Consider the following 288,358-nt stretch of genomic DNA (forward strand, 5'->3'; position numbering starts at 1 on the left):
CCCTCCTTGGGAATAACACCGTATTCCTCCCTCCTGGGGAATAACACTGTTTACCTCCCTCCTGGGGAAAAACACTGTATACCTCCCTCCTAGGGCATAACACTGTATCCCTCCCTCCCGGGGAATAACACTGTATCCGTCTCTCCTAGGGAATAACACTGTATCCCTCCCTCCTGGAGAATAACACCTTATCCCTCCCTCCTGGGGAATAACACTGTTTACCTCCCTCTTGAGGAATAACACTGTATCCCTCCCTCCTGGGGAATAACACTGTATTCCTCCCTCCTGGGGAATAACACTGTATCCCTCCCTCCTGGGGAATAACACTGTATCCCTCCCTCCCGGGGAATAACACTGTATCCCTCCCTCCCAGGGAATAACACTGTATCCCTCCCTCCTGGGGAATAACACCGTATACCTCGCTCCTGGGGAATAACACCATATCCCTCCCTCCTGGGGAATAACACCGTATACCTCCATCCTGGGGAATAACACTGTATCCCTCCCTCCTGGGGAATAACACTGTATCCCTCCCTCCTGGGGAATAACACCGTTTACCTCCCTCATGGGGAATAACACTGTATACCTCCTCCTAGGGAATAACACTGTATCCCTCCCTCCTGGGGAATAACACTGTATCCCTCCATCCCAGGGAATAACACTGTATCCCTCCCTCCTGGGGAATAACACCGAATACCTCCCTCCTGGGGAATAACACTGTATCCCTCCCTCCTGGGGAATAACACCGTATACCACCCTCCTGGGGAATAACACTGTATCCCTCCCTCCTGGGGAATAACACCGTTTACCTCCCTCCTGGGGAATAACACTGTATACCTCCTCCTAGGGAATAAGACTGTATCCCTCCCTCCTGGGGAATAACACGGTATCCCTCCCTCCCAGGGAATAACACTGTATCCCACCCTCCTGGGGAATAACACCGTATACGTCCCTCCTGGGGAATAACACCATATACCTCCCTCCTGGGGAATAACACCGTTTACCTCCCTCCTGGGGAATAACACCGTTTACCTACCTCCTGGGGAATAACACCGTATACCTCCCTCCTGGGGAATAACACCGTTTACCTCCCTCCTGGGGAATAACACCGTATCCCTCCCTCCTGGGGAATAACACCGTATACCTCCCTCCTGGGGAATAACACCATATCCCTCCCTCCTGGGGAATAACACCGTATACCTCCCTCCTGGGGAATAACACTGTATCCCTCCCTCCTGGGGAATAACACTGTATCCCTCCCTCCTGGGGAATAACACTGTATCCCTCCCTCCTGGGGAATAACACCGTTTACCTCTCTGCTGGGGAATAACACTGTATACCTCCTCCTAGGGAATAACACTGTATCCCTCCCTCCTGGGGAATAACACTGTATCCCTCCCTCCCAGGGAATAACACTGTATCCCTCCCTCCTGGGGAATAACACCGTATACCTCCCTCCTGGGGAATTACACCGTTTACCTCCCTCCTGGGGAATAACACTGTATCCCTCCCTCCTGGGGAATAACACTGTTTACCTCCCTCCTGGGGAATTACACTGTTTACCTCCCACCTGGGGAATAACACTGTGTACCTCCCTCCTGGGGAATAACACTGTTTACCTCCCTCCTGGGGAATAACACTGTTTACCTTCCACCTGGGGAATAACACTGTTTACCTCCCTCCTGGGGAATAACACTGTTTACCTCCCTCCTGGGGAATAACACTGTTTACCTCCCTCCTGGGGAATAACACTGTTTACCTCCCTCCTGGGGAATAACACTGTTTACCTCCCTCCTGGGGAATAACACTGTTTACCTCCCTCCTGGGGAATAACACTGTATCCCTCCCTCCTGGGGAATAACACCATATTCCTCCCTCCTGGGGAATAACACTGTTTACCTCCCTCCTGGGGAATAACACTGTATCCCTCCCTCCTGGGGAATAACACCGTATTCCTCCCTCCTGGGGAATAACACTGTTTACCTCCCTCCTGGGGAAAAACACTGTATACCTCCCTCCTAGGGCATAACACTGTATCCCTCCCACCCGGGGAATAACACTGTATCCGTCTCTCCTAGGGAATAACACTGTATCCCTCCCTCCTGGAGAATAACACCTTATCCCTCCCTCCTGGGGAATAACACTGTTTACCTCCCTCTTGAGGAATAACACTGTATCCCTCCCTCCTGGGGAATAACACTGTATTCGACCCTCCTGGGGAATGACACTGTATCCCTCCCTCCTGGGGAATAACATTGTATCCCTCCCTCCAGGGGAATAACACCGTATACCTCGCTCCTGGGGAATAACACCATATCCCTCCCTCCTGGGGAATAACACCGTACACCTTCCTCCTGGGGAATAACACTGTATCCCTCCCTCCTGGGGAATAACACTGTATCCCTCCCTCCTGGGGAATAACACCGTTTACCTCCCTCCTGGGGAATAACACTGTATACCTCCTCCTAGGGAATAAGACTGTATCCCTCCCTCCTGGGGAATAACACGGTATCCCTCCCTCCAAGGGAATAACACTGTATCCCTCCCTCCTGGGGAATAACACCGTATACGTCCCTCCTGGGTAATAACACCGTATACCTCCCTCCTGGGGAATAACACCGTTTACCTCCCTCCTGGGGAATAACACCGTTTACCTCCCTGCTGGGGAATAACACCGTATACCTCCCTCCTGGGGAATAACACCGTTTACCTCCCTCCTGGGGAATAACACGGAATCCCTCCCTCCTGGGGAATAACACCGTATACCTCCCTCCTGGGGAATAACACAATATCCCACCCTCCTGGGGAATAACACCGTATACCTCCCTCCTGGGGAATAACACTATATCCCTCCCTCCTGGGGAATAACACTGTATCCCTCCCTCCTCGGGAATAACACTGTATCCCTCCCTCCTGGGGAATAACACCGTTTACCTCCCTCCTGGGGAATAACACTGTATACCTCCTCCTAGGGAATAACACTGTATCCCTCCCTCCTGGGGAATAACACTGTATCCCTCCCTCCCAGGGAATAACACAGTATCCCTCCCTCCTGGGGAATAAAACCGTATACCTCCCTCCTTGGGAATAACACTGTATCCCTCCCTCCTGGGGAATAACACCATATACCTCCCTCCTGGGGAATAACACTGTATCCCTCCCTCCTGGGGAATAACACCGTTTACATCCCTCCTGGGGAATAACACTGTATACCTCCTCCTAGGGAATAACACTGTATCCCTCCCTCCTGGGGAATAACACTGTATCCCTCCCTCCCAGGGAATAACACTGTATCCCTCCCTCCTGGGGAATAACACCGTATACCTCCCTCCTGGTGAATAACACGGTATCCCTCCCTCCTGGGGAATAACACCGTATACCTTCCCCCTGGGGAATAACACTGTATCCCTCCCTCCTGGGGAATAGCACTGTATCCCTCCCTCCTGGGGAATAACACTGTATCCCTCCCTCTTGGGGAATAACACTGTATCCTCCCTCCTGGGGAATAACACTGTATCCCTCCCTCCTGGGGAATAACACCGTATACCTCCCTCCTGGGGAATAACACTGTATCACTCCCTCCTGGAGAATAACACTGTTTACCTCCCTCCTGGGGAATTACACCGTTTGCCTCCCTCCTGGGGAATAACACTGTATCCCTCCCTCCTGGGGAATAACACTGTTTACCTCCCTCCTGGGGAATTACACCGTTTACCTCCCTCCTGGGGAATAACACCGTATACATCCCACCTTGGGAATAACACTGTTTACCTCCCACCTGGGGAATAACACTGTTTACCTCCCACCTGGGGAATAACACTGTTTACCTCCCACCTGGGGAATAACACTGTTTACCTCCCTCCTGGGGAATAACACTGTTTACCTTCCAGCTGGGGAATAACACTGTTTACCTCCCTCCTGGGGAATAACACTGTTTACCTCCCTCCTGGGGAATAACACTGTATACCTCCCTCCTGGGGAATAACACTGTTTACCTCCCTCCTGGGGAATAACACTATTTACCTCCCTCCTGGGGAATAACACTGTTTACCTCCCTCCTGGGGAATAACACTGTATACCTACCTCCTGGGGAATAACACTGCTTACCTCCCTCTTGGGGAATAACCCTGTTTACCTCCCTCCTGGGGAATAACACTGTATCCCTCCCTCCTGGGGAATAACACTGTTTACCTCCCTCCTGGGGAATAACACTGTTTACCTCCCTCCTGGGGAATAACACTGTATCCCTCCCTCCTGGGGAATAACACTGTTTACCTCCCTCCTGGGGAATAACACTGTTTATCTCCCTCCTGGGGAATAACACTGTTTACCTCCCTCCTGGGGAATAACACTGTTCACCTCCTTCCTGGGGAATAACACTGTATCCCTCCCTCCTGGGGAATAACACCATATTCCTCCCTCCTGGGGAATAACACTGTTTACCTCCCTCCTGGGGAATAACACTGTATCCCTCCCTCCTGGGGAATAACACCGTATTCCTCCCTCCTGGGGAATAACACTGTTTACCTCCCTCCTGGGGAAAAACACTGTATACCTCCCTCCTAGGGAATAACACTGTATCCCTCCCTCCTGGAGAATACCACCTTATCCCTCCCTCCTGGGGAATAACACTGTTTACCTCCCTCTTGAGGAATAACACTGTATCCCTCCCTCCTGGGGAATAACACTGTATTCCTCCCTCCTGGGGAATGACACTGTATCCCTCCCTCCTGGGGAATAACACTGTATCCCTCCCTCGCAGGGAATAACACTGTATCCCTCCCTCCCAGGGAATAACACTGTATCCCTCCCTCCTGGGGAATAACACCGTATACCTCGCTCCTGGGGAATAATACCATATCCCTCCCTCCTGGGGAATAACACCGTATACCTCCCTCCTGGGGAATAACACTGTATCCCTCCCTCCTGGGGAATAACACTGTATCCCTCCCTCCTGGGGAATAACATCGTTTACCTCCCTCCTGGGGAATAACACTGTATACCTCCTCCTAGGGAATAACACTGTATCCCTCCCTCCTGGGGAATAACACTGTATCCCTCCCTCCCAGGGAATAACACTGTATCCCTCCCTCCTGGGGAATAACACCGTATACCTCCCTCCTGGGGAATAACACTGTATCCCTCCCTCCTGGGGAATAACACCGTATACCTCCCTCCTGGGGAATAACACTGTTTACCTCCCTCCTGGGGAATAACACTGTATCCCTCCCTCCTGGGGAATAACACCGTATTCCTCCCTCCTGGGGAATAACACTGTTTACCTCCGTCCTGGGGAAAAACACTGTATACCTCCCTCCTAGGGCATAACACTGTATCCCTCCCTCCCGGGGAATAACACTGTAGCCGTCTCTCCTAGGGAATAACACTGTATCCCTCCCTCCTGGAGAATAACACCTTATCCCTCCCTCCTGGGGAATAACACTGTTTACCTCCCTCTTGAGGAATAACACTGTATCCCTCCCTCCTGGGGAATAACACTGTATTCCTCTCTCCTGGGGAATGACACTGTATACCTCCCTCCTGGGGAATAACACTGTATCCCTCCATCCCGGGGAATAACACTGTATCCCTCCCTCCCAGGGAATAACACTGTATCCCTCCCTCCTGGGGTATAACACCGTATACCTCGCTCCTGGGGAATAACACCATATCCCTCCCTCCTGGGGAATAACACCGTATACCACCCTCCTGGGGAATAACACTGTATCCCTCCCTCCTGGGGAATAACACTGTATCCCTCCCTCCTGGGGAATCACACCGTTTACCTCCCTCCTGGGGAATAACACTGTATACCTCCGCCTAGGGAATAACACTGTATCCCTCCCTCCTGGGGAATAACACTGTATCCCTCCCTCCCAGGGAATAACACTGTATCCCTCCCTCCTCGGGAATAACACCGTATACCTCCCTCCTGGGGAATAACACTGTATCCCTCCCTCCTGGGGAATAACACCGTATACCTCCCTCCTGGGGAATAACACTGTATCCCTCCCTCCTGGGGAATAACACCGTTTACCTCCCTCCTGGAGAATAACACTGTATACCTCCTCCTAGGGAATAACAATGTATCCCTCCCTCCTGGGGAATAACACTGTATCCCTCCCTCCTGGGGAATAACAGTGTATCCCTCCCTCCCGGGGAATAACACTGTATCCCTCCCTCCCAGGGAATAACACGGTATCCCTCCCTCCTGGGGAATAACACCGTATACCTCGCTCCTGGGGAATAACACCATATCCCTCCCTCCTGGGGAATAACACCGTATACCTCCCTCCTGGGGAATAACACTGTATCCCTCCCTCCTGGGGAATAACACTGTATCCCTCCCTCCTGGGGAATAACACCGTTTACCTCCCTCCTGGGGAATAACACTGTATACCTCCTCCTAGGGAATAACACTGTATCCCTCCCTCCTGGGGAATAACACTGTATCCCTCCCTCCCAGGGAATAACACTGTATCCCTCCCTCCTGGGGAATAACACCGTATACCTCCCTCCTGGGGAATAACACTGTATCCCTCCCTCCTGGGGAATAACACCGTATACCTCCCTCCTGGGGAATAACACTGTATCCCTCTCTCCTGGGGAATAACACCGTTTACCTCCCTCCTGGGGAATAACACTGTATACCTCCTCCTAGGGAATAACACTGTATCCCTCCCTCCTGGGGAATAACACGGTATCCCTCCCTCCCAGGGAATAACACTGTATCCCTCCCTCCTGAGGAATAAGACCGTATACGTGCCTCCTGGGGAATAAAACCGTATACCTCCCTCCTGGGGAATAACACCGTTTACCTCCCTCCTGGGGAATAACACCGTTTACCTCCCTCCTGGGGAATAACACCGAATACCTCCCTCCTGGGGAATAACACCGTTTACCTCCCTCCTGGGGAATAACACCGTATCCCTCCCTCCTGGGGAATAACACCGTATACCTCCCTCCTGGGGAATAACACCATATCCCTCCCTCCTGGGGAATAACACTGTATACCTCCTCCTAGGGAATAACACTGTATCCCTCCCTCCTGGGGAATAACACTGTATCCCTCCCTCCCAGGGAATAACACTGTATCCCTCCCTCCTGGGGAATAACACCGTATACCTCCCTCCTGGGGAATAACACTGTATCCCTCCCTCCTGGGGAATAACACGGTATACCTCCCTCCTGGGGAATAACACTGTATCCCTCCCTCCTGTGGAATAACACCGTTTACATCCCTCCTGGGGAATAACACTGTATACCTCCTCCTAGGGAATAACACTGTATCCCTCCCTCCTGGGGAATAACACTGTATCCCTCCCTCCCAGGGAATAACACTGTATCCCTCCCTCCTGGGGAATAACACCGTATACCTCCCTCCTGGGGAATGACACGGTATCCCTCCCTCCTGGGGAATAAAACCGTATACCTCCCTCCTGGGGAATAACACTGCATACCTCCCTCCTGGGGAATAACACTGTATCCCTCCCTCCTGGGGAATAACACTGTATCCCTCCCTCCTGGGGAATAACACTGTATCCCTCCCTCCTGGGGAATAACACTGTATCCCTCCCTCCTGGGGAATAACACTGTATCCCTCCCACCTGGGGAATAACACTGTATCCCTCCCTCCTGGGGAATAACACTGTTTACCTCCCTCCTGGGGAATTACACCGTTTACCTCCCTCCTGGGGAATAACACTGTATCCCTCCCTCCTGGGGAATAACACCGTTTACCTCCCTCCTGGGGAATTACACCGTTTACCTCCCTCCTGGGGAATAACACCGTATACATCCCACCTTGGGAATAACACTGTTTACCTCCCACCTGGGGAATAACACTGTTTACCTCCCACCTGGGGAATAACACTGTTTACGTCCCACCTGGGGAATAACACTGTATCCCTCCCTCCTGGGGAATAACACTGTTTACCTCCCTCCTGGGGAATAACACTGTTTACCTCCCACCTGGGGAATAACACTGTTTACCTCCCTCCTGGGGAATAACACTGTTTACCTCCCTCCTGGGGAATAACACTGTTTACCTTCCACCTGGGGAATAACACTGTTTACCTCCCTCCTGGGGAATAACACTGTTTACCTCCCTCCTGGGGAATAACACTGTATCCCTCCCTCCTGGGGAATAACACTGTTTACCTCCCGCCTGGGGAATAACACTGTTTACCTCCCTCCTGGGGAATAACACTGTTTACCTCCCTCCTGGGGAATAACACTGTTTACCTCCCTCCTGGGGAATAACACTGTATCCCTCTCTCCTGGGGAATAACACCATATTCCTCCCTCCTGGGGAATAACACTGTTTACCTCCCTCCTGGGGAATAACACTGTAACCCTCCCTCCTGGGGAATAACACCGTATTCCTCCCTCCTGGGGAATAACACTGTTTACCTCCCTCCTGGGGAATAACACTGTATACCTCCCTCCTAGGGCATAACACTGTATCCATCCCTCCCGGGGAATAACACTGTATCCGTCTCTCCTAGGGAATAACACTGTATCCCTCCCTCCTGGAGAATAACACCTTATCCCTCCCTCCTGGGGAATAACACTGTTTACCTCCCTCTTGAGGAATAACACTGTATCCCTCCCTCCTGGGAAATAACACTGTATTCCTCCCTCCTGAGGAATGACACTGTATCCCTCCCTCCTGGGGAATAACACTGTATCCCTCCCTCCCGGGGAATAACACTGTATCCCTCCCTCCCAGGGAATAACACTGTATCCCTCCCTCCTGGGGAATAACACCGTATACCTCGCTCCTGGGGAATAACACCATATCCCTCCCTCCTGGGGAATAACACCGTGTACCTCCCTCCTGGGGAATAACACTGTATCCCTCCCTCCTGGGGAATACCACTGTATCCCTCCCTCCTGGGGAATATCACCGTTTACCTCCCTCCTGGGGAATAACACTGTATACCTCCTCCTAGGGAATAACACTGTATCCCTCCCTCCTGGGGAATAACACTGTATCCCTCCCTCCCAGGGAATAACACTGTATCCCTCCCTCCTGGGGAACAACACCGTATACCTCCCTCCTGGGGAATAACACTGTATCCCTCCCTCCTGGGGAATAACACCGTATACCTCCCTCCTGGGGAATAACACTGTATCCCTCCCTCCTGGGGAATAACACCGTTTACCTCCCTCCTGGGGAATAACACTGTATACCTCCTCCTAGGGAATAACACTGTATCCCTCCCTCCTGGGGAATAACACGGTATCCCTCCCTCCCCGGGAATAACACTGTATCCCTCCCTCCTGGGGAAAACCACCGTATACGTCCCTCCTGGGGAATAACACCGTATACCTCCCTCCTGGGGAATAACACCGTTTACCTCCCTCCTGGGGAATAACACCGTTTACCTCCCTCCTGGGGAATAACACCGTATACCTCCCTCCTGGGGAATAACACCATTTACCTCCCTCCTGGGGAATAGCACGGTATCCCTCCCTCCTGGGGAATAACACCGTATACCTCCCTCCTGGGGAATAACACCATATCCCTCCCTCCTGAGGAATAACACCGTATACCTCCCTCCTGGGGAATAACACTGTATCCCTCCCTCCTGGGGAATAACACTGTATCCCTCCCTCCTGGGGAATAACACTGTATCCCTCCCTCCTGGGGAATAACACCGTTTACCTCCCTCCTGGGGATTAACACTGTATACCTCCTCCTAGGGAATAACACTGTATCCCTCCCTCCTGGGGAATAACACTGTATCCCTCCCTCTCAGGGAATAACACTGTATCCCTCCCTCCTGGGGAATAACACCGTATACCTCCCTCCTGGGGAATAACACTGTATTCCTCCCTCCTGGGGAATAACACCGTATACCTCCCTCCTGGGGAATAACACTGTATCCCTCCCTCCTGGGGAATAACACCGTTTACCTCCCTCCTGGGGAATAACACTGTATACCTCCTCCTAGGGAATAACACTGTATCCCTCCCTCCTGGTGAATAACACTGTATCCCTCCCTCCCAGGGAATAACACTGTATCCCTCCCTCCTGGGGAATAACACTGTATACCTCCCTCCTGGGGAATAACACGGTATCCCTCCCTCCTGGGGAATAACACCGTATACCTCCCTCCTGGGGAATAACACCGTATACCTCCCTCCTGGGGAATAACACCGTATCCCTCCCTCCTGGGGAATAACACCGTATACCTCCCTCCTGGGGAATAACACCGTATACCTCCCTCCTGGGGAATAACACTGTATCCCTCCCTCCTGGGGAATAACACTGTATCCCTCCCTCCTGGGGAATAACACCGTATACCTCCCTCCCGGGGAATAACACTGTATCCCTCCCTCCTGGGGAATAACACTGTATCCCTCCCTCCTGGGGAATAACACTGTATTCCTCCCTCTTGGGGAGTAACACTGTATCCCTCCCTCCTGGGGAATAACACCGTTTACCTCCCTCCTGGGGAATAACACTGTATACCTCCTCCTAGGGAATAACACTGTATCCCTCCCTCCTGGGGAATAACACTGTATCCCTCCCTCCCAGGGAATAACACTGTATCCCTCCCTCCTGGGGAATAACACCGTATACCTCCCTCCTGGGGAATAACACTGTATCCCTCCCTCCTGGGGAATAACACCGTATACCTCCCTCCTGGGGAATAACACTGTATCCCTCCCTCCTGGGGAATAACACCGTTTACCTCCCTCCTGGGGAATAACACTGTATACCTCCTCCTAGGGAATAACACTGTACCCCTCCCTCCTGGGCAATAACACTGTATCCCTCCCTCCCAGGGAATAACACTGTATCCCTCCCTCCTGGGTAATAACACTGTTTACCTCCCTCCTGGGGAATAACACCGTATACCTCCCTCCTGGGGAATAACACTGTTTACCTCCCTCCTGGGGAATAACACTGTATCCCTCCCTCCTGGGGAATAACACCGTATACCTCCCTCCTGGGGAATAACACTGTATCCCTCCCTCCTGGGGAATAACACCGTATCCCTCCCTCCTGGGGAATAACACTGTTTACCTCCCTCCTGGGGAATAACACTGTATCCCTCCCTCCTGGGGAATAACACTGTATCCCTCCCTCCTGGGGAATAACACTGTATTCCTCCCTCCTGGGGAGTAACACTGTATCCCTCCCTCCTGGGGAATAACACCGTTTACCTCCCTCCTGGGGAATAACACTGTATACCTCCTCGTAGGGAATAACACTGTATCCCTCCCTCCTGGGGAATAACACTGTATCCCTCCCTCCCAGGGAATAACACTGTATCCCTCCCTCCTGGGGAATAACACCGTATACCTCCCTCCTGGGGAATAACACTGTATCCCTCCCTCCTGAGGAATAACACCGTATACCTCCCTCCTGGGGAATAACACTGTATCCCTCCCTCCTGGGGAATAACACCGTTTACCTCCCTCCTGGGGAATAACACTGTATACCTCCTCCTAGGGAATAACACTGTACCCCTCCCTCCTGGGCAATAACACTGTATCCCTCCCTCCCAGGGAATAACACTGTATCCCTCCCTCCTGGGGAATAACACTGTTTACCTCCCTCCTGGGGAATAACACCGTATACCTCCCTCCTGGGGAATAACACTGTTTACCTCCCTCCTGGGGAATAACACTGTATCCCTCCCTCCTGGGGAATAACACCGTATACCTCCCTCCTAGGGAATAACACTGTATCCCTCCCTCCTGGGGAATAACACTGTATCCCTCCCTCCTGGGGAATAACACTCTATCCCTCCCTCCTGGGGAGTAACACTGTATCCCTCCCTCCTGGGGAATAACACCGTTTACCTCCCTCCTGGGGAATAACATTGTATACCTCCTCCTAGGGAATAACACTGTATCCCTCCCTCCTGGGGAATAGCACTGTATACCTCCCTCCTGGGGAATAACACTGTTTACGTCCTTCCTGGGATATAACACTGTTTACCTCCCTCCTGGGGAATAACACTGTTTACCTCCCTCCTGGGGAATAACACCGTATACCTCCCTCCTGGGGAATAACACTGTATACCTCCTCCTAGGGAATAACACTGTATCCCTCCCTCCTGGGGAATAACACTGTTTACCTCCCTCCTGGGGAATAACACCGTATACCTCCCTCCTGGGGAATATCACCGTATACCTCCCTCCTGGGGAATAACACTGTATCCCTCCCTTCTGGGGAATAATACTGTATCCCTCCCTCCTGTGGAATAACAATGTATCCCTCCCTCCTGGGGAATAACACTGTATTCCTCCCTCCTGTGGAATAACACTGTGTACTTTCCTCCAGTCTGAAAAATAATTATTCGCCACTCCCATATCATTGGAAGCTAGAATCCACTCCCATCGGAGTTACTCATGGCGTCTTTTCTCAGGGTGACAGAATCTCTGCACTTTGCCACCCTCTCAACCAATATCTGCCATAGTTACCAAAAACCAGCTGAAACAGACTGCCCGGCAGCAGTCACGACGTGTATTAGAGACATTCGTTTGTCCAACATCAGCCACAAACATATCAGAATAATCAGTCCCTATGTCCTCCTCAGACATGCCACTAACCCAATTGCCATTGGAACTCTGATTAATGTCTAAAGCATTCAGTCTTGATGTTTCCAGCTTAGTGAGAGTATAAAAGGCATGCCTTAGGAAGGACTGACTGAATGTTCCATTTATCTATCTGTGAAATCACTGTTTAACAACACCTTTATTGTCCACTGTCTTACTAACTAGATATTTTTAATTTACAATATTCTCTGCAATAACTGTTGTTGTTGTGGTCCATGGAACTTGCACAAGTGACTATCTTTCGCTTGACAGCTTTGTACCGAATGTCAGTATAAGACACCATGTTATTGAATCATGGGCCAAAATATTACGCTTGTCAGGCGGACATGTGCCTGACCCGGACAAGCGTAAAATGACAGGCGATGGCGTCGAGCGAGGTGAGATTTCGATCCGTCACTAAAAAAAAGTGAAAAAATTTCATACTAATTTCTAACATGTCCCTGCTCATGTGACACGCTCCCTGTGCCTCAGGGAGCTTTCCTGCGTGCACCTGCGCGCATGGGCAAAGTTCCATGCTCGCCCTCCTCCACCCCCTACACACACAGGCAGTGCGTGTCTCACACTGGGCGTGCCTTAATTGGCCCGCCAGTGTGAAATCGCGGTCGCAGACTGATTGTGGGTGGTGGTTGGCTTCCTGACCCCTCCCGTGTGCACCTGCTGAGCCTGCCCAACGAGGGCAAAATCCTGGCCATGGTGTCTGGTTGGCACCTGAAATTCACTCATACTCTCTCACTCACACTCACACAAACCCACCCCACACTTTCTCTCACTCACACAGACCCACCCCACACTCTCTCACTCACACTCACACAGACCCACTCCACACTCTCTCTTTCACACACACACACACAAACACACACCACTATCTCTCACACACACACCCTCCGCTATCTCTCACACACACACATACCCCACTATCTCTCTCTCACACACACACACACACACCCCACTATCTCTCACACACACACATACCCCACTATCTCTCTCACACAGACACACACACACACACACACACCCCACTATCTCTCACACACACACATACCCCACTATCTCTCTCTCACACACACACACACACACCCCACTATCTCTCTCACACACACACACACCACTATCTCTCTCTCACACACACACACACACACCCCACTATCTCTCACACACACACCCTCCGCTATCTCTCACACACACACATACCCCACTCTCACACACACACCCTCCGCTATCTCTCACACACACACACACACCCCACTATCTCTCACACACACACACATACCCCACTATCTCTCTCACACACACACACACCCCACTATCTCTCACACACACACACATACCCCACTATCTCTCTCACACACACACACACACACACACACCCCACTATCTCTCACACACACACACACCACTATCTCTCTCTCACACACACACACCCCACTATCTCTCTCACACACACACAGACACATACTCACTGATACACATTCACACACAAACACACACACACACACACCGACCCCACTCTCTCCCACGCATACACACACACACACCCCACTCTCTCTCTCACACACACGCTCATACTCACACACACACACACACACACGTATCCACCCCACTCTCTCTCTCTCACACACACACAGACCCACCCCACTCTCTCACACACACACACACACACACACAGACCCACCCCACTCTCACACACACACACACACACACACAGACCCACCCCACTCTCTCACACACACACACACACACACAGACCCACCCCACTCTCTCTCAGTCACACACACACACACACACGCGTGCGCGCACACGCACGCGCACACACACACCCCACTCTCTCTCACACACATATAACCTTAGCATAAAACTTTCTCTTCGAAGTCACTGGACAGTTATTAGGTGGGGAATCCAGGATGACCTTTCCCCTCCCTGGCCCAGACATGCTTCATTCTCAATTTCTAGCAATAATTTGTGAAAATGCAGTTTCAATTTGTAGACAACACTTGGCTCTTCGTGTTTACTTGATATGAGCAAATTGGAGATAAGAAGAAACTAGTTCTAGTGGCAGAAAGTTCAGGAACCAGAGGTCAGGGATTTAAGGTGATTAGTTAAAAAAACCAGAGCAGAACTGAGATTCTTTTTACACAGCGAGTTGGTGTGATCTGGAATGCGCTGCCTGAAAGGGCGGTGGAAGCAGATCCAATGGTAACTTTCAAAAAGGAATTGGATAAATACTTGAAAAAGTATGATTTGCAGGGCTATAGGGAAAGAGCTGAGGAATGGAACTTATTGGGTGACTCTTTCAAAGAGCCGGCACAGCTTCTTTGAAATGGCTGTGCTGTAAGATTCTATAATTTTACTGGTGATCTTCTCAGGGATGAGTCTCATTCTAATAAGTTAGTTAGGAACCAATGGACACGGCGCGTCCATTGATACCTGATGATGAGGGGTCAAGTCAGCAACCCTTAAAGAGACCAAATGTGAGTCAATCCAAAATGGGTATGTGGTGATTATTTAAAGAAAAATCTTTTAAGTCATTGCAAGCTATCCTCAAGGATTGATTCACCCCTCCTCCCACCAACCCCCCACCTCCATCCCTCACCCCAAACACCCACAAGGAGAATAGTGCCAACTCAATTCCATGCCTGCCCCTTGCCAACCCTGGGAGTAATGCTTCCCTTTCCCTACCCCCAGCACATGCTCTCCAACAGTTAAAATCTCACAGATTCAGAACATTCCAGGATTACTGGAAGTTTGTTCACAAAAACTCCACACACCACAAAGGCCATGTAGCTGCCAAAAGATTTGCTGGATGTGAAATGAGATCAAATAAATGGTAGATTTAAACAGGCTGACCAATATAAACCAGGGTTTCTGACTTGATGCCAGGGCCTTTGGCATTCAGGCCCAGCTGCAAAACAGGTGCCAGGGGAATTCATAAACATCCCTTTCCAAGAGCCAGAAGGATTGGAAAGATGGGAAGGTCTTGGGGTAGGCAAAGTAACCCAGAACAGGGCATTTCTGAGGGTAATGTGGGGTAAGGATGGGGTTGCAGGGGGTGGGGAGGGGTGGTTGCGGTGGGGTGGAGCGTGTAAGTATCCAAGGAATCGCTTGAACCATGATAGGGACATGGAAATATTTCCCTAAAATGCCAGACACCAGCCTCCCTGTCAGGGCTCAAAGAAGAGCGGGTTTTCACCTGCTGTGTGCAATGTCTTGCATATTGGTATATACAGGAAACAAGGATGTGTGTGAAGGTATTTAACCTGATTTAAATAAAAAGTACACATTATTCTTTCTGGTTGGGCTACTTTCCAAAATGTCTGGATCTAGATAGTTGGCAGCACAGGAACTGAATGCATCATCTGGTGATCTTGAGAAAGCAGGTCACACAGGTAGAAGAGAACAGGTTCTGAAGGGGTAACCAGGGGGACTGACACTGTGTGGTGGGGAACAATGATGGTCTCTCTCAGCGATAACCAGTAAAACTTGTAAACAAAATACAATGTGCAATCTTTTTCCTCTCCAAAAACACCTCAGTCCCAGAACAGTACCCTGGCACAGTCCCCAAAGGAGATTAGGACAAATGCTTGTCTGTAAATGTAAGGAAGTGAGAGGTCAAGGTCCCAACTTGCTAAAATAATAGTTGACCAACTGAACCCAAGGAGCTGATACTGAGCAAGCCTAGCTCGGTAAACAATGAGACAAATGGGGGAGAATCTATCCTTGAGTTGAACTCGTGGGGTGTGGAACTGAATGCGAAACCTCAAGCTGCTGGCTGTGCTTTCTTTAAATATCCATAACACCCAGGGTCTCAGAACTGTGAGCGAGGACCCTGTCCAGGCAAAGCTGACTGCCTTTAATACAGTACCAATGTGAGATTTTTTCTTTTATTACTCGTTCATGGGATGTGGGCGTCACTGGCTGGGCCAGCACTTATTGCCCATCCCTAATTACCCTTGAAAACGTGGTGGTGAGCTGCCTTCTTGAACTGCTGCAGTCCCTGTGGTGTAGGTACACCCACAGTGCTGTTAGGGAGGGCATTCCAGGATTTTGACCCAGCAACATTGAAGGAACGGCGATATATTTCCAAGTCAGGATGGTGAGTGGCTTGGAGAAGAACTTCCAGGTGGCGGTGTTCCCATCTATCTGCTGCCCTTGTCCTTCAAGGTGGTAGAGGTCGTGGGTTTGGAAGGTGCTGCCTAAGGAACCTTGGTGAGTTTCTGCAGCGCACCTTGCAGATGGTACACACTGATGCCACTGTGCGTCGGTGGTGGAGGGGTCAATGTTTGTGGATGGGGTGCCAATCAAGTGGGTTGCTTTGTCCAGGATGATGCCAAGCTTCTTGGGTGTTGTTGGAGCTGCACTCATTCAGGCAAGTGGAGAGTGTTCCATTACACTCCTGGCTTGTGCTTTGTAGATGGTGGACAGGCTTTGGGGAGTCGGGAGGTGAATTACTCGCCACAGTATTTGCAGCCTCTAAGCCTGCTCTTGTAGCCACAGTATTTATATGACTAGTCCAGTTCAGTTGTTGGTCAATAGTAACCTCCAGGGTGTTGATAGTGGGTGATTCAGTGATGGTAATGCCATTGAATGTCAAGGGGAGATGGTTGGATTCTCTCTTGCTGGAGATGGTCATTGCCTGAAACTTGTGTGGCGTGAATGTTACTTGCCACTTATCAGCCCAAACCTGGATATTGTCCAGGTCTTGCTGCACTTGGACAAGGACTGCTTCAGTATCTGGAAAACCATGTTTGAACCAAGTCTGTAATGAGATCAGGAGCTGAGTGACCCTGGCAGTACCCAAGCTGGGAATCCGTGAGACTCCAGCTCATCTGGAGTAGATAAAGTGAATTTAATAACTTCAGATGCTTACACTATCCAGCAATTAGAACACAACCTGAGTGAGCTGGCTGCCATCGAGGTTCAGATCAACTAACATGAACAAAAGAGCTGAACTCCCGAGGTGAGGTGAGAGTGACTGCCCTTGACATCAAGGCCGCATTTGACCGAGCGTGGCATCAGGGAGCCCTAGCAAAACTGGAGTCAATGGGAATCAGGAGCAAAACTCTCCGCTGGCCGGAGTCATGCCTAACACAAAGGAAGATGGTTGTGGTTGTTGGAGGTCAGTCAACTCAGCTCGAGGACATCACTGCAGGAGTTCCTCAGGGTAGTGTCCTAGGCCCAACCATCTTCAGCTGCTTCACTCAATGACCTCCCTTCCATCATAAGGTCAGAAATGGGGATGTTCACTGATGATTGCACAATGTTAAGCACCATTACGACTCCTCGGATACTGAACCAGTCCATGTCCAAATGCAGGAAGACCTGGATAATATGCAGGCTTGGGCTAACAAGTGACAAGTAACATTCATGCAACACAAGTGTCAGGCAATGACCATCTCCAACAAAAGAGAATCTAACCATCACCCCTTGATGTTCAATGGCATTACCTTTGCTGAATCCCCCATTATCAACATCCTGAGGATTACCATTGACCAGAAACTGAACTGGGCCAACCATATAAATACTGTGGCTACAAAAGCAGGTCAGAGGCTGAGAATTCTGTGGAGAGTAAGTCACCTCCTGGCTCCCCAAAGCCTGTCCACCATCTACAAGGCACAAGTCAGGAGTGTGATGGAATGAACCTCAAATGCCCTCAACTGAGTAACTCAGATTCACAGCAGCAATGAAATGATGGAAAGAAACATCTTGAGTTTCTATTGTGATCTTCAGAGCCTCAGAATGTTCCAAAGCACTTTATAGCCAATTAAGTACTTTTTGAAGTGCAGTTATTGTTAAGACATGGGAAACAGGGAATCTAATTTGTACATAGCAAACACCCATAAACAGCAATGAAATACATGATTGGAGCATCTATTTTAGTACTCTTGTTTGAGGGGTACATAGTGGCCAGGACACTGAGGAGAATGGTTCTTCTTCAAAATAGTGCCATGGGACCTTTTACATACACCTGAGAGGGCAGATAGGGTCTTGATTCAACATTTTATCTAAAAGACTGCACTGCTGACAGTGCAGTATTCCCTCAGTACTGCACTGGAGTGACAGTCTGGATCATATTCTGAATGCTGGAATTTTGCGCAGGGCAGGTCCCATCTCCATTGTAAAATCAGAGGGCAAGCCCATCTCCATGTTGTTGGCTCATCCTGCAGCCGTTTAATCAAATGCCGTTAGCCTTAGCCCCTGCCGGGACTGCAGCCCGTCCCCTAGCAAGAGAAGCCAGTAGCCTGGACTTACAGGTGAATCTGGGGGTTGGCGGGGGGACCTCTGGGTCAGCCAGGCTGGGGAGTGGGGGCCGGGGGGGTGGGGGGGGGGGGGGGGGTGTTTACAGGAACAAGAGCCCCCACCAGCCCTGCAACAAGGCCTCCAGGAACCTGGACACTTGGCATCAGGCTCTCCCACCATGGGTAAAACCTCAGCACTGGCAGGGGAAGACCCTTAAGTGACCATTAATTGGCCACTAAGGGCATCAATTGACCCAAAGGTAGGTAGGTCACCCTACACTTCCTCTGCTACAGGTTGGCTATAGGAACAGTGCCATTTCCATCATGCCCAATTTTATGTTCCTCCCACTTGCCAGAGTAAGACTTGAACCCACAACCTTTCGACTGACAGGCCCACCAATTGAGCCACAACTGACACCCACAAGTCTGGGTCCTTTTGTTGGTTATTAGCAGTACCACATGTGTTACACCATGAGAACAGAGGGGGTTTAAAAAACAAGTCTAAATGGTCTGCTCCTGTTTCTCTATTCATACCTCACAAGTGCCAGGCAATGCCCATCTCCAACTAGAGAGAATCTAACCATCGCCCCTTGACATTCAATGGCATTATCATTGCTGAATCCCCCACTATCAATGTCCTAGGAGTTATTATTGACCAGAAACTGAACTGGACTAACCATATAAATACTGTGGCTACAAGAGCAGCTCAGAGGCTGGGAATTCTGTGCCTTCTAATACACCACCTGATTCACCAAAGCCTGTCCACCATCTACAAGGCACAAGTCAGGAGTGTGATGGAATGCTTTCCACTCACCTGGATGAGTGCAGCTCCAACAACACTCGAGAAGCTTGACAGCATCCAGGACAATGCAGCCCAATTGATAGACATCCCATCCACAAACATTCACTCCCTCCACCACCGATGCACAGTAGCAGCAGTGTGTACCATCTACAAGATGCATTGCAGCAACTCACAAAGGCTCCTCAGGCAGCACCTTCCAAATCTGCGACCTCTACCACCTAGAAGGACAAGGGCAGCAGACACATGGGAACACCACCACCTGGAAGTTCCTTTCCAGCCATTCATCATCCTGACTTGGAAATATATTGCTGTTCCTTCACTGTTGCTGGGTCAAAATCCTAGAACTCCCTTCCTAACAGCACCATGGGTGTACCTACACCACAGGGACTGCAGCGGTTCAAGAAGGCAGCTCACCACCATGTTTTCAAGGGGCAACTAGGGATGGGCAATAAATGCTAGCTCAGCCAGCAACGCCCACATCCTGTAAAAGAATTCAAAAAATCGTTGCAATGATCCTGATAGTTTAATCAAGCAGATGTGCTGATGGCTGTTTGCTTGGCACAAGGAATGAACTGATATACAGGCCAACGATGAGCTGTGACCACCCAAGAAAGGTGAGTGGGGGCAAGGGGTGCTGAAATGGGACACAAGTAAGGAATACAATCACTTCCTTGCTTCATGACATATGTTTGTAGGATTTTCAACATATTCCAGGACAGTCCTGGAGTTTCCAGGAATTAAAGATTAATCCCCGGGACATGGCTTTGAGTGACACAGGAGAAAATTGTTTGGAGGAATGAAGCAAAATGATGTTCTGATGAAAGCACACAGGCCTGCATCTTTAGCTTATGCTGCTACTGGCAACGAGGTGGGCAGAGGTGAAATGTCAACTTCCTGTTAGCAGGATGAAAATTGAGAATTAAGGTTGTGATGGTTGAAAGCAGATGGAGCTTCCCAATGGCAAGTGGCAGGTACCTATTTTTAATGAATTAGCATGTCATACATAAATATTAAAGCACCATTTTGTTAGATTAAATGGTACCTTAGCAATTAACTCTGCTTGCCTTCAGATTCATGGCTGGTGAAAGGTGGCAGCAGCAGGTGATGTAGTCTTCCTGGTGAATTTGAGCTAAGGTAGGAGCTGCTTTTCTCTCATGGGGAGCTTTGTTGGACCAGGGCAGAGGAGGCATTGATGTATTAAGATTGGGTACTTGCTGTGTAAGGGGATTGGGACATGGCTGACCAAGGGAGAGAGGGTGGATTGTGGCAGACCCATGACGACTCATGGGGGTCAGAGGGAGGAAGTTGGACCACATAGGGAAGGTCAATGCCTACAGACGGGTGGTGAAGCATGATTGTAGGGAGATCCAGGGTTACAGACTGAAGGTCAATAGTGAGGTCCTGAGAGTAGAGGGTAACAGAGGTCAGGTCAAGGGTGATGGAGTGAGGGTCAAGGCTGATGGAAGGAAGGTGATTGTGGGGAAGGTGCAGGGTGATGGTTTTGTGCTCCAGGGTCAATGTGGGAGTGTCCAGGGACATAGATGTGACAACACGAAGAGGTCTCCAGTGTACAGATCGAGGATTGGGATTGTCCATGGTGGGGTGGGTGGAGGCCAGAGTGTGCTGGTGTAAAGTATAGGGATCCCCATGGGTCAAAAGTTCTCAGGTCAGGAGGGAGGGTCTCTTCTGCCATCACTGGGAAACAGGGCCTCCCTCCATTCCCAGACAGACTGGAGCAGAACCAACAGTGGGGCAGCTTGTTGTCTGCTCTGAGACATCACTCCAGAATAGCAGGTGGTAGCACCAGTTGCAATTATCGGGTGGGGTGTGTGGAGGGGGAAGATCAGAACATTCTAGAAGCAGCTATAGTCTTAAGGCATCCACTCATAGCCAGATGATGCTGCTGGATTGCAAAGAATATATGCCTGTCTGGGTGCCCTTTAAGCATGGCGCCCAGATCTTTGACCCCATGAAGTAACAGTAGAGTCATAAACTTCTTGCTCTCCCACAGCACGATTGGCTGGGCACGTCGTCCATGAATATCTAATTGGCTGGCCGTTGCACAATGGCAAATGGCCAGCTGTCCCGCCTACGAGTGGAAGTCCTGCGCACTTCCGGTCTTGCTGTCAGGAGATTCAATGCTACAAGACTCCTGCCTCTCTTCCTCTCTCTGCAGATACTGCCAAACCTGCTGAGTATTTCCAACATTTTCTGTCTAAAATCAAAATGCTGTGTTTTCTATCTCACTTTCTTTGAAGCCTTTTGTTTGCTTGTTTTAAAAGTATTTGGAGATTGGAGAAAAAAGTGCAGCCCAACTGGGAAAGTTAGAAGTGAGAGGGCATTGACAAAATTTCCAGGAACACATTCAACCATAGTTGGTAAAACAGATATTTCCAGGCATCTTCCCCTGTATACACATTAATGGGCAATAGCGCTGTGCCTGCAAACTTCAAATGTATTGCTAACAAAGGTGGCTTTATTTTGAACAATGTTTTAGGATCTTTGAGGTTACTCAGCGGCCACCCATTTCTAAACATTGTCTCGGCATTGTGCAGAGGCAGGTGAGGGTAATCCCCAAATTGGGCTTTGGGCCTTTGGATCAAGTCCTTGGCATCCCCACAGGCAGCTTGGCCCACAAGAGAAATGAATCTTGTGTGCCCAGCACTGATCCTCAGGTATGTTCCAGGAGCAGGTTTGAATCTGGCAGGCAATGGGGGGAATGGGTAGACGTATAAATGTTAGGACTGTGCAGTCAGTAAGATAATAAGATCTCGAGCCTGCCCTGCCATTCAATAAGATCATAACTGATCTGAATGTGACTTTAATTCCACTTTCCTGTCGGGCCCCCATAACCCTCGACCCACTTGTAGATCAAAATTTGAGACCCCCTTTTCCAAACAGTGTCCTTTAGTTCTAGGTTCACGAGAGGGGAAACATCCTCTCAGCAAAGACCCTGTCAACAGCTCCCTTCTCACCCTGAATCCACAGGCAGGCTTTATTTTCCTCCCGGAAAAAATTTAGAAGCTTACCTGAATGGGGTGGGGAGGCGGGCAGTGAGGTGATGGGCAGGCAACTATCAGTGATTCATGTTATTCAGAGTCTAAAGCCTGCTTTAGCCATCCAACCTGAGGTGCCTAAAAAACAGTTCCCATGATTAAAACATGGGAACAGGCTGACTTTCTGCTCAATTGCAATACCTTGCACCATTTCACGCCCATAAAATGTGCGGAGCACAGACCAACTTCTACTCCATACACATTGCTGGCAGTTGCTTGTTCTCAAAATGGCAATCCTCAGATGAAGAATCAAGGCCCAGCTGAGCTCAAGTGTATACAGAAGGAGGGAAGATCGAGGGAAAAGCTAAAGCGATGGTTGGATGATGCCTTTGGGTTTCTAAGGCCTGCAAATGGTTGGAGGAATGGAAGTATTGAAAGAGGTGAGGATTCCCACAGTATTCATTTCCTGGGAAAGAAGTGTGAAAAAGTGTTTCATGACATCACCCCTGAACAACCTAGCTCTAATTTGAAGGTTCTGCCCCATTGTTCTGGACTCCGAACCTGAGGAAATAGTTTATCTCTATCTACCTGATCTACTCCTTTAATCCTCTTAAGCTCCTCATTTAGATCACCCTATAATGTTTTATACTCAATTAGATCACCCTCGAATATTCTATACTCAAGAGAATACAAGCCTAAACTTTGCAACTTTCCATCATAATTTAACCTGTTTGGTCCCAACATCTTTCTGATATTCAAGTAGTGTCCAATGGATTCAGCTGTCATGTACTTGGTCTGAATTAAGAACATAAGAACATAACTGATGGGAACAGGAGAAGACCATCTGGTCCATTGAGCTTGCTCCACCATTCAATATAATCATGGCTGATCTTTGGCTTCAACTCCACTTTTCCACTCACTCCCATATCCCTTGATTCTCTAAGAGATCTATCCCTGCCTTAAATATATTCAATAATGGCACATCCACAACCCTCTAGGATTGTGAATTCCAAAGACTCACAACCATCTGAGTGAAGAAAATTTCCCTCATCTCTGTCACAGAGACATAGTTGAGAAAGGGGCAGGATTGGCAGCTCAATATTCCAGGATATAGGGTCTTCAGGCGAGATAGGGAAGGAGGTAAAAGAGGAGGGGGTATCGCAATATTGATCGATTACAGCAGTAAGGAGGAATGACATCTTAGAAGGCTCCTCAAATGAAGCCATATGGGTAGAACTGAAAAACAAAAAAGGAACAATCATATTGCTGGGAGTGCACTATAGGCTCCCAAACAGTCAGAGAGAAATAGAGGAGCAGATATGTAGGAAAATTTCAGAGAAGTTTAAAAATAATACGGTAGTAATAGTGGGGGATTTCAATTTCCCCAACATTAACTGGGTTAGTCATAGTGTAATAAATTTAGAGGGAGCAGAATTCTTAAAATGCATCCAGGAGAGCATTTTAAGCCTGTGCGTAGAAGGTCCTACAAGAGAGGGGGCGGTTCTGGACTTAATTTTAGGGAATGAAGCCGGGCAAGTGGTAGAGGTATCAGTGGGGGAGCATTTTGCAGATAGTGACCATAACTCCATTAGATTCAAGGTTGTTATGGAAAAGGACAAGGATGGGCCAGAAATCAGAGTTCTAAATGGGGGGAAGGCCGACTTTAATAAGATCTGATATGATTTGGCCAGAGTGGACTGGCAGCAGCTACTTTTAAGTAAATCTGCATCAGAGCAGTGGGACTCATTCAAGAACGAAATAGGGAGAGTACATGGCCAACATATTCCAGTAAAGACAAAGGGTGAGACCAACAAATCCAGGGAACCCTGGATGTCGAGGGATATACAGGATTGGATAAAGAGAAAAAGGGAGGTTTATGGCAGATACCGAGGGCTCAAAACAGCGGAAGCCCTGGAGGAATATAAAATGTGTAGGGGGGAACTTAAAAAGGAAATTAGGAGAGCAAAAAGGGGGCATGAAAAAACATTGTCAGGTAAAATAAAGGAAAATCCAAAGTTATTTTACAAGTACAGTAAGAGTAAGAAGATAACTAGGGAAAGAGTAGGGCCCATTAAGGACCATGGTGGTAATTTGTTTGTGAAGCCAGAAGACGTAGGTAGGGTTCTAAATGAATACTTTGTGTCAGTGTTCACAATTGAGAGGGATGACATGGGTATGGAAGTCAGGCAGAAGGGCTGTGATATAATTAAAGAAATTAGCATAGAAAGGGAGGAGGTTCTAAGTAGTCTGGCAGGCTTAGAAGTAGATAAATCTCCAGGCCTGAATGAAATGTATCCCAGGCTGTTGAGCGAGGCAAGGGAGGAGAAAGAAAGGGTGCTGGCAATAATTTTCAATACCTCTCTGGCCACAGGAGAGGTGTCAGAGGACTGGGGAACAGCCAATGTGGTACCGTTATTCAAGAAGGGAGGAAGGGATAAACCAGGGAACTACAGGCCAGTCAGTCTAACCTCAGTGGTAGGGAAACTATTGGAAGTGATTCTGAGGGACAGAATTAATCTACAATTGGAGAGGCAGGGATTAATCAAGGACAGTCAGCATGGTTTTATTAAGGGGAGGTCATGACTGACCAATTTGATTGAATTTTTCGAAGAGGTGGCCAGGTGTGTAGATGGGGGCAATGCATTTGACGTAGTCTACTTGGACTTCCTCAAGGCTTTTGATAAGGTCCTGCATAGGGAGGCTGATAACAAAGGTAAGAGCTCATGGGATCCAAGGCAATTTGGCAAGTTAGATCCAGAATTGGCTGAGTGGCAGGAAGCAGAGGGTGATGGTAGAGGGATGTTTTTGTGATTGGATGCCTGTCTCCATTGGGGTTCCACAGGGATTGGTGCTTTGGCCCCTTGCTGTTTGTGGTATATATAAATGATTTAAACTTGAATGTGGGAGGGTTGATCAGTAAGTTCATGGAAGCCACGAAAATTAGTGGGGTGGTAAATAGTGAGGAGGATAGCCTGAGATTACAGGAGGATATAGATGGGCTGGTCAGATGGGCTGATCAGTGGCAAATGAAGTTTAATCCGGATAAGTGTGAGGTGATGCATTTGGACAGGACAAACAAGGCACGAGAATACACGATGAATGGTAGGACCCTGGGAAGTACCGAGGATTAGAGGGACCTTGGTGGACATTTCTACTGGTCCCTTAAGGTAGCGGGACAGGTAGATAAGGTGATCAAGAAGGCATATGGGCTACTTGCCTTTATTAGCCGAGGCATAGAATATAAAAGCAGGGAGGTTACGCTGGAGCTGTATAAAATGGTGGTTAGGCCACAGCTAGAGTATTGCATGCAGTTCTGGAATCCGCATTATAGGAAGGATGTGATTGCACTAGAGAGAATGCAGAGGAGATTTACCAGGATGCTGCCTGGGCTTGAGAGTTTTAGTTATGAGGAGAGATTGGATAGACTGGGGTTATTTTCACTAGAGCAGAGGAGATTGAGGGGGGACATGATTGAGGTGTATAAAATTATGAGGGGCATAGATAAGGTAGACAGGAAGGAACTTTTCCCCTTGGTGGAGGGATCAATAACCAGGGGGCATAGATTTAAGGTAAGGGGCAGGAGGTTTAGAGGGGATGTGAGGAAGAATTTTTTCATCCAGAGGGTGGTGGGAATCTGGAACTCACAGCCTGAAAGGGTGGTAGAGGCAGAAACCCTCATAACATTTAAGAAGCACTTGCGATGCCATGGCATACAAGGCTATGGGCCTTGTGCTGGAAAATGGGATTAGAATAGTTAGGTACTTGTTTGACTGACGCAGACTCAATGGGCCGAAGGGCCTTTTTCTGTGCTGTAGACCTCTATGACTATGACTCCATGACTCTATCTCAGTCCTAAATGATCAGCTCAATATCCTGAGACTATGCCCCATTGTTCTTGATTCCTCAGCCAGGGAAACAACTTCCCAGTGTCTACCTTTCAAGCCCCTTCAGAACCTTGTACATTTCAATGAAATCTCCTCTCATTCTTCTAAATGCCAGAGAATATAGGCCCAATTTACTCAGCCTCTCATCATACGACAACCCCCCCATCCCAATTACTAATCTAGTGAACCTTCGCTGTACTGCCTCCAATGCAAGTACAATCTTTCTTATATGTGGTGACCAAAACTGCACACAGTAGTGCAGCTGTGGTATCAGAAAAGCCTGGTACAATTGTAGCAAAACTTCTTTATTCTTACTCCAATCCCCTTGCAAGAAAGGTCAACATGCCATTTGCCTTCCTAATTGCTTGCTGTATCTGCATGCTAACTTTCTGCGTTCCTTCTACAAGCACATCAAAGACTCCCTGTACATCAACGTTTACAAGTTTCACACCTTTCAGAAAATATCCTGCTTTTGTATTCTTGTGATCAAAATGAATAACCTTACGCTTTACCCACATCTTGTTGCCCACACGCTTAACCTGTCTATATCTCTTTGCAGCCTCTCTGTGACCTCCTCACAGCTTACATTTACACCCAGCTTTGTGTCTTCAGCTAATTTAGATGTATTACTCACTGTCTCTTCATCTAAGTCATTAACATAGATTATAAATAGCTGAGGTTCCGGCACTGATTCTTGTGGCACTCCATTAGTCACAGCCTGCCAATTTGAAAATGCCCCATTTATGCCTCTTCTTTGCTTCCAGTCCATTAACCAATCCTCCATCCATGCTAATGTATTATCTCAACTCCATGAGCCCTTATCTTGCATATTAACATTTTGTGTGGCATCTTATTACATTTCTTTTTGGATATTGCTCCATGCTGCTTCGTATCTTCCATTCCCCCATCCATGCTACCTCAAATCTTCCAGGCTGCCCCCCAACCATGTCCCATATGCCCTTCCATCCCTCCCATGCATCCCCCATGCCCACTCACTCAGTATCCATGATGAACAGAACTCATGAGCCATATAATAACTGGAAAATCTTTGAAATGTTCAGGAAATAAAAAAAAAACAATCATCCATTCAAACTGCTCTTGAAAAAAAATGTCCTCTTAGAAGATCATAAAACTGTTGATTGACCACATAGCCATTTAAACCTCTCCTGAAAAAAATATCACTCCCTTATCTAAAGCGTTCATTAATCTGCTAGGTTGCAGAACTGGAGGCTTCAACAAACCCATAGGCCCATTTCCTGAATTTTGGTTTAGGTAGAGATCTGAAGAATCATCAATTCCTGAATTCGTGAGTTGCCACGATTACCACCATTATCACCAGGGTATTGAAGAAAGAAAAGATTACAGGGATGGATGAAGAGAAACACTTGTAAGGACTAATGAATCTAACCGCTCAAACATGGATCCCATCAGGCAAGGCTCGGTCTGCTCTCAAGTAGACGTAAAAATCCCACAGACACTATTTGAAGAAGAGCAGTGAAGTTTCCCCCAATGTCCTAGCTAATTTTTATCACTCAGCCAACATCAAATTTGCTTCCTTTTCCTTTACTACAATGGTGACAATGGCCTGGATTTTCATCCTTGAGGCAGATAGCGGGAGTCAGGAAAATTCCTACCACAACCCTCCCACCTTGGGAGAAAGTACCTGCAAAGAAGGGATCTTCATTGCCAGGGGGTGGGTGCTGGCTGCAGCCAGGCCAGTTGACCTGGGAAAGAGGTTGGAGGCAGCCACAAGCTGCCGTGTGTGGAGATGGGCTGTTTAAAAGGCTAGTCTCAATGCTATGGGACGTTGTCTCAGTTATGGTGGAAAAAGTAAGGCACTCTAGTCCTCACTCCCACACCTCCTCAACACCACACACTCCCCATGTCCCATCTATGCCACCTCATGCCTCTCTACACACACCCCATGGCCCCTGAAGCCTCCTATGCCGAGCTGTGACACTTCCATGCCTCTTACATATTCTTGGCTTAGAGCCCAGACATCCATTAGAGTACTAAAACATCTAATCACCAGAGAAAACATTGCTTTATTGACAGCTCTGGCTTTCTGATCTCTGCTGTCAATTACACAATATTTATTTCCAAAGGTTAAGAGGTTTCAATTGCTTGCCTTTTCAGCTACTGATACTTTAAAGGGTCTGGATGATTAACACTTTTATTGCCCTGTAGTAAAATGATGTTATCTAACCTAGTGGAAAGTTATGAATTAATTACATTTTAAAGCTTTTTGTAAAAAGGCGGAGCTTTCCCAGATTTGCACCAAGTACGGTAGTGGGCAGGTAAAACAATGTGTTACCCCATGGCTATGATAGCGAGTTTTCATGCTGTATTGTCCCAATCCTGCCATATTATATACGCACTCCCAGGAAACACGCCGTTATCATGACGAACAGGCTCTCATTCACCCGCCCGCCATCACCTCACCGCTGCACCATGCCATATTTAAAGTCCAGCCGCAAGCACACCTCTCAATGCTTCCAGGCCATGACTGCTGCAAAGAAGACATGACACTGAAAGGCAAAAAGACTGCAGCCCCCTGAATCAGCGACGTGTCATTGCGACGCTTTTTGGATGCTGTGGAGTCCCGCCAGGATGTCCTCTACCCCCGCTCTGGCCATAGGATGGGCAACAACATCATTAATCTGGCTTGAGAGGCGGTGGCAGTGGTGGTCAGTGCCAACGCCCTTCAAAAGAGGACAGCCACCCACTGCAGGGAAAGTCACTCTTCTCATCACTCTCAATTCTCACACTCACAAACCCATCACACATCCACAGGGCCCTCACTCACTGCCAGTTCAAGGGACATCACCATTCACTCTCCCACACACACCTTCATTTTCCTCATCCTGTCCATGGGACCACTCACCACCTACACATGCCAGGCGTACTTATCATCTGGCCTGGCAGGCGTCCTGCTTACACTCTCCCCATCTCTATCCATGCAGGACAAGCTGGCACAAAACAAGAGGGAGAAATCACAGATTGGTGGAAGAATTCCTGAAATCAAGGTCCTCACGGACTTTGAAAACAGGGCCATCCAGCTGGCCGGCGATGATCTGGACTGTTCCTCTGCTTACGGTGAGGTCGGTGGTGCTCTACCAAGTGAGGGTCCAGCACTGCAACATCCATCAGACAACCATGTGAGTGATGTGTCCTCTTTCACAATAATTCTCTCTTTGCTTTCGCAGGCACATCTGCCAAACAGCTGACAGAGTCCATGACCCAGGGCCTCCAATCAAGTCCCGAAGAAACCTCTGAAAAGGAATCTGAAGGCACCCTCCTTGAAGTCCCATCACAGCGCTCACCCACACCCTCCACTAGCGCAGGGACACACACCTTGGTGGGACCTAGCTTTAGAATAGGCTCGAGATCACAATCTGGTGAGCACATCGCAATGTCTGATCCACAGCAGGCAGAGGCAGGGACTTCCCAGGTATCCAGCACTCAGAGGGCTGATGGAGGCCAGAACATTGCTGAGTTTGAGTCAGTTTATGAGCCTCTGCTCTTGGTCATGTCGCAGTTGCTGGAGCTGCAAAGGCAAGCTCGGGAACATCAGGAAGGGATGTCCGCTGCACTGCTCAGATTGCAAGGCACAATGGAAGAGTCCGTCTGCCTTCAGGCTGAGGTGATAGTGCCGGCATACCAATGCACCGAGGTCAACACTGGTTAGAATGGTGGCTGCCATGGAGACCTTGATCCAGGACGTCACTGCTGTGTGGGCTCAACTCCATCGCTGACTCCATAGTTGGCCCCCAACAATGTCAATGCGAGAGGGGTGCTGGGCAGCTCGATCTCACTCCAGCTACCCCTTCTCCTCAAGGAGTCAGCCTGGGGCCCCCAGGCACCCATAGGGTGGAGGATCAGCAGGTGCACACTCCGGGCCCATCCACCCAGATGATTCCGAGAGTGTCCGGCCCATCCGCATCCCCTCTTCCTGTGACCTCAGCAGCTCCAGCTCCACAGGGCAAGGAGGGGGACACTGCCACACAGCAGGACCCCGAAAGCAGGCCGAGGCCCTCCAAGGCATGGCCCTCCAGAGGACGCCCGCCAAAGTCATCACAGACAGGGCGTCACAGTCAGCAGGCTGCCTCCACCTCCACTGTGGGTGTCCAGGGAGCACCAAGGCATAGCAGCAGGATTAGGAAAGTTAAGAAGAATTAGTTGCACAGCCTGGGCACGGGTGTTAATCACTTGTACAAACTGTTCACTATTGTCAATAAACTCCCAAGAATGTCTCCCTGCCTATGGCTCCTTGTTCTGATGAGCAGTGTTCGTGTCACTCAGATGTGAAACCTTTCTGCACAAGATAAAGGCAGGTGTCTCAGTCCAGGGCCTCTTACCCGTGCTCTGTGTAACCTTCAGACCACAGTGATGGTCCAGCCTCACACTTCCTGGAAACATTACTAATGCCTGCACCTCGGCGGTGCTGGTCTTTGCTGCCAGAATGTAGTGGGCAGGCGCCACAGAGTTCTTTCATTCTCTCTGTGTGCTCTCAGCACCTTTAAGGTGGGTCTGGCCCCCATCTCATCAGCATCCGTGACCAGTGGTGCTGTGCTCCTGAATGGCTCAGGTGCTGAAGGCTGACAAAGGATCAGATGCACTTAAAGTTTCATGGCTGCGTCGCTATGATATGACCCTGATCCCAGAGCGCAAGTGAGCTGCCCTCAGCCAGACAGGAGTCAGACATTCTCAGAGGCTATGTGAAGATCTATGGAGTGTCCTCACTGCATGTCGTCATCATCCTCCTGCAATCGAGCGACTATTAGGGCCTCCACTGCATCTCCATGACAGGACCATTCTCTCAGAGGGCATGTGCACTGCCATAAGCCAGACTGGAGTCAAACGTTCACAGATGCAATGTGAGGGTCTATGGAGTCACCTCACTGCATGTCGTCATCATCCTCCACAAATCTAGCAGCTATGAGGCTTCCTGAACGCGCCTGCCTCGTCTGGCCAGTGTGAGGGCCTCATTGCCATCATCCTCACCTTCAAGGACCTCCTCACCCTCAGTCCCATTGGTACCCTCCTCATTGGAGGAGATCTCCAGCTCCTCCATCTCCTCCTCAGCCAGCTCCTCTCCCCGTTGCAGTGCCAGGTTGTAAAGGGTACAGCAGACAATGACAATGCGTGACACCCTCTGCGGGCTGTATTGCAGGGCTCCACCAGACCGCTCCAGGCACAGTAACCTCATCTTCAGCATCCTGATGTTTTGCCCCATCAAGTTGCGAGCTGCAGCATGAGCCTCATTATACCTTCGCTCTGCTGCAGTCTGAGGCCGCCGCACGGGTGTCATCAGCCACGTTCTCTGAGAGTAGCCCTTGTCCCCGAGGAGCCATCCCTGCAGCTTCTGTGGACCCTGGAAGACCCCAGGATCTGTGACCGACTGAGAATGTTGGAGTCATGCACATTCCCTGGAAACTGTGCGCAGACTTGCAGGGTGCGTTTCTGGTGGTCGCACATCAGTTGCACATTCAGTGAATGAAATCCCTGCTGTTAATGTAGTTCACCATGTGTTGCAATGGAGATCTGTGCACCACATGAGTGCACTCGATCGCACCCTGAACCTGTGGGAAACCCAAGATCTGGGCAAATCCAATCGCTCTTGCATCCTGGCTCTACTGGTCCCGGGCGAAATGTACAAAGTTGTGTGCCCTCAAGAAGATGGCATTCGTGACCTCATGGATGCATTTGTGGGTGGAGGCTTGTGATATCCCACAGAGGTCACCTGTGAAGCCCTGAAAGGAGCCACTGGCATAGAAATTAAGCACTGCGATTACTTTCATGGCCACTGGCAGTGAATACACTCCATGTCCATGTGGCACCAAATCCTGCAGTAGCTGGCAGATGCAACCGACCAGTTCCCTAGACATGCACAGTCTCCGGCGACACTGGTTCTCAGTCATCTGCGGGAATGACAGGTGGTATCTAGCGATGTCTCACTGTGGCTCTTCACCAGCGTGTGCAGGAGCCCCAGCTGCACCTTCTTCCTGAGGTTGCTGCTCCTGCCTCTGTGCAGCCAGGAGCCTCAGTCGCTCTCTCCTGCATTGTCTTCGCTCTCTATAGGCCACCAGGCATACAGCTAATTCACCAGGCTCCATGATCCTGATGTACTCCTCCTGCAGGATGAAAGAGACAGACACGTGGTTAGCATGGGTGTACTAGGAACCTGGCCTGGTTAAGTGTGAAGGCCCCTTAATGCTTCCCAGGGGGTGCTGGTCACCACTTGAATGGCCAGAGTTTAGCGCACTGCATGGCTGCCCGAAACCCCACCCACCTCTGCCCCACTCCACCTAACTGATTGGTGGCAGCTTTGCCCATTGGACTGCATGCTGTGCTCTCAGCTCAGGTGCAGGCATTCTCCTAACTCACACTGCAAGGCTGCACTGTTAGCTTGAACCATGGAGGGGACTGGTCCAAACCGGGATGATGACATTGCAAGGGGCTGTGAGCACCTCCAGCAGTGACAACTCCATGGCCAGCTTTAGCAAGGAGATTGTACAACGTGTGCAGTCGTCCAACTGTTCTACGGTCCACTAAAACGCTCATGACTTTGCAGTCTGTGCTAGGGTGGGTGGGGTTTTGGTGTGGGAGTGCGGGGTGTGAAAAGCTCTGGAGCACTTGGTGGCACTTTGATGCCTCTGTATTGCTTGAGTGGGCAGATATGTTAGAGGCCACATCATATCAATGCGGTTGCACTTGAATTGTCTCAGTTGCAGAGGAACAGTCACTTTCTACAGGCTTCTCTCATGCGTGTCCACTTCCCTCGCCCATCCAAACCCCCCCACATCAAATGCTGTGCACTATATTCAATGGCAGGGCTTCCCGTGCAACCCACCCCCCCCCACAGGTCACCTCAATGACTAGGCTGCCCTTAACATCGCCCCCCCAATAGGTCACCTCAACAACTGGGCTGCCCTTAACCCCCACCCCCCATCACCCCTCAAGCTTCAAATCCAACAGGCATCTCCAGTGACCCCTGCGCAACGTTACTGCGCACTCACCTCCAAGTGCCCCTCAAAATGCAGCCCGCCAAGTGCATGGCTTTTATGTGCTGTTGTGAAACACAATCCAGTGGAGTGGGACGATTCCAGCGGGCTGGCCTGATAATGATACGCTGATGTATTATAATGAAGTTCCGGATGTCCAATGGCAGGAAACGCGGCCCGCCATCAGCAGGCTGAGCGGACAATCACGAACTGGTTTCATGCTGTCGTGAAACCGATCATATCATATTGTCTGCTCATGATACTGATCACGCCCAACGCCAGCGGGCATGGAAAATTCTGCCTACAGTCTATACGGTTTATTTGTTCTATACAGTGTGTCGTGTGTCAATAGACATGGAAGTGCCATGGGTTGGCATGGAGGCAGGAGGGGCCATGGGTGGATGGGTGGAGGGGAATAGCTTGCCATAGGGGGCATGAGGGGCCATAGGCCTAGGTGGTGGAGCATAGCCTGGGATAGGGTCGATGAGGAGGACTTTTTTAAATTACCTTTCAAAAGGTTCCAATACACAGACTATATTTCACAATATCTGAGGTGCCATGAACCATGACTCTTTTGAAAACTGGCCCAAGTCCATGGAAATTGCAGAGGACTGGAAGATGCCTATCTCCTCAATGAGGCTGGCCAGGTCGGGAATGCCGGGTGCAGGCTTTTAGCCCAAAACAGCCCGTACCCTTAAAAGGCCCTGGTGAAAATCAGAAAGCCCAGGAATATGCTCAGAAATCTTGGTAACAGGTTCGATGAAATTTGATGAAAATCCAGGCCTGTATGTGTAAATCATTATGGGATGTTCTGAGATTGTTCAAGGTGTTATATAAACATAAGTTCTTTCTTTCTTTAAGCATTGAGACACCATCAATGCCCCAGAGAAACACATATCCCTCCTGATTTTCATGGGTTCCCCTAATGTTCAGGTCACGGTAGCGATAGGGTTATGATATATGGGCTGGTAATCCAAAGACCTCGATTAATACTCCAGAGAATGAGTATGAATCCCATCATGGCAGTTTGAGAATTTGAATTCAGTTTGAAAATTCTAGAAAAAAGCATGTCAATAAAAATGATCATGACCTGTTGAATTATCAGTAAAAACCCAAAAAGGTCACTCATGACTTTTAGGGAAGGAAATCTCCTGTCCTACCTGATCTGGTCTATTTGGGAATCCAATCCTACACCAATGTGGTTAACTCCCTCTGAAGTGGCCTAGCCAGCTATTCAGTTGCATCAAACTGCTACCAGTGGTTCAAGGAGAGGACCCACCACCGCCTCCTTATGAAAACTAGTGACGGACAAGAATGCTGGCCTTGCCAATGGCACCCACATCCTGAGAGTGAATATTAAGAAAAATACTGTATTACTACACCGCAATATAAGAACAATCTTGGGCTTAAGGCAGCATCCCAAGTTTGCTTTCAACAAAACTTACATTTATATAGCACCTTTAATGTAATAAGATATTCCAAGACATTCCACAAGAGAATTATAAAACAAAACATGACACCGAGCCAAATAAGGAGCTATTAGGTCAGATGTCCTAAAGCATGGTCAAAGGGTTTGGTTTTAAGAAGTGTCTTAATGGATGAAAATGAGGTAGAGAGATGGAGAGGAGTAGGGAGCAAATTCTAGAGCTTAGGACCAAGTTAACTGAAGGCACAGCCACTAATGGTGCAGCAATTACAACTGGGAATGCACAAGAAGCCGGAATTATAGGAGCACAGGTATCTCAAAGGGACAAAGCCTGGAATATGGGGCATGAGGGGTAGCTGGAGGGTTTTAGCTTGGCAAGGTGAGGTCATTGGGAGGGTAAGGTCATGGAGGTATATGTAAAGGATGAGACTTTTAAAATCAAGATGTTGCTTGACCGGGAACCAATGTAGGTCAGCGAGCACAGGGGTGGTAGGGGAATGGGACTTGCTGTGAGTTAAGATACAGGTAGCAGAGTTTTGGATGGCCTCAAGCCTACAGAAGAATAATATGGGAGAGCAGCCAGGGGTGCATTGGAATAGTCGAGTCTAGAGGTAATGAAGGCATGGATGAGAGTTCCAGTAGCAGATGAGATGAGGCAGGGGCAAAGTCAGGCCATGTTACAGAGGCGGAAATAGACAGTCTTGGTGATGGCACAGATATGTAGTCAGAAGTTCATCTTGGGGCCAAATGTGACACCAAGATCGCAAACAGACTGGTCTAGGAGCAGATGGTGGTGGTGGTAATGTTACTAAACTAATAATCCACAGCTCAAGGCAAATGTTCTGCGTGGGTTCAAACCCCACTATGGAATTTAAATTCAATTTTTTTTTTAAAAATCTGGAATTAAGAGCTAGCCTCAGTAGTAGTGACCATGAAGTTATCATCAATTGTTGGAAAAACCCATCTGGCCCCCTTTAAGGAAAGATATCTGCCATCCTTACCCGTTCTGGCCTACATGTGACTCCAGATCCACAGCAGGGTTGACTCTTAAATTCCCTCCAAAATGGCCTAGTAAACCACTCAGTTTAAAGGCAATTAGGGATGGGCAACAAATGCTGGCCTTGTCAGTGATGCCCACATCTCATCAAAAGAAATCTCAGACTGTTGCCAGGGATAGGAATGGCATCAGTAATAAGGGAATGGAGTTCAGAGCAGGGAACAAAAACAATCAGTTCTACCAATATTAGATTGGAGAAAATTTATGTTCAGCTGGTACTGGATGTCAGGTGAGCAGTCTGATAATTCAGCAAGTGTAGGATTCGAGAGAGATGGTGATGCGGTAGAACCGGGTGCAGTCCATATGAGAACTAAAGTTGAGGGGCAGCATGTAGGGCTAGTTTACTTTTGTCAGTCACATAGGATGCTTTGATCAGGATGGTGTATAACTTGGAACAGAACTTGGAGGTGATAGTGTTCCTACGTGTCTGCTGCCCTTGTCCTTCAAGGTGATGGAGGTCATGGGCAGAATTTTCTGCCCACCGAGCGGGCCGCCCCGACCCAATCTCCAGCGGGCGGGGAGCCGATCCCTGCTGGAGGGCCCCGCTGCCATTTTAAGTGGGCGGGCCAATTAAGGCCCGCCCAGCGTGATGCCTGGCGGGAAGCGCTATGCGCTTCCTGTGCGGGCGGGGCGGATTCCCCAAATGTGAGAGTGCGCTCTTTCGCGCATGTGCACGGAAGAGCGCATATCTCCCTGAGGCTAAGTGTTGCCTCAGGGAGATCGCTGACAGCTGTATAAACTTTAAAAATAGAAAAAGAAAAAAATCCTTAACATGTCCCCCTCATGTGACAATGTCACACGAGATGAGACATGTTAATAAATTTCACTGAAACTTTAATAAACTTTTTTAAACCCTACATGAAACCTCATCCCGCTAGTGGATGAGGTTTCATGTTTTTTCAGAAGCCCACCAGGGCTCCTGGCCTGCCCACCAACCTTAAGGTTGGACAGGCAGGTCCTTTAATTGTTTTAATTATCCCGTCAATGGCTTCAATTGGTCATTGACAGGTCGGTGGACAGACAGCTGATTTCACTCTGCCCCCGCCTTCCTGAAGATTTAAATGGGGCGGGATGACATCGGGGGTCCCCCCTGACGTCATCCCGTGTCATTTTGCACGTTGGCCACCTGCTCGCCAATGGCAACATTCAGCCCCATGGGTTTGAGACGTGTTGTTGAAGAAGCCTTAGTAAGTTGTTACAGTATAGTTTGTAGTTGGTAAACACTGCTGCCACTACGCGCTGGTGATGGAGGGAATGGATATTTAAGGCGATGGATGGACAGCTGATCAAGTCGGCTACTTTGTCAATGGCTGTGTTTACTGGCCTGCCATAAGATCTTCTCACAGTTTCACTGAGATTATTCTTCTCTATGCAATATTTGATTCATTTATTGCTAATTTAAGTTTATAACTTCTGGTCCTAGTTTTATAATTTAAAGTTTAGATTTTAATTTATAGTTTTATTTCAGTGAGGCTCCTTGGTTCTGGAATGTATAATTTGAACTCTTTTAGTCATACCTTATAGTGTTCTCATTGGCCTATTAATGCGAGTATAGTTCAGATACAATTCTCTTAATTCATTTCCTTAGACTTTTCTGACTCACAACATTGTGCACTCAAGCACCACTCTAGGAACTTTGAGCACATAATCTAGGCTGACACTGTAGTGCAGTATTGTCAAAGTGCTGCACTGTTAGAGGTGCTGCCTTTCAGATGAGGGGTTTAACTGAGGACCTGTCTGCCCTCTGAGGTGGATGTAAAAAGTCCCATGGCACTATTATGAAGAATGGGGGTGTTCTCCCCAGCATTCTGACCAATATTTATCTCAGCCAACATCTAAAAAGAGTACCTGGTTATTGCCATATTGCTGTTTGTGGGAGCTTGCTGTGCACAAACTGGATGCTGCGTTTCCTACATTACAACAGTGAATACAATTCAAAAAGTATTTCACTGGCTGTACAGCAATTTGGAATGACCCGAGGTTATTTAAGGCGCTATTGAAATGCAAGTTTATTCTGACTTGAGACAGATCCCACTGTTACCAAAGTCCAATTATAGACCTGAAACCACAAATTCTCCACTCTGATATTATACAACTCCAAATAGTCAGAATTTTAAAATTGGTGGAAGGTCATTTAAGAGTGAAAACTGGAAGCGCTTTTTCACACAAAGGATATTGGAACTCTGGAACTGTCTCTGATGGCAGCATTTTCAGGGGATAAGAGGAAAACACCAAAGAAACCTTTTGAGATCTGCATAGTCCCACTGACTCTCAGTGCCATGAAACTGGGATGTTAAGGTTTAAAGTGCTGATGTGCTCGATTTTAACCTGATAAGCTACTTAAAGTAGAAAGGTGAGGAAAACATGAGGCATTTAAACAGCGCCTTTCACAACCTCAGGATGTTCTAAAGAGCTTCAATGAAGAACTTGTGAATGACAGTCACTATTGTAATGTAGGGAAATGCTGGATAACCTGTTTAACCGATTTCGGCTGAGGGACAAATGCTGGCCAGGATACTGGGCAGCACCCTGAAACAACAACAAACCAAGAGTCTGAAGAATATCTTACAGTTCAAGAGGGCACAGCAAGAAAATTTCATCAGCCCACCATTTACTGAAATCCAAGAGACAACTCTGAGCCCCCATCACCCATCGCAGTTCACATTAAAGATAAAACAAAGCAGAATATTTGCAAGACTCTGGGCAATGTTTTAAATATGCTCTCGCATTTAATCACTGAGGCAGTATAGTTTGCTTCAAGGGATCTGTATTATACATAGAGATGAAATAAATATTTGCTCATAACACAGCTTTAACTGAAAAAGAATGTCTCTCTTTGATGTGTAGCAGCAATCTGTAGCATTGTCCAGAACAGAGGACAAGATACAGTCATATTTTGGAAAAAACAATAGTTTAGTTGCCTTGAGAAGCGCTTGAGATCCAAGAAGGGTTTCCATTCATTGTATTTCCATACTGCAGAAGACCAATAGGCAACACCCCAGCTCCAGACAAGTCAGGCTTGTATATCCGTCAACTTTCTCGAGATATTTTTCTTTTCCCATCAGAAAACTACCAATCTGTAAAAAGGGGCTGCCAGTTCCATTAGTTATATATTTTTATTTCTCTCTTCTCTCTAGTTTTTTTTGTTCCAATTGTTTAAATTGACAGCTTTCCTTTAAATAAGACAGGTTGATTACATTAAAAGGGTTGGAACAAATAGGTACAACTCTTCCCTTTCCCAGCACCCCCAACCTGTCATACAATATACAAAAATAGATCTTCCTTCTGTTTCTTATTTTATTAATAATAATGATGCAAAAATAATGCTCTGGGACAGTTCATGGTCTGTGAGTTCCTCTAACTGGAATTCAAAGGTCGTATTCGTTTAGTTCTCTTATTAACTGTGGTGAATTTAAATGGTGCCTGCGTCTCTCCCTGGACCTTAGGGTATCTTTTCATGAAATGTACTTCTTGTTGGTTTTGTTGAGTTTTAGGCCCTTTCCTTGGCCTCCCCTTTTTGGTGAAACCTACGTACCAGCCCATATATTTCGCAGACATCAGGGCAGTGTAGTTGTTTTCCAGAACTATCTCTATGAAGACACACTCCTTGCTTCTGTCACTGAGCTGCATGAAATGGAAAAATAAAAGGAAAATGTTAGCAGTTTTCTGCAACAGGAATTGTTTCACCCTTTCCCCTCACCCCCTTCCCTATCCCTCACTCTCTGCTGCATGGTGCTCAGACCTGGTTCAGAATGCTCAGCAAGAGGTAAGAATAGAGCCAACCGAGCCTGTGTAGTTTTTCAGTGAGTGTTTGCAGCGGTATCCAGCAATAAAAAAATAAAAGAGTTAATTGACAGCAACCTGAGCCTATATCCCTCCACTCTATCTTCCTACAGCTCATGGTTTTGAACGAGGCAAAGGCAACCTATTGTCACTCTTCATCTGTCTTTGTAGTGCCTTGATTCTCCCACTGATTATGACTCTTTCTTTGTGAACTTCTAGTCTATGGTAGCTTCTTGATGCTGTGTAGGAGGCAATCATGCAGAGACGGAGTGGGGAGGCACTTACTTTTGGTATATCACTCCATAACAATTAGTTTGGGACACCACTGCATTAAGCTGGTGTACTCTCTGTTCAGCTTTCTACTGATGCAGTATTTGCTCTACCTTCTTTAGAAATTTGAGGGAGTGTGCAAAAAAGAGATGAGAACAGAGTAAAAACATTTCGAAGAGAGAGACCGTAGATGTGACAGCAACATATATAAAGGGTTAAAGAGAAAACCAAAATGAATAGCCACTAACAGCCATTTAGATGCCTCCTCATTGGATAAACTGTGTTCCACATTTCAGCATCTTCAGCATCTTGTCTCCTCCTCCTTCTCTTTCTTCTTCCTTTCCTTCTCATAGAAACAGAAGCATAGAAAATAGGAGCAGGAGTAGGTCATTAGGCCCTTCGAGCCTGCTCCACCATTCAATATGATCATGGCTGATCCTCTGTCTCAATGCCATACTCCCACTCTCTCCCCATACCCCTTGACTCCCATCAGTGTCTAGAAAACTATCTATTTCCTTCTTAAATATATTCAGCGGCTTGATCTCCACATCCTTCTGTGTTAGAGAATTTCACAGGTTCACCACCCTCTGAGTGAAGAAATTTCCCCTCATCTCAGTCCTGAATGGTCTGCCCTGTATCCTGAGATTGTGACCCCTTGTTCTAGACCTCCTAGCCAGAGGAAACATTATTCCTGCATCCAGTCTGTCCAGCCCTGACAGAATTTTATATGTTTCAATGAGATCTCCTCTCATTCTTCTAAACTCCAGTGAATGCAGGCCTAGTCGGCCTAATCTCTCTTATACAACAAACCTGCCTCCCAGGAATCAGTCTGGTGAACCTTCACTGCACTCCCTCTATGGAAAGTATATCCTTTCTTAGGTAAGGAGACCAAAGCTGCACACAGAACTCCAGATGTGGTCTCACCAAGGCCCTGAACAGCTGCAGTAAGACATCCTTGCTTCTGTACTCAAGTGCTTTTGCAATGAAGGCCAACAAATCATTTGCCTTCCTAACTGCTTGCTGCACCTGCATGTTTGCTTTCAGTGACTGGTGTACAAGGACACCCAGGTTCCTTTGTGCATCAACATTTCCTAATTTATCACCATTTAAATAATGCCCTGTCATTCTGTTTTTCCTACCAAAGTGGATAACTTCGCACTTATCCACGTTATACTGCATCTGCCATGTATTTGCCCCTTCACTCAACTTGTCTAAATCACCTTGAAGCCTCTTCACATCCTCCTCATCACTCACATTCCCACCTAGTTTTGTGTCACCAGCAAACTTGGAAATATTACATTTAGTTCCCTCATCCAAATCATTGATATATATTGCGAATATATATATATTTTCCTGCTCGCCTTCCTTTCCATGCCAAGTGGCACATGAGGTAACCCATTCCTTACATTAGATAAAAGCAAAAAACTGCAGATGCTGGAAATCCAAAACAAAAACAGAAACGGAAATACCTGGAAAAATTCAGCAGGTCTGGCAGCATCGGAGGAGGAGAGCACAGTGACTCGAAACGTCACCTGTGCTCTCCATTCCTTACATTGTTTTCTACATCGAGCAGATCATGTTTTGGGTTGTTTCTGCAATGCATACCCTTTTTACGTAGATGCACCAATATTTACTGACTCACAAAGATCTACCAGGAGGTGTAGAAAGCGAAGGGCAGGGGGGTCATCAGTCCACTCCCATTAGACACAAGTTCCACATGTGATGTTAACCCAGGACTCTGAGACCGGTGTTCACCTGGACAAGGCATTATATGTATTTTTTTGTTAATTTGTTCACAGCATGTGGGCATCGCTGGCGAAGCCAGCAATGATTGCCCATCCCTAATTGCCCTTGAGAAGGTAGTGATGAGCTGCCTTCTTGAACCGTTTCAGTCCATGTGGTGTAGGTACAGCTATAGGGCTGTTAGGGAGGGAGTTCCAGGATTTTGTCTCAGCAACAGTGAAGGAACAGCGATATAGTTTAAAGTTACGATGGGGTGTGGCTTGGAGGGGAATGTGCAGGTGGTGGTGTTCTCGTGTATCTGTTGCCCTTGTCCTTCGAGGTGATAGACGTCGTGGGTTTAGAAGGTGCTATCGAAGGACCTTTGATGAGTTGCTGCAGTGTATCTTGTAGATGGGACGCACTGCTGTCACTGTGTGTTGGCGGTGGAGGGAGTGAATGTTTAAGGTAGTGGATGGGGTGCCAATCAAGTGAGCTACTTTGTCCTGGATGGTGTTGAGCTTCTAGAGTGTCATCCAAGCAAGTGGGGAGTTTTCCATCACACTCCTGACTTGTGCCTTGTAGATGGCGGACAGGCTTTGGGGAGTCAGGAGGTGGGTTACTCACCATGGGATTCCTAGCCTCTGACCTGCTCTTGTAGCCACAGTATTTTTATGGCTAGTCCAGTTCAGTTTCTGGTCAATGGTAACCCCCCAGGGGGTTGATAATGAGGAATTCAGTGATGGTAATGCCTGAATGTCAAGGGGAGATGATTAGATTCTCTCTTGTTGGTGATGGTCTTTGCCTGGCACCTGTATGGCACAAATATTACTTGCCACTTATCGGCCCAAGCCTGAATGTTGGCATGACTTCCTGCATATGGACATGGACTGCTTCAGTACCTAAGGAGTCACGAATGGCGCTGAACATTGTGTAATCATCAACGAACATCCCCGCGTCTGACCTTATGATAGAGGAACATCAAAGGTTATTGCGAAAAATAAAAGCTCATGGTGTAGGTAGGGGGTAACATATTGGCATGGGTAGAAGATTGGCTGGTTGAGTCTGGTTACTGTAGCCCCAGTTCAGTTTACTCTAAATTCAGGGTTCTTTAGTGCAGCCTTGGTAAACGGAATGCGGCCGACAACTGAGTGAAGACTTGGGGTTTGGTGAGAGTGGAGAGTTTAAGTGTTAATTTTGTTCTTAAATTTTGCTCTTAAAACCTAGTCTGTAATTAGCAGTAACTGGAAAGTACTGTGTTATCAGGCTAAGTTTTTTTCTTTCTTGTAGGTTAGACAGGATAAACTCACTCTCAGCTGTAGGAGCTGAGTAGTTAATTAGCTAAATGGTTGAATCTGGTTATTGTAGCTCCAGTTCAGTCAGCTGTGGCTCAGTCCATAGCACCCTCGCCTTTGAATCAGAGGGTTGTGGGTTCATGTCCCACTCCCAGAAACCAAGAACTGTGATTGTACTCGAAAGAGTTGCAATCTGTGACTGCTGATAACTTGAAAGAGTTATTATAAATTCAGGGTGCGGTGAAGGGTAGGGGAGTGTGGGGTATAGTACAGGTTTGTTTCCTTTTTCTATCTTTCTCACCCCATAGAAATTGGTTCTTGTTCTACTACAGGGAAAGGTGCTAACTGTTTGGTGAATATCTGGTAAGTGGTTAAGTTCAATACTATCCCTAAGATTTAAAATAGTACACAAATTGGTGGTAAAGTTAATAAAATACATAAGAAAACAACATAAATAAGTGATTAATATAATTAAGTAATTATTTAAAACACATTAAGGATGGCTGGACAGGTGATGTGTCAAGGCTGCAGCATGTGGGAGCTCCTGGATAACATTGTGATCCAGGGCAAACACGTCTGCAGAAAGTATTTGAGGCTTGAGGAACTTCGACTCAGAGTCATTGAGCTGGAGGCTGAGCTGAGGGGGAAACTTACCTGGATGCTTTATACCAGGAGTCAGTCACACCACTTAGGATAGGGTCTTCTGATTTGGTCAGTGGCCAGGGGCAGGAAGGTGCGACTGTGAGTGAGGCAGATAAGGTTAGAGAAATAAATGCATGGCTCAAAGACTGTGAGAGAAATGGGTTCCAGTTCATGGGGCACTGGCACCAGTATTGGGGAAAGTGGGATCTGCACCGTTGGGATGGTCTACACCTGAACCATGCAGGGGCTGCTGTCCTTGCAAGCCACATGACTAGGCAAGTAGAGAGGATTTAAAACTAAATAGTGGGGGCAAGGGATCAAATCTGGGAAGATGTGGTAAACCATAGAGTAGAGACAAGGCAAGAGAGTGTTAGGAAATAGTTTAAGGAAGGTATATTTGTATTTGTGGGTGTCAGGAATGAATTTTAGCTTTAAAGTTTAAGTTTGATTTGTATTTCTGTATCTGTGTGTTAAGAAAAGGTCAAATTGAGTTTTAGTTTTGCTTTAAAAGGTACCTGCAATGCTAATAAGAGTCTTAAGACTGTTGCAGCTAAGTTAAACAAACAAGAGTAGAGAAACTGGGCTGTTGCCTAGCAACAGGATTCCAGAGAGGCAGGTTATCTCCCACAGACACACAAACACAAGAAACTAGAAACAGCAGTTTAATTTGGAAGGAGCTTATCTTCAGTTGGTTTTGAAAGTGTCTGCCAGGAGAGACTGGAGCAAAGGGGACAGATAGCCAGTCCCAAGCTAAAGAAAAGACCCCAAAATCCAGGGGAATGGAACAGGAAGTCCCAAGAAGACCTTTTAGTCAAAGGGAAGGACAGATACCTGGAAAAGGTCCTGTTAAGTGAAGCTAGGAGTGAGGGGCAGAGAGGAAGGCTCCAAGTTCAGATTTAAAGAGAAAAAAGCTGCAGAAAGCAGATTTAAAGCAAGAACAGCTTGCAAGAAGCAAGAAGGTTCAAAGAGATGGCTGAAGGTCTGTAACTCTTTGCTATGGGCATGTAAAGCAGTGGTGTTCTGTTGATGGCTGAGTCGGTGAGGGAGAGTGCGTGGAAGACAGGGAAGAAGAACATAAGGAAAATTTGAAACCCTGGAGGTGAACCCTCATGGAAGGCATCTGAGAAAGCGTCGGTTTGGGAGAAGTTTCCAAAGTGAGTTCTTGGAGAGTGGAGATTGGAAACCCTTGTGTGACTGATGGAGTGCAGTGAGACCGGTTAGCTCATGGTGGGACAAGCATCTGGGGAGAGTTGATGAGTTCCATAACATCTGGATGAGGTAGCATCTGTAATTTGGTTTCAAAGTGTGGTGTATCTGACCACGGGTCACCTTATCTACGATGTACTTACTGTGAACATTAGAGGATAAGATAGTTTTTGTAACTTGTGTTATCCTTGCAAATCTGTATATATCTGTAAAAGGTACAGTTGTGTGTGAAGGAGCATTGTAATATAGTTCAGCTTTTCTTGTTAAATAAACGTTTTATTCTTTTGTTAAAAGTTCATTAGCTGACTCTGGTGACTCTGTTCAGTAGCCACTCTCTACATATCTGAACAAACAAATAAAAGTTATGACCTATCAAGCTGGGTTCCATCCTGGGATCAGGCTTGTCCAGTGGTAACTTCAGCTGGGGATCATAACAAGAGGAAGATACTAATATTGGAAATGATAAACAGACTGTGACAAGAAAGGAAAGAGAGTACAATTCTAGGGTAAGTCAGCAAATAAGATTAGACGCTACAAAAATAATAAAAGGACAAAACTAAAGGCTCTGTATCTAAATGCACGTAGCATTTCAAACAAAACAGATGAACTAATAGTGCAAATAGAAATGAATAAGTACGATCTGATAGCCATTACAGAGACATGGCTACAGGATGATATAGATTGGGACCTGAATATTGAAGGATACATGACATTTAGGAAGGACAGGAAGATAGGAAAAGGCAGAGGGGTGGCTCTGTTAATTAATGATGGTATTAGCACATTAGAGAGGGATGACCTAAGTTCAGGAAACCAGAATGTAGAAGCATTTTGGGTTGGAATGAGGAATGATAAAGGCAAGAAGTCACTTGTGGGAGTGGTGTACAGGCTCCCTAATTGTAATTACACATTGGGAAAGAGTGTAAAAGAAAAGATAATGGGAGCTTGCCAGAAAGATATACAGCAATAATCATGGGGGATTTTAATCCACATATAGACTGAAAAAATCAGATGGGCAAAGGTAGCGTAGGTGAGGAGTTCATAGAATGTTTTTGGGATAGTTTCTTAGAACAGCACATTCTGGAGCCAACCAGAAAGCAGGCTATACTAGGCCTGGTATTGAGCTACGATATAGGATTAATTGATAACCTCCTAGTGAAGGCACCCCTAGGTAGCAGCGATCATGATATGATTGAATTTTACATTCAGTTTGAGGGGGAAATGAGTGCATCCAAAACTAGCATTTTAAACTTAAATAAGGGCAATTATTGCCCTTACATGAAAGCAGAGTTAGCTAAAGTGAACTAGCAAATAAGATTAAGGAATAGGTCAATAGAGGTTCAGTGGTGGGTATTTAAAGGAATATTTCAGAATACACAGAATAGATGCACTCCGATGAGAAAGAAAAATTCCAAAGGGAGGGCCCACCATCCATGGTTAATTGAAAAAGTTAAAGACAGAAAAAGCACATAATTACCCAAAGACGGGTGGCAGGTCAGAAAGTGGAAAGAATATAAGGAACAGCAAAGAATGACAAAGGATTAATAAGGAGGGAAAAATTCGAGTATGAGAGAAAGTTAGCTAGTAACATAAAGACAGATAGTAAGAGTTTCTAAAGATATTTAAACAAGAAACAAGTTAACAAATGAGCGTTGGTCCTATAGAAAGTGTGTCTGGGGAATTGATAATAGAAAGTAGGGAGATGGCGGATGAATTAAACAGGTATTTTCCTTCAGTCTTCACTATAGAGGACACAAGTAACATCCTGGAAATAGCTGTATATCAGGAAATGGAAGGGAGGGAGAAACTCAGGAAAATTACAGTCTCCAGGGAAGTGATATTGAACAAATTGTTGGGGCTGCGGGCTGACAAATCCCCAGGTCCAGACGGACTTCACGCTAAGGTCTTGAAAGAAGAGGCTAGTGAAATAGTTGATGCATTGGTTTTAATTTTCCAAAATTCCCTAGATTTGGGGAAGGTTCCATTAGTTTGGAGAATAGCAAATGTAACTCCTTTATTCGTAAAGGGATGGAGACAGAAAGCAGGAAACTACAGGCCAGTTAGCCAAACATTTGTCACAGGGAAAATGTTAGAAGCTATTATTAAAGATGTTATAGCAGGGCACTTAGTAAAATTCAAGGCAATCAGGCAGAATCAACATGGTTTTGTAAAAGGGAAATCATGTTTAACCAATTCATTGGAGCTCTTTGAAGGAGTCACATGCGCTGTGGATTAAGGGGAACCGAGTCACATGCGCTGTGGATTAAGGGGAACCGGTGGATGTACTGTACTTACATTTCCAGAAGGCATTTGATAAAGTGCCACGTCAAAGGTTATTACAAAAAATAAAAGTTCATGGTATAGGGGGTAACATTAGCATGTATGGAAGATTGGCTAGCTAACAGGAAGTAGAGAATTGGCATAAATGAGTCTTTTTCTGGTCAGCAGGATGTGACAAGTGGTATGCCACAGAGATCAGTGCTGGGGCCTCAACCTTCTACAATTTTTATAAATGAGTTGGATGCAGGGAACGAAAGAATAGTTGCTAAATTTGCTGATGACACAAAAATAGGTTGGAAAATAAATTGTGAAGAGGATGTAAGAAAGCTACGAAGTGAAATAGATAGGTTAATTGAGTGGGCAAAGATCTGGCAAATGGAGTATAATGTGGGCAAATATGAAATCGTTCATGATGGCAGGAAGAATAAAAAAAAAGCTTATTATCTAAATGGTGAGAGATTGCTGAGCTCTGAGATTCAGAGGGATCTGGGTGTCCTAGCACATGAATCACAAAGGGTTAGTATGCAGGTACAGCAGGTAATTAGGAAAGCTAATAGAATGTTATAATTTATTGTGAGAGGAGTTCATTACAAAAGTTGGGAGGTTATGCCTCAGTTATACAGGGCATTGGTGAAACCACATCTGAAGTGCTGTGTACAGTACTGGTCTCCTTAATTAAAGGAAGATGTATTAGAAGCAGTTCAGGGAAGGTTTACTAGACTAATACCAGGAATGGGTGGGTTATCTTATGAGGAAAGGCTGGGCAGGTTAAGCTTGTATCCACTAGAACTTTGAATACTAAGAATTGAAATTGAAACCTTTAAGGTCCTGAGGGGTCTTGACAGGGTGGATATGCAGAGGATGTTTCCTCTTGTCGGAGACTCTAGAACTAGGGATCACTGTTTAAAAATAAGGGGTCGCTCAGACAGAAATGAGGAAAAATTTTTCTCTCAGAGGGTCATGAGTCTTTGGAACTTTCTTCCTCAAAAGACAGTGGAAGCCTTTGAATATTTATAAGGCAGACGTAGATAGACTTTTGATTAGCAAGGGAGTGAAAGGATATTGGGAAAGGCGGGAATGTGGAGTTGAAGTTACAATCAGATCAGCCATGATCTTACTGAATGGCTGAGCAGGCTCGAAAGACCGAGTGGCCAAATCCTGCTCTAATTCATATGTTCATAGGAAAGGCCGTTGATGAAGCAGCTCAAGATGGTTGGGCCTAGGACACTACTGTGAGGAACTCCTGCAGCAATGTCCTGGGATGCAGATGATTGACCTCCAACGACCACAATCATCTCCCTTTGTGCTAGGTATGACTCCAACCAGCGGAGAGTTTTCCCCCTGATTCCCATTGACTCCAGTTTTGCTAGGGCTCCTTGATGCCACACTTGGTCAAATGCTGACTTGATGACAAGTTGCTCTCACCTCACCCCTGGAGTTCAGCTCTTTTGTCAATGCTTGGACCAAGGCTGTAATGAGGTTAGGAGCTGAGTGACCCTGAGTAACCCAAACTGAGCATCAGTGAGCAGGTTATTGCTAAGTAATTACCGCTTCAAAGTACTGCCGCGACCCACTTCCATCACTTAACTGATGATCGAGAGTAGACTGATGGGGCGGTAATTGGCCAGGTTGCATTTGTCCTGCTTTTTGTGTACAGGGCATACCTGGGCAATTTTCCACATTGCCGGGTAAATGCCAGTGTTGTAGCTGTACTGGAACAGCTTGGCTAGAGGCGTGGCAAGTTCTGGAGCACAAGGCCTCAGTACTATTCTCAGAAATTTATCAAGGCCCATTGCCTTTGCAGTATCCAGTGCCTTTAGCTGTTTCTTGATATCATGTGGAGTGAATCAAATTGGCTGAAGACTGGCATCTGTGATGCTGGGGACCTCCGGGGGAGGCCAAGTTGGATCATCCACTGGACAGTTCTGGCTGAAGATGGTTGCAAATACTTCAGGCTTCTCTTTTGCACTGGTGTATTGAGCTCCCCTCTCATTGAGGATGGGGAATTTTGTGGAGCTTCCACCTCCTATTAATTGTTTAATTGTCCATTCACGACTGGGTGTGGCAGGACTGCAGAGCTTAGATCTGATCCATTGGTTGTGGAATCGCTTAGCTTTGTCCATCTCTTGCTGCTTATGCTGTTTGGCATTTGTGTTATAGCTTCACCAGGTTGATGCTTCATTTTTTTGGGATGTCTGGTACTAATTCTGGCATGCCCTCCTGCACTCTTCATTGAACTCAGATTGATCCCCTGGCTTGGTAGTAATGGTAGATTGGAGTATATGCCGGGTCATGACATTACAGATTGTGGTTGTAAACAATTCTGCTGATGCTGATGGCCCACAGCACATCATGGATGCCCAGTCTTGAATTGCTAGACCTGTTCAAAATTTATCTCATTTAGCATGGTGGTAGTGCCACACAACATGATGGAGGGTATCCTCAGTGTGAAGATGGGATTTCATCTCCACAACAACTGTGCGGGTGGCATTCCTACCAATACTGTCATGGACAGATGCATCTGTGACCAGTAGATTGGTGAGATGAGGTCAAGTAGGTTTTTCCCTGTTGTTGGTTCCCTCGCCACCTGCCAGAGACCCAGTTTAGCAGCTATGACCCAGTCTAGAACTTGGCCAGTTCAGTCTGCAGTGGTGCTACTGAGCCACTGTTGGTGATGGAAATTGAAGTCCCTCACTCAGGGTACATTCTGTGTCTTTTCTACCCTCAGTGCTTCTTCCAAACAGTATTCAACATGGAGGAGCACTGATTCATTAGCTGACTGGGGTCGTACTTTGTACTTAGCAGGAGGTTTCCTTGCCCATGTTTCACTTGACGATTTGGGACCTCATGTGGTCTGGAGTCAATGTTGAGAGCTCCCAGGGCAACTCCCTCCCACCTGTTACCTCTGTGCAGCCACCTCTGATGGGTCTGTCCTGCCGGTGGGACAGGACATACCCAGGGATGGTGATAGTGGTGTCTGGGACATTGTCTGTAAGGTATGATTTAGTGAGTATAACCAGATCAGGCTGTTGCTAGAATGATCTTTGGGACAGCTCTCCCAATTTTGGCACAAGCCCCCAGGTGTTTGTAAGGAGGATTTGCAGGGCAGAGAGCGCTGGGTTTGCTGTAGTAATTTCCGGTGCCTAGGTTGATGCCAGGTAACCCATCTGGTTTCATTCCTTTTAGATTTTGTAGCAGTTTGGTAAACTGAGTGGCTTGCTCGGCCACTTCAGAGGGCATTTAAGTGGGTCCGGAGTCACATGTAGGCCAGACCAGGTAAGGACGGCAGATTTCCTTCCCCAAACGATATTAGTGAACCAGATGGGTTTTTGGTCAACATTTCTGAGACAAGCTTCTAATTCCAGATTTATTAATTGAGTTTAAATTTCACCAGCTGCCGTGGTGGGATTTGAACCAGTGTCCCCAGAACATTAGCCTGGGTCTCTAGATGACAAGTCCAGTGACATTATCACTACGCTATCCTCTACCAAAATTTAAAAACACATATTACCTGCTATGAAGAGTCCATATAGCTCCTCAAACCTGTGCCCCCATCCAACTTAATCATATCTGACCCAATTGTGTCAGCTGTTGCTCAGCTGGTAGCACTCTTGTCTGTGCCAGAAGATTGTTGGTTCAAGTCCCTCCTCAGGATTTGTGCATAAAAATTAAAGGTGAAACTCCAGTGCAATACTGAGCAAGTGCTGTCTTTTGGATGAGATGCTAAACCAAGGTCCTGTCTGCCCTCCTAGTGCGATGTAAATAATTCCATGGCACTATTCAAGAAGAGCTGGGGAGGCATCCTGGCCAATATTTATCTTGCAAACAACTTCACAAAAACAGGTTATCTGGTTTTTATCACCTTGCTGTTTGAGGAAGTTTGCTGTGCGCAAATTGGTTGCCATATTTCCTGCATTTATAACGGTGAATACACTTCAAAAATATTTCATTGGCTGTAAAGTTTTTCGGATATCCTCTGGTCATGAAAGTGCTATATAAATGAAAGTCCTCCTTTTCTTTTATGATCTGTAGCTCAACTCCCCTTACCTGCCTTTGCATCATATCTGCTATCACTCTTACCAATATGAATTTGTTCATCATAATGTGGTGGCCATGTTACTGGACTGATAACCCAGAGGTTGAGACTATTAATCCAGAGAATATCAGCTAAAATCCCAAAATGGCAGTTGAAGAATTTGAATTCAGCATTAAAAATCTTGAGTAAACATTTGTTAACAGTTACAGCGTCCATGGAGCTGTCAGACACAAGTGGATCAGTAACATTTTTTATGAAGGAAAGCCCTAGTAGCTTCAGCCAGTCTGGACTATATTTACTGCCAGCATTACAGGGTAGAGATTCAGCATCACAAAATGGACATCTAGCATTATAGGATGGAGATTCAATTTTAAGGGTAGAGACCCGGAGTTAGGGAACGGGGAGCGGGGACCCAGAATTACAGGATAGAGACACAGAGGGTGGAATTTTACGGCCCCACTGCAGCAGGGGTGGGGCCGTAAATTGTGGCGAGCTTTCAAAACTCCATTCACTTCAGCCATAATGGAAAATCCTGCTGGTGGGAAGGGCTGTAAAATTCTGTCCAGAAGAAGAGAGCAGGGACCCAGAGTTACAGAGCAGGGACCCAGAGACCCAAAACCACATCCAAAGTTACAGGATGGTGATGCAATGACCCACGACCTTCAAAATCAGAGTAACACCAAGATGATCTTTATAAAATTTAAATTACCTTTTTAAAAGCTTTTACTTCAGTGTGTTTTGCAAAGCACCATAATAGAAATTGATCCACTTACATAATTTGGTGTAACTCCCAATTAGTTAAGTTCAAGTGTGAAACAATTAATGGACCAGTGGTCCTGACTCTAGGAGCTCTTTTTTCAGATGGAAATGAAACCGAAAGACAGCACTAAAATGGATGAAGGTCACTTGAACATTTGGATCTGAACTTAGTTCAATAGTAACATGCATTTTGCTTAGATATCAAGTTCATTCAGCTCAAGCCCAGAGGCACATTTGTGGAGTAAATGGGATGTTATTGGATAGCCCTCAAACACCAGAGCAGAGAATGGAATTCAAAGAGAAGATGTCAACTCAACCTGCATAGGCCACACTTACCTTGCCCACTAGCTTTCCTTTCTTGTTCATACATAGGTAATGATCCGTCTCCTTCCCCTTGATCCTGACTTGGCTACCAAATGTGTCAGTTTCCACTAAGAGCTGGGCTTGGAAAGTAAGAAGAGAGAAACATTAAGCTGGCTGAAAGTTCACATTAAATCGATAAACCTTGAGCTATTGGTATAGAAACTCCAGAGACAGAGGCCTGAGCTAATAATATAGTCATCCAAAAACTGTAAGGTATAATCATCAAGGTAGCAATGTGAAATGCGAAAGGCCACCAGAAAAACTCCCTCCACACCATCCCATCAAACACTACAGAACAGGTACAGCACGGGAGTAAGACACAGAGTAAATCTCCTTCAACACTGTCCTCATCAAACACTCCCAGGACAGCTACAGCAAAGGGTTAGATACAGAGTAATGCTCCCTCAACACTGTCCCAACAAACACTCCCAGGACAGGTAGAGCACAGGGTTAGATACAGAGTAAAGCTTGCTCTACATCGTCGCAATCAAACATTCCCAGGGCAGGTACACCACGTGGTTAGATATAGAGTAAAGCTTCCTCTACACTGTCCCCCATCAAACACTACCAGGGCAGGTACAGCATGGAGCTAAATACAGAGTAAAGTTCCCTCCACACAGTCCCCATCAAGCAGTCACAGGACAAGTACAGCACGGGGTTAGATACAGAGTAAAGCTCCCTCTACATTCCCCCATCAAACACTCCCAAGGCAGGTACAGCACAGGGTGAGATACAGTGTAAAGCTCCCTCTACACTGTCCCCATCAAACACTCCCAGGACAGGTACAGCAAAGCATTAGATGCAGGGTAAAGCTCCCTCTACACTGTCCCCATCAAACAGTCCCAGGGCAGGGACAGCACAGGGTTAGATACAGAGTAAAGCTCCCGCTACACTGTCCCCATCACCATCCCCAGAGCAGGTACAGCACGGAGTTAGATGCAGAGTTAAGCTCCCTGTACACTCTCCCAATCAAATGCTCTCAGGGCAGGTACAGCATGGCGTTAGATACAGAGTAAAGCTCCCTCCACACTTCCCCATCAAACACTCCCAAGGCAGGTACAGCACGGGGTGAGATACTGCATAAAGCTCCCACTACACTGTCCCATCAATAGGCTCAGGACAGATACAGCACAGGGTAAGATACAGAGTAAAGCTCCCTCTACACTTTCCCCATCACCATTCCCAGAGAGGGTACAGCGCGAGGTTAGATGCAGAGTTAAGCTCCCTGTACACTGTCCCAATCAAATTCTTGCAGGGCAGGTAGAGCATGGCGTTAGATACAGAGAAAAGCTCTCTCCACACTGTCCCCATCAAACAGTCCCAGAACAGGTACAGCACAGGATTAGATACAGAGTAAAGCTCCCTCTACATTCCCCCATAAAACACTATCAAGGCAGGTACAGCATGGGGTGAGATACTGTGTTAAGCTCCCTCTACACTGTCGCATCAAACACTCTCAGGACAGGTACAGCATGGGGTTAGATACAGAGTAAAGCACCCTCTACACTGCCCACCATTACACACTCCCAAGGCAGGTACAGCGTGGGGTGAGATAACAGAGTAAAGCTCCCTCTACACTGTCCCATTAAACACTCTCAGGACAGGTAAGCATTAGATAGAGGGTAAAGCACCCGCTACACTATCCCCATCAAACAGTCCCAGGACAGGTATAGTACGGGATTAGATACAGAGTAAAGCTCCCTCTACATTCCCCCATCAAACACTCCCAGGGCAGGTACAGCACAGGGTTAGATACAGAGAAAATCTCCCTCTACACTGTCCAATTAAACACTCTCAGGACAGGTACAGCACGGGGTTAGATACAGGGTAAAGCTGCCGCTACACTGTCCCCATCAAACACTCCCAGGGCAGGTGCAGTAAAGGGTTAGATACAGAGTAAAGCTCCCTCTACACTGTCCCCCATCAAACACTACCAGGGCAGGTACAGCATGGAGTTAAATACAGAGTAAAGTTCCCTCCACACAGTACCCATCGAGCAGTCCCAGAACAATTACAGCATGGGGTTAGATACAGAGTAAAACTCCCTCTGCATTCCCCCATCAAACACTCCCAGGGCAGGTACAGCACGGCGTTAGATACAGAGTAAAGCTGCTGCCACACTGTCCCCATCACCATCCCCAGAGCAGGTACAGCACGGAATTAGATGCAGAGTTAAGCTCCCTGTACACTGTCCCAATCCAATGATCTCAGAGCAGGTACAGCATAGCGTTAGTTACAGAGTAAAGCTTCCTCTATACTATCCCCATCAAACACTCTCAGGGCAGGTACAGTAAAGGGTTAAATACAGAGTAAAGCTCCCCCTACACTGTCCCACATCAAACACTACCAGAGCAGGTACAGCATGGAGTTAAATACAGAATAAAGTTCCCTCCACACAGAGCCCATCAAGCAGTCCCAGGACAATTACAGCATGGGGTTAGATACAGAGTAAAACTCCCTCTGCATTCCCCCATCAAACACTCCCAGGATAGGTACAGCACGGGGTTAGATACAGAGCAAAGCTCCCTCTACACTTTACGATTAAACACTCTCAGGACAGGTGTAGCATGGGGTGAGATAACAGAGTAAAGCTCCCTTTACACTGTTCCCATCAAACACTCCCATGACAGGTACAGCAGGAGGTTAGGTACAGAGTAAAGCTCCCTCTACATTTCCCCATCAAATTCTCCCAGGGCAGGTAACGCACAGGGTTAGATACAGAGCAAATCTCCCTCTACACTGTCCCCACCAAACACGCTCAGGACAGGTACAGCACAGGGTTAGGTACAGAGTAAAGCTCCCTCTACACTGTTCCCATCAACATTCCCAGAGCAGGTACAGCACGGGGTTAGATGCAGAGTTAAGATCCCCGTACACTTTCCCAATCAAATGCTTTTAGGGCAGGTACAGCATGGCGTAAGAAACAGAGTAAATCTCTCTCTACACTGTCCCCATCAAACACTCCCAGGACAGGTACAGCAAAGCAATAGAGAGGGTAAAGCTCCCTCTACACTGTCCCAATAAAACAGTCCCAGGAGAGGTACAGCACGGGATTAGATACAGATTAAAGCTCCCCCTAGATTCCCCCATCAAACACTCCCAGGACAGATACAGCACGGGATTAGATACAGGGTAAAGCTCCCTCTACACTGCCCCATCAAGCACTCCCAGGGCAGGAACAGCAAGGGGTTAAATACAGAATAAAGCTCTGCCTACACTGTCCCCATCACCATCCCCAGAGCAGGTACATCACGGAGTAAGATGCAGAGTTAAGCTCCATGTACACTGTCCCAATGAAATGCTCTCAGGGCAGGTACAGCATGGTGTTAGATACAGAGTAAAGCTCCCTCTACACTGTCCCCATCAAACACTCCCAGGAGAGGTATAGCACGGGGTTAGATACAGACTAAAGCTCCCTCTACATTCCCCCATTAAGCAATCTCAGGACAGGTACAGCACGAGGTTAGGTACAGAGTAAAGCTCCCTCAACGCTATTCCCATTAAACACTCCCAGGGCAGGTACAGCACAAGGTGAGATACAGAGCAAATCTCCCTATACACTGTTCCCATCAAACACGCTCAGGACAGGTACAACACAAGGTTAGATACAGAGTAAAGCTCCCTCTACACTGTACCCATCAACATTTCCAGAGCCGGTACAGCACGGGGTTAGATGCAGAGTTAAGATCCCTGTACACTTTCCCAATCAAATGCTTTTAGGGCAGGTACAGCCTGGCGTCAGATACAGAGTAAAGCTTTCTCTACACTATCCCCATCAAACACTCCCAGGACAGGTACACCACGGAATTAGATACAGATTAAAGCTCCCTCGACATTCCCCCATCAAACACTCCCAGGGCAGATACAGCACAGGGTTAGATACAGACCAAATCTGCCTCTACATTGTCTCGTTAAAAACTCTCAGGACAGATACAGAATGGGATTAGATACAGGGTAAAGCTCCATGTACACTATCCCAATCAAATGCTCTCAAGGCAGGTACAGCATGGCGTTAGATACAGAGTAAAGCTCACTCAACACTGTCCCCATCAAACACTCCCAGGACAGGTACAGCACAGAGTTAGAAACAGACTAAAGCTCCCTCCTAATTCCCCCATTAAACACTCTCAGGACAGGTACAGCAGAGGCTTAGATACAGAGTAAAGCTCCCTCTACAATTTACCATTAAACACTCTAAGGACAGGTAAAGCATGGGGTTAGATTCAGGGTAAAGATCCCTCTATGCTGCCCCCTTTAAACATTCCGAAGACAGGTACAGCGTGGGGTGAGATAACAGAGTAATGCTCCCTTTACACTGTCCCCATCAAACACTCCCATGACAGATACAGCACAACGTTAGGTACAGAGTAAAGCTCCCTCTGCGCTGTCCCCATCAAACACCCCCAGGGCAGATCCAGCACAGGGTTAGATACTGAGCAAATCTCCCTCTACACTGTGCCCATCAAACACGCTCAGGACAGCTACAGCACAGGGTTACATACAAAGTAAAGCACCCTCTACACTGTCCCCATCAAATGCTTTCAGGGCAGGTACAGCATGGCGTCAGATACAGAGTAAGGTTCTCTCTACACTGTCCCTATCAAACACTTCCAGGTCTGGTACGGCAAAGCATTAGATAGAGGGTAAAACTTCCTCTACACTGTCCCAATAAATCAGTCCCAAGACAGGCACAGCACGGGATTAGATACAGTTTAAAGCTCCCTCTACATTCCCCCATCACTCACACCCAGTGCAGATACAGCAAAGGGTTAGATACAGAGCAAATCTCCCTCTATATTGTCCCATTAAACACTCAGGACAGATACAGCACGGGATTAGATACAGGGTAAAGCTCCATCTACACTATCCGCATCAAACACTCTCAGGGCAGGTACAGCACGGGGTTAGATACAGAGTAAAGCTCCCGCTACACTGTCCCAAATCACCATCCACAGAGCAGGTACATCACGGAGTTAGATGCAGAGTCACGCTCCCAGTATGCTGTCCCAATCAAATGCTCTCAGGGCAGGTACAGCATGGCGTTAGATACGGGGTAAAGCACCCACTACACTGTCCCCATCAAACACTCCCAGGATAGGTACAGCACGGGGTTAGATACAGACTAAAAATCGCTCTACATTCCCCCATCAAACACTCTCAGGACAGGTACAGCACAGGCTTAGATGCAGAGTAAAGCTCATATTACACTTTCCCATTAAACACTCTCAGGACAGGTGCAGCACAGGGTGAGATACAGGGTAAAGCACCCTTTACACTGTCCCCAATACACACTCCCAAGGCAGGTACAGCGTGGGCTGAGATAACAGAGTAAAGCTCCCTTTACACTGTCCCCATCAAACACTCACATGACAGGTACAGCACGAGGTTAGGTACAGAGTAAAGCTCCCTCTACACTGTGTCCATCAAACACACTCAGGACAGGTACAGCACAACGTTAGATACAGAGTAATGCTCCCTCTACTCTGTCCCCATCAACATTCCCAGAGCAGGTACAGCACGGGGTTAGATGCAGAGTTAAGCTCCCATTACACTTTCCCCATCACCATTCCCAGGGAAGGTACAGCGCGGGGTTAGATGCAGAGTTAAGCTTCCTGTACACTGTCACAATCAAATTCTTTCAGGGCAGGTAGAGCATGGCATTAGATACAGAGAAAAGCTCTCTCCACACTGTCCCCATCAAACACTCCCAGGACACATACTGCGAAGCATTAGATACAGGGTAAAGCTCCCTCTACACTGTTCCCATCAAACAATCCCAGGACAGGTACAGGATGGGTTTAAATACAGTGTAAAGCTCCCTCTACATTCCCCCATCGGACAGTCTCAAGGCAGGTACAGCATGGGTTGAAAAACTGCGTAAAGCTCCCTCTACACTGTCCCATCAAACACTCTCAGGACAGGTGCAGCACGGGGTTAGATACAGACTCAAGCTCCCTCTACACTGTCCACATCAATCACTCTCAGGACAGTTACAGCACGGGGTTAGATGCAGAGTAAAGCACCCTCTGCACTGTCCCTTCAAAAGCTCTCAGGACAGGTACAGCACGGGGCTAGATACAGAATAAAACTCCCCCTACACTGTCCCCATCACCATCCCCAGAGCATATACATCACGGAGTTAGTTGCAGAGTTAAGCTCCCTGTACACTGACCCAATCAAATGCTCTCAGGGCAGGTACACCATGGCATTAGGCACAGAGTAAAGCTCCCTCTACATTCCCCCATCAAACACTCTCAGGACAGATACAGCACAGGCTCAGATACAGAGCAAAGCTCCCTCTACAATTTACCATTAAACACTCTCAGGATAGGTAAAGCATGGGGTTAGATACAGGGTAAAGCTCCCTCTTCGCTGTCCCCATTAAACATTCCGAAGACAGGTACAGCGTGGGGTGAGATAAAGGAGTAATGCTCCCTTTACACTGTCCCCATCAAACACTCCCATGACAGGTACAGCACAACGTTAGGTACAGAGTAAAGATCCCTCTACGCTGTCCCCATCAAACACTCCCAGGGCAGGTCCAGCACAGGGTTAGATACTAAGCAAATCTCCCTCTACACTGTGCCCACCAAACACGCTCAGGACAGCTACAGCACAGGGTTACATACAGAGTAAAGCTCCCTCTACACTGTCCCCATCAAATGATTTCAGGGCAGGTACAGCATGGTGTCAGATACAGAGTAAGGCTCTCTCCACACTGTCCCCATCAAACACTCCCAGGACACATACAGCAAAGCGTTAGATACAGGGTAAAGCTCCCTCTACACTGTTCCCATCAAACACTCCCAGGACAGGTACAGCAAAGCATTAGATAGAGGGTAAAGCTCCCTCTACACTGTCCCAATCAAACAGTCCCAAGACAGGCACAGCACGAGATTAGATACAGTTTAAAGCTCCCTCTAGATTCCCCCATCACAGACACCCAGTGCAGGTACAGCAAAGGGTTAGATACAGAGCAAATCTCCCTCTATATTGTCCCATTAAACACTCAGGACAGATACAGCACGTGATTAGATACAGGGTAAAGCTCCATCTACACTATCCCCATCAAACACTCCCAGGGCAGGTACAGCACGAGGTTAGGTACAGAGTAAAGCTCTCTCTACACTATCCCCATTAAACACTATCAGGACAGGTACAGCACAGGGTTAGTTACAGAGCAAATCTCCCTTTACACAGTCCCATTAAACACTATCAGGACAGGTACAGCACAGGCTTAGATACAGGGTAAAGCTCCCTCTACACTGTCCCCGTTAAATACTCCCAAGGCAGGTACAGCGTGGGGTGAAATAACCGAGTAAAGCTCACTTTACACTGTTCACATCAAACACTCCCACGACAGGTAGAGCTCGAGGTTAGATACAGAGTAAATCTCCCTCGACACTGTCCCCATGAAACACTCCCAGGGCAGGTACAGCACAGGGTTAGATACAGAGCAAAGCTCCCTCAACACTGTCCCCATCAAACAGGCTCAGGACAGGTACAGCACAGGCTTAGATACAGAGTAAAGCTTCCTCTACACTTTCCCCATCACCATTCACAGAGAAGGTACAGCACGGGGTTAGATGCAGAGTTAAGCTCCCTGTAAACTATCCCAATAAAATTCTTTCAGGGCAGGTAGAACATGCCGTTAGATACAGAAAAAAGCTCTCTCCACACTGTCCCCATCAAACACTTCCAGGATACGTACAGCAAAGCGTTAGATACAGGGTAAAGCTCCCTCTACACTGTCCCCATCAAACAGTCCAAGGACAGGTACAGCATGGGGTGAGAAACTGCTTAAAGCACCCGCTACACTGTCCAATCAAACACTCTCAGGACAAGTACAGCACGGGATTAGATACAGAGTAAAGCTCCCTCTACACTGTCCCATTAAACACTCTCAGGGCAGGTAAAACACGGGGTTAGAAACAGACCAAAGCTCCCTCCACACTGTCCCATTAAATACTTTCAGGATGGGTACAGCACAGGGTTAGATACAGGGTAAAGCTCCCTCTACACTGTCCCCATCACCATCCCCAGCGCAGGTACAGCACGGAGTTAGATGCAGTGTTAAGCTCCCTCTACACTGTCCCCACCAATCACTCCTGGGGCAGGTACATCACAGGGTAAATACAGAGCAAAGATCCATCTACACTGTCCCCATCAAACACTCTCAGGACAGGTACAGCATGGGGTTAGATGCAGAGTAAAGCTCTGTCTGCACTGTCCCTTCAAACACTCTCAGGACAGGTACAGCACGGGGCTAGGTACAGAGTAAAGCTCCCTCTACACTGTCCCCATCAAACACTCCCCGGACGGGTACAGCAAAGTGTCAGACACATGATAAAGCTCCCTCTACACTGTCCCCATCAAACAGTCCCAAAACAGGTACAGCACGTGATTAGATACAGAGCAAGACTCCCCCTACATTCCCCTATCAAACACTGCCAAGGCAGGTACAGCACAGGATGAGATACATTGTAAAGTGCCCTCTACACTGTCCCATCAAACACTCTCAGGACAGGTACAGTGCCGGTTGAGATAACAGAGCAAAGCTCCCTCTACACTGTCCACATCAGAAACTCCCAAGGCAGGTACAGCACAGGGTTATATACAGAGAAAAGCTCCCTCTACACTGTCTCCATCAAACACTCCCAGGACAGCTACAGCACGGGGTTAGATACAGAGTACAGCTTGCTCTACACTGTCACAATCAAATATTCCCAGGACAAGTACAGCACGGGGTTAGATGCAGAGTACAGCTCCCTCTGCACTGTCCCTTCAACACTCTCAGGACAGGTACAACACGGGGCTAGATACAGAGTAAAGCTCCCTCTACACTGTCCCATTAAACACTCTCAGGACACGTATAGCACGGGGTGAGATACAGGGTAAAGCTCCCTCTACACTGTCCCCATTACACACTCCCAAGGCAGGTACAGCGTGGGGTGACATAACAGAGTAAAGCTCCCTCTACACTGTCCCCATCAAACACTCCCAGGGCAGGTACAGCACAGGGTTAGATACAGAGAAAATCTCCCTCTACACTGTGCCCATCAAACAGGCTCAGGACAGGTACAGCACACAGTTAGATACAGAGTAAAGCTCCCTCTACTCTGTCCGCATCAACATTCCTAGAGCAGGTACAGCACGGGGTTAGAGGCAGAGTTATGCTCCCTGTACACTGTCCCAGTCAAATCCTTTCAGGGCAGTAGCAGCATGGCGTTAGATACAGAGTAAAGCTCTCTCTACACTGTCCCCTTCAAACACTCCCAGGACAGGTACAGCAAAGCATTAGATAGAGGGTAAAACTCCCTGTACACTGTCCCCATGAAATAGTCCCAGGACAGGTACAGCATGGGATTAGCTACAGAGTAAAGCTCCCTCTACATTCCCCCATCAAACACTCCCAGGGCAGGTACAGCACAGGGTTAGATGCAGAGTTAAGCCCCCTATACACTGTCCCAATCAAATGCTCTCAGGGCAGGTACAGCATGGCGCTGGATACAGAGTAAAGCTCACTCTACACTATCCCCATCAAACATTCCCAGGACAGGTACAGCACGGGGTTAGATACAGAATAAATCTCCCTCTACATTCCCCCATCAAACACTCCCAGGACAGGTACAGCACAGGCTTAGATAGAGAGTAAAGCTCCCTCTACACTGTCCCCATTACACAGTCCCAAGGCAGGTACAGCACGAGGTTGGGTACAGAGTGAAGCTTCCTCTACACTGGCCCCATCAAACACCCCCAGGGCAGGTGCAGCACAGGGTTAGATACAGAACAAGTCTCCCTTAACACTGTGCCCATCAAACACGCTCAGGACAGGTACAGCACACGGTTAGATACAGAGTAAAGCTCCCTCTACACTGTTCCCATCAAATTCCCAGAGCAGGTACAGCACGGGGTTAGATGCAGAGTTAAGTTCCCTGTACACTGTCCCCACCAAACACTCCTGGGGCAGGTACATCACAGGGTTAGAGACAGAGCAAAGATCCGTCTACACTGTCCCCATCAAACACTCTCAGGACAGGTACAGCATGGGGATAGATGCAGAGTAAAGCTCCTTCTGCACTGTCCCCAGGTACAGCGCGTGATTAGGCACAGAGTAAGAATCCCTCTACATTCCCCCATCAAACACTACCCAGGCAGGTACAGCATGGGATGAGATACAGTGTCAAGCTCCCTCTACACTTTCCCATCAAACACTCTCAGGACATGTACAGTGCAGGATGAGATAACAGAGCAAAGCTCCCTCTACACTGTCCACATCGGAAACTCCCAAGGCAGGGACAGCACAGGGTTAGATACAGAGTACAGCTTGATCTACACTGTCACAATCAAACATTCCCAGGACAGGTACAGCACGGGGTTAGATGCAGAGTATAACTCCCTCTGCTTTGTCCCTTTAACACTCTCAGGGCAGGTATAACACGGGGCTACATACAGAGTAAAGCTCCCTATACATTCCCCCATCAAACACTTCCAGGGCAGGTACAGCACAGGGTTAGATACAGAACAAATCTCCCTCTACACTTTCCCATCACACACGCTCAGGACTGGTACAGCAAAGGGTTAGATACAGAGTAAGGCTCCCTCTATACTGGCCCCATCAACATTCCCAGAGCAGATACAGCACAGGGTTAGATGCATAGTTAAGCTCCCTGTACACTGTTCCAAACAAATGCTTTCAGGGCAGGTACAGCATGGAGTTAGATACATAGTAAAGCTCTCTCTGCACTATCCCAATCAAACACTCTCAGGGCAGGTACAGCAAAGCATTAGTTTCAGGGTAAAGCTCCTTCTACATTGTGCCCATCAAACAGTACCAAGACAGGTATAGTATGGGGTGAGATACAGGGTAAAGCACCCTCTACACTGTCCCCATTACACACACCCAAGGCAGGTACAGCGTGAGGTGAGATAACAGAGTAAAGCTCCCTTTACAATGTCCCCATCAAACACTCCCATGACAGGTACAGCACGAGGATAGGTTCAGAGTAAACCTTCCTCTACACTGTCCCCATCAAACACGCCCAGGACAGGTACAGCAAAGGGTTAGATACAGAGTAAAGCTCCCACTACACTGGCCACATCAACATTCCCAGAGCAGGTACAGCACGGGGTTAGATGCAGAGTTAAGCTCCCTATACACTGTCCCAAACAAATGCTTTAAGGGCAGGTACAGCATGAAGTTAGATACAGAGTAAAGCTCCCTCTACACTCTCCCCATCAAACAGTACCAGGACAGGTACAGCACAGGATTAGCTACAGAGTAAAGCTCCCTCTACATTCCCCCATCAAACACTCCCAGGGCAGGTACAGCACAGGGTTAGATACAGAGCAAATCTCCCTCTACACTGTCCCATTAAACACTCTCAGGACAGGTACAGCACGTGTTTAGATAGAGGGTAAAGCTATCTCCACACTGTCCCCATTACACACTCCCAAGGCAGGTACAGTGTTGGGTGACATAACAGAGTAAAGCTCCCTTTACACTGTCCCCATCAAACACTCCCAGGGCAGGTACAGCACAGGGTTAGATACAGAGCAAATCTCCCTCTACACTGTCCCCATCAAACACGTTCAGGACAGGTACAGCACACGGGTAGATACAGAGTAAAGCTCCCTCTACACTGTCCCCATCAACATTCCCAGAGCAGGTACAGCACGGGGTTAGATGCAGAGTTAAGCTCCCTGTACACTGTCCCCACCAAACACTCCTGGGGCAGGTACATCACAGGGTTAGATACAGAGCAAAGATCCGTCTACACTGTCCCCATCAAACACTCCCCAGGACAGGGACAGCAAAGTGTCAGATACATGGTAAAGCTCCCTCTACACTGTCCCCATCGAACAGTCCCAGGACAGGTAGAGCACGTGATTAGATACAGAGTAAGACTCCCTCTACATTCCCCCATCAAACACTGCCAAGGCAGGGACAGCCCGGGATGAGATACAGTGTAAAGCTCCCTCTACACTTTCCCATCAAACACTCTCAGGACAGCTACAGTGCGGGATGAAATAACAGAGCAAAGCTCCCTCTACACTGTCCACATCAGAAACTCCCAAGGCAGATACAGTACAGGGTTAGATACTGAGTAAAGCTCCCTCTACACTGTCCCCACCAAACACTCCCAGGACAGCTAGGGCACGGGGTTAGATACAGAGTGAAGCTTGCTCTACACTGTCACAATCGAACATTCCCAGGACAGGTACAGCACAGGGTTAGATACAGAGTATAGCTCCCTCTGCACTGTCCCTTCAACACTCTCAGGACAGGTACAACACGGGGCTAGATACAGAGTAAAGCTCCAGCTACATTCCCCCATCAAACACTCACAGGACAGGTACAGCACGAGGTTAGGTACAGAGTAAAGCTCCCTCTACACTGTCCCCATCAAACACTCCCAGGGCAGGTACAGCACAGGGTGAGATACAGAGCAAATCCCCCTCTACACTGTGCCCATCAAACATGCTCAGGACAGGTACAGCACAGGGTTATGTACAGGGTAAAGCTCCCTCTACACTGTCCCCATCAAACACTCCCAGGGTAGGTACTGCACACGGTTAGATAGAGAGTGAAGCTCCCTCTACACTGTCCCCATCAGCATCCCCAGAGCAGGTACAGCACAGAATTAGATGCAGAGTTAAGCTCCCTGTGCACTTTCCCAATCAAATGCTCTCAGGGCAGGAACAGCATGGCATTAGATGCAGCGTAAAGCTCCCTCTAAACTGTCCCCATCAAACACTCCCAAGAAAGGTCCACCACGGGATTAGATATAGAGTAAAGCTCCCTCTACACTGTCCCCATCAAACACTCCCGCGGCGGGTACATCACAGGGTTAGATACGGAGCAAAGCTCCCTCTACACAGTCCCCATCAAACACTCTCAGGACAGGTACAGCACGGGGTTAGATAAAGACTGAAGCTCCCTTTACACTGTCCCCATCAAACACTCCCAGGACAGGTACAGCACGGGCTTAGATACAGAGTAAAGCTCCCTCCAAACTGTCCCATTAAATATTTTCAGGGCAAGTACAGCACAGGGTTAGATACAGGGTAAAGCGCCCTCTACACTGTCCCCATCACCATGCATAGAGCAGGTACAGCACGCAGTTAGATGCAGAGTTAAGCTCCCTCTACACTGTCCCAATCAAATGCTCTCAGGGAAGGTACAGCATGGCATTAGATACAGAGTAAAGCTCCCTCTACACTGTCCCCATCAAACACTCCCGGGGCAGGGACATCACAGAGTTAGATACAGAACAAAGACCCGTCTACACTGTTCCCATCAAACACTCTCAGGACAGGTACAGCAAAGTGTTACATACATGGTAAAGCTCCCTCTACACTGTCCCCATCAAACAGTCCCAGGACAGGTACAGCACGTCATTAGATACAGAGTAAGACTTCCTCGACATTCCCCCACAAACACGGCCAAGGCAGGTACAGCACGGGGTGAGATACAGTGCAAAATTCCCTCAACACTGTCCCATCAAACACTCGCAGGACAGGTATAGTGTGGGGTGAGATAACAGAGCAAATCTCCCTCTACACTGTCTCCATCAAACACTCCCAGGGCAGGTACAGCACAGGGTTAGATACAGAGCAAAGCTCCAACTACACTGTCCCCATGAAACACTCTCAGGACAGGTACAGCACGGGGTTAGATGCAGAGTAAAGCTCCCTCTGCACTGTCCCTTCAAACACTCTCAGGACAGGTACAGCACGGATACAGAGTAAAGCTCCCTCTACACTGTCCCCATCAAACACTCCCAAGGCAGGTGCAGCACGAGGGTTAGACACAGAGTAAATCTCCTTCTACACTGTCCCCATCAAACACTCCCAGGACAGCTGCAGCACAGGGTTAGATACAGAGTAATGCCCACTCTACACTGTCCCCATCAAACACTGCCAGGACAGGTACAGCACAGGGTTAGATACAGAGCAAAGCTCCAACTACACTGTCCCCATGAAACACTCTCAGGACAGGTACAGCACGTGATTAGATACAGAGTAAAGCTGCCTCTATATTCCCCCATCAAACACTCCCAATGCAGGTACAGCACGGGGTGAGATACACTGTAAAGATCCCTCTACACGGTCCCATCAAACTTTCTCAGGACAGGTACAGCACGGGGTTAGATACAGACTAAAGCTCCCTCTGCACTGTCCCCATTAAACACTCCCAAGGCAGGTACAGCGCGGGGTGAGATAACAGAGTAAAGCTCCCTTAACTTGTCCCCATCCAACACACCCAGGACAGGCATAGCATGGGGTTAGATACAAAGTAAAACCCCCTCTACACTCTCCCATTGAACACCCTCAGGACAGTTACAGCATGGGGTTGGATACAGGGTAAAGCTCCCTCTACACTGTCCCAATCAGACACTCCCAGGGAAGGTATAGCACAGGGTTAGATACAGAGCAAAGCTCCCACTACACTGTCCCCATCAAACACTCTCAGGACAGGTACAGCATGGGGTTAGATACAGAATAAAGCTTTCTCTACACTGTCCCCATCAAACACTCCCAGGACAGTTACAGCAAATTGTTAGATACAGAGTAATGCTCCCTCAACACTGTCCCATCAAACACTCCCATGACAGGTAGAGCACAGGGTTAGGTACAGAGTAAAGCTCCCTCTGCACTGTCCCATCAACCACTCTCAGGACAGGTACAGCACGGGGTTAGATACAGACTAAAGCTCCCTCTACACTGTCCCCATTAAACACTCTCATGGCAGGTACAGTGCAGGGTGAGATAACAGCGTAAGGCTCCCTTTACACTGTCCCCATCAAACGTTCCCAGGATAGGTACAGCATGGGGTTACATACAGAGTAAAGCTCCCTCTATACTGTCCCATTAAATACTCTCAGGACAGGTACAGCACAGGGCTAGATATAGGGTAAAGCTCCCTTTACACTGTCCCCATCAGACACTCCCAGGGCAGGTACAGCACAAGGTTAGATACAGAGCAAAGCTCCCTCTACACTGCCCCATCATACACTGTCAGGACAGGTACAGCACGGGGTTAGATGCAGAGTAAAGCTCCCTCTGCTCTGTCCCTTCAAACACTCTCAGGACAGGCACAGCACAGGGTTAGATACAGAGTAAATCTCCCTCTACACTGTCCCCATGAAAAACTCCCAGGGCAGGTACAGCACAGGGTTAGATACAGACCCAAGCTCCCTCTACACTGTCCCCATCAAACACTCTCAGGACAGGTACAGCACAGGGTTAGATACAGAGTAAGGCTCCATCAACACTGTCCCCATCACCATCCCCAGAGCAGGTACAGCACGGGGTTAGATGCAGAGTTAAGCTCCCTCTACACTGTCCCAATCAAACGCTCCCAGGGCAGGTACAGCTAAGCGTTAGATACAGAGTAAAGCTCTCTCTACACTGTCCCCATCAAACAGTCCCAGGACAGTTACAGCACAGGATTAAATACTGAGTAAAGCTCCGTCTATACAGTCTCATTGTACCTGATCTCACATTACTTGAAGCTTAGATCATTTAGTTGAAATAGGAACAGGTACTTTTGATACACAGGCATTCCTCACACTGGTAAGCACAAAAATCAAAACAAGATAATTCATAAATGGTTAATCTGACATCTCATGGGAGACATTCAAAGGAATCAGTATTGGGTCCATAAACCACGGTAACAGTGGTCGCCTGATTTTGCATCATGCAGGGTATAACTAAGGCACATTTAATAATGACATGTTGCATCGATTCTGGATCCTGCAACGGTTAACAAATTGGCATCTGCCTCCCCTGACCATCTTTGCTTTGCCTTTGTGTCATTGTCACCCGCTGTGTCTCTTTTTCCTCCTTTTCTCTCCTGTCTTCACACCCTGCCTGCCAATAGGATTTGTCAGCATTTTTTCTTGCTTTCCTTGACCAGGCACACAACTATATGAGCAGTGTTTCCCAGCACTTGTTCCAGTGATGTCCTCTTCCTGTTAATCTTTGGCTCTGCAGTAGCTCTTTGCTCTTTCTCACTGTCTAGTGAGTTAGTACCACTCCACATGTGCTGGAGATCATCACTTCCCATGGGATGGTCCTGCCAAATGCAGGAGATTAAGTCAGCTTGGTTACGAGTTAGATAGGGACCAAAATCAGCAAAGTAATTTTATAAAGCATCACGTCACATTTCTTGGGACGGTCCCCAAGCCAGTGATGTTTGCTCCCAGCCACCTGCCAGGCTTTCCATTTGACCTGCTGAGTACTTCCAGCATGTTCTGTTTTTATTTCAGGTTTCCAGCTTCCCAGTATCTGCTTTTGTCCATTTGACTGAACTGCCAAGTGGGAAATTGAACTAAAAAACATTAATGCTGTCTTGCTGTACATTCAGCAATACTCCAGCATCATTGGCCTTGCAGGGTTAGAGTCATAGAGTCATAGACGTCTACAGCACAGAAAAAGGCCCTTTGGCCCATTGAGTCTGTGCCGGTCAAACAAATATCCAACCATTCTAATCCCATTTTCCAGCACTAAGCCATAGCCTTGTATGCCATGGCATCCCAAGTGCACATCCAAATTATTCTTAAATGTTATGAGGGTTTCTGCCTCTACCACTCATTGAAACTGTCACGTTTATTTGGAACTGTCAAGTTGTTAAGGTATTTAAGTCTCCTGTCCTTTAAATGGCAAAGTGTTACTTTTAATTTTAAAAACAGTCAGTGCTTGGTATTTCACTATGTCTGTTGACATAAGCCTGAAGGCTATTTTAAAGGATTTTGCTGCATCATTGATTTCACTACCTATCACTATCACAATGGGCTGCCTGTCAGTTCACAGTTTGATTGATAGCTCCAAGTACTTATGAAGTCTTTGATATGGGTCATGAATACGAATGCTTGTTTTTATACAGGATTAAGCACTTGAGTGAAATGTTTGTTTTTATAAGGGATCAAGTAGTTGAAGGGATTTAAATGTAGTGAATGGGTTTTTATGAATGAGATTTTTTTTTAAATAAAGTCTACAAGAAACACTTAAAACTTTATTTTATTTAACCTCTGCTTGAGTCCTGAGGTCTGCCCATGATGGATATTGGTTGAGTTGGGATGGAGGGTGTAAGGGCAAAGGGTGGTGGAGCATGGGTTGGCATAGGTACTATAAAGGGCCATGGGTGATACGTAGAGGGGCACGAGTTGGCATGCGTGGGGCATGGGGAATGTGTTGGGGGGTGGGGTGACAGGGCATGGGGTTGGGGCGGGTGGGTGAGGGCTAAAGGGCAGTTTTTTGTTTTCTTTTCCTTACAAGTCTCAGAGCACAGAGGCCGGCCTTTCACACAGCCAGTCTCCACACCTGAAGTTCCTGTGACCGCCTCCACAGTATTAGCGGCCCCGACTCCAGTTATCACACACACCACCCCCACTACCCAGAATGAAAATTAGAATACCTGGGGCACTTTCTCCTGTGTTAGATTTGCAGAGTCGGGAATTTTCCCTAAAGCAATCAAATTGGATATAATACATAATTGCGCATTTAAGGTTTTAAATTGAGAATACTTATATTATCATTTACCTTGTAAGTTTTCCAACACCAGGTGGAGTAGTAGGACCATTCGCATTCCCAGCTCATTGAGTCCTCCTGTCACTAACCTAAAAGTGTTTCTCAATGATTTAAATATTCTAAAAATTAATCAAGCTATTAATTTTGATTTTTTGAAAAATAGCTAATATTCATCCTCTCACAAAATAATTAAATAATTTAATTAAATCCTTGTGGGCCACTGAAATTTTAAAACAAGCTTCTATTTCAGTCAATGCATAACTTTTAAATAAATGAATCAAATAAAACTGGGTCAAATCAATCAGTGAAACGAAATTGGGCTTTGACAAATAAACAGGCCAGGGGATTTTAATTAATTTAACAGAGTGCAACTGAATCTCAAGGAAAATTGGAACTTTCCCCTTATCGCCTCTCAGACTCCCTTTATCAATTCTGCACACTCCCTGGTTTCCCATATCATTTCCTCCTTTTCTGCTGTGGGATATATCGCACACAGTTCTATTATATATAGATTACACTGTGATCTGTCACATATCTAAGAGTAATGTATATCAGAATTATATATCACACATAATTATGCTATATGAATTATACACCTATATATCATATTTAGTTTAGAAATGGAATATATCACACAGTTCTCTTACATACATTAGACTGAGCTATATCACACATTTTTCTATTAGATCAATTACAGAGGGATACATCACAGCTCTATCATATAGATTACACTGAGATATATCACATACACTTCTGCTATATATATATATATATATATATATAGTACTAGGATAAATCACTCACAGCTCTGATATATATTGCAAGAAAATCATTTTTTCAGGCTTTCTAAAGAATAAGGTTGTCTTGTGTCAATTGTTAACATCAGTGATCCTTCAACTAAAAGATTGTCTGAACCTTCGTTGGATTGTACTTTGATAAATGCCATGTAATGAGTCATCCTGGGGGTCCCTTTAACCCCTAACAATTGGTGGATTGGATTTGGTTAGATGTTAAAATCTTAAAAATATGAAAGCTGACCCCAATCTATCTACTTCCAGGTTTGATAGAGGCATGACAAGGCTCCAAAAACCTGCCCTTGTCAATATCAGGACCACCGCCTAAGGCATAAACTTTGTGCCTCCATTGTTATCTCATGTTTATAGGATGGTCTGTGGTCTCAGGCACTGTGTACTATCTGGAATGAAGGAGTAAAACAAGCTGCTGCTAGCCTAGTACAAAGAAAATGATTGATTTGTGGCTTCCAGTGTGCATATTGCTCACCATGTCTAATAGTGCTCATAATGTCTACAAAACTGGACCTCAAGAATAGATATTAGACTATTCTTGGTGTGAGACTGGACCATTCAACTGTTATCATCAAGACACTCAAGATTGTTCACCTCAGAACTTTGCTGGTGTTAAGCTATGCCTATTGTATTTCAATGTTTTATTCAGTAATGTAATATAACTGTATGCTTATATTTCAACATCTTTATCACTACATTGTAATTGCTTAATAAAACTTTAATACTTTGGAACAAAACCCTCAAGCTCATTATAACAAAAGGCCAAACCTTAGGCAATTTTTTCACATTTTGGTGCCCAACATGGGACAATGATTTACAGTTTTGTACAAAGAATACATCTGGGATACTTGACGTATTAATGGATGAAGTTGGCATTACATGTTTTGGGTCATGAGAAAACTGTGTAATAGTCCAAGGACAATACCGTGATTGTTAACATGGCAAGAAATTATATCCATGCTCGAACTCAAAAATATGTACCAGAAAATATGTTTTGAGACATGACAGACAAGATTGATAGTTGCCAGAAGATGGAAGAGCTGACATTAAATAATGTTAGGTAAAACAAACAAGTACACCTAGGAGGAAGTAGAAGTTAGTGCATTATTATTTAAAAACAGACAGGTTTTATGTGAAGTTGGGAAAAAAAATAAAGGAGTTAACTAAAGAAAAGAAGGTCAAGGGTAATGATTCGAAAGCAGGAGTCTTGCTGTTATTTCAACTTCAGGATGTGGGATGATAAGGGACCAATTGGAGGAGCACCAGTTGAGAATCAAATGAGAAGAAGACACAGGAGGATGAGGGGGAGTAATACAAGAATGACAATGAAAAACAGGTATGTTGTGGGGATTGGCACAGGTAGCAAGCAAAGGCTATGAGGCTATTCAAAGACAGGCAGAGCCAGAGAAACTTAAATACAATGTGCAGAACAGTAACAATGAATTGACTGCAGCCACTAAAACCAAAGCTGACATTGTCCAAGAGGAAAGAGGGGTGAGCCTAAAGGGGCCTCATTATGATCAATGTAAGGAAGAGGTAGAAAAGCTTAAACAACAACTGAAATCCCAGAGAAGATTCCTGGTTCATATTGTACATCAATGCAGTGTAACTGGGGGAGATGAAGGTGTAGACTGGGATGACCTCACACTAAGGGCAGAATATTAGTGGGACGGGTACGATGCCTGAGGACATCATCATGATTGAGGTCCAAGGGACCTGATGCCCAGAATGACCCTACACGAACATGAGATGTGGGGAGAATTGTGGCCCAGGATGGGGTCCAGCCACCAGAGGGTGACACAGACCATAAGGATCCCCGATATAAGTATATCACTACAGGAGAAAACTACACTGAAAATAAATAAGGGAGGTCCCAGGATCTTCAATTACAATGAGAGATCAAACAATGGAATTGAAAGACTGAAGAGAGAGACAGAGAGAGAGAGAGAGGCAATGCAAACGATACTTTGTGCCTGTAGCTACGAAATGGTCAAAGTGTCTGGAGAAATCTGGAAAGGCAGGCAGGGATGGGCCATTGTTACAGCTGTGTTCTGGAAAGTATAAGGAATAGGAGGTAGTTGAGGTCAGGCTGTTATTGCAAGCAATGATGATTTGTAGGTAAGAGAAAGAGGAGCACCTGCAGGCTTTCACTTAGTGACTGTGGAATTGTTATTTGCCTGTGTTTATGTTCAAAACCCGGTACCAGTTTGTGATGAATTGGAGCATGCTGGGCTACTAAGATGGTTGGGAACGATAATGAGTTTAATGGGTTGTAGAAGGCACTTGGTAACATACATTACTCCACCAGTGTCCTACACACCAAGGCACGGGTTCCTGCCTGGGCAGATAGGAAATATGAACAAAGTAGTTACTGAATTGGGAAACCCAATATTGTGCAGGGGAATACAGACCACCGGCAGCAATGGAAAATGAAAGGACCAGCAGAGGATGAGGAAGGATAATTGAACGTTGGAGATATGGAAGGAAAGGCATGTGTCCCGCTCCTGGCCCATGACAACACAAGGAACAAGGTACGTGGGGGGAGAAAAATGGCAAAGGAAATACCTACCAAAACTTTTGAGGACAGTGAGCCTGTTATGCTCAGAATGCTATGAAAGGAATTGCAGAAAATGTAGTACAAGAGCAGCGCAGCAGGGGTACATCAGCCTCCACAGCTCCACTGGCCCCGCAGTAGAAATGGATCCTTCAGACTGACACCCCCACAGCTGGAGTAGATCCACCAGATTGACACTCCCACACTAGGAGTGGATCCACCAGACTGACACCCCACAGCAGGAATGAATCCACCAGACTGACACACCCACAGCAGGAATGGATCCACCAGACTGACACACCCACGGCAGGAACGGATCCCCCAGACTGACACCCCCACAGCAGGAATGGATCGAGCAGACTGACACCCCCACAGCAGGAATGGATCCACCAGGCTGACACCCTCATGGCAGGAGCTGATCCATGAGACTGACACCCCAAAAGCAGGAGTGGATCCACCAGACTGACACACCCACAGCAGGAACAGATCCCCCAGACTGACACCCCACAGCAGGAATGGATCCACCAGGCTGACACCCTCATGGCAGGAGCTGATCCATGAGACTGACACCCCAAAATCAGGAGTGGATTCACCCGACTGACATCCCCACATCAGGAGTGGACCCACCAGACTGACACCCCCACAGCAGGAATGGATCCACCAGGCTAACACCTAGCCTCGGCCAATCACAGCCAACTTGTCAACCTATCAGCACCCTTTTCTCATGCAGTATGAATTGCTGTTCCTTTTGAAATTTGGCATTCTGATGAGTGCAAGACAAAAAGCTTCGACAGCATGTCTCTTTTTACAGCAATACTCAAGTTCTGTGCTATCAAGCAACTATTTGAAAATATAATTCCTATTGCACCAAAACGTTTAGCAAGTGATTTGTGGAAGCCCTAAAATAACAATTTCAAGTATATTATTGTTTAGAGAATGTAAATGCAAATTTGTGTTGGCACCCAGGGGTTAGGGGAACTAACTCCAATATATCAAAACTGGGAATATATTGGAAATATGCGTGATCATATTAGGTGATGATACAATACCCTGAGGAACTCCTGCAGTTCTGGAACTGATTGACCTCCAACATCAGGAGTGATGTTGAACAACCATCTTCCTTTGTGCTGGGTATGACTCCAACTAGCGGAGAGTTTTCCCCCTGATTCCCATTGACTCCAGTTCTGCTAAGGCTCCTTTATGCCACACTTGGTCAAATGCTGCCTTGATGTCAAGGGCAGTCACTCTCACCTCACCTCTGGAGTTCAGCTCTTTTGTCCATGTTTGCACTCAGGCTGCAATGTTCTAAAAAGACGACTTTTTAAAAATCATTTATGGGATGTGGGTGACGCTGGCTAGGCCAGCACTTATTGTCTGTCCCTAGTTGCCCTTGAGAAGGTGGTGGTGAGCTGTCTTCTTGAACCGCTGCAGTCCATGTGGTGTAGGTACACCCACTGTGCTGTTAGGGAGGGAGTTCCAGGATTTTGACCCAGTGCCAATGAAGGAACGGCAATATATTTCCAAGTCAGGATGGTGAGTGGCTTGGAGGGGAACTTCCAGGTGGTGGTGTTCCCATGCGTGTGCTGCCCTGGCCTCTCTAAATGGTAGCAGTCATGGGTTTGGAAGGTACTGTCTAAGGAGCCTTGGTGAGTTTCTGCAATGCATCTTATAGATGGTACACACTGCTGCTACTTTTCATTGCTGGTGGAAGGAGTGAATGTTTGTGGAAGCGGTGTCAATCAGGCGCGTTGCTTTGTCCTGGATGGTGTCAAGCTTCTTGAGTGTTGTTGGAGCTGCACTCATCCAGGCAAGTAGAGAACATTCCATCATACTCCTGACTTGTGACAGGCTTTGGGGAGTCAGGAGGTGAGTTACTCACCACAGGATTCCTAGCCTCTGACCTGCTCTAGTAGCCGTAGTGTTTATGTGGCTGGTTTTTTTGTGGTTAGTTCAGTTTCTGGTCAATGGTAACCCCCAGGATGTTGATAGTGGGAGATTCAGCAATGGTAATGCCATTGAATGTCAAGAAGCGATGGTTAGATTCTCTCTTGTTGAAGATGGTCATTGCCTAGTGAATGTTACTTGCCACTTGTCAGCCCAAGCCTGGATATTGTCCAGGTCTTGCTGCATTTGGACATAGACTGCTTCAGTGTCTGAGGAGTCACAAATGGTGCTGAACATTGTGGAATCATCAGCGAACATCCCCACTTCTGACCTTATGATGGAAGGAAGGTCATTGATGAAGCAGTTGAAGGTGGTTAGGCCGAGGACACTACCCTGAGGAACTCCTGCAATTCTGGAACTGATTGACGTCCAACATCAGGAGTGATGTTGAACAACCATCTTCCTTTATGCTGGGTATGACTCCAACTAACGGAGAGTTTTCCCCCTGATTCCCATTGACTCCATTTCTGCTAGGGCTCCTTGATGCCACACTTGGTCAAATGCTGCCTTGATGTCAAGGGCAGTCACTCTCACCTCACCTCTGGAGTTCAGCTCTTTTGTCCATGTTTGAACTCAGGCTGCAATGTTCTAACAATTCCCAAATATGGCCAGTTAAAAAAATGACAGATCCTGACGACTGGCAATGATTATTGAGAGATGGGTAAATTTGGGTCTTCAGCAATCCTAGCAATTGTATCATCACCTATATGATCACGCATATTTCCAATATATTCCCAGTTTTGATATATTGGAGTTAGTTCCCCTAACCCCTGGGTGCCAACACAAATTTGCATTTACATTCTCTAAACAATAATATACTTGAAATTGTTATTTTAGGGCTTCCACAAATCACTTGCTAAATTCCATCAGTTAGTGAATAAAGTGTAACAGGAGTCCTGTTACAGTATGCAGACAATATATTATTCCATGCAAAAACTATTGAAGAATATTACACTTTGCTCAGAGACCTTCTGCCTCTATTACGAGAGAACAAAATTAAAGTTTAACTCCAAAGAAGACTCAACTGGAAGAGCCCACAGGATATTATGGCAGACAAGGGCATGTCAAATGCCCAAGCTTACATGGAGAAGGGCCTACCATTCTCTGGTGTCTTTAATCCGCCATTAAATTATTCTCCCCTTTGTTCCTGGAGAAGACCCTATTCCCATATTGCCTCCAGAAATGATTGTGGAACATGGCATATGTAAGGTCAGTGAATATGCAATTAAGGATATAGGTCAGAGCCAATTTCTGGGCAGTCTCCTCCCTTTGAACATTTTTGTAACTGTGAATAATATAATTCAATGTAATCTTTATGACAAAGCTGGGGTTTCTTTATCCAAATGAAATCTGTATAATAAAGCTGTGAGAGAGATATTCCAGTGTATGTATATATTAGACCCAAGTGTGATATAAAACAGTGTAAGCAATATAACAGAGCTGTGAGTTATATATCCAAATGTAATCTACGTGTCATATATCCTGGCAAAATCTATCTAACAAATCTTTCAGTGGTATGTCCCATTGTGTTCTGTATTATGGCGGGTGTTATAACCCCTTGTAATTTTAAGCACTGAGTGATATATCCCTGTGTAATCTATATAATAGAACAGTATGTAGTATATCTTGGTGTAATCTAAATAACAGAGTCGCGACTGATATATTCCAGTGTAATTTACCTAATCGAACCGTGTGTGATATTTGGAACAAATCCACATTCTTGAATACCTTGAAGCAGGTGGCACTGCAGGAACTCACCAAGGCTCCTTAGACAGCACCTTCCAAACCCATGACCACTACCATCTAGAAGGACCAGGGTAGCAGATAGATGGGAACACCACCATCTGGGAATTCCCCTCCAAGCCTCTCACCATCCTGACTTGGAAATATATTGCTGTCCCTTCACTGTCGCTGGGTCAAAATCCTGGAACTCCCTCCCTAACAGCACTGTGGGTGTACCTACACCACATGGACTGCAGCAGTTCAAGAAGGCAGCTCACCATCACCTTCTCAAGGGCAACTAAGGATGGGCAATAAATCCTGGCCTAGCCAGGGACACCCACATCCTTTGAATGAATTTTTAAAAATTACCTTAATCCTGATAATTCTCGATCCTTCCAGTTTTTCCCTATCTCTTTCCAGACCTCTCATGATTTTAAATATCACTGTCAAATCTCCTCTCAGCCTTCTCTTCTCCAAGGAGAACAGTCCCAACTTCTCCAATCCTTCTATGTAACTGAAGTTCCTCATTCCTGGAATCATTCCCATGAATTTTTTCTGCACCCTCTCTAATGCAATCACATCCTCCCCAAACTCTGATGCCCACAACTGGATGCAATACTCCAGCTGAGGCCCAACTAGTGTTTTATACAGGTTTAACATAACTTCCTTGCTTTTGTACTCTAAACCCATATTGATAAAATCCAGGATACCGTATCTTTAATTAAACACTTTCTCAACTTGTTCTGCCACCTTCAATGATTTAGGCACATATGCATCCAGGCCCCTCTGTTCCTGCACCCCATTTAGAATTGTACCCTTTATTTTATATCATGTCTCTGTGTTCTTCCTCCCAAAATGAATCACTTCACACTTCCCTGCATTAGACGTCATCTATCATCAAGTTCTGTTACGTAGATCACATTGGGATATCTCACACACAGCTCTGTTATTCAGAATCCATTAGGATATATCACAAACACTTCTGTTATATAGATTACACTGAGAAAAATTACACACAATTTTATTACATAGATTGCATTGTGACATATCACTCACAGTTCCATTATTCAGGATACACTAGAATATATCAAACACAACCCTTGCTTTTCTGTTATAAAGTTTACACTGGAATCTATCACACACAGTTCTGAAATATAGATTACAATGAAATATAATATAAATGTATTATACTAGAATATATCATCCAGAGTTCTGGCACTGGGATACAGCACTAAAATTCTCAGTTCAATTGATTAAACCAGGATAAAATACATTCTGTTCTTTGATACAGCTTTCATTGGTCTATAACATGCATTTATATAAATCACATTGGCATATATTATTCACAGTTCTGTAACAAAGTACATCTTGGATATATCCCTCACAGTTCCATTATACAGATTAAAGTGAGTTTTTTTAACTCATTCAGTGATATAGATTACACCGTGTTCTAACAATCAAATCCCTGTTATAGAGATTATTCCAGGGCCTATATTACACTCTATTTTGTTATGTATCAGGCTGGGATAAATAACTTACTGTTCTGATATATAAATTACACTGGGATATATCACTCAGATTTCCATTATACACTTTACTCTGAGTTATATATCAGGCACAGCTTTGTTATATCACTTATACAAGGATAGTTCTCAGTTCTGTCAGGGATATATCACTCATAGGCTAGAATTTTCCAGCCCTCCCCCACAGCGGGTTTCCCCGCGGCAGGGTCAGCGAGCTATTGAATGGAATGAAAGATCCCGCTGGCTTGAAGGGCTGGAAAATTCGGGCCATTGTTCAGTGAAAAAGCCAACGATAGGACATATCACTCAGAGTTCAGTTATTCAGATTGCACTGGAGTCTATCACTCGCAGTTCTACTGCATAAATTACACTCAGAATAGGTTGGAACATATCATACAGTCCTGTTTTTCAGATTACATTGCGGTATATTGTGCATAGTTCTATTAAGAACGCTACATAGGAACATAGAAATATAATAACAGAATGGGCCCATTTACCGCCTCCAGCTTGCTCCACCATTCAATGTGATCATGACTGATCTGCCACAAACTCAATGGGCCTGAACTTCCTCGGGGTGGCAATCAAAGTCGGATTTCCACTCCGCTCCGAATTACTTACCTGGAATTCCAGCCATTCCTTTCTCACCTGGCCTTCCGACTCAGGCCGGGTGAGAACTGTGTATGGCAGTGTGCTCCTGAGGCCTTCAGTCAAGGGCTGGAGAGTCGGCAGTAAGGAAGCCAGGCCCACGTTTTAGCAGCACTAGCTGCCATAAAGCAGGTAAGTTTAAAGGTCCAGCCACTTTCAGAAGCCAGGGAGAAGGTAGGTTTGTAAGGTAAGTGGGTAGGATTGGGAAGTCAGGTGGTCAGTGGGGGGAGCAGTCAGGGAGGGGGGGGTTTGGTCGGGGGGCTTTGGTAGGGGGGGTTGGAGATCAGGTGGTCGGGGAGGTTGGTCAGTCGGAGAGGTATCAGTTGGGGGTCAGTTGGTCGGTGAGGGAGTGGGTCGAGGAGGGTTGGTTGGTTGGGGATTGGGCGTCGTTGGGTCATCAGTGACGGGGCGGGGGTTGGGTGGTCAGTGGCGGGGGGTCGATCATGGGGGGTCAGTTGGTCAGGGTGGAGTCGATAGGGAGGGGTTGGTGGTCAGCAGGGGTGGGTCAGTTGTTTGGGGGTGTAGGGGTTCAGTGGTCAGTGGGGGGAGGGTCAGTTGGGGTGGGGTCGGAGAGGGTGTGGGTAGGTGGCCATTGGTGGGGCAGCCATTGGTGGGGGTGGGGTGGATGGGGGAGGGTGGTTGGGAGGGGGTCTGTTGGTTGGAGGGAGGTGGAGCTTAGGTGGTCATTAAGGGGGTGTCAGGTATTCGGAGCTGGGTCGGGTGGTCAGTGGGGGGGCAGGGGAGGGGCGTCGGGTGGTTAGTTGGGGGGTGTGAGGACAGGTGGTCAGGGGGTGGTCAATGGGGGCTGGTCAGTGGGGGTTTGGTCAGTGAGGGGTGGGGTCAGGGGGCTGCCATGGGGGGGCAGTCAGGTGGTTGGGGTGGGATCAGATGGTTTGGGTCAGGTGGTCGGGGGGAGGTCAGTGGGTGTGTCGTCAGTGGAGGACGTCAAGTGATCGGGAGGGGGGCTGCCTTGTGGGGGGTTGGAGGGGTGGGGGGGGGGAGTCCCGTGGGAGGTCAGTCCTATAGTTACCCAGGCATTGGAAGTGGTTTTAATTATTACTTTTCTTAGGTAACTAATACTGTAAGTCAGTCGGAACCACCTGAAGTTTGCAATTTAAATCGTACTTTTGGATGGTTCTGATTGCAGATCAATTGCCCAATAGAAGTTTGAACTTCCCTGGCAATTGCCTGGCAATCCGTACCTGGAGACATCTGGGGAGAAGGTGGGAGGGGACAGTGTTCCCCAGCACATCTTTTTGGTAGCCCCCATTTACGACACCTGGAAGCTTGGAAGTTATGAGCCCATATACCCACCTTTGCTTCATATCCCTGAATATCTCTGGTTATTAAAAAACCATCAACCTCATATTTAAAAATAACAATTGATTTATTATCAATTGCATTTTCAGGGATAGAATTCCAAACCTCTGCCACCCTTTGCATGTAGAAGTGTTTCCTAATTTCAATCTGCAGTATGGCAGACCAGCAGACTCTTCCTCTCTTATCACACCTTCTGTGGCCATCAAGTCCTGGAGTGGGATTCAATTCCAGAACTTCTGGCTTAGAGGCCAGAATGCTACTCACTGCATCACAAAACCTTCGTTATATATATTTCATTAGAATATTTTGCTCATATTTCTGTATTGATATTTCTATTTTTCAAAATATATTGGGGTATATAGCTGACATAATAACATAAGAAAAAGAGTATAAGAAATATGAGGAGTGAACTATATGGCCCCTCGAGCCACTCAATATGATTATGGATGATCATTGGCCTTAATGTCATATTGCCCTCTGTTCCCCATATCCCTTGATTCCCTGAGAGACCAAAAAGCTGTCTATCTCAGCTTTAAATATATTCAATAATGGAACATCTATAAGCTTCTGGGATAGAGAACTCCAAAGATTCATAACTCTGACCTGCTATATAGATTACATCAAAATACATAATTCACAATTAACTTCTCTGGTTTATACCAGGATATATCTTTTATATACATTAGAGCAGAATAAATCATTCACAATTGAATCAGATAAGATAGTACAGTACTGTTCTCTTATACTGTTCTCTCTCTCTCTCTTCAGGAACCATCAGGAACTATGTGTTGTCAACCATGGACTTCCATTTGATTTATGTTGGCCCATGCTTGACAAGGTACTGCTGTGATTTTCCATTGCCTTCAGCAGTTTGGCAGACCAGGAGACCCTCCTGCTTTTACCACCTGCCGTGTTATGAACACACCTTCTGTGGCCATCAAGTCCTGGAGTGGGACTGAATCCTGGAGCTTCTGGCTTAGAGGCCGGAATGCTACTCACTGCGCCACAAAACCTCTGTTATATATATTTTACTAGAATATTTCGCTCATATTTCTGTAATATGGGGGTTATACTGGGCTGTAGCACACAGTTCTGCTATATGGATTAGACAGCGGTATACATAGATTGCACTGGGATATTATATTCAGAGGCCTATTATAAAGATTACACAGGGATATATAACTCACTGTTCTGATAAATGGATCCATCACAGTTCTCTTATGTAGATTACCCTGGTATATATCACACAAAAATCTGCTTTATAAATTACACTGGGAGATACAACAGCTCTGTTGTGTAGATTACAATGGGTCACATCACAAATAGCTCTGTTATATAGATCTCACTGATGTATATCACTAAGAATCATCTCACAAAAATTATATTGGGATAAATAGCTTACGGGTACTTTCCAGAGATAACACTGCTATATACTATTCACGGCACTGACTTATAGGTAGCGTTAGCATAAATCATTCACAAACCTGTTATGAGCATTACACCAGGATATATCACTCAATGTCTTGTTATGTGTATTGCATCAGGATGCATCACCCACAGGCCATTTATACAGAAATAAACTTAAGATATCTCACACACACCTCCGTTATAGTTCAATTATTACAGACAATTGTTACCTTGTGAGATATCCATGTCAGCTAGATAGATTAAATTAAGGTATATCATTCGCAGTTCTGTCACATATGTAAGACTGAGATACATCAATTCTATGATATAGATTTTGCAATTTATTACTCATAGATCAGTTATATAGATTACAGAGTGATATACCACTCATAGATTAGTTACACTGATTACACTGAGATATACCATTCAAAGATTTGTTTTCTAGATTACACTGAGACATACCACTCACAGTTCAGTTATATAGATTACATTGAGATATACCACACACAGTTCAGTTATATATATTACACTGAGATATACCACACACAGTTCAGTAATCTAGATTGCACTGAGGTATACCACTCAGTTCAGTTATATAGATTACACGGAGATACACCATTCATAGATTAGTTACACCGATTACATTGAGATATACCAGTCACACATTTGTTATATAGATTACACTGAGACCACTAAACCACTCATAGTTCAGTTATATAGATTACACTGAGATATACCACTCACAGATTTGTTATATAGATTCAGAGAGATAGATTATACAGAGATCTACCATTCACAAGTTTGTTATATAGGTTACACTGAGACATATGACTCACAGATTTGTCATATAGATCACACTGAGGTATACCACCCACAGTTCAGTTATATACATTACAGAGTGATATACCATTCACAGTTCAGCTATATAGATTACACTGAGATATACAACTCATAGATCTGTTATGTAGATTATACTGAGATATGCCACTCATTTCAGTTGTATAAATTACACTAATATATACCACTCACAGTTCAGTTATATAGATTGCACTGAGTTATACAATTCACAGATTTGTTATATAGATTACATTAAGGTATACCACTCAGTTCAGTTATATAGATTACACTGAGATGTACGACTCAGTTCAGTTATATAGATTACACTGAGACATAAAACTCACAGATTTGTTATATAAATTTCAGTGAAATAGACCACTCAGTTCAGTTAGACTACTCAGATTTGCTATATAGATTACACTGAGATATATTACCCAGTTTTGTTACATAGATTACACTGAGATATACCATTCACAGATTTGTTACATAGATTACACTGAGATATACCAGTCGCAGGTATATTATATACATTACACTGAGATATACCATTCACAGTTCAGTTATATAGGCTAGAATTTCCCCGCACGCCGACGTGTAAAATGACGCGCGGTGACGTCGGGCGAGCTTTCTGATGTCACCGCGCGTCCTCGCGATATTTAGGTGGGCAGGCACGCGATGTTCTTGGATGCGCGCCCGCCATCACCCAGTTAAGGCCTTTGAGGCAGCAATTGTCTGCAATTTTTTTGTGCGATCTTCAGGACGTCGCACGGGTGCAACGGGCAGGCGGGTCGGAGACATTTGTATAAACCCCATCCACGAGCAGGATAAAAGGGGTGAGTGGAGTCACGAATGTTATCTTTCAGGTATTTAAGTGTGAAAGTTACGGCTACTTGCCTGTGTGAGCAGGAATACTTCAAAACTCACATCATCTGCTTGGACAGGAGTAAAAGCCTTGGTCAGGACTCTACAGTAAAGATCATTTTTGGGGCCTGCAGCTTTCAGGAAGCCTCCCCTTAGCCTGGGAATGGGAGTTGTGCTCTCCAGGGGAGACACCTTTGGGAGGATTGGCGCAGGCACAAGGGGTGCAGGGCGAAGAGGTAGTCCAAGGCGGAAGGTGCTGCAGAAGATACCACTATCCTGCTGCCAGGGTTTACAGGCGGCGAAGCAGCTATCTCAATATGTCTGAGGTGCAGTGCCAAAGGAGGCTCCGTCTCTCAAGGGAGACAGCCGCCTCCATTTGTCAGATGATAGGCCCTGAGATCTCCGCTAACTGTGTGGGTGGGCACCCCATGCCAGTGGCTCTGAAGGTCACAACTGCCCTCATCTTCTATGCATCTGGCTCCTTCCAGGGGTCAGTGGGTGATCTTTGCAGAATTTCCCAATCAGCTGTCCACACTTGTGTCAAGCTGGTGACTGACGCTCTGTTCAGGCGTGCATTAACTTTCATCCATTACCGCTGGGACCAGGCCAGCCAGGCAGAGTGAGCCAGAGGCTTCGTGGCCATTGCTGGCTTCCCCCGCGTCCAGGGTGCAATAGACTGCACACATGTGGCCATCAAGGCGCCAGCAGGTGAGCCTGGTGCCTTTGTCAACAGGAAGGGCTTCCACTCCATAAACGTGCAGATAGAGTGTGATCACAGGATGCCGATTCTACAAGTGTGTGCAAGGTACCCAGGCAGCTCCCAAGACGCCTACATCTTCAGACACTCCCAGGTGCCGGGGCTCTTCAGTGCTCCAGCTCGGCTTGATGGCTGGCTGCTGAGTGACAAGGGCTATCCCCTCAGAACGTGGCTCATGACGCCTCTCCGCCATCCAAGAACAGAAGCTGAGCAGCGGTACAATAGGAGCCACGGCTCCCACAAGGGCTGTGGTGGAGAGAACCATCGGTCTTCTCAAGATGCGCTTCCGATGCCTGGACCGCTCAGGGGATGAACTCCAATACCCCCCAGATTGTGTGCTGCTGATAATGGTTGCATGCTGTGCTCACCACAATCTTGTGCTGGAAAGGGACAACGCAGTGGACGAGGAAGACGTAGGCGTAGTTGCTCCGGATGCACACAATGGGTCCAGCAGTGAGTCCGAGGATGAGCACACACAGGAGAACGCTGAGGGGGTAGACGCTGACCCGGGTTAACACCAGGGAGGCAGGGACACCCTGGAGGTTTTAATCCAAACAACCTTCAGCTAGCCCAACACAGATGGACCTTCAACACATGCCAGGGCTGTAGGCTCTATACTCGATGTCTGAGTGCTAAATCTGCCTGAATAGCAACATTAACCAAGGCCCTTGTCAACAAAGCTCAATGTTAAACAACTCACTCATAACATCACGGGTTCCCGTCCACTTGCAGAAGTAAGGAATCACTCTGAGGCATGGCAACATATCAAAATTCATTGAGAGAACAAATATAACTTCATAAACCAAAATAAAAAGGTGTTGGACATCACACCAAGTTTTCTATAAACTGCTATGGGCCAACATAAAAGCACCAGTGAGAAACCCGTGGTGTGCCTAAGGTGCCTTAAATTTACGCTTACGGGTGCTACGTCTAGGTGCTGTCTCCTCGCTGGCACTAGCATCTGAGGCAGCCTGCTCATTGTACAGTCCTGTTGGCCTCGGTGACCTTGGCGGACGTCCTCTGACCCGTGGAGCCTGTGCTGGCCCCGCCTGGGGGGGAGCTGCCAGTCGCCGCAGCCTCATCGGGTGCCACAGTCACTGGCAGAGGGGTGGAGGAACTGCTGCCCCCATCCGGAGTGCCCTGAGAGGAGCCCGCAGAGACGACCTGCAGCTGCTGCACCAACGTGAGGTCGCTTCGGACCTCCCTGCTCACCGTAGATGGATGGGCACCGAGCTGGAATACTTGGTGCCCAAACCATCTCCCACATGGGAAATGACCAGCTGAGGTCATTGCTGCTGTGAGGGCTTGCAGGTCCGAGCACGACCCTAGGAGGGCCTGATTGTTCCCCTGGAGCAGCCTCTCCATGAGAATCACCATTCTCTCCATGGAGGCAGCATGGCACTTGGCTATGAAGCTTAATGCATCGGTGATGCTCCGTGTGGACTCCTCAAGCATGACCACCATGCTACTCATAGCCTCATGCATCTCCGCCAGATCCTCCTGCATACTCGGCTGTACTTCCAGCGTTTGCTGCCTCATGGACGATTCCAGAGGCACATCATCAGCCACCAACCAAGCATGTGCCTGGTCCCCAGCAGTCCACCGAATGCCAGCGCCCTGGGGATTCTCTGTCTCTGCCCGCACCTCAAACAAGTGTGAAGTGCCCTCACCGCCATGCCCCGGGACACTAGCCGAAGATCTAATTCCCACCGAGGTGCTAGTATCTGCACTGATGGCGGCCTGGCAGAGATGGCGTGACGCTGGTGAGTGCATTTGCTCGGGGGCTTCAGGGGTGATAGATGGCCCCTCTGCCTCCTCCTGCTGGCCCAGCTCCGGTGATGCTGAAAGGAAGAACAAGGACATTTGATTAGTTACAGTGCAGACAATATTAATTTTCATGCCACTCCCCCGGATCATTATGTGCTCATCCTTCCATAATCAATGATCAACCCATGTTGCCAGGTTCAATCACTGAGCATTCAGCATTGCCAAGGCTTTTGGGACACACATGGTGACCTGAGTGCTCGTCAAACATACCTTCCTGTGGCACCCCAGCCTCACTGCCACCGGTGGACCTGGGGTATGGTGCCTCTCCAGATCCATGGTCTGCTGCCCAAACGGTGTCAGGATCGCCAACTGGGCCTGCCCTCTGCCAGTCCGCATCTGCTCTGTGGAATTGTGTGCAGTCTTCCCCTGAAAAGGAGAGAAGAGCATTGATTAGTCCAGCCTGCACCTGAATTCCCATCACATCCCTGCCAACCCAGCCAGAGTGGGACATTTCGGGGCTCCAGTTCTTCGTTATCCCGCAGCTGCCGCACACTCACGCAAAGAAGCCAGGGCTGACCCCACCTTCACATGTGGAACCACAAGGTGTAACTTTGCTAAGCAAGAAGGCACAAGCACACGGAGTGCAAAGACCAGCTGATGGATTGGTGCCCCGCCACCTGGAAGCTCTCCTTCCAGCACATTAGCACCCTGACTTTGACATGCTTCCGAGTTCCAGCACTTTGCCTAGGTGCAGATCCTTGACTTTGACCCCCATTCTATACTCTGGGTTTCAGTGTCACATATGCTGCGGGTGCAAAACCCATCCTAGCTCAGCCCCCTCAGGGTGAACTAGGCATGGGCAATATCACACCCAGCAAGGGATACATGCCATAAAGGATTCAATGCCGTTGCTGTACTCAGAGTTGCAGGGGGGGTTGTTTTGGGGGGAAAGGGTGACGGCTGCATTAAATGACCTCAGCCAACATGGTACTCACCCTTCCCGAGCGCAGGAGGTCATTGAATCTTTTACAGCACTGGACCCATGTGCGCCGCACCACATCATGGGTGCTCACACTCTCAGCCACCTCCTCCCACGCACATTTGGTCAGGTGAGGAGGCCTCCGCCTCCCGTCCCTTGGAATCAGGACCTCCCGCCGCGCTGCTACCTCCTCCAGGAGGGCAGCTAGGCACTCATTGGGGAAACGGGGCGGGGGGGGGTACATTGCCCCGCTGGCCTATCCTCCGACCTGGCCTGCCCCAATGGCCTACCGTCTGGCCTGGCCTGCCTCCAGACTTGTGTGATGCACAGTAACCCTCTGCTGTGCTCTTCTCCTGGCCATTGTGAGCAGCCTTGCTAAGGCTGCCAGTCCTTCATTTAACCAGGCTGCGGGGTTGCCATTGGACCCGGCGGGCTGTGCACGCCCGCCGCTGTCCGCCCACTCCCACTATCCTCAGGAGTCAAGAAATACGCTGGACGGGCCTTAATTGGCCCGCCTGCGTAAAATGGCAACGCAAGCCCAATCACGGGTAGCGATCAGGTCCATGCCCGCTCTACCACACATGGAGAAAATTCTCCCCATAGATTTCACTGAGATATACCACTCACAGTTCAGTTATATAGATTACACTTATATGTACTACTCAGTTCACTTATATAGATTATACTGGGATATAGCACTCACAGTTCAGTTATTTAGATTAAATAGGGATATATTAAATTACACAGCAAAATGTCATTCAGTGCCCTCTTACATGCTGTATATTGCATTAAGAGATGTGCATATATCACACACTGACTACAGTGGAATGTGTCGCCAACAGTTCTTTATATTGATTACATGGGGATGTATAACTAAAGTTATAAAAACAGAAAATGCTGGGAATGCTCAGCATGTCTTGCAGCATCTGTGGAGGGAGAAACAGAGTTAATGTTTTGAGTTGAATATGACAGTGCAGCTCTGAAGAGTCGTATTCCAGCACTTTCTGTTTTTATTTCAGTTTTCCACATCCACAGTAATTTGCTTTTATTTTAACTTGAAGATATGTTGCATGTTTGGATATATCACTTATAGTTCTGTTTGATAGATTGCCCTAAGATATGTAATTCACAGTTCTCTTCTATAGATTGTGCTGGGCATACATTACATACAGTTCTGCTCCATTAATTACATTGGAATATACTACACACAGTTCTGTTACACAGATTATACTAGGATATGCTATCCACAGCTCTGTTCAATAAATTGCACCGAGATATGTCACAGACACTTGTGTTAAGCAGAATACATTGGGATATATCACTCAGATTTCTATGATATGGATTAGAATGGATTATTTTATGCAGAGTTGTGCTACACAGAACAGGTTTGGGCCAGGATTTTCTGTGCCCACCGGCAATGTTCAGTAGCGTGAGCAGACAATATGGCGTAATCAGTTTTATGACAGCGCAAAACCAGTTTGCAATCATCCTCTCAGCCCGCCGTTGGTGGGCCACGTTTCCCGCCATCAGACATTGGGAACCTCATTGTAATACATCAGCATATCATTATAAGGTCTCATCCTGGACTCATTCTCCACCCCCCCCCCCCCCCACCCTGCTGGATCATCCACCTTCATCGGCGAGAAAACATGCCAACTTGTTTCACTACAGCACATAAGCAACATGCGCCTGGCAGGCTACACTTTGCTCGGGACTTCAAGATTTATTTGCCTACCTTGCTTCGGGCAGCACCCGCAGTCATCAGTGCCAGGCTTCACAGGCAGCACCACATCACTTTTAGGAGAGCGCACGGGTAGGTCTCTACCTACCAGATCAGCCATATGTGGTGGCTTTTCAATGGCTGCAGGGCAAGGTGTTGCTTGGGGAAGGGGGAAAAGTGGCCTTAGGCAAGGGAAGAGGCTGCAGGGCGAGGGCTGTACTGGGGAAGGAGGGTATCCCAGGGTGTGTGCAGGGGCACATGTTGATCTGTGCAAGTGGTCTCAAGGTGGTAAGGGCTGAGGAGGTAGTTTCCAGGGGAGATGAGGCCAGATGGACATGTGTGAGAATGGGTGGTGATGTCCCTTGAGCTGGCAGTGAGTGAGATGCCAGTGAATGTGTGATGGGCTTGAGTGTGTGAGTTTAGAGTGATGAGGTGGTTGCCATACCCTGGCTGCACGGATGAAATCATTCATCTCCTATCTGCATTGGATGGCCAACCTCTTCTATGCAGCATTGGCACTGACCACCACTGCCGCCGCCTGCCATGCAGGATTGGTGATGTTTAGCCCGTCCTGCGATCAGAGCAGGGGTAGAGGACATCATGGAAGGCCTCCACAGAGTCCAAATGGCATTCCAGTGATGCATCATTAAACCTGGGGGCTGCAGTCTTTTTGTCTTCCCTGCAGCAGTCGTGGGCTGGAAGTACTGAGATGTGTGCACGCAACTAGACTTTAAACATGGCACCTGGCATGATGAAGCGGCGAGGTGATAGCGTGGCGGGCAAATGAGAACCCACCGGCCGTGGAAGCGGTGTGTTTCCCAGGAATGCATAAGTAATGTGGCAGGGTTGGGACGATAACGGTGTGAAAAGCTGCCATCGTGGCCGGCGGGTAAAACGTTGTTTTAGCCGCCCTCTATTGCACTTAGTGCAAATCTGGGACAATTCCACCCTTGGATTTATCACACATGGGTCTGTTGCCTGGATTAGACTGGGATTAATCATTTACGTACATCACAATATAATTTATCGTTCACAGTGTTGTTAGATAGATTATATTAGGATATCCTACACGCAGCTCTGACATACAGATTACCCCGGGGAAATGGAACTCAAAGTTCTGTTATGCAGGTTACAAAGGAATATATCATCCATGGTTCTGTTATATAAGTGACAGTGGGATATCTAACACACAGTTGTACAAATTACACAATGACATATTACAGTGTTTGTATAACAAATGGCAAAGTTGCACTGATATATATCCTTCTCATATAGATTACAGTTATATATTACTCACAGCTATGCCCATAGATTATACTACTGCTAGACTGCACATAGTTCTGTTATATAGATAATATTAGGATATATCATTCACGGTTCAGTTATGTGTATTATACTGGGATATGTGGCTCACAGATCTTTTACACAGAATACACTGATATTAAGAACTGTTAATGACACATTCCACAGTACTCTGTGTGTGATTCAACCCAATGTAATATACAATTCTGTTGTATAGAATACTTTGGGATATGTCACACACAATCCTGTTATTGAGATTACACTAAAATATATCACTCACTGGGCAGTTTTTTTTCATATGTGGTGTTCCCACCACACACCCTCCTCACCAACCCCAACCCCCCCAACCCCCCTATCCGCCCCCCACCCTCCACCCCCTACTCTCAGAGAAGTATTAAGTGGCGCAGGGCAAGACGTCCGCCCCAGTCTGGCTGGGGGAGAGGAAACTCGGTGTTGCAGCCAGACCTTTGGTGGTGGGGGGGGAACCTCTGGTGGACCCAGAGGACCCATTAAAAAGTGTTATCCCCCTCCCCCTTTCCTGCCAGTAGCCCAAGAAGTGGGACCTGGTAGGCTTCAAACATGGTTCCTTCCTCCATATGTCACGTGTAAAATTACAGTAGGAATGAAAGAGATGCTTAAGTAGCCATTAATTAGCCAATTAAGGGCTTCAATTGGCCCAAGGGCGAGTGGGCCACCCGATACCTCCCCTGCCACGTGTGGGTATTACACCCAATTTTATCCCCACCACCTTCATGTCAACCCACCCCAGGGGATTGTAAAATTCTGCCCATTGTTGTTACACAGATGACTATGTGATATGTCGTTCACAGTTCAGTTGTATTAGTTGCACTAGTCCATTAGAGATAGCAGGCAGTTGGGTGGTATTTAGTTCTCAAGTCACAACCTTATCTATCATAACAGGATAACACTGCGACATCTCACTTATAGTTCTGTTACATAAATTACACTGGGATATCTTGCTCACAATTCTGTTATATAGTTTACCGTGAGATATATCACTCACAGTTCTATTATACAGGTAATGCTGGGATATATCACTCACAGTTCAATTATATAGATTATATTTGGATATATCACTCAAGTTCAGGTTTATAGATTATACTGAAAAAATCATTCACTGTATGATATACTTTTGTTCTACTTTACTGTGGAAAGGTGGGTAGACTTAAGCAGCAATAATGAGGCCTTAAGCTCATGATAGTTATATAACTGTCCTGTTATTCAATCAGTGCTTACTTTGATGCCAGGCATAATGTGTGAACATGGAATTGTCAACTCAAGAACACAAGATAGGCATGAAAGATTGGGGCTCACTGTCTAAATTTACTTAATCCTCCTACTTGCAGAATACTATCTCTACTATTGTACCATTCACTTAAAAATGTGGTTTCATTGCAGGATATAATTGGACATAGCTGCAAATTTGAACACAATATAAACCAAATGCATGAGAGACACACTGAGCCAATAATCTGTAGCTGCTGATGAACCTTAGCTGATAATGAACATTGGTGACTGATGAAACTACCTACCACTAGATCCCTTAGACCCTCTGTGCAATTTGAACTTTTACATAGCAAGGAGTAAATATGTGGCCTCTATATTTTCCTAACAAAATGCACCATCTCACACTGATTTATATTTTAATTCCCTTTCCAATTATGTGGTTATTCTACAAGTTTATTAATGTCTTCCCATAATATGTCACAGCCATCCTCAATACTGAATATATGATCCAATTTGGCATTGTCTGCAAAGTTTGGATTGTGTTTCTTATTACCAAGTCCAAATCATTCATATGAATGGTGAAAGACAGTGGTTCCAGCACCAAGCCTTGTGGAACAGCATTTCATGCCTTTTCCCAATCTGGGTAGTTTTACTTAACCCTTACTTTCTATTTTCTGTCTTGAAGCCAGCTTGCTATCCATTCTGCTACTTGAACCCTGACTCCACATGTTCTGACCTTAGTTATGCCTCTACTATGTGGTACCTCATTAAAGACTTATTAAAAATTCAAATGTATGACATTGAAAATACAAATAAATTACATCGAAAATATATTACATAGAAAATCACATAGAAAATCACGTTACAGTACAAACGTAGACATGTCGTTTAAGGTCACAAGAAAGATTCGAATGCTGAGAGCATGTCAGGTCACTTGATCCTTCTTCTTGCAGAATGCTATGTCTAGTGTTGAAACATAGTCACGGATGAATGATGCCCCTTTCTTCTAAATGGATAATTTCCTGCTGAAACTTAACTGTTGTAACTACAAAGGGGCCAGCACTTAGAATTATTCAGGTGTTGCAGAAGAGGAATAAACCATAATGCCAGGGGAAAAAATAGATAACAAGTGGAGAAAACCATCTTTCTTAGAGGTGATTGTGCAAATTGAAAAATTTAGATTATACTGTAGAATATGATAGAACATAGCTGTAAATTAGAATGGGATATAAACCAAATGCATGAGACAAACTAAGGATCTGTAGCTGCTAAATGAAGCTCAGCAATCAACAAACTTTATCTGCAGCTGAGCATCAGTGTCCGATGAATCTTACCTACCAATGAACCCTAGTTGTTGATGAACATTATTTACTGATAAACCTGAACTAACAATGATCCTAAACTTAGTTGCCAAGGAGCCTTAGCTGTTGTTGATCCTTTGCAGCGATGATTGTTAGCTGTCAATGTATTTTAGATGCCAATGAATTTTAAATGCTAATGAACCATAACTGCCAATGAATCCTCGCTGTTGATGAATCTTAGTGCTGATGAACCTTAGATGCCAATTAACTTTATTTTCCGATACACCTTAGCTGCCAATGAATCTTAGCGGCCAATAAATATTAGACAATGAATTTCAGTCACCGATGCACCTTAGCTGACAATAAGTCATAGCTGCCAATTAAATTTATTTGATGAACCTTAACTGCTGATGAACCTGAACGGCCAAAGAAACTTAGAGCCTGATAAATCTGAGATGTTGATGAATATTAAAAGCCGATGAAATTTAGTTGCCGATTAACCTTTTACCTGCCTATGAACCTGAGGAGTCGATGAAGCTTAGAGATCAATGAATCTGGGATGCCATGAATCTTAGCTGCTGGTGAATATCGCCAATGAAACTTAACTGCTATTATCAGCAGCTGTCTGCTTGAAGGACAATAGATAGATTATTGGTGAGATTTTAGATTTTTGGCTTTATTGTATTATGTACATCAACTATTCGGCTACTTGTTTGCTTTTTGTAGAACTAAGTCAATTATGGTGAGATTTGTGTATCTGGAGAAATTTGATACAAAACAAAGAATTAATTCTTAAAACTAAGCTAATTATTGGTGTGATTCATCATATTTGAGCCTAAGGCACGACTCCATTCTCCCTGGCTAGTGAATCACAATCTGGGTCATTGAGTCAGTAAATCGGAAGGTAATTGAGATAGAGATTCCCCAGTACTGACCTTATCCATCATGACAAGGCTGGGATACATGACATACAAGTTTGTTATATATATTACATTGAGTTATATCACACCCAGCTCTCATATATAGATTATGCTGGGATATATCACAAAGTTCTGCCAAATAGATTATACTTGGATTTACCACTAACAGTTTTGTTATATAGATTAGATTAGGATATTTCACACAGTTGTCTTATATACATTAGCTCTATTGAGATATATGGGAGATAGTGGCATATCACAGTCACTGGATTTAGTAATCCAGAGGCCAGGCTAATGCTGTGAGGACATGGCAGCTGGTGGACTTTAAATTTAATTTTTTTAAAAATCTGAATTGAAAGTGAGTCTCAGTAATGGTGACCATGAAATTATCATTGATTGTTGTAAAAACCCATCTGGTTCACTAATGTCCTTTCGGGAAGGAAATTTGCCATCCTTACCCAGTCTGGCCTACGTGACTCCAGATCAACAGCAATGTGGTTGACTCTTAGCTGCCTTTTGAAACGGCCTAGCAAGGCACTCAAGGGCAATTAGGGATGGGCAACAAATGTTGGCTTTGCCCGCAATGCCTACATCCCATGAAAGAATAAAGAAAAAAATCATTAGCAACTTTGTATAGCTCTCCCAGTTTTGTTATAGTTTAAACTTAAATGTATCACAGTTCTGTTATATAGATTACAGTGGAATGTATCACACACAGCTCTGTTATATATATTACATTGGATTATGTAACACACATCTTTGTTTTAAATATTATACTAGGGTGCATCACACACAGTTCTCTTATGTAGAGGACACTGGAATATATCATTCACAGTTTGTTACATAGATTACATTGGGATATTGGGACACATGCCCACAATCTTTAAATCCTCCTTAGTTATGGCGGTGGTATTGGAGGATTACAAACCTGACAACTCAGTTCAAAAAAGGGGAGAGGGATACAAAGAGCAATCACAGGTCAGTCAGGCTAACACGATGCTGGGGAAACACTTAGAGACAATAATCTGGGATAAAATTAATCAGTATTTGGAAAAGGGAAGACACTGGTGTAGTGGTATTGTCACTGGACTAGTAATCTTGAGACTCACGCTCTGGGCACATGGGTTCGAACCCTACCATTTAGTAATTCAGTTAATAAATCTGGAATATAAAGCTAGTCTCAGTGATAGTGACCATGAAACTAGCATTGATTGTTGCAAAAACCTATCTAGCTTACTAATGTCCTTTAGGGAATGAAATCTGTCACCCTTATCTGGTCTGGTCTACATGTGAGCCCAGACCCTTAGCAACGTGGCTGACTCTTAACTGCCTTCTGAAATGACCTAGCAAGCTCAGTTCAAGGGCAAGTAGGGATGGGTAACAAATCCCATGGAAGAGTAAAAAAAAAACTTTGGGCTAATACATGGTGAGGATCATAGCAGGCAGACATAGACAGGCTAACAAGGTGATCAGATGCATGGCAGATCAAATTTAACATGTAGAAAATGGTGAAACAACGTATCTTGCTAGGAACAAGAAGAAGAAATATAAACTAAATGGTACAAATTTAAATAGGTTACAGCAACATAGAGATCAGGACATTTATGTACACACATTTTTGAAAGTGGCAGGATGAATTAAGAAGGCTGTTAAAAAAGCATATAGGTCCTTGGCTTTATTAATAGAGGCACAGGGTACAAAGGCAAGGAAATTATGCTAAACATAGATGTCAACTGGAGTATTGTGTTCAATGTAAGCACTAAACTGAAGAACAATGTTAAGGCCTTAGAAAGAATCCAGAAAGATGAGGAACCTCAGTTATGTGGAGACAAGAAGGTTAAGAGGAGATTTGATAGAGGTGTTCAAAATCTTGAATGGTTTTGATAGAGTAAATAAGGAAAAACAATTTCTAATGGCGAAAGGGTCAGTAACCAGAGTATACAGATTTAAGATAATAGGCAAAAGAACTAGAGTGACATGAGTTTTTTTAACACAGTGTAATTTCAAATGCACAGCATCAACTGAAGCGGGAAGCAGAATTAATAGTAACTTTCAAAAGGGAATTGGATAAATACTTGAAGGAATAAAAATATAGGACAATGGGGAAAGGGCAGGAGATAGCTCTGCCAAAGTGGTGTATCATTCTTTGATATAACCCAGAGTTCTGATATAGAGATTACATTGAGATGTATCACTCAAAGTTCCATCACATAGATTACATTGGAACACATCACTCAGTTATGTTGTACAGATAATGGGCTGAATTTTACAGCCCCATCAGGGCAGGGACAGGGCTGTAAAATGTGGCGAGCCATTCTATACTCCATTGACTGCGTTGGGACTGTAAAATCCCACTGGCGTAAAATTCTACACCCAATGTCTGGATATATTACTCAGTTTTGTAATATGGATTAGGTTGTCAATGCACAATAGATGCTAATGAATCTAAGCTGCCAGAAATCTAAGGTGCAAATGAATCTTAGCTGCTGGTTATCTGCAGCTGCCTGCTTGGTGGACAATAGATGAATTGTTGGTAACATTATTATACGTATTGGCTATTTTGCTGTTGTGTACGTATGCTGTTCTATTATAAACCTGACTTTTGATGCATGAAGCCACATGATGTGAGATTTCTGTATGCAAACAAATCTGACACTAAATACACAAATAATGCTTTAAACCAATCTAACTATTGAGGTGGTGTACTACAGTTGAGCCTATAGCATGGCTTCATTCTCCTAACTAGTGAATCACAATCTGGTCAATGTAGGGATAGCAGTCAGTACAAAGACACTCGAAACATAGGTTCTTAAATCCTGATCTCATCTGACATTTTAAGACTGGGATATCTCAGACAAAGTTTTGTTATATAGATATATGGATAACTTACAGTTATGCTTATAGTTTATAATGGGACATATCACTCAGTTCTGTAACATAGGTTACATTTCAAAATATCACACACAATTATACTATACAGATTACATTGTGATATATCACTCACAATTCTGTTACATAGATTACATCGAGATTTATCTCTTATGGTTCTGGTACATATATTATACTGGGATATTTCACTCACAGTTCTGCTTTATAGGTTACCCTGGGAGATGCCTTGCATAGCTCTGTTATATAGATTACACTATGATACATCTGTTTCAGTTCTTTGATATGGACTACTCTGGGACTTGTTACATAGAATACAATAACAACAACAGCAATTTGCATTTGTATAGTATCTTTAACATAGTAAAACATCCCAAGGTGTTTCACTAAAACATCATCAAACAAAATTTGACACCGAGCCATGTAATAAGATATTAGGACTGTTAGTTCAAAACTTAGTCGAAAAGGTAGATTTGAAGAAGCCTCTACAAGGAGGAAAGAGAGTTAGAGAGTTGAAGAGTCTTAGGGAGGAATTCCAGAGCTTAGGTCCTTGGCAACCACTGGTAGAGTGATTAAAATCAGGGATGAGCAAGAGGTCAGCATTTTAAAAAATTTGTTCATGGTATATGGGTGTGACAGGCAAGGTCAACGTTTATTGTCCGTTACTAACTGCCCTTGAGAAGATGGCGGGGAGCTATCTTCTTGTGCCACTGCAGTCTGTATGGTGTAGGTAAACTCACTGTACTGTTAGGTAGGGAGTTCCAGGATTTTGGCCCAGTGATGAACAAAAGATGATATGTTTCCAAGTCAGGATGGTGCATGACTTGCAGAGGTTCTTGCAGGTGGTGCAGCCCTTGCCTTTCTAGGTGATAGAGGTTGCAGGTTTGGAAGGTGCTGTAGAAGGAACCTTGTCAAGTTGTTGATGGTACACATTGCAGCCGTGGTACCCTGGTGGAGGACAGAATGAATGCTTGAGGTGGTGAGTGGAATGCCAGTCAATCAGACTGCTTTGTCCTGGATAGTTTTGAGCTTCTTGAGTGTTGTTGGAGCTGCATTCATTCTGGCAATTGGAGAGTATTGCATCACACTCCCGACTTGTGCCTTGTAAATGGTGGTCGGTCTTCGCGGAGTCAGAAGGTGAATTGCTTGACATACACAGCCTCTGACCTGTATTTGAAGCCAAAGTGTTTATATGATTCATTCAGTTAAGGTTCTGGTTAAAGGTGACCCTCAGAGTGATGATGGTGGGGACTCAGTGATTGTGTGTGAAAGGCCAAGTGGAGGTGGTTGGATGAGTGCAGAGATCTCAGAGGATTATAAGAATGGAGGAGACTAGTAAGCAGCGAAGCAATGGAGGAAGCTGAAAATAAGGATGATCATTTTAAAATTGAGACGCTGCCTGACCTTGAGCCATAAGACCATAAGACATAGGAGCAGAAATTAGGCCATTCGGCCCATCGAGTCTGCTCTGCCATTCAATCATGGCTGATAAATTTCTCAACCCCATTCTCCCGCCTTCTCCCCGTAACCTTTGATCCCCTTACCAATCAAGAACCTATCTATCTCCATCTTAAATACACTCAATGACCTGGCCTCCACAGCCTTCTGTGGCAATGAATTCCATAGATTTACCACTCTCTGGCTAAAGAAGTTTCTCCTCATCTCTGTTCTAAAAGGTCTTCCCTTTACTCTGAGGCTGTGCCCTCGGGTCCTAGTCTCTCCTACTAATGGAAACATTTTCCCCACGTCCACTATATCCAGGCCTTTCAGTATTCTGTAAGTTTCAATCAGATCCCCTCTCATCCTTCTAAACTCCATCGAGTATAGACCCAGAGTCCTCAAACGTTCCTCATATGTTATGCCTTTCATTCCTGGGATCGTTCTCGTGAACCTACTCTGGACCCTCTCCAGGGCCAGAACTTCCTTCCTGAGATACGGGGCCCAAAATTGCTCTCAATATTCTAAATGTGGTCTGACCAGAGCCTTATAAAGCCTCAGCAGCACATCCCTGCTTTTATATTCTAGTCCTCTCAAAATAAATGCCAACATTGCATTTGCCTTCCTAACTACCGACTCAACCTGCAAGTTAACCTTAAGAGGATCCTGGACTAGGACTCCCAAGTCCCTTTGCACTCCAGATTTCTGAATTCTCTCCCCATTTAGAAAATAGGCTATGCCTCTATTCTTCCTACAAAAGTGCATGACCTCACACTTCCCCATATTGTATTCCATCTGCCACTTCTTTGCCCATTTTCCTAACCTGTCCAAATCCTTCTGCAGCCTCCCCGCCTCCTCAATACTTCCTGTCCCTCCACCTATCTTTGTAACATCTGCAAACTTAGCCAGGATGCCTTCAGTTCCTTCATCTACATCATTAATGTATAAAGTGAAAAGTTGTGGTCCCAACACTGACCCCTGCAGAACTCCACTAGTCACCGGCCGCCATCCTGAGAAGGACCCCCTTATCCCCACTCTCTGCCTCCTGCCAGACAGCCAATCTTCTATCCATGCTAGTACCTTGCCTCTAACACCATGGGCTCTTATCTTACTGAGCAGCCTCCTGTGCGGCACCTTGTCAAAGGCCTTCTGGAAGTCCAAGTAGATAACATCCATTGGCTCTCCTTTGTCTAACCTACTCGTTACCTCCTCAAAGAATTCTAACAGATTTGTCAGGCATGACCTCCCCTTGATGAAACCATGCTGACTTTGCCCTATTTTACCATGCAATTCCAAGTATTCTGAAATCTCATCCTTAATAATGGACTCTAAAATCTTACCAACAACCGAGGTCAGGCTAATCGGCCTGTAATTTCCTGTCTTTTGCCTCACTCCCTTCTTAAACAGGGGGGTTACATTAACGATTTTCCAGTCCTCTGGGACCCTCCCTGACTCCAGTGATTCCTGAAAGGTCACCACTAACGCCTCCACTATCTCTTCAGCTATCTCCTTCAGAACTCTGGGGTGTAATCCATCTGGTCCAGGTGATTTATCCACCTTCAGACCTTTCAGTTTTCCGAGCACTTTCTCCTTGGTAACGGCCACCATACTCACCTCTGCCCCCTGACTCTCTTGAACTTTGGGGATGTCTCTCTTGTCTTCCACTGTGAAGACTGACGCAAAGTACCTATTCAGTTCCTCCGCCATTTCTTCGTTCCCCACTACTACTTCTCCAGCCTCATTTTCCAGCGGCCCAATGTCCACTTTTTCCTCTCTCTTACCCTTTATATATCTAAAAAAACTCTTGCAATCTTCTTTTATATTACTGGCTAGTTTACCCTCATATTTAATCTTCTCCCTCCTTATTTCTTTTTTAGTTGTCCTCTGTTGGTCTTTGTAGGCTTCCCAATCCCCTGGTTTCCCACTGCTCTTCACCGCATTGTATGCTTTCTCTTTAGCTTTTATGCTGTCCCTGACTTCCCTTGTCAGTCATGGTTGCCTCGTCCTCCCTTTAGTATGCTTCTTCTTCCTAGGGATGAATTTTTGCTGTGTCTCCCAAATTACTCCCAGAAACTCCTGCCATTGCCATTCCACTGTCTTTCCTGCTAGGCTCATCTCCCAGTCAATTCTGGCCAGCTCCTCCCTCATGCCTCTATATATATGCCGATATATGTCAGTGAGTGCAGGAGTGATAGGTAAAAAGGACTTAGTGCAAGCTAGGATATGGGCGGTAAGGTTTTGGAGGGATTCAAGTTGATGTAGGGTGGAAGATGGGAGGCGGCAGGAGAGCATTGGAATAGTTAAGACTAGAGTTAACAAAGATATGGAAGAGGGTTTCACATTACATTGGGATAATTCACTCAAACTTCTGTTACATACATTAGATGGGACTATATCACTCAGAGCACTGTTATATAGATTAAACTGTGATGTATCACACCACTTCTCTCATGTAAATTACACTGAGCTATATAACACAGTTCTGCTGCATACATCACACTGGGAAATAAAACAAGTGTGTGAGGCACACTGAACCAATGATTTGTAGCTGCCGATGAAGTTAGCCGCTGATGAACCTCAGTGCTGATGAACTTAGTTCCTGATGAACCTGAGCTGTGGATGAACCTTAGTTTTTGACAAACCTCAGCTGCCAATGAACCTGGGTTTCTGATTAACCTTATCTGCTGATGATGAATCTCAGTTCCTGATGAACATTAGTTGTCGATTAACCTTTTATCCTGATGAACCTCAACTGCTGATTAACCTTAGAGGTGATGAACCTTAAATGCTGATGAACTTTAGCTGCCAACGACCCTTAACTTCGGATGAACCTTAGTTCCAAATGAACCTTAGTTACTGTTGAACCTATAGTTGCCAATGAACCTTAGTTCCTGGTGAAGCTTAGCTGCCAATGGACCTTAGCTGCCAATGAAGCTTTGTTCCTGATGAAGATTAGTTCCTGATGAAGATTAGTTCCTGATGAAGATTAGTTCCTGATGAAGGTTAGTTCCTGATTAACCTTAGCTTTTTCTTTTATATTCGTTCATGGGATGGATGTGAACATGCTGGCGAGACCATCATGCATTGTTTTTCCCTAATTGTCCTTGAGAAGGTCCTGGTGAGCTCCATGCTTGAATTACTCCAGTCCATGTGGTGTAGGTACACCCACATTGCTGTTTGGGAGGAAGGTCCAGGATTTTAACATGGTGACAGTGACGGAAGGGTGGTATATTTCCAAGTCAGAATGGTATGTGACTTGGAGTGCGACTTAGCAGCCAGTGAGACTTGGTTCCCGATGAACCTTGGCTGCCGATGAACTTTAGCTCCTGATACACCTTATCTGTCCATGAACATTAGTTCCTGATGCACCTTAGCAGCCGATGAACCTTAGTTCCTGCTGAACTTTAGATGCTGATGAACCTTAGACGCTGATGTACCTTAGATGCCGTTGCATCTTAATTGCCGATGACTCTTAGATGCCGAAGAATCTTTGTGCTGTATTAATAAAGCAACAAGGGAAATGGCCATATTAGATTTAGTGATGAGTAATGAGCCTGGATTAGTAACTGATCAAGTACAATATTGCAGCTTTAGAAAGAGAGGATGTCAGTAAGGGTGAACAGGCAATAGAAACAATGTGGGGAGAATTGGGGAACAGAAAAGCATGCAAGACTTTGGTGCCTACAGACCACTTAATAGTAGTGATAAAGTAGTGAATTATAGAACGGTTAAAGCACAGAAGGAAGCCATTCAGCCCGTTGTCCATTCTCGCACTCTGCAAGAGCAACTCACCCAATCCCATTCCCCAGCCTTTTCCCTGTAGCCCTGCAATTTCTTTCCCTTCAGATAATTGTCCAATTCTCTTTTGCATGCTACAACTGAATCTGCCTCCACCAAACTTTCAGGCATTTATTTCAGATCCGAACCGTTAGCTATGTAAAAAAGGTTTTCCTCATGATTCCATTTCTCCTTTCGCCAAAATCATTGCCCTCTGGTTCTCAATCTTTCAGAATGGGAATAGTTTCTCTCTCCTATCTACTCTGTCCAGACCTCTCATTATTTTCAACACATCTATCAAATCTCCTCTTCTCCAATGGGAACACCTCCAGCTTCTCCAATCTACCCACGTAACTAAAGTCCCTCATTCTTGGAGCTATTCTCATGAATCTTTTCTCTACTGTCTCTAAAGCCTTCACATCCTTCCTAGAGTGTGGTGCCCAGAACTGCACACAATACTCCAGTTGAGGCTGAACCAGTGTTTCTTACAGATCTATCATAACTTCCTTAATTTTGTACTCTATGCTCCTATATAGCCCGAAATCCCATATGGTTTATTAACCATGTTTTTAACCTGCCCTGCCACCTTCAATGATTTGTGCACGTATACCTCCAGGTCCCTCCGCTTCTGTGCCCTCTTTAGAATTGTACCCTTTATTTTGTATTGACTCTCCTCATTCTTCCCATGTCATGAAAATATAATAATTTTCATAATGTTATTGGGATTTACTATAAAGTAGGAATAGTGGGATCTGGATATTCTTTGTGTGTGTGTGTATGTGTGTGTGTGTGGCTTAACTGAATTATAGACAGCTGGTCTGAAGACTTTGATATATCAGAAGAGAAGCTAGGTTTGAAGTGCTAAATAAATAAACATGGCTAAAGTTTAGAATGTGCAGTGTAAAGGAAAATTTGCATTTTTAGATTATCCAGAGTAGTTTGAATTTCAAAAGAGGAGGTGAAATGTTACACTTATCCCAAAGCTTACTGATAAAATTGGTACGATGAAAGATTATTATTAGAAAGGTAAATTCCAAAGACATATTGAAACAATGAAATTTGCATTCAAAGGGAAAAATATGTATAAAGGAGAGAAGGCTATGTGTAAGAAGAAGGAATTCTAAGATCTAACAAGTGTGAAAAGCCTCCAGCCTCTATGTACCAAGCTGCTGCCTATAGGAACCAAAGCTAAGAGAATTCATTGTGAATATCCCTGTCCAGGGTATTGCGTGCTTTGCCCGGGTTTGTTAAAATCTATTTTGTTTTTACTGTTGCCTTAACGGAGGTGTAACTGGGAGTTAGATTAATTAGGGGAGCTAGGAGTTATCATAGTAGTAATTTGTAGACCTATGTATGTGCTTAAAATTATTTCTTTTATTAATAAATGTTTACATTAGTTTTGTAAAAAAAAACCTCTAAGACTCGGTGGACTTATTACTACTGAATTCAAGGCACGCAGCTCGAAATAAAAATACAAATTGCATAACATTGTGGCAGTTGTTTCAAATTTCCCTCTGATTTGAGCAATTTAGCATTTACAATCCGCTGTGCCAGAACACCTACCAAAATGAATCACTTCACATTTATCAACATTAAATTTCATCTGCTGCTTGTCTGCCCTACCATCCTGTGTATGTCCTCTTGAAGTTTATTACTATTCTCCTCATAGTTCACAATATTTCCAAGTTTTGTGTCATGTGCAAATTTTGAAATTGTGCTCTATACACCTAAGTCTAGGTCATTAGTATATATCAAGAATAGCAGTGGGTAGCATCATACTGAGATCAGGGAAGCTGATTCCAAAAACAGAATGGTGATCACAGAAGACTTTAATTTTCATATAAACTGGGAGAAGCAAAACAGCCTGAGTCCCAAAAGCAGCAAAATTTTTGAGTGAAGTCAGAAAGTTTTCTGCAACAATCTTTAACCAACAAACGAACAGATTATATTAGATTTAGTAATCAGTAATGAGTGTGAACTAGTCAAGAATCCAACAAGGGACTATCTAACTAATGGTGACTATAACAAGATAAAATTCAATATTAGTTTGAGAGCGAGGTGGTTGAGTTACAAGTAAGGGTCTAAATTTAGGCAAGATGAGTTTTGGAGGAATGAGGCAGAAATTGACCACAGTAGACTGGGTAGAACTATTAATGGCTTGAAGTACAAAAAATAGTGGCAAGTGTTCACAAAAGTATTCGATTGAATACAAGACCTGTGCATAACCCTATTTGGCAAGAACTCTACTCGTGTAATGAAACAACCTTGGTTAACAAGAAAAGTACGTTACTAAAACAAAGAGCTTCCACAACTGCAAAGAACAATAATTATACAACAACTGGGGGGATTATGAAGACCAGCAAAGGGGCCTAAGAAAATAGATTTTCAAAAAGGAAATTTTTAAAAAGTGTAAAGGTTTTTACAAATGTATTTTAAAAAATGGTAGTCAGGAATAATGTAAGCTTCTTCATGAAGATGCAGGTGACTGAAAATTGTAATTGAAAATCAGAAATTTGCAACTCGCTAACTCCACAGCAACTTCGCAGCAGAGGATGAGGATAAAATACCAGAGATATGAGGAAAAGTAAAAACATAATCATGTGTTGGAATTATTAGATTTAATATAATTTTTTTTAAATGGTAATGATGAAAATAGACTAAATACAGACAAATCTACAGGACCTGATCTTTTAATACCTTGGGACAGAATCGAATAATTGAAGAAATTGTACATGGTCTAGTGGCAATCTTTCAAAACTCTCCCAATTCAGGAATTGGTCCCTTAGATTGGAAAATTGCCAATGTCTCCCCACTATTTAAAAAGTGGAAGAGACACTGGGTGGAATTTCACATCTGGGGGTGGGGGGGAGGGGGGGGCGCGGACAAAATCAGGTGAGATGGTGGCAGCACTGTGATGTCGCCACCCTGCCATCGCTGATATTTTACCAGTAGGTGGGGAGGTGTTGGGAGGCCTACCTATCCCTGAGCCCTTAAGAAGCCAATTAGGGGCCTCCTCCCACTGCTGGTTAAAACTGGCGGCCTGTTGCTGGGTAAAGGGAGTCCCACCCTACGTGCAACAACCCCCTCGCCCTCAAGTTCCCCACTCCTCACATGCTCCGTTGCACCCCCTGCCCCCCACCACCACACTCCCCCTCACTCCCTCCCTGGGAGAGGCAAAACTCCTGACTTACCTTTTCATCCAGCTCCAAGGCACCAGGCACTGGGGATACCTGTAGTCTCAGTAGAGGCCAGATGAGGTGGAAGTCCTGCCCCGGCCAATTTTTTAAAATTCCTTAATGGAATCTAAGCATCACTAGCAAGGTCAGCACGTACACCTTAACTACTGTGATTTGAGTGGCTTACTAGGCCATTTCAGAGGCAATCACACTGCTGTGGATTTGGAGTCACATGTAGGCCAAAGCAGGTAAGAATAGCAGATTTCCTTCTCTTAAGGGCATTGGTGAACCAGATAGTTCCTTACAATAATCAACAATAGTTATCATGATCACCATTACTGAAGCTAGCTTTCAATTCCAGACTTTTTAATTCATTGCATTTAAATTCCACCAGCTGCTGTGGTGGGATTTGAACCCATACCCCAACAACATTAACCTGGGCCTATGAATTACTAGTCCAATGACATTACCACTACAGCATCTTCCCTATAGCTATTAAATTGCTTTGGTGCAACCCTGCCAAGCTGAGACAGACTCACCCTGACTTTTAAAATGGGGGCAGGGCCTATGAACTAGGAAAATATAGGGCAGCTTTTTCCGGTTGGCGGGCGGGGGTGGTGTGTCCCAACGTCTCCCCGCGTCATTTAGATTTTCAGCTCGGTGGGCACGCAGCCAACTTGGCTGCGTGCCCGCTGACCTGTCAACAGCCTATTAAGGCCATTAAAAATATAATTGAAATCATTAGTGGACCTGCCTGTCCAACTTTAAGATTGGCTGGCAGGCCGGGAGCCCAGGTGGGCTTTGGAAAAAACATGAAACCTCATCTACTGGCGGGATGAGGTTTCATGAGGGATTTAAAAATTTCAGAATATTTTTAAATAAAATTAATGGACATGTCCCAGCTCATGTGACAGTGCCATGAGGGGACATGTCAGGAAAATTTTTTCTAACCTTTAAAAAATTTTTGTAGCTTCAACCGAACTCCCTGAGGCAGCATTTTGCCTCAGGGAGATCTGTGTGCTTTTTCGCACGCGTGCACGAGAAAGTGCACTCCCGGCTCAGGGAACCCACCGCCCCTCCTCCTCCCACCCCGCCCGCACAGGGAGCGCACTTTGCTTCCAAGCGGACATCATGCTGGCCGGGCCTTAATTGGCTCGCCCACGTAAAATGGCGGCACGCCCCCGACCGGGGACGTCGATCGGGAACCCACCCGCCGGTGCCCGCTCCACACAATCCCCCCCCCTGACAGGGGAAAATGCTGCCACTAGCCTTTCAGTCTAATACTCATTGTGGGGAAGTTATTAGTGTCCATTATTAAGGACAGAGTTACTGAGCATTTAGACATACATGAACTGAAGAAACATACCCAGTATGAATTTGTTACAGGTAAATCATGCCTAATGGACCTCGTTGAATTTTTCAAAACTGATTTAAAATTCTCATCCCTTGTTTTCAATTCCCTCCATGTCTTCACTCCTCCCACTCTCTGTCATCTCCTCAAGCCTCACAACTCTGAGATATCTGTACTCATCTAATTCTGGCCTCTTGACCATCTCTGATTTTAATTGCTCAAACACTGGTGACCATACCTTCAGCAGCCTTGCCCCTAAGCTTTGGAATTCTCTTCACACACCTCTCTGACTCTCTACCTTCTAATATGTCTGTGTCCACTTTTCCTTTATAATGTTCCTGTGAAGCACCTTGGGGCATTTTATTACTTTAAAGGCACGATATAAATATAAGTTATTGTTTGTGGAAGTAAATAACATGGTATGTTGAAAACTTAAGAAAAGTTACTGGAAGAAATAAAAATTATGGATGTTATTTATATGGACTTCCAAAAGGCATTATCTAAGCTGCTATGTAAGACATTGCTGACAAAAATGAGAGCTCATGGAGGTAACCTATTGATGTGGGTAGGGAATTGGTTAGTAGGTAGAGGACAGAGAAGAAGGATAATGGGTATATACTAATATCAGCAGGATATGACTCGTGATGACCCCCAGCGATCTTTACCGGGGTCTCGGTTTTTCACTATATTTATAGATAACTGGGATAAAGGAATAGAGGGTCATATCCAAGTCTGCTGACTTGTTAGGTGGGAAAGCAAATATTATCAGTGAACAGAAAGTTGCAAAGAGACATGGATGAAGTTAATGGATAAAACTATAGCAAACGGAGTTCAATGCAGGGAAATGAGGTTATCCACGTTGGACCTAAGAAAAATAGATTGGAGTACTTTCTAAACGATGAGAAACTAGGAACTGTGGATGATCAGAAAGATTTCAGGTTCCAAGTGCAGAAATCACTTAAAACTGGTGAACAAGTACAAAAATATATTAAAAAGGTGAATAGAATGTTGGCTTTATTTCAAGAGGGCTGGATTACAGGGGGGTGCAAGTTATGTTACAGCTGTGCAGAGCTCTAGTGATACCCCATATAGAGCAAAATATTCAGTTCTGGGTATCAGACCTCAGGAAGGACACATTAAGAGGTACAGGAGGACATGAGTGCAGATTGACCACAATGATACTGCAGCTACAAGGGTTAAATTATGAGGACATTACATGGACTAAGCTTGTATTCCCTTGAGTATAGAAGCTTAAAGGGTCCAATTGAGATCTTTAAGATGATTAAAGGAGGTGCTAGAGTAGAAAGCGAGAAGCTGTTTCCTCTGTTTGGGAAGTCGAGGTGAGGGTGACATCCTCTGAAAATTACAGCTAGATTTTCAGAAGTAATGTCAGGAAGTGTTTCATCACACAAAGGTCATGGAAATATAGAACTCTGTCATCCAAAAGCTGTCAAGCTGCATGTGGGAGGTGGAGGCAATTGAAAATTTCAGAAGCCAGATTGATAGATTTCTTTAAGGCAAAGCTATTAAGTTTTATGGAATGAAGACAGGCAGAGATAAGATACAGATCAACCAGGATCTAATTGAATGGTACACCAGGCTCGAGGCGATGAATGACCTATGCTTGTGTCTGATGAACCTTAGCAGCTTAAGTACCTTAGCTGCTGATGAATCTTAGCTCTTGATAAACCTCAGTGATTGATGAACATTAGATGCTAATGAACCGTAGCTACCGATGAATATTAGCTCCTGGTGAATCTTAGCTCCAAATCAAGAATAGCGGCCAAAGGAATACTAGATGCCAATGAAACTTAGCTTTGATATACCTGATCAACCAATGCACTTAGCTACAATGAGCTTTAACTGCCAATGAATCTGAGCTGCAAATGAACATTAGTTCCTGAAGAACCTTAGTTTCTCGTGAACATTAGCAGCGGATGAACCTTGGCTGCCAATGAATGTTAAATGCTGACAATTTTTTGGCTACATTGCTGCTGTGTACTTAAAATGGTCTGTTACATGCCTATATTTTGTTGAATGAAATGAGATTCCAGGAGTAATCTGATGCTAAATAAATAATTAATTCCTTACAGCGATCTAATTTTTCTTGGGGTTTACCGTGCTTGTAACTCTCAGCAAAGATTTATCAAAGATTTATCCCAGTGAGAAAGAAAGACTCTTTGAGAAGGACGCATCATCTGTAGCTAAATGAGGAAGTTAAGGATAGTACCAAACTGAAGAACACTGTGCAAATCAGTGAAGATTAGTGGTAGGTCAAAAGACTGGACAGGTTTTAAGAACCAGCAAAGAATGACTAAAAAAAGAATAGAGAGTGTGAGAGGCAGCTAGCTAGAAATATAAAAACAGATAGTAAGAGTTTCTAGGAGTATTTAAATAGGAGAATAACTGGTGAGCGTTGGTCCTTTAGAGAGTGAGTCTGGGAGTTAATAATGAAAAACAAGGACATGACAGAAGCATTGTGTCTGTCTTCACTGTAGAAGACTTAGAAAGCTTCCCAAAGATACTTGAAAATCAAAAGGTGAAAGGGAGGGAGGAACTTAAAATAATCACCATCACCAGGAAAAAAACTACTGGGAAAACTATTAGACATAAAGGCTGACAAGTCCCCAGGACCTGCTGACCTGCATCTTAGAGTCTTAAAGGAAGTGGCTGCAGAGATAATAGAGGCATTGGTTGTAATCTTTCAAAATTCTTTAGAGTCTCAAGGGTTCCCATAGATTGGAAAATAGCAAATGCAACATCTTCATTCAAGAAAGGAGGGAAACCGAAAGCAGGAAATCAAAGGCCATTTAACCTAACATATGTCATTAAAAAATAATAATGGGATCAGGCAGAGTCAATGTGGTTTTATGAAAGGGAAATCATGTTTGATTCATTGTTATAGTTCATGAGGAAGTAACAAGCAACGTAGATAAAGGGAAACTGTAGATGTGTGTACTTGAATTTTCAAAAGGCATTTGATAAGGCTCTCAAGTCCTGACCTATCTGTTGTGACAAGATAACACTGGGATATTTCACTCACAGTACTTTTATATAGATTACATGGTAATACATCATGCACGATTCTGTTATATAGATTATCAATTATGTGCCAACTATACTGCTGAGTCAAATGATTGTGGATTCAAGTCCCACTCTAGAGACTTGAGCATAAAAATCCAGGCTGACACTCCAGTGTAGTACATGAGGGAGTGCTGCACTGTCAGAGGGGCCATCAGATGTTAAACTGAGGCCCTGTCTGCTTTCTAAGGTGTAAAAGGTCCCACGGCATTATTTTGAAGGCGAACAGGGTTGTTCTGCCTGATGTCTTGGTCAATGTTAATTCCTCAATCAACATCACAAAAACAGATTATCTGGTCATTAGCACATTGGTGCCATGGGAGTTTGCTGTGCGCAATTTGGCTGCCGCATTTCCGACATTATAACAGTTACTAACACTGCAAAAGTATTTATTTGGTTGTTATACACTTTGGGACACCTTGAGGTTGTGAAAGGCACCAAGTCTGCCTGAATGTCTGTTATACTGTGATATATCATACTTAGCTCTGTTATATAGATTATGCTGTGGTAAATCACAGGTATTTCTGTAATATAGTTTTTCACTGCGATATATGAAACATAGTTTTGTTATATAGATTGCACTGGGATATATCACATACAGTTCTGTTATACAGATTATACTCAGATATCCATGTACAGTTCAGTTACATAGATCGCACCAAGATATACTAAGTACATTTCTGTTATAAAGATCATTGTTAGTGTATGTAGTTTCCACTTCCCCTTTACAAATGCTATTTTTTTCACTGCACATCTAAGCATTCTGTTTAAGAGGTAACAATCAGAATGTAATGGGGACTGGAACTACCGTACTTAATTCCTTATACACATCTACCACCTCACCATCCCCACTGTCAGTCCCGTCCCCCACAGCCACAGCCACCCCTGTCAGCACAGAGGATTCGATAAATTGGTCTTTTGAACTGTTCTTTGGAGCACACTGGGTCTTGGACAGCAAATAACGGGAGACTTAAAACTTATTACTGTTAAATCTATAGCTAGCCTGTTAATGTAAACATTCAATAGCTACTTACTTTTCCACTAGAAGTAAGTATATAAACATGGGCATGTTACTTCTTCACAAGATAGATTTGAATGATGGGGACACGTTAGGTAATTTGAATCTCTTTCAGGCAGAATACAGAATGATCTATAGTGTTGCAACATTGTCATGGATGATTGGTACGCTTTCTTCTTAATGGACAATTTCCTGCTGAAGTGTCAATTGTTTTAACCACAATGGGGCTGAATTAGAAGTGGACAAAGCCACACAGACAAAAAGAAAACAGTGATAACAACAAGTGGATAAAATCCACGGCAAGGAGTTTCCAATCAATTGCACTGTTTTTCTCAGTGTAATTTGCCAGAAATCAGTGGGTGGCATCATCTGCTCTCGCTGGTGGTGAGCTTGGAGGAGGAAAGGGAATGTAATTAGGCAGGTTGGTGGCATATCAAAATCCCGCTGACTTCCTGCCTCCGGCAGAATTAAGTTCTGGGCAGGAAGGCCCATGAATGACCTTCCTGCCCCACTGCCTATTGAGACCCTTAAGAGGCCAATGAATGATCACTCAAGGGCCTCATCCTGCCATTGCTGGTATTAACCCAGCTGCAGATGGGCCTGGGGTCCTTCAATCAAAGGTACAGTGCCTGAGTGAGGGGCTCAACATCGGGAACGGGGCCCGCTGAGTGCCAACCACTGCTCTTGCTGCTGATCCCCTGCTCCCCATGTAACCAGTGAAACCTCCCCGTCCACATTACTCAACTGTGGCCTTGGTCACTCTACGATCCTGTGACTCCAGTGAGTCTCCTTCCAGCAGTAGCCACGACCTCCCCTGTGGTGCTGCTGAGCACAAGAGCTGCCAGCTTCTGATTGGCCAGAGGCTCTTGGTAGGCAAGACTTCAGGCCATGGGGTCTTGATTCCAAGGGAAGGCCTGCCACTGACCTCACCATTGCCTGATTGGCTATCGAATTTGTATCCACCATCAGGCAGTGGATTCCAATTCCTAATTGCTCATTGCTTAAGAAAGGCTTTCCTCATGTCACTTCTGGTTCTTTTGCCAATTACTTTAAATCTGTAGCCTTTCAATATTGACCCTTCAGTCACTAGGAACAGTTTATCTTTATTTACTTTATCTAAACCCTTTGTAATTTTAAACACCTCTATCAACTCCCCTCAGCCTTCTCTGCTCTAAAGAGACCAATCCCAGCTTCTTCATGTACCTGTATTCCCTCACTTCTCAAGCCACTCTGGTAAATCTTACTGCATCCTCTCCAAAGCTTTCATATCCTTCCTAAAGTATGGTGTTCAGAATTGGGCACAACATTCTAACTGGGGCAGAACTAGTGTTTTAAATAGGTTTAGAATCACTTCCTCTTTTTATGCCTCTCTTTATAAAGCCCAAGATCCCATTTGATTTATTAACTGCTTTATTAACCTGTTCTGCCACTTTCAAAGATTTATGCACAAGCTCTCTCTTCTTGCACCCTCTTTAAAGTTGTCTCCTAATTGTTCCTACCAAAATATATCACCTCACACTATTCTGCATTGAATTTCATCTGCTACATGGCTGCCCTTTTCACCAGCCTGTCCTCTTGATGTCTATCACTATCCTCCAGAGTTTTTTATTACACTTCCAAGTTTTATGTCATCTGCAGGTTTTGAAATTATGCCTTGTATCTTCAAGTCCATGTCATTAATATTTATCAAAACAGCAATGATCCTAATACTGAACCACAGCTCATCTGCTGCTGAAGACTTAACTAATCCAACATACTACTGGCCGGCCTCCCACATTCTACCCTCCATAAACTTGAGAACATCAAAAACATTGCTGCCTGCGTCCTAATTCCCACCAACTCCCATTCATTCATCATCCTTGTGCTCTCTGACCTACATTGATACCCAGTTAAGCAACTCTTCAATTCTTAAATTTCCATTCTTGTTTTCATATCCCTCCATGGCCTGAGGCCTCCCTAGCTCTCTATCCTCAGATCCTACAAACTTTTTTGAGATATCTGTGCTCCTTCAATTTTGGCTTCTTGAGCAATCCCTAATTTGAATTGCTCCCCAACTAGTGGTCTTGCCTTCAGCGGCCAAGGGCCTAAGTTCTACAATTCCCTCCATCTCTTTTTTTCTCCTTTAAACCTTTCTCTTTGACCAAGCCTTTGGTCATCTGTCCTAATATCTCCTTTTTTTGCTCCATGTCAAATTTTATATAATAATGTACCTGCAAAGCCCCATGGGACATTTTACTATATTAGAGGAATTATAAAAATACAAGTTATTGTTGTTCTTGATGGGGAACCTCTGTTTTCTATCCCTTAACCAATTTTTTATCGATGCCCTTAATGCCCCTTTTATCCAATGGATTTAAATTTTACTAACAAGCCTAATTAATATGTGGTACTTTATCAAATATCTTTTGAAAGTCCATCAGCTGCATTGCCCTTATCCACCCTCTAGGCTACCTCATCAAAAACCTCAATCAAGTTAGTCAAAGATAAATCCAGCTGGCTCTCTTTTATTAGTGCAAGCTTTTCAAAGTGCTTGTTAATTTTCTCCCCGATTATCATTTCTAAAACTTTTCCCATCACCAATGTTAAACTGACTGGCCTGTAGTTACCAGAATTATGCTTCTTCCCCTTCTTGAACAAGGGCATAATAGTTGCAATCCTCCAATCCTTTGACACCTCTGTATCTAGGTGAATTAGAAGATTATGGCCAGCACCTCCATAATCTTTAGCCCTACTTCCCTGAGTAAGCTAGGGTGCATCCTATCTGGAGCGACCTTCCTAATACCTGCTCTTTATCTATTTTTATCTTATCCAGTATCTTCATTTACCATAGCTTTGACAAAGTCCTCTTTATTGGTGAGCACTGATATATAGTACCTCAGCTATGGCTTCGGCCTGCAAAAAAAATCCGCATTTTGGTGCCTAATTGACCCACTGCTCCTTTGACAATCCTTTTACCATGTTAATATGTCTATAGAAGACCTTTGGATCCTTTTATGTTAGCTGCCAATGTATTCTCATACTGTTCCTTTACCCTGTTATTTCCTTTTCCACTTGTCCTCTGTACTTTTTATATTCAGCCTGATTCTCCCTTGTATTACATATGAGCATATGAATTCAGAGCAGGAATAGGCCATTCAGCATCACGACCCTGCTCCGCCATTCAATAAGGTCATGTCTGATTTCATTGTGGCCTCAACCCCATATTCCACCCACCCTGATAACCTTTGACTCCCTTGTTAGTCAAGAATCTATCAACCTCTGCCTGAAAAATGTTAATTGATCTGGCCTCCACAGCTCTCTGGGGAAAAGAGTTCCAAATATTCACAACCCTCTGAGAGGAAAAAATTCTTCTCATTATCAAGCTGACAATGTCAGACACCTACTTTCTTTGCTTCATCCCAGTCTTCAACTTTTTTGTCATCCAGGGAGCTCTGGCATTTATTGCCCTCCCTTCCCCCTTGTGGAAATATATCTAATATGTACCCAAACCATCACCTCTTTAAAGGCCACTCATAGCTCCATTATAATTCTGCCTGCCAGTCTCTGTCTCTAATTTCGTCAGCTAGATCTCTTCTCAATTTGCTCAAATTAGACCTCCTCCAATTACTTTTCTTCTTCCTATTATTATATGTTCTATTCCATAACTAATCTAAACCTTACAATATCTCTATTCCCAAGGTGCTCCCCAACTGTGACATTCTCCATTTGACTCACTTCACTCCCCAGGACTAGGGCCGGCAATGCCTTCTTCCTCATTTGGCAGAAAACCTACTGATCAAGAAAAGATACCAGAGCACAGAAATTTCTCTTCTCTGCTCTTTAGACAATCACTGTCCCATTCAATATTGAGATAGTTAAAGTCTCCCATTATCACTACTTTATAGTTCCCATATCTCACAGTAGTTCTTTCCAAATCTGCCCATCTATCTCCTTCCCACTATCTGGTGAACTATACAATACACCAAGGGCAGAATTTTATGTTCTGCTGCTGGCGGGTTTGTAGGTGGGGGGAACATCATAAAATTTTTTGGACGGCCTTCCCATTGGGTTCCTGATCACCCCGACCTCTCTGCAATTTTACACTGGGCCAGGTGAGGCCTAGGCTAGCCAGCCCACCCTTGCCTCAGCTGAGGCACTTAGGTGGCTAATTATTGACCACTTAAAGGGCATTTTCCACCCAGCCTCAATTTTCAGGCTGGCAGAGGAGTTCAGGGACAGGGGGAAGCATGAAAATTTACCCTGTTCAGGACTTGAGCGGCAGGGGGCCCCCGTCAGTAGCCAGCTTTTAACATTGGGTGCCCCACACCTCCCAAAAGGTCTCACCCCATGGGGGCTTCTCCTCCCAGCCACCCCACTGACACCCAACCACCCTCTCCCCAACCCCTGGGCCTCACCTATGCTCCCCATCCTGAGACCCCTAAAACATGCCTGGTCCAGGACTTAGACTGCGGGGACTGCTTGGCCAGCAGCTCTCTGAGGTGGGACATTCCTCCCAATGTAGGGGCGGTAGCTTGCCTCTCCTCATTAGAGCGTGAAATTGCTGCAGGGCAGCCAGTAAAGGCACAGGGGTGTGTTTACTGCCAACTCTTTGGATGGCGGGAAGGGAAATTGTGACTTCCAAAATATCCTGGCCCAAGTAAAGCCATAGTTCTTCTATTGTTTACCTCCAACCAAGTAGATTCTATCTATTGCCCCTCAAGGGCGTTCTCTCTTTCTAGCAATGTAATATTTTCCATGATCAAAACAGCTAGCCCTCCTCCTTTTCTTCCTTCCCTATCTTTCTTGATTATCTTTCATTCAGGAATTAATCACCATTGGGAGTTTTCGCCAAATGTGCTCATTTGTAGGCCTTCAAGGTGATTCAAAAGTTAAAGCTGAAACTTTTTAGAAGGTAATGTATTTTTAAAAAAAATAATAGGGAGCTGACTACTACATCACGATATAACTAGAAAATAGTTTTGCAATTTTTTTAAGTTATTCCCAGTAATTTAAAAATGGGTTACTCACAGGTGGTGATTAAAATCCTTATTTTATCTGATAAACTCATTTTCAGCTGCATTAATCAAACCTTGCCAAATTATCAGTCTTAAGTATATTAAAGAATATTTTTAAAGTAAAATGTTTTTTAAAACTACAACTTAAAATAGTTCCTGATTTCTCTGGTTAATGGCAGAGTTTGTGTTCAATGATTTGCAAATGAGTTTTAGCAGAAGCTCAGAGGGTAAAGAAAAATTTTATACAAGTGCAATTTTCACCCAGATTGCCATTTGCGCCAAAAGCAAACACTAACCTTAACACAAATGAGGTTTGTACCAATTTAGTAAAAAGGTTGCACTGTAGGATATTATAGGATATAGCTATGAATTAGAGTAGGATCACCAATCACTCCTATGCTCCCTGGTCTGTACTGGCCCTGATTCAACAAAACTGAAATTTTAAAATTCTCATCTGTTTTTTCAAATCTCACCATGGACTTGGCTCTCTTTATCTGTACAACTTGTTCCAGCCCTACAACCCTCCAAGAATTCTGTGCTCCTTCAATTCTGGGCTCTTGTGCAACCCTGATTTTAATTGTCCCACATTTGGTGGGCTTGCTTTCAGCTGCCTATGCCCTAAGCTCTGGAATTCCCTCCTTAAATCTTTCTGTCTCTCTACCTCTCACTCTTGCTTTAAGACACTCCTTTAAATTTATCTCTTTGAACTAACTTTTGTTCATCTGTCCTATTATGGCTCACTGTCTCCATATATGGCTCGCTGTCAAATTTTGTCTGATTACACTATGTGAAACACCTTGAGATGTTTACTTTGTTAAAGACACTATGTAAATACAAGTTGTTGTTATAAACCAAATGAATGACGCAAATTAAGCCAATGATCTATAGCTGCAGATGAACTTCAGCTGCCACTGAAAGTTTGTTGATCAACCATGAACTTTAGCAGCTGATAAACCGTAGAAACCAATCAATCTTAGATGCCGTTGAACCTTAGCTGATGATGGTCCTTAGCAATCAAAGAATCTTGAATATTAATGAACCTTAGCTTCTGCTGAACTTTGGCTGTCGTTGTAACTTCAGGTGAATTTTAGATGATTCTTAACTTCCAATGAACATTTAGCTCCTGATTAACTTTAGTGGTTGATGGTTTTTAGCTGCTGATAATCTGCAACTACCAATGAACCTTGCCTGCTGGAGGACCTTAGTTCCTGATGAACATGAGTAGCTGATAAATATTAACTCCCAACAAGAATTAGCTGCTGATGAATTTTAGCTGCTGATTAATATTAGCTCTTGATGAAGGTGAGTGGCTTATGAATCTTAGCTGCTGATGAGCCTTGGCCCACAATGAACTTTAGCTTTTGAAGAGCTTTAGCTGCCGATGAGTTTTAGCTGCCAGGGTCATGAGCGGCTGATGAATTTTAGCTGCCAATTGGCCTTAGAAGCTGATGAACAACATCTGCCAATAAACCTTAGCTTCCAGTGAATCTTAGTGGGTGTTGAATGCGAGTTGTCAATGAATCTTAAATAGGGATGAATCATAGCTGCGATGATCTGTAGCTGCCTGCTTGGTGAAGAACAGATTGATTTTTGGTGAACTTATACTGTATAGTTTTGGCTATGTTGCTGTTGTACATGTAAACGTCTCTGTCATATGCTTGCCTGTTCTGAACTAAGCCACGTGATTTGAGATTTGTATGTGTAGAGAAATCTGATGCTAAATAAACAATTAATGTTTTAACCTAATCTAATTATTGATTTTGTTTAGCATACTCGAACCAAGGCATGAGTCCACTCACTCTGCTAGTGAATCAGTCTGTACTACCAGTGACATGGTTAGTAGGAAAGTATTTGAGTTAGAGATTCTTAAATCCCAACCCTGTGTATCATGACAAAACTGGGATATATCATATACGGTTCAGTTGTATAGATTACACTGAGATATATTTGTCCCAATTATGCTGTATAGCTTACATTGGGATATATCACTCACAATTCTGATATATACATTATACAGAGTATAACACATACAGTTCTGTTACAGCGATTAGCTGCCAGTGTATATTAATTATTGTTGAACATTAGCAATCGTTGAACCTTAGGTGGTGATGAATGTTATAAATCTTAGCTGACAACATATCTTAGCTGCTGAAGAGCTCAGATGCCGATGAACCTTAGCTGTCAATGTTCTGTAGCTGCCAGTAGATTTATTATTGGTGAGCTTATAGATTTTCTATTAAGTTGTATTTGTGAATGTTCTATTATGTGCTTGCCATTTGCTGAACTAGGCCACATGATATGATATTTCTGTATGTGGAGAAATCTGATGCTAAATATGCAATTAATTCTTTAAACAAGTTTAATTATTGTGTGATTTATCATAGTTGAACGTAACAATTGACCCCATTCTCATTGGCTAGTGAATTTCAGTCCATCCACCAGAGGTAGCGGTCAATAGGAAGGTGCTTGATATTGTCAAGTCCCAATACTGTCTACCATGGCAAGACAACACTGAGATATCTCACTCACAATTTTGTTACAAAGATTACCCTGGGATATATCCCTCACAGTCATATTTAGACAGGGGATGTATTAATCACAGTTCTGTTATCTAGATTACACTGGAACATATCATTCACAATTTTCTTAAATAGAATACGTTGGGATGTAGAATATGTTATGTAGAATATGTTGGGATTTAACACTCATAGTTCTGTTATATAGAATATATTGGGATATATCACTCGCAGTTCTGTTGTATAGATTGCACTGGGATATATCATTCACAGTTCTGTTCTATAGATTAGCAGACAGGACCTTAGTTGGCGTTGAACCATAGATATTATTGAATGTTAGATGCCGATGAATCTTATCTGCCATTGATCTGTAGCTGGCTGCTTGAAGGACAATAGATTGGTGAACTTATAGATGTTTGGCTAAATTGCTGTTGTGTACGTTCTATTATATGTTTACCAATTGCTAAACTAAGCCGCACAATGTGAGATGTGTGTATGCGGGGAAATCTGATACTAAATAAACATTTAATGATTTAAATTACTTGAATTATAGATGTGAGTTACAGTCCTTGATCTTAACTCATGAGTTAACTCTCCCTGGCTAGTGAAGCGCAATCATGTCCACCAGACATAGTGGTTAGCAGGAAGGTATTTGAGGTAGACGTTCTCAAATTTCAACCTTATCTTTCATAAGATAATACTAGGATATATACTACACAGTGCTATCATATAGATTCACCTGGGATATATCACTTAAAGTCTGTTATCAAGTATTTCATGTTTTACATCACTCACAGTTCTGTTACATGGAATGTGCTAGGAAATAGTCTCACAGCTATTTCTTTGGAAAATGCAGGATATATCACTCAACATTATATCATTAAATGTTTTATACAGAATACATTAGGCTATGTCGCTTATAGTTCTGCTCATTAGAACATGTTGGAATATATCGCTTTCAGTTCTGTAATATCAAATATATTGGGATATAAAAACTCCAACCTGTTATATGGAGGATACTGGGATTCACCACTCTTATTTCTGTTATATAGATTAGTGGCCGATGACTCTTAGTGGCCAATGAACCATAGATGCCAATGACATTTATCTGCCGACAATCTGCAGCTAACTGCTTGAAGGACAATAAATTGATTGTTGGTGACCGTAGAGACTTTGCCTATTGCACTGTGATGCACATAAACTGCTGTAATATGCCTGATATTTGCTGAACTAAGCATCTGATGTCAGATTAGTGTGTGTGGTTTATTTCTTTAAGCTAATTATTAGTATAGTTTAAGAAAATAAGCCTAAGGCATAACTCCATTCTTCATTGCTAGTGAATCACAGTCTGGTCCACCAGAGATAGAGGTCAGATGTGAAGTCCTTCAAATAGAGGTTCTCAAATCCCAACAATTTCAGTCATGCCAAGAAAACACTGTGATAGCTCAAACATAGTTCCATTATAAAGATTACGCTTGGGTATATTACATGCAGCTATATATATTAGACTGGAGTATATGTGTCATGGCTCTGTTATATGGATTATACTAAGATGTATTGCACATAGTGCTGTTATATAGACTACAATGGTATATATCGCTCAGTGCTCTGTTACATTAATTACACCAGGATATATCGCACAGTTCTGTTGTATAGATTACTGAGATATATCACTCATAGCTCTGATATGTAGACTGTAACAAGGTAGATCATTCACAGGTCTGTTCCACAGAATTTGAGTTACATCAGACGAAGTTCTGTTACATATAGCTTTCTGGAATATCCCTGCCACACGGTTTTGCTTCATAAATTACAATGAGGTATATCGCTCACAGTTCTTTTCTATAGATTACATTGGTATATATCATGCACAGGTGTTTTCCATAGATTCCACTGTGATGTAACACAGAGTTATTTTATATAGATTATACTGGAATGTATAATCAACATTTCTGTTCTGTAGCTTACACTGTGATATATCACTCAGAGTTCTGTTCTTTAGATTACACTGGGATATAGCACAAACGGTTCTGCTATATAGGTCACACTGGGGTATATCACACACAAATTCTGTTCTATAGATTACACTGGGATATATCACATGCAGTTCTATTATATAAATTATAATGTAACATGTCAAATACAGTGGCCAGAGTTTTACGTCCCGCAGGCAGGCACGTGCCTGACCCAAACAGATGTGAAATAGCACAGGATGACGCCAGGCAAGCATCCCGATGTCATCGCGCACCCGTGCGATATTTCGCTCGGTGGGTGCGCGCGGCAGTCTGAAGCGCACCTGCCGACAATTAAGTGGGCAATTAAGCCCAATGATACACTTAGCAGAAATTTTACATGGCCCATCCATATTTACAGAAGGAGTAATTTGACAAGGAAGTATTCAATGAACGGCATGACACTAGGAAGTTCTGAGGAACAAAGGGACCTTGGCGTGTGTGTTCATAGACCTCTGAAGGCGGAGGGGCATGTTAGTGGGGTGGTGAAAAAGGCATATGGGACACGTGCCTTTATCAATCGAGGCATAGATTACAAAAGTAGGGAGGTCATGTTGGAGTTGTATAGAACCTTGGTGAGGCCACAGCTGGAGTACTGTGTGCAGTTCTGGTCGCCACATTATAGGAAGGATGTGATTGCACTGGAGGGGGTGCAGAGGAGATTCACAAGGATGTTGCCTGGGATGAAACATTTAAGTTATGAAGAGAGGTTGGATAGACTTGGGTTGTTTTCGTTGGAGCAGAGAAGAATGAGGGGCGACCTGATCGAGGTGTACAAGATTATGAGGGGCATGGACAGGGTGGATAGGGAGCAGCTGTTCCCCTTAGTTGAAGGGTTAGTCACAAGGGGGCATAAGTTCAAGGTGAGGGGCAGGAGGTTTAGGGGGGATGTGAGGAAAAAATTTTTACCCAGAGGGTGGTGACGGTCTGGAATGTGCTGCCTGGGAGGGTGGTGGAGGCGGGTTGCCTCATGTCCTTTAAAAAGTACCTGGATGAGCACTTAGCACGTCATAACATTCAAGGCTAAGGGCCAACTGCTGGTAAATGGGATTAGGTAGGTAGGTCAGGTGTTTCTCACGTGTCGGTGCAGACTCAATGGGCTGAAGGGCCTCTTCTGCCTGTGATTCTGTGATTCTGTGATACAGTTGGCAGACGGGCCAGTCTCCCAGGCAACATTCACATTTTTGCTCAAACCTCAATCCAGGGTGGGATGAAATCTCTGTGGGGAAATAAAATAAAAAGAGATATCTGGGGACTGTTTTTTTATGAGGTATGCTTCCAGGTGCTTGATTGTGCTGCATGGACATATTTTGCAGCATTTTTGTTGTTTCCTTTATTCTGTGGAGGCCTGCAGCTCCCTGGGGCAGCTGTCTGCCTTCAGGGAGTTCACTAGAAGTGCTCAACTGCACCCTCAGTTAGGTTGTCGCCCACGCTCTTCCCGTCCCCACCCTGGCAACGCTGAGCATTTCAGCGTGTGTTTCATGTTGACCGGCCGTTAATTGGCCAGCCAGCGTAAAATCGCAGTCGGTGGCCAATCGCGGCCAGAGGCCCATTTCCCGTCTGCTTCCGGGTCCGCCGATCGCGTGCACCCGACGAACGAAAACTTCAGGCCAGTTATTTTATGTAAATTGCACAAGGATCCAACAAATGGGGATACATCACTGTCATGTAGATTACAGCCGGCTATATCTTTCTCAGTTCTGTAATACAGCTACACTATGATTCGTCACTCAAAATTCTGTTATATAATTACACTATGATATCTGCATTTAACAGTTCTGTTAAATAGATAGTATTGTCATACATCAAACACAACTTTCCATTGAATGCACCAGGATATATCAAACACAATTCTGTTACACAGATTATACTACAATATCTCACACTCATTTTCTTTGCACAGATTGCACAGGGACAAGTCACATAGTTCTGTTATAAAATCATACTCTGTTACATCGTATACTTTTCTATAGGCTACAGGTGGAAATATAATTCACATTTCAATTATATAGGTAACGCAGACTTATGCTATACACAGTTCTGTTTCCAGGATAAGTCACACATAGGTCTGATATACAGATTACACTGGGCTATATCACAAACTGATCTGTTATATACAATAGGCTGAGTTTATAACTCAGAGTTCCGTTACACAGATTACACCAGGCTATATAGGACAGTGTTCTGCTATGTCATTTACACTACAATATCCCAGACAGTTGTTACATTTGTTACACTAGGAAATATATAATCCACATTTTGATTATATAGGTTATATTGGGATATATCACTCACAGTTCAGTTATATAGGTCACACTGGAATATATCACATACAGTTCAGTTATATGGATTAGGCTGGGACATATCACACACAGTTCAGTTGTATAGTTTACAATAGGATATATAACAGCATTTGGTTTTGGAGATTCTACTGCAATGTATCACACAGGGCAGAATTTCACCATCCAGCCAGTGGTTGGTGGGGGTAGGATGTTAAATGACCCAGGCAATCTTCACACTGCCCTCCCAGTTGCCCCCACCTGTCTTCAATTTTATGGGGGCAGACTTTGCCCCGATGGCAGCCCTTAAGTGATCAATTAATGGCCACTTAAGGGCCACTTCCTGCCTTGTTTCAATTTTGAGGCTGGCGAAAGGAGGTCAAGGATTGGGGGCGGAAGCCCAGAAGGTCGCCCTGCTCCATCTTTGGGCAGGAAAGGGGAGCACCTTCCTCAAGGGCCCTCTTTCTACATCGGGTGCCCTGCCCCATCCCCACCCAAGGTCTGACCCCTCCCAGGTTCAGCCTCCCTCCCTGGCCTGTTCATCAAGACCCCCACCCCACTCTCCCTACCCCTCTGAGCCTCACCTCTCTTCCTCTCTGTGGGACTCCCAACACTTAGCTAGTCCTTGACTCCAGGACTTTGAAACTGGGAGCTGCTTGTAGTTCAAGCAGTGGCCACCACTCACTGGGATTGCAGAGCTGTCGGTCAATCAGATTGGCTGACAGCTCTCTGAGGTGGGGCTTCCTCCTGAGTGAGAGGGGGAAGTCTCGCACCCAGCAATTAATACTTCTCAGATGGCTGAGGGCAGCTGGCATTGGTGGGGATGTATTCCCCGTTGATTCTTCAGGTAGTGGGATAGGAAAATTCTGCCCACAGTTCTGTTACATAGATTACACTTGGCTATATCACTGCACCATAATGAGCTTCTGTCATCCTCTTGTAGCCATCTTATTGATGTAGCCGGTCCAGTTACATTCCTGACCAATGGTGACCCCAGGATGTTGCAATGAGTATGTGATGATGGTAATGTCCAGGGGATGGATTTGGACTCTCTCTTGCTGGAGATGGTCATTGCAGGCACTTGAGTGATACAAATGTTACTTGCCACATATCAGTCAAGTCTGGATGTTCTCTAGATCTTGCATGCAGGCATGGCCTGCTTCATTACTTGAGGAATTACTAATGGAAATTAACACTGTGTAATCATTGCCAAACATGCACACTGATAATCAGCTGAAAATGTTTGGGCCTAGGACACTGCACTAAGGAACTCCTGCAATGATGTCCTATGGCCAAGATGATTGGTTTCCAAACAACACAAACATCTTCCTTTGTTTTATGTACAACTCCAGTTAGTGAAGAGTTTTCCCTCTGATTACTACTGGCTTCAGTGTGTTAGCTATGCTGGAACAGCCTGGCTTTGGGCACAGCTAGTTCTTGAGCACAAGCCTTCAGCACTACAACTACAATGTTGTGGGGCTGAATGCATTGGTGTTTCCAGTTCGCTCAGACACTTCTTGATATCACATTGAGTGAATCAAATTGACAGAAAACTGGCATTTGTGATGGTGAGTACCTTAAGGGGAAGCTAAGAAAGATCATCCACTTGGAACTTTTGGCTGAAGATGGTTGTGAACACTTCAGCCTTTTGTCTTTCGCTCTCATGTGCAAGGTTCTGCCATCGTTGAGGATGGGAATGTTCATGGAGCCTCCTCTTCCTGTTAGTTTAACTACTCCTCATCATTCATGCTGAGTTTTGAGGAGATTGTTGGTTGTGGGATTCACTTAGCTCAGTTTATAGCATGCTGCCGTGGCTGTTTAACATGCATGTAGTCCTGTGTTGTAGCTTCACCAGGTTGGCACCTCATTTTCAGGTAGACCTGATATTGCTCCAGGTATGCTGTCTATACTCCTCTGAATCAGGATTGGTCACGTGGCTTAATGGTATTGGTAGAGTAAAGGATATGCTGAGCCATGAGGTTACAGAGTTCTGTGGAATATTGTGCCCCATGGGTGTTCTATTTTGAGCTGCTAAATCTGTTCTGAAACTATCCCATTTAGCATGGTGGTAGTCTGGATTCAAAATGGAGTCAATGGGATCAGGGGAAAAACTCTCTGCTGGTTTGGGTCATACCTAGCACAAAGGAAGATGGTTGTGGTTGTTGGAGGTCAGTCATCTCAGCTCCAGGACATCACCACAGGAATTCCTCAGGGTAGTGTCCTCGGCCCAACGATCTTCAGCTGCTTCATCAATGATCTTCCTTCCATTATAAGGTCAGGAGTGGGGATGTTCGCTGATGATTGCACAATGTTCAGCACCATTCGCGACTCCTCAAATACTGAAGCAGTCCATGTCAAAATGCAACAAGACCTGGACAATATCCAGGCTTGGCCTGACAAGTGGCGAGTAACATTCGAGCCAGACAAGTGTCAGGCAATGACCATCTCCAACAAGAGAGAATCCAACCATCGTCCCTTGATGTTCAATGGCATTACCATCACTGAATCCCCCACCATCAACATCCTGGGGGTTAACATTGACTAGAAACTGAACTGGACTAGCCATATAAATACTGTGACTACAAGAGCAGGTCAGAGGCTAGGAATCGTGCGATGAGTAACTCACCTTCTGACTCCCCAAAGTCTGTCCACCATCTACAAGGCACAAGTCAGGAGTGTGATGGAATACTCCCCACTTGCCTGGATGAGTGCAGCTCCCACAACACTCGAGAAGCTTGATACCATCCAGGACAAAGCAGCCCACTTGATTGGCACCACATCCACAAACATTCACTCCCTCCACCACTGAACCACAGTAGCAGCAGTGTGTACCATCTACAAGATGCACTGCAGGAATTCACCAAGGCTTCTTTAACATCATCTTCCAAACCCATGACCACTACCATCTAGAAAGACAAGGGCAGCAGATAGATGGGAACACCACCACCTAGAAGATCCCCTCCAAAACTTGGAAATATATCACTGTTTCTTCACTGTCAGTGGGTCAAAATCCTGGAACTCCCTTCCTAACAGCACTGTGGGTGTACCTAGTCCATGTGGACTGCAGCTGTTCAAGAAGGCAGCTCACCACCACCTTCTCAGGGCAAATAGGGATGGGCAATAAATGCTGGCCCAGCCAGCAAAGCCCAAATCCCTTGAATGAATTAAAAAAAAGTGTCATACGACACGATGGGAGATGCCCTCAATGTGAAGATGAGATCTATTTCCACATAGACTGTGTGATGATCACTTCTGTCAATCTTGTCATGGAGAGATGCAACTCAACATGTAGATTGTTGAGGCTAATGTCAGGTAGGTTTTTCCATCATGTCTCAACAGCTGCTTCATGCCCAGTCTGGCAGCAATGTCCTTTAGGACTTAGTCAACTCGATCAGTGTTGATGCTACTGAGCCAATCTTGGTGATGGACATTGAAGTCCCTCACCCAGAGTAAATTCTGTGCCCTCACTAGAAACAGTGCTTCTTCTAAGTGATGGGACAAGTGGATCAAGTGTCAGAATTGAAACATTTATGGGACAGTGATCATATTATCATAAGGTTTAGGTTAGCTGTGGAAAAGGGCAAGGAGCAATCCACAGTAAAATTAAATAATTGGGGGAGGGCTAATTTCAATGGGAAATGAACAAATCTGGCCCAGGTAAACTGGAATATAGATGGACAGGCAAAACTGTAATTGCACAATGGGCTACCTTTAATGAGGATTTTAGGTATAATTCGAGATACAGTTCCATGAGAGGGGAAAGACAGGACAAAAAAAGCCACAGGTCCCTGGGTGATGAAAGAGATAGAGAGTAAGATGAAGCAGAATAGGGTGCATATAATAGATGTCAAGTTGATAATACAAGTGAGAACCAAAGGGCAAATGAAAAAATAAATAAGAGAATCTAAGAGAGAGTATGAGAATAGACTGGCAGCCAGCATAAAAGGGAATCCAAAGACCTCTATAGGCATATAAATAGTAAAAGAGCAGTAAAAAGAAGAGGGCCAATTAGGAGGCAAAAAGGGGATTTACACATGGAAGCAGGAGGACATAGCTGAGGTACTAATTGAGTACATTGCATCTGTCTTCACAAAGGAAGAAGATGCTGCCAAAATCGTAGTGAAAGACAAAGTAGTTGAGATACTGGATGGACTAAAAATTGATAAAGAGGTATTAGAAAAGCTGGCTGAGTTTAAAGATAATAAATCACTAGGACAGGATCAGTAGCATCCGAGAACAGTGAGCGAAGTAAGGTTGGAAATTGTGAAGAACTGGCCATAATCTTCCAGTTCACCTCACATACAGGGGTGGTGCCAGAGGGCTGGAGAACTTCAAATGATGCACCTTCTTTAAATAAGGGTGTAAGGATAAGCCGAGCAACTACAGGCCAGTCAGTTTATGTTGGGAAAAGGTTTAGGAACGATAAGCTGGGAAAAAGTTGACTGCCACTTAGACAAATTTGGCTTAAGTAAGGTAAGCCAGCATGGATTTGTTAAGTGAAATTATATTTAATTAACTAGATTTAGTTATGTTTAATGAGGTAACCGAGACAGTTGATGAAGGTAATATGGTTAATGTGATGCGTATGGACTTCCAAAAGGCGTTTGAAAAGATGCCACCAAACAGGCTTGTCAGGAAAGTTGAAGCCCATGAAATAGGAGAGTGGCAGCATGGATATGGGGCAGGATTTTCCAGGAGGCCTTTGCATTTTTTAGGAAACCTCATCCATGGGCGGGATGAAGTTTCCAACGGTAAATTAAAAAAGCAGAAAAAAATTTTCAGCTTCATTTTAAACATGTCCCTCTTCATGTGACTGAGTCATATGTGGGGACATGTTTATATCATTTCTAAAATCTTTATTTTCCTTTGCACAATTCTTCAGCTCCCTGAGGTAGCTTGTGCCCTCAGGGAATTTTCAGCGCATGCTGCCCTGTGCATGCGCAGACTTCCGTGCTCACCCTCCTCCTGCCCCCACCCCAGCAATGCTGAGCGTTTTAGTGCGCCTTTCGCGCTGGCTGGCCGTTAATTGGCCAGCCAGCGTGAATTTGTGGTCAGAGGCCGACGGCGGGCGGCAGAGTTTCTCCCGGCTGCTCCCGAGCCTGCCCACTGCACCCGTCCAACGACGGAGAAATCCTGCCTGTGAAGTTGACTAAGTGATAAGAAAGAGGCTGGGATTTTATGCACCCGCTAGCATCGGGTGTGTTCGGTGGCATGAGTGGATAATATGGCGCAATCAGTTTCACGATGGTGTGAAACCAGTTCGCAAATGCCCGCTCAGCCTGCCAATGGCCACGTTTCCCACCATCGGACATCAGGAACCTAATTGTAATACATCTGCATATCATTATTAGGCCAGCCTGCCGGAATTGTTTCCACTCCCCCCCACCCCACCCACCACTGGATCATCCGTCCACATTGGCGGGAAAGCACGCCGACGTGTTTCACAACAGCACGTAAAAGGTGTGCACTTGCCGGGCTGCACTTTGACAGGAACTCAGAGGTTAGTGCACAGCAATGATGTGTAGCGCTTGCCAGGGTTGCCTGTTGGATTTCAAGCTTGAGGAGTGTTGGGGGATGTCAAGGGGGCTGCCGTTGAGGCGACTTGCTGGGGGAGGGCAAGGGCAACCTTGGTGTTGAATATAGTGCACAATCATTCAGGGTTGGGGGATAGGGCGGGTGATGAAAGCAGCAACGGGTGAGGGAAACCTGTATAAAGTGATCGTTCTTCTGCAGCTGAGACAGTTCAGGCACAGCCACTGATATGATTGGAGTCAGGCTTCTAGCATATCTGCCCACTCAAGCAACACAGAGGCATCAAAGTGCCACAAAGTGCTCCAGAGCTTTTCACCTCCCCCAGCACATACTGCAAAGTCATGAGTGTTTTAGTGGACTGCAGAACAGTTGTACAACTGCACACGTTGTATAATCTCCTTGCTAAAGCTGGCCTTGGAGCAGTCATTGGTAGAGGCACTCACAGCCCCTTGCAATGTCAGCATCTCGGTTTGGACCAGTCTCCCCCATGGTTCAAGCTAACAGTGCTGCCTTGCAGTGCAGGTTAGGAGAATGCCTGTGCCTGAGCTGAAAGCACAGCATGCAGCCCAGTGGGCAAAACAACCGCCAATTGGTCAGCTGGAGTGAGATGGAGGTAGGTGGTGTTTCAGGCAGCTATGCAGCGCACTAATCTCTGGCCATCCAAGTCGTGGCCAGCACTCTCCGGGAAGCATTAAGGGGCCTTCAGACTTAACCAGGACAGGTTCTTAGTACACCCATGCTAACCACGTGTCTCTCTCTATCATCCTGCAGGAGGAGTACATCAGGATCATGGAGCCTGGTGAACTAGCTGTAAGCCTAATGACCTATGGAGAGCAAAGACGCTGGAGGAGAGAGCGACTGAGGCTCCTGGCTGCGCAGAGGCAGGAGTAGCAACCTCAGGAAGACGGGGCAGCTGGGGCTCCCGCACACGCCACAGAAGAGCCAAGGTGAGCCGTTGCTGGTCAGTTCCTAGCAACACCCAGGGTCTACAGACTCCACCTTTCATTCCTGCAGATGACCGAGAACCAGTGTTGCCGAAGGCTGTGCATGTCTAGGGAACGGGTCGGTCACATCTGCCACCTGTTGCACGATTTGGTGCCATGGGGACATGGAGTGCATCCACTGCCAGTGGCCGCGAAAGTGACCGCGGCGCTCAATTTCTACGCCAGTTGCTCCTTTCAGGGCTCCACAGGTTACCTCTGTGGGATCTCACTGGCCTCCACCCACAAATGCATCCATGAAGTCACAGATGCCATCTTCACAAAAAGCACACAGCTTTGTGCATTACATCCAGGACCAAGACAGTCAGGGTGCAAGAGCGATTGGATTCGCTCAAATCTCAGATTTCCCAAAGGTGCAGGATGTGATCGACGGCACTCACGTGGTGCTTAGATCTCTGTCGCTACACTCAGTAGACAACATCACCTGCAAGGGGTTCCTCTCACTGAATGTGCAGCTGGTGTGCAACCACCAGAAACGCATCCTGCAGGTGTGTGCACAGTTCTCAGGGAGTATGCACAACTCCCACATCCTCAGTCGGTAACAGATCCCTGATGTTTTCCAGGATCCACAGAAGCTGCAGGGTTGGCTCCTCGAGGACAAGGGCTACACGCAGAGGACGTGGCTGATGATGCAGCCTCAGACTGCAGCAGAATGACGCTATAATGAAGCTCATGCTGCAGCTCACAACTTAGTGGAGCAGACCATCGGGATGCTGAAGATACGGTTCCGGTGCCTGGACTGGTCTGGTGGAGCAATACAGTTCGCAGAAGATGTCACACATCACCATCATCTGCTGTGCCCTTTACAACCTGGCACTGCAACGGGGAGAGGAGCTGGCTGAGGAGGAAATGGAGGAGCTAGAGGTCGCCTCCAATGAGGAGGATGCTGACGGGGATGAAGGTGAGGAGGTCCTCGAAGGCAACGATGATGAGGATGAGGCCCTCACACTGGCTAGACAAGGCAGGTACAGTCAGGAGCCCTCATAGCTGCTAGATTTGTAGAGGATGATGACGATGTGTGGTGAGGTGACCCCATAGATCCTCACATTTCATCTGTGAATGTTTGACTCCAGTCTGGCTTATGGAAGTGTGAATACCCTCTGTGAGAATGCTCCTGTCTTGGAGATGCATTGGGGGCCCTAATAGTCGCTCGATTGCAGGAGGATGATGACGACATGCAGTGAGGACACTCCACAGATCTTCACATAGTCTCTGAGAATGTCTGAAACCTGTCTGGCCTGGGGCAGATCGCTTCCGCTCTGTGGTTAGGGTCATATCATAGAGATGCAGCCATGAAACTTTAGGAACATCAGCACCTGACCCCTTCAGGAGCACAGCGTCAGTGGTCGCAGATGCTGATGTGATGGGGGTGAGCCCTACCTTAAAGGTGCTGAGAGCACATAGAGAGAATGAGAGAACTCTGTGACGCCTGCCCACTACATTTTGGCAGCAATAACCAGCACCGCCGAGGTGCAGGCATCATTAATGTTTCCAGGGAGTGTAAGGCTGGACCATCACTTTGTCCTGAAGGCAGCAAAGGGCACAGGGAAGAGGCCCTGGACTGAGACACCTGCCATTATCTTGTGCAGAAAGGTTTCACATCTGAGTAACAAGAGCACTGCTCACCAGAACAAGGAGCCATAGGAAGGGAGACATTCTTGGGAGTTTATTGACAATAGTGAACAGTATGTACAAGTGATCAACACCCGACACCCGTGCCAAGGCTGTGCAACTAATTTTTCTTAACTTTCTTAACCCTGCCGCTACATCTTGGTGCTCCCCGGACATCCACAGCGGAGGTGGATGCAGCCTGCTGACTGCAACGCCCTGCCTGTGATGACCTTGGCATGCGTCATCTGGAGAGCCGAGACCTGGAGGGCCTCGGCCTGCTTTCAGGGTCCTGCTGTGTGGCAATGGTACTCTCCTTGGCCTGCGGAGCTGGAGCTGCTGAGATCACAGGAAGAGGGGATTCAGATGAGCCAGACACTCCCAAAGTCACCTGGATGGATGGCCCCAGGGCACCTGCTGATCCTCCACCCTATGGGTGCGCGATGACCCATGGCTGACTCCTTGAGGAGCAGGGGTAGCTGGAGTGAGATCAAGCTGCCCGGCACCCCTCTCGCGTACACACTGTTGGAGGCCAACTCTGGCATCAGCGACAGTGTTGAGCCCATGCAGCAGTGCAGGAACGACATCCTGGACCAAGGTCTCCATGGTGGCTGCCATCCTACCAGTGTTGACCACGGAGTGTTGGCATGCCGGCACTATCACCTCAGAGTGAAGGCGGACAGACTCCTCCATCGTGCCTTGTAATCTGAGGAGTGCAGCGGGCATCCCTTCCTGATGTTCCCAAGCTTGCCTTTGCAGCTCCATCAACTGTGACATGACCAAGTCCAGAGGCTCATCATCTGACTCGGACTCAGCAAATTTCTGGCCTCCAGCATTCCTCCAAGCGCCGGACACCAGGGTAGCCCCTGCCTCCACCTGCTGTGGATCAAACGATGCAATGTGGTCACCAGATTCCGATCCTGAGGCTATTCTAAAGCTAGGTCCCACTGAGGTGTGTGTCTCTGCGCTGGTGGAGGGTGTGGGTCAGCACTGTGACGGGACTTCAAGGAGGGTGCCTCCAGATTATTCGAAGTTTGATTGGGTTACGGACTCCGTCGGCTGTTTCCCAGATGTGCTTGCAGAAGCAAGGGGAGATAATTAGTGCATGGCAGTGGCCTGTGAAAGAGGACGCATCACTCACGGCATGGTTGTCTGATGGATGTTGCACTGCTGGACTTGGTAGAGCACTGCCGGCCTCACTGTCAGCACAGGAACAGTCCAGATCGTCGCTGGCCAGCTGGATAGCTCTGTTTTCAAAGTCCATGAGGACCTTGATTTCAGGTATTCCTCCACCGGCCTGCTCCCTCTCCCTCTTGATGTGTGCCAGCTTGTCCTGCATGAATAGAGATGGAGAAAGTGTAAGCAGGATGCCTGGCCAGCCAGATGATAAGTATGCCTGGCATGTGTGGGTAGCGAGTGGTCCCATGGACAGGATGAGGACAATGACGGTGAGTGAGATCCCTGTGAATGTGTGATGGGTTTGTGAGTGTGTGAGTTCAGAGTGATGAGAAAAGTGACTTACCCTGGTGGAACGGAGAAGATCTTTCATTCTCTTGCGGCACTGGATGGCTGTCCTCTTTTGAAGGGCATTGGCGCTGACCACCACTGCCACTGCCCCCCCAAGCCTGATTGGTCATGCTGCTACCCATCCTGCGGCCAGAGCGGGGGTAGAGGACATCCAGGCAGAACTCCAGGGCATCCAAAGGAGTTCCAGTGATGCGTCGCTAAACCTGGGGGCTGCAGTCTTTTTGCTTTTCGTGGACATCTTTCCTGCAGCAGTCGTGGCCTGGAAGGAGATATGTGCACGTGGCTAGACTTTAAATATGGCGCCTGGCTTGACGAAGCAGAGAGGTGATGGCAGGTGGGTGAATGAGATCCTGCTCACCATGGAAACGATGTGTTTCCCGTGAACGCATAAATAACGTGGCAGGTTTGGGACGATACATTGTAAAAACCACCATCGCGGCTGGCAGGTAAAAGTGCAAATCTGGGACGATTCCACCCAGAGAGTAGCGGTTAATGGGTTTGTTCGAACTGAAGAATAGTATATAGTGAGGTACCCCAGGGGTCGGGATTAGAGCAACTGCTTTTCTTGATCTAGATTAATGTCTAAGACTTGGGTGAACAGCGGACAATTTCAAAATCTACAGATGACACAAAACTTGGAAGCACTGTGAACTGCAAGAATAGTGATAGATTACAAGAGGACACAGACAGGCTGGTGGAATGGGTGGATACCTGGCAGATGTAATTTACTGCAGAGAAGTGTGAAATGATATATATTGGTAGGAAGAACGTGGGAAGGCAATATGAAATGAATGATACAATTCTAAAGGGGGTGCAGAAGCAGAGGGACCTGGGGGTATGTGTGCATAAATTGTTGAAAGTGGCAGATTGAGAAAGCTGTCCATAAAGCATACGGGATCCTGAGCTTTATCAATAGGGGCATCGAGTAAAAAAGCGAGGAGGTTATAGTCAATCTTTATAAAACTCTAGTTTGGCCTCAACTGGAGTATTGTACCCAATTCTGGGCACCGTACTTTAGCAAGGGTGTGCAGGCATTGCAGAGGGCTTAGAAAAGATTTATTAGGGTGGTGGCAAGAAAATTATGAGGATAGATTAGAGAAGCTAGGGTTGTTCTTCTTGGAAAAGAAAAGGTTGAGAGGAGATTTGACAGAAGTGCTCAGAATCCTGAGGGGCCTGGACAGAGAAGGGAGAAACTGTTCCCATTGGAGGAAGATTCAAGAACCAGTGAACACCAATTTAATGTAATTGGTAAAAGAACCAGAGCTGACTTAAGGAAAAACCTTTTCATGCAGTGGTTCGAATTTGGAATTCACTGCCTGAGATTGTGATGGAAAGAGATTCAATTGTGGATTTTAAAAGAGAATTGGATAATTATCTGAAAAGATTTTCAGGGCTTACAAGAAGGCAGGGGCTTGGGATTAGTTGCATTATTCTTGCAGGGAGCTGGCATGGACAGGATGGGCTGAATGGTTTCCTTCAGGTTATAACCATTCTGTGATATTAACCCCCTCCCAAGGCACCTTCCCATGCAACCACAGAAAGTGCAACACCTGCCCCTATACTTCCCCTCTCCTCACCGTCCAAGGGCCCAAACATTCCTTTCAAGTGAAACAGCATTTCACTTGCACTTCCCTCAATTTAGTCTACTGCATTCGCTGCTCCCAATGCGGTTTCCTCTACATTGGAGAGATCAAACGCAGACTGGGTGACCATTTTGCGGAACACCTTCGGTCTGTCCGCAAGCATGACCCAAACCTCCCTGTCGCTTGCCATTTCAACACTCCACCCTGCTCTCATGCCCACATGTCCGTCCTTGGCCTGCTGCATCGTTCCAGTGAAGCTCAACGCAAACTGGAGGAACAGCACCTCATCTTCCGACTAGACACTTTACAGCCTTCCGGACTGAATATTGAGTTCAACAATTTTAGATCATGAACTCTCTCCTCCATCCCCACCCCCTTTCCGATCCCCCCCACTTCTTTTTCCAATAATTTATATAGATTTTTCTTTTCCCACCTATTTCCATTATTTTTTAGTATATTTCCATCCATTGTTTTATCTCTACCTTTTAGCCTATTTCGATCCCTTCCCCCCACCCCACCCCCACTAGGGCTATCTGTACCTTGCTCGTCCTGCTTTCTACCCTTAATGTCACCTATTAGCACATTCCTTAGATAATATCACCACCTTCAACACTTCTTTGTCCTTTTGTCTATGACATCTTTTGGCTATCTCCACCTATCATTGGCCCTCTATCCAGATCTACCTGTCATACCCCACCTTAAACCAGCTTATATTTCACCTCTTTTCTATTTTTCCTTAGTTCTGTTGAAGAGTCATATTGACTCGAAATGTTAACTGTGTTCCTCTTCGCAGATGCTGTCAGACCTGCTGAGTTTTTCCAGGTATTTTTATTTTTGTTCTCTATGACTCAGCATGGGGGAGTACTGATTCATCAGCTGAGGGAAGGTGCTAGGTGATAATCAGCAGGAGGTTTCCTGCCCATATTTGACCTCCTTACATCAGACTTCATCAGAGTCAATGTTGAGAGCTCTCCGTTCCAACTCTATGGCCGGAATTGCTCAGCCCCTCACACCGGTGGGATCTTCTGATCCTGCCGGTGTGAATGGAGATTTCAATGCCTGGCCAGCCCTGCACGGGGAAACCCGCCGCGGGGGGCTGGAAAATTCTGACCTATATGACTATGACACAACCTCTGGTAGTTCTGCCCTGCCGGTAGGACAGTACATACCCAGTGATGGTGAAGGGGCAGTCTGAGACACTGGTTGTGAAGTACGATTCTGTGAGTATGGTCAGGTTATTGCTTGTCTAGTTTGTGGAACAAAATAATAGATGTTAGTGAGGGGGACTAGGTCTGATTTGTCCAACCCAATGACAGATCAATGCTGGCTGGTCCATCTGCCTTTATAATTATTTTTGTAGTGGATGTGTACAACTGAGAGGATTCTCGGCTCATTTCCAGAGATTATTCCCTTTGAGGTTCTGCTTCTTAATTTTGTGCCTATCTCCTCATACTGACTATGCAGAACCTCCATCCTCATCCTACCTATGTTGTTGGTAGCTACATGGACCATGATAACTGGATCCAACCTTTCCCACTGTAAATTCTTCTCCAGCCCTGAGCAAATGTCCTGAACCCTGGCACCAGGCAGGCAACACAGCCTTTTGGACTCTTGTTCTTTGCTACAGAGAACAATGTCAATCCCCCTCACTATACTGTCTCCTACTTAAGACTACATTCCTTTTTGCTCCCCCCACTTGAATGGCTTCCTGTACCATGATGCCATGATCAGTCAGCTCATCCACCCTACAGCCTCCACTCTCATCCAAACAAGCTGAGAGAACCTCAAACCTGTTAGGTAATTGCAGAAGCTCCTGCATTCCTGCCCTCTGGGTCCCCTTACCTGCCTCAACTACAGTCACACTCTCCTGTCCCTGACCACCTTCCAAATCAGAAGACCCTATCTTAAGTGGTGTGACCACCTCCTGGTACAAAGCACCTAGGAAACTTTCCCCCTCCCTGATGTGTCGCAGTGTCTGCAGCTCAGCCTCCAGCTCAATGACTCTGAGCCTAAGCTCCTTGAGCCACAAACACTTACTGCAGGCGTGTTTGTCCTGGATCATGCTGACATCCAGGAGCTCCCACATGCTGCAATCTTGACACATCACCTGTCCTGCCATTATTAATGTGTTTTAATTGACTACTTAATTATTTTATTCAATTATTTATTTTCTTTTATGTGTTTTATTAATCTTACCACAATTTCCTGTACTATTTTAAAACATAGGAATAGAATAGACCTTAGCCACTTATCAGATGCTCACCAGATACTCACCAAGCTTCTTTCCCTGCAGTAGAGTAAGAACCAATTCATACAGGGTGAAAAAGTTAGAAGAAGCAAAGGAGCACCTCCCTTCTGTCCTCACCCAACCCCCTCAACTCACCAAACTCCAGCACTGCATTTAAGTCACACTTCAGTGCTATGTCGCACTGAGATGCTTGTATTTATATGCTCTGAAATGAAAGAAACTAGCTAAGCCTCAGCTCTGTTACATAAATTGGATAAGAGATATTTTGCACATTGCTCTGTTACATAAATTTCACCGGGATTTATCACTCATGGCTCTCTTGTATAAATCACACTGGAATATATTATGCACAATTATTTTACACAGGTTGTACTTAGATTATCACTCAATTTTTTTGTCAATTACACTGGGATGTATTCACACTCTTCTATATATTACACTGAGGTATCTCACATGCAGTTCTGGCATAAAGACCGGGATTTTCCATGCCTGCAGGCATCGGGCATGTTCGGTGACATAAACGGACAATATGTTGAGAAGGCCAAAAGTCAGTTTCATGACCTTGTGAAACCAGTTTGCAATCATCCGCTCAGCAAGCCAATGGCGGACCGCATTCCCCGCCATCAGACGTTGGAAAACTCATTGTAATACATCAGCATACCATTATAAGGACAGCCCACTGGACTCATTCCCCCACTGGATCGTGCACCCATGTCGGCGGGAAAATACGTCAATGTGTTTCACAACAGCATATGAAAGGCGTGCACTTGGCAAGCTGCTCTTCATTCGGGACTTCAAGGTTTGTTTGCCTACCTTGCTTAAGGCAGCACTCGCAGTAATCGGCGCCAGGATTCACGGACAGCACCACATCACTTTTAGGGGGGCTCACGGCAGGTCTCTACCTACCAGATCAGCCATATGTGGTGGCTTTTCAATGGCTGCAGGACAGGGTCTTGCTTGGGGAAGGGGTAGAAGTGGCCTTAGGCAAGAGTAGAGGCTGCAGGAGGAGAGCTGTACTGGGGAAGGGGAGCATCCCAGGGTGTATGTGGGGGCACATGTTGATCTGTGCATGTGGCCTCAAGATGGTGAGGGCTGAGGAGGCAGTCTCCAGAGGAGATGAGGCCAGATGGACATGTGAGGGTATCTGTGTGAGAATGGGTGATGTCCCTTGAGCTGGCAGTGAGTGAGATGCCAATGAATGTGTGATGGGCTTGAGTGTGTGAGTTTAGAGTCAGCAGGTTTGGGACAATACAGTGTGAAAACCCGTTACCTGCCCGCTACCACACTTAGTGCAAACTGGGACGATTCCCCCCCATAGATTACATCACAATACATCACCCACAACTTTTTATATAGGTTACACTGGGATTTATCATACATCACAAACAGTTTGGTTATCTAGATTATCGCACACTCTCCCATTCTACAATTTACACTTGGATTTTTCACTCACAGCTTTATTATGACAATTACACTGGGATATATCTCACAGTTCTTTCATATAGATTACAATAATATATATAATCCATATTTCCTTTTTATAGATTAAACCAGCAGATATCGCACACGGATTTGTTTTAACAGATTAGCTGGCCACTATTCTGTTATATAAAGAACACTTGGCTATCTCATATACAGTTTTGTTATTCGGATTACATAGGACTATATTGCATACTGCTTTGATATGTTAAGTTAAACTGGTTATGTCACAAACAGTTCTGTTATCACAGATAAAATCATAAAATGACACATCATAGAGGAAGCCATTTGGCATATCCTGCATGTGCTATTTGTTAGATCTGTCCTATGTCTCTTTCTCCCTAGATCTGTATTTTTTTTCCTTTCAGCTATTTATCCAATTTTCCTTTACTATTGAATCTGCTTCTACCACCTTTTTAGGCAATACATTCCAGATCACAACAACTTGCTGTATAAAAAATGTTTTGTCATGTCAGTTTGGATATCCCTTAAATCTGTGCCTCCTGGTTACTGATCCTTCTGTCCCTTTTATTTAATGGGCTTTAATTTTGCTTACAAGTCTATTATGTGGCACTTTGTCAAACACCTTTGAAAGTTCATATACACCATATTAACCACACTACCCCATTTATCCTCTCCGTTACTTAATTAAAGGACTCAATCATGTTAGTCAAACATGATTTGTTTTTAGCAAATCCATTGTGACTTTGCTTAGTCCAAAGTTTTCCAAATGTCAATTAATTTTATCCCAGATAAATGTCTCTAAAGGTTTCTCCACCACCAATATTACGCTAATTGGCCTGTAGTTACCAGGCTTATCCCTCTTCCATTTTTAGAACAGGGACATAACACATATAATCTTCCTGCCCTCTGGCACCACCTCCATATCCAAGAAGATTTGGCAAGAACCTCTGCAATTTCCACCCTTACTTCCCTTGGTAACCTAGGATGCATCCCATCCAGACTGGGTGACTTTTCTACTTATGAACTTATAAGTTAGATGAGGCCTAACTAGTGCCTTATACAGGTTCAACATGATCTCCTTACTCTTGTACTCAATGCCCCTATTAATAAAGCCTAAGATACTATATGCTTTATTAACTGCTCTCTCAACATGCCCTGCCACCCTCAATCACCTATGTACGTATACACCGAGGTCCCTCTGTTCCTGCACCTTCTATAGAGGCTCTCCCTTTATTTTATACTGATTTGCCATATCTTTCCTGCTAAAATGAATAACCTCACACTTCTTTGCACTGAACTTCATCTGCCACTTGTCTGCCCAATACATCAACATGTCTATGTCCTTTTGAAGTTCAAGACTATCCCCAACACAGTTACCATTTCCAATCTGCGTATCACCTGCAAATTTTGAAATCATGCCCTGCACACCACAGTCTAGGTCATTAATATATATCAAGAAGAGCAAGGGTCCCAACATGGACCCCTGAGGAACTCCACTACAAACCTTCCTCCAATCTGAAAAACAACCATTTATCACTACTCTCTATTTCCTGTCTCTCAGCCAATTTCTTATTCAAGTGCCTACTTTCCCCTTTATTCCATGACCTATAATTTTGCTCACAACTCTGTTGTGTGGCACTGAATCAAATGCCTTTTGAAAATCCAAATACACCACATCAACAGCGTTTCCTTTATCAACCTTCTCTGTTACCTCCTCAAAATCTCCAGCAAGCTAGTTAAACATGATTTTCCCTTGATAAATCCATGCTGGCTTTCCTTAATTATCCTGCACTTGTCTAAGTGACTATTGATTTTATCCCATACTATAATTTCCAGAAATGTCCCTACCACTGAGGTCAAACTGACTGATCTGTAGTTGTCAGCTTTATCCTTGCACCCTTTTTTGAACAAGGGCATAACATTCACAGTTCTCCAGTCCTCTGGCACCTCCCTTGTGTCTAAGAAAGACTGGAGGATTGTCACTAGTGCCTCTGCAATTTCCACTCTCACTTTCCTCAGTATCCTTGGATACATCTCATCCGGTTCTGGTACCTTTTCTATTTTAAGTAAAGATAGCCCTTCTAACACCACCTTCCTCTCAATTGTAAGTTCTTCTAGTGTACCAGTCATGAGCCAGATTTAGATAACAGCCAACAGTGTGTGAACATTTATCTAATAGTGATCATAATAAGATCAAGTTCTACATAGTGTTTGAAAGGGAGAAGTATGAAACAGCCATTAAGATTCTAAATTTAGGTAAGGTTGACTTCAATGTAATGAGGCAGAGACTGTCCATAGTAACCTCGGAAAATCAATTAATGGGTAAAATGGAAGAAGATCAACAGGATAAAAAAAAATCTGATACAGAACCAGTTTGCACCCATAAGGGGACTTGCCAAAAAAAGCTAACATGGGTGACTAAAGAGGAAATGAACAACATAAAATTAAAAGAAAAAACATACAAAAGTGCTAAATATATAACAAATCCTGGCGAACTGAAAAAATACAAAGAACAGCAAAGAATGACAGAACAGACAGTAAGAGCTATAGAAAGTGGGCATAAGAATAAACTTGCAAGAGATATCAAAATCAACACAATTTTTTACAATTTTATTGGAGTTAGAGGGTGGTCAAGAGCAATATGGGTTTATTCAAAATGGATAACAGTGATATTGTCAACGAAAATAAGGGAATGGCAGACATACTAAACAATTGCTTTGCATCAGTATTTACAGTAGAGGAGGAGGTCAGGATGCCAGACATCCCAAAGGAACTAATATTGAATCATAAGAAAACTAACAGTAATGAAGAAAATAATAGCACTAAACAGTGACAAATCCATAGGACCAAATGATTTCTAATCCAGGGTTTTAAAAGATGTGGGTGAGGATATTGCAAATGCCCTAAGTATAATCTTCCAAAGTTCTTTGGACACAGGAACCTTTAGATTGAAAACTTCTGCATGCCATTCCACTAGTTAAGAAAGGTGAAAAGAGAAATTAAGGAATTATGGACCAGCTAGCCTAACATCTGTTTGGGAAATTACTAGAATCTAAAATTAAGGTTAGGGTGACTGAACACCTTGAAAATTTTCAGCTGATCAGTGAGGGCTAGCATGGATTTGTAAAGGACAAGTTGTGCCTGACAAATTTGATTAAGTTTTTGAAGATGTAACCAATGTAACGGACAAGGGAATGTCTATGGGTGTTATTAGAATGGACTTGCAGAAAGCATGTCATAAAGTTTCTCATAAAGCTTTAGCTAACTTTGGAGTTCATACAACTGAAGGCAAATGTGGTTGACTCATAAATGCCCTCTGAACAAGGGCAATTAAGGATGGGTAATAAATGCTGGGCTAGCCAGTGACGCCCACACCACATGAACAAATAAAAAAGAAAATTATTGACCTGGTTCAGAAATTTGCTGAATGGCAAGAGACCTAGAGTAGTAATTGGCAGGATGTGTCAAGTAGTGTCCAGCAAGGATCTGCGTTAGGGCCTCAACTCTTTGCCTTATTTGATGGGATAGAAAATTATATATCCAAGTTTGCCGATGACACAAAGATATGTGGCATTGTAAGCAGTGTAGATGGAAGTATAATTTACACAAGGAATATCGAGGTGAGTTGAATGGGCAAAACTGTGGCAAATGAATTTCAATGTGGGCAAATGGGAGATCATCCACTTTGGACTTAAAAAGAATAGAACCGCTTATTTTATAAATAGTCCAAAGAGACTTTGGGGTCTGGGTTCATAGATTATTAAAATGTCAGAAACAATTACAGAAAATAACAAAAAAAGCTAATGGTGTGCTGATCTTTAAACACAGGGATGTAGAAGCTACGCTACAGCTTTACAAAGCCCAGGTTAAACCACATCTGGAACTGGTGTACTGTAAGTGGTTTTGGACACCACATATTGGATGGATATATTGGCCTTGTAGGCAGTACAGGGTTGATTTACCATAATTACCAGGTTTACCAGGGCTCTAGGAGTTAAATTATGAGGAGGGATTATGCAAACTAGGATTGTATTCCCCGGAATTTAGTCTGTTAAGGGACATTTTAAGATATTAAGGGGAACAAACAGGATAGATAAAAATAACTATTTCCTCTAGTTCGGGAGTCTAGGAATGGGGGGTAAAATCTAAAAGTGGAGCCGCACCTTTCAGGAGCGAAATTAGCAGGCAGCACACAAAGGGTGGTAGAAGTTTGGAACTCTCTTCCAGAAATGACAATTAATGCTAGAACAATTGTTAATTTAAACCTGAGGCTTTTGCTCAAGTTTCTGCTAAACTCACTTGCTTATCATTGAACATGAATCTTCCATGAGTCGGTCTAATCAGGCAGTGGTTTAGAATGGAACTTAAAAATTGCATTAAGCTAGTGCAAAGTATCACCCTCCAGCTCAAGGTTGGACACACCTAATGTGGGGAAACAGACTTCTCTTTCCGGGTTAGGGTTCAGAACCCCTCCGGGTTTAGGCATGAGACTCCTTCCTGGGGAGGGGATCAGAATCCTTCCCCAGAATAGAGACTCCATCAGAATCAGGCACCAGACCAACCTGCTCCTAAGACCTGCTCTGGAATCACCCCTGCTGGAAACCAAACGTATCAATCAGGTTGACTATCAGGAGGGGAGCCTGTCAAAGAGAAAAAAAATGCAAACTGTGTATGTCCGGGATTCCCACTCAAACTCTGTCCCTACTCCTCACCCTCTCCCACCACACCCATCACCTGCGCAGCATGCTCCTCTTCTTTATGTCTGCTATCAGACAGATACTTATGTATCACACCGTGCTCCGTTATATTGATTGCACTGACATGTATCCCACAGTGCTCTGTAAGATAAATCACACTTGGGTATATCAAACACAGTTCCCATTTATAGCCTACACAAGTTTGGACATTCACAACTATGTTACATAGATCACACATGGAAAATATCACTCACCGCTCTGTTCTATAGGTAACACTGTGATAGATCAGAGTTAATTCTGTTTTATAGATTGAACTGCGATATCTCAGAGTTCTGTGATATAAATTATATTAAAATATATCACTCACAACACTGTTATTGAGATGACACTGAGCTATCACACTCAGTGCACTTTTATATAGATTACACTGGGATATATCACACACAGCTTTGTTATATGGATTACACAGGGATATATCACACACAGCTTTATTATATGGATTACACAGGGATATATTGCACACAGCTCTGTTATATGGATTACACAGGGATATATTGCACACAGCTCTGTTATATGGATTACACAGGGATATATTGCACACAGCTCTGTTATATGGATTACACAGGGATATATTGCACACAGCTCTGTTATATGGATTACATAGGGATATATCACACACAGCTTTGTTATATGGATTACGCAGGGATATATCACACACAGCTTTGTTATATGGATTACACAGGGATATATCACACACAGCTCTGTTATATGGATTACACAGAGATATATCACACACAGCTTTGTTATATGGATTACACAGGGATATATTGCACACAGCTCTGTTATATGGATTACACTAGGATATATCACACACAGCTTTGTTATACAGATTACACTAGAATATCACAGACAGCTCTATCATATAGGTTACACTGGGATATATCACTCATCTTCTGATCCTGGCAGCAGCAGCAATGGGTCAGCGCAGACGTTCAAGGGGAAGACCAGTGAGCGCAGGGGAAGATGCACGAAGAGAGGACATGCTCTCTTTTACAACATTAGCTGCCTTATTCAGTTAAGTTTTTAAAGGTCTCAAGTCTTTCAGTGGGTGAGTGAGTAAATGGGTGATTGAGCGGGTGAATGGGCAAGTGAGTAAGCGAATGGGTGGGTGGGTGGGTGAGTGGGTAAGTGAGTGAGTGGGTAAGTGAATGAATGGGTGGGTGAGTGGGTGGGTGAGTGATTGTGTGATTGAGTGCACGAGTGAGTGGGTGGTGGGATGGGAGCAGGTAGTAGGGTTGAGTCTGGGGGGTAGTTGCTTCGGGTTGGGGGGATAGGTGGGTCAGGTCAGGGGACAAGTCAGTTCAGGTCAGGGGAGTAGTTGGGACAGGCCAGGGGGGATGGTCAGGTTGGGTCGGGGGAGTAGACAGATCGGGTCAGGGGAGTAGTTGGGTCAGGCCAGGGGGATAGTCGGGTCAGGCCAGGGGGATAGTCAGGTTGGGTCAGGGGGAGTAGACAGATCGGGTCAGGGGAGTAATCAGGTCGGATCAGGGGATAGCTGGGTCAGGTCAGTGGGGTAGCCTGGTTAGGTTGGGAGGCTAGTCAGGTCAGGTCAGGTGGCATGGTCGTGTCAGAGGCTAGTTGGGTCTGGTCGGTGGGGTAGTTGAGCTGGGAGGTAGTTGGTGGGAGGGAGTGTTGGGTTAGGTCGGAGAGGTTACTGGGGGTGGGGGTTTGTGGGGGGTCAGTTGTGGAATTCAGTTCCGTTACATTGTTAATCACTGAGTTACACCAGAGATTAACCAGTGTAACATTGCCAGGGTAAGTATCCAGGTAAGTCCCACATATCTGGCCCAACTTTCCAACACAGAGATATTTGCAAAGTGTCCCAGATAGTGCCAATCAGCCATTGGAAGTTTAAACTTCCTGGGAAATTACAGCGCATGTGAGTGCATCAGACCTTCTGATGGATCCTAATGCGCATCATAGGCTTAAGTTCAGATTTCACCATTCTGGATCTTGAAAGATTCAGGCCATTGTTCTGTTATATAGTTTACACCAGGATATTTCACACACTGTTTTATTATATGGATTTAACATGGCTACAAAAGGCCAAAAACTGGGAATTTTGTGGCAAGTAACTCTTCTCCTGATTCCCTAAATCCTTTCCAACCTCTACAAGACACAGATCAGGAGTACGATGGAATATTCTCTATTTGCCTGGATGAGTACTACTCCAACAACACTCAAGAAGTGCAACACCATACAGGCAAAGCAACCTATTTGATTGGCATCCTATTCACCACGTTAAACATTCACTCCCTTCATCAGTGGACTTTTATTGCTTGGACCGGGAGCCCAGTGGCTGAGGCTCAGTCGCCTCCTTGACAGCATTTGTTTGCAGGTTTTCAGGTTGGAAAACTTAATTTAACAGGAGGATGTGTGAAGGTTGCTATCTATGGAATTAGCCCATATCTGAAGAATATCGGATCACAGGGAAGGAAGTGGCCAGCAAAACTGTTTACCAACATCCACAACAAAGGCACCATTCCAAACATCTGGTGGCACTCCAAGATAGTGGCCATTGCCAAGCCAGGGATGCCACTTGCCAACCCCATGCAGCCCCACCTCATTACCCTGCTCTCAATAAGATACAAGATCCTGGAATGCCTCCTACTAAACAGACTGTCCTGCTAAATAATCCCAATCTGAAAGCAAACAATACCCCTCAACAGGCAGGTTATTGCACAGACTGCAACTATTCTGAGCAGGCCTTGACACTGACCTCACATATTGAAGCTGGTTTCCAGAAAGGCTTGAAGACAGAACCACCTTTGTTGACTTATCCTATGGCTATGGCACAGTGTGGCGCACAGGCATGCTGCTAAAAATCTCCAAAATCATTTGCTGTGAAAACCCGACAATAAATCAACTCCATGATCAGCAACTGACAGTTCCAAGTGCACCTTGGAGATGGAATCAGTCACCCACACATAACCAACAACAGGTTCCCACATGGATCAGTCCTCACACAAGCTCTGTTCAACATATATACCAATGACCTCCCTCCCACAAAGTCACGGCTCTTCACATATGCTGACGACTTGGCCCTGGCTTTCCAGGTTAAAGAACTTCAGGACATTGAGAAAATACTCACTGAAGGTCTATGTTCTCTGGAAGCCCACTTCAGAAAATGGGAGCGTCAATGAAATACTGCCAAGATTGCCACTTCAGCCTTCTAACTGAACAACTCAAAAACCAGGAAAGAACTTCATTTCCAGTTGTGCGGCCAACCAGTCACCCACAACCCACTGCCAAAATTAGCCGTACATTGATCAACATGCAACACCTCCAGAGCAAAGGTCAAAATGGGAGTGAATCGCACACTGAAACTGGCAGATACCAGCTGGGGCAGCAGAGTCAACACATTACGCAGTGCATCACTTGTCCTGCTCTATCCAATAGCAGAGTACTGCTGCTAAATATGGCTCAGGAGCCGTCATAAAACATGTTATATGCCCACCTCTGGGAAGTCATGAAGACTATTTCTGGGAAGCTGAGACCACACAGTTCAAGTGGCTTCCTCTGCTAGCATATATTGAGCCTCCTGATGTCCACAGAGGAAACATCCTCCTCAAAGAACACCATTGGCTGACAGCTAACAAAGCACTTCCATTGACACAGGGCCTCAAAAAAGCCCCACACATTTGTCTAAAATCTTGTAGTCTCTACTGAAACACACTCCCTACAAACTGACGACAGGCCCACCTCTCAATGGTGCACCTCCTGGGTGACTGCAAACATCACCAATCGCAACCTGGTAACTGAGCCAAGTGGTGAAGTCCCAGATTTCAACCTTCCACGGAAAATCTGGACAACCCTCAACAGCTTGAGGATGGGCCAGGGAAGATATGGCCAATTGCTCCATAAGTGGTACATGAAGAACAGCTTAAATTGTGACTGTGGCTATCCAAATCAGACCATTGTCCATATACTGAACATCTGCCCTGAGGCATCCATTCCTGGTAGCATCACAACCATTCACACTGCATCAGCTAAAGCCATGAAATGGACTGTTAGCCTTGAAATCGAACTATAAGTACTTCCCCAGCCATACGAATAAAAAAACTCCCTTCAACACTGGCACACAGTAACTGCAGTGTGCACCTTTTACAAAATGCACTGCAGCAACTTTCCAGGTTTACTCCAACAGTACCTTCCAAGCTCACGACCTCTACCATGTAGAAGAACAAGGGCGGCAGGCACATGGGAACCTACAAGTCCCCCTACAAATCACATAACATTCTGACTTGCTGCTTCTCGCAATGTATCATTTACAGCTTTGTAATATAGATAACACTACAATATATCACTCTCAATTATGTAGTTCACACTGGCTGCAGACATGATTATATAGATTACCATAGGATACATCACACACAGTTCTGTCATATAGATGACATTGGAAAATCTCATAAACTGTGGCATAATATAGATTACAGTAAGATATATCCCAATCAGTTCTGCTGTATAAACCACAGAAAAATGTATTACTCACTGTTCTGGTCAATAGATTACATAAACTGTATGGTTACATAGATTACACAGGGATATAACACACACACACACACACATATATAGGATTACATACGATATACAGGAAATTTGGCCCAATCAGTCCATGGTAACCTTTTTTTTATTACTTCATGGGTTGTGGGTGTCGCTGGCTTGGCCAGCATTTATTGCCCATCCCTAATTGCCCTTGTGCAGAGGGCATTTAAGAGTCAACCACATTGCTGTGGGTCTGGAGCCACATGTAGGCCAGACCAGGTCAGGACAGCACATTACCTCCCCCTTAAGGACATTAGTGAACGAGATGGGTTTTTACAACAATCAACAATGGTCATCATTAGACTTTTAATTCCAGATTTGTTTTATTGAATTCAAATTCCACCATCCGCCAGGATACAAACCCAGGTCCCAAGAGCATTACTCTGGATTGCTAGTCCAGCGACAATATCACTCCCCAACTATATATACTCCACTCAAGCCTCCTCTCATCTTTCCTCATCTAAGTATATAATCTTAGTCCTCTATCCCCATGTGGTTATCTAGTTTTCCCTTAAATGCATCTATTCTATTTGCTTCAGCCACTCCCTGTGGTAGTGAGTTCCATGTTCTCACCGCTCTTTGGGTAAAAACGTTCTTTCTGAATTCCCTATTGGACTTCCTGATAACACTTCAGTTATATGGATTATAGCAAGATATATCACTCTCAATTTCTCAGTTCTGTTACAGAGATTCTACTGCAACATTTCACACACAGTTCTGTTGCATAGTTTACATCAGGATATATCACACACATTTTTGTTATATGGAAGCTCAGTTTTGTTAAGTAGAATATACTGAGATGTCTCACATACAGTTCCATTATATCCAGCAAGCCTCAATATGTCGAATACAGGTCTGTTTTATAGATTATACAGGGACATATCAGTCACAACTCTGTTTTGTAGTTTACATTTGGATATATCACTCAGTTTGTAATACAGGTTACAAATGGATATATTGCACACTGCTGTGTTATATGAATTACATTGGGATTTATCAAAGTTCTGTCCAATTGATTATACCAGTGTACATCACTCGCAGTTCCTTTTATAGATTGTTTTGTTTACACCATGACATATCAGACAATGTCCCATTATGTTGATTATACATGGATATCACTAACTGTTCTTTTATTTATTTTGGGATATATATCACTCTCAGTTCTGTTAAATAGATTACACCAAGATATATCACAAAATGTTCTGTTATATAGATCACATTAGCATTAATCACACAATGCTTTGTTATATAAGATACACAGATTTACTACTCATACCCCTGTTATATGAATTCCATTGTGCTTTATCCCACATATTTCTGTTATATAGATCACACTGCAGTATATCACACACAGTTCTGTTATATTGATTGCACAGGGATAATTGCATACAGTACTATAATATAAATTAAACCATGATTTGTCCCACACAATTCTGTTTTCTAGGTCACACAGGGATATCTCACTCATAGTTTGATTATATAGATTATTCTGAGATATGCCAACCTTGCTTAATAGATTGCATTGGAATATATCGCATTCAGTTCTGCCACATAAATTAGAGTGGGATATATACCACTCTGCTCTTTATATAAATTAAACTAGGATTTATCATTTAGAGTTCTATTATGTAGTTCATATTGTGATCTGTCACACCCAGTTCTGTTATCTAACATACACAGGATATGTCACTCAAAGCTTTGTCATATAGATTACACAAGGTGTAAATCTCTGTATTCTGTTACATAGATTACAGTAGGTTAAATCACACACAAATCGGTCACAGTTTCACACTGTGATATTTCACAAGATGTTGAGCCAAAAAGATTACACAGCAAGATATCACAGTTAGGTTGTCTAATTACAATGTGAGATCTCAAATACAGTTCAGCTACATATAATACACAGGGAGCTATCACTCACAATTCCGGTGTATAGAGTACACTGAGATATATCACAAACAGATCTATATATCTATATATATATTATACTGAAAAATAACACACAGTTCAGTTATATAGATTAAACAGGGAGGTGTCACTCAGTTCTGTTATATAGATTACATTGGGATATATCACACAGAATTCTGCTAGATTCCACTGAAAAATAACACACATAGGTCAGTTGTACAGATTAAACAGGGAGATATCACTCACAGTTCTGTTGCATATAATACATTGGGAGATGTCACAAACCGATCTGCTACATAGTTTACACTGGAATATTTCACACACAGTTCTGTCGAATAAAATATAGTAGCTAGATTACACACTTCTGTTCCATATAGTACACTGGGATATTTCACACACAGTTCTGTTATGACACTGGGATATATCTCACACAGTTCTGTTGTATAGTTTACACTGGGATATATCACACACAGTTCTGTTATATAGATTACACTGGGATATATTACTCATAGCACTGTTATATAGATTACATTGGGATATATCACACACAGTTCTGTTGTATAGATGTCATTGTGATTTTTCACAAATAGTACTGTTATATAAATAACACAGGGGTATATCACTCACCATTCTTTCAAATAGATTACATGGAATTATACCCCTCACAGTTATGTTTTATAGCTTACACTGCGATAGCTTACATATAATTCTGTTATATGGGGTACACCCGGTTATATCGCATACAGCTCTGTTATTGAAATTAAACCAGGATATATCACATGCAGTTCTATACATGATTACTGGGACAACATACATAGTTCTGTTTTATAGATTACACATATATAAAAGTTCTCTAATTCAGGTTACACTGTAATATTTAATGTAGATTTCTGTTATATAGATTGCAATGCGATAGATATCTCATTCACAGTTCTGTAGGATATACTGGGATATGCAATAGCCTAATTTATAATACAGATCACAGTGGATACTGCATGCTACTCTGTTATATAGATTATACTGGGAGTTAACGCATAACTATATTATACAGATGATGCAGAAATATGTCACTTAAAGCTCTATTATATCAATTACACTGCAATATTACACACATTTCTGTTCTATAGATTACACTGAGATACATCATACATATTTCTGTCATACAGATTACACTGTAATGCCTCAGTCACAGTTTTATTTTATCAATTATACTGGGATATATAACATCCAAATCTTTAATATAGATTACAGTGGAATTTGTCTCAAATAGTTCTGTTATAGAGATTATGCAGGGATATACATCCCACACAGTTCCATTATACAGATTAGATTCAAAGTTCACTATCTTGATTATCCTGGGATCTAGCACTTGTAGCTTTGTTATATGGATTACACTGGGCTATATTATGCAGCATTCTGTTTTACAGATTGTAATGGAATATATCACGATCTGCACTATTATATAGATTACACTATGATACCTCACTCAGTCTGATATATATATATTTCTATATATATACATAAAAAACACTGCAATGTCATATTCAATTATGTAATATAGATGACACAGGTATATATCAAAATTCTGCTTTATAGATTTCACAATACCTCCCACACATTTCTGTTAAGTAGGTTAAAACTGCAATAAATCACATACAGTTCTATTACAAAAATTGAACCGTGATACCTCACAATTATTATACATGTCAGAGGGATATATCACACAGCCTTCTTTATATAGATTACAGTATCTAGATTACTCAGGATTCTGTAATGTAAAATCAACATTCTGGGGTCACCATTGACCAGAAACTTAACTAGCCCAGTCATATAAATAATGTGGCTACAAGAGCAGCTCAGAGGCTGGGAGTTCTGTGGCTAGTAACTCACCTTCTACTCCCCACAGCCTGCCCACAAGGCACAAGTCAGGAGTGTGATGAAATACTCTCCATTTACCTGGATGCATGCAGTTTCAACAACACTCAAAAAGCTCTTCACCATCCAGGACAAAGCAGCCCGCTTGATCGGAACCCAATCCACCACTTTAAATATTCTCTCCCTCCACCACCAGTGCACAGTGGCAGCAGTGTCTACCATCTACTAGAAGCACTGCAGCAACTCTCCAAGCCTCCTTTGGCAGCACTTCCCAAATTCGTGACCACCTAGAATAACAAGGGCAGCAAATGTAAAAGAACACTATCAACTGCAAACTTTCCTCCAAGTCACATACCATCCTGACCTGGAACTATATTGCCTTTCCTTCACTATTGCTGGGTCAAAAACATGGAACTCCCTCCCTAACAGCACTGTGGGTATCCCTTCAGCAAATGGACTGCAATGATTCAAGGAGGGGACTTACCACCACCTTCTCATGGGCAATTAGTGATGAGTAATAAATGCTGGTCTTGCCAGTGATACTCAAATCCCATGAATGAATAAAAAAGCTACACAGGAATATATCACTCACATTTTTGTTCTATATAATTACATTGGGAAGTATCACATACATTATTATGTAGATATATGCAGACAGTTCTGCAATATTAGTTACCACGGGCTATATCAAAGACTATTGCACAGATTACACAATGGTGTATCACATATAATTTATATATATAAAAATATTGTACTATATTTGTTTTATAGATTACACTGTGATATATCACACACAGTTCTGTTACTGCTTTACATTGACAACCTGCTACATAAATTATACCAAGATATCTCATTCTCAGTTCTGTTACCTAGATTTGACTGCATTATCTCAGACACAGCTCTATTATATTGCTTACACTGCAATATCTCACACACAAATATTTTATGTAAATTACACTGAAATACATCACACATATATCTTCAAAAAACAGATGACTACACTGAGATACTACCTTGGCAAAGGCTGCCAGAGCCAGTGGAGGCGTGTAGTAGGGTCCCTAAGGCCCAGCATGTCAGCAATGGATATGGGTCATTTAAGTACCTCACCTTTAAAAGGTAACTGCAACTGGAGTGGGAGGAGACTTTCCTCAACCAGCTGAGCATAAAGGACAAGGTTCAAGAGAAATGAAGCAAGCTGACAGAGGCTGGAATAGTTTTCTAGGTATTATTCTATCCAATGTACTGTGTGACCTTTGTTTTGTGTTCTGTTAATTATAAAAAGTATTCGAAACTTGGATGGTATGAGGACTACTGGAGAATGAAGGCTCCAAGCTGGAACGTATCACACACAGTTCTACTTTATAGATCACACTGGAATATATTACATGCATCCCTTTTATATATATTACACTTGAATGTGCCAAACAGTTTTGTTATGTAAATTACTCTGATATAACTCACACACTTAGCTGTTATATAGATTGTACTGGGTCACACAGCTTTATTTTGTGGATTAGAATGGGATATCTCACACAGAGTTCCATTATATAGACTACACCAGGATATATAGCTCAGTTTTGATGTACTATATATGACTCAAAGCTATGTTATAGAGATCGCACTGGATTACATCACTCACAGCTCTATTATATAGATTACACTGGGATATATCATATAGCATTCTGTTACATCAATTACAGAATGGTATCTTCCTCACTGTAATCTACACTTCACACATCCTCTGCTATATAGATTACAGAGCGATATAGCATATGTAGGTCTGTCAGACAGATTAACATATGTGGGGATATGTCACAGTGATTAATTTTGTAGATTACACCATGATACATATCACACAGTTCTGTTATATAGATTACTGTGGGACATATATTACACAGTTTTGTTATATAGATTACTCTGGGATATGTATCACACAGTTCCGTTATATAGATTATTCTGGAATATATCACACAGTTCTGTTATATAGATTACTCTGGTATATATATCACACATTTTTTTAATATAGATTACACTGGAATATATCACACAGTTCTGTTATTTGTTCTATTTTGCAAACTTTTCCCATATCGAGCAATTGTAGAAATATTCATATACTCTCAGTGCTCTGGGAGAATAAAGATACATCTTATATAGGAAAGGGCAATCTCAGCTTGACACCTCCCATTGTCAAAAATCCTGCAACATTTACAATGTGGTCTCACACAAGGAGACTGAACAATGTTGTGAGTTATTGAGCACTGATTTACCCTAGCTTGAAGTTGGCCTTTAACAAGGGGAGGATAAGGGTAAAACCCTGCACTCTGGAGGGAAAGGAAGGGGTTAAAACCCCTAGACAGAGGTTGGGGGTCGTTGGGGGGCAGGTGTTGGTGGGGGAGCGGTGATTAAAATGAAAAACTAGCATAGCAAGTTTGGTATAATCCATTCTATCCAATCAGAGAATGTGGATGCACGTACATGACCATTATCTTCTGTCCCCTATGTCAGGATGGAATACATTGAGGAATGATAAGATGGGTTATGATGTCTCCACTAAAAGCTAGTGTGTACATCAGCTATACTGGGCTCAGTGAACTACCCCAGTGCCCTAAAGTTGGATTGAGGGATAGAAAGTCCAGCAGGACCTGGAAGGGTGGGGTGGAGAAATAGTACAGTAGAAACCCAAACAAGAGGTCAACACCTTTAGAGGAAGAGACAGGTAAAGGCTGGACAAAGAAAAGAGGGACAGAATAAAATCAAGACAAAACTTAAACAACAGAATGCTGCTTTAAAAGATAGGTACTTAAAGCAAAAGTGATGCAACACAAGATGGCATTCTTGCAGTCACAGCATAACTTGGCTCCTGCATCAATATCTAGTCATGAGAGTTTCACTGGGGCCCCAGCCTCCTTGGAGGTCATGCAAAAAAAAAATCAATACCCATTCTGTGCTGCTGACAATCAAGTCCTTTCAAACAAAGGCAGGCAATTTATTAGATGTTTCAAACATGGACTGGGAGCATTCTGAATTTAGGATAAGCATCAGAAATAAAATTGTATGTAGGCGGAAAAAAATCCTGTTTCACATATTGTTTTTGTCTGTAACGCTTTGGTTGAAGGAACAATAAAAAGTCCTATGCCTCCCATTCAAACCCATTGATCGATCTAATTGATCGGATTTATACTTAAAGGTCAATTACTCAAGCAACAAGGAACAAGGAGACTCAGAATGTTACTGCTTTGTAAGTCTCTCCTTTTAGTCTATCAAATTAACAGCCCATCGTGAAAGAACGTGTCTAAATGTTCATCCACCCCACTGATGAGTGAGCTTCTCATTGAGATTTTATTCTTTCTTCTTTCTCTGCTGACTTGTGTTGAGGTGTTACTGGCATGTATAGTGCAACCCCCTCTCCGAGTGGCACTTTCCATGCATGAGCCCAAACAATGAATGTCAGCTGGATATTCAGCACAGAGACACATCAGTGTATACCACATATTGAGATCTGCAGTCCAGGAAAGGAGTAGATTTGATCCCAGGTCTCTCTGCTTAGGCATGTGCCCTCTGCTGGAGAACAGCAACACAGGTACCACTATTGGATGCAGTGCCCCAAAGCTATAAAAAGAACTTAGCAAAGGTTCCTTTTCCTGCTCTTATTCGAATGACCTCTGCTGGATTGTGATTGGAGTGCATGTTGGCTCAATGAAGGCTATAGGAAACCAAGGGAACTCTTCCCCAACTATTTCAAGATTAACTTGAAAGAGGAATAGACAAACAAAATACTTCCGTTTAAAATCTCTCAAGCCTCATTCCCCGCCCTCCCAAATTTCCCAAATTCATATGTTAACTCCAGTCAAGTTTACCCCAGGTACTGGGTGCTCTCTGAGTCTAAAAACTGTAGATTCAAGCCCTCCACTAAGAGCTTGGTACTGAAATTCCACTGTGTTTTGAGGCAGTGTTCAACATTGGGACCTATCTTTTTGTATGAGATATTAAACTATTTGCCTGTTCGGGTGAACGTTAAGATCCTAAGATGCTATTTGAAGAGGGGAAAAGGCCAGTGTCCTGGCCAACATTTACAGAATGTCACGGAAAGCAGACTAATTCGACATTTATCTCACTTACTGCTTGTGGAAATTTGCTCTGTGCCAATTGGCTGCCATGTTTGTCTACACGGAAATTGTATTAGCAACTTGATTGGCTTTGAAACACCATTAAGCTATTCTGGGGTCATAAAAATTGCTATAAAAATGAAGCTCCCTCATTGCTCTTTAAAAGCAGCTCATGTATGTAACACATTAACAAACATAATGCATCGTCTTGTTAAGTTGGGCCCACCAACAGTCCCACCTTCACCAAAGGCCCAAATGAGATCCATCCTACCATTTTCCAAACCAATCTCTCATCACACCTGTAAACTGGGAGGATAAATGCTGGGAATCACTTGTTTTCCCTCTCAAGATATAGTGAGACAATGTAAGAAAAACGCTCTGAAATCTGACAGCTGAGCATGAAGAGTAACAGAAGGAGAAAAGTCAAAGATTATTTTAATGTCACTTGATCATGCCTGCAGGTGGCATTACAGACATAACTTGCCAGCCATGTTTATGTATTTTTATCTGTGATGCCAGGAGATGCCTCAGGTACACAGCTGGCACCTGAGAATCTCACACCTGCCATTTATGCAGCTTCAGCCAGCCCTGAGCTGCTTCTATCAGCTAGTTCTTACCATACTTGTTCCCATCTTCGCCTTTGGCACTGATCCTCCTCCCCAGGACTTGCAGGTGTTTGCCACTGGTACGGCTGTACAACTGGTACAGGCGCACATACTTGCGGCTTGTGTCATCCCTCAGCCTGGTGTGATTCTCCACATGAGGCCTGAAATCCGTGTTCTCCTCTATTGAGGCCTGCGATCAGCACGAGAAGATGAGAGAGAGAGCGAGAGAAGGTGAAAGTCAAATGCAAAATAAAGGGAATGCTGTTCATTCTACCCTCTGTAACTTGTGGTCATTAAAACTATGCCTACTCACACAAAGTATCATTCATCGATCAGCCCCTTATGCATTGACCTACCTTGACTCCCATCTAAGCATTGCCTCAATTTTAAAATTCTCATCCTTGTTTCCAAATATCTTCATGGTCTCATCCCTCTCTATCTCTGTAATTTCCATCAGCCCCATAACCCTCTGATATATCTGCACTCATCAAATTCTGGTCTCTTGAACATCTCTCATTTTAATTGCTCCACAATTGCCGGCTGTGCCTTCAGCTTCCTTGGCGCAAAACTGTGGAATTCCCTCCCTAATCCTCTCTACCTATTTTTTCCTTTAAGATTATCCTTACAACCTACTTCTTTGACCAAACTATTGACCATGTACCCTAATATTGCTTTATGTGGTTTGGTGTCAAATTGTGCTTTGTAATGTTCCTGTGCAACATCTTGGGACATTTTATTACATTAGAGGCACTAAACATAGATGCAAGTTGTGTGCGACTTCCCTTTTTTGCTGTGGCTCAGCACTTTTACTCAAATTTGGAAGGTTGTGGGTTCAAGGCCCACTCCAGAAAACATTTCAGTGCAGTACTGTGGGGGTGCTGCACTGTCAAAGATGAAATCTTTTGAATGGGATGCTAAACTAAGGCTCCATCTGCTTTCTTAGGTGGATATAAAAAAATCCACAGAACTACTTGAAGAACAGGGGATTTCTCCTGATGTCCTGGCCATTTTTCATCGCTCAACCACATCATTAAAACACATTGCCTGGTCATTATCACATCTCTATTTCATGAGTTCAGAATGTCCCTAAACACTTTACAGCTAATGAAGTACTTTTGGATGTGTAATCACTTGTACTGTTGGAAACACAGCAATCAATGTTTGCAAGGTCCTGCAAACAGCAATGTGACAATGATCAGATAGCCTGTGTTTTTTAATGTTGTTGGTTGAGGGATAAATGTTGGCCAGCATATCACAGTGAAAGTGCCCTGGTCTTTTCAAGGTGCAACTAGGAACTTTTACTTCACCAATGAGCGCAGACTGGATTTGGTTTAACATCTCATCTGAAAGACAGACCTCCTACAATGCAGGACTCAGCTCAGTGCTGCACTGGAATGTCTGCATGAATTATGCACTATGTACTACAAGTCTATGGAGTGGAACATAACCCACAGCCTTTCCACTCAGAGGGTAGAATGCTACCAACTGAGCCATAAGCAAATGAGATTCTAATCTATGTTGAGGGCTAGCACGGGAGAAGCACCTTTTGATGTTTGGTACTTTGAAAATGGTAAGACTTGTAATTGCTGTCAATGTCCTGTTAGTAAGTACTATTCATTTATCTGCTCAATGCTAAATAAAATTATCTACTGGATTTTAGTGCTGAGTCTCAATCTGATAGAGTGTATATTCTTCTAGCTATCAACATTGAATTTGACATGTGGTTTGTGGGTTCAAACTCCATTCCAGGAACTGCAACACAAAGCCTTGCCTAATACTTTGGTGCAGTCCTGAGGAAATGATAAACTGACTATTTTGGACGAGAGTTTAAACTGATACCTACACCCAGGTATATGTAAAAAAAATTCCATATGACACTATTAAAAGAGCAAAGAAGTTCAGTTCTGGCCAATATTTATCTCTCAACCAACATCACTAAAACCGGATCATCTGGTCATTTATGTCAGTGTTTCTTGTGGTGAATGCAAGTTTTTATCTTTTTAAGGGAGCCTTACTGTTGCAAAAATGTCTTCAGCTTCCGGTAAGCAAATTGGGCCCATTTATTTCCACAGGGGCAGGTGCATAGTTGGCTCGGCTTCTCCCGGATTTTTGCAGTCAGTCTGCATTGATTTTCAAAGCCTTGCCTTTTATTTTAATTTAGCAATTTTTCCAATGTTATCTTAAGTAGATCTCTCAGTAGCAGAACGGACCCGGGCTTCGCTCTGCTCCCCGCCCCCACCCACTTTTTAAAGAGGAATTAGGAGCGACTCTCCCAGGGTATGGCGGAGCAAGGCGTTTCTGACCTATAAACTATCCCGAGTTAAAAAGCAAACGTCCACATCTGGAAATATTCGAGTTATATATATTCTCTGTCAGATTGTTTGTTTTTGTTTTGTGGGTCGCACTAGTTTCACAACACCCGATACAAATTATTGCACATTGTTTAAAAATGAGCAGATCAAGTACCAAATCAGCAAGTGAAATTTCCCTTTAAAAATACTGCATTAGTATAATGAAAAGAAATAATTTGTATACCTTAAAATAGTTTTAATTACATTAAGTGCGACCCAACTGCAGAATCGTATTGGACTTTTTAAATTAAGATTCTCAGATCAGAACTATATTCTGGGGGAGAAATTGAGTCGCTATTTTAAACATTCTCTAGCCCTGTCAAACATCAATTCTTATATAAAATCAAGAAATACTAAGTAGCTTAATAAGTATCGTGCTTACCTCGATTCCAAAGCATAGTAGCAACACGTGTAAACATCTGAATGGGAGAAAATACAAAAAATAAGTGTTTCACGCTGCCAGACACTCATTCGCTCCAAATTAAATTTAATTCCATCTTTTTTCTAAAGAGATTCGCCTTGTTCAATAAAACAGCATTAGAAGTACCAATAACATCATAAATTAAAACAGTAACTCGGTCAGAAAGTTGCAAGATGCTTACAGGCAAATGAACGTTGAACAGGCCGGGTTCATAGCTGTGGATGTTCAAAAGGTATAAATAAGAAAATCTGTTAACGATTGCAAGACAAAAAAAAAGTGGGGGCAGAAATAAATTAAAAGCGGTTAATCCGTTGACTGCTGTTCGGTGCCACCTCAAGGATTGGAGTGTGGGGAAGTCAGTCTCCCTTCTGGGACTTGGTGCTGATGCGAAGAGGCAGGAGGTGTGTGAGGGAGTCTCAAGCTCTTCACAGCGGCATCAACCAACCTTGTCTGCAGCGCCAAGAGGTGGAAGGTAGTCGGTTTCTGAAGCTCATTTAACCAGCAGCCTCCCTCGATCAATTCCACACAAGGACCCACCCTTCAACAAAACAGCGGCTGCCCTGCAGAATACATCTCTTGCACTTGAAATAATCCCTGGATAAAAGGTGCAAGCCAGGCGAATATTTGCTCTGACGATCTTTTATTTCCCTCCCTATAGGGCTAACGTTTATCCTCTGATCCGAGCTTCGATCCTTTCTCTCTCTCTCTCTCTCCGGTCTCTCTACCTTCTGATTAATTCACCATGTGTCCTTCTGGGACGGAGAGAAGGCATACACACACACACACACACACACAGAGCAAGGTAGAGAAGGAGGTGTGACAGGCTTCCCACCACGCCAGTCCCGATCGTGCCAATTCCACATCCGATGACAACTGCATGGGGTTGGACAGCCCGATGTCACTGGATCTGTGCGACCCTTGCCTTCTCTGCCCTGCCCTACCAGACCAACCCCATCTCCCTCTCAACATTACCCCCTACAGCATCGACCAGGGTTCCGCAATCTCAGGGCAGCAGCGACTTAACAGCAGAGAGAGAGAGCACACACGGACAAAATTATATCCTTATAAAAATACATGAACGATCTCCCTGAAGGAGTAACGCGAAGTATTAAAATATTCATTCCAAGAATGAGAAAGAGCCTTGTAGCTGCTCGCTTTAATTTTGCCCACAACAGCTGACACTGGCCTCCCATGCCCCTCTCCTTAGCATGACATCAATGAGAACCCGTCACATCTCATTCCACCTTTCCTTTCTCTTTTTTTGTAACTACGGATTTTTTTAAATAGGAACTATGCTTGTTTTACTTCTCTAAAATTTCCAGCTTGGGGCTTTAAGTATTTGAATTACTTTGTCAAGCAACACAGTTTATAAATGAAGCATGGAGAAAGAAAGTGATAGAGAGTCAAGGCAGTGAGTTAGAGCCAGATAGAGAGAGACATACACACAAACACAAAATTAGTAAATAGAACAAGGAGGAGAAACAGGAAGAGGGAAAGACAGATATACAGAATACTAAAGGAAGCAGGGAGGAAAAACAGAGAGGCACAATGCTGGATCATGCAGGGAACAGAGAGGCAGGCAGGGACAGACACAGAGAGAGAACAGGGAGGAGAAAAGGGGAAAGATGCAGACAGATAGACTGAGACAGTACTAAATATACAGGGAGCAGCAACAGATAGTCAGGGAGTGAAAAGCAGGTAATAAATAAAGTGGGGGGGATAGAGAGAGAGAGCATGGGGGGGTGAGACAACAGAGCAAAAAATAAAGCAGGGAGAAGAGAGAGACAGGCAGGAAGAAAGACAAAAAGAAAGAGACAGAAAGAGGCAAACAGGTAAACAAAGGGAAACTTAACAGTACTGTAGGAACTGCAAAGGTGTTGGGGTCAGAGGATATCAGACACTCTGGATTGTGAACTGGAGACTGAAAATGTTAGAAACTTAGTGGATACATATACATTCTTGCAAGGAAATTGCAACCTTCATCTTCCCCATGCACCTGATGTATTCAGCTCAGTGTCCCAGACCCTTATAATAAAGTAAAAATTAGTTTAAACCACTTAACATATGCAAAAGATTAAATTTTGGAGATGAAATAAATAAACAATTTTCAGAAGTGGGAGAACTGTAAGGACTATACAATATTGGAAGTCTAATTTCATAATTCATTCCTTAAACATACCAGGAATGTTTAAGTTTGAGGCCTATATTTAAGGATAGAGTTTCCACTCATTTAAACCAGTAATATTGGTGCAATTCAGTTGGAATTGAACAAACCAGTGTAGAAGATTGGGGAATTTTAAACATTAGTGAGTTATGCCCAAAGCCATTTCCGCTTGTGTTTTTTGTAATCTTTTATGCTAGTTGAACTTTCAATTCACGTGAATCAAGCCCTACCACAAAACTGGACACAACCTGAAGTCAGAATTGCAACTGAATTCATTTTCTGAGGCACACAGCACTAATAGGCATGTTTTAAGAGCATATCAAAAGTTCTTATTTAACTAAGAAACTAACCAATGCACACAATTGAAATTATTAAATGGTTCACTGAAGTTTTAAAATCATTTTCAGTGGCTTAAAAAGCGGGTTACCCACAGTTAGGGGATTGGACAATCTTAATAAAAATGCATATTTTTGTGATAAACCCATTTTCATCTGTATCACTAAAACTGCATCAGGTTACCATTCTCAAATACATCAAACAGTACTTCTTCATGAAAAGAAATAGAAATGCTTACATTCTATTACAATGGCCAATTGTGCTGGTTCATGGAAGATTTGGTGTTTGTGATTATGCAAATAAATGTTAGCAGAAAGGTGAGCCGTTACCTAACCAGCATAATTTCAAACACATTTTGTGCACAATTTCCCAAATATGCCCAAAGCAGAATTTCTACATTTAAAGTTCCACTATCCCTTACTCTGTTACTTGGGGCTATAGGAACACAGGAAGAGGAGTAGGCCATTTAGCCCCATGAGCCTATGCCGACATTCAATGAGATTGTGACTGATATGTGTCCTGACTTCATCCATCTGCCTTGGAGCATTATTTAAAATGCTTGGCAAGACAAAGATGGTTTATTTTATTATTTTACTCGTTATATCTAATCTCCACTTGAAATCTGTTCTGAATTGCAATTATTACTCCTCTCATACCTGGACTGTCCTGTTCCATCCAAGTTATGAATGGGTCCTTTATCCCAGTATAATAAGCCTAAGCTTCAGAAACAAATTCACCTTCAAGCATTTGGAGAAAGCACATTTATCTTGAGGTGAACTAACACTGCTGAAAAGGAAAACAGATCAAAGATTGGGAAATGTTGTTGAATTCAAGTCTTCATATCATAGGACTAATTCCAGATCTAAAGTGTTCTGGGGAAAATAAGCTTACACAAGCTGGTTCAATAATTGGAATAATTCAAGTTTTACAAATGAAATGAGTGCCAGACCATCACTTTTTTTAGGTGTGTCCAATTACGTGCCTTTGTGAGTTGTGTGTTTGTGCCTGTTAATGTCTTTAAGTATGTTTGTGTTTGTGTGTGTGTATTATCTGCTACAAGCAGTTTTCCCAATGGAAAGATGTGAGACATTGGTCCTGAATATAAGGTCCTTTAACAATGACAACCTGCGCCTCTCAATATCAGGCTCATCCCTGGAGATTGTTTGTTTGTTTGTGCAATCAGAATTAAGCTCCTGTTTTGACAGCTCTGGGGGAGGGGGTCTTTCACACATTGCCTTATTAGGTGATTTCTCTCACCAATCTTTATCAAGGATTCTGCCATTATTGGGTAGATCGGCTCACTCAAGATTTTCCAGTTTGTCTTGGCTTAGTAGTAGCTTTCTTGCCTCTGAGATGATCATGGGTTTAATTGCAACTCCCAGCTGACACTCCAAAACAATACTGAGGGCCTACAGCATTGTTGGAGGTGCCAACTTCCAGAGTGCATGTTAAAACAAGGCCTTATCTGTCCCCTCAGGTGCAAGTAAAAGCTCCTACAGCACTATTTGAAAAAGAGCAGGGGGATCTTTCCAGTGCCCAGGCTAATATTGAACCCTCAGTTAGCGTCACTTAAACAGATTTAATTATTATCTCACTACTGTTTGTGATGCCTTGCTTTGCGCAAATTGCTGCTTTTTCTACATTACAACAATGACTATATGCTGAAAGTACTTCATTGGCTGTAAAGCACTTTGAGACATCTTGAGGTCATGAAAGGCACTATATAAATGCAAGTCTTTCTTCAACTAGCCCACTATATAACTTAGCTATGTTCAGTAATGCAACAGCCACCTGCAGAGAGCATCAACATCAACACTGACAAAAAAAATTTGAGCTTTAAAAACCTGATGGAATTATTATTGAATATTGAATCTATGCTTGATGGAGTGGTCAATCCAGTGAAGTAAAGAGGCAGATCACCAGCAGCTAACATGTGAATGGTAGGATGAATTTCATTTTCCTAACCAAAAACATTACCCATGATTTGAACTCAGCGTAATATATAAAAGTTTGATGTTTAGGCCATTTTAACCTGAGGTGCAGATTCTTTTGCCTTCTTCACCTGCGCCTCCAGGTGAGGTGCCAGTGATCTGTTTGGACCTGATCTCAATCTTTCTTCCTGTTCATTCCATTTTAATTCACTGTGCAGTGGAGACGCTTCAAAAGTAGTTCTGCTGCCACCTGCTGGTCACTTTACAGAATCGTAGTGAACCCCAGGCCTGTCAGCAGAGAGCAATTGCCTCAAATTAGGCCTCTCATTTGAAAACACAAATGTTTGTATATATAAGTATCAATTAATCATTAAATCTGGAAGAATCCTTTACATGGGAGTCACAATAAGCAAGTTTCCTGTATAATTTTCAGCTTTAGCACTCTTGTCTCTGAACCAGGTGTTTGAGAGATTTTTATTCATCCGTATGATGTGGGCATCTCTGGCAAGGCCATCATTTTTTGTCCATCTCTAATTGTCCATGAATGTGGTGGTGGGCTGCCTTCTTCAACCGCTACAATCCGTTTTGTTTAGGTACAGTGACAGTGTCGGTAGTTAAGCAGTTCCAGGAATTTGACCCAACGATGATGAAGGAATGGCAATATATTTCCATATTAGATTGGTATGTATGGTATCTGCTCCCTTGCCCTTCCAGGTGGTAGAGGTCTCAAGTTTGTGAGGTGCTGAAGAAGAAGCCTTGGCGAGTTGGTGCAGTGCATCTTGTAGATGGTGCACACTGCTGCCACTGTGGAGTCACAAGAACACAAGAAATAGGGGCAGGAGTAGATCACATGGCCCATACAGCCAGCTCCGCCATTCAATACAATCATGGCTGGTCTTGAGTTTGAACTCCACTTCCCCGCCCACTCCCCTTGACTGCCTGAGAGACATCTGTCTATCCCAACCTTAAATGTATTCAACATGCAGCATCCACAACCCTCTGCAGTAGAGAATTACAAAGATTCACAACTCTTTGAGTAAAGTAATTTCGCTTCACCTTGGTCCTAAATTATCGGCTCCTTATCCTGAGATTATGGCCCCATGTTTTAGACTCCCCAATCAGTGGAAACAAACTCTCAGTGCCCCACCCTATCAAGCTCCTTCAGAATCTTGTATGTTTCAATGAGATTGCCTCTAATTCTTCTAAACTTCAGAGGAAATAGGACCAATTTACTCAGCATCTCATCATAGGACAATCTCATCATCCCAGGGACCAATTTAGTGAACCTTCATTGTACCGCCTCCAATATCCTTTCTTAAATGTGGAGACTAAAACTGTAAATAATTCTTCAGATGTGGTCTCACCAAAACCCTATACATTTGTTGCAGGACTTCTTTATTTCTGTTCTCAATTCCCTTGTAATAAAGTTCAACATGCCATTTGCTCTCCTAATTGCTTGTTATACTTGCACGCTAACTTTCTGCATTCCGTGTACGTGCACAACCAAGTTTCTTTGTATATCAACACTTACTAGTTTCTCACATTTTGAAAAATATTCTGCTTTTCTATTCTTATGACCAAAGTGAATAACCTCACACTTCCTTACATTATTCTCCATCTGCCATCTTGTTGCCCACTCATTTAACCTGTCTCTTTCTCTTTACAAAAATAACAGCAAAATACTGCGGTTGCTGGAAATCTGAAACAAAAACAGAAAATGCTGGGAAAACTCAGCAGGTCTAGCAGCATCTGTGGAGAAACAGTTAACATTTTGAGTCCGTATGACCCTTCTTCAGAGCTGAAGAGAAATGGAAATGTGATGAAATTTATCAATTTATACAGTCCAGAAGGCTGTCAAGTGCCTAATCGGAAGATGAGATGCTGTTCCTCCAGTTTGCGTTAGGCTTCACTGGAACATTGCGGCAGGCCAAGGACAGACATGTGGGCATGAGAGCAGGATGGTGTGTCGAAATGGCAAACGACAGGAATCTCTGGGTCATGCTTGCAGATAGACCAAAAGCGTTCCGCAAAGCATCACCCGGTCTGCAGTTGGTGTCCCCAATGTAGAGGAGACCACATTGGGAGCAGTGCATGCAGTAGACCAAATTGAAGGAGGTGCAAGTGAAGCACTGCTTCACCTGAAAGGAGTGTTTGGGCCCTTGGACAGTAAAGAGGGAGGAGGTAAAGAGGCAGGTGTTGCACCCTCTGGGATTGCATGGGAAGGTGCTGTGAGAAGGGGGTGAGGTGTTGAGGGTAATGGAGGAGTTGTCCAGGGTGTCCCAGAGGGAACGGTGCCTACAGAATGCTCTCCTTAAACTTGTCTCATTTCCTCCAAATAAAAGGTGTGGCTATGGGTACTCGCATGAGCCCCAGTTATGCCTGTCTCTTTATGGGGTATATGGAACATTCCTTGTTCCAGTCCTACTCAGGTCCCATCCCACAACTCTTTCTCCGATATATCGATGACTGTTTCAGTGCCGCTTCATGTTCTCGTCTGGACCTGGAAAAATTTATCAATTTTGCTTCCAATTTCCACCCCTCTATCATATTCACATGGTCCATCTCTGACACTTCCTTTGCCTTTCTTGACCTCTCTGTCTTCGTTTCTGGTGATAGACTGTCCATATTCATTACAAGCCCACCAACTCCCACAGCTACCTCGACTATAGCTCCTCACACCCTGCTTCCTTTAAGGACTCCATCTCATTCTCTCAGTTCCTTTCTCTCCGTTGCGTCTGTTCCGATGATGCCACTTTCCAAAACGGTGCTTCTGACATGTTTTCTTTCTTCCTTAACCGAGGTTTCCCTCCACGGTGATTGACAGGGCCCTCAGCCGTGTCTGACCCATCTCCCTCGCCTCTGCCCTCACACCTTCCCCTCCCTCCCAGAACCATGATAGGGTCCCCCTTGTTCTCATTTTTCACCCACCAGCCTCCACATTCAAAGGATCACCCTCCGCCATTTCCGCCAACTCCAGCATGATGCCACCACCAAACCCCTCCTCCCCCTTGTCAGCATTCCGTAGGGACCGTTCCCCCCAGGACACTGATCCACTCCTCCATCACCCCCAAAACCTCATCCCCTTCCCTCGGCACCTTCCCATGCAATTGCAGGAGGTGCAACACCTGCCCCTTTACCTCCTCCCTCCTCACCGTCCAAGGGCCCAAACACTCCTTTCAGGTGAAGCAGCACTTCACTTGCACCACCTTCAATTTGGTCTACTGCATTCGCTGGTCCCAATACGGTCTCCTCTACATTGGACAGACCAAACGCAGACTGGGTGACTGCTTTGCGGAAAACCTCCGTTCTGTCCGCAAGCATGACCCAGATCTCACAGTCGCTTGCCATTTCGACACACCATCCTACTCTCATGCCCACATATCTTCCCTTGGCCTGCTGCAATGTTCCAGTGAAGCCCAAAGCAAACTGGAGGAACAGCACCTCATTTTCCGATTAGGCACTTTACAACCTTCTGAGCTTAACATTGAGTTCAGCAACATCAGACCATGAACTCTCTCCTCCATCCTTACCTCCCTTTTTTAATCCCCTTTTTTCTACATTCATTTTTATTTTTTATCCACTTATTTTTATTTTTATTCATATATCCATGGTTTTACCCCCCTTTTATCGCCACTTCCATCCCATTTTCTATCCTTTTTATTCCTGACACCGTCCCCTCCCCCCACCCCATCCCCTACAGGGCCACCTGTTACTTGTTCCATGTTGTCCCTTCACACAATGCTACCCTTGTTCTGCTATTATCACACTCTGCTTCCTTACCTTTATGGCACTATCAGCACCTTTTTTTTAGCACTAGCCACTACCATTAACACTCACTTTGTCGTTCAGATCATGACATATTTGTCAACCCCTCCTTTGTCCCCACCTATCGCTGGCCTTCAATCCAGCTCCACCTGCCCCACCCCCCTTAAACAGTATAAATTTAATCACATTTCCACTTCTCTTTAGCTCTGAAGAAGGGTCATATGGACTCGAAACGTTAACTCTGTTTCTCTCTCCAGAGATGCTGCTAGACCTGCTGAGCATTTTCTGTTTTTGTTTGCAGCCTTTCCCTGTCTTCCTGCCAGCTTACCATTACATTTAGCTTTGTATCATCTACAAACTTGGATACATTACTCTCTATTTCTCATCATCTAAGTCATTAAGATAGATTGTTAATAGCTGAAGCCCCAGCATTGATCCTTGTACCGCTCCACTAGTCACTGCCTACCAACTTGAAAATGCTCCATTTATGCCCACTCTCTGCTTCCTGTCCATTAACCAATGCTCTATCTATGCTAATATATTATCCGCAACTCCTATCAGATAAGCCCCTATTTTACCCATTAGCCTTTTTAGTGGCACCATATCAAATGCCTTTTAGAAATCCAGGTCCATCTGCTGGCCCCCCTTTATCTACCAACGAGTTACATCCTGAAAAAAACTCTAATAAATTTGTCAAACAGGATTTCCCATTAGTGAGACCTTGTTGACTTGTACTAATCATGCAATGCTTTCTTTTTGACTTATTCTAATCAGACAATGGGCTGAACTGTCCCAGATTTGCACTAAGTGTGGTAGCAGGCAGGTAAAACAACGTTTCAATTGCTGGCCGCAGTGGCGGTTTTTCACGCTGTATCGTCCCAAACCCACCACATTAATTATGCATTCCTGGGAAACACGCCGTTTCCAAGGTGGGCGGGTTCTCATTCGCCCGCCACGCCATCACCTGGCTGCTTCATCACACCATCTTTAAAGTACAGCCGCGCACACACATCTCAGTGCTTCTAGCACGACCGCTGCACAGAAGACGTAGCCCTGAAAGGCAAAAAGACTGCAGCATCCAGGTTCAATGAAGCATCCATCAAGCTTCTTTTGGACACAGTGGAGGCTCCCAGTGATGTCCTTCACCCCTGAACTAGCTGCAGGATGGGCAGCAACCTCACTAATCTGGCTTGGGAGGTGGTGGCAGCGGCGGTCAGGACCGGCAAGAGGATAGTCACCCAGTGCCACAAGGATGAATGATCTCCTCTGTTCCGCCAGGGTAAGTCACTCCTTTCATCACTCTCAACTCACACACTCACAAATCCAGCACACATCCACAGGGCTTGCATTCACTGCCAGTTCAAGGGACATCACCATTCACTCTCTCACACAATCACCTTCATTGTTCTCATCACATCCACGGGACCGCTCACCACCCAGACATGCCAGGCATACTTATCATCTGGCCTGGCAGGCATCCTGCTTACACACTCTCCATCATGCAGGACAACCTGGCACACAATAAGAGGGAGAGGCCGCAGACCAGTGGAGGAATATCTGAAATCAAGGTCCTTACAGACTTTGAAAACAGAGCCATCAGCTGGCCAGCAAGGATCTGGACCGGTCCTGTGCTTACGGTGTAGTCGGCGGTGCTCTACCAAGCGAGGATCCAGCAATGCAACATCCATCAGACAACCATGCTGTGAGTGATGCGTCCCGTTTACCAATCCACTGCCATACATTAATTATCTCCCCTTGCTTCTGCAGGCACATCTGGGAAACAGTCGACAAAGTCCATGACACAGGGCCTCCAGTCAAGCCCTGAAGAAACCTCTGAAGAGAAATCTGGAGGCACCCTCCTTGAAGTCCCTTCACAATGTTCACCCACACCCTCCACCAGCGCAGAGACACATACCTCGGTGGGACCTAGCTTTAGAGTAGCCTTGGGATCACAGCCTGGTGAGTACATCGTACTGTCTGATCCACAGCAGGCAGCGGCAGGGGCTTCCCAGGTGTCCGGCACTCGTGGACTGCTGGAGGCCAGAAATTTTCTGAGTCTGAGTCAGATGACGAGCCTCTGGACTCGGTCTTGTCGTAGTTGCTGGAGCTGCAAAGGCAAGCTCGGGAACATCAGGATGGGATGTCCACTGCACTGCTCAGATTGCAAGGCACGATGGAGGAGTCCGTCTGCCTTCAGGCTGAAGTAATAGTGCCGGCATGCCAAAGCACCAAGGTCAACTCTGGTAGGATGGCGGCCACCATGGAGACCTTGGTCCAGGATATCATTCCTGCACTGCTGTGCGGGAATAACTCGATCGCTGACGCCATATTTGGCCTCTAACAGTGTGTATGCGAGAGGGATGCAGGGCAGCTCAATCTCACTCCAGCTGCCCCTTCTCCTCAAGGAGTCAGCCTGAGGTCCTCAGGTATCCATAGGGAGGAGGATCAGCAGGTGCACACTCTGGGACCACCCACCCAGGTGACTCCGGCAGTGTCCTGCCCATCCGAATCCTTTCTACTTGTGACCTCTGCAGCTCCAGCTCCACAGGCCGAGGAGGGTGCCACTGCCACACAGCAGGACCCCGAAAGCAGGCCGAGGCCCTCCAGGTCTCAGCCCTCCAGAAGACGCCTGCCAAGGTCATCGCCGACTGGGCGCAGTCAGCAGGCTACTTCCACCTCCAATAAGGATGGCCAGGGATCACCAAGGCATAGCAGCAGGGTTAGGAAAGTTAAGAAAAATTAGTTGCACAGCCTGGGCATGGGTGCTAATCACTTGTACATACTGTTCACTATTATCAATAGACTCCCAAGAATGTCTCCCTGCCTATGGCTCCTTGTTCTGATGAGCAATGTTTGTGTCACTCAGGTGTGAAACCTTTCTGCACAAGATAAAGGCAGGTGTCTCAGTCCAGAGCCTCTTCCCTGTGCTCTGTGCAGCCTTCAGACCAAAGTGATGGTCCAGCCTCACACTCCCTGGAAACATTAGTGATGTCTGCACCTCGGCGGTGCTGGTCTTTGCTGCCAGAATGTAGTGGGCAAGCGCCACAGAGTTCCATCATTCTCTCTGTGTGCTCTCAGTACCTTTAAGGTGGGGCTGGCCCCCATCTCTTCATCATCTTTTAGGTGACACTGTGCTCCTGAAGGGCTCAGGAACTGAAGGCAGACAAAGGATCAGATTCTTTTAAAGTTTCATGCCTGCGTCTCTATATCACAAAGCACAAGCAAGCTGCCCTCGGCCAAACAGGAGTCAGACATTCTCAGAGGCTATGTGAAGATCTATGGAGTGTCCTCACTGCATATCATCATCATCCTCCTGCAATCGAGCGACTGTTAGGGCCTCCACTGCGTCTCCGTGACAAGGTCATTATCACAGAGGGTATGTGCGTTGCCATAAGCCAGACTAGAGTCAAATGTTCATCGACACAATGTGAGGATATATATGGGGGTCTCCTCATCAGAGCATGCCTTTCTCGTCCGGCCAGTGTGAGAGCCTCATCCTCGTCATCGTCGCCTTTGAGGACCTCCTCACCCTCATCCCCTTCGGCATCCTCCTCATCGGAGGAGATCTCCAGCTCCTCCATCTCCTCCTCAGCCAGCTCCTCTCCCTGTTCCAGTACCAGGTTGTAAAGGGTACAGCAGACAACGACGATGCGTGACACCCTCTGTGGACTGTATTGCAGGGTTCCACCAGACCGGCCCAAGCACCGGAACCTCATTTTCAGCATCCCAATGGTCTGCTCCACCAAATTGCGAGCTGCAGTATGAACCTCGTTATACGCTCGCTCTGCTGCAGTCTGAGGTTGCCGAATGGGGCTCATCAGCCACGTCCTCTACAGGTAGCCCTTTCCCCTGAGGAGCCATCCCTGCAGCTTCTGTTGATTCTGGAAGACTTCAGGGGTCTGTGACTGACTGAGAATGTAAGAGTCATGCACACTCCCTGGAAACTGTGCACAAACCTGCACGATGCATTTGTGATGGTCGCACACCAGCTGCACATTCAGCGAATGGAATCCCTTGCGGATGACTGAGTTGACTGCGTGTTGCGATGGAGTTCTGAGCGCCACGTGAGTGCAGTCGATGGCACCCTGCACCTATGGGAAACTCGAGATCTGGGCAAATCGAATCGTTTTTGCATCCGGGCTTTCCTGGTCTCAGGAGAACTGCCCGAAGTTGCTGTCCTCACAAAGATGGCAACCATGACCTCAAGGATGCATTTGTGGGTAGAGATTTGTGATATCCCACAGGGGTCACCTGTGGAGCCCTGCGGGAGCCACTGGCATAGAAATTGAGCACCGCGGTCACTTTCATGGCCACTGGCAGTGGATGCTCTCCATTTTCCCTTGGCGCCAAATCCTGCGGTAGCTGGCAGATGTTCAGCCGAACAGTTCCCTAGACATGCGCAGTCTTCGGTGACACTGGTTCTCGGTCATCTGCAGGAATGAAAGGCAGTGCCAAAAACCCTGGGTCTAGCTAGGCACCGACCAGCAATGGCTCGTTGTGGCTCTTCTGTGGCGTGTGTGGGAGCCCCAGCTGTCATGAAACCGATTTTTGGCCTTAGACTCATAGATAGACTCATAGACGTTTACGACAATTACGACAATTCGGCCCATCGTGTCCGCACCGGTCAACAAAGATCTGACTGCACTAATCCCATTTTCCAGCGCTTGGCCCGTAGCCCTGGAGGCTATGGCAACACAAGTGAATATATAAATACTTCTTAAATGTTACGAGAGTTGCTGACTCAACCACCTCTACAGATTGACAGTGGGGAGTTAATAGTAGATAATAAGGAAATGGCGGAAGAAATTAACAAATATTTTGCTTCTGTGTTCACTATAGAAGATACACTGGTTGATGCGCTGGTGTTAATTTTCCAAAATTCGCTAGATTCTGGAAAGATTCCATCAGATTGGAAAGTAGCAAATATAACCCCTCTATTCAAGAAGGGAGGGAGACAGAAAACAGGAAACTGTAGGCCAGTTAGTTTGGTGTCTGTCATGGGGAAGTTATTAGAATCAATCATTAAGGAGGTTATAGCTGGGTACTTAGCAGAGCTCAAGGCAAGCGGGAAGAGTCAGCATGGTTTTGTGAAAGGAAAATCATGTTTAACCAATTTATTGGCTTAGTTGTAGAAGACAGGGGGTGATGACAGAAGGATGTTTTAGTAACTGGAAGCCAGTGTCCAGTGACATACCACAGGGATCTGTGCTGGGTCCCCTATTATTCGTCATTTATATAAAAGCCATAGATTGGGGGGTAGGATTAGTAAGTTTGCGGATGACACAGATTGGCCAGGTGGTTAACAGTGAGCTTGAGTGTCTTGGGCTACAGGAAGACATAGACGAGATGGTCAAATGAGCAGATTAGTGGCAGATGGAATTTAACCCCGAAAAGTGTGAGGTGATACACTTTGGATGGAGTAATTTGACAAAGAAGTATTCAATGAACGGCGTGACACTAGAAAGTTCTGAGGAACAAAGGGACCTTGGCATGTGTGTCCATAGATCTCTGAAGGTGGAGGGGCATGTTAGTGGGGTGGTGAAAAAGGCATATGGGACACTTGCCTTTATCAGTCAAGGCATAGATTACAAAAGTAGGGAGTTCATGTTGGAGTTGTATAGAACCTTGGTGAGGCCACAGCTGGAGTACTATGTGCAGTTCTGGTCGCCACATTATAGGAAGGATGTGATTGCACTAGAGGGGGTGCAGGCTCGAAGGGCCGAATGGTCTACTCCTGTTCCTATTTCTTAAATTCTTATGTTCACCCTTTCAGACAGTGAGTTCCAGACTCCCACCACCCTCTGGGTGAAAAAAGTCCTCCTCAACTCCCCTCTTAGCCTTCTGCCTCTTACCTTAAATCTATGCCTCCTGGTTACTGACCCCTCTACTAATGGAAAAAGTGTCTTCCTATACACCCTATCTATGCCCCTCATAATCTTATACACCTCTATCAGGTCCCCTCTCAGCCTTCGCTGCTCCAAGGAAAACCACCCCAGCCTATCTAACCTTTCCTCATAGCTCAGACCCTCCAACCCAGGCAGCATCCTGGTAAATCTCCTCTGCACCTTCTCCAGTGCAATTGCATCCTTCCTATAAAGTGGTGACCAGAACTGCATTCAGTTCCAGCATAACCTCCCTGCTCTTGTATTCTATGCCTTGGCTAATAAAGGCAATATCCTATATGCCTTCTTAACCACCTTGTCTACCGGCCCTGCTACCTTCAGGGATCTGTGGATATGCACTCCAAGGTCCCTCTCATTTTCAGTACTTTCCAGCGTCCTAACATTCATAGTGTAATCCTTGCTTTGTTAGCCCTCCCCAAGTGCATTACCTCACACTTTTCTGGGTTGAATTCCATTTGCTACTGCTCAGCCTACCTGACCAGTCCATTGACACCCTCCTGCAGTTTATGGCTATCCTCCTCACTATTTACCACCCTGCCAATTTTCATGTCATCTGCGAACTTCTTGATCATACCCCCTACATTTAAGTCCAAATAATTTATGTACATCACAAACAGCAAGGGCCCCAGCACCAAGCCCTGCGGAACCCCACTGGAAACAAACTTCCAGTCACAGAAACAACCCTCCACCATCACCCTCTGCCTTACTTTCTTGACCAGTCTGCCATGAGGGATCTTATCAAAATCCTTGCTAAGTTCAATGTTGAACACATCAAATGCAACTTAAGAATTTTGCTCCCTCCCTGCCTTGCACTTTAAAAATATCCCAGTTAATATTTGGGTAGTTAAAATCTCCTACTATTACTGCCTTACTATTCTTACATTTCTCTGAAATTTAATTACATATTTGATCCTTTATCTCTCCCTGACTGTTTAGGGGCCTATAGTACACACAGCGTCTTTTGTGTTTTTTTTTTGTTTTTTCACTTCTACCCACATGGCCTCATTTAATGATCCTTCCAGAATATCATCCCTCCTCACTGCTATAATTGATTCCTTGATCAATATTGTAACCCCCCCCCCACCCATCCTCTTCTATCCCCCTTGCTATCTCATCTGAATACCCTATAACCAGGAATGTTGAGCTGCCAATCCTTTTCTTCTTTTAGCCAAGTCTCGGTCATAGCTATGATATAATACTCCCATGTACCTATCTGTGCCCTCAGCTCATCTGTCTTATTCCTCAGGCTCCTTGCATGAAAATATGTTCTATTTAGCCTTGCTAAACTCACTTCTTTCTTATCTAGCCTGTGTTTCCTTTGCCTTCCAGACTCACTGACGAACGTTTTAACTTCTAATCCCATCTCAGCTTCCCTCCCCTCTGAACTACTTTTCAGGATCCCATCCCCCTGCCAATTTAGTTTAAATCCACCCGAACAGCATTAGCAAACCTCCCCGCAAGGATGTTGGTCCCATTCCTGTTCAGCTGTAACCCGTCCAACTTGTACAGGTCCCACCTCCCCCAGAAACAGTCCCAATGCCCTAGGAATCTAAAGCCCTCCCTGGTGCACCATCTCTCCAGCCACACATTCATCTGCTCTACCCTTCTGTTCCTATACTCACTACTACGTGGCACTGGGGGTAATCCGGAGATCACTACAGTTGAAGTCCTGCTTTTCAATTTCCTACCTAACTCCCTAAAGTCTACTTCCAGGACCTCATTTCTCTTTCTTCCTATGTCATTGGTCCCAACATGGACCAAGACCTCTGGCTGTTCGCCCTACCCCTTCAGAATGCCCTCCATCCATTCCGTAACATCCTTGACCCTGGCGCCAGGGAGGCAACATATCATCCTGGAGTCACATTTACAGCCGCAGAAGCACCTGTCTACTCCCTTCACTAATGAATCCCCAACCACTGTTGCCCTTCCACACTTCTTCCTCCCCCCCTGAGCAGCTGGACCACCCACAGTGCCATGGCCTTGCCTCTGGTTGACCTCCACAGAGGAACCATCACTCTCACCATTTTCCAAGGCCAAAAAGTGGTTTGCGAGTGAGATGCAAACTTGGGGGATTCTTTCACTACCCACCTGGTCCTCTTCCTCTGTCTGGCGATCACCCATTCCTTCTCTGCTTGCACTTCCTTAAGCTGTGGGGTGAAACGTGCTATCCACGAACCTCTCAGCCTCGTGAATGCACCGTAGTGCCCCCAGCTGTCACTGAGGCTTAAAAACATGGGGCTCGAGTTGCTCCAGTTGGAGGCACCTCCTGCACACATGGTCATCCAGACTGCCAGGAACTTCTAGGATTTCCCACATAGCACAGGATATGCAAATTATGGGACTGAGCTCCACAGACATATCTTAGCTAAATAGAATATGGACACTTGCTTTTATTTTACCCTTACTCCTACTTGATATAGACTAGATGCTAGATCTTCAAGATAGACTAAATCCTCTAGGTGCTGCTGACTGCCTATCCTAGTGTCCTCCTCTCCCACTCTCCTCTAGGTGCTGCTAACGACCTGCCCCAGGGCCCTCCTCTCGCACTCTCAGGATCACAGAATTGTTAGGGTATAGAAGGAGGCCATTCGGCCCAACGTGTCTGCACTGGTCTCTGAGCATTTTAACTTAGTGCCAATCTCCTGCCTTTTCCCCGTAACCCTGCATGTTGTTTCTTTTTAAATAATTATTCAATGCCCTCTTGAATGCCTCAATTGAACCTGCCTCCACCACACTGCCAGGCAGTGCATTCTAAACCCTAACTACTCGCTGTGTGAACAAGTTTTTTCTCACCTCACATTTGCTTCTTTTGGAAAACACTTTAAAACTGTTCCCTCTCATTCTCGAGCCATTTACAAGTGGGAACAGTTTCTGCCTATTTACTCTGTTCAGACCCCTCATGATTTTGAAAACTTCTATCAGGTCTCCACTTAGCCTTCTCCTCTCCAAGGAAAACAGTCCCAACTTCTCCAATCTTTCCTCATAACTGAAGTGTCTGAAACCATACTCTGGAACCATTCTCATAAACCTCTTCTGCGCTCTCTTCAATGCGTTCACATCCTTCCTATAGTGTGGCACCCAGAACTGTACACAATACTCCAGCTGAGATCTAACCAGTGTTTTATATAAGTTTATTATAACCTCCCTGCTCTTGTATCCTATGTTCCTATTAATGAAGCCTAGAATACTATATTCTTTAGTAACAGCTCTCTCTACCTGTCCTGCCACCTTTATTGACTTATGTACATATACACCCAGGTTTCTCTGCTCCTGCACACCCTTTTAATAGTATCCTTTATTTTATACTGTCTCTCCATGTTCTTTGTGCCGAAGTGTATCACCTCACACTCCTCACACCGAGTCATGCAGAACCCCACTGGAAACAGAATTCCAGACACAGAAACATCCTTCTACCATTACCCTCTGCTTCCTGCCTCTCAGACAATTTTGGAACCAACGTGCCACTTTGCCTTGGATCCCTTTGGCTCTTACTTTCTTGGCCAGTCTGCCATGAGGGACCTTATCAAAAGCCTTGCTAAAGTCCATGTAGACCACATCAAATACATTACCCTCATCAACACTCCTGGTTACCTCCTCAAAAAATTTGATCAAATTTGTCAAACACAACCTGCCCTTAACAAATCCATGCTGACTACCCCTGATTAATCTGTGTCTCTCCAAGTGCAGATATATCCTGTCCCTCAGAATTCTTTCTAGTGTGCATTTGTCTGATTGAATTCCATTTACTATTTTTTTGCCCACTTCTTCTCCTTCAGTCTACAGTTTTCATCCCCACTTTCAACCATGGCCAATTTTTGTATGATCTATGAACGGCTTAATTATGTCTCTTCCATTTAAGTTTAAAATCAGTAATATAAAGCAGGAAAAGCAATGGACCTATTCCATAGCCCTGCATCACCCTAGGAGGAAAATCCTGCCAGTCACAAAAACAATTGTCGATCATTACCCTTTGCTTCCTGCCACTGAATCAGTTTTGATTCCTATTTGCCATTTTCTCTTGGATTCTGTGGGCTTTCCTTTTATTTTCAGAATGCCTGTTGATATAGGATAGAACAGGGGCCAATTTTTACACACTTCTATGCTTATTTACTGAGTTATACATTAAAAACATACACCTCCTAATCCATCAATCACTCTTTGGGTGGGATTTTCCATTCCCTTCTGCAGCAGGCGTCATGGCAGGTGGGAGCAAAAAATGTTGTGAGATCGAAAAAAAATCAGTTTTACATCGGCATAAAAGCAGTTTGCGATGGTCTGCTTCAGACCTCAATGGCAGCAGGCATTTCCCGCCATGTCATGATGGTAACACAATTTGAATGGATTTGAATGCAATGAATAATCATTAAAAAGGGCCCTCGCCAGAATCAGCCCTCAACGCTGGGTCAATAGGCCATGCCGGCGTCTAATTAGACCACCGTGTTTCGCAAATGTATATAAGCAACTTACACCTGGCGACCTGCACGTCACCTGTGATTTTGAGTTTTGTTCTCCTACCTGGCATCACGCAGCGTTCGCGACACCTCAAACTCCACACCACGCTTCGCAGGCAGCACCACATCACTTTCAGAGACAAGGCTGTACATACCAGCGGTAAAGCGGGATTGGGGTGTAAAGTGTAGCAGGGCAAGGGCTCAACATGGGGGTTGACAGGGTGAAGGCCAGACAGAGGCAAGGGAAGGGGCTGCAGGGCAAGGCTTGACTGTCGGAGGCTGGCGTTGGGGGCAGTGGGTGGGGGGTGGTGGTGGAGAATGGGAAAGGTTGCACTCAGACACATGACTGGGGGGTTGCAAGTGGGGTAAGTGTCCTCGGGTCCACAATGGGGAGAGAGTCTCTTACAGAAGGGCATAAGCAAATTGGGGCCAGAATGAAATATTCGTCGGGTTAAGAAGCGCTTCAGTTTTCATTGCTGAGCTTGCAGAGATTGTCCTTGTCCCAGTTTAGGGAGGGGGAGGGCATGTCAGTCCAGTGTCAATAGTGTGCAGCATGTTATGGTCGTAACTTCACAGGCATTATCCTGAGGTGGAAGGGTCTCTGGAATAATACTGGGCTGCAGATGGCACACACAGGGGAGACATCTGCAGCCTGTGGATGGGGACAAGGTAGTGTCGGGGCACTTGAAGGTCATGGGGGGGTGGGTTTCTATATGTCACTGTGTAATAGGGGAGGGAGGTCCACATGGGGCATACGCACATCCACCTCAAATGATTCAGTGGGTATTACAGGGATATCCACCACCATCACAATGGGATTAAGGATTACAGGGGGAGGACCGAGAGTTATTGGAGGGAAGGAAACATGAACATTATGCTCCTCCAACAGATGGAGGGGGGTTTCCACAGACAAACAGCAAGGGTCCAAGTTTTTCTGGTAGTAAAACTTCAGCACCACCATCTTGAAACCTGAAGTGATGGCGTAATAGAAATTAAAAATGAGAAATAACTCTGGTGGGCAGGGCCTCAAGGAGGCATGCTGCATTGCACAGGGAGGGGGGTGATTAAAGGGACGCCCAACTCAACTGTGTATTACCAAATGAGGAGAGATGCACGGCTGAGAAATGTTAGGAGCTTTTCAATGACAATGCAAGGAATCAGGAGAGTTAAGCAACGAAGCTCATTCATGTGAGACAAATCCCAAATCCTTGCCACTAATCGATCTCCTTGTAATAAGCCATTGTTCCAAGTGTGGAAATTCCCCAGAGCAAGAACAAAGTCAAGAGCAATTGGGTGACTGGACAAACTGTAATTGTGCATTAAAAGCAGGGCTCTGAATCTTAGCGCTGGCAGGTTCATGTGTGGAAACCCTCAGCCCCCTCTGAAATAATCTCACTCCCTCGCTAAACATTTGCCCTCAGCTATACTCCAACAAGTAGAGCCTTAAAAGCAGCAGTGGGGGAAGGATGGTGTGTTCATTGAAATGGACAGTGTGCTGACCAGGATTTCAGTGAGCAATAGGTGCCGACACTGGTACCAAGCCCTTGAACCCAAAGTCACTCACTAGTGACCAACAGAAATAGGACCTTTGGAGGCAGATGCTCACTCATGTCTTCTTACTGATCCTGCAGGAGCTGTTCTACAAAACTCAGTGAGCTTATAACTGTATGCCTTCAGCCTGATAAATGTCCTCAAGGAAATCCATCTCCAGCAACAGAACAGCAACACATTACCATTTCGATTCATCATCACTGACCTCAGTGGATGTTTAGGTGAGGAGAAGCTAAAACAAACGTATGGCCCAGCGCTGCATCCCTACATTGTGATGAGCAGTCTGTGTAACCTCAATGGTGATACTAATACTTGGTACTTGCGCCAACGCAGCCAAGGACATTCTGTAATTGTTGCTCCATTTTGAGATCACTCAGTCCTCTGTCTCACCTGCAAATCCATTACATTGATTTCTGACAGTCTATGGATGTGGGCCTACATTTAGTTGGACCATTCAATGGAAGTGGAGCACCTCAGGATGACCATGTCCACACATTTGCCTGCCATACATCAGAATGCCTCCTCTTTAACACAGTCTCCCCTAATGGCCAGCTCTGGCCCTTGCAAACTCGAAAATGCAAGCACACCATCAAGCCCTCAAGGTGACACCTCATTGATAATAAAGAGGACACATTGGCATTATTACATCCTTGCTCCTAGCCCATTGTTGCCCTCAACATGGTTTTCCCATCAAGCTAACATATGCATTTTGAGAGCATGCTCAAAAGCTCCATTGACCCCAACACATTACTATTTGGATTCATCATCACTGACCTTGGCGGATGATTAGGTGAGAAGTTAAGGTGAATGTATAGCCCAGTGCTGCATCCCTAGATTGTGACGAGAACCATGTGGTTGTTATACAGACAACTACAAGGTGGGAAATGCTCAATGTTGTAGCCTCGAGAGCCAGGACAATAATGGCTATGATGGGCAGATCTCCGGCACATTGAGGTGGGAAGGTGCTCAGACTTATTGGTGAGCTTAGCAGATGTACACTGAGGGTCTGCGATGCGCAAGGCAGAAAGGAGAGTGCATGAGCTCAGAATGAGCTCATAGATTGAAAACCCTGCCAGATGACATGGAATTCCAGGATCTATACCCCTTCTCCAGGTGTTTCCACATCTAACCTTCTACAGTAAACCTTAACCTTTCAAGAATTCAGACGAGTTGGGTGAACACCTCAGCCTCAATCTTACGCAGCCGAGAATGAAGATGACGTGACCCAGCAAAGAAGTGAGTGAGGTGCCTTCCACAAGAACAGTTAACATTGAAGGTGAGGCATCACAGTTGTTAGAAATGATGTGTGAACAGACACACATTGTGGTGAGATGGATGCACACAACATAGAACAGAGGCACATAATAGCAACATTTGTCATAGTGAAGGTAGGAACCACGGTGTTGCACCTGATTTAATGCAACATGGAACAGCATAAAGAGGAGGCATACACAAGAGGAGATGTGAAATGGGTGCCTTTCTAGTTACAGTGGTGAGAAGCATATATATGTGGTGAACACCCGTGCCACTGTTGTGCTCCTAATATTTCTTGACTTTCCTGTCTCTACTGCTACAACTTGGTGCATCCCCCACATCCACAGCAGAGGTGGAGATAGCCTGCTGACTGCTACGTCCTGTTGTCTGTGATGACATTGGAGGGCGTCCTCTGGAGGGCCAAGACCTGGAGGGCCCAGGCCTGCTTTGGGTATCCTGCTGTGATGCAGATGCACCCTCCTCGGCTTGTGGAGCTGGAGGTGATGGAGTCACAGGAAGAAGGGATTGAGATTGGCTGGACACTCCTGAAATCACCTCAGTGCCTGAGGGCCCCTGGCTGACTCCTTGAGGAGGATGGGCAGCTGCAATGAGATTGAGGTGCCCTAGCCCCCTCTCACGTAACCTCTGCTGGATGTCATTAATGCCTGCATCGATGGAGTGCAACTTCTGCAGCAGCACAGGTGCTATGTCCTGGGTCAAGGTCTCCATGGCAGCCACAATCCTCCCACTGTTGACCTCAGTGCACTGACATGCCAGCGCTATAACCTCAGGCTGAACGCAGATGGTCTCCTCCATCACACATTGCAGTCTGTGGAAAGCAGCTGACAACCCTTCCTGATAGTCCCCTGGCTGTCACTGCAATTCCACCAACTGAGTTAGGACTGAGTCAAGAGGCTTGTCATTTGATTCAGACTCAGCAAAAACCTGGCCTCCAGCAGTCCTTCCTCATGCTGGCTACCTTGCATGCCCCTGTCTCTGCCTGCTGTGGACCAGATTGTGTGCCCTGATCACCAGTTTGTGACCTCGAGGCTGCTTTAGAACCAGGTCCCACCGAGATGTGTATATCTGCGCTGGTGGAGGTTGTGGGTGAGTGCTGTGACAGGTCTTCTGAATACTTTTTAACAGCATCCTCATCTGAGCTGTCTTCAGGGCTGGAGATGAAGGCCTGGCCTCTGAGGTGCTTTGTAGAGGTGTCTATGAAAGAGAGCAGAAAAAATTAGTGCATGGCAGGTGACTCAAAAAGAGGACAGTGGACTCACAGGTTCATAGTCTGATCATCAGCTGGTGCAGGATCCTCACTTGGATGTGTGCCACTGACCTCACCATCGCCACTTAAGTGGTCCCGGTCCTCTCTGGCCAGTTCTGTAGCCCACCCCTCAAAGGGAGTGAGGGATTTTATCTCTGCCATTCCCCCACCTGTCTGGAACCTCTCCCTTCTATTGTGGGCAAGCTTGTCCTGCACAAAGACAGTTGGAGAGATTGTGAGCAGGACACATGCCAAGGTAGAGGATAAGGACACCTGCCTTGTGTGGGTGGACAGTGGATCCATGCATGGGATGAGGACGCGAACAACACAGGATATGAGCTCAGATGGAAATGCGAAGATATGTGTGAGAGAGTGAGTGGTGTTGTCCCTTGAGCTGGCAATGTGTGAAATCCCTGTCGAGTGTCATCCTGCGAATGTCTGATGGGCTATTGAGTCAGTGAGTTGAGAGTGATGACCTGTTTCGCTTAGCCTTGACGAATGGATGAGATCATGTATCCTCTTTCTGCACTGGATGGCTGACCTATTCTGTACAGCATTGGCACTCACCACCATGGACACTATTTCCCAAATTCACAGTTGAGAGGTTTGTGGACCTCCTCCAGCCTTCGCAGGCATAGACCACCTGCCAACGGACCTCCACAGTGTCCAAAAGGCAACCCAGCAAGGTGAGAAGAGCGAGGAGACTTCATTTTAAAAAAAGCGTGAAGAGCAAGGAGACTTCATTTTTAAAAAAACGCGGAAAGCAAGGAAACTTCATTTTATGGAGAGCAGGGAGACTTCATTTAAAAAGAGCATGGAGAGCTGGGAGACTTCATTAATAAAGAGCGTAGAGAGTGGGGAGACTTCATTTATAATGAACGCAGGGAGAATTCATTTGTAAAGAGCGCGGACAGCGGGGACACTTCTTTTATAAAGTGCGTGTAGAGCAGGTCAATTTCATTTATAAGGAGAGCTAAGAGATTTCATTTATAAAGAGCGTGGAGAGCAGGGAGACCTCATTTATAAGGAGAGCAGGGAGAGTTCATTTATAAAGAGTGCGGAGATTGGGGAGACTTCATTTATAAGGAGCACGGAGAGCGGGGAGACTTCATTTATCAGGAGAGCTGGAAGACTTCATTTATAAAGAGAGTGGAGATGGGGGAAACTTCATTTATAAGGAGCGTGAAGACCAGGGAGTCTTTATTTATAAGGAGAGCGAGGAAACTGCATTTACAAAGAGTGCGGAGAACGGGAAGGCTTCATTTACAAAGAGCACGGAGAGTGGGGAGACTTCATTTATAAGGAGCGTAGAGAGCAGGGAGACTTTATTTATAAGGAGAGCGGGGGGAAACTTCATATATAAAGAGGGCAGAGAGTGGGGAGAATTCTTTTATTAAGAGCATGGACAATGGGGAGACTTCATTTATAAAGAGCACAAAGTGTAGGGAGACTTCATTTATAATGAGTGCAGAGAGGAGGTAGATTTAATTTATGAAGAGCACAGAGAGTGGGAGATTTCATTTATAAAGAGTGCAGAGAGTGAGGAGACTTCATTTATCAGTAGAGCAAGGAGATTTCATTTGTAACGAGCGTGGAGAGCTGAAAGCCTTCATTTATAAGGAGAGTGGAGAGTGGGGAGACTTTATTTATAAGGAGAGCAGGAGACTTCATTTATAGAGAGCATGGAGAACAGGTAAACATAATTTATAAAGATCAGGAAACTTCATTTATCAAGAGCACGGACAGCGGGGAGACTTCATTTATATAGAGCACGGAGAGTGGGGAGACTTCATTTATAAAAAGTGCGGAGAGCAAGGAGGTGTCATTTATCAAGAGCACACAGACCGGGGAGACGTCATTTATAAAAAAACACGGAGAGCGGGGAGACTTCATTTATCAAGAGTGCGGAGAGTGGGGAGACTTCATTTATCAAAAGTGTGGAGAGTGGGGAGACTTCGTTTATTTAGAGCACAGAGAGTGGGGAGACTTCATTTATCAAGAGCGCGGAGAGCGGGGAGACTTCATTTATCAAGAGTGTGGAGAGTGGGGAGACTTTGTTTATAAAATGCCCGGAGAGCAGAGAGACTTCATTTATCAAGAGTGCAGACAGCGGGGAGACTTTGTTTATTTGGAGCACAGAGAGTGGGGAGACTTCATTTATCAAGAGTGTGGAGAGTGGGGAGACTTCGTTTATTTGGAGCACGGAGAGTGGGGAGACTTCATTTATAAAGTGCCCCGAGAGCAGAGAGACATCAGTTATCAAGAAAGCGGAGAAGCTTCATTCATAAAGAGCATGGAGAGCAGGGAGACTTCATTTATAAAGAGCAAGAAAAGCGAGGAGACTTCATTTATAAAAAGCGCGTTGAGTGAGGAGACTACATTTATGAAAAGTGTGGAGTGTGGCGAGGCTTCATTTATCAAGACCATTAGACCATAAGACCACAGACATAGGAGCAGAAATTAGGCCATTTGGCCCAACGAGTCTGCTCCGCCATTCAATCCTGGCTGATAAGTTTCTCAGCCCCACTCTCCCGCCTTCTCCCCGTAACCTTTGATCCCTTTACCGATCAAGAACCTATCTATCTCAGAGCGCGGAGAGCAGGGAGACTTCGTTTATTATGAGCACAGAGAGCGGGGAACTTCGTTTATAAAGAGGGTCTAGAATGGGCAGACTCCTGAGCACGAAGTGCCCGGAAGGCAGAGAGACTTCATTTATCAAGAGCGCGGAGACCAGGGAGACTTCATTTATATAGAACACGGAGAGTGGGGAGACTTCATTTATAAAAAGTGCGGAGAGCAAGGAGGTGTCACTTATCAAGAGCACAGAGACCGGGGAGACTTCATTTATCAAGAGTGTGGAGAGTGGGGAGACTTTGTTTATAAAATGCCCGGAGAGCAGAGAGACTTCATTTATCAAGAGTGCGGACAGCGGGGAGACTTTGTTTATTTGGAGCACAGAGAGTGGGGAGACTTCATTTATCAAGAGTGTGGAGAGTGGGGTGACTTCGTTTATTTGGAGCACGGAGAGTGGGGAGACTTCATTTATAAAGTGCCCCGAGAGCAGAGAGACTTCAGTTATCAAGAAAGCGGAGAAGCTTCATTCATAAAGAGCATGGAGAGCAGGGAGACTTCATTTATAAAGAGCAAGGAAAGCGAGGAGACTTCATTTATAAAAAGCGCGTTGAGTGAGGAGACTACATTTATGAAAAGTGTGGAGTGTGGCGAGGCTTCATTTATCAAGACCATTAGACCATAAGACCACAGACATAGGAGCAGAAATTAGGCCATTTGGCCCAACGAGTCTGCTCCGCCATTCAATCCTGGCTGATAAGTTTCTCAGCCCCACTCTCCCGCCTTCTCCCCGCGACCTTTGATCCCTTTACCGATCAAGAACCTATCTATCTCAGAGCGCAGAGAGCAGGGAGACTTCGTTTATTAGGAGCACGGAGAGCGGGGAACTTCGTTTATAAAGAGGGTCTAGAATGGGCAGACTCCTGAGCACGAAGTGCCCGGAAGGCAGAGAGACTTCATTTATCAAGAGCGCGGAGACCAGGGAGACTTCATTTATATAGAACACGGAGAGTGGGGAGACTGCATTTATAAAAAGTGCGGAGAGCAAGGAGGTGTCACTTATCAAGAGCACAGAGACCGGGGAGACTTCATTTATCAAGTGCCCGCAGAGCGGAGAGACTTCATTTATCAAGAGCGTGGAGAGCGGGAAGACTTCGTTTATTTGGAGCGTGGAGAGCGGGGAGACCTCATTTATCAACAGTGCAGAGAGCGGGGAGACTTTGTTTATTTGGAGAACAGAGAGTGGGAAGACTTCATAAATCAAGACTGTGGAGAGTGGGGAGACTTTGTTTATAAAGTGCTGGAGAGCGGAGAGACTTCATTTATCAAGAGCGTGGAGAGCGGGCAGACTTTGTTTATTTGGAGCACGGAGAGCGGGGAGACTTCATTTATCAAGAGCGTGGAGAGCGGGGAGACTTCGTTTATAAAGTGCCCGGAGAGCAGAGAGACTTCAATTATCAAGAGCGCAGAGAGCGGGGAGACTTTGTTTATTTGGAGCACAGAGAGTGGGGAGACTTCATTTATCAAGAGTGTGGAGAGTGGGAAGACTTTGTTTATAAAGTGCCCGGAGAGCAGAGAGACTTCATTTATCAAGAGCGCGGAGAGCGGGGAGACTTTGTTTATTTGGAGCACAGAGAGTGGGGAGACTTCATTTATCAAGAGTGTGGAGAGTGGGGCGACTTCGTTTATAAAGTGCCTGGAGAGCGGAAAGACTTCATTTATCAAGAGCGTGGAGAGCGGGGAGACTTCATTTATCAAGGGGGCAGAGAGCGGGGAGACTTCGTTTATTGGGAGCACGGAGGGTGGGGAGATTTCATTTATCAAGACTGTGGAGAGTGGGGAGACTTTGTTTATTTGGAGCACGGAGAGTGGGGAGACTTCATTTATAAAGTGCCCCGAGAGCAGAGAGACTTCAGTTATCAAGAAAGCGGGGAAGCTTCATTCATAAATAGCATGGAGAGCAGGGAGACTTCATTTATAAAGAGCAAGGAGAGCGAGGAGACTTCATTTATAAAAAGCGCGCTGAGTGAGGAGACTACGTTTATGAAGAGTGTGGAGAGTGGGGAGGCTTCATTTATCAAGACCATTAGACCATAAGACCATAAGACATAGGAGCAGAAATTAGGCCATTCTGCCCATCGAGTCTTCTCCGCCATTCAATCATGGCTGATAAGTTTCTCAGCCCCATTCTCCCGCCTTCTCCCCGTAACCTTTGATCCCCATACCAATCAAGAACCTATCTATCTCAGAGCGCGGAGAGCAGGGAGACTTCGTTTATTAGGAGCATGGAGCGCGGGGAGTCTTCATTTATAAAGAGGGTCTAGAGTGGGCAGACTCCTGAGCACGGAGTGCGGGGAGACTTCATTCATAAAGAGCCCGGAGGGCAGAGAGACTTCATTGATCAAGAGGGTTTTGAGTGGGCAAACTCCTGAGCATGGAGTGCGGGGAGACTTCATTTATCAAGAGCGCAGAGAGTGGGGAGACTTTGTTTATTTGGAGCACGGAGAGCGGGGAGACTTCATTTATAAAAAGTGCGGAGCGCAAGGAGGTGTCACTTATCAAGAGCACAGAGACCGGGGAGACTTCATTTATAAAAAAACACGGAGAGCGGGGAGACTTTATTTATCAAGAGTGCGGAGAGTGGGGAGACTTCATTATAAAGTGCCCCGAGAACAGAGAGACTTCAGTTATCAAGAAAGCGAGGAAGCTTCATTCATAAAGAGCATGGAGAGCAGGGAGACTTAATTTATAAAGAGCAAGGAGAGCGAAGAGACTTCATTTATAAAAAGCGCGTTGAGTGAGGAGACTACATTTATGAAAAGTGTGGAGTGTGGGGAGGCTTCATTTATCAAGACCATTAGACCATAAGACCACAGACATAGGAGCAGAAATTAGGCAAGTTGGCCCAACGAGTCTGCTCCGCCATTCAATCATGGCTGATAAGTTTCTCAGCGCAGCTCTCCCGCCTAGTCCCTGTAACCTTTGATCCCTTTACCGATCAAGAACCTATCTATCTCAGAGCGCGGAGAGCAGGGAGACTTCATTTATTAGGAGCACGGAGAGCAGGGAGACTTCATTTATAAAGAGGGTCTAGGGTGGGCCAACTCCTGAGCACGGAGTGCCCGGAGGGCAGAGAGACTTCATTTATCAAGAGCGCGGAGACCAGGGAGACTTCATTTATATAGAACACGGAGAGTGGGGAGACTGCATTTATAAAAAGTGCGGAGAGCAAGGAGGTGTCACTTATCAAGAGCACAGAGACCGGGGAGACTTCATTTATCAAGTGCCCGCAGAGCGGAGAGACTTCATTTATCAAGAGCGTGGAGAGCGGGAAGACTTCGTTTATTTGGAGCGTGGAGAGCGGGGAGACCTCATTTATCAACAGTGCAGAGAGCGGGGAGACTTTGTTTATTTGGAGAACAGAGAGTGGGAAGACTTCATAAATCAAGACTGTGGAGAGTGGGGAGACTTTGTTTATAAAGTGCTGGAGAGCGGAGAGACTTCATTTATCAAGAGCGTGGAGAGCGGGCAGACTTTGTTTATTTGGAGCACGGAGAGCGGGGAGACTTCATTTATCAAGAGCGTGGAGAGCGGGGAGACTTCGTTTATAAAGTGCCCGGAGAGCAGAGAGACTTCAATTATCAAGAGCGCAGAGAGCGGGGAGACTTTGTTTATTTGGAGCACAGAGAGTGGGGAGACTTCATTTATCAAGAGTGTGGAGAGTGGGAAGACTTTGTTTATAAAGTGCCCGGAGAGCAGAGAGACTTCATTTATCAAGAGCGCGGAGAGCGGGGAGACTTTGTTTATTTGGAGCACAGAGAGTGGGGAGACTTCATTTATCAAGAGTGTGGAGAGTGGGGCGACTTCGTTTATAAAGTGCCTGGAGAGCGGAAAGACTTCATTTATCAAGAGCGTGGAGAGCGGGGAGACTTCATTTATCAAGGGGGCAGAGAGCGGGGAGACTTCGTTTATTGGGAGCACGGAGGGTGGGGAGATTTCATTTATCAAGACTGTGGAGAGTGGGGAGACTTTGTTTATTTGGAGCACGGAGAGTGGGGAGACTTCATTTATAAAGTGCCCCGAGAGCAGAGAGACTTCAGTTATCAAGAAAGCGGGGAAGCTTCATTCATAAATAGCATGGAGAGCAGGGAGACTTCATTTATAAAGAGCAAGGAGAGCGAGGAGACTTCATTTATAAAAAGCGCGCTGAGTGAGGAGACTACGTTTATGAAGAGTGTGGAGAGTGGGGAGGCTTCATTTATCAAGACCATTAGACCATAAGACCATAAGACATAGGAGCAGAAATTAGGCCATTCTGCCCATCGAGTCTTCTCCGCCATTCAATCATGGCTGATAAGTTTCTCAGCCCCATTCTCCCGCCTTCTCCCCGTAACCTTTGATCCCCATACCAATCAAGAACCTATCTATCTCAGAGCGCGGAGAGCAGGGAGACTTCGTTTATTAGGAGCATGGAGCGCGGGGAGTCTTCATTTATAAAGAGGGTCTAGAGTGGGCAGACTCCTGAGCACGGAGTGCGGGGAGACTTCATTCATAAAGAGCCCGGAGGGCAGAGAGACTTCATTGATCAAGAGGGTTTTGAGTGGGCAAACTCCTGAGCATGGAGTGCGGGGAGACTTCATTTATCAAGAGCGCAGAGAGTGGGGAGACTTTGTTTATTTGGAGCACGGAGAGCGGGGAGACTTCATTTATAAAAAGTGCGGAGCGCAAGGAGGTGTCACTTATCAAGAGCACAGAGACCGGGGAGACTTCATTTATAAAAAAACACGGAGAGCGGGGAGACTTTATTTATCAAGAGTGCGGAGAGTGGGGAGACTTCATTATAAAGTGCCCCGAGAACAGAGAGACTTCAGTTATCAAGAAAGCGAGGAAGCTTCATTCATAAAGAGCATGGAGAGCAGGGAGACTTAATTTATAAAGAGCAAGGAGAGCGAAGAGACTTCATTTATAAAAAGCGCGTTGAGTGAGGAGACTACATTTATGAAAAGTGTGGAGTGTGGGGAGGCTTCATTTATCAAGACCATTAGACCATAAGACCACAGACATAGGAGCAGAAATTAGGCAAGTTGGCCCAACGAGTCTGCTCCGCCATTCAATCATGGCTGATAAGTTTCTCAGCGCAGCTCTCCCGCCTAGTCCCTGTAACCTTTGATCCCTTTACCGATCAAGAACCTATCTATCTCAGAGCGCGGAGAGCAGGGAGACTTCATTTATTAGGAGCACGGAGAGCAGGGAGACTTCATTTATAAAGAGGGTCTAGGGTGGGCCAACTCCTGAGCACGGAGTGCCCGGAGGGCAGAGAGACTTCATTTATCAAGAGCGCGGAGACCAGGGAGACTTCATTTATATAGAACACGGAGAGTGGGGAGACTTCATTTATAAAAAGTGCGGAGAGCAAGGAGGTGTCACTTATCAAGAGCACAGAGAGCGGGGAGCCTTCATTTATAAAAAAACACGGAGAGCAGGGAGACTTCATTTATCAAGAGTGCGGAGAGTGGGGAGACTTCATTTATCAAGAGTGTGGAGAGTGGGGAGACTTCATTTATCAAGTGCCCGGAGAGCGGAGAGACTTCATTTATCAAGAGCGTGGAGAGCGGGGAGACTTTGTTTATTTGGAGCATCGAGAGCGGGGAGACCTCATTTATCAACAGTGCAGAGAGCGGGGAGACTTTGTTTATTTGGAGAACAGAGAGTGGGAAGACTTCATTTATCAAGACTGTGGAGAGTGGGGAGACTTCGTTTATAAAGTGCCTGGAGAGCGGAAAGACTTCATTTATCAAGAGCGCGGAGAGCGGGGAGACTTTGTTTATTTGGAGCACGGAAAGTGGGGAGACTTCATTTACAAAGTGCCCCGAGAGCAGAGAGACTTCAGTTATCAAGAAAGCGGGGAAGCTTCATTCATAAAGAGCATGGAGAGCAGGGAGACTTCATTTATAAAGAGCAAGGAGAGCGAGGAGACTTCATTTATAAAAAGCGCGCTGAGCGAGCAGACTACATTTATGAAGAGTGTGGAGAGTGGGGAGGCTTCATTTATCAAGACCATTAGACCATAAGACCAGAGAGATAGGAGCAGAAATTAGGACATTCGGCCCATCGAGTCTGCTCCGCCATTCAATCATGGCTGATAAGTTTCTCAGCCACATTCTACCGCCTTCTCCCCGTAATCTTTGATACCCTTACCGATCAAGAACCTATCAACTCAGAGCGCGGAGAGCAGGGAGACTTTGTTTATTGGGAGCACGGAGAGCGGGGAGACTTCATTAATAAAGAGGGTCTAGAGTGGGCAGACTCCTGAGCACGGAGTGCAGGGAGACTTCATTCATAAAGAGCCTGGAGGGCAGAGACACTTCATTTATCAAGAGCGCGGAGACCAGGGAGACTTCATTTATATAGAGCACGGAGAGTGGGGAGACTTCATTTATAAAAAGTGCGGAGAGCAAGGAGGTGTCACTTATCAAGAGCACAGAGACCAGGGAGACTCCATTTATAAAAAAACACGGAGAGCGGCGAGACTTCATTTATCAAGAGTGCAGAGAGTGCAGAGACTTCATTTATCAAGAGCGTGGAGAGCGGGGAGACTTTGTTTATTTGGAGCACGGAGAGTGGGGAGACTTCATTTATCAAGAGTGTGGAGAGTGGGGAGACTTCGTTTATAACGTACCCGGAGAGCAGAGAGACTTCATTTATCAAGAGCGCGGAGAGCGAGGAGACTTCATTTATCAAGGGGGCAGAGAGCGGGGAGACTTCGTTTATTGGGAGCACGGAGAGTGGGGAGATTTCGTTTATCAAGACTGTGGAGAGTGGGCAGACTTCGTTTATTTGGAGCACGCAGAGTGGGGAGACTTCATTTATAAAGTGTCCCGAGAGCAGAGAGACTTCAGTTATCAAGAAAGCGGGGAAGCTTCATTCATAAAGAGCATGGAGAGCAGGGAGACTTCATTTATAAAGAGGAAGGAGAGCGAGGAGACTTTATTTATAAAAAGCGCGCTGAGTGAGGAGACTACGTTTATGAAGAGTGTGGAGAGTGGGGAGGCTTCATTTATCAAGACCATTAGACCATAAGACATAGGAGCAGAAATTAGGCCATTCTGCCCATCGAGTCTGCTCCGCCATTCAATCATGGCTGATAAGTTTCTCAGCCCCATTCTCCCGCCTTCTCCCCGTAACCTTTGATCCCCTTACCGATCAAGAACCTATCAACTCAGAGCGCGGAGAGCAGGGAGACTTTGTTTATTAGGAGCACGGAGAGTGGGGAAACTTCATTTATAAAAAGTGCGGAGATCAAGGAGGTGTCACTTATCAAGAGCACAGAGACCGGGGAGACTCCATTTATAAAAGAACACGGAGAGCGGCGAGACTTCATTCATCAAGAGTGCAGACAGTGCAGAGACTTCACTTATCAAGAGCGTGGAGAGCGGGGAGACTTTGTTTATTTGGAGCACAGAGAGTGGGGAGACTTCATTTATCAAGAGTGTGGAGAGTGGGGCGACTTCGTTTATAAAGCGCCTGGAGAGCGGAAAGACTTCATTTATCAAGAGCGTGGAGAGCGGGGAGACTTCATTTATCAAGGGGGCAGAGAGCGGGGAGACTTTGTTTATTGGGAGCACGGAGGGTGGGGAGATTTCATTTATCAAGAGTGTGGAGAGTGGGGAGACTTCGTTTATAAAGTGCCCGGAGAGCAGAAAGACTTCGTTTATCAAGAGCGCGGAGAGCGGGGAGACTTTGTTTATTTGGAGCACGGAGAGTGGGGAGACTTCATTTATAAAGTGCCCCGAGAGCAGAGAGACTTCAGTTATCAAGAAAGCGGGGAAGCTTCATTCATAAAGAGCATGGAGAGCAGGGAGACTTCATTTATAAAGAGCAAGGATAGCGAGGAGACTTGATTTATAAAAAGCGCGCTGAGTGAGGAGACTACGTTTATGAAGAGTGTGGAGAGGGGGAGGGTTCATTTATCAAGACCATTAGATCATAAGACCATAAGACATAGGAGCAGAAATTAGGCCATTCTGCCCATCGAGTCTGCTCCGCCATTCAATCATGGCTGATAAGTTTCTCAGCCCCATTCTCCCGCCTTCTCCCCGTAACCTTTGATCCCCATACCAATCAAGAACCTATCTATCTCAGAGCGCGGAGAGCAGGGAGACTTCGTTTATTAAGAGCATGGAGAGCGGGGAGTCTTCATTTATAAAGAGGGTCTAGAGTGGGCAGACTCCTGACCACGGAGTGCGGGGAGACTTCATTTATAAAGTGCCCGGAGGGCAGAAAGGCTTCATTTATCAAGAGCGCGGAGACCAGGGAGACTTCATTTATCAAGTGTGCAGAGACCGGGGAGACTTCATTTATAAAGAGCACGGAGAGCAAGGAGACTTCATTTATAAAGAGCGTGGGGAGCAGGGAGACTTCCTTCTTAAAGAGTGCGGAGAGTGGGGAGACTTCCTTTATAAGGAGCACGGAGAACAGGGAAACTTCATCTATAAGGAGAGCAGGAACACTTCATTTATAAAGAGCAGAGAGAGTGGGGAAACTTCCTTTATTAAGAGCGAAGAGTGTGGGGAAACTTCAATTATAAAGAGCATGGAGAGTGAGGAGACTTCATTTCTAAAGAGTGTGGGGTGCGAGGATACTTCATTTATATGGAGCGCAGAGATTGAGAAGACCTAATTTATAATGAGAGCGGGGCGATTTTATTCAGAAGGAGCACGGAGATTGGGGGACTTCATTTATAAAGAGCACGGAGATCAGGGAGACTTCATTTATAAAGAGTGCAGAGATCAGGGAGACTTCATTTATAAAGAGCGCTGAGATCAGGGAGAATTCATTTATCAAGTGCGCAAAGACCGGGGAGACTTCATTTATAAAAAAACACGGAGAGCGGGGAGACTTTATTTATCAAGAGTGCGGAGAGTGGGGAGACTTTATTTATTTGGAGCACAGAGAGTGGGGAGACTTCATTCATTAAGAGTGTGGAGAGTGGGAAGTCTTCGTTTATAAGGTGCCTGGAGAGCGGAGAGACTTCATTTATCAAGAGCGTGGAGAGCGGGCAGACTTCGTTTATTTGGAGCACGGAGAGCGGGGAGACTTCATTTATAAAGAGCATGGAGAATTCAGAGACTTCATCTACAAAGAGTGCAGAGAGTGAGGAAACTTCACTTTACGGAAAGCTGGGAGACTTCATTTTAAAAAGATTGTGGAGGGTGGTGAGGCTTCATTTTAAAAAGAGTGTGGAGAGTGGGAAGACTTCATTTATAAGTAGAGTGGGGAGACTTCATTTATAAATAGAACAGGGAGACTTCATTTGTAAAGCACACGGAGAGAGGGGAGACTTCATTTATAAAGAGCGCAGAGAGCGGGGAGAATTCATTTATCAAGAGTGTGGAGAGCGAGGTGACATCTTTTATAAGGAGTTGGGAGAATTCATTTATAAGAGCGCTGAGACCGGGGAAAATTCATTTTAAAAAGAGCACGGAGAGCGGGGAGACTTCATTTATAAAGAGCACTGAGACCAGGGAGAATTCATTTATCAAGAGCGCCGGCACCAGGGAGACTTCCTCTATAAGGAGAGTGGGGAGACTTCATTTATAAAGAGCGGGGAGAGCAGGGAGACTTATTTTATTATGAGCATGGAGACTAGGGAGTCTTCATTTATAAAGAGCCTGGAGAGAGGTGAGACTTCATTTATAAAGAACACGGAGAACGGGGAGACTTCATTTATATAGAGTGTGGGGAGACTTCAATTATAAAGAGAGCGGAAAGCGGGAATACTTCATTTATCAAGAGCACCGAGAGCAGGGAGACGTCATTTATAAAGAGCATGGAGAATGCGGAGACTTCATCCATAAAGAGCGCAGAGAGCGAGGTAACTTCACTTTCAGGAAAGCTGGGAGGCTTCATTTTAAAAAGATTGTGGAGAGTGGGGAGACTTCATTTATAAATAGTGTGGAGAGTGAGGTGACATCTTTTATAAGGAGTCGGGAGATTTCATTTATAAGAGCGCTGAGACCGGGGAAAATTCATTTTAAAAAGAGCACGGAGAGCGAGAGACATCATTCTTAAAGAGCTTGGAGAGCAGGGAGACTTTTCTATTAAGAGTGTAGAGTGTGGGGAGGCTTCATTTGTAAAGAGTGCAGAGAGTAGGGAGACTTCATTGATCAAGAGTGCGGAGAGTGGGGAGACTTCATTTATAAAGAGCCTAGAGAGCGGAAAGACTTCAGTTATCAAGAGCGCGAAAAATGGGGAAGCTTCATTTATCAAGAGCATGGAGAGCAGGGAAGCTTCATTTATAAAGAGTGCAGAGAGCGAGGAGACTTTATTTATAAAAATGCACGGAATGCGAGGAGACTACATTTATGAAGAGTGCAGAGAGTGGGGAGACTTCATTTATAGAGAGTTTGGAGAGCAGGGAGACTTCTTTTAATAAGAGCACAGAGTGTGGGCAGACTTCATTTATCAAGAGCGCGGAAAGTGGGAAGAATTCATTTGTAAAGAGCATGAAGAGCAGGGATACTTCACTTATCAAGAAGGTAGAGACTGGCGAGGCTTTATTTATGGATAGCGGGAAGAATTCATTTATAAAGAGCATGGAGTGCAGGGAAACTTCATTTCTAAAGAATGCGGAGATCAGGGACACTTCATTTATCAAGAGCGCTGAGACCAGGGAGACTTCATTTATAAAGAGCGCGGGGGGCGGGGAGACTTCATTCATAAAGGGCGCGGAGAGCAGGGAGACTTCCTTTCTAAGGAGCATGGAGACCGGGGAGACTTCATCTATTAGGAGAGCAGGGAGACTTCATTTGTAAAGAGCAGAGAGAGTGGGGAAACTTCTCTTATTAAGAGAGAAGAGTGCGGGGAGACTTAATTTATCAAGAGTGCAGGGAGACTCCATTTATAAAGAGCGCGGAGAGTGTAGAGACTTCATTTATCGCGAGCACAGACATCGGGAAGACTTCATTTATAAAGAGCGAGGAGACCCACGAGACTTCTTTTATTAAGAGCATGGAGAGCGGGAGACTACATCTATAAGGAGCATGGTGAGCGAGGAGACTTCAATTATAAAGAGCACGGATAGCATCGAGACTTCATCTATAAGGAACACAGTGAGCAGGGAGACTTCATCTATAAGGAAAGTGTGGAGACTTCATTCACAAAGAGCGCGGTGAGCAGGGAGACTTCTTTTATTAAGAGCGTTGAGAGCTGGGAGACTTCATTTATCAAGAGCACAGCGTGCGGGGAGACTTCATTTATAAAGAGTGCGGGGAGCAGGGATACTTCATTTATATGGAACGTGGAGAGTGAGGAGACTTCATTTATAAGGAAAGTGGGTAGACTTCATTCATAAAGAGCATGGAGATTGGGGAGACTTCATTTATAAAGAGCATGGAGAGTGGGGAGACTTCATTTATCAAAAGCCCGTAGACTGGGAAGACTTCATTTATAAAGAGCGCGGAGAGTGGGGAGACTTCATTTATAAAGGACGAGGACAGCAGGGAGACTTCTTTTATTAAAAGCGTGGAGAGCAGGAGACTTCATTTATAAAGAACGCAGAGAACGGGGAGACTTAATTTATAAGGAGCACGGAGAGTAGGGAGACTTCCTTTATAAGGAGCCTGGAGAGCGGGGAGACTTCATTTAAAAAGAGCAAGGACAGCAGGGAGACTTCTTTTATTAAGAGCGCGGAGATTGGGAACACTTCATTTTAAAAGAGTGGGAAGAGCGGGGAGATTTCCCTTATAAGGAGCGTGGAGAGCAGGGAGACTTCATCTATAAGGAGAGCGGGGAGGCTTCATTTATCAAGAGCGCGGAGAGTGGGGAGACTTCATTAATAAGGAGAGTGGGTAGACTTCATTTAAAAAGAGTGCGGAGAGCAGGGAGACTTCATTTATAAAGGGCGAGGACAGCGGGGAGACTTCTTTTATTAAAAGCGTGGAGAGCAGGAGACTTCATTTATAAAGAGCGCAGAGAACGGGGAGACTTAATTTATAAGGAGCACGGAGAGTAGGGAGACTTCATTTAAAAAGAGCGAGGACAGCAGGGAGACTTCTTTTATTAAGAGCGCGGAGATTGGGAACACTTCATTTTAAAAGAGCGGGAAGAGCGGGGAGACTTCCTTTATAAGGAGCTTGGAGAGTGGGGAGACTTCATCTATAAGGAGAGCGGGGAGACTTCATTTATAAAGAGCGCGGAGAGCAGGGACACTTCATTTATCAAGAACGCAGAGAGTGGGGAGACTTCATTAATAAGGGGTGTGGGTAGACTTCTTTAAAAAAGAGCGCGGAGATCAGGGAGACTTCATTTATAAAGAGCACAGTGAGCGGGGAGACTTCTTTTATTAAGAGTGTTGGGAGCAGGGAGACTTCATTTATCAAGAGCACAGTGTGCGGGGAGGCTTCATTTATAAAGAGTGCGGGGAGTGGGGATACTTCATTTATAAGGATAGTGGGTAGACTTCATTAATAAAGAGTGCGGAGATCAGGTAGACTTCTTTTATAAAGAGTGCGGAGACTGGGCAGACTTCATTCATAAAGAGTGTGGAGATCGGGGAGACTTCAGTTATGTAGAGCGTGCAGACCGGGGAGACTTCATTTATAAATAGAGTAGAGAGCAGGGGGACTTCATTAATAAGGAAATGGAGAGCGGGAAGACTTCCTTTATTAAGAGCACAGAGAGAAGGGACACTTCATTTATCAAGAGCGCTGAGAGTGGGGAGACTTCATTAATAAGGAGTGGGTAGACTTCATTTATAAAGAGTGCAGAGAGTGGGGCTGCTTCATTTATAAAGAGCACGGAGAGATTTCATTTATCAAGAGCGCAGAGACCAGGGAGAATTAATTTATAAAGAGTGCGGAGAGCAGGAAGGCTTCATTTATCAAAAGCGTGGTGAGCGGGAAGACTTCTTTTATTAAGAGTGTGGGGGAGTGGGGATACTTCATTTATATGGAGCATGGAGAGTGACGAGACTTCATTTATAAGGACAACGGGATGATTTCATTTATAAAGAGTGCGGAGAGCGGGGAGACTTCATTAATAAAGAGTGCGGAGATCAAGGAGACTTCATTTATAAACAGCGTGGAGGTCGGGAAGACTTCATTTATAAAGAGCAAGGAGAGCGGGGAGACTTCTTTTATTAAGAGTGTTGAGAACAGAGAGACTTCATTTACCAAGAGCAGGAAGAGCGGGGAGGCTTCTTTTAATAAGAACGCAGAGTGTGGGGAGACTTCGTTTATAAAGAGTTTGGAGAGCAGGGAGACTCTTTTATTAAGAGTGCAGATTGCGAGGAGACTTCATTTATACAGAGCGCGGAGAGTCGGGAGAATTCATTTGTAAAGAGCATGGGGAGCAGGGGGACTTCATTTATAAAGAGTGCGGAGGGCAGGGACACTTCATTTATCAAGAGTGCAGTGACCGGGGAGACTTCATTGATCAAGAAGGCGGAGACTGGGGAGACTTCATTTGTAAAGAGAGCGGACAGCAGGGAGACTTCATTTATAAAGAGTGCGGAGAGCAGGGAGACATCATTTATAAAGTGCACGGAGAGCAGGGAGACTTCCTTTATAAACAGCGCAGAGAGTTTGGAGATTTCATTTATCAAGAGCGCAGAGACCAGGGAGACTTCATTTATAAAGAGCGGGGAGACTTCTTTTATTAAGAGTGAAGAGTGCGGGGAGACTTCATTTATAATGAGCGCGGAGAGTGGGGAGGCTTCATTTACAAAGAACGCGGTGAGGTGGGGAGACTTCTTTTATTAAGAGTGAAGAGTGTGGGGAGACTTCATTTATAATGAGCGCGGAGAGTGGGGAGGCTTCATTTACAAAGAACGCGGTGAGGTTGGGAGACTTCTTTTATTAAGAGTGAAGAGTGCGGGGAGACTTCATTTATAATGAGCGCGGAGAGTGGGGAGGCTTCATTTACAAAGAGCGCGGTGAGTGGGGAGGCTTCATTTACAAAGAGCGCGGTGAGGTGGGGAGACTTCTTTTATTAAGAGCGCTGAGAGCCAGGAGGCTTCATTTATCAATAGCACAGTGTGCAGGAAGACTTCATTTATAAAGAGTGCGGGGAGCGGAGATACTTCATTTATATGGAGCGTGTAGAGTGAGGAGACTTCCTTTATAAGGAGAGTGAGGCGATTTCATTTATAAAGAGCGCAGAGATCGGGGAGGCTTCATTTATAAAGAGTGCGGAGACTTCATTTATAAAGAGCGCGGAGTGTGGGAGACTTAATTTATAAAGAGCGCAGAGAGCGAGAAAACTTCATTTTACGGAGAGCGGGGAGACTTCATTTTAAAAAGAGCGTGGAAAGTGGGAAGACTTCATTTTTAAGCAGAGTAGGGAGAGCTCATTTATAAAGAGCACGTAAAGTGGGGAGACTTGATTTATAAGGAGAGCAGGGAGACATCATTTATAAAGTGCACGGAGGATGGGATGACTTCATTCATAAAGAGCATGGAGAGCGGGGAGACTTCATTTATAAGGAGCGCAGAGAGCGGGGAGACTTCTTTTATAAAGAGTGTGGAAAGCGAAGAGACTTCATTTATAAGGAGTAGGGAGACTTCATTTATAAAAACGCTGAGACCGGGGAGACTTCATTTAAAAAGGGCGAGACTTCATAAAGACGCACGAGAGGGAGAGAGCAGTGAGACTTCACAAAGCGCAAGTGAGAGAGAGAGCAGCAAGACTTCATAAAGATCACGAGAGAGAGAGAGCAGCGTGACTTCATAAAGAGGCGCAAAAGGGAGAGAGAAGCAAGACTTCATACAGATTACGAAAGACAGAGTAGCGATACTTCATAAACAGCACGAGAGAGAGCAGTGAGATTTCATAAAGAACGTGAGAGAGAAAGAGAGAGCAGCGAGACTTCATAAAGAGGCGCGAGAGGGAGAGAGAGCAGTGAGACCTCATAAAGAGACGCAATGTGACAGAGCAGCCAGACTTCACAAACAGCATGAGAGAGAGAGAGCAGGAAGACTTCATAAAGAGGTGCGAGAGGGAGAGAGCAGAGAGACTTCATAAAGAGTGCGAGAGAGAGAGAGAGAAAGAGCAGCGAGACTTCATAAAGAGCACAAGAGAGAGAGCATCGAGACTTCATAAAGAGCACGAGAGGAAGGGAGCAGCAAGAATTCATGAAGAGGCGTAAGAGGGAGAGAACATCAAGACTTCATAAAGAGGCACAAGGGAGAGAGATCGGGGGGTTTCATAAACAGCGCGAGAGGGAGAGAGCAGAGAGACTTCATAAAGAGCATGAGAGAGAGAACAGTGAGACTTCATAAAGAGCACCAGAGGGACAGCAGCGAGACTTCATAAAGAGCACGAGAGAGAGAGCAGCGAGAATTCATAAAGAGGCGCAAAAGGGAGAGAGGGCAACGAAACTTAATAAAGAACACGAGAGGGAGAGAACAGCGAAACTTCATAAAGAGGTGAGAGGGAGAGAGCAGAGAGACTTCATAAAGAGCACGAGAGAGAGAGAGCAGCAAGCCTTCATAAAGATCATGAGAGAGAGCAGCGAGACTTCATAAAGAAGCGCGAGAGGGAGAGAGCAGCGAAACTTCATAAAGAGGTGCAAGCGGGAAGAGAGCAGCGAGATTTCATACAGAGGCGTGAGAGGTAAGAGTGCAGCAAAACTGCATAAAGATCGTGAGCGGGAGAGGAGGGGACGATTGGTGGGTGACAGGTGAGTAAAAACTTTGAATAATGTCTAAGGTATGTCAGTGCAGCTCGGCCATGTGGAATATGCATCATGCAGGATGTGGGAAGTCGTGCAGGCACTTGATGACTACATCTGCAGGAAGTGTCAGCTGCCGGAACTTGAGCTCCGTGTTGTGGAACTTGAGCGGCAGCTGGAATCACTGTGGTGCATCCGCAAGGCTGAGGATTACGTGGATAGCACATTTAGAGAGGTGGTCACACCATAGCTAATAAATGCATAGGCAGAGAGGGAATGAGTGACCATCAGATTATCTAAGGGAAACAGGCAGGTAGTGCAGGAATCCCCTGAGGCTATCTCGCTCCCTAACCGTTTTTCCGTTTTGGATACTAGTGAGTGAGATGGTTCCTCAGAAGACTGTAGCAAGAGCCAGATTTGTGGCACCACAGGTGGCTCAGCTGAACAGGAGGGAAGGAGGAAGAGTGGAAGCGCTATATTGGTAGGGGATTCCATAGGCCAAGATATTGAGGTCGGCAAGCGGGGGGCGGGGCCCACTCGCCAACACATAAAATGACGCGAGATGACATCAGGCAGAACTCCCAATGTCACCCCCACGTCATTTCAATTTTCAGGTCAACGGGGACGCAGCCGAATCAGCTGTGCGCCTGCCAACCTGTCAAGGGCCTATTGAGGCCATTTAAAAACTAATTCAAACAGTTAATGGACCTGCCCATCCAACCTTAAGGCTGGCAGGCAGGCCAAGAGCCCTGGCAGGCTTCAGAAAAAGCATAAAACCTCACCCACGGGCAGGATAAGGTTTTTAAAAATTTAAGAAAAGTTTGAATAAAAGTGATGGGCATATCCCAACTCATGTGACAGTGTCACATGAGGGGACATGTCAGGGAAATTTTATTTTGTCCATTAACCATTTTAAAATTTGGTGCTGATCTCCCTGAGGCAGCACTTAGCCTCAGGGAGATGAGCACGCTCCTTCGCGCGTATAGCGCTTCCTGGCGGACGTCACACTGGGCGGGCCTTAATTGGCCCGCCCACATAAAATGGCGGCACACCCCCAAACGGGGGCACACCCCCAATCGGGGGCACCTGCACGCGCCTGCTCCTGCACTTCACCCCCAACGGGGGGAAAATTCTTCCCATAGTTAGAGGAGCAGACAGGTGTTTCTGCGGCCATAGATGTGATTCCAGGATCGCGTGTTGCCTCTTTGGAGCCAGGGTAAAGGATGTCACAGAGCAGCTGCAAGACATCCTTTGGGGAGGGGAGGACCAGCAGCCAGAGGTTGTGGTCCACATTGGGACCAATGACATAGGCAGGAAAACGGATGAGGTCCTGAAAGCAGATTTAGGGAGTTAGGAAGGAAATTGAAAAACAAGACCTCAAGAGCAGTAATCTCGGGATTACTCCCAGTGCCATGTGCTATTGAGCATATGAATAGGAAGATTGAGTAGCTCAATATGTGGCTGGAGTAATGGAGTAAGAGGGAGGGCTTTAGTTTCTGAGGCATTGGGACCAGTTCTGGGGCAGATGGGACCTATGCAAGAAGGACAGGTTACACCTTAACAGGACTGGGACTAATGTTCTCGCGGAGATGTTTGCTAGTGCTATTGGGGAGGGTTTCAACTAGACTGATAGGGGAATGGGATCCTGAGGGGAAATTCAGAGAGGAGAGGAGAAAAACTGGCATTGGGAAGTAGAGAAGTATTAACTGATAAGGAGGATATATCAGAGAGTAGTATCAAGGTAAATAGAATACTTGGAAAGTTTGATAGAACTAGAGTAGGCTATAGCAAGTCATTAGAAAGGGCCAGAGCAAGGAGGAAAGTTAATAATCCCAGATCAGGATTAATGTGCATGTATGTGAATGCATGGAGTGTGGTTAATAAGATTGGTGAACTATAGGCACAGGTTGACAAATGGAACTATGATATTATTGCTATAACAAAGACCTGGCTCAAAGAAGAGCAGGACTGGGTGTTAAATATTCCTGGGCACAAGGTATTTAGGAGAGACAGGAAAGGATGAAAAGGGGATGGGGAGTGGCAGTATTGATTAAGGATGATATTACAGTTCAGGAGAGAATGTTCCAGAGAGGTCAAGGACAGAATCTCTCTGGCTAGAGGTAAGGAATGAAAAAGGTGCAATAACATTCATTGCTCGGTATAGTACATAGACCACTAACTAGTAGAAGGGATGTAGAGAAACGCATTTGCAAAGAAGTTAGAGAGGTTCAAGAATTATAGAACAATTAAAATGGGGGACTTCTATTATCCAAATATAGAACTAGGATAGGAATAGTGCAAAGGGACAAGAGGGGCGTGAGTTCCTGGAGTGCGTTCAAAATAATTTTCTGCAGCAGTATGTTTCCAGTCCAACGAGAGGGCAGGCACTGTTGGACCTGGTTCTGGGGAATGAGTTGGCCCAAGTGGATCAAACATCAGTGGCAGAGCATTAAGGGAACTGTGACCATTGTATCATAAGGTTTAGGTTAGCCATGGAGAAGGACAAGGAGCAACCCAGAACAGGGATAATTAATTGGGGGAAAGCCAACTTCAATGGGATGAGAATGCACCTGAGTCGAATGAGTTGGAATCAAATGTTGGCAGAAAAGACGGTGGCTGAACAATGGGCTACTTTCAAAGAGATAGTATCGCAAGCAATGTCAATGTGTAGACCCTTGAAGGGGAAAGGTAGGACAAAGAAATCTAGAACACCCTGGATGACGAGAAAAATAGAGGTGAAGATGAAAAGAAAGAAGTACGCATATGACAGATGTCATGCAGAAAATACAATGGAGAATCAGGCTGAATATAGAAGGACCAGAGGGAAAGTGAAAAAACTAATCAGAAAAGCCAGGAGATAGCATGAAGAGAGACTAGCAGCTAACATAAAAGGGAATCCCAGGTTCTTCTATTAGCATGTAAATAATAAAAGGGTAAGGCCAATTAGGGATAAAAGAGGATACTTGCATGTGGAGGCAGAAGAAGTAGTGGAGGTAATAATAGAGTATTTTACATCTGTCTTTACAAAGGAAGAGGATGCTACCCAGGCTGAGATGAGAGAAGAGGTAACTGGTACACTCGAGGAATTTACAATTGAGAAGGAGGAGGTATTAGAAAGGCTATCCCTACTTAAAATTGATAAGGTACCTGGATCAGATGAGATGCATCTGAGGATACTGAGGAAGGTGAGAGTAGAAATTTCAGAGCTACTGGTGATAATCTTCAAGTCTTCCTTAGACATAGGGAAGGTGCCAGAGGACTGGAGAACTGCGAATGTTACACCCTTGTTCAAAAAGGGGTGCAAGGATATTGCCGGTAACTACAGACTAGGCAGTTTGACTTCAGTGGTAGGAAAACTTCTGGAAACTACAAGATAAAAGCAAAATACTGCGGAATTTGGAAATCTGAAATAAGATTTTCCAGCAGTTTCTGTTTTTATTCTGGAAACTATAGTCCAGGACAAAATCAATAGTCACTTAGACGGGTGCAGGATAATTAAGAAAAAGCGGCATGGATTCATTCAGGGAAAGTCATGTTTAACTAACTTGCTGGAGTTTTTTGAGGAGGTAACAGAGAAGGTTGATAAAAGCAATGCTGTTGATATGTATATGGATTTTCAAAAGGCAATTGATACAGTGCCACACAGTAGACTTGTGAGTATTATCTTAGCTCCTGGAATAAAAGGATAAGAAATTGGCTAAGTGACAGGAAACAAATGGTTGATTTTCAGATTGGAGGAAGGTCGGTAGTGAGGTTCCCCAGGGGTCAGTGTTGGGACCCTTGCTCTTCCTGATATATATTAATGGCCTAGACTGTGGTGTGCAGGGCATGATTTCAAAATTTTCAGATGATACAAAGATTGGAAGCATTGTCAGCTGTGCTGAGGATCTTCTTGAACTTCAAAAGAACATGGACATATTGGGGATTGAGCAGACAAATGGCAGATGAAATTCAATGCAGAGAAGTGTGAGGTGAATGTGGAGAGGCAGTATAAAATAAAGGGAGGAACTCTAAAAGAGGTGCAGGAACAAAGGGACCTCGGTGTATATGTACATAAGCCATTGAAGGGCATGTTGAGAGAGCGGTTAGTAAAGCATATGGTATCCTAGGTTTTATTGATAGGGGCATTGAGTACAAGAGTAAGGAGGTCATGTTAAACTTGTATAAGACACCAGTTAGGCCTCATCTGGAGTAATGCGTCCACTTCTGGGCACCATACTTGAGGAAGGTTGTGAAGGCATTGGAGAGAGTAGAGGAGATTCATAAGAGAGATTCCCAGGATGAAGAACTGTAGCCATGAGACCATAAGACCATAAGACATAGGAGCAGAAATTAGGCCATTCGGCCCATCGAGTCTGCTCCTCCATTCAATCATGACTGATAAGTTTCTCAATCCCATTCTCCCGCCTTCTCCCTGTAATCTTTGATCCCCTTGCCAATCAAGAACCTATCTATCTCGGTCTTAAATACACTCAATGACCTGACCTCCACAGCCTTCTGTGGCAATGAATTCCATAGATTCACCACTCTCTAGCTAAAGAAGTTTCTCCTCATCTCTGTTCTAAAAGGTCTTCCCTTTGCTCTGAGGCTGTGCCCTCGGGTCCTAGTCTCTCCTACTAATGGAAACATCTTCCCCACGTCCACTATATCCAGGCCTTTTAGTATTCTGTAAGTTTCAATCAGATCCCCTCTCATCCTTCTAAACTCCATCGAGTAAAGATCCAGAATCCTCAAACATTCCTCATATGTTAAGCCTTTCATTCCTGGGATCGTTCTCGTGAACCTCCTCTGGATCCTCTCCAGGGCCAGAACATCCTTCCTGAGATACGGGGCCCAAAATTGCTCATAATATTCTAAATGTGGTCTGACCAGATCCTTATAAAGCCTCAGCAGCACATCCCTGCATTTATATTCTAGTCTTCTCGAAATAAATGCCAACATTGCATTTGCCTTCCTAACTACCGACTCAACCTGCAAGTTAACCTTAAGAGGATCCTGGACTAGGACTCCCAAGTCCCTTTGTACTCCAGATTTCTGAATTCTTTCCCCATTTAGAAAATAGTCTATGCCTCTATTCTTCCTACGAAAGTGCATGACCTCTCACTCCCCCACATTGTATTCCATCTGCCACTTCTTTGCCCATTTTCCTAACCTGTCCAAATCCTTCTGCAGCCTCCCCGCCTCCTCAATACTACCTGTCCCTCCACCTATCTTTGTAATCTCTGCAAACTTAGCCAGGATGCCCTCAGTTCCTTCATCTAGATCATTAATGTATAAAGTGAAAAGTTGTGGTCCCAACACTGACCCCTGCAGAACTCCACTAGTCACCGGCCGCCATCCTGAGAAGGACCCCCTTATCCCCACTCTCTGCCTCCTGCCAGACAGCCAATCTTCTATCCATGATAGTACCTTGCCTCTAACACCATGGGCTCTTATCTTACTGAGCAGCCTCCTGTGTGGCACCTTGTCAAAGGCCTTCTGGAAGTCCAAGTAGATAACATCCATTGGCTCTCCTTTGTCTAACCTACTCGTTACCTCCTCAAAGAATTCTAACAGATTTGTCAGGCATGACCTCCCCTTGATGAAACCATGCTGACTTTGCCCTATTTTACCATGCACTTCCAAGAATTCTGAAATCTCATCCTTAATAATGAAATCTAAAATATTACCAACGACCGAGGTCAGGCTAATCGGCCTGTAATTTCCCGTCTTTTGCCTCACTCCCTTCTTAAACAGGGGGGTTACATTAGCGATTTTCCAGTCCTCTGGGACCCTCCCTGACTCGAGTGATTCCTGAAAGATCACCACTAACGCCTCCACTATCTCTTCAGCTATCTCCTTCAGAACTCTGGGATGTAATCCATCTGGTCCAGGTGATTTATCCACCTTCTGACCTTTCAGTTTTCCTAGCACCTTCCTGAGGATAGATTGGAGAGATTGGGTCTGTTTTCCTTGGAGAAAAGAAGGCTGAGAGGAGACTTGATAGAGGTATGCAAGATCCTGAGGGGTATGGACAGGGTAAATAGTGAGAAACTGTTCCTACTCAAGAGAACATCAAGAACTAGAGAGCACAGATTCAAAATAATGGGCAAAAGGAGTAAATGTGATGTGAGGAAAAATTTTTTCACCCAGACAGTGGTTGGAGTCCAGAATGAACTGCCTGAAAGGTGGTGGAGGCAGGTTTGAACGAGGTATTCAAAAGGGGATTGGATTGCTACCTGAAAAGAGAGAATGTGCAAGGTTACGGGGATAAAGCAGGGGAGTGGGATTAGGTGAATGCTCTTTCAGTGAGCCAGTGCAGATTTAATGGGCCGAATGGCCTCCTTCTGCACTGTACAGATTCTATGGTTCCGTCACTAAACTTGGGAACTGCAGACTTCTTCGCTTTGAGGACCATCTCTCTTCTAGAGCAGTCCTGGGATGCAGGCAATGAGAAAGCTATGCACTGATGCAGTTTAAATATGGCATCCGGAGTGATGATCCACTGAGGTCACAGCAGGGCGAATGAACCAGAGGCTGCCCGCCCCAATATGACATGTTTCCTGTTGATGCATATTTAATGAGGTGGGAAGTGGATACTACAGCGCAAAAACCCGCCATTGTGGCTGGTGGGAAAAACACTGCTTTTGTGCCCCTTATCCCCAAGCAGTTGATGCGTCGCCCTCGGAGTCCTTCCAAGGAGAGGTACAATGCTGCTCACAGTTCCACATGCTCCCATACAAAGCAGACCATACGACGTCTGAAGATGCACTTGAGATGCTTGGACTGCTCAGGTGGCTCACTACAATACATTTCCGACAGGGTTTCCCGCAGCATCACAGTGTGTTGCACCCTTCACAAGCTGGCTGTGCAAAGAGGTGACCCCCTGCCAGAGGATGCACTGGAGGAGGATGACAGCTTCATCAGAGGATGAAAGTCCAGAGGCCTAGGAGCCTCGGAATGCTGCTGAGGGTCAGTATGAGCGCGATCATGCCATGGAGAAAGAAAGACATTTGAGACATGCCCGTGATACGTTAATTGCTGACAGGTTCCAGGAGGAGTAAAGTTGTGAGGGCATATGGCCACATCTCTCCCAGCCCTCAATGCCATTTTCTTTCAACTCGGGCGATGTCCACCCAATTGCAGCAAGAACGAGTCCTGCATTCATACTTGCCCATCTGACCTCATGAATCGCCAGGCCATGATCTTTGCTTTGGTCCGTGGGGCCCCATGAGTGAGCTCACTCTGGGAACTGAGAATCCACTTAGGAACAAGAGCGATGCGAGAGAAGATTTAGAGCCTTCGCCACCATCTAATGATGCAAACACTGCTGCGACTGAGATGTGGCCATACCTAGGTTCTTCTGCCACTGCCACTGAGGAGACGCAAATGCCGCTAAAATATCAATGCTGACAAGCTGCCCTCACTCAATGATGTTCCTTGAGGAAGAAGGGTTAGAAACGTTTATATTACACACTTCCAATAAAGTTTTAAACACATCTCCCTGACATCACACAAGGGTGCAGAGACTAGTTCAATTGAGGTTGACATCACAGGAATCTGAATCTCACAGTGGGACACTATCACTGAGTGGGAGGAAGGCTAAACCTCAAAATAAGAGGATTCCAAAGTACAAAATCACAACGTATTCAGTTGACAGGAACATTCACATAACCATCAAATGTATTAACAAAAGTGCAATTTATTTACACGTCTAGCACACCCGTGACCCAAAAGCGACATCAATTTTTCTTAACTTTCCTAAATCTACCACTGCGCCTGGGTACAGCCCCAACATCTGCAACAGAGGTAGAGGCAACCTGCTGACTGCTATATCCTGATGTCTGCGATGACCTTGGCAGACGTCTTCTGGTGGCCCGAGGACCGGAAGGCCCCGGCATGATAAGGGTCACCTGCTCAGAGGCAGATGCGCCCTTGGAGGCTTGAGAAGCTGGAGTGGATGGGGGTCACAGGCAGAGGAGGCTGTGAGCTTCTGCACACCCTTGGTGTGTCCTGAGAGGAGGCCCCCAGGGGTGACCAGCTGATGCTCATACTCCCTGTGGGTGCCCAAGTGTCCCGCCCTGACTCCTGCAGGAGAGGGTGCATCTGGAGGGAGGTCAAGGTGCCTTACCCTATGTTGTCTACATCTTGATGGTGCCCACCAGGGTGTGTGGCCATGGAGTGCAGGACCGAGGGCAAATCCATCAAGACCTGCTGGACCAAGGTCTCCATGGTGGTTGCCAGCTTCCCATCGTGATCTTTAGGTGTTCGCATGTCAGAGCCACGACATCAGACAGAACGTGAACGGACTCCCCCATCGTTCACTCTAGTCTGCCTGATCTTCCGTCACCTGTCATTACATCTCCAGCATTGAGTTGACGGCCGCTTCCAGAGTCTCATCATCTGACTTGGACTGAGCGGATGGCTGGTCTCCAGCAGTCGTACGAGTGCCGGAGACCTGGGCTGTCAGTGAGATGCTCCCCAGAAAGTGAGCCCGAGCCTAGTCTACAGCTGTGCCCCACCAACGTGTGTGTCTCTGAGCTGATGGAGGGTGCGTGTGAGCCTCTTCGGATGTAGTCTGGGGACTTGCACTGCTGCCGGGCAGGCTTGGGCATCTCAATCTGCTGGTGCCAAGAAAATAGAAAAGGGAGTTCTCCTTGGAAAAGAGATGAAGAACCATCCTAATGGAGACTTTCAAGACGTTGAGAAATTCAGATTGAGAAAGGCTAGTTGCTCACACTCTATTCACACTGGTGAGTGGGTCAATAACTAAAGGTCATAGATTTAAAATCACTGGTGAAGATCTAGGGACCAGATGAGAATTTTTTTCACTCGAGACTTATCAAGAAGCAGGATGGATGTTTTTCAAACCGGGAAGTGGTTTGCTGTTGTGGTACCCCAAAGATCAGTTTTGGGTACATTACTCTTCTCAGTTTTTATAAATGACTTAGATCTGGAACAGCCTACGTAAAAAAGGTGGTGGTCACTGATACTGTAGATAGTTTTAAAAGGGGGTTGGACAGGCACTTGAGGATTACTTGAGATTTATGGACAGAAAGTGAGTGTGTTGAACTAAGCTCAACTGCTTTTTCAAAGAGCCAGTACAGACAAAATGGACTGAATGGCCTCCTGTGTTTTAAGGTTTTATGACCCAACTGGAGTAAAGGACCCTTACTGTTCGTCCATATTATCTGAGCTGGAAGTTATACTTTCTCATTCAAACTACTGAATATCTTGAGTTCAGAATTTCTAGTGTATTTAACTTTGGCTTTAGGTGTGTGAACATCCTAGATTGGAACATTTCTAGAAGTATCTGTCCTCCATTATCATCTCTACATGTTTAGACATAAGTACTTTTGATGTTCTGTGGTGCGGTAGATTCTTTATTATGATCAAACAGCTGCACAATCCAATATGGCTGTCAAGAATTTTGATTGTTGCCTTTTCAGTGTGGCCTTTGTATCTTAGGTCTTTCTAACCCAGCTTAAACTACTAAAAGCAGTTGGCAGGGTTTAAATGGACACACAACTCAGGGCACATCAAAACCGAGGGGTTATGTAACCTGGTTTCATGATAAAAATCATAACAACCCAGAGCCCAAAGGGATGTTCAATAAACAGCAATGTGGTTTAAACTCTGCATTTGTGCATAAGGGAGCAATGAGGAGAGAGCTTAAAAAAAAAGGTGAATTCATCAAGTCCATCCAGAACCTGGAAGATCACCAGAATGCAGATTGGAAGCGTAGTGCAAAGGGACGGTGTTAATTATTAGAGAGAAAGAACAGTCAGAGAAGAAAGAACCATCCAATCAGAGATCTGATTTCACACTGAATGAGTTAATAAGGACAGTCTTTATTTGATCATTAGTCACAGAAATTCTTTGTTTAAAATGTTTCTTCAAATTGAAGACTGACTGTGGCCCTTGTAGACTGTGCCTACAAGTGAAAATCAGATGCTGGGTATTTTCTGGGGAGTGGCATGCCTCCTAATTCCCCACCCAGAAAGAAAGTTCCAGTAATACTGGCACCAGTAGATCCAGCTCTGAACCGGTAGCCCAGTAAGGAGTTGTCCAACCTAGGTATTTTTCCAGTTTATCCAATGGTATTTATTGCTGGTGCACTTAAATGTTGCAGGTTTGAATGAGGATCAACTGGTATCAATAATCAACCAAAAGTTAGCAGTCGTGTGTGTGTGTGTGAGTGTGTGTGTGTGTGAGAGAGAGAGAGAGAGAGAGATCAGAATTTGAGGTTCCAACTCCATGGCCAGAATTTTACGTTCAGCATACAGACTCGGCGGGAGCAGGCGGGGACAATCGGGAAGCTGACCGCTGCCCGCGATCGATTCCGCACTGTGATTTTACGCAGGCGGGCCAATTAAGGCCTGCCCAGTGTAAGACACAACAGCGAGAAGGAGTGGGTGGGGGCAGGGGTGGAGGTGGGAGTGGGAGCTCAATGTCCGTTGGGTCCAATGGTGACCCGGTGGCCAATTCAAAAGCAGCCGCAGTAGCCATGCAAAGGCTGCCAGTGAAGCACACGCAGCTCATCATGGAGCTCATTACTGGTGAACACAGCAGGCGGGAGGGCAGGTCGGTGGGGCAGTCAGCCCTGCGTTTTTCTAATGAGTGTTTCGCTGCCCTCCTCGAGGAGGTGGCAGCACAGAGAGAGATACTTTTTGCCAGGGACAGGAGGGGGAGGCCCCCCCTCCAACCTCTCCAAAAATGTCGGGGAGGAGGTGGTATCCAGGGTGGGCTCCCATGATGTAGTGAGGCACACAGGGATGAGTGCCATAAGCGGTCCAATCATCTCCTGCAATCGGGAAGGGTGAATACCGTGTTGGCATGGGTCACTTAGCACAGCAGTTAGGAGCTGCCCCCTCTGCCCTTGGTCCTCAGGAGGTCCTAGAGTGTAAGTGGAAAATGTCAATGCGGCAGCACCTGGTCAAGAGGGTGAGCCCTGGCTTCTTGGAATGAGTGTCTTGCGGCTCCAGAGTCACGAATCGGCTGAGCCCTGCGAGGTGTTCCTCAGGTGGGGTTGGCCACGCTGCAATGGCGCTGCAGGTAGAGGGTGAACTAATCGATACTCCTCTGTCCTTTCAGGAGAAGACATCCCATTACAATGCCGAGAGGTTGCAGATTGATGGAGGACCGCCCCACCTACTCATCTTAACTCGATATGAGCAGGAGGCCCTGGAGATGAAGAGGTGCCACACGCCTAGGTCAACCGGCCGCAGAGAGGTTGGGGTGCCGCAGGGAGGTAAGAGTGCAGTGCACTGAGGTCAGAATGTCTGTAATAGCAACCATTCCACTGTAGTCTCTATATTGATGTGAGCCTCGAACATGGAATCCCCATTGATAATGGAAAGACGAGGGCACCCTGATCCTGGTGCTAGGCATGCACAGTAACAGTGTAATGACTGCAGCTTATGACATGTCCTTGTTCTTCCTTTCAGGCTCATCAGCAGCCCATCGGGGTGAGGAGCCTGAAGGCCCACCACTGACCCCAAAGAACAGCAATCATCGAAACGCACCTGCATCACACCCTCTCAGCCAAGCAGGCACCAGCGCAGATACCAGCACCTCGGTGGGCATTACATTGGCGGCTAGTATCTTGGTGCACATCGGTGAGGGCACTTCACAGTCACTTGAGGTGCAAGCAGAGGCAGAGAGTGCCCAGGGCGCCAGCAGTCGGAGGAACATGCTCAGTCGGGGGCTGATGATGTGCCTCTGGAGTCGCCCCTGAGGCAGGAGATGCTGGATGTCCGGCAAGGTGTGTGGGAGGATCTGGCGGAAATACTTAAGGGAATGCGTGCCATGGTCTCCCTTGTGGAGGAGTCCTTGTGGAGCATGAGCAATACAACGACCCTCATGGCCGAGCGCACTGCCTCCTCCATGGAAAGAGTGGCGACTCTCATGGAGAGGTTCCTCCAGGAGGTGAATTGAGGGTTCCTGGGGATGCGCTCGGACCTGCAAGCCCTCACATAGCAATGACCTCAGGTGGTCACTGTTAGTGTGGGAGATGGATTGGGCACCCAGTATCCCAGCTAGATGCCCATCCATCAATGGTGAGCAGGGAGGTCCAAAGCAACCTCACGTTGGCACACAAGCTGCTTATTGTCTCTGCGAGCTCCTCTCAGGGCGCTCTGGTTGATGGCAGCAGCTCCTCCGCCCCTCTGCCAGTGACCATGGCATCCGATGAGGCTGCAGCGACTGGGGAGATGCCAGCAGTGGCACTGGCTGCTCCCTCCCAGGTGGGGCCAGCACAGGCTCCATGGGCCAGAAGATGCCCGCCAAGGTCATCAAGGCCAACAGGACAGCAGAGTGGGCAGGCTGTCTCCAATGCCAGTGCCAGCGAGGGGGGAGCACCTAGACATAGCACCCGCAAGCAAAAACTTAAAGCACCTTAAGCACAACACAGGCTTATCACTGGTGATACTTTTTCCCCCCACTTTTACGTTAAATGTTATTTGGTGTGATGGAGAACACCTATCAATTTAATTTGTATTATGTATACCAGGCACCACAGCATTAAATGTGTTTGCGTTCAACAAGCCTCTGGGTGCTTCAGTAGTTCTGCAGGTGCAGGGTAACCCATGATGTTATGAGTGACTTGCTTGTCATTGAACTTTATTGAAATGGCACATAGTGCATGTTGATCATCAAGCAAATGGTCCTATCAGGTATCGAGTATGGAGTCTGCAGCCCTGGAATGTGGTGGTGGTTCTTATTTGGTAGGCTAGCTGAAGGAGCATTGGATCAAAGCGTCCGGGTGTCTCTGCCTCCCTGGAGGTTGACCAAGTCAGCGTCTATCCCCTCAGCATTCTCCTGTGCGTGTTCGTCCTTGGACTCACCACTGGACTGCCAGAGCAGCTGTGTCTACATCTTCTTCCTCCACTGTGTAACCCTTTTCCAGTGCCAGATTGTGGAGTGCAGCATGCAACCACTATCAGTGACACATGATCCCAGGGTATTGCAGTGCGCCACCTGAACAGTCCAGGTATTGGAAGCGCATCTTGAGAAGACCTATGGCTCTCTCTACCACCGCCCTTGTGGAGGCATGGGTCCTATTGTACCACTGCTTGGCCTCTGTTCTTGGATGGTGGAGAGGCGTCATGAGCCACCATTTGAGGGGATAGCCCTTGTCACCCAGCAGCCATCCATCCGTTCAGGCTGGAGCACTGAATAGCCTCGGCACCTGGGAGTGTCTCAGGATGTAAGCGTCATTGGAGCTGCCTGGGTACCTTGCACAGACTTGCAGAATCTGCATCCTGTGGTCACACACTATCTGCACGCTCATGGAGTGGAATCCCTTCCTGTTGACAAAGGCATCCGGCTCACCCACTGGCACCTTGATGGCCACATGTGTGCAGTAGATGGCACCCTGGATGTGGGGGAATCCAGCAATCATTGCAAAGTCTCTGGCTCACTCAGCCTGGCTGACCTCGTCCATGCGATAGGGAATGAAAGTCAATGCATGCCTAAACAGAGCGTCTGTCACCAGCTTGACACAACTGTGGACAGCTGATTGGGCGACTCCACAAAGATCGCACACTGACCCCTGGAAAGAGCCAGAGGCATAGAAGTTGAGGGCCACTGTGACCTTCAGTGCCACTGGCATGGGGTGTCAACCCATACAGTCAGTGCTGACCTCAGGGCCGATCATCTGACAGGTGGAGGTCACTGTCTCCCTTGAGAGGCGGAGCCTCCCTTGGCACTGCTTCTCAGACATATTGAGGTAGCTGCATCGCTGTCTATAAACCCTGGCAGCAGGATAGTGGCATCTTCTGCGGCCCCTTCCGCCTTAGACTTCCTGTTGGCCCTCTGCCCCTTGAGCCTGCACCACAGGTCACTCCCCTGGAGGCTGAATAGGGACACCTGGCCTCCTCCCCCTTCTGGCCCTCTCTTCCTCCTCAGAGGAGGTGCCTCCAGTGGAGACCACAATTCCCATTCCCAGGGTAAGGGAAGGCTGCCTGAAACCTGGAAGGACCCAAGTGGTATGACTACTCTGGAGTCCTGAACTGAAGCTTCTTATTTCTGTCAAAGCAGCTCTGAAGCAAAATGAAGATGTCCTGTTCACACAAGCAATCAGTAGCAATTTATAAGCTAGAATACAAACAACTCGCATTAGCAAGCCCACTCACCCCTCTTATCTCGCCCATGGATTAGGTTTTGGAAAATCTGGCCTACCCACCTGCCCATTGTGCCCGTGCGACGCCCTGAAAATCGCACGAGCTACATGAACTCTGAGACAATTGGTGTCTCAAGGGTCGAAACTGGCCCGTTAATTAATGGCGTACATGCCTCCGTGTTCATCGCGCGCCCGCCTAGTGAAATATCGTGAGGGTGCGCAGTGACGTTGGGACACACGCCCGACATCATCACGTGTCACATTACGCTTGGGCGTGTCGGGCGCGCACTGCACGCCCAACGTAAAATTCTGGCCCATATGTCCAAACAAAACACTCAAGAGTAAAAGTTTCAGTAAAAGCCATGGAAATTTTATTGTGAGAATCAATACCTTCCCAATCATACAGGTACTCCACATGCACGTTTTCCTCCACAACCGTGACCATCATTGCAGGGGCTGTCACTTTGAGAGGCTGGTGCAGTCCTCTTGCTGCAACTGGAAGCAAAAGTTTGTTATTTTTATATCAAGAGGTTGGGGGGACATTTGCACAGCTCCTAACCCTATCACCTTTTTTCAGATTTGAAAGCATTGTCAGCATTGAAAGAGATGTGGCAAGTAGCTTTAAATTGCAGTTATATAAACAAATGTATAACCTGTCTCACGGCTGCAAGAATTTCTTCTTGGAGGAAGCCATTAAGCCTGGAAATATCCTCCACCTTTTCCTGGAAGGCTCCCTTCTCTGTTTCTAACCTCCCGATCTAACCCAGCAAGAAACAGCTGAAGGCATTGGATACTGCAAAGGCTATGGGCCCTGACAATATTCCGGCAATAGTACTGAAGACTTGTGCTGCAGAACTCGCCGCGCCCCTAGCCCCAAGCTCTTCCAGTACAGCTATAGCTCTGGCATCTACTCAGCAATGTAGAAAATTGCCCAGTACACAAAAAGCAGGACACATCCAACCCAGCCAATTACCACCCCATCAGTCTACTCTCAATCATCAGGAAAGTGATGGAAGGGGTATCAACAATGCCATCAAGCAGCACCTGCTTAACAATAACCTGTTCACTGACACTCAGTTTGGGTTCCACCAGGGCCACTCAGCTCCTGACCATTTGGTTCAAACAAAAGAGAATAAAGACAAAAGAGTTGAACTCCAAGGTGAGGTGAGAGTGACAGCCCTTGACATCAAGGCTGCATTTGACTGAGTGTGGCAACAAGGAGCCCTAACAAAACTGGAGTGAATGGGAATAGGGGGAAAACTCTCCATTGGTTGGAGTCATACCTAGTTCAAAGGAAAATGGTTGTGGTTGTTGGAAGTCAGTCATCTCAGCTCCAGGATATCACTGCAGGAGTTCCTCAGGGTAGTGTCCTAGGCCCAACCATCTTCAGCTGCTTCATCAATGACTTTCTTCCATCATTATGTCAGAAGTGGGGATGTTTGTTGATGATTGCACAATGTTCAGCAGCATTCAAGATTCCTCAGATACTGAAGCAGTCCATGTCAAAATGCAGCAAGGCCTAGACAACATCCAGGCTTGGGCTGACAAGTGGCGAGTAACATTCACACCACACAAGTGCCAGACAATGATCACCTCCAAAAAGAGAGAATCTAACCATCACCCCTTGACATTCAATGGCATTACCATCACTGAATCTCCCACTATCAACCTCCTGGAGGTTACCATTTACCAGAAAATGAACTTGACTAGCCATATAAATACTGTGGCTACAAAAGCAGGTCACGGGATAGGAATCCTGCAGCAAGTAACTCACCTGCTGACTCCTCAAAGCCTGACCACAATCTACAAGGCTCAAGTCAGGAGTGTGGTGGAATACTCTCCACTTGCCTGGATAAGTACAGCTCCAACAACATTCTAGAAGCTAGACACCATCTAGGACAAAGCAGCCCGCTTGATTGGTACCAGATCCACAAACATTCATTCCCTTCACCATCGACGCACAGTAGTAGCAGTGTGTACCATCTACAAGATGTACTGCAGAAACTCACCAATGGTCCTTAGACAGCACCTACCAAATCCACGACCACTACCACCTAGAAGGACAAGGGCAGCAGACACATGAGAACACCATCACCTAGAAGTTCCCCTCCAAGCCACACACCATCCTGACTTGGAAATATATCGCCGTTCCTTCACTGTCACTGAGTCAAAATCCTGGAACTCCCTCCCTAACAGTACCATGGATGTAACTACACCACAGGGACTGCAGCAGTTCAAGAAGGCAGCTCACCACCACCTTGCCAACGAAGCCCACATCCCTTGAATGAATAAAACAAAATTACCTTACTGTTACTAGTTTAATGCTATTCCAACATTATTTCTATTGCAGTATTAGCATCGTTAGAACATTCTCAATACCCCATCTCCACTCTTCAAGTCCTTGAAGTTAGAAATTCCAGCAGTCTGGAGGTTTTATAACCCTTTCATATCTTGTTCACCATTCTATTGGAGGAGTTGTAAGTCCTGTTGTTTCTGGTTCTTGTCATTGGCTCGGGCTGGCATTTGGGTTTGCTTTCATTCTTTCCTTCCATTGCTTTATGTTGAACCACGCCCAGTCGGTTCGGTTGTTACATCAATCCATGGTTGCTGTTCCTGTTGCTGTGGGGTGGACGAAGATGGTATTCGTCTGCCTGCTGCTGGTTTTTCTTCTTACTCTGTGTGGGCCAGCTCGAAGCCCTCTGAAGCTAAGGAAGAGCGTTCCTGTGGTGAGAAGAAGGTTTAGTCATACGCTCATCTCTGCTTTGTGTTGTCAATGGTGGGAGACTGCCGCCAGGTTCCAGCATCCCTTATGGTTGTGGCATGCTGGCTGGAGGTTGCAGCATGTGCACCATGGTTGTTGTGTTGACCAGCTGTACTATCATTGTACTTGGAGGTGGAGGCTTCTCAGACTACTAATCATTCTCTGGTACCAGAGCTCCGGAGATGCCATGATAACGTCATGGACGGTAGGTTGTTCCGACCCTTGGGGATTTTCCGGGACCTGCAATGATATTGGACAAACCTGCTCTGCAAAGAGAGAAGAGAGCTGGAAGGTGAAGTCCGAGTCTGAATACACTTTAGCATTTGAGCATTCAGGACCACGATGTTCTGGTTGGCTAACAGCAGTGGTAGTATTGTCATACTTAGCTGTCTGGAGGAGAATCAGGGCCTCACAGGCATCCCTGATCAGGAGAGAGAAAGGCTGGTTATGGATGACATACATCAGCTCAGACATCTGTTTGCTGCCATACTGCAGTGGTTTCAGGACCATGTCGATTACTGGGAGCTGGGAGTCTCAGCTTCGTGGATTACCTTTGGGATATCTGTGCAGTGCTGGGGTTTTGACTTGTCAAAAGTTGCCAAAGTGTCCCTTTCTGTTGCAGTGGAAGCATTAGGCTGTCCTCATAGGACACTGATATCTCCTGTGAGGGCGCTTTGCACTGCAGCGCTGGCAAGGTCGCTCTGCTGGGTGGGTCAATTCTGTCTTGGATGGGCTCAGGCTTTAAATCTCCATATTCACACCCCTTTGCCCCTGTAGAGGTCATTTATGAAGGAACCAACAGGTTCCCCAGGCAGTTGGACTCTCTTACTGAATTTAGGTCTCTCCGATATTTTGTTGGGTATCAAATGGAAACAAACATTAAAGGATTTTACAACCTCATCAAATTTGGTGGATGGCTCATTAATATCCTGTTGTGCAATTATGTAGTCTGTGTTTGGCCCTATTGAGTAAAGTGTTTACTTGTGCTTCTTCTGGTTTTTTTATATATTTAAATGTGAAGCAAAACTGTACCTTAAAAAACTTTTCCTCCAAAGACCCCAATTTTGTGAATGGCCTGGGCCTTGTGTGAATTCCAGTGGAGTTGGAAGTGTGGAATTCTGATGCATACTGAAGATTTTTATAGTGTGTCTACAGCTTTAAGAGCTTACAGGCTTCCAAGGTGGCATCTCCATTTACTGCAGTACAAAGAGTTTCCCGAACTTGTCAGTTTTGGCAGGCTTCATAAAATGGCACAGCACGCTTCTGGCTGAAAAATGTTTAACAATGGCTGCGTGGGTTAGTTGTCTGCCAACTTATTTCATTCAGCAATTTACTGTTGTGAGTACAAGGCATTCAAAGTCAACGTAGACTTGCTGTTTTACAAATTGGATGGTTGCAAAATTCCAGAGAGGCTGAGTAATTTACTTTTTTATTCTTTTTAGAACTCGCAGGCTACGTATTGAGGCTCAGAGTCAGGGATCAGGATTAGCGACAGGTTGAGTTCAAACAGCATTTCCGATTCTGGATTAATAAAGAGAGTTCTCAGGACTAGCTGCAGTCTGGAACTTAAAAAGATTTAGCTCACCCTTGCAGGCTCTGGATTCTGTGTGCTGAAACTGGACTTCCAAGAGAGATTCTCTGGAGTCTTCTGCTGCAGTAAAATCTCTGCCTTTAGCTTCCAAGCTCTTTTCTCTGGAGATTTCTCTGACAAATTTTCTCAGCATCTTCAGCTTCAGTTGGGAGCTTCATTCAGGTCAGAATTTCCGTGGAAGGTTTTCACTTTCTTAATTTTTCAGCATTTTTGAGAGACTGAGGGATTTTGATCCCAAGCTGCCACCAAGTTGGGATGGTGTTTTTTACAGCACACATTGGTTAAAGAGGTCTTCTTAGTCTTCTGTATGTTAGCAGCAAGTCTTTAATAACTACTAGCAGCTTTATACTGTAAAGGGAACAGGGATGGAGCTATCTCCATATCTTGGTCTTGCACGTCTCTGGCCAAGACCACACTGACTCTAGGTCTGGGTCATGTACCTTCTTACATCACTGAGTGGGTGGTGCTGTACTCAGTTCCACATTATCCCTGTATGTGCCAGACCCTTATATTACAGTTTGCATATTTGGGAAATAATTTATTCCAATTAGATGAAACTATGACCAAAAGAAGTAGCCGGACCATCATTACCTAGCTTTGTTTAATTCACTGCCACTGCTCTTAGAGGAATGCCTACCTTGAAGAAGTACCGCTCTTCTCTCCAACAGGATTTCCATTTGTCTCTTTTGCCCTGTTCACCTTCATTACTCTCCATTTCCCTCAAAGTGTTTGACAAGGAAAAAAAATGCTCTGAAGAAGAGTCATACAGACTCGAAAATTCACTTCTGTTTCTCTCTCCACAGATGCTGTCAGACCTGCTGAGTTTTTCCAGCATTTTCTGTTTTTGTTTCAGATTTCCAGCATCCGCAGTATTTTGCTATTACCTAGTTCTTGTTTACTGAACATTCATTGTCTTTTTCAAAACTGAAATGCCAGAAAGACAGATGGAGTTGTTTATGAAGACAATTTACACCCTTTTATGGGTCAATTCTCACGTGGTATTTGAATTTACAACGACACCTGTACAATGCTAGACAGGATTCACCTCACTAATGACGATGACACTTCACGGCTCAGTATGGGAACTGGCCTGAGTCCGTAGAATGATACAGCATAATAGAAGGCCATTCCGCTAATGAAAGAGCAAGCCAATTAGTCCCATTTCATTTCTTTGTGTGTGTCTTATGTGAACTCAGCCGTGTGCTGGAACCAAAAGAGATTCCGCTCCTCAGTGTGAACCTGGTGTGTGCCCACAGGAAGCACATCACACAGGTCAATGCCCTGTATCCTGGCAGCAGTCACAATGCATTCATTCTGCCACAGTTTAAACCACCACAACAAACCACAGAATGGCTGCTAGATAACAAGGGTTATCCATTCATGGCATGGCTCAGAGCTCCAGTCCCAAACCCATGCACCACATGTACAGCAGGCAAACAACATGAGCCAAACTGCCACAGGGAATCTTATAACATCTTGACCCTTCAAGCAATACTTCCGCTGCCTGGACCTCTCTGGAGGTGCCCTGCAGCAATCAGCTGAGTGGGTCTCAAGATTTGTTGTGCTATACTGCATGCTGCACAACCTGGCCAGCATGAGGGAACAGCCCTTGTCAACATCTATCAGGTGAGAAACTGGAGAACAGGAGCACGAGGGAGAAGAGGTGAAAAAGGAGGAAGAGGAAGGGGGAGGTTGCAACCTATACATTCTCTTTCTGACAGACTCTATGTGAACAAATTATTCATGAGTAATACCAGTAACCTCATTCCTAATTCTCTATTCACCAACAGACCCACACTCCTTACATTCCCTCCGTCACTGACCATCACATCATCCTCTTTCACACAATAAAAAAGTAAAAACGAACACAAAAAACACCTTCCAATCCAAATTTATCAATCAAATCATGCCATAGTGCAACAAGAATTAAATAATCATCTTTGTACATTCCCTTAGTGTCTCGATCTTGTATTTTCCTATCTTAGTGCTGCTATGAGGTGCTTCCCATCTGGCTGTTGCATGGCTGCTGGAGGGTTGTTGATTTTTAATGGAGAAGAGACTGCAGATTTCCTTGGATGGCGACTTCAAGCAGTTCTAGGTCAAGGAAGCCTGGTTTCAGATTGCATCATCTCGGCCTGGTCTACAACAGTCTGGGCTGGCCGGCTGACACGGAACAGCAGGCATACTGGCAGAGTGACAGTACTGAGGGCACAAATGCTGTCATCTTGAGGGAGCTCTACATCTAACTGCTCTACTGGTAATGTGAGATCCAAATGTTCTACCAACGACTGGATCAGTTCACTTCTTTTGATTTCGCTGGGCAATTTTAACTGTACCTCCCTAGCTACAGATTTCAATTGTTCTATGCTAAGGGCCGCCAATAATTCACCAATTAAATTCCCTTGCTGCATAAACATCCGGGCATCAACACATTGCTATTTTCTTAGCATTATGGAAAAGGAATTTGCTTTGGTAAGTTACTTGGGTTTTAAAATTTGTTCCAGCCACCGGGTTTTCCTCTAGGCTTCCGATTGGCTCTTTTATGTCAGATTTGGCTCATCTCTTAACTTGGACTCTGGTCAAATTCAAATTGGGTTCTTCCTGTATTTGAGCTTCCAATTTCTGTTACAGACAGGAGGAGGTTTAATTTAAAACAGCCCTGATTTCTCCCAGCACCACCTATCTGTAAACTGAAAGACGTTTTTTGATTTTTGATTTCCCCCCTTTATAAGTGGTGAAGTATTTTCCCCAATGCCTCAGTTTTAGTGATCCAATCCTCTATTAATAACCTCACAGCAAACTCGAGATAAGGGAGAATCAGAGGGTTAGATTATTTTACACACACTCAAAACACGGAGAGGGAATGTCACTACGTAATCTCCAGTATGTTCATAAAATAGGGAGAAGGGAAAGAAACAGGCATAGGGCAAAGACCACAGATAAAATAACAATTCTTGTTTCATGTGAGTCCAGAATCCAGAATCAAAAGTCCAATGCTGTATTCCTTCAAAGAGTTTAGCAGGCTGAAGCTGATACTGAGTGATCCACTTTTCTAGTAGCAATGACTTCCATGATAGGAGAAGCATGTAGAGATGAGTTAATCTTGTAGTGGGCACTGGTACAAAAGTTATCGTAGAAGCAGTGTAGATGAGGGCCTGACAATTTAAACCTGGACAGGGCTCTGGTTCTACAGCTGTTTGGTTGATGGAAGATAGTAGGCTGACTCTTTTAGCTTCACAAGGCAATATTATAGGTTCTAGCAGCTTGTGGGGGAGGGGTGGGGGTCATGTGACATAACACACACTTCTTCCCCTTGGTTTGGACAAAGGATGTATATTCCTGATCCGGGTTCTTGAGATGGTTAATGCTTCATCCATTACTAAGTTCACCAAAGGTTTCAGGGCCCTTTGTCCTCGCAGACAGTCTCTGTTGGCCAAAGCCTGTCTTAGAAATGTAAAGTGCCTTTGTACAATTCTTTTGGAATTTGGTCACTGCAAGCACAGGGCTGTCAGCCCTATTATTCAGAGATAATGAGATTGTAACAGCTCTGAATTACAGGAATTTCCTAGTGTATGAGTCACAGTCAACAATGCCTTCAGTCATTGTAAAGCCTTTGTCCAGATTTAAAGATTTTATAAATTAGCCATGCTGATATATATACATAATGAATTTTATGAAAAAATATCGAGTTAGGTCTTTGCTCTGGGACATCATGTTTAACCAATTTACTGGAGCTCTTTGAAGAAATAACATATGCTGTGGATAAAAGAGAACCGGCGGATATGCTGTACATGGCATTTGATAAGGTGCCACATTAAAGGTTATTGCAGAAAATAAAAGCTCATGGTGTACGGGGTAACATATTAGGATGGATAGAAGATTGGCTAGCTGTCAGGAAACAGAGTAGGCATAAATGGGTCATTTTCTAGTTGGCAAGATGTAACAAGTGGTGCATCACAGGGATCAGTGCTGGGGCCTCAACTCTTTATAATTCATATAAATGATGAAGGGAGTGACGGTATGGTTGCTAAATTTGCTGATGATACAAAGATAGGTAGGAAAGTAAGCTGTGAAGAGGACATAAGTAGGTTACAAAGACATATAGATAGGTCAATTGAGTGGGCAAAGATCTGGCAAATGGAATATAATGTGGGAAAATGTGAAATTGTCCATTCTGGCAGGAAGAATAAAAAAGAAGCATAATATCTAAATGGTAAGAGATTACAGAGCTATGAGATGTAGAGAGATCTGGGCGTCTGGTGCAGGAATAGCAAAAGGTTAGTATGCAGGTACAGCAAGTAATTAGGAAAGCTAATGTTATCATTTATTGCGAGGGGAATTGAAAACAAAAGTAGAGAGGTTATGCTGCAGGTATACAGGGTATTGGTGATACCACATCTGGAAGGCTGTGTACAGAATTGATCTCCATATTTAAAGAAGGATGTAAATGCATTGGAGGCAGTTCAATGAAGGTTTACTAGACTAATACCTGGAATGGGCAGGTTGTCAAATAAGGAAAGGTTGGACAGGTTAGGCTTGTATCTGCTGGACTTTAGAAGAGTAAGAGGCGACTTGATTGAAAAATACGTGAGGGGTCTTAACAGAGTGGATATGGAGAGAATCTAGAACTAGGGGTCACTGTTTAAAAATAAGCAGTCACCCTTTTAGAACAGAGATGAAGGAAAAAAATTCTCTCAGAGGGTAGTGAGTCTTTGGAACTCTCTTCCTCAAAAGGCAGTGGAAGCAGAGTCTTTGAACATTTTTAACGCAGAGCTAGATAGATTTTGATAAGCAAAGGACCTCAGGGATAGGTGGGAATGTGGAGCTAAATTTGTAAGCAGATCAGGCACGATCTTATTGAATGGTACAGCAGGCTCATGGGGCAGAGTGGCCTACTCCCGCTCCTAATTCGTATGCTCGCATATTTGTACTCCATGGAGCCACTGCCAGTACCCGGGCAGTCCTGGGAGAGTGACAGTAGCTCCATGAAGTACAAAATTCCCATGAAGGTGTACTGTATTAGAGAACAGATTGCTGGACTGCTGTGACACCCTGGGAGCTCCTTTGCAAACTGGTATCCAGAACCATGATGAAATAATCTGAGCTTCCATGACTTCAAGCTGAGATTTAATAACAGCAGTCTGAGTGTAATGGGGTTAAGACCTCACACTATATGTTTATGAGATATACATAATATACATGTCATCATGGCTAATTCCTAAAAGTTTACAAACTGGACAATGGCCATTTAAAAATGATTGAAGCCACGTCTGGCTGTGACTTTCAAACATTAGGAGGTAATTTGGCAGTATTGAAGAAATTTGCTCCTTGTTATCTCTGAAGAGACGTTAATGACCACTGTGTGCTTCAGAGCTCAAATTCAAAGGAAATTATACAAAGACCATCTACATTTTATAAGCTATGTCTGGCCACCGGAGACTACTAGTCTTCCAGGACAAAGGACCCTGCAACCTTCCTTCCAAATTGTTAATATTCCAACTATTAAGAATTTCAGGAACCCAGGCAAAGGAATCTATACCCTTTGTCAAAGCCAAAGTAGGGAGGTAGGAGTCATGTGACATGGCCCCCAGCACCACCCCTTCACCCCTCAGGCTGGGAGAACTAGTTATACTGTCTTGCTTGTCTTCCATCTACCAAGCAGCAGCTCAGAAAAGTGGCTCTAACCAGGTTTGAATGCCTTCCCCCATCTCCACTGTTTCTACTGGAGCTTCTGAACTTCTATACCATTGCCTACAAGACTACACCATCTCTGCATGCCTATCTCATAGTCAAAGTCATCTCTACTGGAAAAGTGAATTATCTAGCATCAGTCTTCAGCCTGTTGACTTCTGTGAAGGAAAATACCATTGGACTTTGATTCTGGATTTGTGTGAAACAATTATTCTTTACTCTGTGGTTTTTGCCCTGAAAAGATTTCTTTCTCTCTCCCTCATTTTATTGTGTGAATGCAAATGGGGCTATGTAGCAACACCCCCTCACACATTTTAAGGTGTGTGAATAAACTAACCCTCTGAGTTTACCTTATCTCGAGTTTGCTGTGGGGTTATTAATAGAAATTGGATCACACCAAAACTGAGGGGATGGGAAATACCTCTGTAGCTATCTGCTGTAACGACTACATCCCTAGCTGTGAGGATTCTCAGCTCCTCTAGGTGTATTTGCAGGTTAGAGGGTAGGCAATTTTTGATTTCCTTCAACTCACGCAACCTCTCATAAGTGCGTGGGATTCTAACGGTTGCTATACATCTTATCCATCGGTCGAACATGATTTACTGCAGCCATTCAAACTTGATGTAGGTTTGCGTAGGTTTCTTACAGGCACTCCGGAATTGCTGGCAATATGCCTCTGGGACTAATTCATAGCCACTTAGGATGGCAGCCTTGGTCTGCTCATAATTCATGCACACATCAGAATTCAGCATGGAATTGACCCCTTGGGCTCTCCATGGCAGCTGCCCTTCAATTAAAAATGTCCAGATCTCTGATGGCCATTTTAGCTATCCTGCTATTTTCTCAGCAGTGACAAAAAATGAGCACTTCATTCTCTTCAAATTTGGGAATGAAACTAGCATACTTGAGGGCCTCAGAGAGTGATTTGGGTTTGAGAGCTAGGGGGTGCTACCAGGTAGAAAGGGATTTTTCCTTGCAGCCTCCAGCTGCCTGGTCTCTCTATCTCTTTGAGCTGCTAGTTCAATTTCCAATTTTTGGAGCTGGAATTCTTCTCTCTCCCTTTCCCTCTCTTGTTCCCTCTCCTTAGCCTCCCTTTCTCTCTCTTATTCCCTTGATTTCTCTTTTTCTCTCCTGAAATTCTAGCCGCAATCTGAGCTTTTCCAGCTCAAAACTAGCTACAGGAGGGGATTTGAAGTCATGGTTTAGCTCTACATCTAACTGCTCTACCAGTAACGTGAGATCCAAATGTTCAACCAATAACTGGTTCAGTTCACTTCTCTTCACTCTACTGGGCAATTTTAAGTGTACCTCCCTAGCTACAGCTTTCAGTTGCTCTATGCTAAGGGCTGCTATATTTCTATCATTCAATTTCCCTTGCTTAACAAACATCTGTGCATCAAATATTACCATTTTCTTAGTATTAGGGTGATGGAATTTGCTGTGGTAAGTTACTTGTGTTTTAAAATTCATTCCAGCCACCGAGTTTTCCCTTTTTGGCTTCTAATTGGCTCTTTAATATCAGATTTGACTTGTCTCTTAAACTGGAGTCTGGCCAACTTCAAATGGGTTACCCCAAAAGAAGTCCCAATTTCTGCTACCGACATATGGTGGTTTCATTTAAATGGCCCTAATTTCTCCTCTCACTACCCGTCTATAAACAGAAAAATGTTTTGTTTTTGATCTCCCCATTTCCCAACCCCTCAGCTTTGGTGTGATCCAATTTCTATTAATAATGCCACAGCAACCTCAAGATAGGATAAACTCAGAGGGTTAATTTATTGGCTCACTCTCAAAATGTGGGAGGGAGTGTTGCTACATAACCCCCCTGTGCATTGACACAATAAATGAGGGATAGAGAAAGAAAGATTTACAGGGCAAAGACCACAGAGTAAAGAGTTATTGTTTCACACGAATCCAGAATAAAAGTCCAATGGTGCATTCCTTCACAGAGGTCAGCAGGTTGAAGATTGATGCTAGTTAATTCACTTTTCCAGTAGAGATGACTTTGACAATGACATAGGTGTGCAGGGATGATTTAGTCTTGTAGGCAATGATATAGAAGTTCAGAAGTTCCAGTAAAACAGTGGAGATGGGGGAAGGCATTCAAACCTGGATGGAGCCCCTTTTCTGTGCTGCTGCTTGGTAAATGGAAGATGGCAGACTGCCTTGTCGTCCAGCAACACAGTAAAACTATTTCTCCCAGCTTGGGGTGGGGGGGGGTGCTGCGGTGGGGCCATGTCACATGGCTCCCACCTCTCCCAAAGCTGAAAACTCAGACAGGCCCTTTCCAAACCATCCCCATGAGCATTGGAAAGATAAGCAAGGTAACCTAGTTAGGAAAGGCCCCCCACGCAGCAAATAAAACACAAAAGATGGTGCAAGAAGCCCTCCTGCAGCCCGAAAGAAGTACCCCAGAAACCAGTATATTATCATTGCAATAAAATAAGCCATTCCAGACCAAGGTCCTGGAGATTCCATGGGAGGCCTGTTTGTCTAATAGGGCTCCATATGTGTAGTCCTCTGAAGGACACCCCAATAGGTCATGCAGCACAGCAGACAGAGACTCACGACAAAAACATCCACTTTAGAAGGCATGGCACAATGTGGGTCTAAGCCAGAAAAAGTCCCAGACAGCTTCCAGAGTTTTGTACTTTCAGGAACAGTGCCCCCTTACCTGTACCAAAATGTGAGCATGTCTGTGGTACTATTCCAGGGCACAGGGGCCACTCAGTCCTTAACGTTGGAGGGAAACTTAAACCTACACCCCGAGTCCTCCCTGAAGGCCAAAACACTGATCAGTGGAGTGGGAGGAGGATCTGTGTTTGCACCCCTCCATAAGGTCCACCAAGAGTGTGACATTGTTTCAGGCCCTGTTACAATAGGAATTGCCCCTGTCTACCAGTAGCAGGAATAGATTTCCTCCTTGGTAATGATTTGGCTGGCAGCAAAGTGTTATACAGCAAAAGAAAAGAGGTCAACGTCAGCCCGCAGAGATTTGCAGGAGAGCAAACAGCTGGAGAAGGTCCCAAGGCCCAAAAAGCTGAAATAGCACCCATAAATAGCAAGGCCAAAGCCAGTAAAGTTAAGAGATCCATGATAGGCCACTAGAATCTAAAAGAGGTTCACAGAGTATACTGGAATTAAATAGGGACCAGAGAAATCCTCAAGCAGGGAATGAAACAGTGAGGGAAATACTCCACGTAGTCGAAGAGCCTGAAGGAAGACAAGCTATTAAACCGGGAAAGGAAAAGGTTAAGGAATTGCCAGAAGTATGGCTGGCACGAACCTTATTTTCAATATTAAGTAGGGATAAAGGGAGTTCCCAAACCAATGTGCAGATAGGGACTGAGTTGCCTCTCCCAGTAGAAAAGCCACAAGGGAATGTAGCTGGAGCTGCGCTTCCGCTTGAGGCTAGAAGTATTCCAGGGGACATGGAACAAATTAGGAGAGCACCTCCTCCAAAGCCAAAGGCCCCAGCGAGGAAGCCAATGATTGGTTTAGCTAGCAGCTTTATATCAAATTTAAAGGGGACCAGAAAAGTTCCGAAATTGGCCCAGAAAGAAAGAGGGCGATGCTTCACTTAGTTGAAAAGCCACCAGGGTGTACAGCAAGAGCTGATCATCCACCAGAGGGCAGTAGTGACCCAAAAGGCACAGACCCTAACACCCAACTGACCAGCAGAGGGATCCTAACCTGATTGGACCGCATACTCATCCAACTTAATCTAGAATCGCAAGGTGACCTGACAGGGTTGTCCCCTGCAGTTAAAATGATCTATAACAACCCACCCGGCAGAAGGCAGTCTTCCTATCATCTAGGCCCAAAAAGGCTGCCCCACGTTCAGGGGCAGGCTGGTTGCCTGTTGTCTTGCCAACCCACAGCATCTAGCAACAGAAATGGGAACTCTAGCACCCGAGCCAGACCCTGAACCAGAAACCCCCGAAGAGGCAAAAGTCCCTCTGAAACACACCAATCTCCTGATAATCAGCCTAACCACAGTCCCTGGGTCTGAAAGCTGAATCAACAGGTTACCAAAGTGGATAGGCAGGAGCCAAGCTGGACAAGAGCAGCTCAGCCCTGTGATCAAAAGCCCTGGTACTCACAGAGTGAGATGCCCAGCATTCCGCTGCAAATAGTCCACAGCAGCTTGACCACTGCTTTCCCCCTGAGTGCTAACCACCCTGTAAAACCCCCAGACCCTTCTGAGGATAGTTAATCAGGAGTTCAACAAGCAGAGTTCTGAAATCAATGGCTTTACTTATGACAGATCTCCAGCAGAGAAAAAGACTTCCCCCAAAAGTGTATCTTCCCAAGTCAACATACCCATTCCACATCCCAGGGAAGAACAATGTCTTTGCTGTTGCTCCAACTCAGGTTTAAACCTCAAAAAGAAACTGCAGCAGGAAACTGCCATTGCTCCTGCTAGCTTTGTGTCTGACGTGGCAGTATGAATGAGAGAATGCATGGAGCCTTTTACATCCTATTCTTCCTTCACAAGACCACACATTAATAAAAGTAAAACAGAATTCATTTTTCCCCCAGGGCAACAGGATTGTAATGGGGTTAAGACTGTGAAATAAAATATATTACATATACATATACACACACACACATCATGGCTAATTCCTAAAGTTTTAAAAATTGGACAATGACCTTTTAAAAGCGACTGAGGACATGTCTGGCTGTGACTTTCGAACAATGGGAGCTAATCTGGCAGTATTGAAGAAATTTGCACCTAGTTATCTCTGAAGAGACACAAACAATATTGTGGGCTTCAGAGCCCAAAATCAAACAGAAATGTACAAATGCCACCTACATTTCATGATCCAGGCCTGGCCACTGGAGTCTATTAGTCTGCTAGGACAAAGGACCCTGCAACCTTCCTTTCAAATTCTTAATGGTTGTAACATCAACAATCTCAGGAACCCAGGCAAAGGAATGTACACCCTTCATCAAGCCAAAGTAGAGAGGTTAGAGTCATGTGACATCACCCTCCCTAGCTGGCAGAACCAGTTATACTGTCCTGCTAGATTGCAAGACAGTCTGCCATCTTCCATCTACCAAACAGAAGCTCAGGAAAGAGGCTATGTCCAGTTTTGAATGACTGCCGCATATCCACTGTTTTTGCTGAAACTTCTGAATATCTGTAATTGTGCCTACAACACTAATTCATCTCTGCGTGCCAGTCTCATCACGGAAGCCATGTCTAATGGAAAACTGAATAATCCAGCATCAATCTTCAACCTGCTGACCTCTGTGAAGGAATACACCATTGGACTTTGATTCTGGACTCATGTGAAACAATAATTCTTTACTCTGTGGTCTTTGTCCTGTAAATAGTTATTTCTCTATCCCTCTTTTATTGTGTAAATACCCAGGAAGCTATGTAGCAACACCCCCTAGCTTTGATTGTGTGCGAATAAACTAACCCTCTGAGTTCACCTTATCTCGAGTTTGCTGTGGGGTTATTAATAGAAATTGGATCACACCAAAACTGAAGGGTTGGGAAAAACATCACTGCTGATAAATTGGGAAATCAAAAGCAAAACACATTTCTGTTTACAGATGGGTGGTGAGAGGAGAAATCAGGACTGTTTCAGTTAAACCCCCTCCTGTCCGTAACACTGGGCTTTCACAGCAGCACTCAGACATTGAATGTAATCTGTTCCATAATGGAAACAGAAACATCAGACATTGGATACTGCATTATTGTTGGTTGCACAGCTCTTTTGGTCCTGACTGCAGCAGGCGTTAGAAATGTTTGTGAAGTGTTTCTCACAAGGAGAAAGAGGGTCAATGGAACAGCAGGCCAGAGAGAGGGCTTCCAGGTTATCTAATGCATCACTGGAGACCCGAAGGCAGGAGGTGGAAAGGAGAGAGATCATGGTTCTGCAGGAGTCCCTCCAGACATAAAACCAGAATAGGGATAATGCAGCGAGTGTTTCTTTTTCTTTCGTGGGATGTGGGTGTCATTGGCAAGACCACTGTTTGTTGCGCATCCCTAATTGCCCTTGTACAAAGTGGCTTGCTAGGCCATTTCGGAGGGCAGTTAAGAGTCAACCACATTGCTGTGGGCCTGGTGTCACACGTAGGTCAGGCCAGGTAAGATGGCAGATTTCCTTCCCTAAAGGATATTAGTGAACCAGATGGGTTTTTATGACAATCAATGATAGTTTCATGGTCACCATTACTGGGACCAGCTTTCAATTCCAGATTTATTAATTGAATTTAAAATCCATCAGCTGTAATGGTGGGATTTGAACCCATTTTCCCCAGGGGATTAGCCTGGTCCTCGGGATAACTAGTCCACTGGGTAAAATTATTAGGCTACTAACCAGAATACTAATTGTTAAAATTTAACTTTATTATTAGAAACTAACATCTAACTTTATTAGGAAGTTGTCTCGGTAGTATAGTAACATGGAAAGACTAAGGGCACAGCATAGAGGGATGGCAAGGTAGTGGAGCGATGGGAAACTTATGTAAAATTTATGAAGAGCTTGCTCGTAGCAAAAGACTGGAACTTTGAGGCTGTCGGTGAGAAACTGCTTGTGTGAGAATGGAATGTAGATGTCTGTCTCTCTACAAGAAACTGCGTGATGTAAAAGCATTGAGAACAGGAGTAAATACAAGACATTATTTAGTAAATATGTAAGGTTAGCAACAGCCACAGAGACTATTCCTGGTTGGTCAAGAAAAGTGTGATCAGACACAGAGCGGAAGATGATTTAGGATGAGGGAGCATTAATTGGTTGAGAGCCAGGGTAAAAGATGCCCTGATTTTGTCTCTTAACAGCAGAGAGAAACTATCCAAGATAACAACAAACAAGACAAGAGACAAGGAAGAGGGAGAGAGAGAGAGAAAAAAAGAAGAGCTCAAAGACCAAAAGCTGCAAGAGGAGTCATTGTGCGATCACTGCAAGGCCGTACTATGGGAAGTATACAGCCTGTGTGAGACTGAAAATCACTGCCTGAGTTTATTGCGATAATTTATCTGAGAATTTAGTAAACTAGTTCTGACTTTGTCACAATGAAGCAGTCTCATGACTGAACTTATTTCCAGTCCGTTGCCATAACAATTATGGGTTTAAGAAACCCCAAAATCCAACAAGTAACCTCAACACTACACCACCATCTGCCCTGTCTCTGGCTTTGAGTGCCTGGCTACAGGGCCAGAAAAAGTTTATTGACCTCACACAAGTGATCAAGGTCAGTGAATACATCTTCAAATGTCATCTCCTATTCACACCACCACACTCACACACACTGCTCATTGCTGTACATGCCCATTACTCACTCATCAGCAATATTCAGGATTCATACCTAATATTCACATGGACCACCTCACCCTCACACACTAACCACCGCTGCAAGCTTCACATCCACGTCTCACAGCTTCCCAATACATCCAGTTATTCAGTATAACAGCCACATCACCTAAACACATTACAATACTCACTGAACCTCTTCCCTCTCTCTTGCAATACAAACTGGCTGATAACAGGAGAGAGCAGCAGAGAACCTCTGGGGTAGGGTCAGGCATGGCTGCATCACTTGAGCCTCTGGGGGAAACAGCAGTCTGAGTTATTGATGGGGCAGTCACTGAGGCCACTGCAATCAGCATCACTGAAATTATCCAGGATGATTATATGTTCCTGCCTTATGCAGCTTTTCAAACCTCACTTCACCCTCATCCTACCTTGTGGTATGAAGTACAAGCTGGGATCATAAACCTCCTGCTTTTCACCCACTCCTTCTGTCCTCATCCCAATCCTCCCCTTTTGCATTTCTGCTTTCAGACAGCCAAGATCTGCCACCTGGCCAGCTAGTAGAGATTGACGATGAATGGTGAGAAAAGTAGACATTTGATGAAGAAGGCCCATCACTTGATCTGGCACTCAGTCAGCAGCTCAGATACAAGCTCTGCCTATATTTTACAGGGTGGTATAGAGGCAGGACCAGCATGTGGTAAGTCACCAGGCACAAATGGGAGTGCAACAAAACCAGAGATAAGGGATAGAATATGATTGGTCCAGTTCAGTTTCTGGTCATGGTATGCCCCAGGATGTTGATTGTGGGGGATTCAGCAATGGTAATGTCATTAAATGTCAAGGGGAGATGGTTGGATTCTCTCTTGTTGGAGATGGTCATTGACTGGCACTTGTGTGGTACAAATGTTACTTCCACTTATCAGCCCATGCTGCAGAAGAGCACAGACTGCATGGAGTTGCAAATTTTGCTGAACATTGTGCAATCATCAACAGGCATCCCCACTTCTGGCCTTATGGTGTAGGGAAAGTCATTGATGAAGCAGCTGAAAATGGATCAACCTAGAACACTATCCTGAGGAACTCCTGCAGCGATGTCCTGGGACTGAAATGAATGACCTTCAACAACTATAGCCATCTTCCTTCGTGCTAGGTATGACTCCAACCACTAGGGAATTTTCCCAGATTCCATTGAATCCAGTTTTGCTAGGGCTCCTTGATGGCACACTCGGTCAAATGTGGCATTGGTGCCAAGGGTTGCCACTCTGGCCTCACCTCTTGAGTTCAACTCTTTTTCTATGTTTGGACTAAGGCTGTAATGGGGTCAGGACCTGAGAGGCCCTGGCAGAACCCAAACTAAATGTCAGTGATCAGGTTATTGCTGGGTAAGTGCTGCTTGTTAGCACGGTCGATGTCCCCTTCTATCAGTTTGCTGATGATCAAAAATAGACTGATGGCCGGGTTGGACTTGTTCTGCTTTTATTTTTCAATTAATGACACTTGAGGGCCTCATCGCACTGCCGCTGGCATTAACCCAGCTGCAGTTGGGCCTGTTGACCTGCAGCATGCAACTGTGCGGCCAGCTTGTCACCTCCGGTTGGGGAGTGGGGGAGGGGGGATTCCATTGATCAAAGGCACTCAGTGCCTGATTGAGGCACTTGAAATTGGGAAGGTGAACCCTCAGAGAGCCACACCCCTATCCCTGCTGCCAAACTCCCTACACCCATCTCCCCGCCACACCCACCCTGTGAAGTCTCTCCTGACATTACCTTGGGCTTGGGTCACTCCTCGATCCTGGGACTCAGCTGCCTGTTGTTCCGGCAGCAGTCACAGCCTCCCCAGTGGTGCTGCTGAGTAAATGAGCAGCTGGCCTCTGATTTGCCAGGAGCTCTCGGTAGGCGGGACCTCCGCTCCAGGGGCCCTGATTCCAGTGAATAGCCCGTTGCTGACCTCGCCACTGCCTGATTGGCTCATGGTTCAGTGTGCCTTCCCGAAAAGTGGCACTGTGGATCTCTTACTAGTTCTCCAGTTAGCAGGCAAGACACCCAGTGCCTCAGCACAATTCCATCCCCAGTTCTAGATTCCCCATGAAGCAAAATATTCTCACAGCATTTACCCTGTTAAGCCCCCTCAGAATCTTCAATGTTTCAATAAGATCACCTCTTGTTCTCCTAAACTCCAATAAATATAGGCCCAACCTGCTCACCTCAACCCCTCCCCTTGTTCTTGCACTGCCAAAGCCCCTCCCCTCCTCCTTGCCCTCCCCAACCCCTTTCCCCTCCTCTTTGCCCTCTCCAATTCTCCTCTGTTCACATTCACCCAATACCCCCTTCACAGGCCCTCTTTCTCCCAACCCCTTGTCTCGCTTCGCAGTCAACCTCCTCATTCTGTCTCCACATGCCTCTCTCTCCCCCCACATTCCCTCACCCCCCCCCCACATTCCCTCACTCCCCCAACCACTCACTCTCTCACTCCCCCTTTTCCACCCCTCTGTACCACACATCTCTCACCCCAATCCCTCTAACTCACAAATCTGATCCTCAGTCCCATTCTCACACTCCCAAGATACCTCTCCCTCCCGAGCCACTTCCTACACCCATCACTCTCACGTATCCCCCTCCCACAATTACACAACTCCGACCTCCACCCCACTCTCCTCCACACCTCCCAATCCCAGGGTGACCAAATCTTAAGAAATGGAATAATGGGCACTTCATCTGTGGGACAGGGGGAGGGTGCTGGTGAGAACAGGGGGAAAGATCCTTGATGAGAACAGGATGGGGAAGGATGCTGGTGAGAAGAGGGTGAGAGGGCCCTGGTGAGAAAGGTGGGGAAGGGTGCTTTTGAGAACAGGTGAACGGGCAAAGGGTTCTGGTGAAAATTGTGTGAGAAGGTGGTAAGAATGGGGGAGTCACCCTGCTTCCCTCTTCCTCCCTCCTCTCATCCTCACCATCGCCACCTGTCTCTTCCTCGACAACCCCAACTTTCAAATCATTTGCCCTCTCTGTCGAGCATCCCCTTCCATTTCCAACCTCCCACATTCTCTTCTCCTATATCTGCACGTTCCCACCTCCCCTCTTTCTCTACTTTCCTTCATTCTTTCCATCTCCATCCACCCCTTTGTCCATCCATCTCTTCCCATCCTCTATATCTGTCTGTCTTTCCACTCCCCCATCTCTTCCCATCCTCTATATCTGTCTGTCTTTCCACTCCCCATCTCGCTCTCTCCCCTCTCACTCTTGGCTGCCTCGCGCTGCAATTTAAATTTAGGCGGTTGGAACCGCGAGCTCACTCGTTCTCTTTCCCCCCTCCTGCGCACGCGCGATGCTCCGGGCTCTCAGGCCAGCGGCTGATTGGAGCCGAGTGGACGGAGCACTTCAGCCCCGTCCGGATGGAGAGAGAGAGAAAAATCAGGCAAAGAAATCAGAGAGAGCATTGTGGTGGCTCCTTTCCCCGTCTTGGTGTGAATGTGTGAGGAACAATGAGGCGGTGATTGGTGTCAGGGGCCAATCTCTCAGTGTTCGGCTGAGCTCTGATCCTCCATCATAGAGTCAACTGTCAGAATGAAGCATTGATCTCCATGGCTCCATTCTGCTGCAGGAAGATCGCTCCTAGGAGGAGAGGAGGCAGCACTTTGTACTGAAGCTCCTTAAACCCAGTCTCAATAATAACCTGTATTCAATATGGTTCAACCACTGCCTGATACAAGGGGAGCTATTCAACTGGGGCAGCGGCATAAAACGGGCGGAATCGCATCGCTCACTTGTTCTCCGCCCTTTGACTCCAATGGGACTGAATATTGGCCGAGGTGGAGATCGGGCGGCCGATGTGATTCTGACCGTTTTACACCATCGCCCGAGACTGATTTTCACACCAATGCCTGAATTTTTCAGTTGGCTGCTGTTAGGAACTAGAGGTAAGTTATATTTGTATTTGGGGTGTTGGGAATGAGTTTTAGATTTACGTTTAATTTGTATTTCTGCATTTGTGTGTTAAGAAGGAGAACTTGAGTTTTAGTTTCATTTTAAAAGATGACTGCATTATAATGAGGTTTTATGACTTTTGTAGAGGAGTTAGAACAAAGGTAGAAAAAAACTGGACTGTTGCCTAGCAACAGGAGGCCCACAGAGAGACAGGGAGAAACCGAAAGCAGTTTGAGTTCAGTTGGTGATCATTCTCTGAGGTGAAGAAAGCAGTTTAAGTCTCTCTCTAGCTGACACACTAGCGGGTTGCTGAGAAAAAAAAGTTTAAGAATCTTGGATGAGTTGCTTTAAAGTAACAGTGAATGTCAAGTGAGTTCTGGATCTCAAGGGAGATAGCAAGTTGTCAGCAGTCCACTGGAAGAGGGAACTGCAGGGAGCAGGTCCTAAAGGAAAAAGAGAGGCCCCAAGAAGCCCTTTATATTAAGTCAAAGGACAAGGACAGGAATTTGGAACAAGATCCTATTCGGTGGAAGTAAGGAGCAGAGAGGAAGGCTCCAAACTTAAAGGGAGAAAGCTGCAGGACGCAGACTTAAAGCAAAATAGGCTTGAAAGAAGCCAGAAGATCGAGGAGACAGTCAAATGTCTGCAACTCTTTACTTATGGGCATGTGAAGCACTGGTGTTCTGTTGGCACAGATGAGTCTGAGAGAGTGTGTGTGGAAGGCAAAGTTTGAGTGCCTGTGGCAATCTAGGAGAGAGGGACATTGGAAGGAGAGTTTGAAACCCTGGATGTGGACCCTTGTGGAAGGCGTCCAAGGGAAAGCGTCATTTGGGAGAAAATTCCAAAACAGGTTCTTTGAGAGTGGAGATTGGAAACTCTTGTGTGAAAGACGGAGTTCAATGAGACCGGTTGGCTCATGGTATGGCAAGTGTCTTGGGGGAGTTGATGAGAAACCCATAGCCTCTGTTTGGGGTGGCATCTGTCAGTTGGTTTCAGAGTGTGATGTACCTGACCACAGGTCACCTATTGGTTTACATGGACTGTGTACTTACTGTGAACATGAATTTAAGACAACTTTTGTAACTTGTGTTATCCTTACAAACCTGAATATATGTATAAAGGTATAGGTGTGGGTGAAGGAGTACTGTAATATAGTTCATCTTTTCTTCTATAATAACTGTTTTATTCTTTAATTAATAGTTTATCAGCTGACTCCTGTGACTCTGTTCAGTAGCCACCCTCCACGTTTCTGAACAAAAAATAAAAGTTAGGATCTGTCAAGCTGGATTCCACCCCAGGATCTGGCTTATCCAGTAGAAACATAGCTGGGATCATAACAGTGCACGTGCGATCAGTGGGCCTGGAAAGCAGATGTAAACTCTGCCCTGTAGCCCCCCACGAGACTCTGCTCCTGCCTGAGACAGTAGCTGACATCAATCATGTACTGGCTGGCCAACTAACAGCCTCCCAGTTTGAGAGGGCCAGTGTTGCCAGGGCGAGTGGGAACAGGGTGGGTATCTCCATGGAGTCAGCTGTGGGTCGGAAGTTTGAAAGGACAAAAGGAAGAAAGCAGTGAAAGTCGTGGTGAGGACTCATGGGAGATACTGCTGTGGAAGTAGAAATTCAAATCATTGCATCCAGATTCAAAGCCAGGAGCAACTTGTGCCAGGAGTAGAGTAATGTCGTCCAGAGGTTCAAACCAAGGAAGTGGGCATGGAAATGACCCTTGTTTCTCAGATGATTGCATGCGAACACTCATGCAGGCAATAAGTGATCACCGGGAGATACTGCTGTCACATGACAGCAAGAGGAGGCCTCCACTTGTCACCAAGAAGCTCTGGACTGAGATCGCAGCAAGAGTCAGCAGCCGTGGGGTCGTCCGAGGGACCTGGATGCAGTGTCAAAAGAGGCTGAATGATCTCCCCTCTGCGTGGATGAGTAAGGAAGTCCCTTTGTACCTTGAATGAATGTTTATGTGTGGGCTTCTGCTTGTTGAGGCATCCAATGTGTTGGGCACATGGATTAGCAATGCTGGGTGGATGGGGGGAGGATTTAAACTTTTTCCATATTGAGGAGGGACTCGTGAATGTGCCCTTGTGCTCATGGGAGAAGAGGAAACAAAATGCGCGAGAACGAAATGGTGCTGGTAATGGTGTGCTGAATCTGGCTGAGCCAGTTGGAGCGGGAGTGGAGCGAACATAGGGTTGAACAGCAGCAGCGGAGCTTCTCAATAAAAGCCTGAGGGTCAAAGCCCAGATCAAGCCAGTCGGAGCAGCAGCTAACCCCAACATGAACCCTGCCAGAATTCAAAAAGGCTTACAAAAAGCAGAGAGCTGATTGGTTGGTAGTGGATAAGTCGTTTTTCTCCAATTTAAAGCTACATTAAGGAAAGGTAAGAGTTCTAGCTATTTTAAAAAAAGAAAGAAGCTTAAATAATTTTCTGCTTGGCTTAAATTTAGGCTAAGTGTATTTTAACTAAAGGTGTGGCAGGGGAGCTTAGTTCCGTGTGTTGCAAGGCCTGCAATATGTGGGAAGTCTTAGACGCTCCTGGCAGTCTGGATGACCACATCTGCAGAAAGTGCCACCGGTTTAACCAGCCTGAGCACCGGGTTTCGGAGCTTGAGCATCGGCTGGAGGCACAGCAGTGCATCCGCGAGGCTGAGTTACGTTGATAGCATGTTTTTAGACGTGGTCACCCTGCAGCTTAAGGAAGTGCAGTTAGAGGAGGAATGGGTTACCACCAGTTAGAAAAGGGAGGCAGGCTGGTAGTCAGGAAAGCCCCAGAGTGCATCCCACTCAAGAACAGTTTTTCTGTGTTGGAAAATGGTGAGAGTGATGGTTCCTCTGGGGAGTGCAGCCAGAGCCCAGCTGCACAAGGGGAGAGGAGAAAGAAAGGAAGAGCAATGGTGGTAGGAGACTCACTAGTGAGGGATACAGACAGGCATTTCTGCAGCCACAAACGCGACTCCAGAATGGTGTGGTGCTTCCCTGGGGCCAGGGTCAAGGATGTCACTGAATGGCTGCAGGGCATTCTGAAGGGGGAGGGCAAACAGTCAGTGATCATGGTTCACATTGGTACCAATGACATAGGTAGAAAGAGGGATGGGGTCCTGCAACAAGAATTTAGGGAGCTAGGTAGCGGATTGAAAAACAGGACCTCAAAGGTTGTAGGTTGTAATCTCTGGATTGCTCCCCAAAGTCTGTCCACCACCTACAAGGCACAAGTCAGCAGTGTGATGGAATACTCCCCACTTGCCTGGAGCAGTGCAGCTCCCACAACGCTCAAGAAGCTTGTCACCATCTAGGACAAAGCAGCCCACTTGATTGGCAGCACATCCACAAACATTCACCCCCTCCACCTGACACATGGTAGCAGCAGCTGGGAACACCATCACCTGAAAGTTCATTTTCAAATCATTCACCGTCCTGACTTGGAAATATATCGCCGTTCCTTCACTGTCGCTGGTTCAAAATCCTAGAACTTCCTCCCTATCAGCACTGTGGGTGTACCTACACCACATGAACTGCAGTGGTTCAAGATGGCAGATCACCACCACCTTCTCAAGGGCAACTAGGGATGGGCAGTAAATGGTCGCCCAGCCAGCAAAGCCAACATCCCCTGAATGAATTAAAAAAAAAACTCCCGGTGCCACTTACTAGTGAGTATAGGAATAGGTGGCTGAAAAGTTGGTGCAGGAGGGAGGGCCTTAAGATTCCTGAACTACTGGGTCCGTTTCTAGAGAAGGTGGGACCTGTATAAATCCGTTGCACCTGAACCAGAATGGAACCAACATCCTTGTGGGGGGGGTTTGCTAGTGCTGTTGGTGGGGGTTTAAACTAATTTGGCAGGGGGACGGGAGACGGTATAGTATCCCATTTAGTGGAGGTTTAGTGGAGGTACAGACAAGTATAGGAGAAAAACCGGGGCAGAACTTTATGCTCGGCGTACGGGCGTATGCCCGACACACCCGAGCGTAAAATGACGCATGATGATGTAGGGCATGCGTCCCGACATCATGGGCGCAATTGCACGATATTTCGTTTGGCGGGCGCACGCTAGAGTCGGCTGCGCACCCGCTGATAATTAAAAGGCCTATTAAGGCCATTAACGAGCTAATTAAATTCAATTCTACACTGCCCGTCCAACCTTACAGTTGGTGGGCAGGTGAAAAGGCCAAGCGACCTTTACATTTTTTACGAAACCACATCCTCCAGCGAGATGAGATTTCCTAAAGCAAATAAACATTAAATAAAAACTTTATTTTGGAATTAAAAACATGTCCCATCTCATGTGATAGAGTTACATGAGGGATCGTGTTAATTTTTTACTGTCTTTATTAATTTTTTATAAAAGCACTTCAATCTCCGTGCCTCAGGGAGGTCGAAGTGCTCTTTCGCACGAAATGCGCGCTAGGCCTGACTCTCCCTCCTCACCCCGCCCGCACAGGCAGCGCTCAGCGCTGCCGCTCACAATCCACGCAGGGCAGGCCTTAATTGGCCCGCCCTCGTGAAAGCGCAGTGTGGAGCTGATCATGGCAGTCAGCTGTCCGGCCGACCCCAATGAGCAACCCCGCCAAGAGCAAAACCCTGCCCCAAGTCAGTCTGGCAGAGCGTATATAGTCAAGTTAAGGCTGGGTGGCTATTTACTTTAATGCAAGGAGTCTTGTGAGTAAGGATGAGTCTTTTTTCAGTCACTTGGGAGTCACTGGCTAAGCCAGCATTTATTGCCCATCCCGTTGTTCAGAGGGCATTTCAGAGTCAACCACATTGTTGTGGGTCTGGAGTCACATGTAGGCCAGGCAAGGACAGCACATTGCCTCCCCTAAAGGGCATTGATGAACCAGATGGGTTTTTGCAACAATCGTTTCATGGTCATCATTAGACTTTTAATTCCAAATTTTCATTGAATTCAAATTCCTTATGCCATGACATGATTCGAACCCTTGTCCCCAGAGCATTACCCTGAGTTTCTCAATAACTAGTCCAGCGACAATACCACTACGCCGTCATCTCCCCATAGGGTTTATTAACACATAGGAATATGATAGCAATGATATCACGGAGACAAGGTTGAGGGAAGGACAAGACTGGCAGCTCAGTATTCCGGGTTATGAAATTTTCAGGCGAGATGGGTGGGGGGGAGGTGTAAAAGAAGAGGTGGTGTTGCGGTATTGATCAAGGAGTCAATTGCTGCAATAAGGAGGGATGATATCTTAGAAGGCTCCTCAAATGAGGCCATATGGGTAGAACTTAAATGCAAAAAGGGGGCATTCACATTGCTGGGAGTGAACTGGGAATGTACAGGACCGAATAAGGAAAGAAAGGGAGAGAAAGAAGGGCAAATCTCAGAGAAGTATAAAATAATAAGGTAATAATAGTAGGGGATTTCAACTTCCCCAATATTAGCTGGGATAGACAAAGTATGAAAGGCTTAGCGGGGACAGAATTCTTAAAATGTATCCAGGAGAGCTTTTTAAGCCAGCACGTAGAAAGTCCTACAAGAGAGGGGACGGTGATGGACCTAGTTTTAGGGAATGAAGCCAGGCAAGCGGTAGAAGTGCCAGTGGGGGAGCATTTCGGTGATAGTGACCATAACTCAGTAAGATTTAAGGTAGTTATAGAAAAGGACAAAGATGGACCAGAAATAAAGGTTCTGAGTTGGGTGAAGGCCAATTTTAATATGATAAGGCAGGATCTGGCCAAAGTGGACTGGGAGTAGCTACATCAGAGCAGTGAGAATCATTCAAAAAGGAAATAGTGAGAGTGCAGGGCCAACATGTTCCCGGTGAAGAGTGGGACCAACAAGTCCAGAGAACCTGGATATCGAGGAATGTACAGGACTGGATAAGGAAAGAAAGGGAAGTTTTTTTGAGGGTTCAATCTCTGTGAGGAGTTAGAAGACGCAGGTGAAGTTTTAAATGATCTTTGCATCTGTATTCACTATAGAGAAGGACGATGTAGGTATAGAAATCAGGGAGGGGGACTGTAATATACTTGAACAAATTAGCATTGAGAGGGAGGGGGTATTAGAGGTTTTATCGGGTTTAGAAGTGGATAAATCCCTAGGCCCTGATGAGATGTATGCCAGGTTGCTGTGGGAGGCAAGGAAGGAGATTGCAAGGGCCCTGACATTAACTTTCAAATCCCCTCTGGCCACAGGAGAGGTGCCAGAGGACTGGGGGACAGCTAATGTGGTACAATTTGTTAGACATAATCTCCCCCTAACAAAATCATGCTGACTATCCTTGATTAATCCTTGCCTCTCCAGGGGAGATTAATTCTGTCCCTCGGAAATTTTTCAAAAACACTCCCTACCACTGATGTTAGACTCACTGCCCTATAGTTCCCTGGTTTACCACCCTTGAATGAATAAATATTTTAAAGAAGATTATTAAAACTTTGAGTGAAGAACAGGATCGAGCTCTAATACTGAAGTGAGGAATTCTAAACTTCCAGTGGACTGCGGAAAGACTGTTCAAATGTACTTCAGCATGGAATCGTTCTCAGTTGCCCACGTAAAAATGACTGCTGATAAAAATGAAAGCTATCCACCGGAAATATCAAATGCTGCAAATACACTCGGATGTCAACACCTAGAAATAGTGATAATAACCTGCCTTGTCTATCTGTGCCATCACGCCATGCTGACAGCTCCACAGGGAGTTTTATTGGAGAACACAGTGATGATTATGAATGACACCCCTGATCAAATTAGCCGAGATGTGCTCAGAAAGTTATCTCTTTGTCTGCATTGTGGGTAGTGATATTAACAGGAACACAAGCTGACAGCCAGGAGCGAGCAATCTCCTGGTTTCCAGGAGCTTCAGATTCATCAATGATGCTGACAAATGACAACAAGAAATTTCAAACAAGGGCATCTTCCGCATGTGATAAAATTGTCAATATAAAATGTGTACAGCATGGTTCCTTTACTAAAATCTATCTTAAGGACCATGATTCCAGTTCTCATTGAGTTAAACAGGCTGAGCTGAAGTTTGTATTCACCTCAACACAGGGGAGCTTTAACAAGCACTTCCTGATTTATCAGGGAAACGTGGAGAAAACCACCAACACGATAGAGACTAAGGAGTCTTTCTCTACCGTGATCAACATTATCTATAGTCTGTTGTTTATGATTTATCTTGAGAAGGTGTCCTCTGAAGTGAGTATCCCAATAGTGGAAACTGTGGGCTCTGTCAGCTCTCTGTTGCCTTTAGGGTTCTAATAACCATCTTGCTGTGAAGAAAAACAGTCTGATCCTTTGCTGTTTCACACTTTTGGTCTGGGTTTATGCAGTCATTGGTCAAATTCTTCCTACCCAAGTTAGAGAACGCTGACCATGAGAGCAGGAGCACTCAGTGTGCTGAGGCACCTCATCAAGTTGGTTGACCTCCTCCCACTTTGAGAGGAAGAAGGCTCAGATTGTGGCTGCTATAAAACCAGTGCTCCTAGACCAGAGCTGCCATCAGAAAAATTCCCCAGCCAGTGCGTGCCATTGCTCAGCAAGGTTACTTTGAGCCAAAGGAAGAAAAAGCAGTGGTGCAATTCTTTTTTTCAATTCATTCACAGAATGTGGGCTTCACTGGCAAGGCCAAAATTTATTGCCCAGCCCGAATTGCACAACTGAGTTGTTTTTAGACCATTTCCAAAGGCAGTTAAGAACTAGTTACATAGGTATGGGTCTGCAGTGACAAGCAGGCCAGACCGGGTAAGGGCAGCAGATTTCTCTTCCTTAAAAGGATATTATTGAATAGATAGGTTTATATGGTGATCCAGTAGGTTCAAATTTTTGAGTATGTAACTAGTAGAGTAGGTAAAAAGGAGCCAGTAGATGTAGTGTGATTGGATCAAAAAGGCATTCAATAAGATGCCAAACAACAGGTGAATATTCAAGATAAAGGCATATGGAGCTGGGGGTAATATATTAGTGTGGAGAGAGGATTAGTTAATGGACAATGAGCAGAGAGTAGGGATAAATGGCATTTTGAAGTTGGCAGCATGTGAATAACCGAGTACCACAAAGATCAGTGCTGGGGCTTCAATTATTTACAATCTATATTAATGGCTTAGACAAAGATACCTGGAGTAGTGCATCTAACTTTGCTGATGATACAAAGCTAGGTGGAACTATAAGAGGCTCCAAAGAATGAGTGGGGAACAAGGTGGTAACTGGAGTATAATCTGGGGAATCTATGAGGTTACTTACATTGGTAGTCAGAATAGAAAAGTAGCATATTTTTAAAAAGGCATGAAACTTGTAAATGTTAATGTCCAGCGGGACTTGGGTGTACTTGTACAATGAACACAGAGTTAGAATGCAGGTACAGCAAGCAATTAGGAAGGCAGATGGCATGTTGGCCTTTGTTGCAAGGGGATTAAAATACACCTGTTAGGAAGTTTTGCTACAATTGTGTAGGGTTTTAGTGAGACCACATCAATGGCACTGTGTGTAGTTTTACTGTCCATAATATTAGGAAAAGTATACTTGCATTGGCGGCAGTACAGCAAAGGTTGACTAGATTTGTTCCTGGGATGAGAGGCTTATCCTATAATGAGAGGCTGAGCAAATTGGAGCTGTATTCTCGAGTTTAGGAGAATGAGAGGTGATCTCATTAAAACCTACAAGGTTCTGAAGGGGTTTGATGGGGTAAACAGAGGGTTGGTTCCGCTGCTTGGGGAATCTGGAAGATGCGGGGCAGGAGATGGTGTGGGGCAAGGCCTCAGGATAAGGTGCCGATCATTTAGGACTGAGATGAAGAGGAATTTCTTAGAGGTTGTGAATCTTTGGAATTCTTTACCCCAGAGAGTTGTGGATGCTACATCGTTGACTATATTTAAGGCTGGGATAGACAGATTTCTGGTCTTTCAGAGAATCAAGGGATATAGGGATCAAATGGGAAAGTAGAGTTGTCGACAACAATCGTATTGAATGGTGGGGCAGGTTTGAGAGGCCGTATGGTCCACTCCTTCCCCTATTTCACATGTAATTGGTCACAATTACCTGATACTGACTTTTCATTCCAGATTTATTTAATTAAAAAACTGACTTTAAATTCTCCCGTGTGATGGGATTTGAATGCAAGTCTCTCAGCCTGGACTTCTGGATTACTATTCTATAACATAACCACTATGCTAACATACCCCTGCAATTCCTGAACTAACAGTCTACTACATCTATTGTTTCAAGGATCCTGGTACCATTCAATCATCAGTCAGACCAGGTAACAGATAAAGATTTAGTTCCAGCATGTGAAAACAGTGATGTTTATGATCACAACTGCAGATAGGATGGAGGATGTATCTTTGACCATGCTTACTGGACTTTGTCACCATGACTGACGGCCAGATCCCTACATTCAATTCACCAGTTTTCAGCAACTTTAACAGAAAAAAGAAGCTGCTATCATACATACTTTATCAGGACTGAGTCACCCGAGCTCCTGCAATTAGCTGTGAGTGCCTGCGTTTATCTCATATTCGTATTGGATCAGATCAAACTGACACATGTGTTTGGTTTAAACCTGCTTGACTAGTACTTTCAGTTCAATACCTGTTGAAGTGGACAATGACAAAGATACAAATGATAACACAAAAATACCACAATGGTTTATATTGAAACTATCAATTCTCCGCATTAGCTTCTGAAGCAAATATTACTTCAGGGGCTAGCCTGTGAATGTTTGTGAGGCCATATTCAAGCTGCTGAAAGAGTGGATCATTTCACCCAAGGTCATGAATGAGAGAGAACATTACCATAGAGCTTCTGAAACTGTTGTTGGAGAAGTTTAATGATAATAATATGCCAATGAATAACGATGATTATTGTCCTGCTGGTCAGAGGAAAGGTGAAAAATGCTGCTGTCCCTCAGGCTGCAGCTTGCCTTGTAGTGCCTCCTATTAGACTCCATAAGTGTAAGCCCATTACCACAATCTGTGGTGATGGGAGCGAGCTGAAGTGCACATTGCAGTGGAGAAAAGTTTATCAGGCAGTTTCCCTGGGTTTTGTCCCTCAGCACAGCCACAATTCTCTAGCTTGCTTTACGGTGGCTGCAACACCTGATCTGGTCTCAGTGCTGCAGTAAACTTGGCTCCTACTTTGTGAGTGTGAATTCCCCATTCTCCTGGTAGGTCAGTTTCACATTTGCAGCAGTGCCATAAACCATAACAAAGGGGCCAAGCCCTGGGAAAAGCTCAAATCACAACTGAGAGACTGTGGCTTCTCTGACTAGTGAGGGTGACACTGGGTTGTCCCATGGTCACCAAACAAAAATGGAGAACCAAGGATATTTCTCCTTGGAGCAGAGAATGTTTGAAGGAGATTTAATAGAGATTTTCAAAATCATGAAGGGTCCTGATAGAGTAAATAAAGAGAAACTGTAACCAGAAGACACAGATTTAAAGAAATTGGTAAAAGAACCAGAGGGAGCTGAGGAGATTTGTTTCTACACAGCGAGTTGTTAAGCTGGTTAGGCCACAACTGGATTACTGTGTGCAGTTCTGGTCACTACATTATAGGAAGGATGTGATAGCACAGGAAAGGGTGCAAAGGAGATTTACCAGGATGCTGCTTGGGCTGGAGGGTCTGAGCTATGAGGAAAGATTGGATAGGCTGTGGTTGTTTTCCTTGGAGCAACGAAGGTTGAGAGGGGACCTGATAGAGGTGTATAAGATTATGAGGGGCATAGATAGGATGGATTGGAAGGCACTTTTTCCATTAGTAGAGGGGCCAATAATCAGGGGGCATAGACTGAAGGTAAGAGGTAGAAGACTAAGAGGGGAGTTGAGAAAGCTTTTCACCCAGAGGGTGGTGGGAGTCTGGAAGTCACTGCCTGAAAAGGTGGTTGAGTCAGAAACTCTCAACATTTAAGAAGTATTCAGATATTCACTTGCATTGCCATAGCCTCCAGGGCTATGGGCCTAGAGCTGGAAAATGGGATTAGTGTGGTCAGATCTTTGTTGACCAGCATGGACACGATGGGCCGAATGGCCTCCTTCTGTGCTGTAAATGTCTATGAGCCAACTCTGCAGACTCTGTGCGCCCTGGAAGATGTCAGGGATCTGAGACCCGTTGAGGATGTAGGAGTCGTGGACGGTCCTTGGGAATCGTGCTCAGACCTGTAGGAAGCGTTTGTGGTGGTCACACACCAGCTGAACATTCAGCAAATGGATGCCCTTGCGATTGACCTTGTTGACTTCTTGTTGTCATGGATATTTAAGTGCCATGTGAGTGCAATCGATGGTAGCCTGCACCTGTGGAAAATCAGAGATCTGCGCAAATCCCAGCACTCTTGCTTCCTGGCTTTCCTGATCCCTGTCGAAATGCACTAAGTTCTGTGCCTTCACAAGAATGGTGTCCGTGGCCCCTTGGATACAATTGTGCATGGAAGCTTGCAAGATCTCACACCTGTGGAGCCCTGGAAGGAGCCACTGGCGTAAAAATTGAGTGCCATGGTCATTTTCAAGGCCACTGGCAATAGATGCCCTCCATGTCCCTATGGTGTGAAATCCTGCAGCAGGTGGCATATGTGACTGACCAGTTCCCTAGACATGCGCAGTCGTCGTCGACAGTGTTTCTTTGCCATCTGCAGGAATGACAAGCGCTGTCTGTAGACCCTGGGTCTAGCGAAGCGATGGCTCTCTGAGGATCTTCAGCTGCGTGCACAGCACTCCCTGCTGCCCTTTCAACTTGAGAGAGGTGCTCCTCCCTTTGCTAAGCCAGGTACTTCCTCTGCACTTTTCTTCTTCTCTGCTCTCTTTAGCATACCACTAAATCACCAGTCTCCATGATGCTGATGTTCTCCTGCTGCAGGATCAAAGAGAAGTGCATGTTTACAGAGGCGTACCAAGAACCTCTCTTGGTTAAGTCTGAAGGCCTCTTCATGCGTGCAGGAGAGTGCTCACCACACTTGGATGGGTATTGTGTAGTGCCCTCATTGGCTGTCCGAAACCCCACCCATGTCCGCCCCACTCCACTTGACCAATTGGCAGCAGCTTCGGTCACTGGACTGCATGCTGTGTCCACAGCTCAGGTGCAGACATTCTCCTAACTCACACTGCAAGGCTGCACTGTTAGCTGGAAACATAAGGAATACTGATCTAAACCTTAATAAAAATATTGCAAGGGGCTCTGAGCACCTCCATCAGTGACTGCGCCATGGCTACCTTTCGCAAGGGGATTCTAGAATTTGCCCAGTCGATTAATTGTTCTGCTGTCCCCGAAAAACACACATTAATTTCCAGTCTGCACCTTAGGGGTGAAAAGTTCTGGAGCATTTGGTGGCACATTAATACTTTTGTGTTGCTTGATTGGGCAGAAAAGTTTCAGAGGCCCAACTCCAAGTATGTAAATTGAGCTGCTGCTGAATGGTCTCAGCTACAATAGCATGCTCACTTCTGACAAGCTTTCCAAGTCCGTGGCCGCTTCCCTCACATTCCCCTCACCCCCCCAGCATGTGCTTGTGTACCCCCTTCAGTCTGTGCTGCCTTGCCCTTCATCCCACCCCACCGGCCTTACCCACACTGGAGTCCTTGCCCCAGCATCGCACAGAAAGCCAGCCAGGAAAAAGCAACTTGGCTGTGCCCCTGCCTGAACGCATGGCGCCTCTTCCTTGATGTCCTATGGGCACTGCACAAGGTTCTATGCACTTAGCCCTGAGTTCCCCTTGAAGTTCCGGTCACCAGGTGCATACCTTTTAAAGGCAATTGTAAAGCACGCTGTTCTGAAGTCATGCTGACGTGGCCATGAAATTTGACTTGGGGGGGATGATTCCGGCAAGCAGGGCTTTTAGTGGGATGCTGAAGTATTGAAATTAGGTTCCCGACGTGCGGTGGCAGGAAACAGGGCCCGCCGTTGACGAATGGAGCAAACGATCACAAACTGGTTTCACAACGGCATAAAACCGATTTTTAGCCTTCATGCCATATTGTCCGCTCATGCTGCCATGACACCCGATGCCAACAACACCAGACAATTTCGCCCTATGTCCCTGTCTCCTCTTGAACTATCAAAGCATGTCAAACATGGGGCATGCCATGAACTTTTGCTCTCATACTCCAAAAGACACCAAAATTTTGATTAAGTACACATAAATTTAGCAAAAACATTATATTATGCAACAATGTGCAAGTGTGAAATAGAAATATAGATTACCCTTTGTACTCTCAATTAGTCTTATGATTGAACATTTTATGTCTTGGTGCAATCACACCATATTCCCACCCAATCTCTAGATTTTAATTTGTAATCTCTGTGGCCTGGAAGAGTCATAGAGTCATAGGCTGGAATTTTCCGGCCCTGTTGGTGTCGGGCGCCATGGCAGGTGGTGGGGGACAATATGGTGAGAAGTCCAAAAATTGGTTTGACGCCAGCATGAAGGAACAGTGGGATCATCCGATGGTATCCGCCATGACAGAATGCAAATCCCGCTGGAAGCCGGCGTGAACCCAATTTGCATTGCAGTAATGGGACACAAAGTAAGGCCTGACCAGAATTGTTGCCCTCATGTCAGATTTACCATTACGCTTGTGGGGAAACGTGCTGACCCAGAATACGTCTGGACAAGTCTGATGCGCAGAAGTCAGGACTTACCGTTAGGACCTTGCTCTGGTTGCAGATATCTGAGAAGATGCTGGAGCCCTACAACTACCGGACCCTGGAGGGACACGTGCATCGCGTGCTGGGTGGATTCTCATGCACATGGCTCCGCCACAAAGCAGCTCACAGAATGTGGGAGGTCTCCGTTGATGTCTTGGGTCTGCTTTGGAACATCACCATCTCAGCCATGGGCTGCTATGGATGATCAGCAATACCAGGGAGCGGAATGTCTAGGTGCGACTGGGAGAGGAAGGTGTATCCAGCAAGGGAGGGGGGGGGGGGCAGGCACGAAGGTTTCAGAGGGGGTATGAGGTTGGGAGGGGAGGACCAAGATGTTGATGGTTGAGGTTGGGAGGGGGGGGAGGGAGTACAGAGGGAGGGTGTAACGGGGGAGAATGCGGCAAGTGGGGAGGTAGGTGTAAAGGGGGAGGAAGGTGTAAGGAAAGGAGTTTGGAGTGGGGAAGGAGTTCAGAGGGAGGAAGGAGTTCGGAAGGGGGAAGGTGTCCAGGGGGGTGGAGGAGTAAGTGTGGAGGAGCAAGTAAGGGTGGAGGAGGGAGTAAGGGGTGGGGAATGTCCAGGTGAACATGCAAGGGAGGGGTCTGTGGAGTCAATGACAGCCTCCTGGGGTGTGAACTGAGGGTGGGCATGGTAGGAGGGAAGGGTGAGTATGAGAGGGGAAAGAGGGAGCTGGAAGGGTGGTTGAGGGTGCCTCGGTAGCAGTAGAAGGGACAGCGAGGGTAGTTGATGGGGACTCGGGGCCAGACACGGACCCTGGGGGTGGGAAGGAGGAGGTTGGAGAGGTCAGTGTTGATGGTATTGGGATTCTCAGGAAGGTAAGCAACATGCATGTTCACCTGGACATCCTGAAAAGACAAGGATTCGGGTTGATAGATGATGGTGGAGAGGTGGTAGGTGATGCCAGGGGGTTGACAGTGATGGGGGAAAGGACATGGGTGACTGTGGGAGGGGAAAGGATAGGGGAGCTGATCAAAAACTTAACAACTACCGTGGCTGTCGAAATCAAAAGTGAGCGGAACGTCATGTTAGACGGGCTCAGGTTCTGCGTGGGAATGTGATCAGTGGGTGGGCGGAGATGCAGGTCGCCTCAGATGGACAACTGAACGAGAGCCCCAGCAGGCAACATTGAAAATGCTCAGGATATTGAGATGAGTGTGATGGAGGAAGGATCCATGTGCAGTCAAGGGGGAGTGCTTGCACAAGGCTCCGAAAGGTCCTGCCACACACACACACACACAGTTCTCGCTCCAGAATCACTAGTGGTCCAGCTACATTTAGCTGACTGCTGGCGGGGGTGGGATGCAGTGGGAGGACTCACGAAGCCTGTCAATGAAGCTGAAAGTCAATATTACACATTATTCAGTGAAAGTGAACATATTTTCAGATTATGAAGTGACAAAATGAGTTTACCCAAGCAACCACTTGTGGTCAGAATTTAACTTTTCTAGGCCTACCACTTCTCCTAGGTGCTACCCTGACATTCACAGCAGGATTGGAGACAGCCTGTGCAATGGCTGGCCCTGTTTCCTCTGATGACCTCAGCGTGCATCACCTGGAGAGCCGAGGTCTTGAGGGCCCCGGCTCGCTTTGGCTGTCCTCCTGGGGCCAGCTGCCTCCTCTGTGGTGACAGAGGACAAGGTTGAGGGGGTCACAGGCAAAGGGGACTCAGTGAGAGCAGACAGCCTCTGAAATTCCTCAGAGGATGACTCAAGGGTGTCCAGCTGCTGCTCCTCCTCCAATCGGTTGCCCGAGGGCCTTGGCCAGACTCCTTGAGAGTAACAAGCACCAGGAGTGACATCGAGGTTCCCAGTTTCCCTCTCGTGTTGCCACTGCAGGAACTAACCAATGGCTAAGGCGATGGACTGCAGGTCTGCGCACATCTCCGCATTCTGCTGGACTAGGGTCTCAACGGTGTCTGCCAACTTTCCCATGGAGAACTTCATGCGCGCACATGTGGGCACCACTTCATTACAGAGCATGTGAACGCACTTCTCCGATCACGTGCCACTTTGTTGAGGGCTTCCAACAGCTGTGTGTGATGTTCCCCCACTGAATCCAGAGGCTCGTCATCTGACTCGGACCTCACAGATGCCTCTTCCCCAGCAGATCTTTGAGTACCGGGAAGCTCGGCTAAACCTGCCTCCTCCTATCATGGACACATGTCTGTGTGGTGACCACCAGGTTGTGAACCCAAGTCTGCTCTAGATCTAGGTCCCACTGAGGTGTATGTCTCTGCGCTGGTGCAGGATGTGGGTAAGCACTGTAATGGGTCTTCCAGGATGCTTATTTCCAGCTCTCCAATGCAGGAGATGACCTCTTGGCTGGAATTGAGGATGTGGATGGAGCTGAAGGACTGGCTGGCTGAGCACGTCAGTCGCTTTGCAGATTTCCCTGTGTAGCAAAGTAGAGATAATTAGTGCATGGCAGCAGTGTAAAAAGCAGGAGAGAAAACACTCACATTTGTGTTGAGAGAGGATGATGCAGGATCCTCATGTTGGTGATCGCTGCTAACCTCACTGTCGCCATAGGCAATGTCACGTCCTCACCACTCAGCACAACGGCACACTCCTCAAAGTGAGTAAGGGGCCTAATGTGGGCCACTTCACCCCAGGTGGGACCTCTCCCTGCTGTTGTGAGCCAGATTCTTCTGCATGAAAACAAATGGAGAGAGTGTGAGCAGGATGCATGGCACTGTTGGAATGTTTAGTGAGCGGAGTCATGGACGGGATGAGGACATGAGCTCCAGAGGATATGAGCCTGATTGAGATGTGAAGGTGTGCGTGAGAGTGAGTGTTGTTGTCCCTTGAGATCTGAGATCTCAGTGGATGTGTGATGGGTTTGTGAGTGTGTGAGCTGAGAGTGATGAGGTGGTTGACTTGCCCTAGCGGAATGGATGAGAGCATTCATCCTGTTTCTGCACTGGATGGCTGACCTCTTCTGTTCCGGTGGCACTGACCTCTGCTGCCACCCCTCCCAGGGCGGATTGGTGATTCTGGTGTACTTCCTGCAGCCAGAGTGGAGGTAGAGGACATCGTGGCAGCCTTCCACTGTGTCTAGCGGAGACCCAGAGAAGCGTCACTAATGTGGGAGTTGCCCTCTTCTTTGCCTTCGGGGCTATCTGTCACCTGCAGCAGTCCTGGTCTGTAGACATGAAGCAGGCATGCACTCGGGTGCGCTTTAAATATGGCGCCTGGAGTGAGGAAGCACTGAGGTCACAGCGTGGTGGGCAAATCCAAGTGTTTCCAGTGAATGTGTTATTAATGAGGCTGGACACACTGGGAATGGGATGGTACAGCTTGAAAACCCACCATTGCAGCTGTTGGGTAAAATGACTTTTTTTCACAAAGGCAAATCTGGGATGATTCTGCCCATAGCCATTTACAACACAGAAGGAGGCCATTCAGCCATTGTGTCAATAGCAGCTCTCCATGGAGAAATCCTGTCAGTCCCACTTCCCCCCTGGAGCCCTGCGGGTTTATTTCTTTCAAGTGTGCATCCAGTTTCCTTTTGAAATCATTATTATTTCCACTTCCACCATGTTTGTGAGAAAAGAGTTCAAGGTCATTACTACTGGCTGTGTATAAAAAAAAAGCTGCTCCTTACATTTCCGCTGCATTTTTTGCCCAAAACTTTAAATTTGTGTCCCTTATTCCTTCCATCAGCTAATGGAAACCATATATCCTTGTCTACCTAATCTAAACCTGTCATAATCTTGTACACTTCTATCAAACCTCCCCTCAATCTCCTTTGTTCCAAGGAGAACAAGCCCAGCTTTTCTAATTTAAGAAGGCAAATGGCATGTTGACCTTCATTGCAAGGGGATTTGGGTACAGGAGTAAAGTTGTTTTGCTGCAGTTTTATAGACCATTGGTGAGACCTCACCTGGAGTATTGTGGACAGTTTCGGTCTCCTTACCTAAGAAAGGATGTACTTGCCATAGAGGGAGTGAATAGAGGTTCACCAGACTAATCTGGCTTTATGAGGAGAGATTGTGGAAACTGGGCCTGTATTCCCCAGAGTTTTGAAGAATGAGAGGTGATATCTTTGAAACTAACAAAATTCTTACAGGGCTCAACAGGGTAGGTGTGGATATGATGTTTCCCCTGGGGGAACCAGGGGACACCGTCTCAGAATAAGGGGCAGGCCATTTAAAACTGAGATTAAGAGGAATTTCTTCACTCAGAGGGTGGTGATTCCTTGGAATTCTCTACGCCAGAGGGCTGTGGAAGCCCAATCATTGATCATGTTCAAGACAGAAATCAATAGATTTCTGGATACTAATGACATCAAGGGCATGGGGATAGTGGGGAAAAATGGCATAGAGGTAAATGATCAGTCATGATCTGTTTAAATGGCGGAGCAAACTCGACGGGCTTAATGGCCTACTTCTGTTTCTATTTCCTATGTTCCTAACGTTGGAACTAAAACCTCCATCCCTGGAACTATTCTAGTAAATTTCTTCTGAACCTTCTCAAGGACCTTACACCCTCCCTAAAGTGTGGTGACCAGAATTGGACACAATAGTAGTTGGGGTCCAACCAGAGTTTTATAAAGGAGTTTGTGTTTCACATTTATGTAGCATGTGAAAAATTCCAAAGGTAGAACATGGACCTCCAACCCACATTTGTTAACCTGACCAAGGCCTTTGACATGGTCAACTGTGAGGAACTTTGGAAGTAAGAGAGGAATTCACCACAATGGTTCAACAGTTCCACGATGGCCTGCTGATATGTGTCCTGGATGATGGTGAGTCTTCTGATTCATTCCCAGTCACAAATGGAGTTGAACAGGGCTCTGTGCTAGCATCAACCAGCTTCACCTTTTTATCTTCCCCATGATCTCCAATGCCTTCCATGATGGTGATCCCCTGGCATCGATATCAGATATCGCACTAACGGGAAGATGCTCAATCTGAGACAACTCCAGGCAAAGACTCAGTCTCCATGGACATATTTCATCATTTCCTATTTGCTGATGATTGTGCACTAGATGCTGGTTCGGAGCTGGACATGCAATTTACATTGCATGGATTTGTTCTCTAATACATGCAAACAACTTCAGCCTGACAATCAGCATGAACAAAATTGAAGTAATGTACCAGCCTGCTCCATGAAAGCCCTACCTCAAGCCCAAGGTTTCAGTCCATGACCAGAACCTGTCAACAGTGGATAAGTTCACTTATCTCAGAAGCACACTTTCTTGTGCTGTCTATACCAATGACAAAACACATGCAAAAATGGTCAAAGCAAGTGTAGCCTTTGTCAGACTTCGAACATCTGCCTGGAAATGAAGAGAAGTAAGTCTGCTCACTCTGCTCTACACATGTGAGATTTGGACTGTGTACTAGTGTCATGCCAAGAAGATCAACCACTTTTACCTGAGCTGCTTTCAGAAGCTTCTGAAGATCAGATGACAGGACAGAACACTGAGGTGCTCACCCAGGCTGTCATGCCGAGCATCCACACCATATTGAGACAGTCACCACATAAATTAGGCTGGTCATATAGCCAAACTGCCTGACGCTCACCAAAGCGAATCTTCCATGGAAAGCGTGAGTCTGGGGTGCGCTCTGATGGTGGTCAAAGGAAGCACTATATGGACACTCTGAAGGCTTCACTTAGGAGTTTCGTACAATTAGGAGCAGGAGTAGACCATTCGCCCAACCCTGAGCCTGCTCTGCTTTTTGATAACCTATGACTCCCTCGTCAATCAAGAATCTTTCTATCAGTGTTCTGAAGAAGAGTCATACAGACTTGAAATGTTAACTCTGTCTTTCTCTCCGCAGATGCTGTCAGACCTGCTGAGTTTATCCAGCAATTTTTGTTTTTGTTTAAGAATCTATCTAACTCAGCCTGAAAAATATTCAATGACCCTGACTCCACCGCTCTCAGTAAAAGAATTCCAGACTAACAGAGTTCAGAGAGAAAACATTTCTCCTCACTTCCCTCTTAAATATTTTTATATTTATTTTGTATTTATTACCTACTAATTATTTATAATCTTATTAGTATTATTAATAAAACACAAGGAAAGAAAATCCCAAGTAAGCAACTCATCCAAAACTCAATTGTCTACGCTATCCTGTCCTATTTACAGCAGAACTTTCCAGGTGCAAATCGGTCTTAGCAGTTACCTATGTACCCACCAGAACTCTACCAAACATCCCAGACAATGAACATGGATAACTCTGCCTCGAAGGATGAATAAGAGAGTGAGAGAATGCAGACCCTCTTCCACTATCTGACAGGACTGCTCCTCAGTTTCAGACTGCATTTCAATTTCATGCTGCTGATCTCTGGCCATCTGGTGCAGAGGGAAGCTGGCAGATCAGTGAACCTTCTTATGGGAGTACTCCTGGGCCTGGCCTGGCGAAGGTGGCCATTAACAGGTCCAGGCAGCAGTCTGTCGAGGGAGTCCTTTGGCCTGACTATTTACCTGATTACTAATAAGTTTTCTTTAAATTTGGTTTAACAGAAGTTAAATGTTGGTGCCTTTTAAAAGGGAGAGCCTGCAAATTCATAAAGCGAATGATATCATCCTTACACATCAATCAAAAGAGGAGGAATCTGTTTCCACAGTAAATGATCATGTTCCATTGTCTGGCTTGAGCCTCTACAACAATTACTAATAATCAGTCTTAACCCATCAGCCTTCTGCCTGAACCATTTTCTCCTCACAACAACTTTACTTTCTGATGCTTGCTGTGAGGTCTTAACTTCTCTTTTTTCATTCCATCTTTAGACAAAGGGAGAGATGAACTGGTACAGAATACTGGTGTATAGCGACGTTGGGACACCAGTCAACAGTCCCAGATTATTGCATCTGACCCTGCTGGTTCCAACCCAAAAACCACCCCACATTCCAAGCTCTGTCTACACCTCACTGCATTTATCACAGTGGTGAACTCTGGAAATATAATCCAGGAATCATTTGCCTTACATTTGTCTGTGACTGTCACCAAAGAGGCTCAAAGCCATTTAAATGCGACTCTGTATCTGACTGCGTTGAGTACAAATTCCGATGCTTGGAGAGCAAGGATAGGTTTCTGTAAACTCTCAAGTAGTTTAGAGTTTGATAATGGGCCTGGCACAATAATTTACTGTAACCTAGCAACGTTAAATATCAGGTATATACAGGTTGCTATCCTAAACACTATGTCCTGCCAAGTATAGCCAACACATTTGCCCCCTTTATCTGTGGTGCCAATTGTTAAAGTTCTTAATTATAACTTCATAAATTATTCCACAAGTCAATAGATTTCAAAAGCATTTTTTGGTTTTCATAGGAGTTAGGTAAAGAAAGATAACTATTATTACCAGTAATCACATAGGTACTATGATAACTTTTCTTAATAATAATCATGTATGCTAAAGGTAAAGTCCGGAGAATTCACTGGGTCACAGGTTTCGAGCTCGAGGGGATCAGCTGGCCAAGCCTTGTTCAAATCGTAAGTATCTATTCTAACAGTTTCTTTTTATACCTTTCTTTCACTCTTGCTATTTGAGGATCCACATGTTTCAAGGTATTACCTCATCGAATTAGGAGTGATAACTGCAGTTTGAACAGGAATAACTAACCATAACTTGACCCACTCCCTAATTTTCCAGGTCAATGGCAGAGGTGCCTTTTCAAGGCTGAAGCTAACAGAGGCAGTTGTTATCAGTGAAAACACTGTCTAACTGGAATTCTTTTTACTAATCGAACATTGCTAACGGAAACATGGCTAAAACCTAAAGCTAATACAAAATATTTAACCATGATTAATGCTACTATGATTCACCACCGAGGTTAATAGAGGTGTGCTTGCCAGTACTTTATGGAGTTTAATGCGCAATTGCGTGCCACAACTATGATTTACTACTGAGATTAGTACCACAACAATTATACAACTAAAGCTGTAAAATTATACAACTGAGGTGGACAATCAATTGAAACACTACAAATTGCAGCAAAGTCACTAAAAGCAGCTGTTTTTAGCTTTAATGGCAGATCTTACAAGGAAAAGCATAAAGGCCCCAGAGATCCTTAAAAACACCAAAGCACCAAGTTCCTGACATCATCAGAGCAGGAGACTCAGGTACTACATCATCAAAGGGGGTGACCTGGCAATGGCATCATCAGAATACACCAAACAGAAAGGGATATTTAATTTTACATATTCTGGCTGTATTTTCAGAATGGAATATCTCAGTCTTAAATTTCTTTGAGGAATGGAGAAGATGAAGAATTGTTGGTAAAAAATTTTTTTAAAGCTTTGTTTTACTCTTCAGCTTTGATGTCACATCAGATGAGGTCCAATGCCCAAACACTACCTTGAACCTCAATATGCAGACACAGGGATTTTACCTTGGGCTCTTGCACAGCTTTTGTCTCATTTAGAGCCCAAAAGGCTGGAAGTGTCATCATCAAATCCCCTGAACCAGAAGTGATGTAACCGAGTCTCAGATATCAGAATTAATTTAACAGTTTTAACGATTTGTCCCAACTATAAAATGCTGGAAACACTGGTTCAGTGAATCTTGTTTGAAATGTGTAAATATGTGTCACTAAGTCAGTGACCTGATAAAATGACACAGTCCCAGCCTCATAGTCCAACTGAACCCGGATCCTGTTTTTAGACGGAATCGATGGGAGGACTGTGAACTGGGAATTGTGCCGGGCTGTCAGGTAACCAGCAATAAAATCCAAACTCCAGGATTTATCGTTGTTCCCAAGATAAGAGATTTCCCCCTCCCTCTCTAAACTACCATAAACAATCCCTATTCTCCAGTAATCCCCGTCAGTTTCCACATCCCAGGAATGGGATCCAGAAGAAAAGCTCTGGGAGCAGAGGACTTGGGGACGGTCTTTAAATCTCTCTGGGTCAGGTGGGTAGAGTTGTTCATGTTCAGTCCATGTTACTGATCTTAGATCATCAGACAGAACCAAGTTCCAGTTTGCTGTCTTTGGATCCAGGCTCAAGGAATTTTTCCCTAGAGAGGGGAGAAGAGATTGGTCAGACAGGGTGATTCCACTCAGATCAATGACTGACAGCTGTAAACTAGGACTATCAGTATTTCCCAGACACTGTCATCCCCATTCTACCTGTTAGACTATATTCTCCCCGTGTTAAATAAATGGCCTTCAGTCAGAATCCCTGTTCAATAGCAGTGTGTGGGTCCCTGTGTTGTTCACTCAGTGCAAACACTGCAGTGAGACAAACAGTAGCAGTCAGTTTAATCACACAAACCCCTGATACTGTGCACATATTCCCACAAACATAAGGTGGGGGGATTCACAGACACACAACACATCTCACAGTTACAGACCCACAGTCTCAGCACTGGCCATACTGGGAATACACAGCTCAGTGGAGTGTGCCCTGGACTCACTCCCCTCCTGGTCCTGACAAATCCTGAATACAGGAGTGTGTCCTGGGCTCTCTGCCTCCTGTTACTGTCCCATCCTGCATACAGGAGTGTGTCCTGGGCTCTTCGCCTCCTGTTACTGTCCCATCCTGAGTACAGGAGTGTGTCCTGGGCTCTCTGCCTCCTGTTACTGTTCCATCCTGAATACAACTTGAAGTCTCTGCCTGTTTTCACACAGCAGTGAAAATTCAGTTGTGAATTGAGATGAATCTGGTGTTCCTCCTGTACGTTAAACTGTTGCTCCCTGTTCTCCCTGAATTCACCAACACTCCCTTAGGCCTAGCTCTGAGACTTGAACCAATTCAGAGCTGTGAGAAGGGAACAGGAACTTGAACCTTAAACCCCTCACACTAAATTCTGAGTGAGGAACATCACTAAAAAGAAAGTGTTAAATATAAATTACAGTCAATGTGATTGCTGTTCAAGATTATAAACAGACCTTGAAATATTCCCGCTCTTCCATAGATCCCAGTCAATGGCTGGAGGACATTCTCTGAGACAGGGGCGCTGTCTGGGGGAAGAGTTTCATTCAGTGGGCTCTCTCCAGTCCTGTATTTGGTGGAAGTTGGCACTGTAAACAAGGCACGCTGTGATTGGGAATTGTGATGCAACGAGGTCCAGCCTCCTTCATATTACTCAATGGTGGGTTATATATTCCATCCTTATATATTCTACGTTACAACAGTGACTACACTTCAAAAATAGAACTTCATTGACTCTAAATACTTAGGGTTAGTCATGAAAAGCTCTAAATAAATGGAAGGGCAGGATTTTCTGGCCCCATCAGCAGCAGGCGTCATTGTGGGCAGGATGGGAAAATTTGGAGAATGGCCAAAATTCAATTAGCCAACAATGCCCACTGCTGGCAGGAGCGGAAAATCTAAACCAAAGTCTTTTTACTACATTACTCTTTAATGCAGCATGTTCTTACTGATGATTCCCAATATGTCTGAGTGGTACTTTTCCCATCCATTCAGCTTCTTCTGGATAAGTTGAGATATATTGGACAGGTTCAGGTTGAGCTCTGAAACGCCTGGGTTTGTAATTCTCCAAGACTCAGTCACTCTGTAATGAAAGAGGAGAGAATGTTTTTATCAGTGTAGACATTTCAGATCAGAAACACAAAGTGGAACCAGTGATCAGTGCAACAACCTGCACCCCTTTTAATGCTCATACTGACACCCCGCAGCAACCCACCCTGAAAATGGAAGAATCCTGTGGTTTACAGTCTCCCTGCATTCACACTGTCACCACATGTGCAGTAGGATCCTGGTTTGCTGCCACTTCAGCTGTTTGCGATTGTCAAATCCGTCTGTGTGCAGCCCAGTTTCTCTGTACTGGAGCCTCATCTTTGCTTTATTAATAATGATTATTATCCTGAGGGTCTCCAGTCTGTGCTTCTCCCTCTCTGCAGGAACACACTCACTACAATCAGGTGAAGCGAAGAGAGGAGAAGGAACATCCTCTCCAGGACCTGCAATCAGTGAGATTCCCTCACAGATGAATCAATTTTAACTCCCTGATGGGAGGGAGAGGATTTTGGATTAAAACATTTGGATCAAGCAACCCAATTCCATTCTCATCCATTTAAATTTTAACAAGCACAAATCAGGACATTGATGAGGTTCCTGTGAAAGGCATTCGGGGTACAATTGACATTTGAAAGTTACTACGTGATGATATAATCAGGTCAGTAACTGAATTGTGAGTGTAGTTAGGGCAAGGCCTGTGCTGTCAGCTGCCCAGCAGTAGATCAGAGACTGGAGGAGCTGACTGACCAAGGTCTGTTCTAAAGATCTGTTGCTTTTAGCACTCCTTGTGGGCCAGAAGGGAGAAGCCCAGGTCATACAAGGAAGCCTTTGGCCTCCCCAGCTCCAACCTTTCAATCTTGAGCATCCCTTATACATTTCCCCTTTCTCAATGGAGACCCAGAGCTCCTGTTTCCCCCTCTGATTGACAGGAATTGCCCCACAGGTCCCCAATTGCAGCTTCCTGCCCCCTGCTTTGCCCCAGTTTGGCAAAGGTTTAGATAGTGGAAGGACACTGCAGCTTTGTCTCTCTCTCAATTCCTGACTAACGGTTTCCTGGGGAACTCCACATACCAATGGAACAGACCATGTCACTGCATTTCTCACAGGTTTCCTGAGCCAATAACATCTGAAACCACTATTAAATATGTTATGATCTCTCTAGAGACCAATAACTTTTGAAAAGCAATATGAATTCCCTGTAACCAATAAAAAGGAATTACTTTTACTGTAACAAGCAAACTAAAAGCAACACTGACTAAAAATTATTTTGTAGGGAACTTATACTTTAAACCACTAAAACCCCTTTATCTTTTACCCCATGCTACAGTTATATCTCATTCTGTCCCTGAAGTAGACATTGAATTTTCCTGGAACCAGTCTAAAGTGATTTCAGCTCCTGGGGGTTTATTTCCAATTTTTTCCTTTCCCAGCCTGGTAATTTTTAACCCCAGAACTGTATTACATGGTGAGACCTTTCCTGGAGATTCTCTCCCTATCTCATTTAAAATCCTCACAAATGTGGTCTTTTCAATCCAACTGCAAGACCCCACCTGCATTTTTTTTTTGGTTCGAACATGAATAGAACCAACATTTATTGCCCATCCATAATTGCCTTTGAGAAGGCCATTTCAGAGTCAACCACATTGCTATGGGTCTGGAGTCACATGTAGGCCATTAGTGAACCAGATGGGTTTTTACAATTGTTTTGTGGTCATCATTAGACTTTTAATTCTAGATTGTTTTTATTGAATTCAAATTTCATCAACTGCCATGGTGAGATTCCAACCACGTCCCCAGAGCATTAACCTGCTAACGATTACTAGTCCAGTGACAATACCACACGCCACCACCTCCCCATTAATTCCTGCATGATGAACCATAGTGACTAACTGCCTCTAATTATGATCTCTCTGTCTATCTGTCTCTCTCTCTCTTCACCATTCAAGGAAAAAAACCCTCATCTCTGTCTTAAAAGGGAAACCTTGTATTCTTAAACTATTTCCCCAAGCCCTAGCTTCCCCCAAAAAGAGGAAACATTCTCCCTATCCAGTCCCTCAGGATCTTATATGTTTCAATAAGATAACCTCTCATTTTTCTGAACTCCAATGTGTATAGGCCTAACCTGTTCAACCTTGCTTCTTAAATCCTTCATCCCAGGAATGAGTCAAGTGAGCCTTCTTTGAACTGCTTCTAAAGAATTATATCTTTTTTTCAAATAAGGGGACAAAAACAGTACATTGTACTTCAGATGTGGTCTCACCAAGGCCCTGTACAATTGCATTAAAACTTCCCCACTTTTATATTCCATTCCTCTTGCAATAAATACCCATATACCATTTGCCTTCCTAATCATTTGCTGTACCTGCTTACTAACTTTATGTAATTCATGTAACAGGATACCCAGATCCTTCTGTACCACCAAGTTCTGCAATATCTCTCCATTTAAATAGTATACTGCTTTTCTATTCTTCCTGCCAAAATGGACACGGTCACATTTACCCAAGCTATGCTCTGCCAAATTTCTCTCTCTCTCTCGGATCCCTGAAGATCACCTGTGTCTGAAAGATTCAGGGATATCTTAGAAACTCTTGCCTTCTCAAAGCCCATCTCCATGGCAACATGGGTGACATGGGTCTTGAATCCAAGTAGAAATGCTGATTAGCTATTCATTAGACCCTAATTCTATTCTATCTTGAAATTAAATAGACAGTTAAAATAAAACCATTTACAAAACCCAACATTCATAACACCTTCCTGGAACTCTGGAGACTATCACTCTATCCACTGTCAGCACAGATGGTTCTGCCATTGTCCACAAGCATGAACACCTTGCACCTTCTGAGTGGAACAATCTGGGCCATGATTTAATCATTAACAATCAAGCCTCTCAAGTTTATGCCCGGATTTTCACAATGTCATGGAGACTTTGTGAATCTTCCAAAATGGTTCTGGATGGACCTGGAATCAGAGGTCCCGCCCCCATGTCCGACAGATCCCATTTTTGCTGGTCAGAAAAAAGAGACAGGGCATGGTTCACATGAGGGAAATATGAACTCAATAGGGCCATTTGAACTTAGTCCTGTCTGAGTTTAAACAGGCCCCATTTTTGCTATGGTAAGGGCCTTAACATGCAATGTGGAAGTAAATGTAAATGCTCTTGAAGGGCAGATAAGGTCAGTAGAATTGTCAAGATGTGAAGTTATTTAAATCTCCAACCCTTTAAAATTTAAAAACTATAGGCTACCTGGGTCAATGAGAGATTTTAAAAATCTGGCCTAGCAGCTGCAATAGCTGTTTGTTGACATTACCCTAAGGACTATTGTTATTTCATTATTAATGCTTGGCTGCTATCCACAACCTATAATTATCACAACAGGAAACCCAAATTCACAGTTTTATTGATGGTTCAAAGGATTAGCTGTGTTGATGTGGGATTATAAAAACAAGTCTTTTTTGTAAGGGATTAGGTATTTAAGGGTATTTACAAGTTTTGAATTAGTCTTCATGAATGAGAGTTTTTTTTTAAATAGTGAAGGCTGTAATAGAAATTTAAAATTTTATTTTACTTCATCTCAACATGGCTCCTGAGGTCTGCCCATGGTGGATACTGGATGAGTTGTCATGGAGAATATAAGAGCGTGAAGTGGGTGAATTGGCAGAATGTTGGCATGGAGCTATAAGGAGTCATCATGGGGGTGGGTGGAGGGTCTGGGGTGATATGATTGGCATTAAGTTTGCATGAGGGCTGTAAGGGGCCATAGCAGTGCCTAGGGGGCATGACTTGCTATGGAGGTATGAGGGTCCATTGGGAGTGGGTGGAGGGGTGCATGGTTGGCATCAACTGGCATGTATAGGACAAGGGGAAGAGTAAAGGATAAAAAAGCCCCTGTGGCCACCTCCAATCAGTGTCCAGGGGCAGGGGGCCCGACTCCATCCCAAACCTGGTTGCCTCACATCCTACCCTACCCCCCAACCCCTACCTGAGCAAAGATTCTACCATTCATGGGATTTTCTTCTGAGGTGGGTGCGGCAAGCCAGGAAATTTCCTGACTCCTATTATCTGTCTGAGGAACAAAAATCCGGCCTCAATGTCAGCAGAATTCAGAACAGATCACATGACCCCCTTCATTCCTCCATTTTAACCTAAATTAAAGAAACAGACCCAAAACATAACAATATTATTAACTTCATATTTGTAAAAAACATCAATTAATATTTTCATCATTTGAAAGCATCTTATTTGGGAAGGTTTCCAAGCCATGATTCTACTTTCACACTTCATCCAGATACCAGTGAATGTTCTCTATCAGCAGCAGGTACTTTATGACTGAGAGGAACTTACCTGGAAAGGAGCCGCTTCGAATTCTGTGAATAAAGAGAGGAGATCAAATCAGTCAACGAACAAACCAACTCCCAATGGAATCAAACAGTGAATTTCAGGTTCAGAGGAAAGAGTTCAGTGTGTGGGGCCATTCACAGGAATGGGAGGTAATCCCACATTTCACTGCACTCCATCCTGGGACAACACCAACACGCTGAAGGCAGGGCTGAAGGGGCAGCTCCAACACTCCGAGGGCAGGGCTGAGGGTGCAGCTCCAAAGGCGGGCCCACCAACAATCTCCAAACAATTCAGCCTCACAGAAAGACCCCAGTCCCCAGACATGACCCTGTTTATATTGAAGATGTACCTGAATAAAGGAGAGACGGTCTCTCTGCACCAGACTCTGGGTTTCTCCATTTATTAATGTAATCTGTTCCATCCTCTTGTTTATTGCTTCTGAATGACTTCTAATCTGTGAGAGGGCTCGGAGCCCCTCCTCATTGATCAGTTTCTGTGTGAATTCTTCATCCTCTTCCAGTTTTCTCCTCCATTCAGAGAAGCTCTTCGATAGATTGTCTTTCAGCTCATAGATTTGTGTCTGAAACCCAAACCAACTTTCATTACAAACGGCCCTTCCACACAGATGTTACCCTGAGCACACGGCACTTTCCTGAGGTGAGACAGTTTGTTTAGATCACTACCCGTTAAAGATAGACAAACAGTGGGGGTGGGGGGGTGGTGTCTACTGGGAGAGAAAACAGAGTAAACCAGTGTTACCTGGAGTTTAAAAGAAAGAGCACTGTATTTAGACTGGATATGGCACTGCCACCTGGTCCATCCATACCTGGAGTGATGGCTCCAATTTTGGTGCCCAGACCTGTTGAAGGAGATTGAGATTCTGGAGAGGATGGTGACCAGAATGACACAGAGTCTGATAGATTTTAGTTCAGAGGATCAGCTCCAAGAGGCTGAGTGATTTAGAGAAAGGCAGGCTGAGAGGGACATGATGGAGGTTTTGAAAATGATAGAGGCATTATTGGACTCACTCGTTGGGTGAGGTACTTGAGATGGATCAGGAGGGTAGGACTAGAGGGTCTGTGTATAAAATCCATGGACACAGAGTTAGGTTAGTCACCAGAGCCTTCAATGTCTGGAACAGTCTCCCTGAACATGTGGTGGGTATGGAGTCACTACCACCTTTTAAAAGGGAGCTGGAGTTTGTCCTGAATTGGCTGTAGGGGTTATTCTCTCCTTTGTTTGTCTTTCCCAGGTGACTACATGGTTCAGGGTGGATCAGTGATGTGTGTGATTGAACCCTGTCTGCATGGGGCAGGCTCAATGGGGCTAATGTGCTTTTCTTCCTCTTCCTTTCTATGTTTATATGATTCAGACTTCAGGACAAGTCTTCAACTGACAGTCCCTGGCTGTGTCTGTTTCTGTAAATCCAGAGTCCACGTAGGGTTGCCAACCTTCCAGGATTGGCCTGGAGTCTATAGGAATTGATGATCAATCCCCAGGATACTGCTGCGTGCAACCCTGGAGAAAAATCATTGGGACATTCAAAAAGGTTGTTAATTTTTGTCCTTTCAACATTTCTCTTTACCAGATATAAAAATATTGAAAATGTAGGAAAAAAAAGACTTCTTGGCTGACAGTAAAGCATCATCCAATTGGATAATGAAACATCTTGCTTTCCCATTAGTGTAGGAAAGCAGTGCATCACAAGGATGCATGTGCTGGCTGACTAGTGGCTGGAGCACGGAGGCAAGTCATGTGATGAAACCTCCAGGAATACACTTAATCACAGTCGGCAACCCTATATCTAAGTGATGGAATAATATTCCCTGGGTGGTGCAGGTAGAGTTTAGCAGCTCCCCCTCATATCAAACACACGGGAACTCAGTGTAATCAGTAATTTGGTCCCAACAGAACCAGCCTGGTTTGGAAGGTCTGTTTCTGATGTACTCATTAACTCAATGAGGAGATAATGTCTTTCTGTTGGAGAGAGTGCAGAAAGATTCATGAGAATGGTTCCAGCATGAGGAACTTCAGTTATGAAGATAGACTGGAGAAGTTAGGACTGTTTTCCTTGGAGAACAGGAGGCTTGGGGGAGATCTAATAGAGGTATTTAAAATAATGGATGAAGTAGATAGGGAGAAACTGTTCCCACTCATGAAAGTATCAAGAACAAGAGAACATAGATTTAAAGTAATTGGTAAAAGAAGCAAAAGTGATATTCCAAAGAACTTATTCACACAGCAGGTGGTTAGAGTCTGTAATGCATTGCCTGAGAGTTTGGTGGAGGCAGATTCAATCGAGGCATACAAAAGGGGATTAAACCGTTACATGAAAAGGAAGAACGTGCAGGGTCATATGGAGAAGGCAAGAGAAAGAAAGTAAGTGAATCGCTCATTTGGAGAGATGGTGCCCACACAATGGGCCGAATGGCCTCTTTCTGTGCTGTAACAATTCTGTGATCCTGTAAATCCAGGTCCACGTTTTTCTACCTTTACTTCTAATTCTGATCTCTCCAACTCTTGCTGTTTGTTTGAACAGTTCTGCTGGACTCCCTGAAGCTTCTCGATTTCTCTCTCCAATTCTCCCTGCAAAGACATTTAGAAAATATTTAAAATAATGACCTGCTTTATAAAGCAATTTTAACATAGTCAAACATCCCAAGATGCTTCACAGGAGAGTAATCAGTCAAAAATTCCTACTGAGTCAAAGGAGAAGACATTAGGACAGGTGGTTGGTTAAAGAAGTCAGCTTTAGTTGTCTTCAAGCAAGAGGTGAAGAGGGTTTAGGATGGGAGCTGTTGAACTAAAGGATTAGACTGCTGAAGGCATTGGCACCAATGGTCAGGCAAAGGAAGTTAGGGATGCACAAGTGACCAGGATTGAAGCAGTGTAGTGTGTTCAAACAATTGGAGGGTGTTACAGAGATAGAATGGGGTGAGGCCATGGAGAGATTTGGACACAAGGTTCAGAATTTTAAAATTGAGGCATTACCAGACCAGGACCCAATGTAGGTCCAGAGGGACAGGGCTGATGTGGGCAAGGGACTTGATCTGAGTCAGGAAAAGAGCAGCAGATTTTTGGATTAACTTGTGTTTATAGGGGGTGCAAGGTGGGAGGACAACCAGGAGAGAATTGGAATAGCCAATAGAAAGTGCTAGAAATACTCAGCAGGATCTTCTTGCAGTTCTGAAGAAGAGTCAAATTCAACTCAAAACGTCAACTCTGCTTTTCTCTCTACAGATGCTGCTAGACCTGCTTTGTATTTCCAACATTTTCTGTTTTTATTTCAGTTTTCCCGCATTTGCAGAGTTTTGCTCTTATTATGCTGGAACCGTCAGCGGTTACAAAAGCATGAATGGGGATTTCATTCACTGATAAGCTGAGGCATGGGAGGAAACAGGTGAAATTAATGATGTGGAAGTTTTCATCATAATGCAGAGGATAGATGTGTCAGAGCTCAGCTCTGAATAGGACAATGCAATTATAATAAGTCTGGTTGAGACTGATAGAGGCTGGGGATAGGGAATCAGCAGGTAGGGAAGGGAGTTGGTCGTGACTGAACACTCCTCCGAATATTCAATGAAACAAAATTCCTGCATTTCAGGATACTAGCAGTAGAATCTTACCTCTAGCAGGCGGGCGCGGAGCCAATCGCCGCCCAAGATTGGCTGCGCACCGCCATTTTACACGGGCGAGCCAATTAAGGCCCACCCAGTATAACGCGTGGCCAGTAGCACTCAAGTGCTACCTGTGCGAGCAGGAGGAGGAGGAAGAGTCGGGGCCTGCGCTCTTTCATACATGCATGCGAAAGAGTGCAGCAATCTCCCTGAAGCGCAGAGCTGCCTCAGGGAGATTAAGTGGATAATAAAAGTTTTTTAAAAATAAGGAAAAATGATTTAAATATGTCCCCTCATGTGACAGTCACATGAGCTGGGACATGTTTGTGAAGTGAACAAAATTTATTTATTAATCTTATAAAACCTTCTGGAAAACTCATCCCGCCTGGGGATGAGGTTTCCTGGAAAATGCGAAGGCCGCTTGGGCTCTTCGCCTGCCTGCCAACCTTAAGGATGGACAGGCAGCATTGTTAATAGTGTAAATTGCTTTCTTAATGGCCTTAATAGGCCATTGACAGTTCAGTGGGTGCGCAGCTGCCTCAGGCGCATGATGACGTCAGGACTCACATCCGATGTTACCTCGCATCATTTTATGCGTCGGGGCGTGTTGGGCCCATCCCCGCACGCTGACGACAATATTCTGCCCTCGATGTCTGATAAGCAGTCTGATAATTTAGCAACAGTAGAGACGAGAGAGGTGGTAGTGAGGTACAGCTGGGTTACCAGTGTACATGTGAAAACTAGAACTATGTTTTCAGATGATGTTGCTAAGGGGCAGCAATTAGATGGGAAATAGCAGGGGGATCAGGGCAGATGTATGGGGGACTTCAGAGATAACAATTTAGAGTTGGGAAGAGCAGTCATTGTAAGTGATATGCTGGGGATGATTAAATCAATAACAATTGAACCAGACAAGTGCAGTCCCATCCAGCTGAATGACAGGGAGAAGGGTTGCAGGAGGATGGTTTGGTCAACCATGTCTAAGGCCATAGTCAGGTGCAGAAGGTTGAGGATGGATCATTTACCTTTGTTACAGTCAGAAAGGATGTCATAAGATCAAAAGAAATAGGAGCAAAATTAGGTTATTCATCCCTCAAGCATGCTCCACCTTTCTATAAGATCAAGGATGATCTGATTGTGGCCTTAACTCCACTTTTGTGCCCGTTTCCCATAACCCTTAACTCCCTTATTAATCAAAAATCCCTCTAAATCAGACTTGAATATATCCAATGACCAGCCTCCACTGCTGTCTGGGATAGAAAATTCCAAAGACTAACAACCTTCTGAGAGAAGAAATTCCTCCTCATCTCCATCTTAAATGGGATACTCCTTATTTTTAAACTGTGTCCTCAGTTCCTCATGACAGGAAATATTCTCTCAGTATCTACCCAGTCAAGCCCTCTCAGGATGTTATATTTTTCACCACCTTTCCTCATAATAATGACCCTCCATCCCAGGAATCAGCCAAGTGAACCTCCTCGAACTGCCTGAAATGCTGGTATATTCCTCCTTAAGTAAGGAGAACAAAACAAAACAGATCTCCAGGAGTCATCTCTCTAATGCCGTCCCAATTGTTACAAGATTTCCCTACTTCTATACCCTATCCCTTTTGAGATAAAGGCTAAAATTCCATTTTCCTTCCTAATTACTTACTGTACCTACTAACCTTTTGTGATTCATGTACAAGGGTGCATCAATCCCTCTGTTCCATGGCATTCTGCAGTCCCTCTGCATTTAAATAATATCCTGCTTTTCTATTCTTTCCATCAAAGTGGCTAACCTCGCAATTTCCCACATTATACTCCAAATGCCAATTTTTAACCTACTTACTTAACCTATGTTCCTTTGTGCAGTTTGAGGGTCTGGTACATGTAGGCTTAATGTGGGACTGAGTACAGTATCACACACAATGATGTAAGAGAACACATTGCCCACACCTAAAGGTCAGTCTAATGTTGGACAGAGCCTTGCATACCAGCAAGCATGAAGACCGCTTCTAGCTTGTACCCTTTACTGTATATGTGCAAATAGTTATTGTAGTTAATAAATACATACATTTAACCTACTTAAGAGTACAAAGACTTCATTAATACCAAATGGTATCCAACACTCGACAACAAGGTGGCAATAAATGGAAAAACCCAAAACTTTACAAAAAATGCTAAGAAAGACAGGAATTCTGCAAGACCAAAAAAAAAATTTGAAGAAGCATTCTGACCTGAAGAAAAGCTTGAGAAGCAGATGTGCAGAGGAAAATCACCAGGGGAAAGCTCTAAAGAAAGGATTGGAAGCTGAAGGCAGAAATTTAAAATTCCTCACTGCAGCAGAAGATTCCATGGATTCTCTTGGAACTTCAGCTTCAATTCCCAGAGTGCAGAGTCAACACACCTAGCAGGGGTGAGCCAAAGCTTTCTAAATTCCCAGATACAGCAAGTCCTGAGAAAGTTTTAAATAGATCAGTGGTCAGAAATTGCCACTTAAAATCTTTGTTGGGATAAACAGATTCCCAAGCTCAATCTGTGAAGAAAAAATTTAATTAATTCAGAAGATTCATGATTAAAGAATCAGCTTTAAAGACCAGCAAAGGCCAGGATTCAACGCTTTTGCAACCCTAAAGCATAGCTCTGAAACAGAGAATTCTGCAGCTCGTTGATCCAGGCGCCATTGTTTAATGTTTTTTCAAGACTGTGTGAGAGCGCCATTACAGCAGGAGCCCACCCAAACCAATATGGGTGGGTAAACCCTTTGTCCTCAAATGAACAGTGATGCCATCTTGAATTTCAGCAACTTCTGAGCTGAACCTACACTTTAAAATTTTTCAATTATTGATCAGAAATCCACTCTTCCAGATCAATTTGAACTTGTCCAAGGCCCAGATAAATCACATAATTTGTCGAGAAAGATTCCTCAGATACATAATTGCTTCAGGCCTGGATAAAAAGACAGAAGCTGAACAGATTAACACACCGCTTTATTCAGTAGGCCCGATGGTGGATGGCATTATTGCTAGGCAAGGATAGGTAGGAATAATGGCCGACCCACTCTCAGACATGCTGCAAGCGAAGGGATATCTAGCCCTTGAGAAAGCTATCCAGATTTTTAGGCAGTCTGAACTCTGTGTATAGCACAGATTAATTTTAAGAGGAGAAAGTAAACCGTGGTGCAAAGAAAACCCTCAGTCCAGTTAGTTAAGCAGCACAGAAACAGGGACACTCCAGGCCAAGGGCAACAATACCCTAACTGACCAGTAGAGATACCATGCCAGCGATGTGAAGCAAAGTGTCCCGAAAGGCAAAATCAATTTCCTGCAATTTCAGCCCAATACTTTTAATGTAACAGGATCGGACACTTAGGTAAACTGCAACGTCAAAACACCTAAACACACAGAAAACCCAACGATGATTCATGAGGTCGAGACTGCACACCAAGAGGACACACAGCCATGCTTATTGGGTGAGGTCAAAGATCCTATATTTTCGTTTGGAGTGTGGACATTTTGGTTAATGGCCACCTCAAAAAATTTAAATTGGATAGGGGGGGCCAGTGTTAGAATCCTGTCAATAGAAGACCATGGCTGGTGATCCAAAGGCTGATGCCACCCATGACACACCTATACAGAGCAGGAGGTATACAGCTGCTGGTGAAAGGCACTCTGCAGGTCACTGAGGTACAAGGATAAAATAATCTGAGAGACCATGGTCCACAATCAGGACTGTCTACTATTAAGCCACAAAGTCTATGTCAAACTTAACCTTCTATAAAAAATTGACAAGCTCAACCAAGAAGGGCCTGACTCCAAGTATAAAAGTGAGTTCCCAAAGCTCTTTACAGAACTGGGGCAACTGAAAAACAGGTACAAGATCACAATGAGGGAGGATGCTAAACCTGTGTGCCTATTCACACCACAACAGATTCCCCACCCACTCATGAAACAAGCGCAGCAGCAGCTGGACGAGATGACAAATATGGGAGTCATCTCCCCAGACAGACAATCAGCCGCATGGTGTTCCAGGATGTTCCTAGTTCCAAAACCGACTGGGTCCATTTGTATTTGCATTGACCTGACTCAATAAAGCCATTGCCAGGGAAGCACACCCCATGTCCTCAGTGGATGAAAACCTGATTAAACTGTCAAAGAGCACGGTATTTTCAAAGCTCGTCACCAACAGAGGCTTTTGGCATCTTTCTCTTGATGAAGAGTCAAGGTTGCTGACCACATTCTTTACCCACTTTGGCAGATTCTGCTTTAACCACCTTCTGTTTGGAATAACTTCGGTGCTAGAAAAATTTTAATGTACAATGTGGCATATTTGCAGGGCCTACCGGGGGTCATTTGTCACATGGACGATGTATTGGTTCATGGTACAATGGTGGAGAACCTTGACAAGAGGCTCACAGCAGTCTTAGAGTGCCTGCAAGAAGCAGGGCTGATGCTGAATGAGAAATGTGAGTTCTCCAAAACAACAATTCAATTCCTGGGCCACATCATCAGCAATAAAGCCATCATGGCAGACCCACAAAAAACTAAAGCTATTAGTGAGTTCCCAACCCAATCCTCAATTCCAGACCTCCAAGGACTCTTGGAGATGGTGAACCAGCTGGTAAAATTTTTACAAAATTTGAGGCATCTGCTAAAGAAAGACCAGGCATGTTGCTGGAACTCACATCAAGAGCAAGCATTCACTCAGATATAGGCAAAGCTGCTCTCCGATGATGTTCTGGCCCACTACAATCCATCCCTGCACATCACCATAGCAGCGGATGTTTCGTCCACAGGCCTTGGAGCAATCCTATTCTAGGACCAATTGGATGGAAGTTGCCGATCAGTTTACTACGCTTCCAGAGGGCTGTCAAAGAGATAAGGAGATGAGATATGCTACCATAGAAAAGGAAGTCCCCACATTCATTTGGATATGCGAGAAGTTTTCAGAACAAGTCATCGGCTTCAAGGTCACACTCGAAACAAGTGTAAACCACTAGTCTCATTACTGAATGAGAAGGAGCTAGCAAAGATTCCTCCCTGAATTCAGAGGTTCCACCTATGCTTCATGAGATGATATACATCCAAGGTAAAAACCAAACAACAGCAGACACACCTTCCAGGGCCACAGAAGGCCTTCCTACAAAATAAGACGCCAACCTCATCAAAGAGCTAGAAGCGTACACCCAGTTGACAAGGAGATACCTGCCAGTGACCACAAGTAAATTCCAACAGATTTGCCAGGAACAAATGTGTGATAAAGAGTGTACAGGATTGCCATTACTGTCAACAAGGCTAGCCACAACAGAGTCCAAGTGGTGGTACCTTGAAAGCTTGGTTTGAAAAACACTTTACAGTCATTGACAATCTCCTGGTCTACAATGAGAGGCAGGTCATTCCAGTTTCTCTTCAGCTGGAGCTCCTTCAAAATATATACCAGAACCACCTGGGCATCACCAAGTGCAGGGCACAAGCCCAATCCGCTGACTGGTGGCCAGGCATTTCAGGGCAATTGAGAACACCGTAGCAAATTATCAGGTGGGTGCGTTGCACAGGCAAAACCAAAGAAAGCCCCTCATCCCCACACAGATCCCCACCAGGCCATGGGAGAGGCTGGGCATCGACCTATTTGTCTTCAATAGCAAATTTTTCCTTACAGTAGTAGATTACTTTTCCAGATAGGTTGAGGTAAAGCAACTATACATGACTCCACAGAAGCAGTAATTAAGACACTGAAAGAAATATTTGTGAACCATGGCATCCCAGACGAGATTGTGTCTGATAGCCACCCACAATTTTCAAATGAGTACTTTGCCCACTTCACCACCACATCCAGCTTTCACCACCATACCAGCTCCCCAAGATACCCACAGTCAAGTGGGGGTCTCGCGACTCCTCAGATACTGAAGCAGTCCATGTCCAAATGCAGCAAGTCCTGGACAATACCCAGGCTTGGGCTGACAAGTGGCAAGTAACATTTGCGCCACACAAGTGTCAGGCAATGACTGTCTCCAACAAGAGAGAATCCAACCATTGCCCTTTGATGTTCAATGGCATTACCATCACTGAATCCCCCACTATCAACATCCGTTGGGTTACCATTGACCAGAAACTGAACTGGACTAGCCATAGAAACACTGTGGCTACAAGAGCAGGTCAGAGGCTAGGAATCGTGCGACGAATAACTCGCCTCCTGACCCCCCAAAGCCTGTCCATCATCTACAAGGCACAAGTCAGGAGTGTGATGGAATACTCCGCACGTGCCTGGATGAGTTCAGCTCCTACAACACTGAAGAAGCTGGACACTGCCCAGGACAAAGCAGTCCACCTGATTGGCACCACATCCATAAACATTCACTCCCTCCACCACTGACGCACAGCAGCAACAGTGTATACCATCTACAAGATGCACTGCAGGAATTCACCAAGGCTCCTTAAACAGCACCTTCCAAACCCATGACCACTACCATCTAGAAGGACAAGGGCAGCAGATAGATGGGAACATCATCACCTGGAAGTTTCCCTCCAAGCCACTCACCATCCTGACTTGGAAATATATTGCCGTTCCTTCACTGTCACTGGGTCAAAATCCTGGAACTCCCTTCCTAACAGCACTGTGGGTGTACCTACACCACATGGACCACAGCAGTTCAAGAAGGCAGCTCACCACCACCTTTTCAAGGGCAACTAAGGATGGGCAATAAATGCTGGACCAGCCAGCGAAGCCCACATCCTGTGAAAAATATTTTTTTTAAATGGGGAGGCCGAAAGAGAAGCCTGCACTGTAAAAGCCCTCCTAAAACAGAATGAAGACTTTCCCACAGCACTGCCAACCTACAGGTCCACCCCATTACAATGCAGCCTGGCCCCATTCGATCTCCTGATGGGCAGGAAACTCCACACACAACTTCCAATTTTGCCGCAAAAAACTAATACCAGGGTTGGTAACCAAGGATTACCAGGACATCCAAGCGAGAGAGCAGTTCTATAGGCAGAAGCAGGCTTCCATCTACATCAAAAGGTATCACACCAGACACTTACCACAAGTATGCAAGGATGATAGGGTCTGGAGTAAAGACCTTGAGAGGGTACTATCATCAGAAAGGACAATGATCAACCTTGGTCCAACTGGTTGGCATGCCAGAGAAACAGAAGAAGTCTCCTCCTCATCCCTACACTGCCCGTTCCCACAGTATAGTGGGAGACACCAAGGAAGATACCCAGATGCCAGAACAACCTCTAAATCAACAATGCAACGACAGAGCTTACCACTCCTCCGACAATAGTGCAAATGAAATACGGAAGGGTTGTAAGGCCTCCAGACTGCCTGAACCAATGAACTCAGAGACTTGAAAGGGGGAGATGGGGTAATAATAACAATGGAAATACAAGAGGCAAACTGGAATAACTTGAAATGCATTGGATAAAGACTTTGGGGAAGTGTAGCAAAAGGGTCTGGTACATCATGGGACTGAGTACAGTACTGCCCACACAGTGATGTAAGAGAACAATGACCCACACCTAGGTCAGTCCAGTGTTGGACAGAGCCATGTGAATAAGCAGCTTGAACCCTTTGCTGTATATATGTGCATTGATCTTGTAGTAATAATGAATATAGTTAACCTACTTAAGACTATGAAGACTTCATTGAAACCTATTGAACGGCATCCAACACCCTACACAACTTTGCAGATTCCTTGCATCCTTTTCTACTTGCTTTTCTACCTATCCTTGTATCATCAAAAAAATGGCTACGGTGCAGTTTTCCTTCATCCAAATCATCAACATAGATTATAGAAAGTTGAGGCCTCAGCATTGTACTCCACTAGTTACATTGTGCCAACCTGAATATGACCCATTTATCCTGACTCTCTGTTTCCTGTTAGCCAATCCTCTATCTGCACTAATCACCAACACCATGAGCTCTTAACTTATGTAGTAATCTTTTATGTGGCACCGTATTGAATGCCTTTTGGAAATCCAAATATAGCACATCTGTTAGCTCCCCTTTATCCACCCTGCTTGTTACATCTTCAAAGGACTCTAACAATTTCCCTTTCACAAAACCATGTTAACTCTGCCTGATGTATTATGATTTTCTAAATCTCCTGCTACCACTTTCTCAATAATTGATCCCAACATTTTCCCAATCACAGTTGTTAGGATAACTGGCATATAATTTCCAGCTTTTTGTCTTCAATTTTTTAAAATTAATTTACAGGATGTGGGCATCACTGGCTAAGGCAGCATTTATTGCCCATCCCTAATTGCCCCTGAGAAGGTGGTGGTGAGCTACCTTCTTGAACTGCTGTAGTCCATGTGGTGTAGGTGTACCCATAGTGCTGTTAGGAAGGAATTTACAGGATTTTGACTCAGCGACAGTGAAGGAATGGTGATATATTTCCAAGTCAGAATGGTGTATGGCTTGGAGGGGAACTTCCATGTGGTGATGTTCCCATGTAACTGCTGCCCTTGTCCTTCTAGATGGTAGGGGTTGTGGGTTTCAAAGGTGTTGCCTAAGGAGCCTTGGTGAATTTCTGCAGTGCATCTTGTAGATAGTGCACACAATCTGCTGCCACTGTTCATCGGTGGTGGATGGAGTGAATGCTTGTGAACGTGGGTGCCAATCAAGTGGGCTGCTTTAACCTGTATGGTGTCAAGCTTCCCGAGTATTGTTGGAGCTGCACTCATCCAGGCAAATGGAGAGTATTCCATCACATTCCTGACTTGTGCCTTATAGATGGTGGACAGAGTTTGGCGAATCAGGAGGTGAGTTACTTGCCACAGGATTCCTAGCCTCTGACCTGCTCTTGTAGCCACAGTATTTATATGGCTAGTCCAGTTCAGTTTCTGGTCAATGGTAACCCCCAGGATGTTGATATTGGGGTATTCAGCGATGGTAATGCCATTGAATGCCAAGGAACAATGGTTAGATTCTCTCTTGTTGGAGATGGTCATTGCCTGACACTTGTGTGGTGTGAATGTTACTTGCCACTTGTCAGCCCAAGCCTGGATATCGTCCAATGCTTGCTGCATTTGGACATGGACTGCTTCAGTATCTGAGGAGTCGCAAATGGTGCTGAACATTGTTCAATCATCAGCGAACATCCCCACTTCTGACCTTATGATGGAAGGAAGGTCATTGATGAAGCAGCTGAAGATGGTTGAGCCTAGGACACCACCTTGAGGAACTTCTGCAGTGATATCCTGGAATTGAGATGATTGACCTCCAACAACCACAACCATCTTCCTTTGTGCTAGGTATGACACCAACCAGTGGAAAGTTTTCTCCCTGATTCCCATTGACTCCAGTTTTGCTAGGGCTCCTTGATGCCACACTTGGTCAAATGGAGTGAATCAAATTGGCTGAAGATTAGCATCTGTGATGCTGGGGACCTCCGGAGGAGGCTGGCGGAAGATTTTAGCAAATGCTTCAGCCTTATCTTTTGCACTGATGTGCTGGGCTCCTCCTTCATTGAGGACGGGGATATTTGTGGAGCCGACTCCTCCAGTGAGTTATTTAATTATCCACCACCATTCATGGCTGGATGTGGCAGGACTGCAGAGCTTAAATCTGATGTGTTGGTTGTGGAATTGCTTAGCTCTGTCTATCACTTGCTGCTTATGCTACTTGGCACGCAGGTAGTCCTGTGTTGTAGCTTCACCAGGCTGACACCTCATTTTTTAAGTATGCCTGATGCTGCTTCTGGCATGCCCTCCTGCACTCTTCATTGAAGCAGGTTGATCCCCTGGCTTGATAGTGATGCTAGAGTCGGGGATATGCCAGGCCATGAGGTTACAGATTGTGTTTTAGCACAATTCTGCTGCTGCTGATGGCCCACAGCACCTCATGGATACCCAGCCTTGAATGCTAGATCTGTTCGAAATCTATCCCATTTAGGATGGTGGTAGTGCCACACAGCATGATGGAAGGTATTCTGAATGTGAAGACAAGGTCTGTGCGGCGGTCACTCCTACCAATAGTGTCATGGACGGATGCACCTGTAGCAGGCAGGTTGGTGAGAATGAGGTCAGGTATGTTTTTCCCTCTTGTTGGTTCCCTCACCACCTAGCAACTAGACCCAGTGTAGCAACTATGTCTTTTAGGACTTGGCCAGCTCGGTCTGTGGTGGTGCTATTGAGCCACTCTTGGTGATGGACATTGAAGTTCCTCACCCAGAGTACATTCTGCACCCTTGCCACCCTCAGTGCTTCCTCAAAGTAGTGTTCAACATGGAGGGATACTGATTCATCAGCTGAGGTGGAATGCTGGGGAGCAGTACACTGTAATCAGCAGGAGGTTTCCTTGCCCATGTTTAACCTGATGCCATGAGACACAGATGGTCATGGAGACACAGTGGAGGCCCTAATAGTCATTCGATTGCAGGAGGATGATGACGACATGCAGTGAGGACACTCCATAGATCCTCACATAGCCTCTGAGAATGTGTGACTCCTGTCTGGCTGAGGGCAGCTCACTTGCACTCTGTGATCAGGGTCATATCATGGAGACAGAGCCATGAAACTTTAAATGCACCCTTTAGATGCAGCCTTCAGCATCTGACCCCTTCAGGAGCACAGCATCAGTGGTCACAGATGCTGAAGAGATGGGTGCCAGCCCCACATTAAAGGTGCTGAGGGCACATCAAGAGAATGGCGGAACTCTGTGACACCTGCCCACTACATTCTGACAGTAATGACAAGCAACATCGAGGTGCAGGCATCACTAATATGTCCAAGGAGTGTGAGGCTGGATCATCACTGTGGTCTGAAGGCAGCACAAAGCATAGCAAAGATGCCCTGGACTGAGACACCTGCTTTTTTCTTGTGTAGAAAAGTTTCAAATCTGAGTGACTCAAACACTGCTGATCAGAACAAGGAGCCATAGGCAGGGGGACATTCTTGGGAGTTTATTTACAATAGTGAATATTATGTACAAGTGATTTACACCCGTGCCCAGGCTGTGCAACTACATCTTCTTAACCTTCCTAACCCTACCGCTACATCTTGCGGCTTCTTGGCTTATCACATAGAGGTGGAGGCAGCCTGTTGACTGTGATACCCTGTCTATGACGACCTTGGCTGGCGTCCTCTGGAGGGCTGAGTCCTGGAGGGCCCCAGCCTGCTTCCGGGGTCCTGCTATACGGCAGTGGCACCCTCCTCAGCCTGTGGAGCTAGAGCTGTAGATGCCACAGGAAGAGGGTATTTGGATGGGCCGGACACTCCCAGGGTCGTCTGGATGGATGGCCCCAGGTGGTGCACCTGCTGATCCTCCTCCTTGTGAGTGCCCAAGGGCCCCTGGTTGACTCCCTGAGAAGAAGGAGTAGCTGGAGTGAGATCAGACTACCCGGCACCCCTCTCACGTTGGAGGCCAACTATGGTGTCGGCAATGGGAGTTCTGCCCATTCAGCAGTGCAGGAGCGATGTCCTGGACCAAGGCCTCCATGGCCGCCACCATCCTACCAGTGTTGACCTCAGTGCGTTGGCATGCCGGCGCTATCAGCTCAGACTGATGATGGATGACTCTTCCATTGTGCCTTGCAATCTGAGGAGTGCAGCGGACATCCCTTCTGATGTTCCCGAGCTTGCCTTTGCAACTCCAGAAACTATGACATGACCGAGTCCAGAAGCTCGTCATCTGACTCAGACTCAGCAAATTTCTGGCCTCCAGCAGTCCACAGAGTGCCGGACACCTGGGAAGTCCCTGCCTCCGGCTGCTGTGGTGTGCTCACCAGATTTTGATTCCGAGGCTACTCTAAAGCTAGGTCCCACCAAGGTGTGTGTCTCTGCATTGGTAGAGGGTGTGGGTGAGTGCTGTGACGGGTCTTCAGGGAGGGTTTCAGCGGATTCTTCTTCTGAGCTTCCCTTGGGGCTTGTTTGGAGGCCCTGAGTCGTGAACTCTCTTGGCAGTTTCCCATAAATGCCTGTGAAAGCAAGGAGAGATAATTGGTACATGGCAGTGCCTGTGAAATAGGACACATCACTCACAACATGATTGTCTGATGGATGTTGCACTGCTGGACCCTCACTTGGTAGAGTATCGCTGACCTCACCGTCAGCACAGGACCGGTCCCGGTCATCGCTGGCCAGCTGGATGGCTCTGATTTCAAAGTCCTTGAGGGCCTTGATTTCAGGCATTCCTCCACCAGTCTGCAACCTCTCCCTCTTGTTGTGTGCCAGCTTGTCCTGCATGAATAGAAATGGAGAGAGAGTGTAAGCAGGATGCCAGCCTGGCCAGATGATAACTATGCCTGGCATTGTGCGGGTGGTGAGTGGTCCACCACGACAATGAAGGTGTGTGTGAGAGAGTGAATGGTGATGTCCCTTGAACTGGCACTGAGTGATGGCCCTGTGGATGTGTGATGGGTTTGTGTGTGAGTTGGGAGTGATGAGCAGAGTGATTTAGCCTGGCAGAACGGAGATCATTATTCATCCTCTTGCGGCTCTGGGTGGCTATCCTCTTTTGTGGGGCATTAGCACTGACCACTGCTGCCACTGCCTCCCCAGCCTGCTTTCGGGTTCCTGCTGTGTGGCAGTCATACCCTTCTTGGCAGATTAGTGACGTTGCTGCCCATCCTGCAGCCAGAGCGGCGGTAGAAGACATCACAGCGGACCTCCATTGTGTCTAAAAGGCGCTCGAGGGACGCGTCATTGAACCTGGGGGCTGCAGTCTTCTTGCCATTTGGGACCATGCAGCAGTGGTGGGCTGGAAACACTGAGAGGTGTGCGCACAGCTGCACTTTAAATATGGCGCTCGGCGTGATGAAGCGGCCAGGTAATGGTGTGACAGGTGAACGAGAGCCCGTCCGCCATGGAAACAGCGTGTTTCCTAGGAATGCATATTTAATGTGGTGCGTTTGAGACGATACGGCGTGAAGAGCCGCCATTGCGTTTGGCAGGTAAAACGTCGTTCTAGCCTTCCCCCCCTATCACACTTAGTGCAAATCTGGGACAATTCCGCTCTAGGTCATCAATCTCAGTCACAAAACTCTGTCTTCCTCATGAACAATTTTAGCTCCTCTTCTTCTAGGATTTATTCAGATCGCCACAGCAGGGCGCAACCAACCCAAGTTTGGCCTTCAGCAAAAATGGCAACGCATGTCTACTGAACCTCCTCAATTCTGATTACAATAATCTGGATGATATAGAGCCACCAGGGTTATCTTCATAACATTAAGGTCAAGTGCAGCAACTATATCTTTGTTTATTCTCAGCTTCTGGATCTCACCTTTTTATTCTTCTGCCAATCTGTACTGCAGTACCGGAATCATCCTCATCTAGTGAGCTCAGATGGCTCTGTCTCCTTTTTTGTACTTTGACCAGTTTCAGTCTCCCCAGAAGTTTTGGCTTTGAATCGCAGTTTCAGTTTAGTTTCCTTAGAAAGTGGACGGGTCAATTTCCTTTCTATACTTCCCTTTTTGGTTAGGGTCCATCTCAAAACATTCAAGCTTTGAGAGCACAGATTCTTCATACTTTCATAAAACCATGTTGATTCTGCTTGATTGTATTATGATTTTCTAAACGCTCCAATACTACTTCCTTAAAATTCATTCCAGCATTTTCCTAATGACAAAAGTTAGGCTAATTGGCCTATAGTTTCCTGGGGCTGGATTTAACTGGGCACTGCAGTGTTCACATTCTCAGCTAAAAGGTCAGTGGGGGGATCCTGCTACAATCCCACCAGCTGCTTGCAGCAATTTAACACTGGGAGCAGTGTTAATTGCTTTCAGGCAAGACTTCTGCCCTATCAAATGGCCAGCAGCTCTCTAGTCCCAGCAGTGCTAGGCAGGAGCAATGGCGTTAGGACTATAGACAGTCCAAACAAAGAGGAGGCCGGACTCAGAGATAAGCCTGGCGTTTTGCTGGGAACAAGCTGGAAGGACCCAGCAAGGGGGTGTGGAGGGCTGGGTTTGAAAGGCCAGGGGAGGAGGATAAAGGGAGAGGTATGACCTTGGGGAGATGCCTCTAATGGGCCCAGGGGACCCACAAAGAAGGTCACCACCCCAACACTTGCTGACACCGCCCTTGCAACTAAAACTGCTGGGCTTCCCATGAGGGCCTCCCCCCACTGAGTTTTTCCAGACTGGAATGAAAGGTTGGCAGGAAAAACTGTAGCTGAACAATGGGCTACCTTCAAAAAAGAATTGGTTCAGGCACAGTCAAGTATATTCCATTGAAAGGGAAAGGTAGGACAAACAAATACAGTGCTCCCTGGATGAAAAATGAGATTGAAATCAAGGTAAAGAAGAAAAAGTGCATTTATGACAGGTGTCAGGTAGAAAATACGATTGGGAACCAAGAGGAATATAGAAGGTTCAGGGGGGAGGTGAAAAAGCATATTAGAGAAGCGAAGAGGGATTATGAGAAAAGACTTGCAGCCAGCATAAAGGGGAATCCCAAAGTCTTCTCTTGGCATATAAATAGTAAAAGGGTGGTTAAAGGATTAGGGACCCAAAAGGGAATTTATACATGGATGAAGAGGCCATGGTTGAGATATTAAATGAATACCTTGCATCCGTCTTTACCAAGAAGATAGATGCTTCCCAGGCCACGGTGACAGACAAGGAAACCCTGTCACTAGAAGGATTCAAAATTGACAAGGAGGAAGTGTTGAATAGACTGTTGGTAATTAAAGTTGACAAGGTACCGGGACCGGACGAGATGTATTCAAGGATATTGAAGGAAATGAGAGTAGAAATTGCAGGAGCACTGGCCATAATCCTTCAGTCTCCCCTAGACTCAGGGGTGGTGCCAGACGACCGGAGACTTGCAAACATTACGCCCTTGTTCAAAAAAGGTTGTAAGGATAAGCCCAGCAATTACAGACCAGTCAGTTTAACTTCAGTAGTGGACAAGATTCTAGAAACAATTATTCAGGATAGAATTAGTAGTCACATGGAAAAATATGGGTTGATAAGGAAGAGCCAGCATGGATTCCTAAAGGGGAAATTGTGTTTAAAAACTTGCTGGAGTTTTTTGAAGAGTTAACAGAAAAGTCGATGAGGGTAATGCTGTTGATGTGGTGTACATGAACTTTGAAAAGGCATTTAACACAGTACCACACAACAGACTTGTGAGAAAAGTTTTTGCTCACGGAATAAAAGGGACAGTAGCAATGTGGATACAAAATTGGCTGAAAAATAGGAAGCAGAGAGTAATGCTCAATTAATGTTTTTCGGACTGGAGGAAGGTTTGTAGTGGAGTTCTCCAGGGGTTGGTATTGGGACCCTTGGTGTTCCTGATATATATTAATGATCTAGATTTGGTGTGCAGGGGACAATTTCAAAGTTTGCGGATGATACGAAGCTTGGGAGTGTTGTGAACTGTGAGGAGGATGGTGTGGAACTTCAAGAGGACATAGACAAGTTGGTGGAGTGGGCAGATAGGTAGCAGATGAAGTTCAATGCGGAGAAGTGTGAGATGGTGCATTTTGGTAGGAAGGACACGGGCAGACAATATAAAATAAGGGGTGAAATTTTGAAGGGGGTACAGGAGCAGAAAGACTTGGGTGTATATGTGCATAGATCATTGAAGGTAGCAGGACAGGTGAAGAGAGCAGTTAATAAAGCATATAGTATCCTGGGCTTTATTAATAGGGGCATAGAGTACAAGAACAGGGAGGTTATGCCGAATTTATATAAGACACTCATTAGACTTCAGCTGGAATTTTGTGTACAGTTCTAGGCACCATATTATAGGAAGGATGTGAACACATTGGAGAAAGTGCAGAAGAGGTTTACAAGAATGGTTCCAGGGATGAGAAACTTCAGCTATGAGGATAGATCGGAGAAGTTGCGGCTGTTCTCTTTGGAGAGAAGAATGCTAAGAGGAGATTTGACAGAGATGTTCAAGATCATGAGGGGGCTGGACAGAGTAGATAGGGAGAAGCCGTTCCCACTTGTAAAAGGATCAAGAACGAGAGGGCACAGATTTAAGTGATTTGAAAAAGAAGCAAATGTGATGTGAGAAAAAACTTTCTTTCAACAAGTTGTTTGGCTCTGGAATGCATTGCCTGGAAGTGTGATGGAGGCAAGCTCAATCGAGGCATCCAAGAGGACATTAGATGATTATTTGAATAGAAACAATGTGCAAGGATATGGTGAAGGGTTCTCAAAATTCCCACATTTTTCATATCATCAACAAGGATATGATTTTTGGACTTTTAAGGCAGAAGACCCAACTGCTGAGTTAAGTCTAGAACCCTGCAACCCATGAAGGCCTAGGACTGGACATGCCTGGGCTTGTTGAGTGCAGTGTGGGTTGTTTTGCCTGTAACCAAACAACGAGAGGAGACAGAATACACATTCTTCCCTTTAAAACAATCAACCCAGAGAAAGACTTCATCTTACACGAAACTAAAGCCCATCAAAATCTTGCATAAATAATTGCTACTAACTACTGAGGCAGGAAGACCGCAATCAATGCAATTATGCGAACCTATCAATACTCCACATATACAATGGCTTTCAGTTCAAGACTAGTTATGGGGACAGGAAGACAATGATAAACATCATGCAAGCCCATTAAAAACAATGAGACAACAATCACCTGAAGAAGCCCAAATCAGAAAAAGAACTAACCTTGATTTGGTTTCAGATAAGAGATTCGAAAAATCAGTATAACTGGGCCACCAGTTACGAAGGGGTGAGCCGTTTTAGGGTGAGCAGTTTTGAAGCGGTTGAAGCAGAATTTAAGGAGGGAGGAGATCTGGAGGTTTGCAGGCCCGCAGGCAACATCACGGCGAGGGGCACAGGGTGGCAGGCTCAACCGAAGACAACAAGGCCGCAACCGCAGCCCTCCACGAAGATCAAGCACCCACAACCGCGTCCTCCACCCAACTAAAGAACCTTCGCAGATTCCACAGACCAGGACCACGTGGGGACGGCAGGCCCCAGAGAACACAAAGAGCGTACCCCAAAACTGCAACCGGCTTACCTGGCTGGATTTCGAACTGTCAAGGAACCCTGGTTGGTGAGCATGATCCCTGACCTCTCCTAGTTCAATTTAGTTAGGTTTTGGGGGTGGGACAAGGGTAAGGGGATTAGTAGTGTGATTTTCCCTCAATATGCCGTGTGTTCCCCATTCTTAGCTAAGTGTACTTTGTAGGTCTGTATAATCTCAGTGTAATCCTAATGTTATAAGTTCATTTGTGACTTCAATATACCCAGTATTTTTTTTCTTGCACCAAAACCAGTTGTCTGCTGCACTTTGTCACAACCCCCAAATAAGTCCAAGGTCTAGAACCCAGGGAATGGGAGCGATTCGGACCGCTCAGAAGTCAGAGGTGAAGCTGACATACACCACACCACCATCCCCTACAATGGAGAAAAGGCAGGGAAATGGCACTGTTGCTCATTTGGAGAGCCGGTGCAGACATGATAGGCTGAAAGGCCTCCTTCTGTGACATTTTGTGGATTTTATGAGACCCCTGCCTTGAAACCCACCTGGTGGGGGAGCATAAATTCAAGTCCCTGATTTCTGTTTCCTTCCTTTCTTGAATGTTACATTTGTAGTTTTCCAATCTGGTGAAATCTTTCCAGAATCAAGGGAATGTTGGAAGATTGCAACCAATGCACCTGCTATCTCAGCAGCCACTTCTTTTAAGACTAGAACCTAGGATGCAGGGCATCAGGTCTAGGGGACTTGTCAGCCTTTAGGCCCATTATTTGCTTCATACCTTTTCTCCAATGATGATTGGTTTTTAGTTTCTCCCTCCATTTTCCCCCTGATTCTCCATTATTATTGCATTTCAGATAGGGTGAGGAAACAAGATTTTCATTTTGAATTAAATGAACACACTAACATCCTGTTATTCCCAACAGGATAAGATTACAAAGTAAGTGGTTACAATAGTAATTATTCAATCAATTGTCTCAAGGGCCAGGATTTTATGGCCCCGCCATGGCGTGTCTCCCCCTGGTGGATGTGGTGAGCCATTTAAATCTCCATTCAGTTCAGCAGGACCGTAATATCTGCCAGGCAGGAGGGGGTCGTGAAATCCTGGCCATGGTTTCTGCTTCTTTTAACTGATTTGTATTTCTGCTCTTTATTCTGTTGCTGTTGTTTCTTCTCTACTGCTGCATTCTGGTGCCATCTCTCGATCCCCCCTGCTAGCAGTCTCTCCCAGCCCATCACCTGTCTCTCCCTCACCATCATCTCTCTAACACCATCTCTCTTGCATGCTATCTCGCTCTCCCAGCCATCTTTCTCCTCCCTTCTGCAATCTCTGTCTCGACCACCATCTGTCCCTCTAACCCCTCTCTCTAATGCCATCTCTCGCTAACTTCTGCCATCAATCTTTCATCCCATCATCTCTCCCTCCTCCCACCATCACTCTCACTCCCAACATTTCTCTGTCCTCCGTTCTGCCATTTCTTTCTCTTCCTCTCACCACCTCTTCCCTGCGCTCCGATCCCTCTCCCCAACCTTCCACTGAGCTCTGATCTTTGATTGACTGGGACCGTTCCCAGTGTTCCCAGCTCCTGCCTTGTACTGCAGGATTTCCCACCTGGCAGTGCTCAGTCTCAATCTGGTCGACTGCCGGGTAAAAGATTTCTAATGAGGCCCTGACATTAAATCCAGCTGGAACTTCACATTCCCGACATTTCCAGATTTCCTGGCTGCTACAGCTCCCGCACTCCCTCCGTCTAAATCTCAGGGTCTCGGCTCAGAGCAGAAAAATTCCCTCTGTGGCTCTCAGTAAAGAGATGCTCCCTGCCCTGTATACACTGAGTAACCACACACACACCGGCTTCTTTCCACAGTCACACACCGTGTGCTGCATTTTCACACGGACTCAGCTCCTCCATTTCCACGAATCAGACACACCAGAATTCCTCAACAGCAATTCTCTCTTGTTGCAAGGAACAGTTTTTACACCCAGCCCCAAGTCTCCCTCTGTGGGTATCCCTCATTCCTCCAACTTGTTATGATCCTTGCTGCTCAGAGGACAGAATCCCACAGTATTACAAAGAGCTACAACATGCTGTGCTCCACAGCCCAACGCCATGGAATGCCAGTTCACGTAGGTGCCAACACAGTGAATTACTGAGCTCTACAGTGCCCAACCCAGGAAGGGTTGAGCATGGGTGAGGGGCAGTCACCCTGGGTAACTCTCACACCCCTCCCAGGGCCCACCCTGTACGCTCAAACAGACTTAAGACAAAGGTAAGGGAGCAAAACTGACTGACAAAAAACAGCCATGAACCCAGACCCAGGACAGCAAGAAAACACCGGACTAAATCAGCACCGCCTGCAATCAGTTCCAATTAATGTTGGTCATTAACAGGAAAACTCTCCCTCACTATATTTAATATCAGGAATTGTGTCACTCACCTTAATTGCAGCTTGTGCCTCATCCAGGCTCAGCAATGTGTGGGATTTATGTTTCCCTATTATTGTACAGGAAACACACACACACTCTGCATCATCATTACAGTAAAATTCCAGGATTTTTTTATGGTCATTGCATTGCCTGTCTGTAATGTCAGCCACAGGTTCAATGAGGGTGTGGTCTTTGTAGGCCTTATTCCGTAAATGTGGTCTTAAATGAACGAAACAAAAGGAAGCTGAACAAGTAAGACACATTTTTGCAGCAGGGAATGGTTTATCATCACAGCTATCACATCTGGTACGCCATATATTAGCTGGAGGCCGTGATTGGTTGTATTTTTCCACTATATTACTCATCGTGACATTTCTCTCTAGTTTCGGTTTGTTTTTGAATTTCCGGCGACATTGAGGGCACTCAAATGCTCCCTGGCCTGCTGATTGGGCCCAAGCTCTTTCAATGCATTTCAAACAGAAACTGTGTTGACACGGTAATGTCGCAGGGTCTTGGTACACGTGGAGGCACACAGCACAGGTTAATTCGTCCTCTAAAACTCCAGGATCCATTGTGGCAGCAGCTGAAGATGTTTCATACAGAATCAGAGAAAGTGAGAAACCAAAGCAGAAAGTGAAATCCTTATAAACACTCAGTGCAAGGACCTCATGACTCACTTTACTGAAGGTTAACTCTTTCAGGCCTGCAGTAGCAGTTCAGAACCAAAGCAGAAAAACAAGATTGTAATTTTACAGTATGGAGCCAGAATACCACAAGCTGGGCTTATTAAACACAGACTTAAGCTCATACCAGACCCAAAATCATTTAACAAACAAATTTAAAATGATATAAAGGGGGCAAATAAATTTTACAAATTGTGCTGAGGGGAAGGGGAAGGAGCTTTCCGGGAGGAATAGAAAAATCTACAGAAAATGTTAAAAGCATCATTAGAGTGGCAAAGAGATAAAAAATAACAGAGCAGCAGAGACTACAGGTCTCAGTAAACTCACCACAAAAAGCCTCCAAACTGCGCAAGAGTTGCAACAATATAATGTTAGATTATGAATCCAAAATAGGAGAATACAGTCAGGGGAAGTCATGGTCAAACTGTACAGGGTTCTGGTCAGATACATCTCAAATACCATGTCCAGTTCTACTATAGGAATAGGAGGTCATTCAGCCCTCATGCCTATTCCACCATTCAATTAGATCATTCCTGATCTGTATCTTAACTCCATCTATCCATCTTTGGCCCTTAACTCTTAATATTCTTGTTGCCTGACAAAATCTTAGTTTTGAAGTTTTCATTTGACCCCCAGCCTCTTTTTGGGGGTAGAAAGTGAAGAATTACCTCTTGACATCACCACTGAATGATCTCGCTTTAATTTGAAAGTTATGCTCCTTTGTTCTAGACTCCCCACCAGTGATAATAGTTTCTCTCCATCAACCACATCAAGTTCTTTAATATATTAAACTTGTTGATTCAATCACCCTTTAGTTTACTGTGCTCAAAGGAATAAAAACCTGTTCTACGCCCCAGCCCTCATAATTTAACCCTTTAAGCCCCGGCATCATTCTGGTGAATCCATGCTGATCACCTTGCAAGGCCAATATATCTTTCCTGAGCTGTGAGACTCTGAATTGAATGTATTTCTCTAGATGTGATCTAACCAGAGGTCTAGACAGCTGTAACAAAGCTTTCACCCCATTGGATTTCAGCCCCTAAGATAAAGCCCAACATTACATTCGACGCTTACATTTTTTTCTGTACCTTCTTCACTCCCTTTCAGTGAATTCTGCACATGGAACCCTAAATCCCTCTGCTCCTCCACAGTTCCAAACTTCTTACCATTTAGAAAATACTCTGATTGATCGTTCTTGGATTCAAAGTGGATGATGTCACACTTTCTCATGTTGAACCCCAGCTACATTTTGTATGTCAACAATTGGGCCTCATGAGAATGGGCTGAAAGACAGGAGGGGAGGATCACAATCCTGTCACATCCTCCATTAAGACCAATTAAGATGCTGGCAGAGCTCATTAAGTGCTCATTGATGAGGCTGTTTCATGGGGACTGACCAGTTTTATGTGCTGATGGGACAGGTCAAGTGAAAGGAGACAGATACAGAGTGGGGAGCCAGTCATGGTTGCTACAGGGAATTACCCGGGAGCCATTAACATTTCAGGAGAGGGGGTCTTGGATTTTGCTAGACAGGTGCCCTTGGCACTGCACAGGTGCTGGGCATACTGGGCAGTCAGCACTCAGGCAGTGTAGTGCCATCACCCTCCTGACATCACAGGGAAAAAAGAGCCAGGGCAAGGCTGCCAAGGACAATGGGACAACAGCTTGACCACAAGGAAGGCTGCAAATGACAAGGGGGAAAAACTTTCCAATGTCAGGCCCAGTGGCAATGAGGGGCAACACCCTCAGCTAGAAGGGCACAGTTCGGACATCAAGAGGGCAGGAGAGAGAAACAAGAGCCAGAAGGACACAGATGCCACACAGCATACGATCCACAGACAAAGACAGAGTTACCTTGAGATGACTGAGAATCGGGGCTGGAGGAGACTGTGACTGTCCATGCAGATGGCAACAGAGATTTGTACCCTCACACCACGCAGGACTGCTCACCATGCCCTGCCAGTAGCCACTGTGGTCTTGAACTTCTTTGCTTTTCATTCCTTCTAAGGACCAACTCTGGACGTTCCATGTTGCAAACAGCTACACACCACTGCATCTCACAGGTCACTGATATCGGTTTTTTTGCCAAAACTGGACAATACAATCATTTCCTGACAGATGAGGCATCACAGTCACAGAGAGCATTAGGTTTCACCTTCCCTCACTGGATTCCTTCAGGTGCAGGGCACTATCAATTATACCCATGCGACCCAAAGACAAAAACAATCATATTCCTGAACAGGAAGGGCTTAGGAACATAGGAGCTGGATTAGACCATTCAGCCTATCGAGTCTGCTCCTGCATTCAATACGATAACGGCTGATCATCCACTTGAATGCCTTTTTCCCCACATTATCCTCATATCCCTTTATGTCATTGGTATTTAGAAACCTGTCAATCTCTGCTTTAAACGTACTCAATGACTGAGCTTCCACAGTCCTCTGGGGTAGAGAATTCCAAAGATTCACAACCCTCTGAGTAAAAAAGATTCTCCTCACCTCGGTCCTAAATGGCTTCCCCCTTATTTTGAAATTGTGTCCCCTGGTTCTAAACTCCAAATCAAGGGAAACATCTTACCTGAATCTACCCTGTCTACCCCTTTGAGGCTTTCAATGAGATCACCTCTCATTCTTCAAAACTCAAGGGAATAC

The 288,358-nt window shown here is 45.4% G+C and overlaps 2 protein-coding genes across 3 annotated transcripts; both read right to left on the reverse strand.

Moving 5' to 3' along the window:
* Positions 1-38,694: 38,694 nt before the first annotated feature.
* LOC144685233 (fibroblast growth factor 18-like) lies at positions 38,695-157,729 on the reverse strand. Its single transcript, XM_078549666.1, has 5 exons — positions 157,698-157,729; positions 157,478-157,514; positions 154,757-154,934; positions 52,305-52,411; positions 38,695-39,605 (listed from the first exon to the last, which is right to left on the reverse strand). The coding sequence occupies exons 1-5, from the start codon at positions 157,727-157,729 to the stop codon at positions 39,339-39,341; spliced, it is 621 nt and encodes a 206-aa protein (XP_078405792.1). The 3' UTR covers positions 38,695-39,338.
* A 97,206-nt stretch (positions 157,730-254,935) lies between these two features.
* On the reverse strand, positions 254,936-285,620 carry LOC144685700 (E3 ubiquitin/ISG15 ligase TRIM25-like). 2 transcript variants are annotated; one of them, XM_078550497.1, is made up of 7 exons: positions 285,036-285,620; positions 264,594-264,689; positions 262,453-262,683; positions 262,107-262,129; positions 257,665-257,798; positions 257,173-257,304; positions 254,936-256,298 (listed from the first exon to the last, which is right to left on the reverse strand). In XM_078550497.1, exons 1-7 carry the CDS (start codon positions 285,594-285,596, stop codon positions 255,781-255,783), a joined length of 1,695 nt encoding a protein of 564 aa, XP_078406623.1. In that variant the 5' UTR covers positions 285,597-285,620; the 3' UTR covers positions 254,936-255,780. The 2 variants fall into 2 exon arrangements, with proteins under 2 accessions (XP_078406623.1, XP_078406624.1); XM_078550498.1 differs by lacking the exon at positions 257,173-257,304 and having other exon boundaries at positions 254,939-256,298.
* Between the last annotated feature and the right edge of the window lie 2,738 nt (positions 285,621-288,358).

Source organism: Cetorhinus maximus, chromosome 10, assembly GCF_964194155.1.
Source record: "Cetorhinus maximus chromosome 10, sCetMax3.hap1.1, whole genome shotgun sequence".
Lineage (NCBI taxonomy): Eukaryota > Metazoa > Chordata > Chondrichthyes > Lamniformes > Cetorhinidae > Cetorhinus > Cetorhinus maximus.

Coding starts and splice junctions, on each gene's coding strand:
- LOC144685233 (XM_078549666.1), bottom strand. CDS start 157,729: ATGAACCCGGCCTGTTCAACGTTCATTTGCCT. Junction 154,935..157,477: donor TACTATGCTTTGGAATCGAG/GTAAGCACGATA, acceptor TGCTGATCGCAG/GCCTCAATAGAGGAGAACAC. Junction 52,412..154,756: donor CGAAGATGGGAACAAGTATG/GTAAGAACTAGC, acceptor TTACTTTCCAAG/CCCAGCTCTTAGTGGAAACT.
- LOC144685700 (XM_078550497.1), bottom strand. CDS start 285,596: ATGGATCCTGGAGTTTTAGAGGACGAATTAACCTGTGCTGTGTGCCTC. Junction 264,690..285,035: donor AGGCACAAGCTGCAATTAAG/GTGAGTGACACA, acceptor ATGTCTTTGCAG/GGAGAATTGGAGAGAGAAAT. Junction 257,305..257,664: donor AGACATATTGGGAATCATCA/GTAAGAACATGC, acceptor CCTTGTTTACAG/TGCCAACTTCCACCAAATAC.